General features: G+C 45.7%; 12 protein-coding genes, 3 long non-coding RNA genes and 1 other non-coding gene across 32 annotated transcripts in view; 10 read left to right on the top strand and 6 right to left on the bottom strand.

The window, feature by feature from the left end:
* Positions 1-7946: 7946 nt before the first annotated feature.
* On the bottom strand, positions 7947-13153 carry DNAJC22 (DnaJ heat shock protein family (Hsp40) member C22). The gene is made up of 3 exons (XM_043563793.1): positions 13045-13153; positions 11167-12114; positions 7947-9448 (listed from the first exon to the last, which is right to left on the bottom strand). The coding sequence occupies exons 2-3, from the start codon at positions 12004-12006 to the stop codon at positions 9263-9265; spliced, it is 1026 nt and encodes a 341-aa protein (XP_043419728.1). The 5' UTR covers positions 12007-12114; positions 13045-13153; the 3' UTR covers positions 7947-9262.
* A 10418-nt stretch (positions 13154-23571) lies between these two features.
* C1QL4 (complement C1q like 4) lies at positions 23572-27848 on the top strand. Its single transcript, XM_043563794.1, has 2 exons — positions 23572-24849; positions 26992-27848. Exons 1-2 carry the CDS (start codon positions 24313-24315, stop codon positions 27169-27171), a joined length of 717 nt encoding a protein of 238 aa, XP_043419729.1. The 5' UTR covers positions 23572-24312; the 3' UTR covers positions 27172-27848.
* Positions 27849-28950: 1102 nt separating this feature from the next.
* On the bottom strand, positions 28951-35410 carry LOC122473350 (trophinin associated protein). Of its 2 annotated transcripts, XM_043563791.1 has the most exons (15): positions 35253-35410; positions 34846-35000; positions 34559-34742; positions 33887-34044; positions 33660-33797; positions 33390-33472; positions 32838-32890; positions 32250-32362; positions 31251-31367; positions 31060-31143; positions 30891-30950; positions 30501-30635; positions 29715-30348; positions 29259-29452; positions 28951-29080 (listed from the first exon to the last, which is right to left on the bottom strand). In XM_043563791.1, exons 2-15 carry the CDS (start codon positions 34987-34989, stop codon positions 29033-29035), a joined length of 2145 nt encoding a protein of 714 aa, XP_043419726.1. In that variant the 5' UTR covers positions 34990-35000; positions 35253-35410; the 3' UTR covers positions 28951-29032. The 2 variants fall into 2 exon arrangements, with proteins under 2 accessions (XP_043419726.1, XP_043419727.1); XM_043563792.1 differs by lacking the exon at positions 32250-32362 and having other exon boundaries at positions 31060-31367; positions 35253-35385.
* A 17022-nt stretch (positions 35411-52432) lies between these two features.
* PRPH (peripherin) lies at positions 52433-57868 on the bottom strand. 2 transcript variants are annotated; one of them, XM_043563780.1, is made up of 9 exons: positions 55395-57868; positions 54976-55036; positions 54697-54792; positions 54123-54290; positions 53898-54023; positions 53570-53790; positions 53407-53456; positions 53083-53162; positions 52433-52833 (listed from the first exon to the last, which is right to left on the bottom strand). In XM_043563780.1, the coding sequence occupies exons 1-9, from the start codon at positions 55934-55936 to the stop codon at positions 52765-52767; spliced, it is 1413 nt and encodes a 470-aa protein (XP_043419715.1). In that variant the 5' UTR covers positions 55937-57868; the 3' UTR covers positions 52433-52764. The 2 variants fall into 2 exon arrangements, with proteins under 2 accessions (XP_043419715.1, XP_043419716.1); XM_043563781.1 differs by having other exon boundaries at positions 52433-52830; positions 55395-57866.
* A 3231-nt stretch (positions 57869-61099) lies between these two features.
* Positions 61100-61861, top strand: LOC122473343. Its single transcript, XR_006294648.1, has 2 exons — positions 61100-61194; positions 61813-61861. It is a non-coding gene; the product is annotated as an uncharacterized LOC122473343 (long non-coding RNA).
* Positions 61862-71628: 9767 nt separating this feature from the next.
* LOC122472353 (tubulin alpha-1C chain) lies at positions 71629-155312 on the bottom strand. 2 transcript variants are annotated; one of them, XM_043561806.1, is made up of 5 exons: positions 155208-155312; positions 106501-106655; positions 76419-76641; positions 76127-76275; positions 71629-72714 (listed from the first exon to the last, which is right to left on the bottom strand). In XM_043561806.1, exons 3-5 carry the CDS (start codon positions 76537-76539, stop codon positions 71740-71742), a joined length of 1245 nt encoding a protein of 414 aa, XP_043417741.1. In that variant the 5' UTR covers positions 76540-76641; positions 106501-106655; positions 155208-155312; the 3' UTR covers positions 71629-71739. The 2 variants fall into 2 exon arrangements, with proteins under 2 accessions (XP_043417741.1, XP_043417740.1); XM_043561805.1 differs by lacking the exons at positions 106501-106655; positions 155208-155312 and adding an exon at positions 79275-79424.
* Positions 106862-108718, top strand: LOC122472358. Its single transcript, XR_006294415.1, has 2 exons — positions 106862-107484; positions 107605-108718. It is a non-coding gene; the product is annotated as an uncharacterized LOC122472358 (long non-coding RNA).
* LOC122474114 lies at positions 147221-147323 on the bottom strand. The gene has a single exon (XR_006294806.1). It is a non-coding gene; the product is annotated as a U6 spliceosomal RNA (small nuclear RNA).
* A 28-nt stretch (positions 155313-155340) lies between the features above and the next one.
* Positions 155341-159534, top strand: LOC122472351 (tubulin alpha-1A chain). Its single transcript, XM_043561802.1, has 4 exons — positions 155341-155454; positions 157555-157777; positions 157921-158069; positions 158340-159534. Exons 1-4 carry the CDS (start codon positions 155452-155454, stop codon positions 159318-159320), a joined length of 1356 nt encoding a protein of 451 aa, XP_043417737.1. The 5' UTR covers positions 155341-155451; the 3' UTR covers positions 159321-159534.
* On the top strand, positions 155436-208936 carry TUBA1B (tubulin alpha 1b). Of its 2 annotated transcripts, none has more exons than XM_043561804.1 (4): positions 155436-155454; positions 206988-207210; positions 207354-207502; positions 207773-208936. In XM_043561804.1, exons 1-4 carry the CDS (start codon positions 155452-155454, stop codon positions 208751-208753), a joined length of 1356 nt encoding a protein of 451 aa, XP_043417739.1. In that variant the 5' UTR covers positions 155436-155451; the 3' UTR covers positions 208754-208936. The 2 variants fall into 2 exon arrangements, with proteins under 2 accessions (XP_043417739.1, XP_043417738.1); XM_043561803.1 differs by lacking the exon at positions 155436-155454 and adding an exon at positions 205469-205620.
* LOC122472356 (high mobility group protein B1-like) lies at positions 175337-176383 on the top strand. Its single transcript, XM_043561808.1, is given in 1 exon segment — positions 175337-176383. A coding segment is annotated over 1 exon segment (642 nt). The 5' UTR covers positions 175337-175353; the 3' UTR covers positions 175996-176383.
* Positions 208937-210720: 1784 nt separating the features above from the next.
* Positions 210721-219389, bottom strand: LOC122472357. Of its 2 annotated transcripts, none has more exons than XR_006294414.1 (3): positions 219198-219389; positions 215821-215955; positions 210721-211156 (listed from the first exon to the last, which is right to left on the bottom strand). It is a non-coding gene; the product is annotated as an uncharacterized LOC122472357 (long non-coding RNA). The 2 variants fall into 2 exon arrangements; XR_006294413.1 differs by lacking the exon at positions 210721-211156 and adding an exon at positions 212968-213068.
* Positions 219390-219493: 104 nt separating this feature from the next.
* On the top strand, positions 219494-231903 carry LMBR1L (limb development membrane protein 1 like). The gene is made up of 17 exons (XM_043561801.1): positions 219494-219894; positions 223083-223167; positions 224213-224246; positions 225272-225411; positions 225600-225703; positions 226269-226395; positions 226968-227036; positions 227177-227241; positions 227566-227638; positions 227730-227813; positions 227908-227984; positions 228529-228606; positions 228754-228827; positions 229050-229140; positions 229247-229313; positions 230934-231095; positions 231302-231903. Exons 1-17 carry the CDS (start codon positions 219823-219825, stop codon positions 231367-231369), a joined length of 1470 nt encoding a protein of 489 aa, XP_043417736.1. The 5' UTR covers positions 219494-219822; the 3' UTR covers positions 231370-231903.
* A 1713-nt stretch (positions 231904-233616) lies between these two features.
* Positions 233617-238463, top strand: DHH (desert hedgehog signaling molecule). Its single transcript, XM_043561807.1, has 3 exons — positions 233617-234207; positions 236871-237132; positions 237412-238463. Exons 1-3 carry the CDS (start codon positions 233905-233907, stop codon positions 238035-238037), a joined length of 1191 nt encoding a protein of 396 aa, XP_043417742.1. The 5' UTR covers positions 233617-233904; the 3' UTR covers positions 238038-238463.
* Positions 238464-253223: 14760 nt separating this feature from the next.
* RHEBL1 (RHEB like 1) lies at positions 253224-256657 on the top strand. The gene is made up of 8 exons (XM_043561800.1): positions 253224-253484; positions 254119-254190; positions 254540-254607; positions 254883-254965; positions 255055-255111; positions 255304-255351; positions 255911-255992; positions 256153-256657. Exons 1-8 carry the CDS (start codon positions 253433-253435, stop codon positions 256240-256242), a joined length of 552 nt encoding a protein of 183 aa, XP_043417735.1. The 5' UTR covers positions 253224-253432; the 3' UTR covers positions 256243-256657.
* A 3040-nt stretch (positions 256658-259697) lies between these two features.
* Positions 259698-275057, top strand: part of KMT2D (lysine methyltransferase 2D) — a 40411-nt gene continuing 25051 nt past the window's right edge. For 6 of the 12 annotated variants that reach the window (XM_043561784.1, XM_043561787.1, XM_043561795.1 and 3 more), the window contains exons 1-19: positions 259698-260890; positions 265387-265472; positions 265971-266097; positions 266277-266500; positions 266626-266735; positions 266907-267069; positions 267372-267537; positions 267637-267751; positions 267891-268048; positions 268258-268403; positions 268542-270188; positions 270278-271386; positions 271867-271980; positions 272332-272442; positions 273077-273181; positions 273949-274130; positions 274309-274473; positions 274566-274675; positions 274779-274826. In XM_043561784.1, coding sequence (XP_043417719.1) covers positions 265424-265472; positions 265971-266097; positions 266277-266500; positions 266626-266735; positions 266907-267069; positions 267372-267537; positions 267637-267751; positions 267891-268048; positions 268258-268403; positions 268542-270188; positions 270278-271386; positions 271867-271980; positions 272332-272442; positions 273077-273181; positions 273949-274130; positions 274309-274473; positions 274566-274675; positions 274779-274826 — 4849 coding nt within the window. In that variant the 5' untranslated portion in view covers positions 259698-260890; positions 265387-265423. The remainder of the gene's footprint in view (positions 260891-265386; positions 265473-265970; positions 266098-266276; positions 266501-266625; positions 266736-266906; positions 267070-267371; positions 267538-267636; positions 267752-267890; positions 268049-268257; positions 268404-268541; positions 270189-270277; positions 271387-271866; positions 271981-272331; positions 272443-273076; positions 273182-273948; positions 274131-274308; positions 274474-274565; positions 274676-274778; positions 274827-275057) is intronic. The other 6 variants (XM_043561793.1, XM_043561791.1, XM_043561788.1 and 3 more) reach the window with 3 other exon arrangements.

Here is a 275057-nt window from a genome sequence, read left to right as displayed (position 1 = left end):
CTGAGAAACAAAAATTTTCCTCATTATCTTGGAGACTTGATAATTAATGACTGTAATTAACATGATTTTCTTAGAAGTCTCTGCTAACTAAAGTTCAAACTACAAACCACTATAGGCAAGAAGACCACCAGAGAATGTCTCATAAGGTGTACTTTTCTCTTTGATTGCCCCACCTCTAGTACCTAATAAGAGTATTCATGTGGGCAGACCAAACTTTGTGTCTTAGAAACTTAGCATCATGGAGTGCTAACTAGACCTGAAAAAACTGTTCCAGTTGCAAATAAGTTTGGGAAACACTGGGTAAGATAAAGTTAAGCTAGTTTCTTTACATCCCAGAGCATTTAATTTGGTAATGTGCTTTGTTAATAATCAAATAAATGCACTATATAGTATGCAACTTTCCCCCAAGGAAGCTTTTTTCCCTAAGAGACTTCTGCATGGGATTCATGTTTCTTTGAACACTCATTTTCTAAAGTTCTATTAAATGGGTTTGATTAGGTCAGCATTTCCCATTTTACAGATAACAAAACTGAGGTACAAAGACAGGAGTAACATAGCCAATTGTATATCAGATGTGTATAGGCTCAGTCGGTTGAGCTTCTGACTTCGGCTCAGGTCATGATCTCACACTCTGTGAGTTTGAGCCCCGCATCGGGCTCTGTGCTGACAGCCCAGAGCCTGGAGCTGCTTCGGACTCTGTGTCTCCCTCTCTCTCTGCCCCTCCCCCGTTCATGCTTTGTCTCAAAAATGAATAAACATTAAAAAAAAAAAAAAGTGGAATCCATTAGGAACTAAGCCAGCCAGGTGCCGTGAATTTGCCCTTTAGTGACTTTGTTTCTATACGTAAGACCAACCAATAAATAATACTGCTTTACTATAAGTTTATTAATGGAATTTCAGCATGCTCTTTCATTTATACAGCGTGTCACCATTTTTTTAAGTTTATTTATTTTGAGAGAGAGGGAGAGGAAGAGGGAGAGGGAATCCCAAGAAGGCTCCACACTGTCAGTGCAGAACCCAATGTAGGGCTCAAATTCACGGACTGTGAGATCATGACCTGAGCTGAAGTCAGATGCTTAACTGACTGAGCCACCCAGGTATCCCAGTCTGTCACCATTTTTTAAAATTAATAATGACTAACCTCTGCAAAATGTTTTATTGTTTATAAAGCGCTCTCAACACATGGTCTCATTTGATTGTCTCAACATCCCTGTGATGCGGGCATCATTATTCCCATGTAACAAATGAGAAAACTGAGGCTTTAAATTGTTAAGTAACATGTCTGTTGTTTGCATTGTTAAATATCCTGTTATTTGCATGGGGAGAAGACAGTCGCTGCCCTCAAGGGGCTTTGGTATAGTTAAAGAGACAAGACTTACAAACATGAGACAGAGAATGATTATGTAGCAATATGTAGGAAAATGCTTGATAGAATAGTCCAAACTTCACAAGAATACTGAAGGAATTCAAGGGGGAAATATTACTGGAGATGGAATTAATCAGTGAAGGTATCATTTAGGGATAAACCTTAAGCTGGATCGTAAAAGAAGAGTAGAGATTTGGATTAGCAGAGAGGAAAAAGAATTATAGGAAAGAAGAGTGACATCAGCAAAGGCATGAACATGAGAACAGGAAACACACTGATGGAAAAGAATTAGAGTTGGAAGGGAGATGGGTCTAAAATGATCAGCCTTTTGGCTGTGCAAGAAAAGTCAACTGCTGAGAGGCCATGGGTTTCCAGTCGCTGAATATAAATAATATGACACCATGTGCCCATATGGAACAGCTATTTGCTTTCCAATCCAAAAGCAGTAAATTTACACTCTCTGCCATGGACCCCAGGAGTGAAAAGGAGAAAGTATCAACAGAAGCCAAGTCCAAACTGGTGGTTATGGGTATATTTCACCCATATCCTTCCTGTTCCTTTCTTTATACTAATTCATCTGAAAGGTGAATGACCTATTGATGCTAGGAAAAATGCCCCTTCAGGTGGTGCTCACAAAGCCAGACTCTCATGCTAAGTCAGTCACTGCCCAGCAGACGATCAATGTTCCCCACAACATTTCCCAGTCCAGAAATGGGACTAAGGTATGGCACAGAATGGATTTAAAACGATTCCAACTTTCCCATACCGGGAACTGTTGAGACTTGTCAGTGAGGTTCAAACCAAGAAAATTGAAGGTCATACTTAAAGTTATAATAGTTTGCAAATAAGCAGATGGGCTAATGGAAAGGGTGGATGACAGGTGGGGAGAAGGAAAATAATTGGGAAGAAAAGAAAAATGAGAATAAAGAAAGAAACAAATTGGGGCACCTGCGTGGCTCAGTCGGTTGAACGACCGACTTCAGCTCAGGTCATGATCTCACAGTTTGTGAGTTCAAGCCCCGCATCAGGCTCACTGCTATCAGAGCAGAACCTGCTTTGGATCCTGTCTCCCTCACTCTCTGCCCCTCCCCCACTCGCAGGTGCACCCATTCTCTCTCTCAAAAGTAAATAAAACATTAAAAAAATTGAGCAACAAATTATTGAAATGAAATCTCATGCAGCAGAATGCTACATAAATTTTTCGCTTTTGTTGCTCAAAACCCACCTTAACAAAACAAATGAATAAAACCAGGTAGTTGAACATATTTCAATCTTTTACGGTGACCAAGAGAAAGATGGCAAGGAACATGAAGAGAAACCAGAAAATCAGCTTCTCAGGGTGTGAACATCAAAAGCCAAAGCAGTGGCATGAAACGTGTGTTCAAGCAAAGCTCTCACATGAGACAGACTGCCTCAGAGTCCCCCAGGAGATCAAATGACATCTAGGAAACACATTTCATTTAGAGATTGCCCTGAATAACACCCAGATCCAACTTCACAGTTGCTCTCTCTTTCCCAACAAAAGAGGAGGACTGAACTCTAGTAATAAACCTACTAAGGAGGTATCACTACCAGATCCAAAAAAAAAAAAAAAAAAATGTGAAGGGACATATTTGACCCTTGCAACAGCCTTAAGGCGCCATCTGCAGTTCTTAGCTAAGACTGCAATAAACCCAAAGCTCCTGCTGGCTTGTTAGGACCACCTACTGGTAAAGAAAAGAGAAAACAAAGAAATACTAAATTCAAGTCAGGGAGTCCTCAAAAACCTCCTGGGTCCTAGAGTAGATGCAAGCATAGCTTTAAGACGCAGTACCCAGGAAAAGATCTAAGGGCCTTCGTTGGCTATAAGCTCAATGAGCAACCAAAAAAGCTAATAAATTCTTAGACTGCTTGATTTCAAGGATGATATATTGTCCAGACCTTGAGAACTTAATAGCCCCACAGTACCCCGTTCTGTCTGAACACATCTGAGAATTGCATTTAGTTCTGGGCACAATTTAAGAGCAATATTGACAAGAGCCATAAAAATGTTCATACCCTTTGACCCAGTAATCCCACCCATGGGAATTTATTCTGAAATAATTCAAGAGAATGGATGAATTAGAAACATGAAGATATCGATGCAGCATTCTTTATAACAAAAAAATATATACATTAATAGCCTAAATGTCTCCCCAAAAGGGGAATATTATACAGCATTAAAATATAATGATACGCTATTTGAAAAGTTAAAATAAAAAACATAGAAATGATAATGCATGCTACAACATGGATGAATCTTGAAAACATTATGCTAAGTGAAAAAAGCCAGACACAAAAGGAGACATTGTATGATTCCATTTATATAACATGTCCAGGATAGGAGAATCTATAGAGACAGAAAGTAGATTAGTGGTTGCCAAGGGCTGGGGGAGGGGAGAGCAGAGAGTGATTGCTAATGGGTATGGGGTTTGTTTTAGGGAAGGCAAAAACATCTGAAATTAGCTAGTGGTGATAGTTGCACAACCTTATGAATATACTAAAAATCATTAAACTGTATACAAGGATGAATTTTATGGCATGTGAATTACATATCAATTAAATACATGTATGTCTTCATAGAAATATATACACATATATATACATCTTCATAATAATATATAAAATGCTTATGATTCAGTGAGGGGGGAAAAGCAGTACAAAATTGTGCCCTTGATATGAGACAATCGTGTAAAATTTAATTATGCACATTTACAGATGAGGACTAAAAGGGAAAATGAATAGGTGGAAACAGCAAGGTGAATGTAGGTGATTTTTTTTATTTGGGGGGTGGGTGGGTAGCCATTATATTGTTCTTCGAGCAATTTAATATTTTCTTTTCTTCCCAAGACAGTGTCCACCAGAGGGCAGACAGAAGATGACAAACAGAATCATTTAGCACAAGCCTCAGCTGAAAAGTTAAGAACCCAGCATTCAGCGTGGAAAGCAATCTCAAAGGGCATGTAAGTCCAACTTCCTCGTATTACAAGGGACAGACTGCAGCCCAGAGTGATAAAACAGCAGGCTGGTCCCCCAAGCGGTGGAGGTAGAAGCCTATGTCCGCACTTCTCCATCCGTCTCCTCCTACCAAACTACAGTGCTTCCTTAACCAAGGCAATGTTTCATCTAAAAAAGAGAAGATTTCGAAGGATATGAGATGAGGGCAGCTGCTTATCAAGGAAGGGTTGTTGTTGTTGTTGTTGGGTTTTGTTCTTTGTTAACAAGAGATGGCATATCTAGAAATTACAGGGAAGCAAATTTTAGTCCGATAGAAGAACTTAACGATTAAGGGTGTCCAAAAGGTGAAACAGGTAGCAGATTTCCAACTGAAGCCAATGCCAAAATGGAAATCTTTGAGGAAAGCTATTCTTCAGGTCCTGCACTGAGTGAGCACTTGGCATAGAGGCCTTCTCACTTCCCTTCCAACTCTTTAAAAGGCCCTATACATTTTTTATTTGTGGGAGTGGGAGAATATGAAATCATTGGATCTCATGAAATCTTCTTGGTTGGAGAATAAGGAAGACCTCACACTTGCTAATATCTTGGTTTATATAAATATAGAGTTATTTTATAGTGAATTTCTACTTACAGCTGATTTTCGCTATATCAGGTGCTTTGGGGATCACATCCCCAGAAAAGTCTCTTCGTGATAATAATGTCCCAGGGTTGTTAGCAAAGCAGAATTCCCTTCCAGAAGTTCTCAATTCCCATAATTTTGTGCCAGTTTTTTCTTTTCAAAAAATGGCTGGGCTATACCAGTGACTATGAGATATATGAACAGATGTCCCCGGAATGAGTGGGGATGGAGTGTAGGTAGTCTAATCCTGGTAAGGACTCAATTTCAGAACCCATTCACAGGCCAGGGCAAGAAGGAAGATGAAATCCAAATATGAGTCTTAGTGAGTCTTTCCTACTAAGAGATAACATTCTATAACATCTTTCTCACTTCTTACCACGTGCCTCAGCCCACACCTACAAAAATTTCTCCTGTGCAAAGTTTTAAACTAATCCACACTAACGTAACCAATGTGACTAAGAGGTGGACGGCAGATCACCATGCCATAGCATCTCAGAAAGTAGAACTACCTCTCTGTCCTGCGTAGAAGGACTGAGACTCCAGATGTCAGGGAATAATAGCCTCCCTAATTGAAATGAATCTGCCAAAGGGTGACAAGAGAGTTCTGCAAAGACAATCTGCAAGTGAAAAGGGCCATCTTACAAGCAGTGAACTCCTTCCCATAAGATTCATCTTACCCTCAGAGTTGTCTCATTCTGAGGACTTCTGCTATCCCAACTGGCCCAGATGAGCTCTGACCCTTTTTAAAACTACAGCCTAAGAACAGCCAAATCCAAACCACTTCCCCGGTTCCCCATGAACAGCTAAAAAAAAAGGCTGGAATTTTTCCTTTTAAGTTGATTTATTTATTTTGAGAAAGAGACAGACAGACAGAGAGACTGAGAGTGTGACCAAGGAAGGGCAGGGAGAGAGGGAGGGAGAGAGAATCCCAAGCAGGCTCCTTGCTGTCCGTGCAGAGCCTGACATGGGGCTTGATCCTATGAACCATGCGATCATGACCTGAGCCAAAAATCAAGAGTCAGACACTTAACTGACTGAGCCAACCAGGTACCCCTGGAATTTTTCTTAATTATAAAACAAGAGAGAGAGAGTCTAGGAAAGAGGAGGTGAGGAAAAGGGACCATTTATACTCTACCACCACAACACAATCCATCATTCCCATTTACTACTTTCTAATCCTTATTTGTAAGCATTACGGTGATTTGCAAGAAACCAAAAGGAATTTTTTTAATAGAAAATACACTAATACACTCTAGGAAAATTCAGCCTTACACGTAGAACCTTCATTCCACACCAATTAACTCCCCTAGACACCCAAGCCTTGTTTCCTTACATGGCTGAAAGGGGGAAAGGGTTATATTAAAGTTATATTTGCTCACTCTACATATGCTAGTTTCCTTATCCCAGCAACCCTTTAAGAGTACATACTATTATCTCAATTTTAGGGGAAACTAAGGCTCTCAGAGACTAAAGAAACCTAGGATCACACAGCTAGAAAATCATGGAACCACGTTAAAATCCTAATCCTAATCCTTCTGATTCTAAAACTCACGCTTAAAGTTGAAAGACAAGCCATAGACTGGGGGAAAATATGTACGACACATACGACAAAGAGTTAAGGTTCCTTACAAGCGAGGATACCAACAAAATAGATTTCACAAAGACAGGTAGGAGATAATTTATTTTTTTGGAGATAATATTTTTCTAAAAGCAGAAAATACTTATGTTCAGGCTTTCACTAAAGAGGACATGCAAGTACCCAACAAAATTTGAAAAGATGCTGACCTTTACTATGAGTCAGGGAAAGGCACATTAAAGTCATCAGATACTATTCCTCACCCATCATCTTGGCAAAAATTTAAAAGAGTGATAACAGTCCATTCCAATTCCAAGGAAAGGGCCACTTCCTTACACTGCTGGAGGAAGTACAAATTACCAGAATATTTTCCAGAAGTAACCTGATACAGTATCAATGAAAATTTTAAGTATACATTCTGTTTGACCTTATATTATCACTTATTGGAATCCAGCCTCAAAAAAACAAAAAGCACCAGTAACACACATTTAAAGATATTTATTGTAGCATTGCTCATGTTGAAACAATAGAAACTGCTCCTGAATAGTTCTTTTTTTTTTTTTTTTAATTTATTTTTGAGAGACAGAGAAAGTGTGAGTGGGGGCAGGGCAGGGAAAGGGAGACAGGATCTGAAGCGGGCTCTGTGCTGACAGCAGAGAGCCCGATGTGGGGCTTGAACTCACGAACTGTGGGATCGTGACCTAAGCCAATGTTGGATGCTTAACCGACTAAGCCACCCAGGTGCCCCAATAGTTCCTATTTTCATAAATTAAAGTGTAGCCATAGTTTTGTAACAAAAGCTCATAACAAAATTTGAGAATAGTAAAATATTTTCCAAATTAAGTAAAGCCCCTAATCACTCTTTTGTTCCTTTTCCCTAATAGACTATTTTTAATATATTTACATTGTGCAGAAGTAGTACTAGATATCATGTTAATAAGTGACTAATCAATGGTCTATGAAAATACCTCATTAAAATTCCATGTGATGATTTCACAGATTCTAAGTATTTTTCGAAAGAAACATATCGATTTTTGGCAACTTTACACCGGTGTAAAAGTTAATTTGGCCTTGAAATCATGGTATATAAATTCACTGGTAGGAGCACCTGGGTGGCTCAGTTGGTTGAGCATCTGCCTTTTGATTTCAGCTCAGGTCATGATCTGGAGGGTTCATGAGATCGAGCCCTGCGCTGGACCCCGTGCTGATAGCATGGAGCCTGCTTGGAATTCTCTCTCTCTCTCTGTCTCTCTCTCTCTCTCTCTCTCTCTCTCTCCCTCTTTCTCTGCCCCTCCCCCTGCTCATGCTCTCTCTCTCTCTCTCAAAATAAACTTTAAAAAATTCATTAGCAAAAACTGTTCAAGTTTTGTTATATATGAATACAAAGAAAAACACATCTACAAATTTCATTCCTCTCAGTTGATCAGATGAGACCAGATTTTATTTTAATCTGCAAAGAGTATTAGCCAAAATAATAATAATTCTACCTTAAAATATATGTGTGTGTGTGTGTGTGTGTGTATGTGTATAGATAGATAGATAGATAGATAGATATCACTCAGAGTTAATTTCCCGAAAAAAAGTTCGAGGGATCACACAAACACAAAAGAAGAGCAAGAAAACTGGAGTAAAAGTATATAAGTTTAACATCATGTTCTGGTTCTCCAGTCTTCCTATCCGTCCTAGACGTTTCTTCCACACTTGGCTAGTTACATGGAAATTAAATAAGACCCTGTTGAGATACTCAAGCACTGGTTCCCTCGGTTTCCCCAAAGCCCTCATAAAGGCACATGAAATATAAAATCATAAATTTTCCCATGAGTCCCCATCAAACAATGTCATCTGCCCCTTCTCCAATGTTCCAGTGTACTCCACTTATAATTCTTATGACACTTAGATCAAAACGCTGAAGGAGGTGAACTTGGATATCTGTGTATGTTATATCCCCCACCAGACTGTAAGCTCCTAGGCAGCAGAGTATGTAGTTCAGGGTCAGGGGGAGACCTGAGAATTCAGCCAGTCCAACCACCCAAGCAAAATCTCAGGGCTCTTTACAATACTTCACCAAGCAGAAAAGTTTGCGATAGCGGTACTACCCCCACTCCACGGCAGCTTGTTCCTTCTTAGGAAAAGTGGAAAGCTCTCCTATAAATAGAATTAAGATATTTTTCTGCAATTTTTCTCATTTAACCCCTCTCTTACCCATTGGTAATCTACAGAATAGATCAAATCAAATCCCTATTGCCACAGGACAGCTTGTGAAATATGAGAACCTTCATATTTTTCCTTCAATCTCCTAACTCAGTACTTTGCATATGAAAGAAAGAAAGAAAGAAAGAAAGAAAGAAAGAAAGAAAGAAAGAAAACGAGAGAAAGAGAAAAGAAATTGTTAAACAATCTTCTTCCATCGCTCATCAATGTACCAGGGTGGGCAAGGTTGTATATTCTCTAAAAGATATCTTATTGGTTTTATAACATGCCTTTAATTTCACTATCTAGTTTTAGGAAGAACTTATCAGGAATACAATAACTGACAATTGAGAAATTCAAAACAGAAACGTTATTCCACTACAATAGCTTTCTCACTCCTTTAAGGTTTTCTCATCTCCACTGCAAACAGACCAGTTCTTCATTGCTGTTGGGATGACCTGTGCGGGCAAAGCTGGGTTGGGACAAGCTGCTCAGCTCTGCCAGGAAGAGTCCACCCTCAAGGGGCAATTTCTTCTCACCTCCAGGATCCCTTGGGCTTTCTGGGCTGACTCAGGGCTTCATATGCAGCCTGGATCTCCAGGAAGTGCCTCTGAGCCTCCTCTGTCTGGTGTCGGTTGTGATCAGGGTGCCAGATCTTCACTAGCTCCCGGTATCTTCGATGTATTTCTTCATTTGTTGCCCCCTCTGAGACACTCAAAACCTTAGGGAAACAGAAGGTGAAAATTAGAATTCCACACGTTTCAGAGAACCTGGGTCTCTCCCCACTTCCTTGCTAAATCAGGCTGTGCTATCTCTGGAGTCAGCTTTTACTTGCCTGAGAGAAAGGCCCAGAACCTCAGATTAGAATTCCAGCCTTTTTTCTTTTTTTTTTTTTTTTGAGTTTATTTATTTATTTTGAGAGAGACAGAGACAGTGCAAGTGGAGGAGGGGCAGAGAGCGAGGGAGAGAGAGAACCCCAAGGTGACTCCATGTCATCAGCACAGAGCCCAATGCAGGGCTTGAACCCATGAAACAGCGAGACCACTACCTGAGCCGAAACCAAGAGTCAGACGCTCAACCGACTGAGCCACCCAGGTGCCCCTAGAATTCCAGCCTTTTGAAACATGGGCTAGCTCTGGATCTGATGGCAAGAACCAAGCTTTGCTTTGAACCACAGCTGCCCGTTTTCTAACCTGGGACTTCGCCATCCTCACAAGATCGCTTCCTTGAAAGAGAAATAAGCATATACGTCCACCAAAGACATGTACAAGAATGTTCACAGCAGCTTTATTTAGAATGGCCCCAAATTGGAACTAACCTAAATGTTCATTAACAATAGGAATGGATAGATACCGTGTAGTATATTTATACAATGGGATACTACACAACAATGGAAACAATTTATAAATGTTACAGTACTTATTCATAGTGCATGCAACAGTATGAATAAATCTCACGAACATAATGTTGAATGAAAGAAATCAGACATGGGGTGCCTGGCTGTCTCAGGCATGTGACTCTTGATCTCAGGGTTGTGAGTTCAAGTCCACGCTAGGTGTGGAGCCTACTTTAAAAAAATAAAATAAAAATAAGTTAATTTAAAAAGGAAAAAAGTCAGGGGCGCCTGGGTGGCTCAGTCGGTTGAGCATCCGACTTCAGTTCAGGTCATGATCTCGCAGTCCGTGAGTTCGAGCCCCGCGTCGGGCTCTGTGCTGACAGCTCAGAGCCTGGAGCCTGCTTCGGATTCTGTGTCTCCCTCTCTCTCTGACCCTCCCCCGTTCATGCTCTGTCTCTCTCTGTCTCAAAAATAAATAAATGTTAAAAAAATAATAACAAATAAAAAATAAATAAAAAGGAAAAAAGTCAGACATAAAAGTATATACCGAATGATTCCATTTGTATGAAGTTCAAGAATGGACAAAACTAATCTACGGTAATAGAAGTCAGAATAGAGATTCTTCCAAGGAAAGGAGTCTAGAGCGAGAAGGGACACAAGGGAAACTTCTTGGTGCTGGATATATTCTATACCTTGGTTTGAGTGGTGGTTACATAGATGTATACATAAAATGCGTCATCAGCATATGGCCCAACACAGGGCTTGATCTCACCACTGTGAGATCACGACCTGAGTCACTATCAAGAGTCAGATGCTTAATTGACTGAGCCACCGAGGCACCATATATGTTATATGTTACTTTATATATGTTACACCTCAATAAAAAGTAAACAATATATACCTATCTTTTCCCACTCACTGTTAGTGACCCTGTACCTTCACCCATTGCACACAGAAGCCCAAAGAAAGCCGGACACCCTTCTAGGGCCCAACCCAGCAGACATGAAAACATATACTCCCATATACGGGGCATCAGTTCCAGTAAGGCTTAGCCTAACTCTCAGAGCTGTCCCAGACAGGAATGAGAGGGAACAAAGACTTACCTGGTAAGCCAGCTGACGCTTCTCATCCTGAAAACTGTTAACAAACTCATAGAGCTTCTCCCACTCACGGAAGGAGTTGTTGCTGAAACCAGGATCCCCCACCAGCAGCCTCCAGATCCGGTAAGGCAGAAGGAAGACAGACTCTGTGATGCGGCCAAGGAGGGGGAAGAAGCTGAACCAACTCAAAAAGGAGCCAAGGGTCTCTGCCACATAGCTAAGGGTGGCTGCTGTGTTGCAGAAGGTGCTATAGGCTAGTGGGCCTGTGAAAGCAAGGTAAGCCAAGCCCAGACGGTAGAGCCGGACACTGAGTGTTTCTGACCCAACTGAAGTCTTATAGCGGCGATGCTTCTGGGCTGTGATGCTGGCAGCCAAGCTGATGGGAAGGATGGCTACGGGGCGGCCGTAGAAGATAGGGGAAATAAGAAATGCTGCCCCTAGTGTATTCTTAAAGTCTGAGGTCTGGTTGCCAACAGCAGCCACAAGCAAGACCCCTAAGCCAACTGCCAGTGGGAGGCCCACAATATAGAAGTTGGCCATGAAAGAAAGGCTAATGAGAGCCACCAGGCCAAAATAGATGCCCACTATCACTTGGGCAACAAAGCGAATGAAACTGAGAGGGGGTGTCCTCCCTACTGAGCTCTGCCTCTGCCTCTGGGGTCTGTTGGCCTGAGCTACAAAGCTCGGGAGCTTCCAGAATTCCCAGAGCCAGCCCAGCCCGCCACCCCCCAGGGTAAGCATCCAGAGCAGTGCATGAGTGTCCCTCCCCAGGTACAGGTGGTGGAGCCCAGCAGGGCCTCCTACAGCCCAAAGGGCATAGGTCACCAAGAGCCCTTTGGCCATCCTTTAGGTAAAGGGTGTCAGATCAAGTCCAGTGGCACCTGACATACTGCCCAGAGTGCAGAAATCTGGGGTCATCTGTGAGAAACATGGCTGTCATGGTCCCAGACCCTAGGAGATGAAAAAAGCAGTCATAAGACTATATCCAGGCCCCTAAGAGTAACCATTTCTCCTTCCAATAATAAGCGCAGATCTTCCTGAGTGTCCCTGAAATGCGGGTTCTCCCATACCCTTTGGTCTGGCTCCTCATTTCTGTTTGTTTTTTAAGTTTATTTTTGAGAGAGAAAGAGAGAGACAGAGAGCACACAAGCAGGGGAGGGACAGAGAGGGAGGGAGACACAGAATCCAAAGCAGGCTCCAGGCTCTGAGCTGTCAGCACAAAGCCGGATGCGGGGCTCCAACCCACAAATCACCAGACCATGACCTGAGCCGAAATCGGTGGCTTAACCCACTGAACCACCCAGGCGCCCTTCATTTCTGTTTTTTATAAGCACAGCCAACTCCAAATTTAAGGGAGAAAAATGTTTTAAATGCTTTCAGTTGGTTTAGAACTCAGCACATGGACAGAAAAGCAGAAGCTTAAATTTCAGACCACTGGTTCCCGGAATGATTCATGGGAGAATGGAGTGAACAGGAGTGAACAGAATACCCTTCTAAAGTTCCCACACATTTTGAAAGTCCCCTGGCATCCCTAGCCCTCCTCAGATTCGCACTATGGCCGCCCTCAGACACATGGCCACGGTTCCTCTCCAGCCTTCCCATCTCTCCAGGCCACGAAATCTTCCCACAAGTCAAATTTGAAAGAGGTCCTCAAGTCCCTTCACTTAAACAGTTCTGTTAAACTAACGTTTTGACCTAAACCCTGGCACTCCATAGTTCAACCGCCTCCTTCCAGGGCAGACTTGGAGTCTCTCCAAAGAGGCCGGTTGAACCCCCAGAATACCAAGCCAGATGCCAACGTGTGCCTGCCAGCATCTCCCCCCTAGTAGGCCTCAAGACCACAAGCCAGTTACTCGCTAGTCCCAGGGTGGACTGCCGTACCTGGGTACCCCGGCTCCCAGACCCCGTCAGACCAGTCATTTCCTTTGGCTACAGAGTCAAAATGGCCCCTGTCACTCCGCTCTCACTTCCATCCAAATGGACTTTGTCTTTCTGTGTTTGCTGTGTCACGGAAGTGGGGCCGTCCGGGTCAGGCCCCTCCCTAAGCACCCCCCCCCCCACACACACACACACCCGGTCCCCTTGGGATCACCTTTCAGCCTCGGCTCCTCTCGCCCGCCCTGTCGGGTAAACCCGGTGTGAGGCTCTCAGGGCGAATCCAGCCTACCCAGGCTGGCGCAGCGCCCCACTCCAGACCGAGCGCGCTTGCACCGCTGCACCACCGTCGCCAGGTGGCGCTGCCGCTCACGGAAGGGCGGGGCCGGGCGGGTCTCCAGACTCACCTTGTCCAGTTGCCGGGGCAAAGCAGCCCCGAGTGGCTCGCTATAAACGCAAAAATAGGCCTTTGATCGCCCCTTTCCATCCCTACAAATGAGGGGGTGACTTGTCCCTCTCAGGGTGCACGCTCTTCCTACTCCGTTGTTTTTCAAGACGGCCTTGGATGGCTCCACTTCCAATTCCTCTAAGGCCGACTCACCCACGGACTGACTGCAGAGAGGACCCCCAGCCCGAGTTTGCCTCATTTGCCCCGCCCCCAGGCCTGCTAGTCAGGGGAATTACGTCTAGACCTGAGCCTGAACCTGAGGGGCCTCCAGACCTAGTGGGAGCCCGAGCCTGCTGTATCCTGAAGGCTATGGGCGAGAGGCAGAAACACTAGCAAAAAGGGATATGCGTCCCACCCAGAGAGCAGAGCGAGAGCGAAGCCGCAGCACCAGAGTCGTCTGCCTTCCTCCCACCTCGACGCTGGGAAAGAGCTGGGATGCAAGATGCCTTCGCTTCAATGCCCTGGGCTCCCATCCCGGCTCTGCTACGTGACCTTGGCCAAGTCACGTAGTTTCTTGGGCCTGTTTCCTCCTCTGTAGAGGAAAGGCTTGGCTCTCCAAAGTCCCCAGTCTTGACCTGGGGGTGGGGTGGGTCTGGTGGCCCCCACACTGCCAGCCCCTCAGCCTTTATCCCGGCCTGGGGAGGGAACATGGCTCTCCTAAGGCGCCTTAAGGCTCACCGAGGGGCCAGGGCTGGGAGGGGCCCCAAAGCGACGCCCCAAAGCGACGCGGGAGCTGCCAGCTGGGGGCGGGGGCGGACAGGGCGCTGAATAATGAATGAGACTTAATTGGGCCCGCACTGAGAGGCGGCGCGCTAAGCTCGGCAAACAGCTCGGGCGGCGGCGGCCGCCGCTGGACAAACAAACTCGCTCCCGGCGCTGGAAGCGGGGTGGGGGAAGCAGCGGCGGAACGCAGAGGGAAGGGGCTGGCCGCCTGGCCGCGCGCAGCCTGCTCTGAGGCCGGAGGAACCCAGCGCTGCTGGGCTGAGCTGACCTCCCAGAGAGTGGCGGTCGGGGAGGGTGCTCAGGGTTCCAGCTCAGGAAGCGAGGGCTGGGCGGGGAGAGAGCGGATTGTGCGGTGGGAGCCAGGGGCCCAAGGGCGACAGGAGTGCGCGGAAAAGATGGAGAAACGAGTGGGGGGCGGAGAAGAGAGGGAGAAGTGAGCGGAGAAAAAGCACATCGAGGGAGGGGCGGTCGGGGGTGGGGGCGGGAGAGGAGCCGTTACCGAGAGGAAAGGGAAGAGCGATGGAGGAACAAGCGAAGGGAGGCGCGAGGGGCCGGGAGAAGAATTGGAGAAGAGTCAAGGAGAGGATGGGAGGTGACCGGAATGAGAACGAGAGGGCGGCGGGGCGGGCAGGAGGCGCCCCTGCCTCCGCCTCGCCCCGCCGCGCTCCCGCCCTAGCGCTCTCTCCAGCCGCCCGCACTCACTTTGTCACAATTACGGGGCCGTCACTCGGCCCGGATTGTTTTCCCCAAATTGTTGTTCTATAAACTGGCGGGGGGTGGGGAGTGGGGGGATCTGACAAGCTGAAGCGGGAGGGGAGGGTCTCAACTGCGGTGGGGGACGTGGCGGAGTATTTACCCACGAAAGGACCGGGGCGGGCGGGTGAATCCGGGGACCCACGCGGGAAGTCTGGTTGGCGTCCCAGCCTCGTTGCTGATCCCGCTTTTAACCTTCCTGGCCCTTCTCAGCCTCGGCTGCCTCAGTTTCTCCAAAAGAGAACTGTGAGGATTGGAGGGTAGGGGCCGCGGAGGCCGTTGCAGGTGGGGCCCAAACTTCCCTGCTTATCCATTCTGTTTTGTTCTTTATACCCTGGTCATAGCGGGAGGGGGTCTATCTCAGCTCAGCCGTCCCCAGAGCTCTTCTCACCCCCGCTGGGTGGCCAGACTCCCACTCCCCATAAGTCTAGGCCACCCCTTGCCCCACGCGCGCCCTCCAGCCCCAGGCTCCGCGCCGCCGGGTGCCCCACACCACCTTGTCCCTCAATAGCGCAAACATCTGTTGCGCGCCCACTGTGAGCCAGAGCCGCCCCAGCCTTCCTCCCCCCACTCCTCTCCCCCGCCACCCGCCCCTGCCGGCCCGCCCGGCATGTCGGCTTCGTGACAGCCGCCGCCAAAGCCCAGGCCCCGCGGGAGCGGCCTGAGAGGAGCCGCCGCATGGCTGGCTCCGACACCGGCCTCCCCGGCGGCTCCAGGGGCAACGGAGGGTGGCGGCCGCTGAAGCGAGACGGAGCCGGCCCGCAGAGTTGGCAGAGCTGGGCCGGGAGGGGGGAGAGCCCCTGGGCGGGCTTGTCTCCCGGTCTCTGAGGCCAGTGGGTCTCCTCATTCCATTGCCCTAGGGTCGGCCCGGGCCGGGACCCCGCCTGGCTCCGCTTGCTGGGGACGCGGTTGGCGCCCGTGCCCCCTCCCCCAGTCCGGGTGATTTACACGCGGACTCCGCGCAGCGGCCGCTTCCCAATCAGGAATATCGACCCCGGGCGGGGCCCCCGGGCCGCATCGATCCCTCTAAGGCTCGGGATTTAAAAATGTCAAATTTGCCTTTTCCAGGCGGGCGGAGGGGGCGGGGGAGGGGCTGGAAGAGGGCGGCGGGGCGGGGGGACCGCGGGGCATCGACCAGGTGCTTGTGCCCTGAATGAGAAGCGACCTGGTCGTGGCCAGGCCCTGACACTGTGTGGCCATCCTTGGGTTTCAGTCGCCTCTAGATGGGGGCAGGAAGGAAGCCCTGCTCTCTTTCCCATTCCCATGGACCTCAACTTGCACTGGCGTATTCCCAAAGAGAGAACACCTAGAGGAACAAAGACATAACCCAAAATGTAGGAAGACAAATTTGGAGGAGATTCCCTAAACATGGGCGCAAGGAGAGGTACAGAGACAAAGATATAAAGGCTCCAAGAGACACCCTGGCTATGAGGAAGAGCAAGGCGAAGGGAAGGTGGCTGAGAGCCAGCAAACAAAGCAGGCAACCAGAGATCCAGAGTCACCCCCAACTCTGCGCTATAGACCTAGGAGATTCAGGGCTGGGAAGAAAGTTCGGGTTGACCTTTTAGTGTGTTTGAGAGTGGGGGAGGACAAAGCCAGGTGAAGAAAGAGAGTTATTGGGGTAAGGAATCAGACTATAATTAGCATTACTCTCCCAAGGTATCAACTAGTAACTGGACCTAAGGTCCAAAAGGTAAGGGTCCCAAGGGCCACTAGCCCAGGCCCCAAAGAGATGGGCTCTCTTGGAGGTCTGATGATCTGACCTGTGCCTGAGACCCACCTTCTCCTCTCTGACCACCTGGGGACCCAGATGGGCTGGAGAGCACATCCTGTATGTGATGAAGATTGTGTATATGTAGGAGTGTGGACTATAGAAAACTCTAGTAGTGACCACTTCCTTCCCCAGGACTCAGCAAATGGGTCTCCAAGCTTTGCAAAAAGCATCCACTACTTTCAGAAAGCTTGGGGAACAGGTGACATTTTGGGTGGAAATGGTGGAAAGGAGCAGTTGTCCAGACCAGCATCCTCACAGTTAACATCTATCCCCCCCACCCCCAGCAGCATACCTCAGCTGTCACTGTGCACACTGCCATTTCCTACAGAACTGGAGAGAGAGAGAGCTGACAGCAAGTAGTGGGGGGGGGGGGGGAGCACAGGCATGAAGGAAGAGGCTGCAGCTGATCCTCAGACAACACACACCACCACTGACAAAATCAGGTCGACACATTCCTAACGCTGACCCACGCTGTCACTGACTTACACGTGTGATCCACACTCATCCATCCCTGTCACGCACGCCATCTCTGTGTGCACAGACATGCACAATGCCTCCCAGGTCAAGCTGAAGCGCCCAGTCTTAAGGCCTGTCCACACACTCTATTGATATTAGACCTTAAATCGCCTAACCCAAAGAGAGGGCTTAGGTCCCGGCCCCCCGGCCGCCAAATTCTACAACCAGAGCCAGCTCCAACAGCTGTGAGCCAGAGCTCAAGAAGTCAAGTACCAAGATAGAGGCAAAGAACCGGGAGCTGACCCAGCGGTGGGGCTATTAAACGCCTCCCTTACTCTCCCTCCTGCCACTGGCCTCTTTCCCCGCACGTCCACTAGCTGCTCGCCGGCCCGCCGTCCGCCTGTCAGTCGAGTAATGAATGCGCGCTCCGGGCCCCGGGCCCCCCCGGAGTCGTTCATCACTGCCAGCCACCGCCCACCTCTCTGCCGCCCGCTGTGAGGGCTAAGCGGCCCAGGCGACGAGAGCCCCTCTCCCCCCACCTCGACCACTAATTGTCAGATTGAGATGTTGATTTGTCAGCTGGGAGCTAGAGCCAAAGAATCCGCAGTAAAACCCGGACTCCTTGAACTTCCTCTTGGCTCCGTGCGGGTTCTCCCAGCCTTGGAGCTTTTCTGGATTTCATGTGGATGGGTTGGATTTTGCGTGAGAGATCGGGGAATAGAAGCACAGTATCACTCTATTCCAATAGGAGGCGCACCAGGTTACAGACCCTCAGTTTCCCTAGGAAAGCTCCTCTTGGGCGCAGTTCCACCTGTATAGACCAGAGGCCGTTAGGACTTCGTCCCCCAGTCTCCCAGCAGGGGGCGCCTGGGCCACCACCCTCTTCTGCAGCTAGATCCCCGCTTCCGCACTGGAAGCCCCCAAGGCAGCGGTCCTCCAGTCCGCCTTCAGGTCACGCCGGGGGCCATATCCTGCTCGCTCGCTCTCTCTCTCTCTCTCTCTCTCTCTCTCTCTCTCTCTCTCTCTCTCTCTCCTGCAGGTGCCTCCGGCCTCCCGCAGTCCTCAGTTTTCCCGCAGGAGGCGTCCCTGTTGCTGGTCCGCTCTCTCCTAGCCCTAGGCGCCTAGGCTGCAGTCCCACCCCCGCCCTCTCCCCAGCCCGGGCCCCGGAGCTCCCCGGGCGGCCGGCTGAGTGACGGGCGGCCGGTGATTATGCGGAGGGGGGAGCGGGGTGCGCCGCGGGCGGCAGCGCTGACCCTTCACATTTCCGATCCGCCGGGACCCTCATCCATCCGAAGCTGCTCTTTGTCTGGCCGCCTAATTGCCGGCGGACAGGATGGATGGCGGGACCGACAGCCGCGGAATCCCTAATAAAGGCCGCGGCCGCCGGGGAGGGAGCGCGGAAAGGAGGGGGAGCAAGAAGGAAAGGATGGAAGGAGGTGGGAGGAAGCACCGGGCCGCGGCTGCCGGCTCAGAGGCGCTGCGCGCGGCGCACACGGGAGCCGGGCCCGCCTAGGGCGCAGGACCAGGCGTCCCGGGTCGACCCGGTTCTGGGCGCGCTGGATATGGGGCTCGTTACGTCTCCTGCTTGTTGGAGAAGAGGAAAGAGCTAGGTGCCACCAACAGAAAGAGCATCCTAGGGCCGACCCGCTTAGCCTTGCCCTCGAGGCTTCGAGCTTGGCGCTGCCTCCTGGGCTCCCGGCTCTCGCCAGCTGACGCCCCTCCTTCGGCCCCCCCGCAAACCCCTCCTCTGCTCACCTGTCGGTTTCCCAGCGCGGATCCAATATCCCGGCGGAGAAATGAGGGGTCTGACAGCTGTCTGTGCGGCCGCTCGCCACATTTCATTAACTGGAAGCTGGAGCCGGCGGAGGGTGGGGGCCAGGGAGAGCAAAAGGAGGTGGAGAGGGAGGCTAGGGCGAGGAGACGCACCTGGCCAGGGGTCAAGGGCTGAGGAAGTAAGTCAGCAGCGCGATCTGGCCTGACAAACACCTTGCAAACAATCACTACCCCTCCCTGTGGGAGTCAGCGCGGCCCTTTGAGCCCAAGGCTGTACAGAGCTGCGGTGCCGGAGGGGAATGGAAGCCCTAGGCCGGATGGCACACTGACCCTCTCGTCTTGTGGCCGAGGCCTGTGGAGCAATGGGGCAAAGGGTGCGCAGCATCTTGGGCCATGACTGTTTCCCCACCCATGGTGGGAGGAGAGCGGTCCTCAGCCCTCCTGGCCAGCTTTCCTCTCATTCACCTCTTGATACCATTTTCCTCCGATTTGTTTGGTTTCTTTCTCCATCCCTTTTCTCTGCCCACTCCTCTTCCTTCTGAACAACTCCTCTCCGCTGCTAACTTCTGCCAACCGTTAGCTAACAATTGAGCACCTGTTGGGTGTCGGGCTCCACAGCGCTGGGGTGAGGGATCAGGGACACTGAGCCAACTGCCGGCCCCACACACATAGGTCTCCCCTGAGACTCATTCAAATCTCGCCCCCCACTCCTGTCCTGCCTCTTTCACCCTTCCACTGCCTCCGGTGCCATTTCTCTTCTCCGGGGCACAGAGATCAAAACTCGAGTCCTAGGCCTGCCACTTACAGGGTGATACAGGACAAGCCATGGTCTCCTTTCTGGGACCAGTTTCCTCATCTGTAAAATGGAGACAAATATATCTACCACTCAGGGGTGCTTCGAGGACGTAGTAAGAACGTGCATATAAAAGCCCTACAATACAGTATTATTTCCCTTTCCATGTTATCCCCTGTCCCCTCAGGTGTGCAAAGTTCTTTTCTCTTCATACCAGGCGTCTGGTACCAGGCAACCCAGGCTGCTTCCAGCTCTGCATAGTCTTAGATGTGGGAACAGGAAGCCAGAATGTTTGTGAGGGGAGGGGGGCCACGCTATGAATTACCCTGAAAAGTGAGGAAGGAGAGAGTGCAAGGAAACAAAAGTGCTTTCTTAGATCTTAATGTGACGTCAGCCAGCTGGTTCGCCTCCTCTTACAAACGAGGAAACTGAGGCCTGTGGAGGTTACACTGCAAGTGACAGGGACAGGTCACACTGCTAGGATCTTTCCTCCCATGAGCCCTCTGTTGCTCATCTCCTCACTCTTCTTCTTCCCTTGAGCGGGCCTGGGTCAGTGACAAGGAGTGTGGGAGAAGGAACAAAAAGAGAGAACCTTCAAGGAGCCAGGACCTTTCCACTAGACTTCATAAAATTTTAACACGAAAACTTCCTCAGAGTAGAAGGCACATATCACATGCAAATCATATGCTAATCACATGCTAATCCAAAGTCTGGTCCTCAGAACTCTGACACACACCTGGCTGTAAGCTCTGGGGGAAATTCTTGGGAGACCCCTGGGCTCCAGGGCAAGAGAGACAAGAGATGTGTTCCATTTAGGCTCAGGTTATGGAGTTAGGATTCATTTTAGGATTGAAGAGGAGTCAAGTGTATAATTTGGAATTAGGATCAGGGTTAGTGCAGAGTCAAGGATGGAGGTTAAGGTAAGATTCAGATTGGGCTGTGCTTTTATTTTATTTATTTTGAAGTAAGCTCCATGCCCAATGTGGGGCTTGAACTCATGGCCCCAAGATCAAGGGTCACATGCTCCACCGACTGAGCCAGGCAGGCGCTCCTGAGCTGTGCTTTTACATAGGGGAGTCTAGGGGACTCTTTAAAGGCCTCCTCTCTCCTCCCATTCCCCCATCAGACTCATCCTCACCTCCACAGCCCTTGCTATGTCCTGTAGCAGACCCTTCTCTGCCTACTTCCCACTCCCAACCACACCACCTTCTTGGGGCCTCCCAGTTTGGCTGCCTGAGGAGCTCTGGATAAATTGTCCCAGATCCCAGCCTGGGCCTTGGCATTTCCTCTTGAGCCCAGACACTTGGCTCCTGGCCCCCGGAGCACCGGCCGGCCTTGACCCTACCCAGGTCCCTCCTCGGCCGAATGTGACAGCTGCAGGGGAAGCAATAAGGACCTGGTGAGCTGGCAGCTTCATTCCAGAGCGTGGGGAAAGAGCAACAGAACATGAATAAATTCATGGAGCTGGCCCCTCGGCTCCCTGTGAGCCAAGCCTGCTCCCCCCACCACACAGACCCGCTGCCGCCTGCAGCCCTGCTGGTCACCGCAGCTCACAGCCTGGGCTGGGGACGGGAGGAGAAGGGACGCTCCAGAGAGAAGAGGGCTGGGACCTGAAAGGGGCTGAGGTGAGGGGCTCAAAAAGAGGGCCTTGGTGAGTAGGAGAGTGGGGTGGGGAGTGGGGCTGAGCAGTGAGGGCTTCTGGTCAGTGGAGGGAGGGCAGGAGAGGAGGGAGGAGGAAGGAGAGGGTGGCAGGACCTGGGGACGAAGGGGCCTGAAGATCGGGCAGGGTAGGCCAGCGTGAGCCCTGGCCTGCTCTCTCCTCTCTGATCCATCCATCATCCAGCCTGGGGGAGCAGTTCCGGAATTAGACATGCACGGGGCCGACATGGCCCTCAACCCCCCCGAGGAAGACAAATGGCGACAAAGACCTTGAATAAAATTTGTATTTATGGTTGGAGGAGGAGGCCCCTCCCCCACTGACTGCCAATCCTTTCTCTCCCAACCCTTTCAAGCTTCTAGGGGCCTCTCTCGACACTGGCCCAGCCTCAGCAACCTCTTTCTTCCTGCACCATTATGGGATGGGAGGTGCAGGGAAGGGGTACGGAAAATGAGATGAGGGGATCATCTTTTGCCCAATAATCATGCCCTGGTGTGCCCTGTGCCTTCCATTTGCACAACTTATTCCTATATATCACAGTCCTGGCCTATCCTAGTCGATAAGAGGTCCTTTGCAGCTGCACACCTCCAGGGTCTCCAAACATCCTCACTTTTGCCCCTTCTCCAAACTTCTGGCCCTGGAGTCCCTTGTGAGCAAGAAATTTCCCCCAGAGGTGCCAAACCCTAAAGAAGGATGAAGCCACTGGCTTTTTTCATGGACCCTGACCCCTCACAGAGAGGGATCTATCAAAGCTTGGGTCCCCTCTTGGTCACTCGGAATGACAGAAACTGTCACCTCTCACAGGAGGGCGCCCAGCATTTAATCTGCATTTTAGTTGTGTTAATTTGCATCACCAACTTCAAATCCCTTCCTCAAACATTTGCTACGTGGGGACCAGCTTCTTTGGGTTTCCATCGAAACACAGACTTTTAGGAAGGGAAAAGAGGCAGAGATGCTGGGGCTGGACAAGGTCTGGGACCAGGGCAGGGGTGGTGCTGGGCTGGGCTGGGCAGGGCAGGACAAGTGAGCCGATAGCTGCTTTCTGACTCTTTCTCCCCAGCAGGTTCTCTACTCTTCAGTCCTAAGAAGAGATGGCATTCGTGGGGTCCCACATGTAGAGACTAAGAGGAAGCCAAGTACAGAAACCTCCCTTCAACCAGCCCTCATACACACACACACACACACACACACAAAGACAACACACAATCCACAATCCCACTCACCCAGGAACACACCAGACCGGGGTCCCATGGCCCGACCGCACTTGCCAGCATACTGTCACAATGCACAGACCCAGAGCATACCACTCTGTTGGAAAAAACCGCCCCGCCCCCGCATCTTCCCCACAGTTGATATGTCACATTGGAGTCCGAACACGGACCTGGGTGTCTCTCCGCAGCGCGCCATTTACATTTCTCTCTCGATCTGTCAACCTGTCTCAGCTCTTGTCTCTCTCTCTCTGTCTCTGTCTCTCCCCTCTCCCCCTCCTGGGCCTGTCAGTTAGTCTCTTTTCGAAGCTTTGTCTCTGTCTCTGCGTCTCTAGCTGGCTTTCTGTCTCTTTGATGTCTCTGTCGCTCCTTCTCTGCTTTCCTGTCGGTTTCCTGCTCGCTCCCCCAGACTGATCTGTTTTTTCTCTCTCTCCCTCACCCTCTGCTCTGCGCTCCCCCCACCCCCACCCACCAACACTGGGGGTCGAGGGTGGAGGTGGCTGGAAATTTGCCTTTTCCAGTTCAGGCCAACATGTACTCATTGAACCCTTTACCAAATGTTATTGGGTCACGGGCACTGAGGGGCGTGGGGTGGCGAATTTCTTTTATTCACCCTTCTTGTATGTTTGTGGGCTTTTCTTTTCTTTTGGTGGAGGGCGCTTTTTAGCTCTGGAATCCACCTCTGTCTTTTTTTTTTCTGCGTGAATCTAGACCCCTTTTTTTATCCCATATCTATTTCTGGCTTCCTCTGGAATCCAGGAATACCGAACTCTGGGTGCGGTGAAAGTAAGGATAGGGTGGGGGCAGCGAACCCCTGCAGAATCCGCTCAGAACCAGGCAGGCACCGAGAAGCTGGGGGGACGCGGGTGGGGGCCTTTGCCTGCCCCGCCCCCGCGCTTCCCACTCTGGGCGCCAGGGGTCGCTCCGCCCCGGGCCGCTTATAGAGGCTCCCGCCGCGCAGCGGCTCACACCACCCGCACTGCCGCCCCGGGAGGGAGGGGAGGAAGGTTAGGGACGCAGAGAGGGAGAGCTCTAGCTGGGGAGAAACGCGGGGCCAGGCTCTAGCAGGGTCTGGGGCCGTGGCTGGGGTAGAGAGGCGCGTCAGTGCTCTCCAAGAACCAGAGCGCAAACCTCCAAGGAGGTCGCGTCCGGTGGGCGCCACCCGCAGCGCAGAGCCCGGGACGTCCAGAGAGCGGAGAGTAGTCCCCTGCTCCGGCCGGGAGCGATCCGTCTGGGTAGCCGGGGACCTAGGCGCCGCCATCCTTGAGAAGGCAGCTGTCCGGAAAGCAGGCATCCTAGATCTGTAAGAAACCAGCCGTCCGAGAAGCCGCTGATTTCAGGCGCCCGGGGACGTTAGGCTGCACAGGAGGGTAATAGAGGACCGCGGGTTTTGAACCGTCGGGAGGCCCCTGGCCCAACTTACGGGGCGGGTGGGGGGGAACCTCCGCCTTGACGGAAGGTTTGGGGAACGGCACCGCTGAGGCGGGAGCCCGCAGGGGCGGGGGGGCCGGGCGCAGCCGTCGGGGGGGTCCCGACCCAAGCCCGAGCCCGGCCACCGCCTCCGGGGCCCGCGGAGAGCCCCGGGCCTCCGCCGCCATTGCGCCAAAGAGTGAGGAGGATCTGCTGGCCCTGGCCGCGTCGCGGCTGAGCCGCCGCAAGCGGGTGGCGGGCGCGGCCGTCGGGGTGGCCATGGTGCTGCTGCTGCTGGTGGCCATTCCGCTGCTGGTGCACAGCTCCCGCGGGCCGGCGCACTATGAGATGCTGGGTCGCTGCCGCATGGTGTGCGACCCACACGGGCCTCGAGGCCCGGGACCCGACGGCGCGCCCTCCTCCGTGCCCCCCTTCCCTCCCGGCGCCAAGGGAGAGGTGGGCAGGCGCGGGAAGGCAGGTCTGCGAGGGCCACCGGGACCCCCAGGTCCCAGAGGGCCTCCAGGAGAGCCGGGCAGGCCAGGTCCACCAGGTCCTCCCGGCCCAGGCCCTGGCGGGGTGGCGCCCCCTGCCGGCTACGTGCCTCGCATTGCCTTCTACGCGGGTCTGCGGCGGCCACACGAAGGTTATGAGGTGCTGCGCTTCGACGACGTGGTGACCAACGTGGGAAACGCTTATGAGGCGGCCAGCGGCAAGTTCACCTGCCCCATGCCAGGTGTCTACTTCTTCGCTTACCATGTGCTCATGCGCGGCGGTGACGGCACCAGCATGTGGGCCGACCTGATGAAGAATGGACAGGTGAGATGCCCCCACCCCAGGCCCAGAGGCGACAGGGTAGCTTTCTAGATCTCCCTGCACTCATTACATTGGAGGGCTGCATTCGAACCCCTCTCCCAACAACATCATTGAGTCTAGAAACGCCAGGCTGCCAATAATTTATGAATCCTTTCATCTAGCCAAAGAGGAATTAGCCGCCAAAGAAAGGAAATGACCTGCCCAGGGTCTCAACGAGCATGAGGAATGGTGTCAGAATCAGAACTCGGGACACAAAGCTTAATGTCTCTACAGCTGCTATTTCACACTCCAACTATATAGGCAACCCTACACCAAACTTGTTTGGTGTCTTTCCCTGCCAGTTATCCTGTCTTTGGTCACCCTCTCTCCTGAGACAGGTCTTCTGGCTTTTGGGTTTCTCAGCCTCACCATGGTCGAGTTACCTGGAGTCTGGCTCCTTCAAATTAGAATGGAATCCGGATCTCTGGCCATGGGCTGTCAGCAGCTGTTCTCATGTGGGGGCATTTAGCTTGGATTTTTGAGTAGAACATAAAAAAGAACGCATTCGCCCAGGGCCTGGGACCAATTCTACAGCTGGCCTTACCCTAATACTAATACTGAGTCAGTAGGCAGAGGTGGAAATGATGTGGCAGCTCAGGGGCCAGCCAGGCGGCATGACAGAAGGGATTTGGAGGGGGAAAGAGGCAAAGGGCAGATCAAGCAGAAGCTTTGGCCCCAGGCCTGGTTCTGTAGGCCCCACATCTTCCCTGGCAACCTCTGGCCTCCAGGTTCTGCTACTCCCTGCCCCTGTGGTCAGAGTCGGAGTCACTGCCACCTTGGCTTGGGAGAATAGCTCCAAGGACTCAGCTGGAGGGCCGGGACACACATAGAGGGAACGAGAAGCCGCAGGGGCGGGGGTTGGGGAGGTGCCTGGGCCCCACAAATCGCAGGAGGTAAGACTGGGGCTGAGCGGTGACCTCCGAATGCCCCGCACCATGGGGTGGTGTTGACCGTGGTGCATCAGGCCTGCTGGTCTTGGTGTCTGAACCCAGGTCCTGCTACGGCTGCCGGCTGCCGCACCCTCCAGCTCCAGGACTAGTAGGCACTGCATTGGGGTCTCCTCCCAGCAGGGTCACCCCAGGAACCCAAGAAAAGAGTGTGTATGTGTGTCTGTATGGGAGTGAGGGCTGTATGTGTGTAAGGGAGTGAGAGCGTGTGTGCGTGATGTGAGGTTCTGTGGGTGCAGGGTGCCAAGGTGTGGAAATAGAGCAGCGTCTATGTGCATGTGGCACTGAGTAGGTGTGTGTGGTCTATGCAGGGTGTCGGTGAGCAGTTGGAGGGGGCAAGTGTCTATCTAGAGTGTGCCGGTTTCTGAGGGAGCCGGGGGCCCGCGGCTCCCACTCTGTATTCTGCGGCGCGGGCGCTGCGGCCCTGGGGACGGTAAATAGTGATTAGAATAATGATGAATAATTAATGAGTTAATAACCAGCCCCCGCGGGACGGGAAGAGGGGGGCTGGGGAAGGGGCTGGGCGCCGGAGGCGACCAGCAGCGAGGCCAGAGGGAAGGAGGGGTTACCTGTTGGGGCAGAAGGCGACCCCCATGTCATGGCGCAGGTGGGGGCTAGAAGGGGAAAGGGCACCCAGAGGCGAGAATGCATCATTGCACCTTCCCATGGCCCGCACCCTTGCTTGCATACATACAGACACACCTGTGCCCTATCACTGAAGGGAGGGAATCCAAGTTTAGGAGGTCAGAGCAGGTTCAGAATGTTAGAAGTTGTCCTACAGCCTAATTTTATTGTTTAAATAATAGCAAACCCTATATAGTGCTATCTAGGTGCTAAGTACTATTCTAACACATTTCACACGTAGTAACTCACTTAATCCTAATAACCTTATGAGGTAGGCTCTATTATTACCTCCCATCTTATAATTCACGTTGACGACCAGAGCAGGCGTGAAACTTGGCCGAGTCGCACAGCTGGTAAATGGCAGTGCCTGGGAAGCTCAGCGATCTCCTGCCTTCTCCTTGTCCTCCCCAGCCCCTGCAGCCTGCTACCCTCGCGCCGCCTTCACAGGCCCAGCTGCGCCTACTCCGCCCGACGCTTCTCTCCACCCTCAGCTCCGCACGGGGCGTGAGTGGGTTGTTCTGTTCTCCCCCGCTAGGTCCGGGCCAGCGCCATTGCTCAGGACGCGGACCAGAACTACGACTACGCCAGCAACAGCGTCATCCTGCACCTGGATGTGGGCGACGAAGTCTTCATCAAGCTGGACGGCGGGAAGGTGCACGGCGGTAACACCAACAAGTACAGCACCTTCTCTGGCTTCATCATCTACCCGGATTGAGCAGGGCCCCATCCCCCGCGCCCCCGCTCGCCCTTCGCCTCCGCTCCCCTCCTCACCCACCTTCAGCCGGTCCCACCCAAGGCGCCATCCTATCCTTCGAGAGCCTGGCGGTGGGGCAGACCCTCCCGCTCCCGGAGGCGGCCGTGCTGGGCGGACTCTTGGCGCTCCGGGGACGCTCCGAGGTCTAAGTGGCCGGGGAGAGGAGGAAGCCGGGCTAAGGAGGAGCAGAGCGGCTCGGGAAGGGACCGCCGGCTTCGGAGTGCGCGCCTGTCAAAGCTGATCCGAGAGGGGCGGAGGTCGGGCCCTCTCTTCTGCTAGGAGCTGGGGAACAGCTTCACCACCCGGAGCTGCAAGCAGAAAGGAAGCCCCGGCATTTGGTGGTGGTGGTGTGTGTGCGGGGATGGAGAGCAGAAACAGGAGCCCATCTAGGTGGGAGGACAGGAAACGTTTGGAAGGGTCAGGCTCGTCCTCTGTCACAACTTTCTCTCCTTCCCTCATCCCCATTTTCAGGCTCCAGGCCCCGGTCTTGGTAGCCTTCCTGTGAACTGGAGGAAGGAGTGAATTCTTTCCTAGCATTTAAAACTCATTCTGTACAGTCCCCATTTCACCCCCATTCCACCTAGGCCCTGGGGCTACAGCTGCTGTTGCCTCTTCCAATAAAGCAAAGTTGGAGAATGTGTGTGCCTCTTAACTTGGTGCACAGCGTGGGGAAAAATGGCTGACCCTTTCCCTCACTCCTTTCAAGGACTCTCGCCCTACCACTCTCTGCCAGAGGTAAAGGTTTACTTATTCCTGGCAAGGTCTGTCTCTGGTGGAAAAGAGGAGGGCTTCTTCTGCTCAGATATGGGAAGGGAGGAGTATCAGCTTCAGGAGAGCTTGGAGACCTTGTACTGTAGGGAGACACCAGCCAGAATGACACTAACAAGGGAGGATTCCAGAGATATGGATCTGGTCCTTCTGCTTTTGGCCTGATGCAGGTGGACTTATAAGAGGAGCACTAGGGGTTGGGGAGTTGCTGATGGCTCCTAGGAGTGGCATTGATATCAAGAAGCAAAAAGAACAGGTCCCCAAAGGCCCACATTTGCCCCCCGCTCCGGTCCCTACCACCACACACACACACACACACACACACACACACACACACACACTCATAGAGCTTGGTGAGGGGTGGGGATGGGCAGGAGCGGTCTGCCTTTAGGATAGCTCTTAGGTAAGGGAGCCTGGGGGAGCCCAGGGCCTGCCTCTAAGCTGGAGGACACTGCCACCGTGTGGGCAATTGGAAAGCAACAGTCGTAGCTGGCCTAGGTCAGCCGGGAGGGAAACAGACATTTGGACACTTTAGAAACTTTATTGAGGCGCCTGGGTGGCTCAGTTGGTTGAGTGTCTGACCCGTGGTTTTGGCTCAGGTCATGATCTCTCGGGTTTGTGGAAGGCCCCCGAGTCAGGCTCTGAGCTGGAAGCCCTGGGTCTGCTTGGGATTTTCTCTCTCTCTCTCTCTCTCTCTCTCTCTCTCTCTCTCTCCCCGCCCCTTCCCTGCTCTCTCTCAAAATAAGTAAATGAACATTTAAAATAAAAAAAGGGGCACCTGGGTGGCTCAGTCGGTTGAGCGTCTGACTTCGGCTCAGGTCATGATCTCACAGCTCGTGAGTTCGAGCCCCGCGTCGGGCTCTGTGCTGACAGCTCAGAGCCTGGAGTCTGCTTCGGATTCTGTGTCCCTCTCTCGCTGTGCCCCTCCCTCACTCATGCTGTCTCTCTTTCTCTCAAGAATAAAACATTTAAAAAATATAATAAAAAAACTTTATTGAAGGATAATAAATAAGGGCTAAAAGGAAGGCGCATGGCAGGACAGGATGTGGACGCATCATGATAGAGAGTCCTGTGGGGCAGCAGAACCAACTGGAATAAAACACTGGAGAGAGAGACCTTGTCACAGCCCAGCCATCCTTGAACTGTAGTCAACCCTTCCCCACTGACCACTGTAAAGAAGCAGAGGCTTCCCCGCCCCCCTGCCTTCCCTCTCCCCACACCACCCTACTTTCCACAGGCTTGCTGTGCAGGCACAGCTTGGCTGTGAATGGGAGGCTCACCAGGGCGTCCTGCCATTCAAGTAATGTGGCCACAGGGTTGGTGCAGACCCGGGTGGGGCCTGAGGGTGGGGCTCGGCTGGTGTAGAAGGCACATTCATCATCCAGGCGGGCCTCGTGGAAGCAGTGGATGGCAGTCAAACATGCTTTGAGGCGCTGCCTCAGAGCCAGGGTTCGAGGGGCCAGGTTGCTGGGGCCTGAGGGCCGAGGGCCACAGAGACTTGAGGGCAGGCTCTAAACTCCCGTCATATCCAGCGCTTCCCCACTCCCCCACCAAGGGCCAAGAGCAGCACACAGCTCGAGGCGCAACTCTTCCCTTCTTCCCGAAAGAGCACCAGGCTGGGGCAGGGTAGGTGGGGAAATGCAAGCAATGGGACCAGCTGGTGCAAGGTGGGGGCCCGCTCCCAGTAAGAGATGAGGACCTCCTTTGTTCACAAGCCCTTCTAGCCAACTCCTTACCTGCCTGGCCTGTTGGGGGCCTCAGTGACCGGAGTGAGTGAATAGGGGGGCTGGCACAGAGTGGGCGTTGGGAGGAGAAGATCAGGTTGGTGGTGGCTGGTGCCCACGGACTGCAGCAGGGCCGTGGGCTGGACTCTGGACTTCTAGGTTCCAGGAAGCAGGCCTCTGATGCCCCAGGCTCTATCCTAGGGGAGGGCTCTAGGAGTCCAGTCTGCCCGTGGGAGTCTGCCTGAAGGGGTCCAGGCTCTACTGGAGGGCAGGGCTCTGATACCTCAGGCTGTTCCTGGACAGGGGATTCTGGTATCCCAGGCTCCCTGCTATGGCTGGACTCTGGGGGCCCTGGCTCTGTTGCAGGGCAGGGCTGAGCTATCTCCAGCTTTGTTCCTGGGCAGGCCTGTGGTTCCCCACACTCCTCTGGGAGGCAGGGCTTTGGTAGCCCAGGGTTCTGTAACAGTCCGGGAGGGTGTAAGTCCCCTGAATTCTTCTCTGGGGCATTGAGAGTTCTAGACATCTCAGCCAGCAGGGGCTGAAGTTCAACCATATCCAGAGAGGAGCCTCCATTCAGGGGGACACACTTGCCCCCTGTGAGCCCTTCTACCTCCTGTCGCAACAGCTGCTGCAGGATACTGATGCGCTGTGAGTGGGAGAAGAGTACCCAGGGTGATGTCAGTGTGTGGGTTCAAGTCTCCACCCACACTGTCCTGTTCCCATACTTCCCTCTCCTGCATCCCCTTCCCTGGTGCGTCACGGCCAATCAGGCATCAAAGCTATTGCCCACAGACCCACCTGCATCTTCAGCTCCTGGAGCTTGGGGGTTGTGCCAGGGTGGGGTCCATGAGGAGCTGCCACGGTGGGTTTCCCAGGACCCTCATGCAAACTCACGCAGCTCTCCTGGTCAAATAACCGGATTGCAATCTGCTCCTGCCACAGGGGAGGGGAGGGGCTGTGTGAGGAAGCCAGGCTGGGGCAGGAAGACCAGGTTCCACAAAGGGGTCCACAAAGAAGGAATCAGGTTAGTTGAGAGGCCCTAAACAGAGATTAGGAGGGGCAGCAGAGGAGCGGGGAGAGTTGGAGAGTTGGTAGCTTTTCCAGAGAGCCCACGTGCCTGAAACTGCTGGGCTCAGGCCAACAGGACACAGAGCGGGATCTCAGCATGGAAAGCCTTCAGATACTTACCCAGGGCAGGGCAGGGTCTTCAGGGCAAGACTGAGGGGAGAGGCCACTCAAACACTGGGCCTGAGACAGAAGTGAGACATCATAGCTCTCTCTGTACCCATCCATTCCCTTCCTCCCCTGCCCTGGCCTATGCCAGCTACCCGCCCCCACTCTCTCCGCTCTCCCTTACCTGCTGAACTCTGGGGGCCGACAGGATGGGTGTGAACTGGGTTTTGGGGCGAACGGCAAGACGCCGCAAAACTGAATACGAGGTCTGGGGAGAGAGGAGGATGGTTAAGCAGGAACAAAACCTAGACTGAGCAGGGATCCCAGCCAGGTTGTTCTGCCCTCGCCCAGCCCCCAGGAGTTGTGGATACAAACTGGAGCTGAGGTGCGAGGCGAGGGTACACGCTGAGCCTGTCCAAAGGGTGATGGATGGGCGATGGAAGGTGGCACCACACGGCCAGGGGAGGGTATCAGGTGGGAGGCACGGCCGTCCTGTGGGGAGGAATGAGGTGGAAGAGGGATCACTCCCCCTTTGCACTCCTATGTCTTCTCATTACAGCAGCCAGTACTATTCTATTAAGACCTAATCAAATCCTGTCTCTCCCTTGTTCATCACCCCTCTCCATGGCTTTCCACTCAATCCAAGCAAAAGCCAAGGCCTCACACTGGTTTATAAATCCTTACCCGATGGGATCTTGCCATCACCCTAACCTCACTTCCTGTCATCCTCCTTACTCTGCTTCTGCCTGGCTGGAGTCCTCTTAAACACACGAGGCACCTTCCCTCTTCAGGGCCTTTGTATCTGCGGTTCTTCTGGCCTGGAACATCCTTCTCCCAGATATGTGCATGGTTCACTCCCCCAGCTCTTTTCGGTCTTCACTAAAATTTCATCTTCTCAATGTGATTGCCCAGACCAATCTATTTGAAATTGCCATACCCTCCTCCCCTACATCCACAACCCCTTCAGCACCCGCTTTTTTTTTTTTTTAACCTTATCACCACCGCCTGACATGTTACATATTTTACATATGGGTCTATTTTTTGTCTCCCCCTTCTAGAATATAAACTTATTGACTACTGTGTATCCAGAACCTAGAGTACTGTGGAGTGAATGAATGTCAGGTCTGTCTCATTCTCAGCACTGATCTGATGGTGTTACAAATATATACCGGACTGTGACCTCTCAGCCCCAGGCTCCTGACACCTGGTAAACAGAGGCTAGTCCCCCTCTGGAGAGGCCTTGGGCCCATGGGGCAAACACAGACTCAGCTAGCATCCCGAGGCCCACCCACAATCCTCAGGGCTGGCTGCTGCCAGAGAATTCCCCCAAACACCTCCCCCGCCTCTCCCCATCCCAGAAGGGACCCATCTCACCCTGGTGTGGGTTATCTCTCTTAATGGTACCCGCTGGGCCAGACCTAGGGGGCCCCCTCCTCCTTCATCAGAGTGAGTAACAACTTCATGTTCTCCTTCAGGGAGAGAGGGAGCTATGAGGAGACAGGAAATTTGCTGTAGTGTCTAGAACAGACACCGATGTCTGGCATAGGGTTTTGCAACCTCCAAAGAGGGTGTGCGGGTTTGGACAGCCCCCACTGTACCATCAGAGGTGGGGACACATCCAGCACCCCCTTGGAGCCCAGCACTATCTCAGTAATCACTTATTAATCTGAACACCCTGAGTGGGCTAGGGGTGTGATGATGGCTCTTAGGGCTGAGGACAGAACAGTGAGTGGAAGGTAAATCTCATAGGACGTGGCAGAGAGAGGGCTGAAGTGGGGACCACCTCCTTTTACCCAAGGGCAACTGGGCAACCTCTAGCATATCAAGGTCCCTTCCTTTCTGGTTCCTTCTGATGTGGCCTTCCCCTCTCTCCACCACCCCCCACCCTGACCCTCCCGTCTTGCTCCCGATTGCACACAGCCCATCTGCCCCTGTTTTCTCCCCATGGCCACACAAACTCACCAGGCTGAACTGAGGTCTCCAGGAGTAATCCTGAGGTCTGGCTCACTGAAGTCCTGATGACAATAAGGACAGCAGCTAGCAGTCACTGAGTACCAAGTATGAGCTGGGCACTTTGCTAAGTGCTTTACAAACATCATCTCATTTAATTCTTCGCACAACCACCTCTAATGATACAAACATTATCCATATTTGACCGATTAAAAAAAAACTGAAGCTTGGTGGTTAGGGCAAGCTTACACAATTAGTAAATGCTGAACCAACCCCAAATTCCATTTATTGCCATCATCTACGCTGTAGCCACTAAGCAAAAGAGATATAGCATTTCTCATTTCTGTTCCTTCTTCCCCCACCACCCAAAAAAACTCGTGTCATACTAAAGCCTGGCTATGGAGGCTGAACCCTATTCCAAGGGTTCACCCTAAGCAGCCACAAGTTTCCCTCTTCCCTTCTGGGTTGGTGGGAAGTCCTAAAGCTACTGGAAGACGCTAGCTCTGAGGGACCCCTGTATCAGACATTGGATCATTCTTTTCTAAATGATCCTTTCTTCCTCACCGGCTGCTGCCACCTGTCCCTCTTCTTAGCTCCTGGAAACTGGGGTGCGCAGAGGGGTGAAAGGAACGTCCTGAAGGTGGAATCTGACCCATGGGAGAAAGAGAAAAAAACAGAGTCAGAGGTGGACCTCAAAACTTCAAGCCTCCACCAGCCCCATCAGCCTCCACAACCCTCTGGTTCATCATGAGGTATCTTCTCTCCTAAAGCTCAGCTTTGTCCCCAGAAAGAGCTCCCAGAAGCACTGAGTATCAGCCCCTCAAGGGCACTCACCAGAGCCTCTAGCCTCTGGGGACACAAGGTCCGGCCGCGGGGTCCTGGTCCCTCCAGCCTCGAGAAGCAGGAAGCCCTGGCAGGGTCCAGTCGGTGGGTGGGAGTTCTAGGGGCTAAATATGCAGAGGCCCGGGCACCCTGACACCACAAAAGAGGCTGTCAGCACAGGCTCAGGAGTCCGTCCTCAGTCCACACCAGCCTGATTTTCTCATATCCTGTCTTATTACCTGGCCTCTACGGATGGTGCCTCCCTGGCTCCCTCGAACCAGTACTCTCTGAGCCAGACTGGGCTGGCGCCCCAGGCGACAGCTCTTCACCCCCTCACCTGACAGGATGGTGGCCAGGGCTGCAGGGTCAGCCACAAACTCTACGGTCCCTGGAGCCTCTGCAACAGAAGGAAAAGTGAAAAGGAACCAGAAGGAGGAAGGCAAAGGGGCCACGGACCCGAGTATAGTTACCTAGAGGTACAAGAGGGCGCTGAAGAGACTCATATTATTGAACTCAGTTCAGCAAAATTCATAGAACTTTACTTTATGTAAGATACTATTCTAGGCACTGGAGCTCAGAGACGAATGAGAAAGCCCAGCCTCCATCCTCCAGAAGTTACCATCAAAGTACAGAGAGGTAACAGACTCAAGCCAAAGTATGGACATGTTATAAAAGAAGTACTACAAAGTACGAGAACACAGAGCAATTGGTTGTGACTGAGGAAGCTGGAAAAGGCTTTAGAAGAGATGACCTTTTGCTGAAGGAAGGAGAGGGCTTCTAAGAGTAGAGAGTTTTCCAGGAGCAGGTTCCAAGACTCTTACAGTAAGCAGATCAGGGTAGTGGAAAGTTCACAAAGGCCGTTCCCCCACTTCCACACAAGGAGACTGTGTTTTCGATCCTACAACAGGTACCTGTCTGGGGAGGGGGCCTAGGCCCCACATTTTGTCCCCCAGGGCTAGGCCTCAGTTCCTCCAAGGGGTTCCGGAGCTGAGTGCTCTCCAGTGATCTTTCTGATTTCTCCGTTTGATGTGTGACTTTTGGCGTGGGGCCGGCTGAGTCGACGGGGCGTTGAATACTGAGCTTCTGCACCAGTCTCTAAGGGAGAGGGGGACAAAAAGCTGGGGTTCAGCTTCGGGTGCATTGCTGGTATGTGCTGCCTCCTCGTAGCTACTGTCTTCACCCACCAGGCCCTTCTTACCTTTGGATCTTGGTTCTCCTGGTCCAGGACGCGGGGTTTGACTGTAGGGAGAGGCTGGCGTCTCTGAGAACGTACGGGAATCTTGCTAGGGGTAGGAGATACACCCCTGAGGAGAGGTTCCTTTGTGGCTTGGAGGGTGGTCATGACGGCTACAACTGAGATGGGGAGGAAAGGATCTGGGATCAAAGGTCAGTCAGCCAGTTCGGCGCATCAGTTCTGACATTCCTGAAGCTCCCACCTCCTCCCAAACCCATGAGCCCAGAAGACCGACGCTTCCAAGGCCAATGTTCTGGGTGCCACCTCCAGACATCCCGAGCCTACTCTTTCACCCCAGGACCCGGAGCTGCCTCTCCTCCCTATGAGCCCCGCAGTCCCCATTCCGTCCAAGATCTCCATGCCGCACCTACCTCGGAACCACTCTGGCTCACTCACACTGCCTCCGCTTTTTCCTGACTCTGGCTTCTACGGCGCTCCTTCCCCAGTTTGTAAAATACGCCGAGCGCCTGATTGGCTCTTCTGCGCTCCCGCGGAGGCGCGTGACACCTGGCTGAGCAGTCCAATCCACAGGCTTCGGAGGCGGGGCCAGAAGAAGGACTAGCTGTCGAGCCGCTTTCTGGCCTGGAAAAAAGCTGACCCGACTCAGTCAGCCAATCCGAGAGCGGAGCGCAGGATGGGAGGCGGGATAAGAGAAAGGAGGAGGGCATTCTGAGGCCGGGGAAGGCGTGGCACTCCAAGTCGGGGCCGCAACGGGCACTGCGAACTCTCGCGATATCTCGGGACTGCTGTGACAAGTACGGTTTTCGGGGCTTTGCGGGAGGGGCGGTCCGTCCGGAAAGAGGCTAACGGTGTAGGAGGCTGGGCCGACCCTCCAGAGGCCACTCTGACCGAGAGCAGCGTTAACCTTTGGGGACGCAGTTCCAGACACGTATAGGAAACATCTGCGCGTTGTATCTGGGATGGGAAAGCGCTTCCAAACCGACAGAGAAGGCTGGATGGAATAGAACGGAGCCTAACAACAATAAAAATAAAAATAAACCATCTTTTCCTCGCAGGAGCCTCACGACCCGGCGGGGTGTGGTCTCCATTTCACAGATAAGAGATAAGACTCAAACAGTGTCACTGGAACCCATTCAACACAACAGGCCTGGAGGACTGGGGAGAGGGTGTCACCGGCCTGTTAATGGCAGGCAGGGGTGTGAAACAGAGAACCAAGAATACCCCGGTGAGAATGGAGTGGTGACCTCTAATGGAAGACGGGGAAATGGGCGATGGTTTCAAGTGTGCAGGACTCTTCTCCCTGACTACAGTGGTTTCTGTTACTCAAGCCAGGAACCAGGAGTTATTTTTGGACTCCTTTCCTTACTCTTACAATCTCTTGCTCACTCTTACTATTTTTCATATCTTTGCAATTCATTTTTCTTCTTCATCGCCACCACCCCAATCCACCCTAATCTCACCTAAAGGATTGCAAGAGTCTCATACCCTCCATTCTCTCTTGCTCTCCACTTTCATGCATTCACCACACAGCAGCTAGAGTCATCTTTCAAAATTGCAATTCTGGTCACGTTATCACTGTGCCTTGACCGTTCCTCATTCACAGTCCCCATCTTGTACCACTCTCCCCCTTGTTCTCTGCTTTCCAACTTCCCAACTTCATTGCCTCTTTCAGTTCTTCAGACTGGTCATGTTCCTTCTAGTCTCCCTGTCTGCAATGCCTTTTTTGCTTCCACTTGGCCTATTTGTGCCTCCAAATTGATATTCACTGTTACTTCCGTATAGGGGCCTTCCTTGAACCCCTCTATTCACAATCCACCCTCATTCTAAAAAGATTCCCTGGTTATGTGCTCTCAGAGAACAGCGTTTGTTTCCTCAGAGCATGCATCTTAGTTGGTAATTGATTTTTCATCAGTATGAACATACTCTATTGTGTTTATTAAACTTGGTCCCCTGCTAGACCACCATGAGGGTGGTGACCTTTTATTTTTGGCTTACCATCGTATTTTCAATGCCTTGCATTGTGCCTGGCTTGTAAAGTGCTCAATATTTGTTGAATGAGTCAACGGATGGATGAATAATTGATCAAATGAATGCATGGAGTGACGGGGAAGACCTCTAAGAAGTAATATTTGAATTTCCTCTTGAAAAAGAGAGAAGGCAGGACACCTGGCTGGCTCAGTGGGTAGACCATGCAACTCTTGATCTTGGGGTTGTGAGTTCGAACCCCATGTTGAGTGTGGAGATTACTTACAAATAAAATTAAAAAAAAACTAAAAAATAAAAGAAGTCTATCCTAGGCACTCGGAACAGTACCTGCAAAGGAAAAAATAAAACATGAAAGAATATGGTGTGTTCAGAGAATGGCGAGCTCTTAGGGGTAGATGGAAGGTAGGAAACAGAAAATAAAACCAGAAAGGTAGTCTGAGTTGAGGGAAAGAGAAGGTCACCTTATTCCACTGGCAGGCACTGTGAATGTGCTAGATTCTAACCACAAGATCCGCAGGGATGGCTGCTAACAAGCATCCTGCACCTACCATGCGTAAAGCCCTTTTTCGGGTGTTTGGGAAACAGGGAGGAATAAGGCTGAAGTTTGGAAGATGGGGAGGCACCGGGATGGAGGCTGGCTGCATAGTGGCTTTACGTGATTTTAAGGTAGTCAGCACAGCGCAGGTGTCGCCCTCGGCTTCACAAACCTGGAAATGGGACAGATTGTCAGGCCACCCAGAGTAGATCTAGAGACTGACTCAGACTAATCAAATTCATAAGAGAAACTGAGTGATTTATCAAGAGGGTATACCTTCCAATGACCAAAATATTATGCCTGCTCGTCAGGGCATCGCCTTCACAGACTCAAAGTACAAGGGAGACTGATTTTTATATCAGAGAAGTCTTTAAAAGAGCCAATGTCCAGAATATCTGCCAAGCCTGTCAGAGCATCCAACCTGTTTTCTACACAGCGGCCAGAGTGACCTGCTTCTGTTTGCCTTTGCTGGACATTTGCACGGGAAGGTACAAGCCACCTCTCTGGTTTTGTTCTATCCCTCCCCACCCCTTATTCCCTATCTGCTTTCTTAGTCCTCTGCCCCATAAACACTAATTGATCTTGGGGTTGTGAGTTCGAACCCCATGTTGAGTGTGGAGATTACTTAAAAATAAAATTTAAAAAAACTAAATGTTGTTTTAACTCTAATGTGCTTGGTAGAATTTTTTTTTTTTTCAATTTTAGTATATGTGCTGCCAAAGAGAGCCCTTAACAGAAGTTCTTAACTGTGAATGTGTGCTTATAAAACATGTACAGTTGGGGCGCCTGGGTGGCCCAGTCGGTTGAGCGTCCGACTTCGGCTCAGGTCATGGTCTCGCAGTTCGTGAGTTCGAGCCCCGCTTCGGGCTCTGTGCTAACAAACAGCTCAGGGCCTGGAGCCTGCTTTGGATTCTGTGTCTCTCTCTCTCTCCCCCTCCCCTGCTTATGCTCTGCCTCTCTCTGTCTCTCAAGGATGAATAAATGTTAAAAAAAAGAAACATGGGGCGCCTGGGTGGCGCAGTCGGTTAAGCGTCCGACTTCAGCCAGGTCACGATCTCACGGTCCGTGAGTTCGAGCCCCGCGTCAGGCTCTGGGCCGATGGCTCGGAGCCTGGAGCCTGTTTCCGATTCTGTGTCTCCCTCTCTCTCTGCCCCTCCCCCGTTCATGCTCTGTCTCTCTCTGTCCCCAAAATAAATAAAAACGTGGAAAAAAAATTAAAAAAAAAAAAGAAACATGTACAGTTGTATATTAGTTTCCTGTTGCTGCTGTAACAAATTGCTGCAAATTTAGTGGCTTAAAACAATACCCATTTGTTCTCTTACGGGTCTGGAGGTCAGAAGTCTAAAATCAAGGTGTTGGCACAGCTCCATTCCTTCTGGAGACTTCAGGGGAGAGTCTATTTCTTGCCTTTTCCAGTTTCTAGGGGCTGCCAGCATTCCTTAGCTTGTGGCCTCCTCTTCCAGGACTCTATCCTCTGCTTCTGTCATCACATCTACTACTCAGTGTGATCTGCTTCTCTCTTATGAGGACCCTTGTGATAACATTGGGCGACCCATATAATCCAGGATAACATCCCTGTCTCAAGGTCCTTAACCACATCTGCAAAATCCTTTTTGCCATATAAGGTAACACTCACAGATTCGGGGGATTGAGACGTGGAGATCTTTGGGAGTGCGTCATTATTCAACCTACTACAGTTCGTTTAGTGTCTGTGTTTTTAATTTGTATAAGTGGCATTACCATATGGTTTTGTTTTTACTTTTTTTTTTCAGCCAGCTCTGTTTCTAGGATCCATCCTTATGGCTGTATTTAATACAGTCTTTTGCTTATAATAGTTGCATGGAATTCCATGGTAGGCATCCCTCATACGTTGCTTATCTATTCCCCACATCTATGAACAATGCTAAAGAATTATCCTCTTAAGTGGTCCCCCATGAACCTGTTCAAGGATTTCTCTGGGACAAATATCCCAGAGTGGAATTTCTGGGTCAGAAGGCTTATGCAAGCTTAACTCCGCTAAATACCACCAGATTATTTTCCCAAAGGTTTGTAACTGTTTACACTCTTAATATTACTTGAAGTTTTACCATCTCTCTCCTTTCCAACCCTTGATGTTATACAACTTTCTAATATTTGCAATTCTAATGGGTATTAGGTGGACTTTTGGTTATTTTCTTTCTTTCTTTCTTTCTTTCTTTTGAATGTTTATGTATTTTTGAGAGAGAGAGAGAGAAAGCACATGCGAGCAGAGGAGGGGCAGAGAGAGGATCCAAAGTGGACTCTGTGTTGACAACAGAGAGCCCAATGTGGGGCTCAAACCCACACACCGTGAGAACACGACCTGAGATGAAGCCAGACGCTTAACTGACTGAGCCACCCAGATGCCCCTGGTTATTCACAATTGCATTTTTCTGATTACCGGTGAGTTTCAGTGTTGCTTCATATTCTTGTTAGCCAACAGTGCTTCTCTCTCTCCCTGGAATGCCTGTACGTGTCTCTTGTGCATTTTTTTTTTGTCATCTTTCCTGTCTTGAGTCTTGCTGATTTCTAAGATTTTACTGTATATTCTGCATAGTAATCCCATGTCCACTTTACACGTTGCAAATATTTCATTTCGGCCTCCAGAGAAATAAAATTGATTTTCTTTCTTTCTTTCTTTTGTAAGTCATCTGTATGCCCAATGGGGGGCTCACACTGATGACCCCAAAATCAAGAGTCACATGCTCTACGCACTGAGCCAGCCAGGTGCCCCTATAATTGCTTTTCTTTTTAATTTAATTTTATTTTTTAATATTCATTTATTTTTGAGAGACTTAGAGCACAAGTGGGGGAGGAGCAGAGAGAGAGAGACACAGAATCTGAAGCAGGCCCCAGGCTCTGAGCTGTCAGCACAGAGCCCCAGGCAGGGCTCAAACCCGTGAACCCCAACATCATGACCTGAGCCCAAGTCGGACACTTAACCAACCGAGCCACCCAGGTGCCCCTATACTTGATTTTCTATCTGGCAGTTTTAATTAGCTCTTTCCTTGGTTTTCCTGGTTTTTCTACTGATTCTCTTGGGTTTTCTATAGAGATAATTATGTCTTCTGCAAATAAACAACAGTTAAGGGATGGGGGTGGGGTGTCATGATCTCATGGTCTGTGAGTTCGAGCCCTGCATAGGGCTCTGTGCTGACAACTCAGAGCCTGAAGCCTGCTTCGGATTCTGTGTCTCCCTCTCTCTGATCGCGCTCTGTCTCTCTCTCTCAAAAATAAACAAACATTAAAAAAAAAAAATAAGAAAACAGTTACAGGGGCGTTTGGGTGGCTCAGTTGGTTAAGTGTCTGACTTCGGCCCAGGTCATGATCTCACCGTTCATGAGTTCAAGCCCAGTGTGGGACTCTGTGCTGACAGTTTGTAACCTGGAGCCTGCTTCCAATTCTGTGTCTCTGTCTCTCCCTGGCCCTCCCCAGCTCACACACACTCTGTCTCAAAAATAAATGAGCATTAAAAAAAAAATTACATCCCCTCTCTTTCAGTCTTTACACCTTGCTGGGTTTTTTGTTATTCTTGTTTTGTTTGATTTCTTTTCTTACATTATTGTTACATCGTTACAGAACTCCCAATATTATATTAACACAGTAGCAATGCCAGGGGAAACCTTGACCTGGGAAACCATCTAAAGTTTCTGCAAAGAGTAACCTTTTTTTCACTTTTTTTTTTTTTCTGGTGAAACAGTCTCAAACTCAGAGAAAATTTGCATGGGTAGCACCCAAAACTTTTTTTTCAACCATTTGAGAGTAAGTTGCCAATATGTTGCTCCACATCTCCCCCCAATGCTTTGATGTACATTTCCTGCTAATAAGGACATTCTCCTCCATAACCACAACACAACCATCAAAACCAGGAAAAGAATGCTGATACTTTCCTGCCATCTAACCTTCAGACCCCATTCGAGTTCCACCGCTTTCTAAATGATATCTTTTATAGCAAAAGGGTCCAGCCCAGAATCATGTGTTGTATTTAGTTGTCATGTTTCTTTAGTCTCCTTCAGTCTGGAACAATCCTTCATTCTTGAATTTCATGCCCTTGACACTTTTGAGCATTACAGGTCTGTTCTTTGCAGAATGTCCCTCAATTTGGGTTTGTCTGATGTTTCCTCGTGATTAGACCCAGGGTATGCGTCCCCGGCAGGACTGTTGGGGAAATGATGCTGTTTTCTTCCTGCCTTTTTCTATCAGGTGGTACCCATCTCCATTTGCCCTGTTACTCTGATTATTTCATTACATTAATGCCAGGTTTCTCTGCTGTAAATATCACTCTTTCCCCTTGTAATTTTTATTTTGTGTGGGGGGGAAAGTATGTTGAGATTATGTAACTATTCCATTCCTCATCAAACTTTCACTTTACTGAATTACATCAATATGGACTCATACTTTTCTATTATATTCAGTGGATTATTACCCAATTACCAATATGGTTCATTCTTGTACTCTGGTTGACTCTGGTTTGGTCAGCTGAGGTCCTTTCAAGTTGTCTTCTGTATCCTTTCACCTTGACTGCATCCTTTTAGCATTTGTCTTTTTTTTTTTTTTTTTTAAGCATTTCTTTTCTTCCTAGCATAGCAACAAGTTTCAGGGTCAAACTCTGTTTTCCCGACATCAGCTCTGGAATCAGCCATTTCTCCAAGGATCTCTGGTCCCTTTTATTGGAGTATGTTATTTAGAAGCCAAGAGCTGACCCAAGTGAGTTGAAAGCTTATGTCCACATGACAACCTGCACATGGGTGCTTATCGTAGCTTTATTCATAACTGCCCAAACTTGGAAACAAGCAAGATATCTTTTGACAGCCGAGTGGATAAATAAACTGGCATGGCCATACACTAGAATATTATTTAGTGATAAAAAGAAATGAGCTATTAAGCCACAAAAAGGAATCTCAAATACATATTGCTAAGTGAAAGAAGCCCATCTCAAAAGGCTATATACTATATGATTTCAACTCTATGACATTCTGATAAAGGCAAGAGCTTGCAGGAAGAAAAGTTGCCAGGAGCTGGGGGAGTGGGAGGGACAAACAGGCGGAGCACAGAGAAGTTTTAGGGAACTGAAGCTGTCCGTATGATAAGTAATAGTGAATACATGACATTGTGCATTTCAAAACACCCATAGAACTGTCCAACGGTGATCCCTAATGTAAACTATGGACATTAGTTAAAGAATAATGTGTCAACATTAGTTCATCAGTTGTAATAAATGTATCACACCAGTACACACGTTAACAATAAGGGAAATACTAGGGCCCCTGGGTGGCTCAGTTTGTTAGGCATCTGACTTTGGCTCAGATCATGATCTCTTGGTTCATGAGTTTGAGCCCTGCATCAGGCTGTCTGCTCTCAGCATACAGCCTGCTTTGGATCTTCTGTCTCCCTCTCTCTCTCCCCCTTCCCAGCTTGTTCTTTCTGTCTCTCAAAATAAATAAATAAACTCAGAAAAAAAGTAGGGGAAATACTCTCCCTCTTAGTGTGGCAGAGGGAAAGTATTTGGAAACCTCTGTATTTTTTCTATAAATCTAAAAATGCTCTAAAAAAAAAAAAAGTAAAGCCTATTATTTTTTTTTATTTTTTTTAACGTTTATTTATTTTTGAGACAGAGAGAGACAGAGCATGAACGGGGGAGGGGCAGAGAGAGAGGGAGACACAGAACTGGAAGCAGGCTCCAGGCTCTGAGCCATCAGCCCAGAGCCCGACGCGGGGCTCAAACTCACGGACTATGAGATCGTGACCTGAGCTGAAGTCGGACGCTAAACCGACTGAGCCACCCAGGTGCCCCAAGTAAAGCCTATTAAAACAATGAAAACAGAAACCAAGAGCTAGCACTAGCTGCGTTCATGGCTATTAGGGTATTGGTGCCCCCAGTTGTTCTCAGTGAACAGGGCTAGGGAAAACAGTCTACACACACAAATATAATCTATACCCACACACACGCACGAACCCACCACATTTACATCTATATTTCTATATCTAAACATATTGAAAACCATGAATTCAAGACTGGCCTTTAAAAATCACATCATTTACCTGCTTTAAAATACTTCGAAGTTTTTCTGCTGTCCTTAGAAAACATCTTAGGAACTTCCCAAGTTAATGTGGACTCTCCTCTCTCTGCCAGACTCCAATTAATGAATCGAGATGGAGGGGCACCTGGGTGGCTCGGCCAGTTGAGCATCTGACTTCAGCTCAGGTCATGACCTCATAGTTCCTTCATGAGTTTCAGCCCTACATTGGGCTCACTGATATCAGCACAGAGCCTGCTTCAGATCCTCTGTCCCCCTCTCTATCTGCCCTTCCCCCACTCATTCTCTCTCTCTCTCTCTCTCTCTCTCTCTCTCTCTCTTTCTTTCTCTCTCTCTCTCTGTCCCTCTCTCTCTCAAAAAATAAACAAACAAAAATGAATTGAGATGGAAAATTTAGCAACAAAAAAGACAGAGATCAGCCAAAAGTTCATTTGTTTTAAAATTCATATACCCAGGGGTGCCTGGGTGGCTCAGTTGGTTAAGCGTCCCACTTGGGCTCAGATCACGATCTCACGGTTTGTGGGTTTGAGCTCCGCATCGGACTCTGTGCTGGCAGTTCAGAGCCTGGATCCTGCTTCAGATTCCGTGTCTCCCTCTCTCTCTGCCCTGCTCACACTCTGTCTCTGTCTCTCAAAAATAAATGAATGTAAAAAATAAAATAAAATAAAATTCATATACCTGTTAATAATCAGACATAACCTGGGGAGCCTGGGTGACTCAGTTGGTTAAGCCTCCAACTTTGGCTCAGGTCGTGATCCCATGGCTCATGGGTTTGAGCCCCGCTTTGGGCTCTGTGCTGACAGCTCAGAGCCTGGAGACTATTTCAGATTCTCTCTCCCTCCCTCTCTCTCTGCCCCTCCCCACTTCTGCTCAGGCACTCACTCTCTCTCTCTCTCTCTCAAAAATAAACAAACATTAAACATTTTTAAAAAAATAATCAGATACGGGGTGCCTTGGTGGCTCAGTCGGTTAAGTGTCTGACTTCGGCTCAGGTCATGATCTCAGAGTTTGTGGGTTTGGGCCTCGTGTCAGGCTCTGTGCTGACAGCTCAGAGTCTGGAGCCTGCTTCAGATTCTGTGTCTCCCTCTCTCTCTGCTCCTTTGCTGTTCACACTCTGTCTCTCTCAAAAATAAATAAACATTAAAAAATTAAAAAAAAATAATCAGATATAACATAATCTAGTGTACTTTCTTTAACCTTCTGCTGGTGAGGTTTATTCTCTCATTTCAAATATTTGAGACTCGTTTGTCTTAAAAGAGGTGGCAAAGACAGGTTCGTTTATAGTCAGGTTCTGTGGAGGTGGCCTGATAACTGTTTCCTTAGAAGAAAGGTGTCAGTATTCCTTTATAGACTCTTTCCCAGTGTACAAATCATAAACTTCACTCTACAATCCAGCTAGACTTGGAGGGAAATAAGGAAATACAGAATAATTTTAGAAATCCAGCACCCCTAAATCAAGCACCCCTAAAATCAACCATTTTAAAGTGAGCAATTCAGTGGCATTTAGTATATTCACAGTGTTGTGTAATTACCATCTCTGCGTGGTTCCAAAACATTTTCATCACCTCAAAAGGAAACCTCATACCCATTAAGCAGTTACTCTTCATTCTTCCCTCCCCACAATCCCTGGCAACCACCAATTTGCTTTTTGTCTCCCTATTCCAGATATCTCATACAAATGGAATCACATATGTGTTGCTTACCGTGTCCAGCTTCTTCCATCATGTTCCCAAGTTTCATCCATATTGTAGCCTATATAAGCACTCCATTCCTATTTATAGCCGTATACTAGTCCCCTGTGTGGATGGACCACATTTTGTTTATCCGTTTATCCATTGATGGACATTTGAGTTTTCTCCCACCTTGTGGCTATTATGAATGGTGCTGCTATGAACGTGCATTTCCAGTTACTTGTTTGAGTATTTGTCTTTTGGGTATATATCTGGGACTGTACTGAAAACAATAAAATGGGACCTCTAGGGAAAAAAAAGAATTATCTTGAGTTCTGGCCCACTAAGAATTTTTTTAGTTCGTTCATTTGTTCGTTCGTTTGTTTGTTTTAGAATGTGGCTAAGTATTCGTTAATTGGTTGGCATATGTTTTCTGCCATTTCTAAGGACTTGCGCGTTCGAAGGTCAGTTCTATGTGTTGACCCGGCTAAACTACAGTCCCCAAACGCTAAGGTAGGTGTTGCTGTGAAGGTGTTTTGTAGATGTGATTAAAATCCACCATCAGTGAACTTTAAGGGAGATTATCCTGGATCAGCTGGGGAGCCTGATTGGATCAGCTGAAAGGCCTTCAGCGCACAGCTGGGGCTTCCTTGATGAACAAGAGGTCCCACCTGTGGGCAGCAGTGCTGTCTCGGCCTGACAGCTGCAGCCAGCCCTTCCTAATGGCAGCCAGCTCTGCCCCAGGGGGTTTGAAGACTGCTGTGGGAAGCCCCCCCAATCGTGGGATCCAGACCCTTGCAATAAATCACTTAATATCTATCTCCTGCTGGTTCTATTTCTCTGGTCGAACCCTGACTGATGCGGGTTTTGGTACCTGGAAATGGCTGCTATTATAACAAACACCTAAAAATGTGGGAGTGGCTTTGGAATTAGGTAATGGATAGAGTCTGGAATAACTTTGGAGGATGATAGGAAAAGCCTCGCTTGCCTTGAATAATAGACTGTTAGTAGTAGAAACAGGAATGTTACAACTTGCTAGCCAGGGCCTGGAGGGAGGCGAGGAAGCATGGTAGAGAATACCTAAATCACCACAAACAGACTGTTGGTAGAAATATGGACAATTAAGGTCCTGCTGGCATTGAGGGCTCAAAAGGAAATGGATAATATGTTATTGGAAGATGGAGGAAAGGGGATTTTTTTTAATACAGTAGCAGAAAGCTTAGCAGAATTGTGTCTTACAGTTCTATGAAAAGCAGCGTTTGTGAGGATAAACGGGGGTATTTATCTGTGTTGCCAGTGTTGAAGGTATGGCTTGATTTTTTTTTTTCCTGAGAGGAACAAAAGAGGCAAAAAGGCACCAGAACTTGGTATTTTAGAAATTCTCAGCCTACCCAGATTGCAAACAATGCTAAAATTAGGCCATTCGCTGTCAGGAAAGTGTGCTCTGAGGAGAAATCCGAGGATGTACCTGGACAATCTTTTGCTAGTGCCTAGGAAGGATCAAAGGTCAGAGTATTCAATCGCACAAAGGCCCCTTTGGAGAGATTAGCCATGTGACTTGTGGATTTCCTCAGCCACCTCGGCAGAAACCAAGCAGAGAAATGGGAGTGTCTAGAAAGATCTGTGGAGGTGTCTAACGGAGTGAATCTCACAGCCATACACAGGAGACTCACATGGCTCTTGAGAATGTCTTGCAAACAAAGACACTGCCACCTTGTAGTGAAAGAGGCAGAGAGAGGGTACGATGGAAGAAAGCTCTCTGACCCCCGCCCCCCCACCCCCACCCCACCCCGAACTGTATGGCCAGGAAATTATCAGCTGAAAACACACAAGAAGGAAAGGGGGCCTTCAAGGTCAGGCAGTGAGGCTGGAAAGTAGGGCCAGGAGCCACAGAGGATTACTCCCAGGCCTTGAAACCTTATGTTGTTTTCCCAGGTGGATTTTCAATTTGCTTCACAACTTCCTTTTTTCTTTCCATTTCTACCTTTCTGAATGGGAATGTCTGTAGCTGTTATCCTCTGCCCATCCCGCTGTTGTGTTTTAGGAACAGGTAGCTTGTTTTCTAGTGTCACAAGTCTGTGGATGGAGAGGAGATTCGCCCCAAGATCAGTTTCACCCAGAGCCTCCCTCACCTATACCTAATTTAGATGATTTCAGTGATGAATTTGAGATTTTCGGGCTGATGACATCTAGATGAGAATTTGCTCTTCAGCTGACGCTGCAGTGGGTTGAGATTTGGGGGAACCCTGAAACGGGGTGAATATATTTTGCGTATGAGACCAACATGAATCTTTGGAGGCCAGAGGGCAGACTGTGGTAAGCATAATAATGCCTTCCCTTGTTTGCATCCCAGTCCCCAGAACCTGTGAGTACTTCCTTATGTGGCAAACGGGATGTTAATGATGTGAGTAAATTAAGGATTTTGAGACGGAGAGATTATGCTAGATTATCTGGGTGCACCCAGTGTAATAACAAGGATCCTTATAAGAGGGAAGCAGGAGGCTTGGAGAGGGAGAGAACATGATAAGCAGAGCAGAAATCAGAGATGAGATTGCTGGCTTTGAAGATGGAAGAAGGCCACAGGCCGCTGAGCGTGGGCAGTCTTCAGAAGCTGAAAAGGCTTCTCTAAAGCTGCCAGCAGGAACACAGATCTGTCATCCCATTTTATTTTTTTTAATTTTTAAAAATGTTTTATTTATTTTGAGAGAGAAAGAAAGTGTGTGTGTGTGTGTGTGTGTATGCCTGCGTGTGTGCGTGCAGGGGGAGAGAGAGGGAGGGAGAAAGAATCCCGAGCAGGCTCTGCCCTGTCAGTGCAGAGCCCGACCCGGGCTTGAACCCATGAACCATGAGATCGTGACCTGAGCCAAAATTAAGAGGTGGATGCTCAACTGACCGAGCCACCTAGGTGCCCCCTTTTGAATTTTTTTAAATGTTTGTTTATTTATTTATTTATTTATTTATTTAGAGAGGGGGGGGAGAGGCAGAGAGAGGGAGAGACAGAGAATCCCACATAGGCTCTGCACTGTCAGTACAGAGCCTAACTGGGGGCTCAGTCCCATGAACCCCGAGATCATGACCTGAGCCGAAGTCAGATACTTAACCAAATGAGCCGCCTACGCACCTCGAAATGCAGATTCTTAATCACTATGCTCTCAGTTAAAATAAAAACTGGACTTTTCACATTCTTTCATTAGTTTAAAAAATATTTGCTGCGGGATTACTAAACACGCGTAAGCATCAAAACAACTTTTATGCATTTATCAACATCTGTTAATCGGTGGGAAGGGAAGTGCATGGGGGACGAGAGCAGCCTGTCAGCCCCAAGAGCTCAGCGTTTGGGACATTTGTTGGTACGTCTCAGAGAGGGAATGGGAAATGTCAATTAGTCTGTTAGGGCTGGTGAAGTGGGCATCTTCTGTGAAAGGAAGAGAAAGCAGAACCAAAGAAAGTCCCAGAAGTCAGCATGCAATCGCTATTAGGCCATGGAAGCCATAAGACAACTGAGACCAGAAGTAAGAAGGAAGTAGGAGTTAGCAAAAGCCAGGGTGGAGGATGAGGTCATTTGCTCATTGTGACAGGAGCAATGGAAGAAGTAGGGACCCTGCGTCGGGGAGCAGTGAGCTCCTGCTGCGGAGGGGCCTGTCACTTCTGTTCGGTGAGGCCTGCGGGGCTACGGAGTCTATTCTTCCTGGGAGGCCGGGTCACCCAGGTGTTTCTGGGTTCCTGTGAAGCCACTGCCACTCGGCCCCAGGCAGCGGCAATTCTCATTCCCCTCGTTCCCATGTGTAAGCCCACAATTCACGCCCCCTCGCCTGAGATATTTGATTAGTCTTTGTTCCTTGCGACCCAGATAACCGAACTCCTCCTTCCCACGGCAAGTGGCCCCTGAGGAATTATCCCTGCTGCAGTCGTGGGCACCTCCCTGGGCCCCGGGACACGCGCCCACCACATCCGGTTCCCTCTAGGAACTACTAAATAAATGCGGCCACATCCTTGCTTCTGAGATGACCTTCTAATAGATGTCATGGATCTATCTCCCTGCTTCCAACAAGCTGAGTACAATAAAATCAATGTGGTATAAGCTTTCTTAATTACAGCGAAATCCCAGCCCTGTCTTCCGGAGGTTAACATCTGATCTCCTTGGTTAGAATTGGATTTGGAGTTTCCCTAAAACTCTTCAATCACAGCCAAGTCCGAGTTTGTGTCACTTCAATAGGTGGTTGGGCCTACTCATGACAACCTGTTTCTTTCCAGTTCTCCCCAGCATTTAAACGCGTTCACGTCTTTACCACAATCCAAGATTTTAAAAAAATACGTTTTATGTGACAAGCCGATACACATGTATATAAATACATTGAAAAGTTTCACCCCACCCTAACACCCATTCATTTCCTTTTAAAATGTTGGTCTTGGGCTGGGCAGCTCAGTGGGTTAAGCATCCAAATTCAGCTCAGGTCATGATCTCATGGTTCACGAGTTCGAGTCCCACATCAGGCTCTCTGCTGTCAGCGCAGAGCCCACTTTGGATCCTCTGTTCCCATCTCTCTCTGCCCCTCCCCTGCTCACGCCTGCTTTCTCTCTCTCTTTCTCTCTCAAAAATAAACATTTTTTTTTTAATGTTGGTCTTGACCCAGCAGTTTATATCACAATGTTTCACGATGCACGGTTTGAAAATTACGGGTGTCGTTTCTCCTTTCTTCAAAATTTCACTTCTCAGACGCAGGTCTTTCTTTGCTCTGGTTCTTTCTGGTCTTTCTTCCAATATCTGGAGAGACTGGTCGGCTCTCCACTTTCTCATCTTGAAGTCACTCATCAGTCGGCCACGTTTTGTCTCTGGCACCCCCCCCCCTGCCCTGAAGCAGCCCTCCCTGAGGTCTCTAACAGCTTCCTTGTTGATAGAGCCCAGATTTTCAAACTGTTGTCTAACCCTGGATTCCCAGAATCCTCTGGTGCTGCCAGCCGCTTCCTCCTAAAAGCCTTCTCTTGCCTTGGCTTCCTGAGGCCGCATTCTCCTAGTTGTCCTCCTCCATCTCTGCCAGTTCGTTGTCAAGATTCTCTTCCACTGCTACTCTAGGAGTCTCCTCGAGGCCCTTCTCTGTTGTCACTTTATATACTGTTCTTAGGTAGTTTCATGCTTTCTCATGTGGGATACCAGGGAGGTCTCATGCCCTTCTCTTCGACTCAATCTCTCTTCTTTGTATCCAGTACAAAACATAAGCCACAGATGTGAAAGTAGCCAAACTTAAAATCGTGCTCACTTGAAAGCCTGAACATTGAAATCCAAAGCTTTGGTCTGCTTTTCTGCAGTGATACGTCTCCTCCAAGGTAGTAAGTTGCAAATGAACCTCAGCGGCTACTCCGCATCAGATGATTAGCCCAAGCCCATCAGTAGCTTTCCCTGGCAACTGTTACTGCTCCAGGATTGGGCACGCCAATGACCTCAGCCACACAATCTAAAGGAAAGGACTGTATCTCATACTGGGCAAGAGGCTTTTCTCTTTCCTCCACTGGATGTGAGGAGAGAAGCATCACCAGGTAGCTACTGGCAGCCATCTTGGGACCATGAGGAGACAGGACAAAGCTTCAAGGAGGAAGGCTGAGTAGAACCTTGGACAGAACTTGGGTCCTTGATGGTATCTTTGAACTGCTGAATCAACCAACCTCAGAGCCTGCCTACCTCTGGCTCCTTGTTACGCTAGCTATTTCTTTCTTTTTTCTTAAAAAAATGAGATATTATGTTACTTGTAGCAGAATGCATCCTGATAGATTCAGTATTTCAAAACATCCCATCACACCTGAACTCTAGACCTGTGGATCCAACTGCCTGCCAACTCTTCCTCTTGGCTGTTCCATAGCATCTCACACTCAGTCAGCCTAAAACTGACTGTCATCTGGGCTCCCACCTCCCCCTCTTCTAATCTTCCCTGTTTCTGTGAAAGACCCACCATCTGCCTGATTTAAGCCAAAACCTTGGGTCCTCTTTGCTATTTATTTCCCGTTCACCCACAGTGTCAATCTCTCCTTGGGTATTCCAGAATCCACCCCCTGAATACTTCTCAAACCCACCCCCTTCTCTGCTCACTGTCACCTCTGGTGCGTTTCACTGCAACAGGGCTCTGACCTGGTTCTCCACCTCCTTCTAGTGGTTTCTGCACACTACAGCAAGAGGGATCTTCTAAAAATGCAGATCTGAGTACTTCACCTCCTGCTGAAACCCACTTTCTGTCCCTTTTCCTCGGGACATATTCCGAATGCCTCAATATGGCACGTAAGGTCCTCTGAGACCCAGCTCTCATTTCATCTTTCCAACCTCAGCACTATCCCTCCTTCCAACCCTTCATTCCAGAATTACAGAACTAGTATAGTTCTGTACTCTCTTACCTCCTGGCTGACTTGCCTACCTGGAAAGTTCTTCTCCTCTCCCTGCTTTAGCTGAACAACTCCTGCTTGCTCTTCAGTGCTCGGCGTGATGGCGTCACTTTTGGGAAACCGTGGCTGGGAACCCCAAGGCTGGGTGAGATGCTCTTCTTCATGTTCCCACAATGTCATCTTCTTTCCCAGTCATAGTACTCTTCACAAGGTTGGAACTATCTGCTTGTTGGTTTCTCTCCCCCACCCCAGACGACCAGCTCCTTGAGAGCAAGGACTCTGGCTTATTCCTTTGCATGTAACACTATAATTGAGTGAAAAAGATCATTTTAAACTCAGAAGTGGATTTTGACTTGAAAGTGAGGGCAGGGTGGAGTAGAGTCGGAGGGCAATGTAGAAACAGACGTTTTCAAGTGGAGGGCGTGGCTAATGTTTTGAGTAGGTTTAGGTGGGTGGCAGGGCCAGGCCAGTGGCAAGAGACCACTGAGGGAGATGATGTAACTCAGGCAAACGATAACAGTGGCCTGGACTAGGGAATGGGGAGAATGAAATAGACTTGAAAGAGTTAAGAAGTGGCATGAACAGAATTGGGGAGTAGGTGAGGAAAAGAAAGGGGCAGAAGATGAGGTGAGTTCTAATATGGCAGCAGCGGTTCTTGGTGGTGCCTTCTTCTAGAGTGGGGAACCCAGAAGGAAGAACATGATTGCAGATGGTGGAGAGGGAAATGAGGAGCTCTGTTTTGGACATGTTGAGTTTGAGGGGTCTAGGGCACACCCAGAAAGCACTTGGACATTCAGGGCTGTAGATGGCAGACAGAAGCCGAGGAATGGACATAGAACTAGAAGTACAGATAGGACCATAGATGCCAACATACGGGATTCAGAAAAGAAATGACCAGAGACAAGGGGAAAATACTGTTACGCCCCCTCCCCACAGGCACCCTCACTTCCACAGACACAAATGCACTGGCGAGGTTTCTCTTGACAGCAGTTTTATTTGATTCAAAAGCGAAACTCAGACCCCGGCCCAGTCCACTGGTCATGGGATAATGGTAGGAGTAGACTCGATCGGGGGATTGCTGGCCTCTGACTAGGACGCAATAAGGGGCACATATAGGTCATATATATGTATGTCAGGGCAGGGAGAGGGCTGGCTGGGTAGCACTTGGCCACAGGCCAGGGAAGGGGTGACTTGTGCCATCCCCTAGACACATGCAGAGTGAGAGAGGACTAATTCAGTACTGGTGTTAGGGTCTGGGACTTAGAGTAGGCCTAGGGCAGGGTCAGGAAACTCTGGACCAATGGGTTCAGTAGCTGTGAGTCGAAGACTTGTCCAGCTCACTGCGCTGCTCCTTCTGGGACTCAGTCACCACCTGCTGGGGGCAAGGCATGTGAAGGGCACAAACCATTAAGCACCACACTCTTTCAATCTCTTTTGGAGTATGGTGTCTCCTTCTCCAGCAAAACCAGCTGAGGCTCCAGACTGTCCATCCACGTTCTCTATCTCCTTGTCTCTCTGCCACCCCAAGGACCACTAACCTACAATACTCTAAGATGCAGCCAGGCTGGCGCTCAGAAATAATATGTGCCATGATGGGATCCTGGGCTCAAGTGGCCCATCTCACCTCCCCATCCTGAGTCTCAATGGTCTTGATCAGAACCATCTTCCTGCTGTGGATGTCCTGGGGAGGCTCCACCTCAGGCACTGGAAAAAGTAGGATGAGGAGTGGAAGAGAGGAGGCTTGGGGTTTCTCTCCTCTTAAGCCCTCACTCCCATCTGTGGGGGGAGGGGAGTGGCAGGACATGAGGAGTGGGGTAGCATGTAGACCAGGACTCAGTAGTTCGTGGACAGAATCGATCCCTGAGCAGGGCCATAGCAAGAGTCTGGCCAGGGCAGAAGTGGACAAGGGAACAGGTAGATTGGAAGCCAGGCATGGGAGGAGACTCACCAGTCGTCTTTATACTTAAGGATGCAAAAGAATGGACTGGCACGGAAATCCTGGGAGCGAAGCCAAGTGGTCGGTTACTCAGCCCAAGCCCCTCCCCTTCCCTGAACACACCCAATCCCGACCGTCCCCTACACTCCCACCCTCCAGCAGCTTTGCCCCCCACCTGCTCTCTTCGCCCTCCAGCAGCTTCCGGTAGGTGGCGATCTCGATATCCAGGGCCATCTTGACATTAAGGAGCTCCTGGTACTCGCGCAGGTGCCGTGCCATCTCCTCCTTCAGCTGGCGCAGCTCCTCCTCGAGCCTCGCGGCGCCCGCCTGGTACCCGCCCGCCTCCAGAGCAAACTGCTCCTCCAGCTCCCGCAGCTGTCTGAGCAGCGCCTCGTTCTGGGGGGACCAGAGGGTCACCATTGGGGTAACAGCCTTCATCCTCCACCCACCCTACCCCTGCCCCCCCCCCCCCCCCGGGCCTGGGCGCGAAGCCTGGTACTCACCGTACCGCGGAGTCCGTCCACTTCGCATGTCAGGCTCTGTATCTGGCGTCGGGACTCATTCATCTCCTGCTTGGCTTGACGCAGGGCCTCGTGATTCCGGTTGGCGGCGTCGGACAGGTCCGCGTACTACCGCGCGCGAGGCAGTGCCGCTGTGAGCTGACGGGACGCGCCCTCCCCTTAGCGCCCAGCCTCCCGACTCTCCCTAACCCTCCCGGGCTTTCGCACTTTGGACTTGTACCACTCCTCTGCCTCTTGCAGGTTCTTCGCCGCGATGCTTTCGTACTGCGCGCGGATGTCCCTCAGCGCCGCCGTCAGCTCAGGCTTCACGGTGGCCTCCACCTCGACCTGCTGCACCTGCTGGCTCTCCACGCTTACCTGCAGGTCTCGAAGCTCCTGCCGCCCAGGACAACAAGTTGTCGAGGTTGCCGCGCGGATCCCACGCGGGCCGCGCAGTTCGCGCACAGAAAGAGAAGAAACACTCGAATGAACAGAAGGGGGCGCCAGGGAGTGCAGCGCGCATATGACGGTGCGGTCTGCGCCCTGGCCGGCTCCAAGCCAGCGGCCAAGTTTTATGGGGTGCAGCTCCGCTGCTCGCCACCAGGTGGCGCAGGGGTGGGAGTCAAACCACCTGTAGAAAGGGGGTTGAGGGGCTGCGTCTGCCCAGCGAATCTCACTACTCTTCCCCAGGCAATTCCTCCTCCCCATTCGCCAGTCTTCTGAACTCCCAGCTCCTGCCTTCCAGCTCCAACGAGACCGCCTGCTACCTTCGAAGCCTCCCCTGACAGTCGGATCCACCTACCTCCTCGTGCAGCTTCTTGAGGAACTCAATCTCATCCATTAGAGACTCAATCTTGCGCTCCAGTTCCAGGCGGGACAGGGTGGCGTCGTCCACATCCTTAGTGGGGGTGGAAATGAGGGTTCAAGAGCCGGGAGGGGCTGCTCAGGCTGAGAAAGGGCCAGGACCTCCCTGCCTGTCTCTAGAGGTTTCTGGTCGCCTCCTCGCGCCCACAGATGCCACCCTAGTACAAAGGCGAGGGCAGAGGTGGGGAGTCGGAGTTGACATGGGGCCCGGGCTCACCTTGCGGAAGAGCACGAGGTTGTGCTCCGCATCCTCCCGCTTGCGCGTCTCCTCCTCTAACCTGGCAAGAAGAGTGGGCAGAAGCTGAATTGTAGGGTCACCGCGCACCCCAGGGTCTGGGCTAGAGGCTGGTTACTGTCCAAGACTCTGAAGAGGGGTCTTCATGCTGACAGATGGACTTGCCCACTATCTAACGGACTGAGATGGTTAGATATAGTAACTCCCCCCTCCCCTCCCCAGAGAGTCAGCAAAGTGGTAGAGGGAAGGCAGGGGTCTTAGAGCCCACAGGCGAGCATGCTGCCTGCACACTCTGGGGTGGATAAGGGGAGCCACGCCCTTCGGCGGCCGGTGGGGAAGGGAGCAGAGCGAGGAGCAGCCGCCTCGACGGCCGCCGCCCAGCCCCGGTCCTGCCCCCTGACCTCTGCTTCAGCGCCGCCAGGTCCTCCGCCAGCCCGTCGCGCTCCACCTGCACCCGGTCGCGCTCGCGGCCCAACAGCTCTAGCTCCCTCCGCAGCTCGCGCAGCTCCTGCTGGCACAGCTGGTCGGCGCGCGCCGGCTCCTGGCCCCGGGCCTGGCTCAGCTCCCCGCGCAAGGCCGCGTTCTGCTGCTCCAGGAAGCGCACCTTCTCAATGAAGTTGGCGAAGCGGTCGTTGAGCTCCTGCAGCTCCTGCTTCTCGTTGCTGCGCGTGGCCAGGAACTCTTGGTTGAGGGCCTCGGCCATGGAGAAGTCGAGGCGCTCCGAGGGCAGGCGCAGGAGGGCGCCCGCGCCCGCCCGGGGGCCGCGGAAGCTGCCCAGGCGCACGGAGGAGCCAGGGGATGCCGAGCCCAGCAAGCGACTGCTCGAGAAGCGGGAGCTGGACGCATAGGAGTAGGACCCAGGGGACAGTGAGGGCGGTGGCCCGAAGGTGCGGCGGTATGAGGTGGAACTGACGCTGGCTCGGAGGCCCGACGGGTGGCTCATGGTGGCCGAGGATGGGCAGTCACCGCTGGCAAATCTGGTCCGGGAGCGGGGAAGGAGCCGCAGACCGCTGCGAGGCGGCTTTATAGCCCTGCGGGCACAGGGGGGGCACGGGCAGCTCCTCCCACTGGCCTGACGGCGGGGCTATGTGGGGAGGGGGATGCCCCACCCCTGCGGAGCTGCAGGAGCGCCGCACCCTCGCTCCTAGGTTTGCTGGCTCCCTGCCTAGTTGATTCCCCCTGTTGCAAGCGGGGAAGGAAGCAGGCCTGGCGACCACTGGCAGGCCTGGGCTGGGGGTCAGCACCCTCCAGCAAGCATCCGGGGCTGGAGCCTTGGGTGGGAGGGCCTGACTGGAGCTGGGGTTCCTGCCTGAGAGAGCTATCGAAAATCGGAGATCTGCAAATGTAGAATCATTACATTGTCCACCTGAAATTAACGTTATGTCAGTTAAACCTCAGTTAAAAAAAAAAATGGGGGGATAGGAGGACTGGAAGTTAAAGGGCAGGCTTCTGGCATATGAGTGGGGAGGAGATGGCTCAGGTAGATGGTGAGTTGGTCTGGCTTGGGCCCCAGGGCCTGTGCCTCCACTTGTCCCCTGAAGGCTAGGCTCTGCTTTTACCTGCTGTCAGCTACCCCTCTGCTACCACGCCCAGGGAGAAATGGGGGACAGGAGGGCAGGGGGAGCTGAGGGGGGTGGGAAGGGCTCATCCCTCCGTAGTCCCCAGGGCCCTGTGGAGGGCTGCTGCCTGGCGCCAGCTCTGCCGCTAATGGACTGGCCACTTCCCCTCCCCCTCCTCTGGACACTTGGCCAGGGGGTTGCCTGCTGATGGCTCAGCCTTAAAGACACAGCTCCCAGACTTGGACCTACACCAGGCCCCAACAGGGTGGGCACAGCAGAGGGGGTTGAGGGTGGCTGGGCCCAACTCTGGGTCCCACTCAGTCTGTGTCCTGCCAGAGGCTGAGCTGAGGGAGCTAGTTGTATGCTGTCTGGCTTTACTGGATTCTCCCTTCCCCCAACCAACTGCTGTTCAGTCATGGGCCTTACGGGAACCAAAGCAATTCCTGAGGTAGGAAGGGGAGGGGGCTGAGGGGCCGCAGCTGCTGCCAAGGCTGAGATGAATGGACTGGCAGGAACCGGTTACCAGTATCGAGGAGTTGCAGGTACCCAGGGATGGGTGGGGCTGGATGGGGAAGAGATGCGGAAAGAGAAAGTACTCATCCCTAGTGGTCCAGGGACTGAAAGAGGAGAGAGAACGTCCCAAAGCAGATCTACAAGCCTGTGCACACACACAGATGCATATGCACGGTAGCCACATTACCTATGTACACACACATTACACACACACAACCACACATCCCTTCCTGCCCTCCCCCACCCCCGTTATCGTGAAGGCTGATGTCTGGCCTTTGCATGTCTGCGGCTTCCAGAACTCAGGCACAGGCCGCCCCGGAGTGGATAGAGGCAGCTCAGATGGTCTGCAGGAGCCAGGGTGCTGAGGCCTGCTGGGTTTGCCAAGAGCCATGGGGCTGCTGCTGCCGGGGACTCCAGGGCTTTCCAGCACGGACAGGTCCACCTCGACTGGCCCTGAGGATAAGAGCTGGGCATCTGGGGAAGCAGGTTTGGGACTCCAGGCTGACTCTCTGGCAGCGGGGGATGAGGAGGGCGGCTCCTTGGCCAGCCAGCTCCTCGGCATTGCAGGGGAGAGGAGCCGCCCCTCCTTTGTGTGTCCTCTGAGATGGGCCAACGCCCGCCTGCTCACAACCCTACCGCCTTCCTTCGTCTCCTCTCCAGGCCCCTCCTTCCTTCCGGGCCATTAGTCTCTCCCTGCACAGCTGCCAGGTCCTTCTCCTTGATGGGTCTGGTTTGGTTGCCAGGGGAATGGGAAGAGGGAGGATGCGAGAGAGGGGACAGGATGGATAAACCTGGGCCTGTCCCCTCTGACTTCTAGGAGTGGGGTGGGGTGGGGTCCAGCCTGGGCTGGGGGTGGGGGCTTGGTAGCTATGTGTGGGGTGGGGGAGGGGGTGATGTAGAAGCTTTGGTGTTTTCTGCTGCAACCCTAGGCTCTGAGCCCCAGCTGCCATTGGCCTGGAGTCCCACCAACTCCAGCCTAGGCCCTGCCCTGTCTCTGCCTGCTGTACCTAGGGAGCAAACTGGGAGTCTAAGCTGGCCCTTTATAGGGAGCTGCTGGTAGGTCTGGGCCTTTGAGAGTAGAGCAGAGGCCCCTTGGGCTGGGCCCAGGGAGTTCCAAGGGGAGTTCCCACCCCTTTGTTGCTTAAGCTCCCAGCTCACCACTCAGATGCCTCAGAGGAAAAGGGACCAGGACCTCCTCAGCAGGGCTCTGGGAGCTGTGGAGGGAGTAAGGAAGGCCAGGGCCTGGGTGGGGGAACTAGGCCTGCAGGCAAGTCAGAGGAGATCCCTCCCCCTTTTTTACCCCTTACTCCTCCCCCCTTACGCCAGGGGGCGCCTGTGTGGCTTAGTTGATTAAGCATCTGACTTTTGATTTTGGCTCAGGTCATGATCTCATGGTCATGAGATGGAGCCTTACAATGAGCTCCGCATTGGGCTCTGCAATTCTCTCTCCCCCTCTCCCTCTGCCCACCCCTGCAACCCCCCACCATACTGAAAGAAAGAAAGAAAGAAAGAAAGAAAGAAAGAAAGAAAGAAAGAAAGAAAGAACAAGCCAGCCCTGGGAGATCTTGAGGCCAGAAGAAAGGTAGGAAAGGGTCACCATTAAGAGCCAGGGTTCTGGGAGCGCCTGGGTGATTCATCAGTTAAGTGATCGACTCTTGGTCATGATCTCGTGGTTTCATGGGCTCGAGCTTCAAGTTGGGCTCAGCGCTGGCAGCACGGAACCTGCTTGGGATGCTCTCTCTCTTCTCCTTTCTCTCTGCCCCTCCCCCACTCTCACTGTCTCTGTCTCTCTAAAATAAATACACTTTTCAAAAATTTGAAAAAAGAGAGAGCCAGGGCTCTGGCATCCAGCTGCCCAGCTTCCCATCTGACTCCAACATTCTGTGTTGTATGAATTTAGGCCTGTTACAATGTCCTTCCATGTCCCCTAGTAAAACGCGGACAATTGTAACTTCTACTGCATATTGCTGTTGGGAGGATTAAACACTTAGGATAATAGAATAATGGATGAAATGTAAGTTAGTTTTATGATTATCACGGATCTCTCAAATGATCTTGTCAGCTGCCAAATGCAGTGAGGTTCTGGATTTCTTTTGGATTGTCCCTACTAGTGGCTGAGAGCAGTTCTGGTCCCAGAGTGGAAGGAGCCAAGTACCTCCTTGCTGATCTCTTCTCAATGTCAGGGACTCTGGACAGACCTGGGTTTGATCATGGCCTCCTCAAATTAATTAGCTGTGTGCTTTTGAGTTTGGGTGAGTGATTTCACCTCTACCCACTCCATTTTCTTTACCCATAAATGGGGACAATAAGAATTGTACCTACCGCATAGAGTTGGAGGATAAACTGAGTTAAATATGTGAAGCACTTAGCACTTGGCACAGAATATGTGCTGTGTACGTAGTAGTCAGTGGTATTATCACCCCTCCCCCTTCCGCTGCTCCAGTGAAGGCTTGGAGAGAAATGACAATCAGATGCATTCAGAGGTTTGCAAGGAAGGTGAGCAATGAAGTTGAGGTTACTGGCAAGAGTGCTACTGAATGACAGGCCACGGACTCAAAATGGTTGAGGAAGGGCGTGTGGGCAAGAGGGTGGGAGATTGGGAGAGTAAAGAGGTCCGGAGCTGGCCTCCCAGGCAGGGCCAGAAAACAGTCACAGTACAATGGAATTGAAAGAGGCACCGAGAGGGTGGGGAGTGGATGTCAGAGAGCAAGATGCATGAATTTGTGATTCTGGAGCTGGGGTATTTATGGATGATAAGACTTCCAGGGCATTTCTAAGGGAGTGGACAACTGAGGCTAAAGCCAAATGATGGAAAAGGTCATGGGAAAAGAGATCAGGCCACCAGCCTGGGCACTTACTAGCTGCACGACACTGGGCAACTTACTTGTCCTCTCTGAGCTTTAGTTTCTTCATCTGTAAAACAGGAAAAATGACACCTTCCTTCCTGGGCATTGTGGCATCTAGGTGAGATATTGTACATGAAGTAATTAGCACGTCATGAGGCTCATAGTAGGTGCTCAACACTGTTGATGGCCTTCTTCCCCTCCTATGTGACAGAGAGGAAGCTGAGACACGGGGGAGCAATGTCACAACCCTGCTCACTTGTAACTAAGTGTCAGCTGGGGTCCCCCTGCCCTCCAGAGGTGTAGGACCGGCTCGACCTTCATTCCACATCCTGGGGAAAGTCCACTGTCATCCTCAAGATCTCTTTGCCTTCTTAGTGCTTCCTCTTTACACCCCTAGCTCCAAGTCCCTGCTGCCCCTGAATTGGCTGACTTTACAGCTGACTCTCCAGTGGTGTCCAGATGTGGAACTCAGTACCATCCCTTGGTTTCTGTGGTCCCCTTTCCCCACCACTTAGTAGCACTTGAAGCTCAGAGGGACAAAGTTGCCAGTCTGAGGTTGCACAGCAGGCTAATCGTGGCTCCCTCTGCTGGTTAGGCCCTGCTGATGTTCTGGGCTCTGGGCCTGTAGGAGCCAAGATGAACCTAGCCAGAAGGAGTCCAGCTCCACACCTCTCAAGCTGGGTTGTCTCCCAGGCTGGTCTGGCCACAGGGTCCCCACTGACAGAGTGGCTGCACCAGAGTGGAATCCCTTCCCCATCATCTCCCTCTGGGGACTCTGCTCCTCCCAGTTAGGGAGTACTCTGGGTATCTTTTCCATCCCATCACTTTTCTCACTGTATCGTATAGTAATAGGTAACATTTCCTATGTGGTATACATTTTACACACGTTATCATTTCTAATCCTCGCAATCACCCTACAACATAGGTACTATTATGATTCCCACTTTACAGTTGAAAAACCAGGCACAGAGTGGTTAAGCAATTTGCCCAAGGTCACACAGCTAGTAAACTAGCACTAATCTGTTTATAGGTCTGACTCCCCCATCCCTGATAATATGACCTTTGGGAAAGGGATCGAGTCTTAGTCACCTTTGTGTCTGTGGAGTATAGCATATGATCTAGGTCAAATAAGTGTTAGTTAAATTGTGAAGGGAACTCTGAGGCACCTGAAAAAAAAATCTTTCCCCTGATAGGTGGTCTGGAAAATAAAGAGATGTGTTGCTGCCACCTTCTGGTCAGAAGTTAGAATGACATGTCTGCAGTCAATCCATCTAAGACTCCAGGTTGGTTCACCAACATTGGAATTTGCGGAATTCACAATTATTTCACCTTCTTTCTACAGCTAAGAAAAATTCATAAGGTTGTGTAAAATAGAACAGCAACATTGGTATTAGGAGTTCAGAGCCCTGATTCTATTCTTCACCTGGTCTCTAGGAGCCTCCTCTGCACTGCCCCAGCAGCCCCCACCCCAAGCAAAAAGCCACGGAAGCAGGGCAAACTCTGTTCTCTGCCTGCAAACACTGCCCCCCACCCCAGCCCCATCTTCTACTATGTTCACAATCTCCAGTCCTGCCCCATCATAAAATCACGTCTCCATCTGCCTTCCTGACCTTTCCAACCAGCCACCCCTCAGCTGGAGAACAGGAGAGCAGCTTATGGCCATGGAATGCTAAGTGAATTTTCCCTCTCATAGCATGGCCTGGGGGCCTGACAGAGTCACCTGAGAGACTGTTAAAAAGCAGATGCCAGAGTCCAGTGCCTCAACCAGATCTTCTGAATCTCTAGCATCTGCATTTTAACAAACTTCCTAGATGATTTTTAATGTGCATGAAAATTTGAGTATTCCTGGATTAAGATTTTTTTTCTTTAAATTGTCTGTCTTTTCCCCATTTTATTTTTAGGAGTTTCAAACCCAGAGAAGAGTTGAAAGAACATTGCTAGAGGCCCCAATATACCCTTCTCCTGGACTTACAGTTGTCAGTATTTTGCCACAATTCCTTTGAAAGTAAGTTTCAGACATCATGATATTTCACCCCTAAATACTTCAGCAGGCATCTCCTAAGAACAAAGACATTTGCCTACAGTACTATTTCCCCACTCAGGAAATTTAACATTAATACAACAATATTATCTAATATACAGTCCTGTTCAAATTCCCCCAGTTATCTCAAGGATGTCCTTCATAGCTATTTCCCCCAATCTGGGATCAAAGATCAAGAGTTGTATTTGGTTGTCACCTGGGCAGAGGAAAGAACCAGAGCATAAGGGGTAAGATTGGGATGAGCTTGGCATGTCTGAGGAATTAGAGAAAGGTCAGTGAGGCTGAGCGAGATGAGTGAGGAGGAGAGGGAAAGGTGAGGCTGGAGGCATGGGAGGGAGTCAGGGCACGTAGGGCTTTGTAAATCAGAGTAAAGAGTTTATAGCTTATTTTATTTTAATGCAATGAAAAGCCGTTGGAGGGTTTTAAGCAAGGGAATGACTTGATCTGATTTATGACTTTAAAAGGTCAATCTGAAGACAATTTCAGAATTGGGACATTCGATAATACAACAATTCCTAGACTTTTAAAAAAGTCAGTGTCATTTTTTTAAAGGGGGGGAGCATATGAATTTCCTAGGAAAATAGGAAGGTCATAAAAGATTACCACAACTTGGGGGCTTCAAACAACAAAAATTCATTCTCACAGTTCTGGAGGCTGGAAGTCCAAAATCAAGATGTTGGGAGGGCTGTTCCTCCAAAGGCGGTAGGGGAGAATCCTTCCTTGCCTCTTCCAGCTCCTAGCGGCTCCTGGTGTTTCCTGGCTCGTGGCGGTGTCCCTAATCTCTGCCTCTGTCTTCACATGGCCTTCTTCTCGGTGTCTGTCTTCTCTTTTCTGTCTTGCCATTAAACTGGATGACCCAGCTAATCCAGGATAATCTCGAGATCCTTAACTACATCTTGCAAAGACCCTTCTTCCAAATAAGGTCACCATCACGGGTTCTGACACGTCGACATCTTTTTGGCGAGCTACCATTCAACCCAGTACAGTGGGAGATTGTTCTAGACAAAAAAAGAGACCGAGAGCTATAACAACTAAATGCAATGTACAAACCTAGATTGGATCGCAGATTCAGAGGGGGATAAAAAAAAGCACTATTGGAGTAATTTGTGTATTATATGCTATGGAACGATTATTCTGGTTTTAGCTGTGAAGATGGGAATATGGTTGTGTAAGGGAATGTTCTTGTTCTCAGGAGGTGCCCACAGGAGCATTTAGGAGGGAAGTGTCATGACATCTCAGACCTTCTTTCTAGTAGGTCAGTCCCATTGTCTTTGACGTCCTTGTGGTGCAAGGCAGAGGCTCTAGTTACTGGGTGAGTGAGACCGGGAAGGAGCTGTTGCAGGGTTGGTCACACCGCTTATGAGAACAGAAACTGGGCCTCTTACCTTGGCCTCCACCTGATTCTGGGGTCTCTTGTAACAAGACTGTGCCTGATGAGAGTTTGTCCCTACTCCCTGGCAGAGGATGTGCTCTCCACAGTTGGAAAGCCCCTGGAGCAGAAACTCCCCTCCCCTCAGCCTATAGTCTCCCCGTGGAGTTGGCCTTGTCAATCAAACATGGGTGCATGGGATATTCTGAACTTACCTCATTTCCTAGCAGTTCTCCCATGGGTTCAATGCCTTTCAGAGTCAGTTTACAATTGATAGGCCATTCACCGGTCAGTAGGTCCCTGAGGAGGAGACAGGGCCACCCCACATGAAAGGATGAAGGAGGTCAAGGCAGGGGTTCTTCCTGGGCCAGCTGATAATGAGCTCTGTAGTCTTGAACAAGTCTCCTGCTCTGGTCCAACAGCATGATCATTAAGAACATTCTGTGCTGAGTTGATCCTAAGGCCTTGAGGGATGGCTGGGATTTGGATGGGTAAACTCCGGGGAACATGATGGAGAACAACAGAGACCCAGTAAGGACAGCCTGACTAGGGCCGAAGAGGTTTGTGGTACAGCTATAGGCATCCTGAGTAGGTAGGGCTGGTTTATGGAGGGCAGGAAAGCTAGGCAGAGGGGTTTACACTTAAGATGGCTCTTGTTGGAGGCACCTGGGTGGCTCCATCGGTTAAGCCTCCGACTTCAGCTCAGGTCACATTCTCGCAGTTCATGAGTTCAAGATCCGGATTGGGCGCTGTGCTGACAGCTCAGAGCCTGGAGCCTGCTTCGGATTCTGTGTCTTCCTCTCTCTCTGCCCCTCTTCCACTCGCGCGCATGTGCTCTCTCTCTCTCAAAAATAAACAAACATTAAAAAAAAAAAAAAAAACAGATGGCTCGTATCGCATGGAAAGATGACCTAACCACAAACCGAGACACCTGGTCCCAGGCCTAGGCCAGTCACTGGGACTTGTCTTCCACATTGGTTAAAGAAAAGGGTTGGATTAAATGATATCTGACATTTTTTCCAAGCATACATGCTGTTGAGTAGGGGACTCGGGGAATAAAGGAAGCATGTATTAAACATCCTTGTGGCTTTCAGAGCCCTGCTCCCCAGAAGCTTGACGCTGCTCCTTGATCGGGTGATGTGCCAAGATTCTCTGGAGGAGAAGGAGCAGCAGTGCCTGTACAGAGAGGGGAAGCGTGGGGAAAGCCGGGGCCCGTGTGTCAGGATGGAGCCAGGGCTGGAACATACACGCGATCTCATCTGTGGTCGAAGGATGCATTTTCAGAGGAGACCGCAGTCAGGTGGTCCAAGGAGGGCAGTGACTTCCCCAACTCTCTGGTGACTTCGATTACCCGAAAGGAGGTGTAGACTTTATGCTGGCCCACCTGGCAGACTCTGTGAGCCGTTCTGTCTGGCCTGCAGAAGCTTAGAGCTGGTGGAAAACTCTGGGACGCGTAGGCACTCCTCCCCCACTTTCCTCAAGAAGATGCTGAGTGGTCCTCACAATTCCATGGGAACGAGGAGGTAGGACCCCGGCTCCCAGCCCCCGCTAGAGGAGCCCTGGTTACCCCCTCTCTAAACAGGCACAAACTGGAGCACATGCACGCGCCTGAAATGAGACAGGAAGGGGCTCCTGCCCATCAGGCCAGTCACCAGGAGGCTCTTTTTTGCGATCGGATCGTGACACTCTGCCATCCATCTCCCCCTACCTTCTGCATGGAGAGGCCTAGTGACAGCTGAACAGTCAAGTTCAAAGAGTCTGATACCCGACAAACTGCCCTGCCTGCCCTCTGCCTGCAGGCCACACAGGCTCTCATCTGACAGCTGGGCCCAGCCGGTTCGAGCTCCTGGCTCGGGAGCCTGTGGGGCTCCCAGCCAGCGAGGGCCATTGCCTGTATCTGTTACAAGTTCTCATAGTGGGGGAAGATGAATTTTCACAAAAAAATGTGCAACAATGTTACTAGCAACCAGAGGAAGAAATAAAATATTATTTGCACGTAAAAAAAAAAAAAAAAAAAAGGAGGAGGGGGAGGAAGAGGAAGAAGAAGGAGGAGGAGGAGGAAGAGGAGGAAGAGAGGAAGAAAAAGAAGTTTTGTCTCTCCCTAGGTGAATTCTGTCTGCAGACACCTGGCTTGAGGGAAGGGAGGTGACCGAACAAATGGAGATGGGGAAAGTGGGAGAGAGAGGGAAGGGAGAAATGGAAGTGGAGAGAGAAGAGGAAGGGTGAGGTAGAGAAGGGAGAAAGAGTAGGGGAAACCAAGGAGGTCAGAAAAGGTGAAACAATCTCACAGGCTTTTTCCTCTCGAGGACGCAAGGGCCTCCATGCAGGGGAACAACCAGTGGAGTGATCCCTATTTATACCTTGGAGCCCTCAGACTCTGGTTTGGTTCTTGTCCCAGGCGTCATGCTCCGAGCTCCTTAGGCTGGGGAAGTTTTGGAACCGCCCTGGGATCAGAATCCTCTGGCTGGGCTTCCTGGGGGAGGTGATTCTTCCGGAGTGAGCCTCCTTGCTCCTCAACACCACCAGCAAATCAGGCTGTGGCTCCATTCACGGTTGCACGTAAAAGGAGAGAAGGTATATTTTCCGAACCTGCTGATGTTCTCTGTGTGCCTTCGATTTATGGTTTAAGTTCAGCCAAGACTCCCGGAAAAGACGGAAAGGAAGAAGCAGATCAGTTTGGTTGACCAGGAGCTTCAGGCAGAGGAAGGCCAAATGCTGAGGAAAGGAAGGGGGCATAGAATCTCTTTGCTCTCCCAGGGTTATGTTTGCACTGGCAGAGATATACATAATTAAAAGGATCTTAATATTTTTATTATTTCAATAGTTACATGCTCAGACAGCTCTTCCTGCCCACAGATCCTGCCCTCATGCTTGAATAGAATCACCCTTTTGCACTGAAGATGTCTCAAGAATTCTTTTTTGGCCGTCGGCCCCGGACCCCCATGACAGCTAAACCGTCATGGACAATCAACAATTATTAGAATGAAGAGGGTCCAACTTAGAAAAAAATCACAGTCTAATACCTCACTATCAAGAAGTTAGAGGGCGCCCGGGTGGCTCAGTCGGTTAAGCGTCCGACTTTGGCTCAGGTCATGATCTCACGGTTCACGAGTTCGAGTCCCACCTCTGGGAGCACGAGCCCCTCTTCAGGTGAGCTCGAGCCCTGCTTTGGGTGAGTTCCACTTCTCTCTCTCTCTCTCTCTTTCCACCCCTCGTGGGATTCTCTCTCCCCCCACTCTCTGCCCCTTGCTCACTTGCGCCCCCCGCCTCAAAAAAGTAAAATAATAATAAAAAGAGTTACATGTTCTAATGCTCTACCAACCGAGCCAACCGAGCCAGCCAGGCGCCCCTACATAAGGCTCTAATATTAGAACACTTGTGGCAGGAAGCAATAGAACACCTCACTCAAAATGTCCCCAACAATCAGGGGGTTTTTAATCTCACATAATGAGAAAACAAGAGGCAGAGAAGTTTCAAGGCTGGTTAGTTCAGGGGCTCAATGTCCCATCAAGAACCCAGGTTCTTTTCATCTTTCGGCTCTGTCACACTCAGAGTGTTAGCTTTTTGTCCTCACGTTTGTCCCCTCATGGTCATAAGATGACTGCGACACCATCAGGCATCATGAGCTCACACAATTACATCCAAACATTGCAAGACAGAAAATCCTTTCCCTGCATTCCTTTTCAAGAGCAAGGGAATCTTTCTAAGAACATCGTCCCCCCCCAACCCCCAACCAGCAGACATTACCTCACCCCTCATTTCCGTAACTGTGTCACATGCTGCTTCCTCACCAGTCCCTGGCAAGAGAACTGGAATTACCTCGATCAGCTTAGACTCAGATTCACCCTGGTGGTGGAGAGGCCCAGCTTCCCCTGCTGCACATGGGTGCCCAACCCCTGAACCGAACCAGGTGGTGTTAGCAGCTAAAACGACCATCTGGGAGGGCTCTGGGGTAGATGTGCCATCGTGGCTGCTACATGTGACAATGCCTTCAGACACGTAGCATATACGGCCTTGAATTAGGGTTGTGCCCAGGTGATCTGTGTCTACAGTCAGGGGGTGGGGGCGAGGGGAGACAAAAAAGCTAAATATATTCCCTATAGTACACAGCACAGAGACTTGCACCAATTAGGCTCTCCGAAAACAAGGAGTTCAGCTTAAAAAAGAAAATGATTGTTATAATAGTACAACCGGATGCGATTACCTTTGCCAAGGACATTTTAGTATTAGTTTACTGTCAGGCCAGACATCTCCTGTGAGCGAAATGAGATAGTTGATAGGAACAGAGCGCGGGGAGGGAGGTGAAGGGTGACAGCGATGAGACTGAATTTGCACCCACCTACCCACCCTTAGCGAATTAAACTAATTTGCGAATGTAGACAAGACTCTTGTGTAATTAGGAAAGCTTTATATTCCGTTCTCATTTTAAAAAGAGAATGAGAAAGAATTCTGGTGGTGAGATGGGTGCTTAAAAGCTTTCTCTGGGGCACCTGGGTGGCTCTGTCGGTTGAGCATCCGACTTCAGTTCAGGTCATGATCTCACAGTCTGTGAGTTCAAGCCCCCACGTTGAGCTCTGTGCTGACAGCTCAGAGCCTGGAGCCTGCTTCGGATTCTGTGTCTCCCTCTCGCTCTGCCCCTCCCCTGCTCATGCTCTGTCTCTCTCTGTCTCAAAAATAAATAAAAACATTAAAAAAATTTAAAAAAAAAAAAAAAAAAGAATGGGTTCACTGAGCTCACAGAGCGGCCTGGATGAAAAAAGCCCCTTCACTGGGGAAGCTACAGCCTGGTTAGTGGGAGCCAGCTGGCTTTGCCCCTCTGGACCTTCATGCTGCCCCTGGGCCCAGGAACGGGGCTTCTAGAAAGCGCTCTGACAATCAACAGCATAACAAGATCTCCCTTCTGCAGCTGTGGCTCCAGCCAGTGCTTTGTGAACGGGCGTCAGGCCCACACCACCCAGGATGTGGCCCTTGTCCTCCAGATCTGGAGTCACCGCCAGGCAGGTTTCTCTGGGAGGCCACTGGGCAGACTGGAGTGAGGGCTTTGGAGTCAGAGTTCTGGGGTCAAATTTCAGTTTGGCCACTTGCTCTGTGGCCTTAGGCTAGATACTTAAGCTCTCTGAGTTTCCGCTTCCTTGGCTGTAGAAACGGGTGTAACAATAGCACCTTGCAGGGTGTTGGGAGCTCCTACCCTGACAGAGCCTCCCCTTCCTCCTGCAGCCCCACTTGGGGTTGCCACACATCTTCCAGAAGTCAGAGGCCTGAAGACAGGCTCTCTCCAAGCTTGAACCCACCTGGCCACCTCTGGACCAGCCCTGGGCTGTTTGACAGGCTCCCCCTGGGCAGAGGCATTTGCCAGCTGCTTCCCAAACACAGGACGGAGGAGTTAGACAGCCAGGGCACGTCCCTCACAGCCGTTCAAACAAAGCAGCTATGCCTGGGCCCACTGGACCCGCGGTGGCCAGCAGCCTCCAGGGGGCAGAAGTCTGCTCCTCTGGTCAGGTCAGATGAGGGCAGCCTAAGGCCTCTGTCCACACAGAGGCCAGGGCCCTGGCCAATCTCGAAGGCTGCACTCTTAGGCTTTGTCCATTTATCCCCATCAAGCCTCAGCAGCATCAACCACGGCAGCCGATCTGAGTCCAGACTTTCCATTTGTGCTCAAGGGCAGATCAGATGATTGTCAGCCACAAAGCAGTGACCTAGACCTTGGGGTGTATTTGTTCTTGCTGCAGGCTAACTTCTATTCACTCTCTCACCAACAGAGGGGAAAAAGAATCATCATTGCAAGGACAGATCCCTCCCCAACCACTGGCACTTTGCTCTTCCAATTCCCCAGGTTCTGTCCTACTGGAGTATTTTTTCTCAACTAAAATCTTCTCTCACCTTCTTTCATCCCCACACCATTGGGGCTGCTTGAAGGTTTCCAACCTTTTTCACATCTTGTCACATGCAGAAAATAATTTATCTGTAAAGGCTTATGGAGGTCATTAGAGGGGTCGTTCCTGGCCAGGGGTGATTGGCCCCAGGACCCTCAGGTTTCACAGGCTGGTTTGAAGACCTGGTAACCCCTAAACCCCGTTCTCAGGGCACTCTGCTTGGGAAACGCTGGCTTAGAGAATGGACCTCTCAGGTTCCATGAGGTGTCACGCTCGGCTGAAGCTGGATGATGTAAATCCACTCCTTCTCACATGTGAGTGTCCAGTTTCGTCCAGTGCTCCATCCAACTGTGGCAATTGGCAGATCTCCTAAATTGGGAAAAATATCCCGGTGCCCCTCTGGTGGCTGGGCTGCCTGGCCTTCCCAAGGTTCATTTTTATCCCAGACCCCCCATGCTCTGGCTGCAGGAGGAATCTGGCCCATCAGATAAGTAGCAATAGCTGCCTTTGTGCTCAAGGATGGCACTGGGCTGGCCCTTGCCCTGAAGGGCAAAAGACAGTGACTGCTCTCATGATAAAAGCTGTGAGACCAGGCCCACAAAGTTGAAACATCTTGGGGAAGAGGCAGCAGCACAGTGCTCCCAGACAGAACCTGCCTATTTACTAGATGCTCTCCTCAAACAGTAAGGGGGCAGAAGTGAGCGATGTGTCAGAAGTAAACATCCCAGTGGGGAGAATAAAGAAGGCAACTGAGCCCCACTGGAATATGGGCTGACATCACGGAGCAAAGGTGAACACACCCAGAGCTGTGTACCAGCCTCCATTTCCTCCCACTTGTCTGGCATTCCCACTCAGGCCAGCACCCAAGCCTTCCTCATGAGGCTCAGCCCTTCTCCATTGCTCAGTTCAACCTTCTAAGCCCCGCGACTGGTACCTGAATACCCATCACCAACGCTCTCCAGCCAGCACTGTTCCTGCCTCCTCCTCCCCCACCCTCACCTCATAGGTCTCTCCTGCCCCCCTCAAGAACCACACTGCTCCTCACATGTACTTGGAAAAGGGTCCAAATTAGGGAATCTTTCCTCTGCAATCTTTCCCACACTCTTCAGTTTTCCTTTATTTTGCTACTGCAGATATTCCCCACGACATAAATTGGGTCAAGTACCAATACTGTAACAACTTGTGACTACTGTAATTTTGTCTCAGCCAGCTCCACTTTCTCTAAACAGTAACTTCTTAAAATACAGTCTTATTTGTCACTGCAGGTTTTGGTTAAGTATAGAATAAATCAGCATGATTCCAAGCCCTTCCCACGTGACTCTAATAGGTTATTAAATACTGACAGCAACAGTTCCGGAAGTCTGGCTGGTTTCTTGAATCACTTGGCTCCCTCACTTACTATTATGTTACCTAACCCCTTGCTACTTCACACATAGTCACAGCAGACCAAGAGCAGAACCTAGAAGCTTGTTAAAAAATGCAGGATCTTGGGGCACCTGAGTGGCTCAGTTGGTTAAGCATTCAACTTTTGGTTTCGGCTCAGGTCACAATCTCACAGTTTGTGGGTTTGAGCCCCACACCTGGCTCCACACTGACAGTGCAGGTATGGAGCCTCCTTGGGATTCCCCCCGCCCCATACACACACTCTCTCAAAATAAACTTTCAAAAAGTTAAAAAAAAAAAAAATGCAATTATCTTGGGGCGCCTGGGTGGCTCGGTTGGTTAAGTGTCTTGACTTCAGCTCAGGTCATGATCTCAGTTTGTGGGTTCCAGCCCTGGGTTGGCTCTCTGCTGTCAGCGCAGAGCCCCCTTCGGATCCTCTGAACCCTTCTCTGCCCCTCCCCACTCATGCTTTCTCAAAATAAATATTTTTTTTTAAATGCAATATCTAAAGCTTCACTTTGAAGCTACAGATTTGGATCTACATTACCTAAAAAAAATTTTTTTTAATGTTTCTTCTGGAAAGAGAGACACACACAGAGCGTGGGCAGGGGAGGGGCAGAGAGAGGGAGACAATCTGAAGCAGGCTCCAGGCTCTGAGCTCTCAGCATGGAGTCCAATGCAGGGCTCAAACCAACGAACTGTGTGTGAGATCATGAACTGAGCCAAAGTCGGACACTTAACCAACTGAGCCACCCAGGCAACCCTGGATCTACATTTTAATGTTTACATGGGATTCCCATCCACATTGAAATTTGAGAAACAATGGCCCAATCTAAGCCTGCTGCCTCATTTACAATAGGATTTTATCACCACTCATCAATTCAGGTCTTAAGTGAAACAAACAAGCCACTAAGCACAGTGTGTGGCACACAGAAACCACTTGAAATGTTGATCAAATGACTGGGTAGACCATCTGCCAGCCTCCCCCATCCCCAACTGGCCTTAAATAAGTGAGGCTAGTACTTACTGCGATACAGAAGCCAGCTGGACATTTAAAATAGAAACATCACTTTTATTGACAAGTTAGGGCCACAGTGGACAGCTTCCAGAACAGAAATAAGACAGTCCCAAGACAACAGAGTATAAAATTGTAGAGGACAGGTTAATACTCTTCACCCTCATCCTCTCCCTCAGCACTATCTGCTCCAACCTCCTCATAATCCTTCTCAAGGGCAGCCATGTCCTCACGGGCCTCAGAAAACTCTCCTTCCTCCATGCCCTCACCCACATACCAGTGAACAAAGGCACGCTTGGCATACATCAGGTCAAACTTGTGGTCCAGGCGAGCCCAGGCCTCAGCAATGGCTGTGGTGTTGCTCAGCATGCACACAGCTCGCTGTACTTTGGCCAGGTCTCCACCAGGTACCACAGTGGGAGGCTGGTAATTAATGCCAACTTTGAAGCCAGTGGGGCACCAGTCCACGAACTGGATGGTACGCTTGGTCTTGATGGTGGCAATGGCAGCATTGACATCTTTGGGAACCACATCACCACGGTACAACAGGCAGCAAGCCATGTATTTACCATGGCGAGGGTCGCATTTCACCATCTGGTTGGCTGGCTCAAAGCACGCATTGGTGATCTCTGCTACAGTAAGCTGTTCATGGTAGGCTTTCTCAGCAGAGATGACAGGGGCATATGTGGCCAGAGGGAAGTGGATTCGGGGATAGGGCACCAGGTTGGTCTGGAATTCTGTCAGATCCACATTCAGGGCTCCATCAAATCTGAGGGAAGCAGTGATGGAAGACACAATCTGGCTAATAAGGCGGTTAAGGTTAGTGTAGGTTGGGCGTTCAATATCGAGGTTTCTACGACAGATGTCATAGATGGCCTCGTTGTCTACCATGAAGGCACAATCAGAGTGCTCCAGGGTGGTGTGGGTAGTGAGGATGGAGTTGTAGGGCTCAACGACAGCAGTGGAAACCTGGGGGGCTGGGTAAATGGAGAACTCCAGCTTGGACTTCTTGCCATAATCGACAGAGAGACGTTCCATCAGCAGGGAAGTGAACCCGGAACCAGTTCCCCCTCCAAAGCTGTGGAAAACCAAGAAGCCCTGAAGACCCGTGCACTGGTCGGCCTGCAAAAAAAAAAAAAAAAAAAAAAAAAGTTTTAATTTAGCCTTGGTGAAAGCTGCAATGACTTCTTTGAATCCATAATTACATTGATCGAATTTTTTTTTTAATTTTTTAAAGTTTTTATTTATTTAAGTAATTTCTACACCCAATGTGGAGATCAAACTCATGACCCTGAGATCAAGAGTTATATGCTCTTCCAACTGAGCCAGCCAGGCACCCCTGATCGAGATTTTTTTTTTAAATCTCCTGAACAATATTTGCAAAGAAAGCAGTCATAAAGAGCTTCTAAGTGCTAAGATTCAGAGAAACTTTTCAGAATTTGGGGGGGGGGGGGGAAGAAATCTGCTAAATGGCTATTTAAAAATGAACTATTTTCATTTCCACAGGCTGAGGAATCATGAGGTCTGGAATGGATGCAAGGCCCAAGTTTTAGCGACTGGGAAAGCAACCGCTGGTGCCCTTGCTGTGACTACAGAACGAGTATGACTTTTCAGCAGCTGGAGAGCTACCAAGGGCAGGCCTGGGACCACCAGCCCCATACAATAGAAGTCTTAGAAAGATCTGGCAGCTGCTTTCTGAGCTGGAGTAAGACAGAATAGCCGAGTTCCAATGCACTGGTGTTGGGAGTCAGGCTGAGTCTGCATCCGGCTCTACCAGTTCCTTGCTGTGTAGCTTTGACCAAATTTATTTCTCAATCTCCGTCTTCGAGTTTATTGAGAATAGTAATCTCCATCAGGTCATTGAGAATTAAATGAGTACGTGGAACAGTGTTTGGCACAGTAAGCACTAGTTATCAGAGAGCCTATTGATTCTGAAAAAGGTGATTTACTATGATAGGACCATGAGACCTAATGTCAGTGGGGCTTTTCACCACTTAACTGAGCTATTCCAGTTAGCAAACTACCATTCTGTGAAAGCATTGAGTTTTGACTTTTCAAAGTCTTCTGCTGACAATCCTCACTTCTCAGAAGTGCTGAGGGGTGCCTGGGTGGCTCGGTTGAGTGTCTAACTTCGACTCAGGTCATGATCTCGCAGTTGATGAGTTCGAGCCCCGGGCTCTGTGCTGACAGCTCAGAGCCTGGAGCCTGCTTCAGATTCTGTGTCTCCCCCTCTCTCTCTGCCCCTCCCCTGCTCATGCTCTGTCTCAAAAATAAATAAATACTAAAAAAAAAAAAAAAAAAAGTGCTGAGATTTGTGGAATTCTCTACCAATCCCTCACTGTACTTCTCCTGTGGGTCCATACTCTGGGATCAATGTACAGGGCAGACTCTGGTCTACCAATTAAATCCACTCAGCCTCCTATGGACACAGTAATAATACCAAGGACAAATACAATTACTTTGGTAGTTAATCAACTTTACTCCAGAACCCTTGATGGGTTTTACTAGGTTTATTTGCCCCTAAAGGCAGGTCCTGATTTCCAAGTCAGTGCTTGTAGCTGAAGCTTGATTTATAAACATAGAACCATTACCCCAATTTTGCTAGGAAGGGTGTGATAAGCATCTGGAAAAGTATGAAGCTGTGAATGATGCAAAGTCATTCTTTTTATTTATTTATTTTTTTTTCAACGTTTATTTATTTTTGGGACAGAGAGAGACAGAGAATGAACGGGGGAGGGGCAGAGAGAGAGGGAGACACAGAATCGGAAACAGGCTCCAGGCCCCGAGCTATCAGCCCAGAGCCCGACGCGGGGCTTGAACTCACTGACCGCGAGATCGTGACCTGGCTGAAGTCGGACGCTTAACCGACTGCGCCACCCAGGCGCCCCAAAGTCATTCTTTTTAGACTAGACCAGTTGTGGCCAGGCTTAGAATGTGATTTTCTGGACAAACTACTCTACCAAAGCCTTTATTCTTGATTTTTGGTTAATTACTTACAAGCTGCCCACATGCCTCAGGAGTAGAGTCATCTGGATACCAGACTCTGAACATAAAATGATCCAGGGGCGTCTGGGTGGCTCAGTTGGTTTTAAGCGTCTGACTCTTGATTTTGGCTCAGGTCATGATCTCACGGTTCTTGTGACCACGGTTCTTATGTTCGAGCCCTGAGTCAGGCTCTATGCTGACAGTGCGGAGCCTGCTTGGGATTCTCTCTCTCTCTCCCTCCCTCTCTCCCTACCCCTCCCCCCACCCACATGCATGCTTGCTCTCAAAAAAAAAAAAAAAAAAATTAAAAAAATAAATGATCCTAACAGAACATTTACTTATCGACTTTTACTGATGTGAATACCGTTGCCTAAGATTTTTCTGTCACAGTGCTGGTTCACACGGGTCTGAGCTCTAGTGGAAAAGCAAGCATACTACTTTCTGTGAGTACATTTCAATACTTTCCAAGTTTCAAGGACGACACTAGCTTCCATAATAAGGGAGCTCCCTTGATTGCACTTTCAATGTTGTTGGAAGATTCCAGTGTCCACCATTTCTAGTCAATGTTATACTGGCTTCTCGTGCTCTGTACTTTCTGTATCAACATAAGGCACCAACCCTGATAGACATATTTTTAAAATACATATAAAAAAAATATATACATATATATTTTTTGAGGAGTTTGATCAATTAGTTACATTTCAGAGTCTGCCACCTTCTCACTCAATGTGACTAAGATAACCTAAAAGGGGGCATTCTTAGCTTGAAGCAGGGAAGCTGCTTGATTAATATGAATAAGGATGTTTAATGGTCTTAAATGTCAAACTGCTACAGTTCCCTGGTTCTCACCTTCACTTTAGGTAAACTGCCCTGCCTTAAGCATTTGCCCAAGTCTGCTTTATAACACATAGAAATAGGCAATAGAGCATTTAACCCTGACCTAAATAGTTGTTCCATAACACAGGACCATCTGATTTAAAAAAAGTCTGGTTACCTGGGGTGCCTGGGTGGCTCAGTCAGTTAAGCATATGACTTCAGCTCAGGTCATGATCTCCGTTCATGGGTTTAAGCCCCACATCAGGCTCTGTGCTGACAGCTCAGAGCCTGGAGCCTGCTTTGGATTCTGTGTCTCCCTCTCTCTCTGCCCCCCCCCCCCCACTATCTCTCAAAATTAAATAAAATTTAAAAAAAAATTTTTTTTAATAAAAAATTAAAAAAAAATAAAGTCTGGTTACTTACTGAGCACTCAAAGGTTCATTTTAGGATACAAAGAATGATTCTTATAGTTTGGTCTCCCTTAAAACTGTAAGAGAACATTCTCATCTCACTTTAAATAAAACACTACATTGGGGCACCTGGGTGTCTCAGTCAGTTGAGTGTCTGACTCTTGATTTTGGCTCAGGTCATGGGATCAAGCTGTCAGAGCTGAGCCTGCTTGGGATTCTCTCCCTCTCTCTCTGTCCCTCCCCCACTCACACTCTCCCACTCTCTCTCAAAATAAATACACTTAAAACTTATATATGTATATTAAATAAAACACTATGTTTACCAGTTTCCGAATTCGGTCCAAAACAAGGTCGATGATCTCCTTGCCGATGGTGTAGTGCCCTCGGGCATAGTTATTGGCAGCATCTTCCTTGCCCGTGATGAGCTGCTCAGGATGGAAGAGCTGGCGGTAGGTGCCAGTGCGAACTTCATCTGGAAGAGAAAAACAAAGCAGCCACCCGTCACTCACAACCTGCACACGCCTGCTCCACCCCAGGGTGTCAATGGAGCCCTCACGACAGACCTCCTGTGTCAAGAGCCCTGAGATCTCCCTTGGGTTACTGAGGCCAACTCACCAATGACTGTGGGTTCCAGGTCTACAAACACTGCCCTGGGCACATGCTTGCCAGCGCCCGTCTCACTGAAGAAGGTGTTGAAGGAGTCATCTCCTCCCCCAATGGTCTTGTCACTTGGCATCTGGCCATCGGGCTGGATGCCGTGTTCCAGGCAATAGAGCTCCCAGCAGGCATTGCCGATCTGAACACCAGCCTGGCCAACGTGGATGGAGATGCACTCACGCTGTGGGAAGAAGAAAGGAAAATGTCAGAATATGACACATCAGATGGGATGTTTAGGAATGACTCACACCTAAATGACTAATTAACCTTCAGGATAGAAAGTCACCTTTCTGGAAGCCACTCCTGATTTCACAAGCAACAGTCTTTGCTGACTAATTCAGAGAAAATGCTTTGCAAAACCAAAGATATGTTAATGAACTACTAGGTAAGACCAGAGATCAGACTCTTGCTTTGTAGTCACATTAGATATTCAAGGTCAGGTTTCTACCATTTTAGAAAGACCTAAACTGTTCCACAGCAATACATTTCCCCCAGCTCCTGGGAAATATGCCTGCCAATTCCTTAAAGGCATGCAAAATTCCCCCTTCCAGCTCTGATTCATTCCATGTGATTGTATAACTGTCGAGCTCATTCTGGTCGCTCTTTAATCCTATTCTTTAAAAGACAAGAGCTTCTCCCTCTCCCTTTTAAACCAGCTTAAACCAGCAAACTATAGCCATATGACTCATGGAAAAAATGCCAGATAAGCAGCGGTTAGCTGTATTTTAGAAACTGTGGTCAGAGGCAGCTTTTTAACTCTGTGGAAGAACTTAATCGCAAGGAAGAACATTTTTCCTTCACTATCAACAAATCTTCAGTAGGGGGTGGTGGTGGAGACACATGGTAATAAAAGCTGAAAGTGTCAACAAAACTTTACTAATAGCTTAAGAAATTCGCTGTTTCCTACCAAAACATACATACATGTATCTCTGGCACTGTGGAAAAGTCTATGGTGCCAAGAATTTAACGATATTAGGAAAATGTTTTCTTTTACTTGATGAACAAGATCATCTATAAGTTACCAAATTCATTCCTGCTTAGTAAAATAAGGCCATGAACATAGAATCCATACCCCCAGATTTAAGAGGAAAACAGAAAAAATGGGTGTTTATTATATTTCATCATAAGTCAGATTAGCTACTTTGGAGATTGACAGAGGACTTTCAAAATTGATACCAAATATCTCCCATTACATTTTCCCCGAATAGGAGGGTTTCGAGTTCTTCGAAGCTGCTAACAGGAAACTAGTTAAAGAAAACTCAACACCGCTAAGATCTCAAAGGTCCTACTTTCATAACCGGAGATAATAAAAACCCCAATCACTCACAACCTTTGACTTATGGTCCCCTCCTTCCCACATACACTCATAAAACAACCATGGTCTTCTAACCACATCACTTGGCTCATTATGACCTGAGTCTACTCGCCCAGGTCTAGGACTATGGGAGAAAGGGGAGTTGTTTATTCTAATGAGTCCATGAGTATTTATAATTGCATCCTGTTTACCTTTAACTGGACTTTGGAAATTTTACAGCCTGAGAAAGCTGGAGAGATCTGCCCATGACAGCCCCAGGCCCAAGGAGATAAAGTTTTTGAGAAGAACCTTTCATTCTAATGAAGGGTTTCTTTGATGGATTTTTGGGCCCAAAAAACTTCCAATGGGCAGCAGTCTCAACAGCTTTCTCCTTTAGACTTTCTCCACTCTCCCCTGGCCACTCGGGGGATGAAGTGAGACACAGGTGATAGAGTCACTTAGCCTAACTTTCACTGGATAACCAGCCCCTGTCTCTAATTAAAAAACAAAACAACAACAAAAAATCCAAACTATTAACTTAGCCAGTGTTTGCCTAAATCATTGCTCTCCTGCCCTTTAAACAGTCCTACTACTTTCTGAATCGCACTTTTACCAGGTTGTTTTTGGTTTTGTTTTTGTTTTTTTTTGTCTGCTTGGTGAAAAGCACTCAAGCAAGTTGTTACCGTCAGACTTAGTTTTTTAACACCTGTGGCAGTCTCTGAAGAGGTGGCTGGTCTGTTCACTGTATCCCCTTTCCTTTAAAGATACTATTTTGAAACATTTGATACACAAATACTAGTTTAAAAGTACGGCTTATTTTAGGTTGACCTCCAACAGACCTTCTCCAAGAACACATTGTTAGTACTAGTTTGCTCAGAGGTTTTATACGAAAATATCTCTTCATGGACTAGTTTTTTAAAAATCTGGCTTAAGTACCAAGCTTCAGCTATAAACGTCCCACTAAGTTAACACAGAAACGCAAAATTAGACGTGACAGTTAAGAGTTCCCTTAAAAGGAGCAGCCTGTTCACATCTCTCAGGTGGACTGATGCAATTGGAAGCTCTCCCCAGAGACCAGCCACAGGTGACTCAGCAGGCAGTCACCGGGCGCTGGAGAGCGGGCGCAGGGAGCGTAAGCACCTTGGGTGCTGGAGCGCACCTAGCGCTCCAGGGCGGTAGGTAGTGGGAAGGTGAGGTAGGTCAATGACGGAAATGGAGGGGAGGGATTTTTCGTTTCCACAAGTCCTTCTGGGGGCCGGTGTGAAGGCTTCCCGGTCTGCCTTAGGCTGTGGCGGGCCCTGGGGCGATGCCCTCTAGAATCAGGAGGGCTTTCCACTCCCACCAAGGGCAGTGTCCTGGCCGCGTTTTCGAGCCCGAAGAGGAGTTTGCGGGTGAACTCGGCTTTCCCAGCCTGGCCATCAGAAGCAAGTTTGCTCGGCTGCGTCCCACCTGCACCCGGGCTCCCCCGCCCCTTCGGACTGCTCTCACACCCACGCCACGTCCCAAGGACCCCCACTCACCATGACTAAGAATTGTAGGGTTCCTTGAGGCTGAAGGCGGCGAGGGGACGGCGAGAAGGCTCTCCCTCTGACAGACTACCAAGGAGTCCGGGGGAGAAGTAGTAAGAGGTTGCGCCGCCGCGAGGGACTCTATATACCCCCTTCCCCGGCCACGTGGCCAGGGGGCGGGCACCTGGCCCCGCCCCTGCCGCCGCTGCCCCGCCTCCAAGTCTCGCGGCTCCGGGAGGGACACCCCGTCGCACCCTCCGGCGGAGAGAGGCGGGGCGCGGGCGCTGATTGGTGGGTTCAAAAGTTCAAACCAAACTCTTCTGAGAGAGCCAGATCTACGAAGGGAGGAGACGTCCTGGGGCCAGGGAAGGGCGGATGGGGCGGGGAAGAGGCTGGGGACTGAGACTGGAAGAAGGGAGGCGAAGCATCTGCGCAGTCCTCAGCGGGTGCGGGGGGCGTCGCGTGCAAAACCTCAGGGAAAAACGGGAGGAGTATAGGGAGCGCGGCCCCTCCCGCGGGTCTCCGGACCCTCGAGCGGCGGCCCTGCGAAACCCACAGCCAGTCCCCGCCGCGCACCTCCCAGCGAGGCGGGGCCTGGCCTGCGGGGCCGCCGCTTACGCCCTGCACAGCCCTGGCGCCGGCTCCCGTGCAGCTGTGGGATTCTGGAGAGAGAGGTCCTTGCGCCCCCTCCCAGCCCTTAATTACCACCAGCCGGCCTGAAGCCCATATTCTCATCTTTTTGCTTGTTTTTTTGTTTGTTTGTTTGTTTGTTTGTTTTTACTCGTTTTCCCACATTCTTTTAAATGAACTCTTCGTCTCTAACAACAATCTTCCAGTCGGTGCAAAAGCAGGTTTTTCGGTTCGTGACAGTAATAGCTTCCATTTTTGATCGCTTACTATTCAGAGGAGTTGGTTTTTCACACTATATCAATCACATTTCATCCTTGCGACGCTGTGAGTTATCCGCATTTTACAGATGGGGAAACTAGGGCTCAGAGGAATTCAACAAGTTTAAGGCCACACAGCTATAGAGTAATGGGGCTGCCCATAAGCCCTCATTACCTTGTACTGCCTCATGCTAAATATACCGTGCTGACCCTCCCTGCAATGGTTTACTTCTCAGAAGCAGCCTTTTTCTTTCAGTTGTTATTCTTTCTCTGCAACTTCATCAATTTATCTTAGTTCTCCACCATCTCTGGATGATAGAGTTTATGGGAATATTCAGAGAACAAAAGTGACTGCTATACATAATAGAGGTTATAGGGATTTTCCCTGAAGTAGAAAAAGGCAAAATGACAGGAAAAACTGGGTTTTAGATACAGAAAAGGCAGAACTCAAGATACACTCCAACTCACACAAAATGAATGCTGTTGGAAATATATGCAGAGACTCCTTTTCAAATTACAATACCATAGTTCCATCATTAAATGTTTATTGCGCACCTATTACTTATTGTGTGGCAGGATATTCTGAAAGTTGGAATAATTAGCATCTTGGTCTGTTGCCAAATATTTTACTCTTTTTTTTTTTAAATTTTTTTTCAACGTTTATTTATTTTTGGGACAGAGAGAGACAGAGCATGAACGGGGGAGGGGCAGAGAGAGAGGGAGACACAGAATCGGAAACAGGCTCCAGGCTCTGAGCCATCAGCCCAGAGCCTGGCGCGGGGCTCGAACTCACGGACCGCGAGATCGTGACCTGGCCGAAGTCGGACGCTTAACCGACTGCGCCACCCAGGCGCCCCCTACTCTTAATTAGTAAAGCATTTCACCTTTTTAATGCATTCCACAAATATATTCAGCATAGTTTCTAGGTTCTTGGGAATAGGTAGGTGAACAAAATTGACAGATCTCTGCTCGTAGAGCCTATGTTCTAGGAGGGACCGGGAAGAAAGACAAACAATGAACACAATAAATAAGTAAATCATAAAATTCATTAGAGGGTGAAGAGTTGCTATAGAAAAATACTGAAGAAAGTGGAATGAGAGGGTGGAGTGGGAGAGGGGTTGTAATAGAACCATGATGATCACGGTTAGCCTTAATGATACATGAGATTTGAACAAAGACTTGTAGGTCATGAGGGGTTAGCCAAGTGGCTAAAAGTGAGCAGTTGGAGCCCAGACCCCCAAGCAAGAGTGAGCCGTTAGTGTTCCTGGAAGGAAGAGCAGTGAGGCCAGCTTGGCTGGAAGAGATGAATAACAGAGGATGATGTTGGAGAGGAGATCTTACAGCTTCTCGTAAGTTACTGCAAATCCTGTGGCTTTTACTCTGACATGGGGAGCTAATGTAGGGTTTGAAACGTAGACGTGACATGACCCGATTGCTTTTTAAATTATTATTTATTTATTTAATATTTTTTTCAGTGGGCTCCGCACTACGTGGAGCCCGATGCGGGTCTCAAGCTCAGAACCCTGAGATCAAGACTCCAGCTGATATCAAGAGTCCAATGCTCAACCAGCTGAGCTGCCCAGGTGCCCCCGCCCCCCCCCCCCCATGGCCTTTTTAGAAAAAGATGACTTTGGTTGTTGTGTTGAGAAAAGATTATAGGAGGGCACAGGTAGAAGCAGGAAGACATCTTAAGATGAGAACTCATTGCCATAATCCTTCTGAGAGATGAGAAAGACTCTGACCAGAGTGGTAGCAGAGGAATTAGTGACATGTGGTTAGACAGGACCGAGGTGATTTCCTAAAGGCTCACACGTGAGGGAAAGAGAAGCCAAGGATTATTCCAGTTTTTAGCCTGAATGAGTGAAAGACAATTTGCCATCAACAGAGGCAAAAGGCTGAGAATGGGGCAGGCTTAAAGGCGGTTGATACCAAGGGTTATTTTTGGTCATGTTAAATCAAGACGTTGTTGTCCATGTGGAGGTGGAGATGGCCAGGACACAGCTGGATATGAGAGTCGGGATCTCAAAGCAAAGAGATCCGGGTGGAGGTGGACATCTAAATGCCATCCTCAAGTCATGCCCTTGGGTGAGATGTGAGTGGAGTGAGTGTAGAAACACGAGAGAAGAAGACCAATTTCATAGCTCTGGGAAAAGAGGTAAAACCAGTAAAGGACACTAAAAAGGAACAGCCGGTGAGATAGGAGGGAACCCAGGAATGTGAGGTCCTGGAAACAAGGAAAAAGGGATGATTAGCAGGGTCGAGTGCCACTGATAGGTAAGCACAGAACTCAAAAATGACCATTGGATTTAGCCAAATGGAGGTAATTAGTAGCCCTAATGAGAACAGTTCAGTGTGGCAATTTAAAAATAATAGGCATTTTATTTTTAGGTTATGTTTTTCAAAGGATTCATTAGCAAAACACCTTTATTTTTCTTTTCACTCTCTATCATCTCATATTCAAGCAGATAGCCCCTTGAGGGACCTCAATAGGCTTAAGGGCTTTGCAGGCCTGATTGCTCTGATGTGGGCTCTGATTTTTGTTTTCTTTTTCTAGCTGTAGGTTCTTAAGCCAATTTTGTAATCTATCTACATCTCTTCCCTTATAAAATGGGATAATGTATAACTCAGAGGTAGATACATTGTGGTGAGGATTAAATGAGATAAGTAATACAGAGCATATACACATAGCAAAGCTCTAAAATCGGTAGCTGTTACTGTTGGAGGTGATCGTGGTAGAGGACAAAATTAGAGATGAAGATGCATTCTCTTGCATTTTAAAATCATTTTAAACATTGGGATCTATATTTAACTTCATTGCCCCCTGCTGGATTGTTTTGGAGGGGGAAAAAAAGTCTCTTTCCTGGGTGGACAGTGAAAAATTCAACTTTTATGTAAACAGGTCTTTCTGAGTCTAAAAATTACCGAGAGAGAGAAGAGGCAGAAGCCTGTTTTACTTTGCAGTTGAAATGATCTCAAATTCACCACAAACATGGTGAGTTAGTGACAGAGAGCCTGTGCTCTGCCACCTCTGGTGATATAACATTGGAGGGGGCACTTCTCTTCCTTGGGCCCCAGGTTCTCATGTGCAAAATGAGGGGATTGGCCAGTTTCATTCTAAGGCCTCTTCCAGCCTTTACATTCCGTGATACTCTGACTTGAGGCTTCTGCTGTACGTGTGTCCCAAAGGGAGTAAAGTTGAAAACATGCTTCCTTCGGTCAGGGTCTGGTAAGAATCACTGGTACGTTAGATAAATATTTGCAGATGGGACTTTTGCTGGAGTCTTACAATACATTAGAGAGAGAAATGGCAGGGATGCCTGGGTGACTCAGTTGGTTAAGTGTCCGACTCTTGATTTCCGGTCAGGTCATGATCTCATGGTTGGTGATGTCAAGCCCTGTGTTGTGCTCTGCACTGAGATGGAGCCAGCTCGGGATTTCCTCTCTCCCTCTCTCTCTGCCCCTCCCTCCCTCACACTGTCCCTCTGTCTCTCAAAGATAAATAAATAAACATTAAAAAAAAAAAGTGGCATACCTACTCTGGCTCAGGAGAGCTTGGACTTCAAATCGCTGTTGTATAACATGTCCCCAAAACATTAGGAAAGAGGAAAGAATTCAGACAAAACCGAACCCTATCTTTTCTCAAACTCCCGGTTTCTATGCTAGGATACCAGTAGTGCTAAATAATTGATTTTGTGTTCAGTTACAAATTACATGTTACAATAATAATGGTATGGGGATATTTTGTGCTCTATAGCAATTTATGATAAAGTATTTTCTACTCCAATAGTGCCTTCGAGAAGTTTTCAAAGATAAATTTTTAACAAAGGTATTCATTATACAACTGTGGGAAATAAGGTACTGAGATGGAAATAATTTACCCTAAACCCAAGAGAGGGGACTCAGAATAAATGCCTAAAGTGACAGTTGCCTCTTTTCTTTCTAGGCCCTCCATGAGCCTGTTACTGGTTCTAGTTCACAAGGAAAGGAAGTCCTAGAAAAATCATTTAGTGAATTTACTGTCCTAAGACAAGGATGCCACTAGTCTAGCAAGAAAAAGGAGAAATTTTCCCATTCCTAAGACCTCCAAAGGATAGCTAGGACTCCTTGAAGTTTAATTCACCCACTTTCTTCACAAGTATATTTTAAATCTCAATTTTTTTAAATGTTTGTTTTACTTTTGAGAGAGACAGAGAGGGCAGGAGAGAGGCAGAAAGAGAGGGAGACAGAAAATCCAAAGCACACTCTAGGCTCTGAGCTGTCAGCACAGAGCCTGATGCAGGGCTTGAACTCACAAACCAGGAGATCATGACCTGAGCCCAAGTCAGACGCTTAACCAACTGAACCACCCAGGTGCCCCTTAAGTCTCTATATTTTGAGGTGATTTGTTTTTTCTTCCTTTTCATTCCCCTGTAAATACAGAAAGGCAGGCAAGAGATTATCTTCTAGGTAATACATTGTTTTCTTTTATGGGAAAAATAACTCTAGGATTCTTTAGCTTTCACTTACTGCTCCTGTTATCCTGCAAATATTTGCAAACTTTATAGCTTTCTTGAACATTCTTTCAAAGTTCTCCTCCCCTGGGATCGGAGCCATGTTTTGGACTTCTTCCCCTTCATCAGGACTCCTTATGCTGGCTGTGGCCAGGGAGATCACAAAGAAGACTTGCCTTCTTCTCAGGAATTTCACATTTTATTTTCACGCAGACATCATCTGGCTTGTTCTAATCTGCTTTACATTCCCTAAAAATACAGTACTTCTGACCCGTGGCCTCTCGTAGTGACAAACCCAAACAACTGAATAGGTTGTGCTTCCCGGGTCTTTCCACTCCACGGACTGCAGCCAAGCCTGCTTACCTCAGGTTCTTTCCAATCTTTCCTGTAATTGGTCACCATTCCCTCTGTTTCCTGCCCTGCCCCCCATCCCTTTAGGAGGGACTGGTTAAATTCTCTTCCAGAAGATTAAAAGGAACTACTGGATTCAAATTCTTCAAGTATCTACGTTATTATTCTAATAAGTGGATCATATCCTGGAGTCTGGAAATCTTCCCTATTTATAGCAATGCTTATTTAATAATTTTATTTATTCATGTACCTAAAAAGCACCCAGGCAGCCCGAAGTGGAAGGCCCCTCAGAGTTTTCTTTCCTTTTGACTGTAACTTCTTGCCAGCAGCTAAGACAGGAGGGGATTTACTCGGAGACTGTGCCTCTCAGGATAATTTTTTCCCCCTTTACTTCTCCAGGTTCTCTCTCTAGCTGTCCCCTCCCCCTCCTCCCAGGACACAGAACCAACTATTTTTGGGTGCACTAAGTATTGTTTTTTTCCTACATGATCAGTATAGTAGTGCTTCAGTACAAGGGAATATCAGTGTATCTATTATAAGACTTACAGGCAAATCAGCTTCATGTTATTCAGGTAGTTAGTTTAATTTGGCTGAACGTGTTTGAGCTCTTCAAGTCAGTGGGCTTCTCCCTAATCTGAACTGCTTATGCTTTTGTGCTAATCCCCCTACTCAGTGGTCTGCCAGAGCCAATCCTTAGATTTTCAGAATTTTTGACAACCTGTCGGACCTGGCGTGGGGAGCTTGAAATCAGCAATGCTGGCTATATGTCCATCATAGAAATAAAACAGTTGACTACTACAGATTAGGCTCTTATCCCCTCTCCCAGCTGGTTGTTAAACATCCACAGACACACAACTTGTAGCACTGTCCCTACCTCCACACTAGTCCAAATCAGACCATTTCCCTTAGTTCTTTTACTCCTGGCATAAAAAGGTTTTTTGTTTTGGTTTGGTTTGGTTTGGATTTTTTTTTTTTTTTTTTTTTTGTCTCGGAGCTTCATTCATTCTCTGGCTTCAGGCTGAACCCTCTCCTCACAGCCAACCAAAGCCAAAAACCCAGCCTGGTTTCTCCTCCCAATTCAGCTTTTTAGGGTTATGAAAAGGGTTAGCTCCTAGCCATCTGATCCCAATCAACTCATTCTTTCCTGATTCCTTCTATTTCTTGGGTTACAAAAGTCCCCAGATCCTTTACTGCCCCCACTCTCCACCCCCCCACCCCCAGTATCTCCACCACCAGTACTAGTGTCACCATCACTCTGGGCTTTTGAAAATCTCCAGACTAAGGGTTTTCCCTGCTTTAACTGGTTTATTCTGCACAATAACCCTACGGGGTAGGAACTCTTGTTACTGCCATTTTACAGAAGAGGAAATTGAGGCTCATGGGGTTAAGTAGCTTATCTAAAGCCACACACTGGCTCATTCTGTTTTCAGTCTGGTCTTCCTCTCTGGGAAACTCAACCCTTTCCTCAGGAGGTCGGTTTTAAGACTTTCATTTCTGAACCACTGTTTTCTCTCTAAAAACATTAATATGGGACCACTTTTATAGCTACGACTTTAATTATATGTTTATTTCCCCAAATCATCCAAACCTGGAATGATCCCCAAACTTTTCTTTTTTTTTTTTAATGTTTATTTTTGAGAGAGAGAGAGAGAGAGAGAGAGAGAGTAGGAAAGGAGGAGAGAGAGGGTGAGACAGAGGATCCGTGCTGTCAGCACAGAGCCTGATGTGGGGCTCCAACTCATGAACCATGAGATCATGACTTGAGCCGAAGTCAGACGCTCAACCCACTGAGCCAGCCAGGTACCCCTTTATTTTTGTTTATTTTTTAATGTTTGCTTATTTTAGAGAGAGAGAGAGAGCACCCAAACTTTTCAATTACAAGACATAATGGAGGAAGGAGGCTGGTATTGGGCTGTAATATATGTGTGCCTGTACTCAAAGCCTTTTTTTTTTTTTTTTAATTTTTTTTTCAACATTTTTATTTATTTTTGGGAGAGAGAGAGACAGAGCATGAACGGGGGAGGGGCAGAGAGAGAGGGAGACACAGAATCGGAAACAGGCTCCAGGCTCTGAGCCGTCAGCGCAGAGCCTGACGCGGGGCTCGAACTCCCGGACCGCGAGATCGTGACCTGGCTGAAGTCGGACGCTTAACCGACTGCGCCACCCAGGCGCCCCTCAAAGCCTTTATTTTTATAGCACTTTGCTTTTTTGACCCTTTAATCCATGTACCTTTTTCCTTATCCTCCAACATATTTTGTTCCCATAGAGTCAGGAATATAAGTTATTTAGAAATCCCAAAGGTCTTTGCTTCTTTCTGATAGATCAAGGGTTCCTCATTTTAGATTACATACTTCTTTGTTTTGGTAAGTTGTAGTCCCTGCTGACCTTGTAAATGGATTATGTGGAACAGCCTGTAACCACAAAAATCAACTTGCTTACCCTGTTCCTTCAGCAACTCCGTTTATTTGTACCAAACCCAAGGGACAGAGCCCAGTTCACATATTGCGGGAAAAGAAAAAAGAGAAGGAAGGAATTCTTTGTGCTCAAAACAAAGAAATTTTACATTCAGAATGTGCTTCCCCTTTACACTGCCTGAAATGGCTGAATAGTAAACCAAAGTTGTTCCAAGGAAAAAAAATTAACCTGGAATGTAGGTCACCTAACAAGCTATGAAACCTGTTTCCCTGATGCTAGTTTGCTTGATTCCGTGGCACGAGGGAGGAGGGGGTTGGTTCATGGCCTCTGGTCAAGGCCCAGCCTGCAATGGACAGAGTGTTTGTGTGCCCCCAAATTCATATACTGAAATCCTAACCTCCACTGTGATGGGAATAGGAAGTAGGGCTTTTGAAGGTAATTAGGTCATGAGGTGGAGTCCTCAAGAATGGGATTAGTGCCCTTATAGAAGGAACCCCAAGAGCTCTCTTGTTATGTGAGCATCCAATGATAAAATGGCAGTCTGCAACCCGGAACAGGGCCCTCGCCAGAACTCAGCCATGCTGGCGTCTAGAACTCCGACTTCCAGACTCCAGAGCTATGATCTGTTGTTTGTTAGCAGTTCAGTTTACGGTATTTTGTTAGAGCAGCCTGAGCAAAGACACAGCCTGCCCCCCAAGCACATTGTTATGGAAGCCAAAGAAGACAAAGTCCAGGTGTCAGGGAAAGTAGTGGTTACTTACTTAGTAAGTAACAGAGTCATTCTGACCTCCAGAGACAAGGACAGAATAAAACACACCAGGAAAGACACTAAGTGTCTTTCCACACCAGGGAGGGTGTGGGTAGGGAGAGTAAAGATTAGAATAACAAAATATTGAAGTAAGGACTTTATTGACTCCTCAGTGGCATGAGTGTAAACCCTCAGAGCCATAGGACTACTAGGAACAGGGAATTCTGGATTCTTGTGTGATTAAACAGCATGCTTTGGCAAGGTCCCTAGCTGTATTGTATTTGAGTTTCCCCTTCTGCAGTGTGAGGACAATACCTGCTCTAAAACAGCCTTCTAGGGGCGCCTGGGTGGCTCAGTCGGTTAAGCATCCAACTTCAGTTCAGGTCATGATCTTGTGATTTGTGAGTTCGAGCCCCGCGTCAGGCTCTGTGCTGACAACTCAGAGCCCGGAGCCTGCTTTGGATTCTATGTCTCCCTCTCTGTCTCCTTCTTGCCCACTCACTCTCTCTCTCTCTCTCTCTCAAAAATAAATAAACATTAAAAATTTTTAAAAAAATAAGTAAAACAGCCTTCTAAATAGATTACTGGATTGTTACTTGAGTGATCTGGATACTACTTATAGCACCACTGAGCGGACAGCCTCCAAAGGTTCCTTATGTAGTTCAGTCATTTTATATACTGCTCTGAAAACATGAAGATTATCTAGAAATGCAAAATTACATTATTCTTTCTTTTATTCCATAAAGACCTATTTTGCCTCTAGTGTGTGCCAGGCACTGCACTAGTTGCTGAGGACAAGACAAAGCTACTCAAGGAGCTCATACTGCATTTGGGGAAGAGATACAATGTTGGCAGAAAAGTAAAGCCAAGCAAGAAGGCTAGAGACTAACGAGGAGTGCCATCCTACCTGATGTGGCAGAGGTCTCTGATTTGGAGGAAGAACTGAGCCACATAAGTGTCTGGGAGAAGAGCAGTCGAGGCCAAGGCAAAAGCTGAAGCAGTGTGAGGGAGGGAGAAAGAAGCAACAGAAGATAAAGTCAGAGATAGAGTGGGGCCCAGATTGTGTAGGTTTAGGGGCTGTGTAAAGAATTTGGCTTTTTCTCTGAGTGAGACTGCAAGTTGTTGGGAGGGTCTAATCAAGTCATGGCACGATTAGAACTTTGTTTTAACAGGGTCACTCTGGCCCTGGAAGCAGGCAACCAGTTAAGTGGCTACAATAATAATCTGGGCAGGAGCCCAGGGTGGTAGCAGAGGAAATAGTGAGAAATAGCCATTCTGAATAGAAGAGGAGTTTCTGGTGGATTGGATGTGGGGAAAAAAAGAAGAAACAAGAAGGACTCCATGGGGCACCCCGGTGGCTCAGTCGGTTAAGCATCCGACTTCAGCTTAGGTCATGATCTCGTGGTTTGAGTTCGAGCCCTGCGTCGGGCTCGGTGCTGACAGCTCAGAGCCTGGAGCCTGCTTGGGATTCTGTGTCTCCCTCTCTCTTTGCCTCTCCCCCACTTGTGCTCTGTCTTTCTCTCTCTCTCAAAAATAAGTAAAATGTAAAAAAAAAAAATTTTTTTTAAGAATGACTCCAAGAGCTTGGGACTGAACAACTGGAAAAATGGAGTGCATACTAACATAAGGAACACTTTGGGAGGAGTAGGTATAAGGGAGATAAGAAAAAGGGAGATCAGGGTTTGCTCTGGACATGTTAAGTGTGAAATGCCTATTAGGCATCCAAGTGGGAACTGAGGTAGGAAGTGAACCAATATGTGTAAGGATCCCACGGTGGGAAGGGACCAAATCTCCAAACCCAGATCTTTAATAGCCCAGTGGCAGAAAAAGACATGGAGACCCAAAACAAAATCACCACCATAAGTAAAGGAGAAGTCTAGGCTAGTGATGTAGTTTAAGACAAGGTCCCATGTACTTATGTGGGACCACAGGTTGTGCTCCTGGATAAACCAGATCCGGAGACTGGAAGCCCATTGGAGCCTAGCCATTCAAGTGTGTGTGTGAATTTGACCTGGGAGAGCTGGTTCTCTCTGTACCTGGAGTGGGAACATAACCACTCTGCCTCACTCCCCGGCTTCCCAGTTTGGAACGTGTAAACCTCCTAAGGTTTTGGACAGTGTGTGAGCAATCCTAATAGGAGGAGGAGGAGCAAGCTTTGAGAGGTGTTCACACTGTAGAAATTGGTGTCTAATTGGATTGAGGAGTGAGGGACATGAAAAGGCTTTGAATTTTCTATCTCTGGAGCCTGGGCTGATAATGGAAAATACTGGAGGAGGTTAGGGGTTACTTCTGTTTTTTTTTTGACGTGAGGCTGAAGTAAGATTGTTTTTAGCTTTCCAGCAGAGAGTTCTGGATACCTTCTGAACACACAAATAGCAAGGGCTAGTAAGTAAGTGTAAGTACGGGGGTCTGGAACTCAAGAGGAACTTAAAGGCACCATTGCTGTAGTGCTTATGGTGGCAAACACTAGTGACATTTCTATGTGATCAACCTTGTAATCCGTGTACGTGATACACATTAACCCATATAAGAAGCTTATTGTGTTTTCCACATTTACAGAGACACAGGAAATTAAGATAATCTCTCAACTTTCTCAAAGACTTCGACTTCTCACATCCTTCTCTGCACCTCCCCCCCCCCCCCTGTATGATTTCTCCTACCCAACTCTTTTACTCAGTTCCCAAGGCATACCAGCTGCTCCAAACCTCTTCTATATCCTTCATAGCAGATAACCTAGATTCCTAATTTAGTGATAGGATTAAGGGATCTAGCCTGAGCTCTAACAGCTTCAATCCTATCCTCAACAAAATGTCTCGGTTTCTTTCTTGTTCCTGATTTTATCCTCCCTCTTGTCTCATTAGGGTCCCTTCTAATTTTATTAATATTAATCCCATGCACTTGTGCCCTAGTTTTTATTCCTGTTCACAGCCCCTGGGATCTTGCTTTATTCCTTTTCCTGACCCTTCACTCTTTGTCTACACAAATTACGACTAAACTACCATAGTGTCATTTCCTGCTTGAGTTACTACCCTGTATCTCTCCCCTTTTATTCACACTTGTGCTTTTCTTTCCAACCTCCCATTCGCTTCTTAGCTCCAATAAACATCCCCACCCACAGCTCCCCCCATCATGATTTCAATTTTAAGCATCCCAGTGGCCAACAACCACCTCCACTTTTCCAGCAAGAGAAAGCCAATCCCAACAACACTTCCTTAAAGGAACTGACAAGCCATTGACCCTTCCACCTTTTCCTGTCTTTCCCCCCCTTGTGTCCTCCTTGTGTCTCTCCTTTTATGGTCCATCACTATAATTACACTCTTGCTTACACCTGCAACTCCCTTGCTCCATTTTCTTTGTTGTGCTCACTTAGCAAAACCTCAAACCTGATTACATCTAACCCTGCCTACCCCGTGCCTGCAGGCATGGCTGTGGCACGCTGATGGAGCCATTTAAAATTCGTGACTAGAACCTCCAGTGGGCCTTACATTGCTCAGCAGAGTGTATTTCCTTAGCCTCCTCACCTTCTCACTCTCCGAAAAGTCTTTTTATATCTTCTTCACAACTTTCAAACACCCCAAATTTCCTCCCCATTGCTACTCTCAGCTCATAACTCAGTTCATAACAGCAATCAGAGGAGACTATCCACAAGCCCCCACCAATACACCTTCCTCGTTAAAATACAATTTTCAAAAAGTTAAAATCACAACTCTTACAAATATAGAATAAACATATGTCTATGGTTTATTAACTAAGAAACCAAAAAAAAAAAAAAAAAAGGTAAAGCTGGTGCAAAGAACATCTGAGGAACAGGAGTTGATAGATTTCATCAGGAAATGTGTTTATAAATATTAGAATAAGATTGCTAGGTTAGATACAAAAGTGGTTAATGCCCTACAAGGCAAAAATACCCCCCCAAAACCATAACTTGTGAGGTTATCTTTTCTACAGGACAGAAATTATTTGTATTTCTGTCAGACAAGAACTGTTTGCATTGCTATAAGTGTTCTACAGAAAAAGACCTGCAAAATATCCTAGTCAACAGTAAATAGAGGGGCACCTGAGTGGCTCACTCTGTTGAGCATCAGCTCTTGATTTCGGCTCAGGTCATGATCTCACGGTTCGTGGGATCCAGACCCAGGTCAGGTTCTGCACTGACAGCACGGGGCCTGCTTGGGATTCACTCTCTCTTCTCTCTCTGCCCCTCCCCTACTCTCAAGTTCCCATGCACACGTACTCTCTCTCTCTCTCAAAATAAATAAACATTTTTTTAAAAAGTAAATAGAAAGTAAATAGAAGTCAAGCAAAGATAACTACTCCAAGAAAATCAGGTAATCCCCAAGGGCCTGCTGGCCAGAGCACAGTTCTTCTCTAAAAAAGATACCCAGTAATCCTGTTCACCTATTTCCAAATTTGAGATGACTTTTCTTAACAATCTACCTAGTTGTGACTGTACCCATGTACAGTCTTGCCTGTCTTCTAGCTACTAAACTGTCCACACTCTTATTCAAGGCCAGCCTTTCCACTTGTATATTATGTCCCACCTTCGCCTACTCAGGCATATTAGTCTAGTGATTCTCTTTTCTATCTCCTGCCTCAACTTGCCCCTTCTATTCAATGTTTTCTTTTAGTATAAAGACATATTCTTCCATTTCCAAAACAACCTCTCTTGATTTCACTTCTGCCTGTGGCTACTATCCCATTTTTCTCCTTATCTTAAAAGAAAAGAAATATCTACAACCACCGACTCTGGTTTCTCTCCCTCCTTCCTTGACCCCAGTGGAATCAGCTTTTAGCCCCCACCCCTTCTCCAACACTACTCTTGTCAAGGTCATCCATGACTTCCATATTACCAAATCCAATGGTCAGTTCTCAGTTCTCATCTTATTTAACCTATCAGCATCATTTGACACGGTTGATCACTGTGAAACACTTCAGCTGAAGTGCTTTCCTTGACTAGGTTTCTAGAACTTTTCTGGTTTTCTTCTTGATTGTCCTTTCTCAGTCTCCACTGTTGTTTCCTCTCAGTTCTCCTAAACGCTTAATGTCAAGGGCTCAAGGGCTCATTCCTATCTTCACCAACTCCTTTGCGGATCTCATCCAGAGATATCCAAATATACACACACACACACACACACACACACACACACATATATATCTATATATCTCCACCTTGGAATGCTTTCCAGAATTTCAGATCTGTATATCCAACTATCTGTGGGACTTCTCTGCTTGGATATCTAATCGATTCCTAAACCTAAGCTCCTAAACTTTCTGCTTAAACGTGTTCCTTCCTTATCCCACTCAGTTAATGGCAGCTCCATTCTTCCAGCCGTCTGGGCCCCCAAACTGGGAGTTGTCACTGGCTCTTGTTCTTCTATCACTCCCATCAGTCTATCAGAAAATCCCGACTGTTCTACCTTTATTTTCTTTTTTCCTTTTTTTATGTTTATTTACTTTTGAGAGAGAGGGAGAGACAGAGCATGAGCAGGGGAGGGGCAGAGAGAGAGAATCGGAAGCAGGCTCCGTGCTGTCAGTACACAGTCCGACTCAGGGCTTGATCCCAGGAACCATGAGATTATGACCTGAGCCAAAACCAAAAATCAGATGCTTAACCGACTAAGACACTAAGACACCCAGGCGCCCCTCCACTATAGCCACTATGGACCAGTGCCGCTGTCCCTGCCTCTTCTACTCCTCCTGCCTATCTGCTGTCTTCTCCTGGCACAGCAGTCAGAAGGATCCTGTTAAAAAGTCAGATCATAACACTTCTCTGCTTACAGCCTTCTAATGGCTTCCCATCTATGTTAGCTGTCTCCATGGTGGCTGCCATCAATTCCTTCATCAATTGCCAGACCATCATGGACATGCAGCCCAGTCAAGCTTGCTCTCTACCCAATGTAACCAATGATCTGCTTTCTGTCTCTATAAATTTTCCTTTTCTGGAAATTTCATACCAATAGAATCATGTAATATATGGCCTTTTGCAGCTGGTTTCTTTCATTTACCATGGTTATTGTAGGTTATTGTAGATGTATTAGTACTTCATTCTTATTGCTGAACAATACTCCACTATGTGAATATACCATAGTTTGTTTATCCATGCATCAGTTAATGGACATAGGATGTTAGCTGTGGGTTTTTGGTAGATGTCCTTTATCAGGTTGAGGAAGTTCTCTTCTATTCCTAGTTTGTTGAGAGTTTTGATCATGAATGGGTTGAATTTTGTCAAATATTTTTTCTGCATGTACTAAGATGATCATGTGGGTTTTGTCTTTTATCCTATTAATATAGTGTATTACATTAATTGATTTTAGGATTTTAAACCAATGAATTCCTGGGATAAATCCTATTTGGCAGTGGTATGTAATCCTTTTTATAAGTGGCTGGATTCAGTTTGCTAGTATCTTGTTGAGGATTGTTACATCAGTATTCATAAAGGATACTGAACTGTAGTTTCAGTAGTGTCTTTGTCCAGCTTTGATATCAGGATAATACTGGCCTTATAAGAATTGGAAAGTATTCCCTCTTCTATTTTCTGAAATTGTTTGTCAAGTATTGGTATTATTTCTTCTTTAAATATTTAATGGGGGAATGCGTGGGTGACTCAGTCGGTTGAGTGTCTGACTCTTGATTTTGGCCCAGGTCATGATCTCGAGGGTCATGGGATTGAGGCCCATGTCGGGCTCCTCACTGAGTGTGGAGCCTGCTTGGGATTCTCTCTCTCCGTCTCTCTGCTCCTCTCCCCGACTCATCCATGCTCTCTCTCTCTCTCTCAAATTAAAAAAAAATTTTTTTTAATTAAATATTTAATAGGATTAACAAGTGAAACCATCTGGGCCTGGGCTTTTCCTTGTGGAAAGATTTTTGAGTGTTAACTCATTTTTTTTTACTTGATATAAGTTTTATTTGGGTTTTCTCTTTCTTTTTAATTGATATTGATAATTTTTATCTTTGTAGGGATATTTCCATTTCATTTAAATTGTCTTACTGGTATGAAGTTGCTCATAACACACCCTTACAATATTTTAATTCTTATAAGGTAGACATTTATGCTCCATTTTTTATTCCAAATATTGGTAATTTGTGTCTTCTCTCTCTCTTTCCTTGGTAAATGTAACTAAAAGTTTGTCACTATTTTCAAAGAACCAACTGTTGGCTCATTGATCTTTTTTTTATTGTTTTTCTGTTTTGTATTTTATTGATTTCTGCTCTAATCTTTATTTCCCCTTGTCTGCTTGACTTAGGTTTAGTTTGCTCTTTTTACGTTTTACTCTTTTTTTATTTCTTCCTTTCCTAAGATAGAAGCTTAGGTTATTGATTTGAAACTTTCTTCTTTTCTGACATAGGTCTCCTTCAAAGCACTTTTTAGCTGCATTCCATAAATTTGGGTATGTTGTGTTTTCACTTTTACTCAGTTCAAAATATTTTTAAATTTACCTGCTGGTATCTTCTTCAACCCATGGACTAATTAGAACTCTACTTACTTCCAAATACTTTGGGGTTTCCCAGACTCTTCTGTTGTTGATTTCTAATTTAATTCTACTGTAGTCAGAGAACATAGTGTGCATAATTTAAATTATTTTAAATTTATTGAATGCTTGTTTTATGTCCTAACATATATTCTGGAGAATGTTCCATCTGTGCTTGAGAAGGATGTCTATTCTACAATTGCCAATCAGAGTTCTATAGATGTCAATTAGGTCAAGTTCGTTGATGGTGTTGTTCAAGTCTCCTAGGTCCTCACCAATTTTCTATATAGCTGTTCCATCCATTTTTGAGAGTGGGGTATTGGCGTCTCCTATTTTACGTGCATGTATTTTGCAGATCTGTTGTTGTGTACGTATGTATAATTATTATATCTTCCTGGTGAGTTGATCTCTTAATCGTTATTAAATATCCCTTTTTGTTTCTAGTAGCCTTTTTAAAACTTTTGGTCTTAAGTCTATTTTGCCTGATATTAATATAGTTACTTTGGCTCTCCTATGGTTACTATATCCATAGCATAATCTTTTTTCATCCTTTTAGTTTTCATCTATTGACGTCATGAAATCTAAGGTGTCTCTTGTAGACAGATTATAGTTGGATTTTGCCTTTTTATCCAGTCTGTCAACTTCTGCTTTTGATTAGGGTGTTTAGACCTTTCACAATTTATTGATGTGATTTGATTTACATTTACTATTTTGTTATTGTTTTCTATGTGTCCCTTTTCTTTTTTGTTCCTCTCTTCCTCCTTTACTGCCATCTTTTGTGTTAAATAAATATTTTTAGTGTGCCATGTAATTCTTTTGTAGACTTTTCTTTTTTAATTTTTTAAAAATATTTATTTATTTTTGAGAGAGAGAGAGAGAAAAAGAGGGACAGAGAATCTGAAGTGGGCTCTGTTCTAATAGCAGAGAGCCCAATGTGGGGCTTGAATTCACAAACTGTGAGATCATGACCTGAACCGAAGTCAGAGGATTAACTGACTGAGCCACCCAGGTGCCCCTCTTTTTAAAAAGTTTTTTATTTATTTTGAGAGAGAGAGAGAGAGAGAGAGAGAGCGCATGCGCGTGAGCAAGGGAGGGGCAGAGAGAGAGAGATGGAGCAAATGCCTCCCACACTGTCAGCTCAGAGCCCAACACTAGGCTGAACTCATGAGCTGTGAGATCAGGACCTGAGCCAAAAACCAAAGGCCAGATGCTTAATCAACTGAGCCACCCAGGTGCCCCTGTAGACTTTAAAAAAAATTTTTTTTAATGTTATTTATTTTTGAGAGAGAGGCACAGAATCTGAAGCAGGCTCCAGGCTTTCAGCTGTCAGCACAGAGCCCAATGTGGGGTTCAAACTCACAAACTGGGAGATCATGAAAAAGCGGCCGCCTTTGGCTCAGGTCATGATCTTGCGGTTTGTGAGTTTCAGCCCCGTGTTGGGCTCTATGCTGACAGCTCAAAGCCTGGAGCCTGCTTCAGATTCTGTGTCTCCCTCTCTCTCTCTGCCCCTCCCCTGCTCACATTCTGTCTCTCTCTCAAAAATAAACATTAAAAAATTATAATAATATTATTTATTTATTTATTTATTTATTTATTTAAAATTTTTTTTAACCTTTATTTATTTTTCAGACAGAGAGAGAGAGAGCATGAACAGGGGAGGGTCAGAGAGAGAGGGAGACACAGAATCCGAAGCAGGCTCCAGGCTCTGAGCTGTCAGCACAGAGCCTGACGTGGGGCTCGAACCCATGGACCGCAAGATCATGACCTGAACCGAAGTCAGACGTTTAACCGACTGAGCCACCCAGGTGCCCCAGTATAATATTATTTATATTAAATAATATACACATTGCTCATTGTTATCATATATATCACACACATTAAAACCTATCAATATAGAATTAAAATTATTACCTTATACGATTTCATATCTTTTAAAGAAGCTTTTGTGAAGAAATAAGAAAATATGTATTTATAGAGACTCTATAGTAACCTACATATTTTACCATTTCCAGTGCTCTTCATTTCCTCCTGTGGATTTGAATTACCATCTGGTGTCCTTTCCTAATAGCCTGAAGGACTCCCATTAGCATTTCTTGTAGGGCAGGTCTACTAGCAACAGACAAACTCCCTCAGATTTGTTTATCTGGGAATAAATCTCTCTCTCTCTTTCTTTATTTTATTTTAATTTTTTTTAATGTTTATTTATTTTCGAGACAGAGGGAGACAGAGCACGAGTGGGGAGACAGAGCGCGAGTGGGGAGGGGCAGAGAGAGAGGGAGACACAGAATCTGAAACAGGCTCCAGGCTCTGAGCTGTCAGCACAGAGCCCGACGTGGGGCTTGAACCCACCAATCGTGAGATCATGACCTGAGCCGAAGTTGCACGCTTAACCGACTGAGCCACCCAGGCGCCCCATCTCTCTCTCTCTTTTTAAATGAACATGAACACCTCATTCATGGTTTCATCTTTAAGTTTATTTATTTATTCTGAGAAAGAGAGCACACAAGCAGGGGAAGGGCAGAGAGAGGAGAGAGAATCCTAAGCAGGCTCCAAGCTGTCACCACAGACCCCGATGTGGGCCTCCAACTTAGGTCTCATGAACTGTGAGATCATGAAATCAAGAGTCAGATGCTTAACTGACAGCCACACAGGCACTCCTCTCCTTCATTTTTATTTACTTATTTTTTTGTTTATTTATTTTGAGAGAGAGAGTGGGAGTGGGAGTGGGAGAAGGGCGGGGGGGGGGGGGGGTGGGGACAGAGAGAATCCCAAGTAAGCTGCACTGTCAGCCCAGAGTCCCATTCGGAGCTCAAGCTCACCAACCATGAGATCATGACCTGAGCTGAAATCAAGAGTTGGATACTAAACCAACTCAGCCACCCAGGTGCCCCAACTCTCCTTCATTTTTAAAGAATAGTTTTGTGGGATATAGAATTCTTAGGCGATAGTTTTTTTCTTTCACACTTTGAATATGCAATTCCACTGCCTTCCAGCTGCCATTGTTTCAGATGAGAAATTAGCTATTAATCATATTGATGCTCCATTGTTACATGATGGTGGTTTTTCTCCTGATGCTTTTAAGATTTTCTTTTCGCTGTTGGCTTTTAACAGTTTGCATCTTGTATTTAGGTGTGGATCTCTTTGTAGTTATCCTAGTTGGATTTGTTGAGCTACTTGGATATGTAGATTAATGTTTTTAATCAAATTTGCCAAGTTGGGGGGACATAATTTCTTCCAAAAATTTTCTGACCCTTTCTGTCCTCTCCCATTACACACATACCAACTATGTAAGATGTCATCCCACAAGTCTCTGAGGCTCTGTTTATTTTTCTTCAATTTTTATTCTTTCTATTCTTCAGTAGGTAATTTCTGTTGATCTCTCTTCTAGTTCACTGATTCTTATCTTCTGCCATCTTGAATTTGCTTTTGAGCCCTTCTGGTAAGTTTTTCATTTCAGTAAATGCTTATTTTCACTTCTAGAAATTACATTTTAAAAATGTTTAATATTTTCCTTAATAAGCACCTTTGTGGATTTGTTATTGTCCTATTTCTTTTGGTTCTTTTTTTTTTTATAAAAAAAATTTTTTTTAACATTTATTTATTTTTGAGACAGAGAGAGACAGAGCATGAACGGGGGAGGGGCAGAGAGAGAGGGAGACACAGAATCGGAAGCAGGCTCCAGGCTCTGAGCCATCAGCCCAGAGCCCGATGCGGGGCTCGAACTCACGGACGGCGAGATCGTGACCTGAGCTGAAGTCGGACACTCAACCGACTGAGCCACCCAGGCGCCCCTCTTTTGATTCTTTAAACATGAGTTCTTTTAGTTCTTTGAACATATTTATAATAACTACTGTGATGTCTTTGCCTGCTGAGTCCAACTTCTGGGGACACTTAGGGATAGTTTCTATTGACTTTTAACTTTTCCTGGGTGAGTCACACTTTCCTATCTCCGTGCATATTTTATTGAAAACTAGATTTTTAAATACCATATTGTAGCAACTCTAGATTCTGATTTTCCCCCCTCAAGGCTGTCTTTTGTGTCATGCACTTAGTGCTTTGCCTGGGTTAAACCTACAAAATATGTCCCTCTGAGGTGTGTGGCTGCTGCTACCTCTGCTCAGTTTATTTTTATCTTGTTTTTATTTTATTTTTTTATTATTTATTATTTTTTAATGTTATTTATTTTTGAGAGAGATAAAGACAGCACAAGTGGGGGAGATAAAGACAGCACAAGTGGGGGAGGGGCAGAGAGAGAGGGAGACACAGAATCGGAAGCATGTTCCAAGCTCTGGGCTGTCAGCACAGAGCCCGACGCAGGGCTTGAACTCACAAACTGTGAGATCATGACCTGAGCTGAAGTCGGTCGCCTAACCGACTGAGCCACCCAGGCGCCCCGCTCGTTTTTATTTTCGTCTGGCTGCATAGGGGTCACCCTTGTGTCTAAGTAGCCCCATGGTCAGCAAACCATGGGATGGAAATTGTGCTCAAACACCTCAAGCCAATAAGGCTTCCGTCTTCTGATAATGAATTTGTGTGGGGAGAGGGGAGCACATTCAAAGTTCACGCTTTTACTTTTTACTTTCCACTGGGCCCTTTCAGAGCTCCTCTAGTCCAGAATCCTCAAGGTCAGCCAGGAGTGTGGGGTGATCTTAGGCCCTCTGTTCTCAGCTGTAAATGTGCACAATCTTATCCAAGAATACACTTGCCCCAACCACAGCTGTAACCTCAGGTTAGCAGAACCACTGGCTCTCTCCTGCTCCCAATCAAGTGAGCCTACTTTGGCTGCGGCAGCAAGGCCGCTGGTCCTTATGGCAAAATCTCCAGGTGACTGGGCTGGAAAGTGGGAGCATCCCCAGGCAAAGGTGCCACAGATTCCCACTGTTATTACTGAATTTCACCTGTGGCTCAAGCACAAACACTTCTCGTATTGTTATATACCTCTGACCGATTTCCATAGTGCTAAAAATGGTTGTTTTCATCAATGTTTTCCAGCTTTGTAATGGCCTCTTCAGGGAGAGGATTTGCCCACCCCACCTCTTCACTCTGCCACGGCTGGCAGTCCCACCCTCCTCAATAAATATTTGAGGAAGAGTAAGTGACTAAACACCGTGTCATCTGTCTTCTCCCTCTACCACTCTACGGAAACTGTCCCATCAAAAATTATCAGTTGCCTTCCAGGCACTAAAACAGGTTCTGAGAAAGACAGACCTGGGTTGAATTCCAGCTCTGCCACTTAGTGACTGTGCACTTGGCAAGTGTACTTACCTTCTCCAAGTTTTCTCTTTCTGTTAAATGGCTAAAATAATGCCTATGGTGTTTGTGAGGACAGTGAGGTCTGAGTAAGCGTCTGGGCGGACACTTCAGGGTTCTTTCCAACAGTGTCTGTTCTGTTCAGACTGTGAGTCTGGGATGCCACTTGACCTTTTTCTAGCCCTTACACTCACCGGACCCGTGACAGGTGGAAACACAGGATAAGTTCATGAAAATCCTTTGAGATGGGATCTATTATCCCACAACTATAAGGTATTATTATGCTTTCTTATGATGTTCTCTGGGAACTTTTTAAAATCCCTCTCTCTGGGAAATTTTGGTTATAGAATTTCTAAAAATAGGGAAGTTACTGAAATCACTTCTCTAACTTCCTTTTATCCTGGACATTTTAACCATTATACTGTGGACATTTTCTGAAAGATCAGGACTACAGATGTAAATCTTTCTTAATAAGAAACTCTCACATTTTCAGGTGTTTATTCCTCTAAGAACTGAAGAACATGCCCCCCGCCCCCACCTCCAAATCAGAAATAAAACATCAACTTGGGGGTTAAAGATGGAGAAGAATGAACATGGCCAAATAGAATGCTCGGAATTTGAAATAAAAATAGTGTGGTGAGGCCTTCACCATTTAGGGCCTTGCTGAAAGTTCAGTTCTTTCTGCAGGAAATCCATGTTTAAAAACAGAATATTGGGGTGGCTGGGTGGCTCAGTCGGTTAAGCGTCCAACTTCAGCTCATGTCATGATCTCGTGGTCTGTGGGTTCGAGCCCCGCATCGGGCTCTGTGCTGACAGCTCAGAGCCTGGAGCCTGCTTCGGATTCTGTGTCTCCCTCTCTTTCTGCCCCACTCCCTTGCTTGCGCTCTGTCTCTCTCTCCCTCTTGAAAATAAACATTAAAACAAAAATTTAAAAACAGAAAAAACAATTGCTTTTTCCATTGCTTAAAATCTCCTCCTTATTGGTATCCCTGTAATTAGAGATGCACTATTTATTATTCACTATTGTTACGTGTTTTTTTCAACAAGGCTGCCAGCGCTCCACAGGCAGGGATGGTCCTTTTGCGTATTTTCCTCTATGCTTGCTATCACCCTTGCTATCACCTACAGTCGATGATAATGCTCACTGTCACTCCTTTACTCAGAAACCTTCAGTGATTCTCCACTGCACCAAAAAGTGGTCCTCAGACCTTTTTTGATTCCATGTGCTTATCAGTGAACTGATGCTTGCACATCCTCTAATACCCACATATAATTTATTTTAATATTGTACTACCACCTTCCATAAGTGATAAACATCCACCGATATAGGAAATTTAAGAGGATGACATAAAAATAGTATAAACAGAATTTGTAGTATTTTCTCTCTGTACCTTGTAATACTCCACTCTGGAGACCACTGGTCTGTGGGATAAAATCCAGGTCCTCTAAAACCACAGCCTTCAAACTGGAGTCTAGGTATCTTGAGAATACAGTTGAGCCTTGAACAACATGGGTTTGAATTGCACAGGTCCTCTCCTATGCAAGTTTTTTCCCAGGACTGTGAATGTATTTGCTCTTCGTTATGGTTTTCTTAATAACACTTGCTTTTCTCTAGCTACTTTATTGTACAATACAGTTCATAATACATGTAATATACAAAATATGTGTTAATCAATGTTTTATGTTATCGGTAAGGCTTTTGGTCAAAGGTAGGCTATTTGTAGTGAAGTTTGTGGGGGGAGTTAAAAATTATGTGGATTTTCTTTTTTTTTTTTTAAGCTTCTTTTTTTTTTTTTTTAAGAGAGAGAGAGAGAGAATGCACACAGGAGGGGCAGAGAAAGATGGAGAAAGAGACTCCCAAGCAGGCTCTACGTTGTCAGCATGGAGCCCAGTGTGGGGCTCGAACTCATGAGCTCTGAGTTCATGATCTGAGCTGAAGTCAAGAGTGGACACTTAACCAACTGAGCCACCTAAGCGGCCCATTTTTCTTTTTTCTTTTTTTTTTTTAAGTGTATTTATTTTGAGAGAGACAGACAGAGAGAGAGAATGAGTAGGGGAGGGACAGAGAGAGAGAGGTAGAGAGAATCCCAAGCAGGTTTTGCACCGATGGTGCAATTTGATGCGGGTTTCGAACTCACAAATCATGACAGCATGACCTGAGCCGAAATCAAGAGTCGGACGCTTAACCGACTGGGCCACCAGGTGCCCCACAAATTATGTGGATTTTCAGTGGCATGGTAGAGTCAGTGCTCCTAACTCTATGTTGTCTGAGGGCCAACTGTATATACTATAGACAGCACAGTATTAAGTGGCTCAATTTCCAGATTCCGAACTACAAAATGTACCCTCTCCTGAAAGTGATCTGCCTGGGAATGGCTGGCATTGAGCTTATTTCTTTTTTCTAGCCTCCCCTTCCCAATTGCTCAGGCCCACCCCTCAGCCATCTGAACTGTGCTTTGCCCCCAAACGAGGGGATAACATGGGAATGCACTATACTTGAGAGAGAATTTCTTGAGAGCCAAGTAAGAAACACTGACAGGGCAGCACTTTATTTCATTCCCTGGACAAATACTGGCAAGCCTCTGTGATGCAGACAATTCCTTGTAGGAATATAGTGTTTTTAATTAAAAAAAAAAAAAATGAAGTTAGGGTGCCTGGGTGGCTCAGTTGGTTAAGCATCCAACTTTGGCTCAGGCCATGATCTCACAATTCATGAGTTTGAGCCCCATGTCGGGGATTTTCCCTCTCCTTGTCTCTCTCTGCCCCTTCCCTACTTGCACACATGCTCTCTCTCTCTTAAAATAAATAAACAAACCTAAAAAAAATGAAGCTAAACTTTAAGCCATGCAGGTTGTTTTTGCCAAATGATACTCCACAAGCAGAATGGGCTAGATCTCTGGCTCCATGTTTTTGATGAAAATATAAGCAAAGCACTTACCCAATACACAATACACCAGAAATGTCATCATTTGCAACTATTTCATCTTTTGATGAACGCTGCCCTACACTAACATTCCCAACATTCACGACTGCCCAGACTCTTTCTCGTCTCTTCTCCTGTCAGCCCCCTCAGGCTGCAGCCACACTACCTTCATGCTCCTAGGCACCCTTCCGGGTCTATGCCTGTGCTGTGTTCACGCCAGTTCCTCCCTTGGAAATACCCTTCCCCCACATCTCCATGGGTTGAGTTCCTACCTAACATCTGTGTGATCTGAGGCACTAATTAGGTGCTGAAGATGGAAAATGAGCATAATGATAACCGTGACCCTGTTTTCATAGGATGTAAGAGTCTAGTATGGGTGACAGACAGATAAGCAGTGACGATATAATATTACAGAACTGTGACGGGGAGCCATGAGGGCACCCTCCCTTCACCTGGGGCTCAAGGAAGTCTCAGAGGAAGTGACCAGAAAGCCAAGACCCACCGCTAAGCACAAGTCAGCCTGACATTTTGCAGGAAGGGGAAAGAAAAGGACTGATCTATGCTGACAGAACAAAACTGAGTTTAACCGACACTGTTAAGACAATTCCTCCATGAAGTCAGGATTTTGACCTGGAGAGACACACTTACCCAACTGTAGGGTCCAGATAGAAATTCCTACGAAGTTCAATCTGTTTCATGCTCTTGAGAGATTGGTCACATTCTCTCTCTCTCAAAAGCCCAATTTAGAATAGGCCAAAAGTCAAGGGAGAGGTCATCCCTAGAAAAATTTTCTCTTGCTTTTTTCCAAAAACAAAAATATTTGAACCCCAGGCTCTACTGCTGGGGGACCAGGCAGCCTTTTTATATTAAGTTCACCAGAAATAGCACAAAGTGAATACTCTTGGGAAGTCTGTTAAGAAAGTGACAGGTGGTTTATATATGTGGCTCTGCTCTAAGGATGGAGACACCCTCTAAACAAACAAGTTAATGAAGTAAGTAGAAACACAGAAGACACAACATTCCGTTTCCAGGGACTGCCTTGTGCCAGAGGTAAGACGGTGAAGGCTTCGGGTATCTGGTTCCTCACTGCTCCACCTCTGATCCTGTCCCTCACTGTCCTGAGCCAGAGGCTGTGGAAGGACCTTCACTGAGCGATGTTCGATGCTCCACTTCATGCCATCACTCACAGTGCTGATTTGTTATCAAGCTATTCGTGTCTATGAAAGACTCTCCTTTTATAGTAGAGGGCAGCCTGGGTGGCTCAGTGGGTTGAGCGTGGGACTTCGACTCAGGTCATGATCTCATGGCTCATGAGTTCGAGTCGTGAGTTCGGGCCTGACATGGGGCTCGCTGCTATCAAAGGGGAGACTGCTTTGGGTCCTATGTTCCCCTCTCTCTCTGCCCCTCCCTCACTTGCATGCGCACGCACTCTCTCTCTCTCTCTTACCAAAAATAAACATCTTTTAAAAACCACAACTACATTAGTAGGAGAGAAGTGTGATAGATGTAGTATCAGCCATCAAATCTTTCCTATACTGGTCACAATTTGGTACCCCAAAACCTCTTTGTTGATTCAAAACATAAAAAATACGCAGTCTTGTTCTCTGATACAGTCCACCCAAGCATCATTGCAGTAGATTTTTATTTTATTTCTCATCTGTTTTCTTAGTTGTGTATCTTCTTCAAGTGGCCATGTGGAGGCTGAACATTTTCTCTATGAAACTACTCACTAGGGCAGTGGAATCAGGTAAGTCTCAACCATGAGGGCTTAGTCATTGAAGCACCAAAGGATGTCATTTTAAAACATTTACCGTATGTGGAAGTCACATGACATGGACCCGGAGGACGCACATAACTAGTTATGTTCCTGTAGACTATACTGTTGCTAAACCCACTTAATCTTTCAGGAAAACCATTATAAACTCACCCCAGAACACAGAAGTTCATTTGTGCTAGAAAGTTATCATCAAGCGCTGGAGGGTCAGAACTATGTTTGCTAACATTGTTCCATTAGAAATGTATCCTATCAGTGATACCACATTTTTTCAGATGGATGGGCCAACTGTAGTTCTGCTCTAAAACTCTGCTTTCTATCAGTCCCCCAAGCATTTTCTGATTATGGCCTATAACAAAGTTTGCAACAATGGTGAAAACAGGTCTGCGTGGAAGTTATGTATATAAATGCATTTGCAAATGGGTTTAGACCTTTGTGGGAAAAGGGCCTGAAGTCTCCTAAATAGAAAAATCTTCAAGTAAATCAGAACTGACTCACAACTTTGGAAAATGGTACAGGGCTTAGTGACCTTATATCAAACCACAGCCAAGGCCACATTCTAACACGTCCCCATTCCCAGATTAATTTTATTTCTGTCACCCTCTTCACCTTTGAAATTCCTTCCATTCAGCAAAATCAGTTCCATTCAGGAGAACAAATACATTTTGACTTCTGTCCCCGATGCTTCCCTGTGTGCCTTGATGAAAAATACAGTTTTAGTTTTCAGCCCTGCAACCTGAGAGACGTGCGGGTGAAATGAAATGAATCACGCCTCCTCTTTTCCCCCAAGCCCCAGGTTTTCCTAAGAGAACACTCATATAACATATGCCAGTACATTTAGGCCTGAGGGCTCCTCAAAACTCTGCCCATTTTCTTGCAGAGGATCAGTTTAGTCTCTTTTTAGATAAGCAGACCTGCATGTGAATGCTACCTTGGTGCCAGAGCTTTTCCTGGGGAAAAGGCCGGGCCTTCTTCACCTGCAGCCGACACCTCTCCTTCCAGGGCAGGGCCTTGCAGCGGCGCGGCGCGTCCAGCAGATGGAGCCGCAGCTGAATTTTCGTGAGCTGCTCTCTACACTGGAAGAATCTGGAATAAACAGGAAGGGGAATTTTTGTTTGTTTGTTTTTAAGAATTCTAAATTTCAACATCTATTGCCTTCTTTGTCGGGTCAGAGACCCTTTTTATTTAACTAGGTTGAAATGCGTTAGAAGTTTAAAAAAAAAACAGTGATTACGCAATCCCAAATACATGTTTTCTTAAGATTTCCACTCTTTCAGAGGACCCAAGCAACAAGTTTTAAAGCAGCATAAACTATTATTAGAGCATAGTGTTTCAGAAACGTTAGTAGGCAGCCCTGGATAAAGAAATCCTGCCTCAGAAAAACACCAGAAAGGAGTGGCATGAGGAGGGAAGCCTCCCCAGGCCGCGGCGGAAGTGACCTCCGAGCTGGGCGGTGGCGGTCGCGGGCGCCGCGAAAAACAGCGCCGCCTGCTGGGGAAGAGGGAAACAGCTCGGATCTCCCCGGAGGCCGTGGCGTCGCCAAGGGGACCGCTTGGACCGAGCCAACATTCCAAAGTCCGTTGCGCTTAGGATGCTGCAGGGTATACCCCCCCGCCCCCCCCCCCAACGAAACTGAAAGTAATGGGCACAGCCCGAGCTGACTTTCTGTCGAGAAGGGAAACCTACAGGACCGTTATGGTTTTGGTACTTAGTGTTTCAAAAGGCTTGACTGTTTTTACTGCTTCCTGAAGTTTAAAAGGATAGTTGCTATTTAAGACCGTCCTAAAGAGTGAAAATAGAACCTGATAGAAGCTCTCTTTCATTTATCCTGTGCTGCTTTAAGTTATTTACAAAGTATTGTAAGAGGTTATCAGAAGCAAATTGGAAAAAAACGGGCAAGGGACTGAGTTTCAAGGTGATTGTGCTTATCATTTCCCATAATGGCCCCTCATTTTTATTCCAGGGTTGTTGCAGTGCTGTTTCTTGAGTCCCTCCTCCTCTCCCCACTTCCCTTTTCTCTCCACTCATTTGACAGGAGCCTCCGCAATCATCTGCTTAGAACACGTCATCATCATCCACTGGGAGAGAGTTGTGGCACCACCTTTCTCCCCCTATGGCTGAAGCCCACAGAAGAAAGATGAGGAGTTGTGCTTCTGCGCTGGAGCCGCGCGACTGCCCGGAACTGTAACCTGCAAGATGATGCCCAAGTGCAGCTTCCCCCTTTTTGTGCCACATAGAACTGTATGCTGCCCTTTTTGAAGCTGATGCTTTCTCCTTTAGAGCCATGCCCTCCACATTGCCCAGATGATGTGCTAAGTCCCTTCCACTTGCAGAGATTCAGTGCATTAAGTGTAAAAACCACACATCTCTGTTTTTTCTTTTAGTAAGGGAGTGAAGACCCAGAGGTGGATGGTTTCATTTGGATTAGTCATGCTGTTTATCGGGTCCCTGTCCTCTGACATGGAAATTCCCATCTCCCATCGGGGTATAGCTGTCGGCATAAATTATAGGCTCTGGTTCAAAACAGGGCCCTCTCTTTTGTCCAGTAGCACCAGAAACACATTAATTAGGGACCTTGCTGAAACAGAGGGCTTCTCGAGGCTCCTGGAAAAGGAAGGTTGGGCCCCCAAGTCCTGTATGTGATCACTTGGGCTCTAGCCTTCACAATCTGGATCCAACCAGATGAGCACTGAGAGCTCAGTGTTTGGAGCACAAAGAAGAACAAAGAATATATAGTAACTTAGTGAATCAGGGACAGGATCCAAGAGGAAGCCTGACATTTGTTTATCAGCAGAGAAACAGAAGTAAAGGAGGGAATGTCTCCCTAAGTGCTACTGTGTTAATAAAAGTGTCCTCTAGAGAGAGGCTACATGAACAGGGCAGCTGATAACATTAATACTGTGCAGGTAGGCACACATCTTCCCACATGGCCAGGACTGCTGAACCAAGTGGCCCTAAACTAATGGGCAGGGATACAGCTCTAAGCCTTTCCTGCGGCAATCCTCAGAGGGAGTTGGCTCAGACAAAGCAAAGCAGCTTCTCCCTCGGTTCTTTGTTCTTCCTTGGAAAATGGGCTCTCTCTCAAGTCTCATACCCCAGCTGCTTTCCCCTCTTGTACAAGGGCAAAATAAAGTAATCGCCAATAATGATTTGGACAGCATATTTTTGGAGCCCTGAACTCTGTGAAATGCAGGGTCGAATTATTTTTAGAACTCTAATGTGCTGTACATTTTTATTCTGGGTTCATGGGGGAAATTTTCAGAAAGGTGCCCCTCTTCAGCAAAGAAAAATAAAGAGACCGCCTTCAGAAAGGGGTAGTGGAGACAGTGTTTTGAATCCCACTTAACCTAACAACTACATGTGCTGCACCTTATGCTTAAGAATCTCTTTCTCACAGGGCTTATGATTTAATGAGCAGATTCTTTTGTCTGCTAAGAAATTCCTTCAACAGTAAAAAGGCTGTCTGGGAAATCACACCTTTTTATACGATAAGTGACTTTTTGCTAATAAGAATGATTTTAACATAGGTCCTTTAAAAGTAAAGACATTCAGAATGGTCTATCCCAGATTTAAGTGTGGAATTAAGACAAAGGATGCTTGTTCTCATATCAGAAATAGGCATGCCACTCCCCAAGCACTCAGAGCATCTGCTGGCTGGACTGACTCTTAAACCAAAAGCCACACATGACTTCTGTGCTTGACAACTGAGGTGGCCTTTTATGTCCTGTTGGAACTCCAGTCTGGGCCGGCCAGAATGGGTTCATACACACGACAGAAAATGGGCTCTATGGGTCCCAGAAAGCTTACCGGGCTGAGAAGGACTAGGCTGACGTTTTGGAAATATTGTAGGTTTACTTCTTGGGAATTTACTCCCCCAAATAAGTACTTTCAGGCCCTTTATGTGGCATCCTCAGGCTTTTTACAACAGTTCCTACATTTTTGGGATTTTATCTGCTCACTAAATATCAGCTATTTTGTCCAGAAGAACAGAAAAATCTGCATGTTTTTATTCACTCAAGACTTAGGCCGAGTAGAGAGCAGCTTCTCTCTGCCGGTTCCTGGTGACTTCATTCTTTCCAGCTCTTTCCAGAGGGAGTGAGAGCAACCCCCAGCCTGGAGACTGGCCCTACGTTAGCAACTAATTTAATGGTCAAGTTCCACAGGTGAGGCCCACATGAGCTTCTAAAATAATCCTGGGGGCACCCGGGTGGCTCAGTCTGTTAAGCATCCGACTCGATTCCGGCTCAGGTCATGATCTCACAGTTTGTGAGTTTAAGCCCCGGGCTGGGCTCTGTGCTCACACCGTGGAGCCTGCTTGGGATTCACTCTCCCCCTCTCTCTCTGCCCCTCCATGGCTTGTGCTCTCTCTCTCTCCAACAATAAACATTTTTAAAAAAGTAAAATAATTCTGAAGCTAGGTAAGGAATGAATAAGCAGGTGTTAAAGGAGTATGTACATATACCTTTGTAATTAACAGAAAAATTTGAGAAAGTAGTCACTGGGCATGTATATTCATACTACTACCCTGGGTTTATGTTATTATCTGTTACCCAGACAGCATATGACATCAGGCCTTTCATCTGACAGGTCCTTTCCTGTGTTAACCTGGTATATTAAGGTACTTCAGCTTAATAGCCATAAGTATTTCGAGGGCAAGAGCCCTGTCATGCACTTCCTTTATGTTTCACACAGTACCCAGCAGGGTATTAAGACATGCAGTAGGTGTTCAGGAAAGAGCTGCTTAAAAAAAAAAAAAAAACCAAAAAACTATGGGCTAAAGGAATGATGAATGGCTGTGCTTTCATCCTGAGATTAGGCCTGCCTTTATTGTCAAGTCTGAGGAAACTCGACAGCATACTTTACAGACAGAAAATGGAAGTGGAGATATTGCAGCTTCTCTGGCTGATAACGGTAACAGCAGCTGGCTTTCCTACATGCCAGCAACTATATAAGTACTTCACGTACATTATCTCATTTATACTTGGCCACAGGCTAAGTTTACTATTATTACTGCCCTTATTTTACATCAGACAAAGCACCACTAATCAATAGCCTCATCAGGACTTGAATCCAGAGATAAGTCAGTCTCCAAAATCCATGCCTTCAGGCACATTAATGCTCCAGAATATCTAATAACAACATTTTTAGCTCTATTTACTCACAACACAATATCTGAGGCGGGAGGGAAAGAGGGTAAGCAAACAGTTCTTAACTTACAGGTCTCAGTCGGCTCAGTTTTGATGTTCCTTCCTGGGTGTTACCCATTCAATCCTCACAGTACGCTGTCAAGTATGTTACTATTCTCTCTTATATATAAGGAATGTACCTCTGGAGAACAGATGGGTTTAAAACAACAATGACAAAAATGCTAAAATTCAGAGGCTGAGAGGTAACAAAACTACTGATAGGTAACACCCTTCCTGCCTTAGGCCCTTCCCTCCACCCAGAGTGCTCATTAGGTGCTTGCTCTGTCCCCTTCCTTTCTTACTTGTTAGCACTCAGTGGGCTTAGAAAGCTTAGGCCCACCTTTACCTGCCCCATAAATACAAATATGGTTAATCTTGACTTGATGTGCCACTAAGTCATTTCAAAAGCAGAGGCAAGGTAGAAAACAGTAAAAGTGACAATGCAATGCTATGTTACAAAAAGAATGAGTTACGGGGCGCCTGGGTGGCTCAGTCGGTTGAGTGTCCGATTTCAGCTCAGGTCATGATCTCACAGCTTATGAGTTCGAGCCCCACATGGGGCTCTGTGCTGACAGCTCGGAGCCTGGACCCTGCTTCGGATTCTGTGTCTCCCTCTCTCTCTGCTCTTTCCCTCTCATGCTCTGTCTCTCTCTCTCTCAAAAATAAACATTAGGGGCGCCTGGGTGGCGCAGTCGGTTAAGCGTCTGACTTGAGCCAGGTCACGATCTCGCGGTCTGTGAGTTCGAGCCCCGCGTCAGGCTCTGGGCTGATGGCTCAGAGCCTGGAGCCTGTTTCCGATTCTGTGTCTCCCTCTCTCTCTGCCCCTCCCCCGTTCATGCTCTGTCTCTCTCTGTCCCAAAAATAAATAAACGTTGAAAAAAAAATTTTTTCTTTTAAAAATAAACATTAAAAAAAAAAAGTTACATTTAAACAGACTCCCACAAAGCGATCTCCACCAGCATAAGAAGTTGAACAAAATAAGGGCAAATTACAGAATAAAAAATATGGCATGGTACCATGTATGTTTTTAAATGACACAAAACAACATGATACACACACACACACACACACACTCACACACACATATCTATGCAAACACACAAAGAAAACAGTTGGTTATACCCCAAACTGATAACTGATTTCTCTGGAGGGAGGACTAGGTCTGGGGTGAGATGGGTAGCACTGGCTGACTTTATCTTTTTTACAAGATAATTTATTCAAATAACATGCATGTAAAAGAAAAAAAAGGAAAGATTAGAAAAGAAGTAAGTGATGCTGTTGGAGAAGAAAAAATTAGCAACATGCAGTAAAGTGCCAGCAGTGGTACAAACAAGGCAAACTAGCTTTTTTCATGTCCAGAAGACACCAATGGATTCGAAGAGAGTTCTCATGTTGGCATTATTATTATGAATTGGATGATTTTCAAAATGCAATGTCTCCAAACTCTAGCAGAAATACAGTGCATTAGACCTGGAGCCAGACAGCCTAAGTTCAAGGCCTGACTCTGCATTTCTCTGTAACCTTGGGCTAATTTCTCAGGGCCTTACTTTCCTATCTGTAGAGTGAAGATAACAGTAAGATACTTCATAAGGTGCTTCAAGGGTCAAGTGAGATATCACACCAGAAAGAATAGCAAAATCATGCAGACTGACACTTAGAACTTAGAAATTATGTTTGTGTTTACTACCTCTCCAGTCTTTCTCTCCCACTTTAGAGAATTCCGTTTTTCTCACACCTTTAAGTATGCCCCACACTGAGGCAGAGTTAAATGAACACACCATTGGTCTTCAATATAATATTTGCTGATAACAGGCCTCCATTATTTGAGGCTTTAGATTATGTACGTGCATAGTTTTTAAGCTTCAGTAATGTGCATCCGTGTATTTATTTTAAGGAATGTATTTCTTTGATCCATTTATAAAACATACCCTTTACCCGTAAAACCTACTTTTGATGCAAGGACTAAAATATCCAAATCAGAGACAGCATTTAAAGGATGAGCCAAAAATACAATTAATATTTTTTTTTGCATGTTAAATGTGCTTATTTGTGGTCCTGCTGAAATTTCAAGCTGTTCTGATATTTCGAGAATCCAATTACCAGCTTTAGAATAAGGATTTCAAAAGTAATAAAAGAAACAGTAGCATCACCAATATAATTAAACACGAAAGAGAAACATGAACAAATTAATAAATATCAGTGCATGCACACAGCACCGCACGGTGCCCCGACAGCCCATGATGTAACTATTTTCAATTACAGCCTCACCTTTGAAACAGAGCCAGGTTCTCTACTTTTGCTGGATGTCCCTGTGTTAAAAAGCGCAGGGACCTGAAGATTTCTGGCGAAGTCAAGAAGGATCCAGTTGAAGTTGTTTTGCAGTTTGAGTTCGGAAAGGATCCATTTGAAGGAACCAGTTCCGAGCACACAAAGCGCACGTCCCTCCCAAGCTCCTCCACCCCATTAAACTGGGCTGTCATTTTAGAGCTGGGCGCCCATTGTTCACTGGTTCTACTCTAATTAGACTTGACAGATTGCTCTTTCTAGCTAGACTGGCTATTGCCAAGAACAGAGAGAGAAGAGGTGAGGCTGACCTTGTTATTATGCCCTTGGGATCAGTGCCCCGCCCCCCATCCTAGTCCACTAACACCGAAAGGTATCCCCAGCAGCTCAGATCTGTTCCCCCTCTCCTCCAGCCTGGTTCTTAAATGCCCCCTGGCAGTCTCCGCACCACTGACTTGTCTTTCAGTACTGTGAGATTCAAGCCCTTGTCTGTGGGAGTGGAAAAAGTGTGTTCTAATATTCTTTATATTAATCCTCTGACCCTTGTTGTTTTTTTCCTCAGGCCTGGTGGGAAAAAAAAAAAACAGACTATATTTTCTTTTTTTTCTTTTATGATTTTTTAAAAAAGTTTATTTATTTATTTTGAGAGACAGAAGTGGGGTGGGACAGAGAGAGAGAGGGAGAGAGACAGAGAGAGAGAGAGAGAGAGAGAGAGAGAGAGAGAGAGAATCCCAAGCAGGCTCCACATCATCAGTGCAGAGCCAGGTGCTGGGCTCAAACCCATGAATTGCGAGACCATGACCTGAGCCAAAACCAAGAGTCAGACACTCAACCGACTGAGCCACCCAGGTGCCCCCACAGACCAGCTTTTCTGAAGGGAAAGATACTGCAGTTCCGCCCAGGAGCCAGGAAATTTTTGTTTAATGAAATAGCTCTGGAAAGATTCGGGCCCTGACATTACCTACATGTGTCTGAAACAAATCTCTTGCCCCACTGCCCTCAGTTTCCATATCTGTAAAATGCCATCAATAGTTCTTGAACCTTTGTCCTATCAAAAACATGTTATACTGGTATTATATAAAAAATAGATAATAAAATGGTAGAGCTGGAAATGATTTTAGAGATCATCTAGTCCAATATCTTCATTTGGAAGATTAAAAAACAGAGGCCAGGGGTATCTGCATGGCTCAGTCAGTTGAGCATCTGACTCTTGATTTCGGCCCAGGTCATGATCTCAAGGTCATGGGATCAAGCCCCGCATCAGGCTCCTTCCTGAGCGTGGAGCCTGCTTAGGATTCTTTCTTTCTCTCCCTCTGCCCCTCTCCTCCGCTCAGACACTCTCTAAAAACAAACAAGCAAACAAAAACAAAAACAACACAGAGGCCAAAAGAAGGAGATGAGGGAGGTGACGTGCAGTGTCATGAAATTAGTTCTTAGACTTTAAACCTCTGGCACTGAACAATAGCTTGCTAACTAACTTTGTCACTAGCCTGCCATCCTATGCCTAATAATAAACCATATTGGCCAGGAAAGCAACTTTCTTTCTCTGAGGAAGGAATTCTCCTCACCCAAGGACTATGTTTTCAGAAATGTTTCCCTTTACTGAGAATCCAGTGGTCTTGTAACAAATGGTTCCTGACTCACCCAATGCCACATTCCTCTTACAGGGGCATAGGATGGGACTCAACAGACATCAGGTCTGGGGCCTAGCTCTCAAATAAGAGTGACCTTGTCCTTGACTTAAGTCTGGCTTATACCCATAGCCTCAAGAGCTGTAAGCAGGAGAGACTATTAGAAATTTCTCCTTGGAGCATATCTAGTTGTAATGTAAACCCGCTCATTTATTGTTAATCTCTGTATATTTGAAAATTATCAAAATGAAAGCTAATATATTAGACAAAGGAAAATGAGATCCTAAATTAAAGCAATTAGAATGAAAATAGACAGGAGAGAGCTATGAGATATAGCAAAAAAACAGAACGAACAATGCTCGATGACTGGTTAAAAGTGGTTATTGAGGGGCACCTGGTGGCTCAGTTGGTTAAGCGTCTGACTTTGACTCAGATCATGATCTCATGGTTTGTGGGTTCAAGTCCCGTGTCAGGTTCTGTGTTGACAACCTCGAGCCTGAAGCCTTCAGATTCTGTGTCTCCCTCCCTTTATGCCCCTCCCCTGCTCATGTTCTGTCTCTCAAAAATAAATAAACGTTAAAAATTTTTTTAAAAAAGTTATTGAAACTGAAGAGTTGAAGTGACTTCCAGGCTTTTGCTTGGGTGCCTGGGTAGACAGGAAATAATTTACTCCTTCAGGCATGTGGAATTGGAGTTTCAGGGAAACACTACGTTAGTGCTGTCCAGTAGGCAGTTGGACACAATAGATTTAAAGCTCAGGAGAGAGCCTGGGGCTGGTGTGGACTTGTGAGCTGTCAGCTCACTGACACTTGGGTAGTGATTCAAACCATTGGAAGAGCGCGGCAGATGAGAAGGGAAGATGGCTGAGGAAGAAGCCCAAGGCACACTGATATTTAAGTAGGGAGAGAAGAACTTTCAAAAAAGACAGAAGAATGGCCAGAAGGGTATGCGGAGAAACAGGAAAAAATAATTTCTGGAGAATCTATCAAGAAACAACGGTCAACAGAATCAAAGACCTCAAGTTAAAATTTGAAACCCATTGGATTTAGCATCTAATGACAACTGGCAAGGAGCTTTCAGGAGAAAGTAATGTGTTGAAAAGTGAATCAGGGAGAGTTAGTGAATCTGAAAGGTGGGAGAGGGCTGGACTGCACTGCCCTCACAGGAGGAGGGTGCTGGCAGGGAGGTGCTTAGAAATGGTTTGCAAATGGGTGAGCTATGGGTCCAATGGGATGATTAGTAAATTCTGCTCAAGGAGGCTTAGTAGAAATAAATTCCCAAGAGGAAAAAAAAAAGAACACGTTTTAGTTAAGGCAAGGAGGAGAAGGGTGCATTCTATAAAGAGATTAAGAATATAGGGGGCAGAAAAAAAAAGAATATAGGGGGCCGTTCAATGAAACAAAGATCCCAGAGGGCACCGTGGAGAGACAGAGAAGGTCAGCAGTGTATGAGCATCAGGGAGAAGGATTCTTTTGATCTCTGGCTGGTGTGCCTTAGCAACCTCTTCAGTGGCTCCCCAGAAACAATTATCCACTCCATACCATCTTGTGGGTATCAAATTTGGAACACGGTTATAAAGCATGACCTTGATCATGTCAAACCCTTGCCCCCAAACCTGTATTAGCTCCAATACCTACTGCATTAGGTATTAGGTATAACACGGCCCTTCCATAATCTGAGCCCAACCTGCTTTTTTCAGTCTGATCTTTTCGGGTTTGCTTGTTTTTGTTTTGTTTTGTTTTCCTTTTCATGAACCTTCCTTCCAGATGCCAGGCTATTCACTATTCTTTGAACATATGAGTTACATAAAATATTATAGAAAAGGGGCTAAGAAGTATCTAGCATATAATAGCATTCAACAGATGTTAGTTTTGAGGTAGTAAACTATTTATAATTCCCCTTCAACCATTTCATGCAGTTCTCTTTTCCCTAAAGTCTCTTTCCACCTTCCTTTACTGCATACAAGATTCGCTCAGGTGTCATCTGTTGTAGGGAGCCTTTCCTGGGTTCTCAGGCTGGCTGTGGGTGCCCTTGTCTGCAGCACACCACCTTTCTACCTCTGTTGACACGCAGCCTGTCAGACCTGCTTATATGTCTGTTTCCCTCATTAGAGCATAAAAGCACGCATGCGCAAGTGAGCAGGGAGGGGCAAAGGAAGAGATAGAATCCCAAGCAGGATCCATGCTTAGTGTAGAGCCCAAACAGGGCTCGATCCCTCGACCCTGGGATCATGACCTGAGCCAAAAGCAAGAGTCGGATGCTCAATGACTGAGAGACCCAGGTACCCCCTAACTTCATTTTTCCATGCTCTATGGTATGGTTTCTTATAAGATAGTCTCGCTGTACTCCTGAATGGCAGTGGACATTGTGCCACCCCAGTGTCCTTCATGTTCTTCTGGCAACAGGCTTGATATTCTTTGTGAATTATCTGCTCTTGGTCTTTGTGATCCAAAAATTTTTTAATGTTTATTCATATTTGAGAGAGAGAGAGAGAGAGCGCGTGAGCCCGCGTGTGAGTGCGCATGAGTGGGGGAGGGGCAGAGAGAGAGGGAGGCACAGAATATCAAGCAGGTTCCAGACTCCCAGCTGTCAGCACAGAGCCCGACACGGGGCTTGAACCCACGAACTGTGAGATCATGACCTGAGCCAAAGTCGGACGCTTAACCCACTGAGCCACCCAGGCGCCCTGGTCATTATGATTCAGATGGGGCGCCCCCCACCCCTGGGGTCAGGATGGAGGAAAAGTCACAGGTCTAAATTAGCCACTTATTGTCCCATTCCTATGGCCTTCCTGATTGGTTTGGGTGAGATATGCTCTGAATCTTTAAAGTTACTGAAAGAGGGGTTCTTTCCCTCCCTCTCACTCCCTCTCTCTCTCTACTGGACATGGAATCAATAGGGTGCAGGGCTGCTATAGTCATTGTGATATCACAAGGGACAAACCTGTTTGAGAATGAAGGCAATACTTGGAGAGAACACAACCAAGAGAAAGACTGAGAGAAACAGGGTCCTGGTGACAGAAGCAGAACTTAATTCTGCCATACTTGGAAACAAAACTATTGCCTGTCAGTTCCTGTTAGGTTTTCTGTCGTTTGCAACAAAATCATCTTAACTGATACAATGTTTATGGGTAGCTAGTAGATTGCTAGACACATGAGACTATTTAATAAATGTATGGGGTTTTTTTGTTTTTTTTTTTAATTTTTTTTTTAACGTTTATTTATTTTTGAGACAGAAAGAGACAGAGCATGAACGAGGGAGGGTCAGAGAGAGAGAGGGAGACACAGAATCTGAAATAGGCTCCAGGCTCTGAGCTGTCAGCACAGAGCCTGACGCGGGGCTTGAACTCACGAACCACGAGATCATGACCTGAGCTGAAGTCGGACGTTTAACCAACTGGGCCACCCAGGCGCCCCAATAAATGTATGTTTAATAGAGAAATAAGTTGTTGTGAAGAACAGCAATTTTTTTTTTTATCTCTATAGGGCAACATGGCAATATGTATTTACAACCCTAAAAAAGATCATCCTTCTGGAGATGGATGGTTGTGACAGCTGTACAATGCGAATATCCTTAATGGCACTGAACTGTACACATAAAGATGGTTAAAATAGTAAACTTTACATTACATATTTTACCACAATAAAAAATGAATAAAAGATTTAAAAAATCATCATTAGACTACAGACAAAGGCTTACAGTCCAGTCAACAAATGAAAACATAAGGGGGCACTTGGGTGGCTCAGTCAGTTGAGCACTGACTTCGGCTCACATCACGATCTCACAGCTCGTGAGTTCGAGCACCATCTCGGGCTCTGTGCCAACAGCTGGGAGCCTGGAGCCTGCTTCCAATTCTGTGTCTCCCTCTCTCTCTGCCCCTCCCCCACTTACGTTCTGTCCCTCTCAAAAATACACATTAAAAAAAAAAAGAGTACACTTATTTTTTAAAAAAATGAAAACATAGGGACAGAAAGGCTTGTTGTATTATACCAGTAATACTAGTATTCATTCTCTACTTTTAGAAAATGTACCATAGGAAAGTAGATAAGTACACAAAATAGGTTTCTCTGGGCATTACTGATAACATCAATAGGGACTGGGTAATAAAATCATGATATACTCAAATAATGGAACATTATACAGTCATTAAATTGATAAAGTAGATTCCTATGCTACTTAGGAACATATCTATCAGAATGCTAGAAATATTGGAATTATATTAATATCAAATAGTTTCACAAAAATAAAGAAAGACTTCTCATAAAATTTATGAATTGGATGGGGTGGCTCAGTCGGTTAAGTGATCGACTTCGGCTCAGGTCATAATCTCGTGGTTTGTGAATTCAAGCCCCACGTCTCACTCCCTTCTGTCAGCTTGGGGACTGCTTCAGATCCTCTGTCCCCCTCTCTCTCTGCCCTTCCCTAGGTCATGCTCTCTCTCTCTCTCTCTCAAAAATAAATAAACATTAATAATAATAATAAAATAATAAACATTAAAATGTTTATTTCTGAGAGAGAGCGAGTATGAGTGGGGGAGGGGCAGAGAGAGACAGACACACAAGATTAGAAGCAGGTGCCAGGCCCTGAGTTGTCAGCACAGAGCCTGAAGTGGGGCTCAAACCCATGAACCATGAGATCATGACCTGAGCCAGTCAGTCGCCCAACCAACTGAGCCACCCAGCTGCCCCTAAAAATTTTTTTTTTTAATTTATGAATTGGAGCCAAATACTTGGATGGAAGTACATCATTCAGTAAGTGGTAAGAGGTAAACTACTCACTCAGAAAGAACTTACTGTACTTCATTGAATTTCAGATACCATTGGTTGTAAGATACTTCCTGACTTCAGAGATGTTAGAAAGTGAAAAAGTATGTATCTAGAATTGACCAAATATAATACGTTTAGGGGCATAAAAGCGTACGTGTTGATGATTGGGGTGATGGGAAATGGGACATGAAAATCACTAGACAAAGTGAACTCAAGCGGAGAAGTGTTTTTCAGGTTTATGGAATAAAATTATCTTACACCAAGTGAAGAGAAGCTAGTGAAAGGCTTTGAGGAGAGGTGTAAGATGACCACAAAAACATGCACTGAAGGTTAATTTTGTAACTAAACTAAAGGAAGCAGGCAACTATCCCTGCTAATTTGGACATTGTGTAATAGGCAACAATGAGTGTTGATTCATATACATTTGGGAGATTTCTTTCTCTACTGCGTCTTAGGTGGAGGCCAGGCTTGTAATTTTTTAAAAAGGTTTTATTTTTAAGTAATCCCTACACCCAACGTGGGGCTTGAATTTACAACCCCAAGATCAAGACTTGCATGCTCTATGGAGTGAGCCAGCCAGGCACCCCCGGCAGGCCTGTAATTTTAGCTGCCCCCTCCCTTGTTTTAAGAAGGGGTTTGGCAGCTGAAGAGAAGCAAAAAGCCATGAGAGTAACAAACTGCTAGTACTGGAGAAGAAGGATCAAAGGTCTATATTTTTTTATGTAAACAGAATATACAGAATGTAAGTTCCCCATATTCCATTTCTGCGTACAGAATATAGGGAATTTATTTAAATTCAATTTAGTTAACATATAGTGTAGTATTGTTTCAGGAGTAGAATTTAGTGATTCATCACTTACATAATAACACCCGGTGCTCATCCCAAGTGCCCTCCTTAATGCCCATCTGCCATCTATCCCATCCCCCACCCACCACCCCTCCAGCAACCCTCAGTTTATTCTCTATCATTAAGACTCTCTTATGGTTTGCCTCCCTCTCTGTTTTTATCTTATTTTATTTTTCCTTCCCTTCCCTATGTTCATCTGTTTTGTTTCTTAAATTCCACACATGAGTAAAATCATTCTTATGTCATTAAACTCAACCACTTCTATCCAAGCAGCCTCACAAGTTAGGAATTTGACCAGCTGTCCATGGGGAAGTGGGCTTTAAAAAATGTCAAGCATGTCTCTCTCTCTCTCTCTCTCTCTCTCTCTCTCACACACACACACACACACACACACTCATAGACTTCAGTGGTTAGCGATAGACCATATATATGCTATTTATTCACATAGTTCGTTCCTTATTTTCAGTTATTTCTGTCCTCTGTGAAGTGGGAAGCATTAGGGAAGGCAAATTGCTCTTATTATTATGACTCACAGTGAGTTCCAGTCAGGCGCCCGGGATCACTGACCAGCAACAGCCGCATCCATAGCATCACCAAGAAGTTGTCCTATTTTATGTAATTACTGATTACAGACAAAAGGACTTGACCAAAAGCCACAGGTATGGCTCCAGGCAAAAATGCATTGGTAAATACATGTACCGTATAGAATGTCAAATTTATTAGGAAACCTAAAGAAGGTGTAAGCTCTGAAATTCCTAACCTTTGGTAAACAACAAACTCAGGAGCTTTTGAAATATCTCAGGGTGAGGTCCCAGGGTCATATATTTTTCAAAAAGCTCCCCAAGCAATTTCTGTGCATTAAAAGCTGAGAATCACTGTTCAAATCCCATTCCTCTTATTTTACAGATGGTAACCTGTGGCCCAGACAGGTTGCTGCCTTGCCCAAGATCACACACTTGGTTAAAAACAGAATTGAAGGGCCCCTGAGTGGCCCTGAGTTATGAAAATAACTCTTGATTTTGGCTCAGGTCATGATCTCCCTGCCCTCTCTCTCAAAAAAAGAAAAAAAAAAAAATAGACTAGAAGTAAATCTCCTGATTTCTGGCCCAGGGTCTTTACTCCTACACTAGCATCCTGCCCCACTGATTGTGTTCCAGGTTTTTACTATTATTTCTTCCTAATACACTTGAAAATGTGTGATTTAACCATTGGTCATTTAATAACAAACCATAGGGTTGCAAAATCTAGCACTGATGAAAGAAGACAGTCACAAAAGACCATATGTTATATGATTCCACATATATGAAACGCCCAGAATAGGCAACCGTACAGTGATGGAGATGGATGAGTAGATTACCAGGAACTGTGGGGAGGGGTGCAAATAGGTGCAAGGTTTCTTTCTGGGGTGATGAAACTGTTCTAAAGTTAAAAAAAATTTTTTTTTCAACATTTATTTATTTTTGGGACAGAGAGAGACAGAGCACGAACGGGGGAGGGGCAGAGAGAGAGGGAGACACAGAATCGGAAACAGGTTCCAGGCTCTGAGCCATCAGCCCAGAGCCTGACTCGGGGCTCGAACTCACGGACCGCGAGATCGTGACCTGGCTGAAGTTGGACGCTTAACCGACTGCGCCACCCAGGCGCCCCGAAACTGTTCTAAAGGTAATTGTGGTGATGGTTGCACAACTCTGTGAATATGCTAAAAGCCATTGAATTGTACACTTTCATAAAGTGAGATGTATGGTATGTGAATCATATCTCAATAAAGCTGTTAAAAATCTAGCGCTGACTTCTCAGGATTCTGAAAGATAATTTAAAATTTTCACTTACTTCCTCAACATTTCTCTACAATAATAAGCAGTCCTTAAATTTAGGTGAGCCCTACTTCAGTCCACTTCCCGGTGTGCTGTACCCCCAGCAACAGATGAATCTTCCGAAAGCTTGTCTGGTGTTTAGGATCCTTATCCTTCAAACCGTCAGACTCTGCCTTGGCCAAGATCATTCCCTCCACTGAGAAGGCCAATTTACGTGTTTAAGGCATAGCTCATATGTCACCTCCTCAAGGGCCTTCCTCCCACCACGCTGGAGGTGCTCTGCCTTCCAGGGTATAAAATTTTGACCAAATGTTTTGGTTTTTTGTTTTTGTTTTTAATTTTTTTTTTCAACGTTTATTTATTTTTGGGACAGAGAGAGACAGAGCATGAACGGGGGAGGGGCAGAGAGAGAGGGAGACACAGAATCAGAAACAGGCTCCAGGCTCTGAGCCATCAGCCCAGAGCCTGACTCGGGGCTCGAACTCCTGGACCGCGAGATCGTGACCTGGCTGAAGTCGGACGCTTAACCGACTGCGCCACCCAGGCGCCCCTTGACCAAATGTTTTTGATATCATGTAATGAAGCTCATCAGCCTTCCAACCTGGACTCTGGGCCCTCCTGTACCCCCTCCCCCCCCCCCACCTCCCCCTGCCCCAAGCCAGCGGTCCTTCACTAAGTCAATGCCACATCTAGTTTTCTTTACTGCGGCACCCCAGGGCTAGCACCATATTCAGGGACGGTTGTTTTGTTGTTGCTTTCTTTTGCCCATTATGCTATCCTTCTCCTGTTCTTCTTCCCACTTCTTCCTTTCATTTCTGGCTAACTCTTGTGAAATATTCAGGACTCTGGAAACATGCCATCTCTTCCAGAAAGGCTTCTACTGCCTCCCCTCATCCTTAGGATGGTGGCCAAACTAAAGTAATGGCAAGGAAGTGTAGAAAAGTATGAAGTAGGCACAGAATTGGTAGAACTTGCTAATGTAAAATAAATGTAAAAATAAATCATAAAGATCAAACAGAATAGGGGCACCTGGGTGGCTCAGTTGGTTAAGCATCTGACTCTTGATTTCGGCTCAGGTCATGATCCCATGATCATGGGATGAAGCCCCACTCAGCTTCATGCTAAGCATGGAGCTTGTTTTGGAGTTTCTCTCTCCCTCTCTCTCTACCACCCCCACCCAGCTTGTGCGTGTACGTGTTCTCTCTCTCTCTCTCTCTCTCTCTCTCTCTCTCTCAAAACAAATAAATAGGGGCTCAGTCAGTTAAGTGGCCAACTTCAACTCAGGTCATGATCTTACAATTCGTGAGTCCAAGCCCTGCATCGAGCTCTCTGCTCACAGCGCAGAACCTGCCTGGGATCCTCTGTCCCCTCTCTCTCTGCCCCACCCTCTCTCGCACGTGCATGCTCATGCGTGCTCTCTCTCTCTCTCTCTCTCTCTCAAGGGTGAATAAACATTAGAAAAAAGTCAAAATAAATAAACATCTTTTAAAAATATCAGACAGAATAAACAGTGAACTGAAGAATAAGAACGGTAACAATTTAGAGTCATTTCATATATGTTTTTCCAAGCTTTATGTCACTTGCAATTTTAAAAAGATGGATTCTCTGTGTCCTGCCAAGTACATCTTCCTTAAACATCCCTTTTCTAATATTGCTTTATTGATCCAGGGCCTTTAATGACTCTCTCCTTGCTAATGCACCAAACCTAAACTCCACTTGCTTTAAAGGCTGTCCAAGCTGGCCCCGCCCTTCCCATCAGCTCCACCCAGCTGTGGTCAGGCCAGCTGCTTCATCCTCCAGCATGGGTCTTGCTCACTTCTGCTTCAAGCACTTTTGCCACCTCCTTGCCTGAGGCAGTCCTTTGCCTGTGCACATCTTAGGGACCATTTGATGCTCAGCTTCATGAAATCCTGCCGGCCTGGTCCATGCCTCCCTGTGCCCTCTGATCTCCTGACGCATTCATAGTTAATAGCATCCAATTTAGCATTTAATTATATATGCTCACCTCACATAATTTACTGTTGTTTTAATGTGTGTTAGTCATGTTTCCCCCAACTAGATTATAAATCTGTTGGGGGAAGGAACCATGATTTATACTCGTTTAAAATCATAAGTTCTGGAAGCAGAACTAGGTAAGGTTCCCCATCAGTAAGAAAACCACTGGCCCTCCTGCTTGCCAGCTGTGTGACATCGAACAAATGGCCTAACTTCTCTATACCTTCATTACCGATATTTAAAATGGAGATGATAAAAACACCTATCTCATAGGAGTGGCTGTACTGCTAAATGCAACAACTCACATACAGTGCTCAGCAGATACCTGGCACATTGTAAGAATTCGATAAACGTTAGCTAATACTATTATCCCCCACATTGCTTAGCATATCATTGAACACTGAATAGATGCCCCCAAATTAATTTTTGCTGATTTAGTAGGTTGCAGACAAATCTCTTTTGGATGCCTAAGAGAATGAGAAACTCTTATCTTAAGACAAAAAGTGTGTGTTTGTACAGACAATAATTATTTTCCAACATTTTTCAAGACAACTTTGTCTCCCAAGTTTTGCGGAGCGTCTCACCATGGCCCTGCATGTATTCCCTCGCCTGGGTCCTGGAGTCCAGGTCAGGAAATCAAGAGGATCTCCCTCATCTCATAAGGAAACAGGGAATGAACATGAGATGGCTGGGGTATTCTGGATGCCAGGTACCAGTCATCTGCGAAGAATCCATACTAGAGTCCCCACGTGTGTCATCCTCTATTTTTGGTTGTATACACCTCAAGGAAACAAACATATACGTTTCTGTTGGTAGTTGCGGCGACAGTGTGTCTAGTGGCGGGCAAGACAATGATAAAGGTGAGAAGAAGGCAATTAAAGGCCTGAGGCTGAGCTCCAGACACACACTATTATTATACTTTATATTATACCAATTACCATGCATGCCCCTCCCTCCCGATACTTTACAAACTAAATGGCTTCAACCAGCCTACTTGCAAGAGCCAAAGTCCCACGGGCTGCACCCTGGTGAAATCCTGGGGACTCGGGTTACTATGGAGAAAGCAAAGTGTTGCCGTGGGGGGAAGAATGGGAGACTGTAGCAGCTGGTACTACCTGGATGGTCCTGGGACATGTGCGAGGATCCATATCATAAAAGATCGTAGAATGTGAATTGCATCGTAAAGCAAACCTCTGGGGTTATTCTTCCTCTTTTACATGTAAGTGGTATGTTTTCCAAATGAAAGATTATTTGAAAAATGGGTTGGCTGAAAAACGGAATGGATTTATTTATTTTACGACATGAAGATATAAGGCACAGAGGCTAGAAGGCAATTGCACTGAATCACAATCATCAGCTGACTATTTCCTTTGTCCAAAGCTCTCAAAGTGATGAACGAGGGGCCACAGCTATCAGGCAAGGTGGGAATCAGATGCAGATGTTGTGGGAGGCCAGGGGTATCATGAGAACAGTGAGTACACCTAGTTTCCAGCCTGGGTCTGCCACCACCTGGCTCTGCCTCTTTGGACAAATCATCTCACTTTTCTGATCTAAGTTTCCTCATCAGTAAGGTGACCAGTAAGGGACAGGGAGATCATCTCTAAAACTCTTTCCAGTGCTGAGATTTTACGCTTCTGTTGAGTCGAAGAAAATCTACGAATTTTTCTGCATTTTGCATTACCCTTTCCCTGAAAGATCCATCTTTTCCTCTCCCCTGCTCCTTCCCTCTTTCTTCCTCCCAAACCATCCGAGCATGCACACCCTGCCCCTTTCTCCCTCTGACTTGCACTTTAGAATCTGAAAAATATGCTCAAGCTTAAAAATATTGGTGGCAATGATGTGTTCCTTAGATTTTTTTCCCCTCTGGAGGTGTCTCAGAGGCATTTGCTGAAAACTTGAATTTAAATTTGTAGTTTCAAAGGAAAAGGAAGGAGGATGATACTGAATGCCTGGCCAGGCGGAGTTAGCTCAAGACAATTTCCCTATACGAGCTGAACAGCAGTTCCACACAAAGCTAACGAATATGTGGCTTCCCTATTTCCCTTCAAATGGTTCCTTAGAATTAGGATCGCCCTAAAGTCTCCGTAATTGTTCCAAATCACACTAGGTCTTTCAATACCGTTCTCTGGTATAATTTCTGAGCAAGCAGTCAGCATAAAAAAGGACTAGGTCAGCTCTCTTTGTGTGTCAGCTCTTGGCAAAACAGCTCCTTTGGGACGTGTCTCCTGGCATCTACCCAGCCTGACTATCAACAATAGAAGCTTCTCTTTGTGCTTCCAGTAAGTCATAAATAAACCTCCTCAATCCTACCTGTTTTTTGAGAAGAGCTTCAACCGTCCTTTACCTTAGGGTAAAAAGAGAGAGGAGAGAGACATGATTGCTGCTTTAGGAAAATAGTTTTTAAATACTCACTTAAGCAATTGTTCATTTTCGTCGTTCTCTACTGCCAAACATTTACATGTGTAATTTGGGTTCCAGTCCCTTTAGTTGCCAGGTTTGAGACTGAACTGCTTTCCCACCTTATGCGAATTGCCTTTTCTGAAGCAGCAATCCTGTGTATGGAAAGCTTTCTTCGTTGTAGAAGGAAGCGCTCCTTATCCGAGCAGCAGGGAAGGCATACCCTACGGTAGGGTAACACCACATAAGCAGCAGGGGCAACGACTTACCTGGCTGCTTCAGAAACCCTAATAACTATCCCCAAAAAGTGAGAGGGTCAAGACTGTGGTGTCCCAGGCAGCAGGCCAATACTAAAGGAAGAACAAACTAGCATTCCTGTTTAGCTAAACAAGAAAACAACCAATCTCAATTGCAGCTCAAACAGGTTAGATTCCTTAACCACCTCTCATCCAAACCTCCTCTGAAACATTAAGCCTCACACTACTGTTCTGAGGTAAACGTTAATCCTATTTTCCGGCAACATGTAGAATGAGGTCAAACACATTATTTCCTACAGCAGTCAATGTTGGAATTAAAGAAATCTGAATCCATTCTCAAAACTATGTAAATTAGTCATTTCAGCTGAGTCATCATTGAGTTCAAATGAACAACATGTTTCCTGGGCATGAAAAATGGAAGTATGGATTTTTTTTTTCCTTCTGTCACATTCCACTGGCCATGAAAGAGGTCCAGAAGGACCAGAAGTGAGTATTACCAAAGAAAGTCTCCTATCTGCACTTTGGTCCCTAGGAGGAGAAACAGATTTCTGTGTTTATTCATGCTTTCTTATAATGCCAAACTCTGCAAGAGAATTTTGCACATGTTCCCACGATTCAGACAGATTATTTATATGACTTTTTTTAAGTTATGAAATATTTTATATAAAGATAAGAATTTAAGTAATGTAGAGGCGCCTGGGTGGCTCAGTCGGCTGGGTCCAACTCTTGATTTTGGCTCAGCTCATGATCTCACGGTTTGTGGGTTTGAGTCCCTGCTTGGGACTCGCGCGCTCTCTCTCTCTCTCTCTCTCTTTCTCTCTGCCCCTCCCCAATGCACATACACTCTCTCTCCCTCTCTTTCAAAATAAATAAATAAACATTAAAAATATATAAAAAAGAATTTAAGTAATATAAGATGCATTTTAAAGCATAATAATAAAACCAGTATTCATGAGGGATGCCTGCCTGGCTCATTCTGTGAGGCATGGACTCTTGATCTCAGGGTCATGAGTTCAAGCTCCATGTTGGGCATGGAGCCTACTTGAGAAAACAAACCAGTATTCATGAAACTACTAGCATCCCAGGGAGCAAACCACCACCCACTGATGAAGCTCCCTGTTTCCCCTGTATGGCACCCCTGACTCCCCCATGGAGGAATGTGCTTCTCGCTCTTGCTTTTCTTGATAGATTTGCTACATATATATGCATCTCTAGATAGAAGTGTTTAGTTCTGCTTGGCGTCCATACTAGTTTGCTAGAACTGTCATAACAAAGTAGCATAAACTGGGTGCTTTATTTTTTTTTTATTTTCATTTTTTTTTAAATTTTTTCAACGTTTATTTATTTTTGGGACAGAGAGAGACAGAGCATGAACGGGGGAGGGGCAGAGGGAGAGGGAGACACAGAATCAGAAACAGGCTCCAGGCTCTGAGCCATCAGCCCAGAGCCCGACGCGGGGCTCGAACTCACGGACCGCGAGATCGTGACCTGGCTGAAGTCGGACGCTTAACCGACTGTGCCACCCAGGCGCCCCTAAACTGGGTGCTTTAAACAATAGTCATTTATTGTCTCACAGATCTGGGGGCCGGAAGTCCTAGATCAAGGTGCCCTCAGGGTTGGTTCCTTCAAGGGCCGTGAGGAAAGGGGCTGCTCCAAGCCTCTCTCCTCGCCTGCAGATGGCCATCTTCTCTCTGAGTCTTCACATCATCTTCCCTCTATGCCCGTCTGTGTTCACATTTCCTCTTTTTATAAAGATACCAATCATCCTGGATTAGGGCCCACCCTAACAACCTTACTTTCACCTGATTACCTCATTAGAGACCCTGTCTCCAAATAAGATCACATTCGGAGGTACTAGAGGTTAGGACATCGATATATAAATTTTAGAGGGGGAAGGGGTGTCTGGGTGGCTCAGCTCATTAAGGGACCGACTTTAGCTCAGGTCATGATCCCACAGTTTGTGGGTTTGAGTCCCGCTCTGTGCTGACAGTTCCGAGACTGGAGCCTGCTTCAGATTCTGTGTCTCCCCCTCTCTCTGCCCCTCCCTAACTTGTGCTCTGTCTCTCTCTCAAAAATAGATAAACATTAAAAAATTTTTTTCTCATTTTAGTGGGGGGACATAATTATCCCATTAGACTCTCACAAATAGGTTCCCAGGGAAGCAGACTCTGAAAAGCAACCACAATATTTATTAATATATTGGAGATCAACATCTAGGGAAAGGAGGGCTAGGAAGCAGAATTTTGGCAAACAGACAAGTCAAGTTGGGATACAGGCTTAACAACTGCCGCAGTCAACCCCACAGGTTGCTCAGGATGGCCCTTTAGAGTTGTTTCACCTTGGGCTGAGATGACCAGGGCTTTTACTGCCACATCAATGTCATTGGGCCTAGCTGCCTGAGAAAGGGGCGTGACCTTGGGCAGAGAGCTCTCTGTAGGGGCTAACAGCTGAGGGCATACACCAACAGCACTCCCAGCAGGAGGAGCAATAACCACCAGTAAAGGCAGATCTGGGCAATGCATCACAGAGCCCATCACACTGGATTCTCTCAAAATGAAATATGTTGTATGTTTTCTGCAACTTGCTTTTCAAAAATTTTAATGAATATTCTCAAACACATTCACAAGTAGAGAGAAGAGAGGCGCCTGGTGGCTCAGTGGATTGAGCGTCTGGCTCTTGATTTCCATTCAGGTCATGATCTCATGGTTCATGAGATCAAGCCCCACATCGGGCTCTGCTCTGGCAGTGTGGAGATTGCTTGGGATTCTCTCTCCCTCTCTCTCTCTCTCTCTCTCTCTCTGCCCCTTTCCCACTGGCATTCCTTCTCTCTCTCAAAATAAATAAGCTTAAAAGAAAAAGAAGAGAGAATAGTGTAAGTAACTCCTATATACCCATCAACTAGATTCATCTATTATCAAGATTTTGCAACACTTGCTTCATCTAGCCCTTTCTCTATCTCTGGCTCTCTCCCTTTTTTTTTGGCAAATCACTTTATTTTATTTTCATCATTATTATTTTTTATTTTAGAGAGAGAGCGTACACACACATGGGGGAGAGGGGCACAGGAAGACAGAATCGTTTTAAAGAATGTTTAGGGGCGCCTGGGTGGCTCAGTCGGTTGAGTGTCCGACTTCGGCTCAGGTCATGATCTCACAGTCTGTGGGTTCAAGCCCCGCGTCGGGCTCTGTGCTGACAGCTCAGAGCCTGGAGCCTGCTGCTGATTCTGTGTCTCCCTCTCTTTCTGCCCCTCTGCTATTCATGCTCTGTCTCTCAGCAATAAATAAGTGTTAAGAAAAAAAAAGAATGTTTAAATGTTTACTTATTGAGAGAGAGAGAGACAGAGAGAGAGAGATGGCAGGGGATAGGCAGAGAGAGAGAGAGAGAGAGAACAGGCTCTACACTGTCAGTGCAGGGCCCGTCTTGGGGCTCGATCCCATGAACCGTGAGATCATGACCTGAGCTGCATGGAGAGGCAGACGCTCAACCCACTGAGCCATCCAGGTGCCCCTAGAGAGAGAGAGACAGACAGACAGACAGACAGAGAATCTAAGCAGGCTCCACGCTCAGGCTGAGCCTATGCAGGATTTGATCCCATGACCCTGGGATCATAACCTAAGCTGAAATCAAGAGTCAGGCACTCAATTGACTAAGCCTCCCAGGCGCTTGTCTCTCTCTTTCTTTATGGCAGACTTCATGTTGTTGTACCTCTGCACACTTCAGTATCCATCTCTAACAATATGGACATTTTCTTACATAACCTCAATGTCATTATCACATCTAATAAATTAACAACAATTCCTTGGGCCATATTCAGATTTACCTGATTATCTCAAAAATTTTATTTTTACAATTTATTGGTTTTAAGTAGGATCCAGACAAAGGGAACATGTTATTTTGGTTATATCTCTTATCTCTTTTAATCTAAAACCATTCCCTTTCTTTTTTATCCCCATGCCATTGTCTTGTAAATTAACTAAAATACAAATAAATTAAGAGTATCGGCCATTTTTTATTTTATTTGCTTCTTAGTGGCTTCTTTAACTTATTCTTACATTCTCCATATCTCCTATAAATCAGAAGTTAGCTCTAAGGCTTAATTAGATTCATGTTCAAGGATCTATGTCATAGGTAGCACTGTATGCTTCATACTGCATCACATCAGAAGGCACAACTGCTGGTTATCCAAGGTTATCTTAGTGATGCTAAGACTCACGGGTGGGTTCAGGTTGTGACAGCCTAAGGCCCCCTCATTGTCAAATGCCTCATCAACCTTCCTTGCAACGGTATCTTTCTTTGATGACCTTTGCCTGAATCAATGATTTGACATTAAGAGTTGCAAAATGGTTATTTTCAAATTCTGTACTTTTTCCTACATTTATTAGCTAATAATATTTTTTAAAGAAGTACTATGGGGATGTCTGAAACAGTTCATGTGGGAAAAAACTAGGATAACACTGAATTCTTTCCTTTAAATTGTCAATTTTCAGAATATAGTAATGAATGTTTTCCATTTTTCTCTTTAAAATCTCATTACAAAATCATTATTTAAAAAATATAATAAGTGTGTTTCCATCAATTTCAGGAATTGTTCTTTTGGATGCTTTCAGTGTGCCATTTTTTAGCAATAGGAGCCTCTTCATGATAGTTTCTGTGTTCTTTTGACACAATTCTGCTAATTAAAAAAATGTCTTTAATGGTTATTTATTTTTGAGAGGTGGGAGGGGCAGAGAGAGAGGGAGACACAGAATCTGAAGCGGGCTCCAGGCTCTGAGCTGTCAGCACAGAGCCCAACACAGGGCTCAAACTCATGAACCACGAGATCATGACCTGAGCCAAAGTCGGATGTTTAACCAACTGAGCCCCCCAGGCACCCTCACAATTCTGCTAATTTTGAAATAATTTCCTTGCTTTCTGGAATAAAATGTCTTAGGGCCACCTTATACTTTTCATGCCCCATACCAGGAATAAACCATTTCTCCAAGAAGTCCTGATTCTTCTTAGTAGAAAATATTTTTTTAATACATTTGTTGTTATAGAATAGTTTCAGATTCACCGAAAAATTGTGAAAATAGTACAGAGAAATCTCATATATCCCATATTCCATTTCCCCTATTATTAGCATCTTACATTTGTCACAATTAATGAACCAATATTGCTACATGATTATTAACTGAAGTCCATACTTTTTCTAGATTTCCTTAATTTTTACCTAAGTTTTCTTTTGTTCTAGAATCCCATCCATGATACCACATTACACTTATATGTTTCCTCAGGCTTCTCTTAGTTATGATAGTTTCTCAGACTTTCTCTCCCTGTTTGTGATGAATGACCTTGACAGTTTTGAAGAGTTCTGGTCATATATTTTGTGGATTTTCCATCATTTGGGATTTGTGTGGTGTTTTTCTCATGACTGGACTATAGGTTATGGGGTTTGGGGAGGAAGACCACAGAGATAAACTACAATTCTAGGTGTCATTATCAGGGATACATACTATCAATATGACTTATCACTGATGTTATCTTGATCACTTGGCTGAGGTTATGTTTATCAGGTATTTCCACTGTAAAGTTACTCTTTTCTGTGGAGCTGGGATGAGGCCAGAGTAGGAGGATCCTAAGCTCACCTTGTCCCATGGATACAACTAGATAGCAAATACAGAAGAATGGAGTCATACCGTGCATCTTTTCTGACCACATACAATGAAACTAGAAATCAACCACAAGAAAAAATCTGGAAGGAGCACAAATACATGGAGGTTAAATAACACGCTACTAAACAATGAATGCATCAACAAAGAAATCAGAAAAGAAATTTTTTAAAAGTACAGAAAAACAAATGAAAATGAAAAAACAATGATCTAAAATCTTTGGGATGCAGCAAAAGCAGTTCTAAGAGACAAGTTTGTAGCAATACAGAACTACTCCAAGAAGCAAGAAAAATCTCAAAAAAACAACCTAACCTTACACCTAAAGGAGCCAGAAAAAGAACAACAAAACCCCAAAATCAGCAGAAGGAAGGAAATAATAAAGATTAGAACAGAAATAAATGATATAGAAACTAAGAAAACAATGAGTCAATGATACTAGGAGCTGTTTCTTTGAAAAGATCAACAGGGGCACCTGGGCGGCTCAGTCAGTTAAGCGTCCAACTCTTGATTTCAGCTCAGGTAATGATCTCATGGTTCGTGAGTTCAAGCCCTGCGTCAGGCTCTGCGCTGTGGCACTGCAAAGCCTGCGTGGAATTCTCTCTCCCTCTCTCTCTCTCTGCCCCTACCCCACTCATGCTTGCTCTTTCTCTCTCTCAAAATAAAAAATAAAAAAATTAAAAAGATCCACAAAAATTGGCAAACCTCCAGCCAGACTCATTAAAAAACAGAGAGAGAGAGAAAGAGAGAGAGAGAGAGAGGACTCAAATAAACAAAATCACCAATGAAAGAGGGAAATAGTAACCAACACCATGGAAATAGAAACAATTATAAGAGAATATTATAAAAACTATATGCCAACAAATTGGACAGCCCTGAAGAAATGGGTAAATTCCTAGAAACATATAACCTCCCCAAACTGAAGCAAGAAGAAATAGAAAATTTGAACAGACCAATTACCAGCAATGAAATTGAATCCAGAATCAAAAAATTCCCAGCAAACAAAAGTCCAGGACGAGATGGTTTCACAGGTGAATTCTACCAAATGTTTAAAGAAGAGTTAATATTTATTCTTCTCAAACTGTTAAAAAAATACAAGAGGAAGGAAAACTTCTCAATTCATTCTATGAGGCCAGTATCACCCTGATACCAAAGCCAGATAAAGACAGCATAAAAAAAGAGAACCACCGGCCATTATCTCTGATGAACATAGATGCAAAAATCCTCAACAAAATACTAGCAATCCAAATCCAACAATACATTAAAAAAATCTTTCATCAAAATCAAGTGGGATTTATTCCCAGGATGCAAGGGTGGTTCAATATTCACAAGTCAATCAACATGACACATCACATCACTAAGAAAAAGTATTTTAAAAACTATATGATCTTTTCAATACATGCAGAAAAAGCATTCAACAAAGTACAACATCCATTCATGAGAAAAACCCTCAACAAAGTAGGTCTCAAAGGAACATATTTCAACATAATAAAGGTCATATATGAAAAACCCACAGCAAACATCATACTCAATGGGGAGAAACTGGAGTTTCACCACTAAGATCAGGAACAAGACAAGGATGTCCACTCTCACCACTTTTATTCAACATAGTTCTGGAAGTCTTAGCCCCAGCAATCCAAGAACAAAAAGAAATAAAAGGCATTCAAAATTGGTAACGAAGAAGTAAAACTTCCACTATTTGCAGATGACATAACGCTATGTATAGAAAACCCTAAAGACTCCACCAGAAAACTACTAGAACTGATAAATGAGTTCAGTAAAGCTGTAGGATACAAAGTCAATGTAAAGAAATCTGTTGCATTTTTATACGCTAATAATAAGCAGCAGAAAGAGACATTAAGAAAAGAATCCCCCCCCCAAAAAAGAAAATAATCCCATTTACAATTGCATCAAAAATAATAAAGTACCTAGGAATAAACTTAACCAAAGAGGTGAAAGACCTACACTCTGAAAACTATAAAACATAGATGAAAGAAATTAAAGATGACACAAAGAAATAGACACTCCATGCTCAAGGATTGGAAGAAAAGTTAAAATGTCTATACTACCCAAAGCAAGCTAAATATTTAATACAATCCCTCTCAAAATACCAACAACATTTTTCACAGAACTAGAAAAAACAATCCTAAAATTTGTATGGAACCACAGAAGACCCTGAATAGCCAAAGCAATCTTGAAAAAGAAAAACAAGGGGCGTCTGGGTGGTTAAGTCGGTTAAGCATCTGACTTTGGCTCAGGTCATGATCTCAGGGTTGTGGGCTCGAGCCCCACTTTGGGCTCTGTGCTGACAGCCTGGAGCCTGGAGCCTGCTTCGGATTCTGTCTCCCTCTTCTCTGCCCCTCCCCTGCTCACACGCTCTCTCTCTCTCTCTCTCTCAAGAATAAACATTTTAAAAATAATAAAAGACAAGAAAAGTAAAAGAAAAACAAAACTGGAGGTATCAGAAATATGGACTTCAAGTTATATTACAAAGCTATAGTGATCAAAACAGCATGGAACTGGCACAAAAATAGACACATAGATCAATGGAACAGAACAGAAAACTGAGATGTGAATCCACAATTATATGGTCAATTAATCTTCGACAAAAGATGAAAGGATATCCAATGGAAAAAAAGAGTCTTTCAACAAATGGTATTGGGAAAACTGGACAGCTACATGCAAAAGAATGAACCTGGACCACTTTCTTATACCACACAAAAAGAAGAAACTCAAAATGGATTAAAGACCTAAATGTGAGACCTGACACCATAAAAATCCTAAAAGAGCACAGGCATAATTTCTCTGACATCAGCCATTGCAACATTTTTTTTAGACGTCTCCTGAAGCAAGGGAAATAAAAGTAAAAACAAACTATTGGGACTACATCAAAGTAAAACTTTCTGCACAGCAAAGGAAACAATCAACAAAACTAAAAGGTAACCTACTTAATGGGAGAAGATATTTATAAATGACATATCTGATAAAAGATATATATATATAATATATATTTTTTATATAAAATATATATTTTTTTCTTATTTATTTATTTTGAGAGAGAGAGAGGGAGAGAGAGAGTAAGAGAGGGGGAGGGGCAGAGAGAGATGGAGAGAGAATTCCAAGAAGGCTCCACACTGCCAGCACAGAGCCTGATGCAGGCTCGAACTCACAAACCGTGTGTCTGTTGGCCATCTGTATGTCTTCTTTGGAGAAGTGTCTGTTCATGTCTTCTGCCCATTTTTTACTTGGATTATTTGTTTTGGGGATGTTGAGTTGTATACATTTTTTTAAAATACCTGTCAGGGGCACCAGGGTGGCTCAGTCAGTTAACCAGCTCTTGGTTTCAGCTCAGGTCATGATCTCATGGTTCGGGGTATCGAGCCCCATGTCAGTCTCTGCACTGGGCCTGCTTGGAATTCTCCCTCTCTGCCCTTCCCGACTCGTGCTCACTCACTCTCTCTCCCTTTCAAAACTAAATAATTTTTTTAAAAACATGAGAAAAAGAAAAGAAAATTGAAATTCTTCTCCATGGGAGTTTTGTCTAACTCACCTCTAACTTAATTATTATTATCAGATGTACTCATAGATATTTTATATTTTGGGTCTTAATTTAGTACTACTTCATTTAGTTATTGCTCAGATTGCTCCAGCTTTGACCACTGGGCTCCTTTCAAGTGGCTCCTGTGTCCCTTTGACATACTTCACCATTGTGGGGTTTTTTGTTTTTTTTTTTTGAGCAATTCATTACTTTCTGGCACTATAAGATGCTCCAGGATCATTTTGTTTATTTCTTGCCTTAGTCCTAGAATCAGCCATTTCTCCAAGGAACTGTTTCCTTTTATTGGAAAATGTTACTATAAACACATGATTGCGGGGGCGGGGGGGGGCGGGGGGGGAGGGGGGGCCTGGCTAGCTCAGTCGGCAGCATCTGCTACTCTTGATCTCAGAGTCATGAGTTCAAGCCCAACGTTGTGGGTAGGGTTTACTTAAAAAAAGAAAAAAAGAAAGAAACACAGGATAGGTGTGCTTGTTGCTGTTGGGGTATCATTGCTTCTATGCACTTTCAGCTAACAGAAAAAGGAAATATATATATGTATACTAACCTGTGTACATACACACATATTTATTAATATTTTATATGTAATTACATGTATATTACATGTATATTAAGCTAAATATGGATTCATACCGATGTCTCCAACTCGAATCCATTATCACGTTTTAACTTTCTCTTCTTGTTTGCCTATAACCTCTAACTCCAATAGTAAGAAAGAAACTTGGCTCCCACCATCCACCATACATATTTAATCGTTCAGTTCCAGTATAGATATATAGTGGTTTCAGGATTGTTAACTTGTACCCTCTTGGGAAACAACTTTATTGCCTAGAATACAGGACTTATGGACAATTCCTCTTGCCTTTAGTCTTACAGATTCCACCCATCTCCAAAGTTATTTGGATCAGCACTTTTTCTCCCTATCCTCTTCAGGGAGCTTGTTTCATACATTTGTAATGCAATTAGATTCTTTTATCACATTCTATTCTGAGATCCCCTGACCTCCTTAATGGCTTGGGAATAGTTTTTGAAACTCACTCTCTTGGTGTCAAGGGAGTTCTTTGCTACTAGGATATCATTATTTGTATTCAGTGAGCAGAATCAGGAATTTTTTTTTCATGGTTATAATCTTTTTTTTTTATTTCTTTAATGTTTATTTATTTTTGAGAGAGAGAGACAGACAGAGCACAAGCAGGGGAGGGGCAGAGAGAGAGGGAGGCACAGAATCTGAAGCAGGCTCCAGGCTCTGAGCTGTCAGCACAGAGCCCGACGCGGGGCTTGAACTCATGAACCGTGAGATCATGACCTGAGCCAAAGTCAGCCACTTAACCGACTGAGCCACTCAGGCGCCCCTATAATCTTTTTTTTTTTAAACAACAGCTTTATGTAAATATAATTAATGTACCATACGATTCACCATACGATTACAATGTAATGGTTGTAAGTATATTCGTATATTCATAGAGTTATGCAACCATCACCATAATCAATTTCAGAGAACTTTCATCACCCCACTAAGAAATCTTGTATACATTAGTAGTCACTCCCCCTTTTCTCCAACTTCTTTCCACATACCCTCTCTCCACCATCCCCAGGCAACCACTAATTTACTTTATGTCTGTATGAATTTGTCTCTTCTGAACATCTTACATAAATGAAACCATACAATATATGGCCTGCTATGTCTAGCTTCTTTCACTTAGCAACATGTTTTCAAAGTTCATCTCTGGAGACAAACCAAGAAACAGACTCTTAACTATAGAGAACAAACATGGTTACCAGAAGGGAGGTGGATAAGAGGATGGATGAAATAGGTGATGGAGATTAAGAGTACACTTATGATGAGCACTGAGTAATGCCTAAAGTTGTTGAATCACTATATTGTACACCTGAAACTAATATAACACTGTATGTTAACTATACTGGAATTAAAATCAAAAACTTAAGGGGCGCCTGGGTGGCGCAGTCGGTTAAGCGTCCGACTTCAGCCAGGTCACGATCTCGCGGTCCGTGAGTTCAAGCCCCGCGTTGGGCTCTGGGCTGATGGCTCAGAGCCTGGAGCCTGTTTCCGATTCTGTGTCTCCCTCTCTCTCTGCCCCTCCCCCGTTCATGCTCTGTCTCTCTCTGTCCCCCAAAAAATAAATAAACGTTGAAAAAAAAAAAGAAATGTTAGCTATTATTATCAATATTCTCAAATTACTTGGCAATAGAAGTCATATTTTTAAATCCCATTTTTCTAACCATTTCAAGTCAGGTCATAAGGCTTCTCACACATAGAGACTAGGCCTATCATCTATGGATTTCAATACAGAATCTTTGGGTGATCACCTCAGGATCCAAAAGCCCCTTATAGGTGCTGTTCTGAGAAAACTATGTTGTCCCTGCAACCTGCTTTGTATCTCTCTCTTAGACACTGCCAAACATACCCAAATGTTCTGAGAAGATGTGGATCGTACTGTCCTGTTCATGCCTGTGAACACAATTTCTACCAAGTCTTTTGTTTGAGGGCCCTCGTTTAATAAAACTTGTATTAATACACACTGAGCAGATGACTTCCTTCATTTATACAGTATGAGAATCCAGCAACATGATGCTTAGCAATACAAGGATGGACTATGTTTCACTCCAATTATACTGCTGACACATTGCTCTTTGAGAGCTCCTCTCCTAGTGGTTTAACAACTAGCTCTAAGATAAAGAGGCAAAAAAAAAAAAAAAAAAAAAGCGCCCAGATTTGTAGCATGGCCAATTTCTATGGTGTAAATGTTCCCATCATGACCAATTTCAAGCTACCAGTGTGACGTCCCTGAATACAGAGTTGGAAAGAGCTGCCTATATTCTGCTCGCGTGAGCCCTAACAAGCAGTCCCCAGCATACCATCTGCATGTGACTATTTCATGTTTTCTGCCCAGTGTACATGTAAGAATGAAAGCATTTTTAATTATCAAACGTTTCTTCTGAAAATACCATTCAGTGGACTTTTCGGTTATGCCAAGGAAAAGGAAACATTTTATTCTAAAATGAAGATTTTGAGACAATGTGACTCCAAGGCACTGAACAAAGGTCTGGATAATGTAAAACGTGAATCTCTCCAGACTCTTCTTTTTTGAAGTTTATTTACGTATTTTGAGAAAGAGAGAGAGAGAGCATGTGCAGGCAGGGAAGGGGCAAAGAGAGAGGGAGGGGGAGAGAGAGAGAGAGAGAGAGAATCCCAAGCAGGCTCCATGCTGTCAGCACAGAGCCTGACACAGGGCTCAAACTCACCAACTGTGAGATCACGACCTGAACCAAAATCCAAGAGTTGGCTGCTTAACCAACTGACCCAGCCAGGTGCCCCAGACTGTTCTTTTGAAAAGGCATTCTTTTCTAAATTAGAATTCAGATCACACAGTCCCTAAAAATGATCTCCTGTTCTTATTAGATAAGCAAATGAGAAGGAGAGATCAGATGAATGTAGAAAGGCTTTAGGGGCAAAGTCTTTGCCTCACATTGAAAAAGGACTACCAGGTTGAATGGGCTGGGATTGCAGAGCCCAATCTGAACCACTCACCTAAAGACCTCAGGGAGTGTTATTACATATTGAATAACCTAGATGTGGGGAAGTGCAAGGATGAGGCATCACGGGGTTCTGAAGGATTGTCCTGGTAGGGCCTTTATGGCAAAGTCAACTCCAGGGGGAGCAGACATTCTGAGTCTCCACTACCCCATAAGGGGACGGTGAGACCCAAGACCCTACAGTCTTCACCTTGACACAAGTGTGATGTACTACATAATTTATTTCCATATAAAGAGCATTCTCTATTAAACAATACATAGAGTAGTGGTTCAAAGTCAAACGCTGGAGACAGATAGGTCCAGGTTTGAATTTTCATTTTGTCACATATCAGCTGTGAGAGACCTTGAGCATATTATCTAATTTCTCTGAACCTCAGTTTCCTCAAGAGAGGAAAAAAAGTGAATATAATTGTACCTACCCCTAAGAATTATTTTGAGGATTAAACTAGATAATATAGTATTTAGCCTTGATAAAGTACTCAAAAATTAGTAATAATCACAACAATAAATATCTCTTCAGACCCACTTTGGAGGCTAGATGCCTGATGGAAGTAGATATTTATGTCATCTCAGCATCAATGTTTACTAAATCTCAGCCCAGATTTGCAATTGTTTTCAGAGCTATAACCGTAAGTTCAGAGCTATAACTGTCTACATCTGGGTAGGAGACACACAGGAAGCAAAATTTGAAGTCTATATTTGTATAGGATGGCTTGAGTAAGTGGGTTGTACTGGTCTCTGAAGCTCACCTAAGAGCCAGTATTTCATTTCAAGAGACAATGCAGGTTATTTCTGGGGATCTTTGTCAGAATCTCTGGACTCCTATTTGAAATGGTGCCATCATTCGCACCAGGACTTCTGTTGTCACTAAGGTGACCTCAAGCTGTCAACAAATGTTGATGCGACCTCAGAACTGGAAGTCATCTAAATCTGATGAAATCTTTCTTGACTGTGTTCTTCTCTCAGACTCTTTATTATGCATTTAGTTAAGCTGGTAACACCAGATATAAGCTTTACTTTAATTAAACCATTCTCCAGTGTCCTCTCACCACCCTGCACTGAAAGAGCAGGCATTCACGGAGACGACACTGAGGATGGAACTCTTTGTGTCAAGTCTCCATTTTACGCTGATTTTCACTGAACACAAGATGGACTGTTTGCAGCAGGACCATTGGGGATAACGGGCACTGGATTTTGTGCAATGATTTTTATCTCTGGCGTTTCTGGCGCTGATTAAGGTTTCAGGCAAACAGAGGCACTGAGGACCTAGCAACAATTGCTACGGAGCTTCCTGGTTGCCAGCAACAGTAAATGCCACAGAGACACAAAGACTCAACCTTTCACATGTACACAATGAAACCTGGAGCTTGGTTTCCTATTTCAGACACAACAGAATCTTCCAGGTACAGCACAACAGCTTCTTCTTTCCCCCATTTATACTAGATTTTTAAAATTTTGTACAGAAACACACTGCCCGGGAGCCTGTATGACAATGTTCAAGAACACTTACATTCTAACCTCTCTCTTAGTACTGTCCATTTTCACTATTTTGAGAGATAAATGGAATGAAATAGTATTGTGTATCTGATCTGGAATTTTAAATAAGGTGTGACTTGTTTAATGTGTTTGGAATTGGCAATCTTCTCTACAAAGTTATGGTTAGTTTCTACCCTTCTGATAATATTCAGGAATATTATCTGAAAGATCTTCTCCAAGTACAGTCTCTAATTTGTTTTTAGAAAAGATAGAAGCATACAGAATATGAAATAGAGCACTGGCAATTTAAGGTTTTTCCATGACTCATTCAAGGAAATTGCATAATAGCCCTTCCTCTGCCAACCTCACACACTCTTCTCAAATACCTTGCTCTTTTCTTTATTCCATTCCCCCACCCCTGTCACCTTTTCTGTCCTTTCTATATGCCATTATACTTTTTCTCTCTTTTCTCTTAAGACTGTAAAACTCTCTAGGGTATAGTCATGTGTTATGCAAGGTGATAAGGGAACTGAAGTGCCCCTAAGCTTGCTAGTCTGTCTCCTAGCAACGTATGACATGTTGCTTAGTAACATGAGGGGTGAGAGTGAAGTCTCTCTCACATATCTAAAAATACTGAAATCATTAACAAAAAATAATAGCGGGCTTATTAAGATATACCATGTTTACCATATAAGTTTACCATGGAGGGAACTTATTTCAGCCCATGCTATCTTGAGTAAACCTCTATAATTCTTATAATCAGTATATTAGAAAAACAGATAGCTTTTCTTATAAAGAGATAAAACAGCCTTTTCTAATCCTTTCTTTTCTACACATGCATAATCAATGTTTCTGCAGAATGAAGAAGTGTTTCCTAAATGATCTCTTAGGCTGAACAGATGAAGAAAAACACAGCCTTTCCTCTTCTCTGCACATGCATAATTGATTTGTAAATCTAAATGAAGACTGAGAAATGTTTCCCAAAACACCTCTGTAGGCTGGGTGTCATTTGGGAGTTATGTCTTTTAAGATTACAACAGTCTGGAGAGTAATTCTCTGCGAACTTATTCAGTGGTTTTCAGAATTCAGAAATAACTGAATCATACCACCCAAACCATTACAACTCTTTAGTTCCAAAATGGTAAATATTAATCCTAAGGGAATACTATTTACTGAATTAGATCTACTCAGTCTGACTCTGGTGCAGGATGCAGGAACTGGGAATCAGTTAACTAGCCCCCTAGTTACTAGGGTTATCCTCCACTATTTTGTCTCTTGGATTCATACATAGGCATGGAGCCTACTTAAAGCAAACATTTCTAAATGAAATAAATAAGTAAAAGCTTTAAAAAATAAAAATAAATTTAGATCTTGAGCTGTGTTTTTGTTAGAGAATTTAAGAGAAACGTATTTGCTTGGATTTATCCTTTTAAACTCAAACTTGCACGAGGCAGGCAATGTGAGACAGACAGCATGATCGTTTTATAAAGAATGTAGAGGTGGTGGTATGGTGTGAGACAGTGACCACTATCCTGGGATGAAGTTGGGAAATGTGACAGTTCTTTGTGTCAGCAGCTCCTGCACTGTCCTCTCTCACACAGCACTGGACACAATGCATTGTAATAGCAGTTTCAATCACTAGACCTTGAACTCCTCTGGGCCAGGAAAAAAGTTTTATGTCTTTTGTGCCAATGCTTAAAGAAGAAGCTTCAAAGACCAAGTCCTAAATATTCTGCCACATCTTGCCCTTGAACTAGCCCCTTTAGCTAATAAAATTGGCCAAGCTTTAGAGGCACCTGGGTGACTCAGTTGGTTAAGCATCTGACTTTGGCTCAGGTCATGATCTCATGGTTTGTGAGTTCGAGCCCCGTGTCGGGATCTGTGCTGACAACTCAGAGCCTGGAGCCTTCTTCAGATTCTGTGTCTCTCTCTCTCTCTGCCCCTCCCCTGCTCATGTTCTGTCTCTCTTTCTCTCTCTCAAAACTAAATAAATGTTAAAAAAATTTTTTAATTGGTTAAGCTTTAGAAAAATAGTTATTTGTTCATTATGCAAATATTTAGTAAGACAAATTGAAATATAATGGACAGAATTTAGTGATCAGTTGGGAGTAACTTGAAAGAGTTGATATACATAAAGTGCTAAGAATAGTGCCTGGTATATAGTAAACATTATATAAGGTTATTCTTATTTTAGTCTAGCTTGGTAGACTAGGCAGATGACAATGAACTGATATTGAGGATATAGAATAATGAAGAATATAGAACACTAAAGAGGGTAACGGAGAAGAATAACTAATTCCGTTTAGATATGTTGAACTTGAGATACCCACAGGTCATCCAAAGGGATAAAGCCAAGTAAGAAATATAAGTCCTGAAGATGGGAACATGTTGTATAAGACATTTTAAAAGTGAATTCTGACTTTTTGTGTGGCTAGTGCTACATAAAAATAGACCAGTTGTAATTCCTCAGTATTTTACTTCCTACAACATGAAAACATCGATTCTGTTGTTCACTAGTAAATCAGCGTCACCCTGATTTATCTATGCTATGGAATTAGTTAAGACAGGGATTTGAAAGAAAGAAGAGAAGTGCACATTTGGATGGTTGGGGGAAGGGACTTTGGGGCATCTTTGACTACTATCAAATCCCTGCAGCCAGTGCACCATGGCAACCTTCCCAGGCTGCCACCTAATTTCCATATGCTTTAAGGGGAGGGTGGGGTAGGATGGAAGTGAAGCCTTCAGTGTGCATTCTTGTGAGTGTGTGTAATTTGGGCTAATAAAATGCAACCGAATTATAAATTGTGTTTTATGGAAAACTGAGATTATCTGCTGCCTCTCCACTTTCTTCTTTTTTTTTTCTCTTCTCAGGATGCCTTTGAGCCTCTTCAAGTTTTGTCAAAGGTTGGATTTCAATAGTAGGCTTGCAGCCAGAGCAAAACTACAAATTAAAATGTGTATGTCAGGACATAAATATGTTGTTCAAAAGAGTTCACTAAGTGCCTGAACATCAATGAGCGACCTCAAAGCACTGTATTACAATACAAAAGATACATTTTTAATATTATAGGGTAGGTGTTTGCATTATTTCATAAGTCTTACTTCTGGAATCGAAATTCATTAATATATACTATATTAATACTCTACTATACAACAAAAGTCCTTCCCAAAATAGATGAAACTCAGTTACCAGAATCACCACTGATAATTCTTACCACTGTTATTCAGAAAAACTTATTATTTAGTAATATTGCATTGTGTTGACCAGAGTTTGAAAAAGATAATGTTAAGCTTTAAATAAAATTCTGAATTCAGGTGTGGGTCATATTCTTACCTAAATTGTTAATGAGGAATTTGGCCAAGGTGAATGTAGCAGGTAGTCTTTAAGGGCCATACACAGTAAGAGCCAAATCACTCAATACATCGATCAGTACTGAACCCTAAAGTAAATAAATGTAAATTCACCATGTCAGCATAATCATGTCCAGGAAGACTAGCCAGTCTCTCTGCATTATGTTCCCCTGTAACCAACTCTGCTCTGTCTATTCTTTCTGCACACAACAGTCAGAAGGACCTTTCTGAAATGCAAAGTTTATTATTCCTCTTTCCTTTAATGGCTCTCATTGAATTTGGAATAAGGTCCTTTCATAATCCATTCTTTGCTATAATCCTCCAGCCACCCAATCCCTTTCTCCTTACACTTCATGTAATAAACCATAACAAACCATTTCCAGTTTCTGAAACTAACCCAATTGTCTGTGTATTTGCATGTGCACTCTCTTCTCCATTTGTACCTGCTACTTCTATTTATTTTTCAAGACAATCCTAAGAACTGCCTCTTCCAGGAAGGTTTCCTGCATTCTTTATACCACACCATCCCCCAAAGACCTAGAGGTTATAGGTAATACATATCTCCTTGCACAGGACCATGCCATGCCTCTTTATTGGGACTTATCAGAATGCATTATGTCCAATTAAATCTTAGCCAAATAAACATTTATTTATCCTACACTATACCTAGCCCAATATATGCAACTTAGTAGGCAATCTTATGTGTTTCCAAAAAGAAGAAACAAATGAATAAGTGTTTGAAAAATATAGGGCTGATCATTCATATGAGTTAATTATTTGGGTTAAAAAAGATAATTTAGAAAATAATGAAGTTGAAATATGTACAAGCTACTGAGAGGAGGGTTCCCAAATATACATATGGTAGCTTGATTCATGACAAAAGTGTCACTGGAGTCCAATGGGGAAGTATGGTCTTATAAATAAATAGTGTTGGGCCAACTGGATATTCATATGGGGAAAAAACAGATCTGACCTCTACATCACATCAAACACACACAAAAATATCGGTTCCTGTATGTATTGTGGAACTGAATGTAAAAGCTTAAACAATAAATCCTTTAGAAGAATATATCCATGAGCTGTGGATAGGCAAATTTTTTTTTCTTTTTTTCTTTAAATGTTTATTTATTTAGGGGCGCCTGGGTGGCTCAGTCGGTTAAGCGGCCAACTTCGGCTCAGGTCATGATCTCACGGTCCGTGAGTTCGAGCCCCGCATCGGGCTCTGTGCTGACAGCTCAGAGCCTGGAGCCTGTTTCAGATTCTGTGTCTCCCTCTCTCTGACCCTCCCCCGTTCATGCTGTCTCTCCCTGTCTCAAAAATAAATAAAACGTTTAAAAATAAATAAATGTTTATTTATTTATTCTTGAGAGAGAGAGAGAGAGGGAGGGAGGGAGGGGCAGAGAAAGAGGGAGACAGAGAATCCCAAGCAGGCTCCCTGCTGCCAGCACAGAGCCCGATATGGGGCTCAAATTCACGAACCATGAGATCATGATCTGAGCCGAAATCAAGGGTCGAATGCCCAAGCGACTGAGCACCCAGGTGCCCTGGCAAAGATTTCTTAAATGTAACTCAAAAAGTACTAACAATAGGGTCACCTGACTGGCTCAGTAGTAGAGCATGTGACTCTGCATCTCAGGGTTGTAGATTCAAGCCCCACAGTGGGTGTACAGATTACTTAAAAACAAAATCTTTAAGGGGCGCCTGGGTGGCGCAGTCGGTTAAGCGTCCGACTTCAGCCAGGTCACGATCTCGCGGTCCGTGAGTTCGAGCCCCGCGTCAGGCTCTGGGCTGATGGCTCGGAGCCTGGAGCCTGTTTCTGATTCTGTGTCTCCCTCTCTCTCTGCCCCTCCCCCGTTCATGCTCTGCCTCTCTCTGTCCCAAAAATAAATAAACGTTGAAAAAAAAAAAAAAAAAATTTAAAAAAAAAAAAAAAATCTTTAAAACAATGCTACCAATGGGGTGCTTGGGTGGCCCAGTTCTTTGAGCCAACAACTTGAGCTCAGGTCATGTTCTCATGGTTCATGGGTTGGAGCCCCATATAGAGCTCTCTGTGGACAGCACAGAACCCACCTCAGATCCTCTGTCCCCACCTCTTTCTGCCCCCACCCCTCTCTCTCTCTCTCTCTCTCTCTCTCTCTCAAAAGTAAATAAATATTTTTTAAATGCTAACAATAAAGAAAAAGTGATAAACACAACTACATTAAAATTAAGAACTTCCGTTCATCAAATGACATCATTACATCATTAGGAGAGTAAAAAGGCAAGCTGCAGAGTGGGAAAAAAATTTTTTTTTGTAATCTTCAAATCCAAAAAGGACTCTTATTCATAGTATATGATGTACTCGGACCAAACACTAAGATACAGACAGGCAATTCATGAGAAAATATGAAAGAGCCTTGAACAGGCATTTCACCAAAGAGGACATTTAAATGGACAAAAAACACATGAAGAAGGTATCTACTTCATTAGTTAACAAACTGAAGTCACAATGGATAGATACTATTACTATAAACTCTCCCGGATGGCTACAATGAAGGAGGATGAAAAACGGAACTCTCCTACACTACTCGTGGGAGTGTGCATTGCTACAACTACTCTGGGAAAATTTGCTGTTTTTCCATGAAAGCTGAACATGCACATGCCCTATTACCCCCCAATTCCACTCCTAGGTACACAGCAGCAGAAATATATATAGCAGAAATCTGTAAATATATTCACCCAAACACAGGCATAGGAATGCTTAGAGCACTGTCATTTGTGTTAGCCAAAAACTGGAAATAATGCAAATATCCATTAAAATTAGGAAATGGATAAATAAATTATGGTATGTTCATACATTAGGACACTACACAACAATGAGAACAATTTACAATTACATTCAATGTTATGAGTAAAATTCACAAACATAGTATTTGTGTGTCATCCTTGTGCAGGGGCCACGCTAATCTCCTCTGTATCATTCCAATTTTAGTATGTGTGCTGCCGAAGCAAGCACCACAAACATAGTATTAAGTGAAATAAGCCACATATAAAAAGAATCTATTTCCAGGTGCCTGGGTGGCTCAGTCGGTTAAGAGACCGACTTTGGGTCAGGTTATGATCTCATGGCTCTGTGAGTTTGAGCCCTGCATAGGGCTCTGTGCTGACAGCTCAGAGCCTGGAGCCCGTTTCAGATTCTGTGTCTCCCTCTCTCTCTGCCCCTCCCCTGCTCAAGTTCTGTCTCTCTTTCTCTCAAAAATAAATAAACACTTAAAAAAAAATCTATTCCGGGGCGCCTGGGTGGCTCAGTCGGTTGAACGTCCAACTTCAGCTCAGGTCATGATCTCGCTCAGTTCGTGAGTTCAACTGACATCGACTGATTGGTCCTACCCTCAACGACCCCCCCACCACACACACACCACAAAAACGTAATTCTCGCTCCGACTTGTGTCCCTTCTCAACTTCCCTATTTCCTTTTTCTTTTTCTGTTTTTAAATTTTTTCTTTTACGTTTATTTATTTTTGAGACAGAGAGAGACAGAGTATGAATGGGGGAGGGTCAGAGAGAGGGAGACACAGAATCTGAAACAGGCTCCAGGCTCTGAGCTGTCAGCACAGAGCCCGACGCGGGGCTTGAACTCACTGACCGACGCGGGGCTTGAACTCACTGACCATGAGATCATAACCTGAGCCGAAGTCGGCGCTTAACCGACTGAGCCACCCAGGTGCCCCTTCTTTTTCTGTTGTTTTTTTTTTGTTTTGTTTTTAAATTTTTTTTTCAACGTTTGTTTATTTTTGGGACAGAGAGAGACAGAGCATGAACGGGGGAGGGGCAGAGAGAGAGGGAGACACAGAATCGGAAACAGGCTCCAGGCTCTGAGCCATCAGCCCAGAGCCTGACGCGGGGCTCGAACTCCCGGACCGCGAGATCGTGACCTGGCTGAAGTCGGACGCTTAACCGACTGCGCCACCCAGGCGCCCCTTTTTCTGTTTTTTAAGTAAGCTCTATACCCAACATGGGGCTTGAGTTCAAGTAGTGTTGAACTCACTACCCTGAGACCAACAGCCGCATGCTCCACTGACTGAGCACTCCCATCAACTTACCCAACAGTACCCACTACTACCGGTTCATTCTCTTAGTCTGCCAAGTTCAAAACTTTAAGGGTTAATTTTTACTCTCTCCTTTTTGCCTCATGTCCAACCAGTCACTACTGGGATTTTGTCCTTTGGATGGTCTCTTCTATTATTCCTTTTATCCATCCCCACTGTAATTATGAAGGTCTGAGAACTTCTGCTTATATTATTGCAATAACCTCCTTATTGATGCCATTATCTCCAGACTCTTTCCCTACTCCACTTACCTGTCAGATTAATTTTATAAAAATTAACACAGTGATAGTAATATTAATTTCATTAAAATGTTGTTCACTCTTTTCTATAAGAATATAAAGGCTTCCCACCGTCCATGGACTCAAGTCCAAACTCTTTCTTTAGACTAGAGCTCAAATTGCTTCATTAACTACTCCACTCCCCACATGGAACACATCACCCACAATTTGTTTGCATACCCAAATCAAGACAACATTTTTGCTCTCCCTTGTACAGGCACCAGATCAGCATGATACTATGTCTTTGCTAATATTATGTTCATTGTTTAAAGTACTCACTCTACTCCTGTCCCATTTGGTTACCAACCACCATTCCTAGTAAAGGTTTCCATAATAAACCATAGGTCTTAATATAAGGACTTTTTCCTTCTTTTGAAATTTCTATATTCATAAATATAGAAATTAGAATTAGAATAGAATTAGAAATTAGAATAGAATTTCTTTCTATTCAAGGTAGTACAGAATAAATTGTGAAGTAGATAAAATTTGTCTTCAAATCCACCGTTTTCTCTTTTTAGTCATTATTTTATTAAGAAATTCTTAATTTATTAAGAAATTTTCAAACATACCCCAAAATAGAAAAAACGGTATAATGAACTCCATATACACATCATTAAAAGTTTAAAATTTTCAAGAGTTTGGCCACAATTTTTATCTATCATCTCTTCCCTTGTTTCTTTCCTGAGGTATTTTAAAGCACATCTCAGACCTTATTTAATTTAATACACCATACTTCTGTATGCATCTCTAAAAATTATGGAAATTTTCTTACATTACCACACTGCTATCAACACATTTTTTATTTTTTTAATGTTTGTTTATTTAAAAAAAAATTTTTTTTGAACGTTTATTTATTTTTGGGACAGAGAGAGACAGAGCATGAACGGGGGAGGGGCAGAGAGAGAGGGAGACACAGAATCGGAAACAGGCTCCAGGCTCTGAGCCATCAGCCCAGAGCCCGACGTGGGGCTCGAATTCACGGACCGCGAGATCGTGACCTGGCTGAAGTCGGACACTTAACCGACTGCGCCACCCAGGCGCCCCAATGTTTGTTTATTTTTGAGAGAGAGAGAGAGAGAGAGAGAGAGAGAAAGAGGGGGGGAGGGGCAGAGAGAGAGGGAGACACAGAATCTAAAGCAGGCTCCAGGCTCTGAGCTGTCAGCACAGAGCCCGACATGGGGCTGGAACTCATGAACCATGCATGAAATCATGACCTGAGCCAAAGTAGGACATTTAACCAACTGAGGCACCCAGGTGCCCTGCCATCAACACATTTAATAAAATGAATAATAATTTGTTGGTATTATCTAATGATCAGTCCATATTCAAATTTTGCTGGTTATCTCTAAAATGTTTTACACTTGGTTTGTTGGAATCAGAATCCAAACAAAATCCATTGTTATACTGGCAATTAGTGTCTAAAATCTCTTCTAACTTTCAGCAGTCCCCCTTTCCCACCTTCTTCATCCCATGCCACCACTCAGTTGTTGCAGAAACAAGATAATTTGTCCCATAGAATGTCCCACACTTTGCGTTTTTCTGTTTGCCTCCCTGTGATGTCATCTGACTTGTTCCTATAAATGGAAGTTAGTTCTAAAAGTTTGGTTATAGGTTTAGCACAGCTGTTTCTGATACACTTTCATAGGTGATGCTGTGTGCTTCCTATCAGATCACATCACAGGGTCGCAGGGTCTGATTGTCCCACTTTTAGTGATGCTAATATTGAGCAGTGAGTTCACTTAGTAATAGCTGAATCCTTTCATTTAAAAATTCCCCAACAGGGGCGCCTGGGTAGCTCAGTTGGTTAAGCATCTGACTTTGACTCAGGTCATGATCTTAAGGTTCGTGAGTTGGAGCCCTGCATGGGGCTCTGTGCTGACAGCTCAGAGCCTGGAGCCTGCTTCAGATTCTGTCTCCCTCTCTCTTTGCCCCTCCCCTGCTTGCATACACTCTCTCTCTCTCTCAAAAATAAACATTTTTTTTTCAACATTTATTTATTTTTGGGACAGAGAGAGACAGAGCATGAACGGGGGAGGGGCAGAGAGAGAGAGGGAGACACAGAATCGGAAACAGGCTCCAGGCTCTGAGCCATCAGCCCAGAGCCCGACGCGGGGCTCGAACTCACGGACCACGAGATCGTGACCTGGCTGAAGTCGGACGCCCAACCGACTGCGCCACCCAGGCGCCCCTCAAAAATAAACATTTTAAAAATTCCCCATCAATATTTTATCAGAGTTGCTATCCACTGATGATCTTTGCTTGAATAAATTACTTCATTAGGGGATGCAAGGGTAATTTTTCTAATTCTATTACTTCCATATTCACTAGTTGACATTACTCTATAAAACTCTATAAAACAATGATTTTCCCTAATTAATTTGGGTCATTTGGTTACCTTGAAATATAGTTTATACAGGAAATGCAGGACAAATGCTCAAATCTTTATCTGATTGCCAATGTGTAGAGTATGGAATTGCTGCCCTAGTTACTTCCAGTGGTGCAATGGTATCAGATGTTATATTTAATTCACTTTTTTCCTATTTTTATTTTTCCTTTGTGGAATATCTTTATAAACTCATGGGTTTATATCATTAAATTTTTTTATTATAAATATGGTATAAATACAAAAATAAATAAAACATAATTTTATAGCATAACAAATAATTATAAAGTGAATATCTAGCTTTTATAACTCCTTTGCCTCCCTCCTCCCTATCAAAATCATCTCTCAGGAAATTAGCTGAATTTTAAAATAATTTTAAATTAATATGTCCTTTTGCAGATTTTGAAGTATAAGATTTACTTCCATTATGGAATTAAAGCAGCCATATTAAGGATATGGGATCTTCATCTTAAAACTAATAGGCAGCCATTGATCTGCTTTAAGCAATGGTGTGACATGATCTGTATTATGTTACACGATCTGTGATATGTATGATAATAAGATCACTCTGGCTGTTGTGTGAAGACTGAACTGGGTGGGGTTAGGAGTATATGCAAAGAAAATCTAGAAGGGCACTGCAGTTGTCCAGGCAAAAGATGATGTACTTACTAGAGTGAAGGCAATAGAGATGGAAGAAAAGAATAAGATCTGAGAGAGATTTAGGAAGTAAACTTGATAGGACTTAGTGATCAATTCTATGCTGGTCAGAAAAAGAGAGGGAGCTATCAAGAGTAATTCTTCTTTCTGATTTGAGAAATCAGATATATGCTGCTCCATTTACTGAGCAAGAGAACCTTGTAGAAGGTGCATGTTTATGTTTATAACTAGTTCAACTGGGGATACCTGTGAGAAACCCAGCCTAAGACTGGAAGTTTACTACACAATCTGAAACTAAGAAGAATTGTTAAGAAGTGATGGGCATATGGGGCGCCTGGGTGGCTCAGTCGGTTAAGCATCTGACTTGGGCTCAGGTCATGATCTCACGGCTTGTGAGTTTGAGCCCTGCGTCGGGCTCTGTGCTGACAGCTCAGAGCCTGGAGCCTCTTCAGATTCTATGTCTCTCTGCCCCTCCCCCACTCACACTCTGTCTCTCTGTCTCTCAAAAATAAACATTAAAAAAATTTTTTTAAAAAGAAGTGATGGACATATACAAAGGATTTGCAGCCTTGGAAATGAAAGCACTTACCATCTATTAGGAGTGACTAAGATCATATAGAATAAAATGAGTTAAGAGTCTAGGACTGAACTTTGAGAAACTCCAACATTTAAAGACTGGGAGAGGAGGAGGAACCAGCAGAGACAGAGAACAAGCAAACCAAAAATATATAAGAAGGAAACCCAGAAAATGGAGAGTTTTGGGATGCCTCGGTGGCTCAGTCAGTTAAGCGTACGGCTCTTGAGTTTAGCTCAGGTCATAAGCTCACGGTTCGTGAGATCAAGCCCCATGTTAGGTTCTGCACTTAGATTGCGGAGTCTGCTTGGGATTCTCTCTCTCCCTCTCTCTCTCTGCCCCTTCCTCATTTGTGCTCTCTTGCTCTCTCTCAAAATAAATAAATAAACATTTTAAAAAGGAAAAATACTTATTAAATACCTTTAAATTACTACGCATTATAATAGTTAATTAAAATATGCACAGAAAGAAACCGTTCATTTAATTCAACAAACGTGTGTAATGGTTAGTGTATGCTTGGCACTTTGCCAGGGACTAAGATTCACATTTTAATGGAGAAAAGGCGTAGACACACAAATAATTTAAATTCTACAAATATTATAAAAGAAAAGATGTTTTATGCTAATCTTACTGTGGACAAGAATGAATCCTTAGTAGACAGAATACTTATGCATGTATGTTTATGTAACTTAAAGACACTGACAGAAAAAAATAACTGAACTAGTAAAAAAATTTTCTAATAGTTTGCATGTCATTAAGTCAGATAATGAGGGGAAAAAAGAACAGATTAGTTATTTCCCTTGCTCTCCCATTTATATATTTAAGGTTATCAGTGCTCAAATAATCTATTTCTGACCTAGATCTTATTGTTACTTATACCCAAGGGGAGAAAAAAATCCTCATTTGCATACGGAACAGAATAGCTCTGAGATAGAATTACAAAGAATCACTTGCATGAACACGCCTCTCTTTTGTTTAATCCTCAGTAAGTTGCATAAGGAACTGAGACTACTGGGGAAATGACATATTCCTTTTATACTGTAAAGAAAATAAAATTCAAGACTGTGCCTCTCTCTCCATAAGGAAAGCTTTGCACACTTTACCATGGTCCAGCGGTGTTTCATTTACTTGATTATTAAAACTGTATAAGAAGTACTTTCAATGAGCTACTTATAAATCCTTAGACTGCTCAATGCCATTTAATTCCTATTTTTATTAAATGTACTTCTGGGTTCAGAACGAAGCATTCAAGTCGTCCTTAATTCTCCTGTCTTTTTACTGAAATAAACATTTATTTGGTAAAGGGACGGAGATAAGATGATGTTGAAGATTGTTTTTCCTATGAAATATGCAAGAAATAGATAAAATAATTTGTGTGTTTGGTTTTATTTTTTCTAGGGAGACGACTGCAGCAAATTTGAACAAGTAAAGCAGAGCTGTGGAAAGCAGGCTAGAAAAATCCATGGCAGCCATTGTCACACCACAACCTGCAGCAGCTGTCTCAAGTCCCTCCCTCCCACGCCTGCTGGGCTCGGCAGCCCAGCAGGAATGAATGGGCTCTGCAGAGCACTGTAAATGGTGCTGCAGACCCCAAAAATCTGTTGCTAAAAACCAAACATAAAAATTACCTGTCAAAATATAAATTTTCAACTTTGGTGGACATAACAAACCTTTTTACCTCTGAAATTTCATTAGCAATGTCAGGTGGTAATCAGTCCAAAGTCTTATTCTGCATAGCCCATCCTTGTTGATAATAGAGTCTTTCTAAATAGCAAAAGAATGTTACTGCAATCCATTTCCTAGGGGTGAAAGCAAAGCCTTTTTGTCTTGAGACGCAATTGAGCAACCACCAGAGTCTAGCTGAATAGCAAGGGTGTGAGGCTGGCTACATTTTCCACAGTTACAAGCCCAATCTCTGAAGAGATTTACTGAATTCACACAAGAACTACCAAAAAAAAAAAAAATGCAGTTATTGAGCTGACATGGTTGTCTGTGGATGGAGGCAAAATTACAAAATAGTCTTTTTTACATTGTATACAGCTCTCCTTTTTAATTTGGTATCTTAGTTTTTCTTCCCTTTCCAGAAAAAAAGAAAGAAAGAAAGAAAGAAAGAAAGAACAATGCAGAATATTAACTACATGCACAGGTAGTAGCACCAGCTTCTGAACTCAATCCTTTCTCCTTGTATTTTCTCAATTCTATATCAGGAAAGACAATTCATTTTAAGGAACAATATGCTACATAAAATATATTACAGGGACTTCTGGTAAAGGAATATTTCTAGGAGACTACTTAACTATGGTATGTTCATTAGATCTTAATTATCATGTTATAACTACTTGTGTGCTTCCATATTTAGTATGGTTTTCTTCCACGTTCCCTTTTTGTTTAGCTCTTTGGGGGAGGAGTGCATAAAAGGTCTTACGATAAATTACTTGAATCTGAAAAACCATTTTGGATGACGCTTATTGAACCTTTTTTATATTAAAAAAATTACATTTACTCAAGCCATGTTAAGCATCATTCCCATCTTCTCTCCTACATTATTTGTAAAGCAATTAGAGATGTTGAAGCCGAATGTAGTGCAATTTAGAATACTCTGAGAGAGGGACTGGGAGTAATTTTCCGTTAAATATTTCATCTCAACACAAATTCTGCGATGTAAGTGTTGGGGAAAACCTACATTGGTGATATTAGCTGTAGTGTGAGGCTTAAGCAATATAAAAACCATACAATTCAAGTTCTCTTTCTTTCTTCTCCCCCCCCCCCCCCCCCCCCCCCCCCGCCCCAACCCCACCCCATCATGGATGCTCGGCTGACTGTTTTTGCACAGTCTCTTTGTCTGAAGGATGCAAACAGTCTATGGATGCTAGGGAAAAAGGGGTGGGGGAGAGATTACCTCATCCCATGTCGTTTGCACCAATCACCACTCTCCTGTCGTGGCTTCTCCGGGCAGATTGAGGGGTCTGGACCAACAGGAAAAGGCCCCAGCCCATCCCCATGGTGACCGAGTTGTATATAGGGAGCCGCATCCGCCCATGTGCCGCAGGTTCTCTTACATCGACCGCCTAAGAGTCGCGCTGTAAGAAGCAACAACCTCTCCTCCTCTCCGCCATCTGCTCGGCAGCCGCAAAGCAGCAACCATGGTAAGAATCTTCTTTCTCTGGCTCTTTGTGGCCGTTGGGTGGGGTCGGTCCCCCAAGATCTACTTGGAAAGTCTTAAGCTCTCTTTCCTTTACAACTTCTTTGGGTAAGGGTAGCCTTATGCTTTGTTTGCGAGGTTTGGCTTTGGGGCCCCAAATCCTTGAGTCTGGCCGCCGCCGCAGTGCGGGCTGAGGAACTGCGCCCAGGGCGCAGCAGAACCGTGGGGGAAGAACAAAGGCGGCGCAGAGGGAGTTCTTGTTATATGAGCCCTTCCAAGCTGCAGGCAGCCCATCTGTCGGTGACGAAAGGGTCTGGGCAGGGAAAGGCAGTCGTGGCGTCGCCTGCTCTGTCCCAGTGTCTGTGCGCACGGTTTTCGTGTGACTCGGGGAGGCTCTTTTCTTCCTGGCGTTGTTCCCAGGGGGAGGGAGAGAAGTCCCGAAAGACCCGGGCTCAGTGGGTGTAGCTGGGAAGGGGGGGAGGGGAGAAGGACAGGGACAAAGCGGAGCCTTGGGTTAGTATTAAAAGATACCTCCACGGTTCGTTGGCAGTTTAGGAAGATACCCGTATATTAACGCGAAAAAAAATGGTTAGTTTCTGTTCGAGCCCCTGGCAGCCGGCGTCAGGGCGGCGCAGGGGCGGAGTTGTTTGTTTCTGCCTTCTCTGGCCTTAAAGCCACTGGGCGGGGTTCCCCCCTCACAAAACCTCTGTCATAAGACTTTTAATAAAATGCTTTCATCATTGTGGAACTGTAGGCGTTAAAAGGGTTTTCATTCACTGTTAAAGCTTAGATATTTTTTCTTAAGATGCAAAATCGCAATTCACTTGACAAGCACTTTAAAGTCTGGTCTGGGGCCGCCCCGCCCTGACTGACTCAGAGAGAGAGAGAGAGAGAGAGAGAGAGAGAGAGAGAGAGAGAGTGTGTGTGTGTGTGTGTGTGTGTGCGCGCGCGCGCGCGCTAGCCGCACTTTCTGCTGGAGAGAAAGCCTCAGTTTGAGAGCCAAGGTACCCTAAAGCCCAGGATCCAGGGAAACGCCCTTCCCCTCCCCTCCTCTCCCCTCCCCCCCCCCCCCCAATATGTCAGTGAGTAGACAATGGACAGACAATGGAAGTTGAAGCCATAAAGACAGTAGAGAAGAAAATCTCTTATTGAACGTGATGAGTATGAATATTCGGTGGTGAGTAGAGAATCTCAAAATGAAAATACTATTTTGTTGTTTTAAATAAATACTTCATTATCCTTGCACTGGGCTTTTATTCTTTGGTAGTTCTCGTGTGCTATTTTTCTAATTTAGGAACTATTGTTTTAAAGATACTAACAATGTTTCAGTTTTTGCAGTGGAGAAGATTCTGGAAAGACTTCTTTTTAAGTAATGAAAATGCTGCAGACAAAGAACTATGTCCAGCTGTCTTTTGTTCTAGTGCATCTTCATTAATTCATTTCAATTTAGGCATATGGTCCCAGCTTGGGTCAGAGGAGGAAAACTGGCAGAATAGCACAATGAGATCATGTAGGCAGTTCTGGAAATAGAACTTACTCTGTTAAATAATGTAGCAGACAGAACAGTCTAGTACCAGGCACAGCAAATGCAGCAATGCAGGAGGCAGACCTTATTTAGCTTCCAGTCCCCTAGGACTAATGGATCCTGCAGATAGACTGCAAAGGGGTGTGGCATCTAGCCTCAGCTGCAGCGCAGATGTCCATGTTAAAATTCCAAGTCATATGTACAAGAAACTCTCATCTTTATTTAAAGGGAATGCAGTCATAATACTGATTCCAATTAACTAATGATTGAATTTAATTTACTGCATCTTACTAAATCTGTGCTTTAAATATTTTTTACATATGAAAAATTTCTCTTCAAGCATGGCTGGGGGAACAATGGGCTTGCACATGTATTGAACAGTGCAACCTTATTCAGACCACACCCATCTGCAGCATTTGGAGCAGGTGCTTTTCCTTAAACATTTCTATCGAGTTAGGGATAATCTCAAGTAAACTTGAAGAGTACCTGTATATGACTAGAAATATTTTCAGAAATTTACTGAAAATTCAAAATGCTAACACAATCTGATTTTAAATTTTCCTCTTTTCCTTCCCATAGCGTGAATGCATCTCCATCCATGTTGGCCAGGCTGGTGTTCAGATCGGCAATGCCTGCTGGGAGCTCTATTGCCTGGAACACGGCATCCAGCCCGATGGCCAGATGCCAAGTGACAAGACCATTGGGGGAGGAGATGACTCCTTCAACACCTTCTTCAGTGAGACGGGCGCTGGCAAGCATGTGCCCAGGGCAGTGTTTGTAGACCTGGAACCCACAGTCATTGGTGAGTTGGCCTCAGTAACCCAAGGGAGATCTCAGGGCTCTTGACACAGGAGGTCTGTCGTGAGGGCTCCATTGACACCCTGGGGTGGAGCAGGCGTGTGCAGGTTGTGAGTGACGGGTGGCTGCTTTGTTTTTCTCTTCCAGATGAAGTTCGCACTGGCACCTACCGCCAGCTCTTCCATCCTGAGCAGCTCATCACAGGCAAGGAAGATGCTGCCAATAACTACGCCCGAGGGCACTACACCATCGGCAAGGAGATCATCGACCTTGTCTTGGACCGAATTCGGAAACTGGTATGTTTGTTCTCCAGAATAAAGTAAATAATGACCCTAAGGAAGACATTTGAAATACGATCTTTTCTTTTCAAACACAGAATAGAAATATAATGGAGTGAGGACAACTGGTAAATTATTCCTTGATAGAGTTTTTAAATTTTCAACTACAACATGAATTATTTGGTGTCATTTTATAAACGTCAATGAAGATGTTTTAAGTGAAGAAATGCTTTGTAATTCTGGGAAGGTCTATTATAATCTGTCTCCTCTGTTCCTTTTTTCTAACAGGCCGACCAGTGCACGGGTCTTCAGGGCTTCTTGGTTTTCCACAGCTTTGGAGGGGGAACTGGTTCCGGGTTCACCTCCCTGCTGATGGAACGTCTCTCTGTCGATTATGGCAAGAAGTCCAAGCTGGAGTTCTCCATTTACCCAGCCCCCCAGGTTTCCACTGCTGTCGTTGAGCCCTACAACTCCATCCTCACTACCCACACCACCCTGGAGCACTCTGATTGTGCCTTCATGGTAGACAATGAGGCCATCTATGACATCTGTCGTAGAAACCTCGATATTGAACGCCCAACCTACACTAACCTAAATAGGTTGATAGGTCAAATTGTGTCTTCCATCACTGCTTCCCTCAGATTTGATGGAGCCCTGAATGTTGACCTGACAGAATTCCAGACCAACCTGGTGCCCTATCCCCGTATCCACTTCCCTCTGGCCACATATGCCCCTGTCATCTCTGCTGAGAAAGCCTACCATGAACAGCTTTCTGTAGCAGAGATCACCAATGCGTGCTTTGAGCCAGCCAACCAGATGGTGAAATGTGACCCTCGCCATGGTAAATACATGGCTTGCTGCCTGTTGTACCGTGGTGATGTGGTTCCCAAAGATGTCAATGCTGCCATTGCCACCATCAAGACCAAGCGTACCATCCAGTTCGTGGACTGGTGCCCCACTGGCTTCAAAGTTGGCATTAATTACCAGCCTCCCACTGTGGTACCTGGTGGAGACCTGGCCAAAGTACAGCGAGCTGTGTGCATGCTGAGCAACACCACAGCCATTGCTGAGGCCTGGGCTCGCCTGGACCACAAGTTTGACCTGATGTATGCCAAGCGTGCCTTTGTTCACTGGTATGTGGGTGAGGGCATGGAGGAAGGAGAGTTTTCTGAGGCCCGTGAGGACATGGCTGCCCTTGAGAAGGATTATGAGGAGGTTGGTGTGGATTCTGTTGAAGGAGAGGGTGAAGAGGAAGGAGAGGAATACTAAAGTTAAAAATGTCACAAAGGTGCTGCTTTTACAGGGAAGCTTATTCTGTTTTGAATATTGAAAAGTTGTGCTCTGATCAGTTAATTTGTATGTAGCAGTGTATACTCTCATATACAATTACTGACCTATGCTTTAAAACACAACGCTTTGTTATAGATCCAAGCTGTCCATTTCTCTGATGGGTTTGAATAAAGTATTCCCTGTCTTAAATGAATTCAGTCTTGTGTTTTCTATTTGGGGGTCTGATATTCATGTATTTAGTTCTGAGAAAGGATAACTGTTGACTGTGGTTTATATATGTTCTATAAAGTGACCTGTTTTTTTATTTTAAATTTTAGTGTATTATAAAACTTATTCATTAAATACAAAATAACTAAAAATTACCATTATTCATGCAATTCTTAGTTTTCACTCCACTATATGTTAGTTAAACTGCTAGTACTCTTTAGAATTGGTATTTACTAATACACAGCCAAAGGTCTGGTTGCCTGCCAAGTCTCATACGACCCACATGAAATGATGAATATTCCAAATACATTATGTCTTAAGCTTATTTTCATGCATTCTCATCTTGGCTTGTGTCTAGTGCTGTCAGGCTTCCTCTTCTCTGGGTTCTCAGAAGTTTGCTCTCCTAGCAATTGCTCCCTTGTTCTCTACTTTCTTCTTTCCAAACTTATTTTCAGCTAAATGTCACAGTGGAAAAGCCTGATAAATGTATTCACTCTAATGTGTTAATTATATATCTTAATTTTAGCTTCCAAGTATATTATTTAAATTGGGCCAATAACTTCAAAGAACAAAACTAATAGTGCAGTTGTAGGAACCAGCACCAACATGGGGAGAGGAACAATTCTGGACCAATGGTTTCTTCAACAATAGAGTTCAGCTGCCAGTCCAACTGAACAAAAAGATCCAAGAATAGCAAATTGTCTTGTACCATCACATTATCTTGTTCTACAATAATAGTTGTAATGAAATGATTTTTTGGTATTAACAGCTTATTTGATCTATTTTTCCTTTGACACTGCCAACAAGGGGGTGTAACACAATTTTATATATATATATATATATATATATATATATATATATATTTAATATGTTACATATATATATTAATTTTGAGCGAGAGAGAGAGCACAAGCAGGGGAGGGGCAGAGGGAGAGACAGAACCTTAAGGAGACTCCATGCTCAGCACAAAGCCCAATGTGGGGCTCCATCCCATGATCTTGGGATCATTACCTGAGCCAAAATCAAGAGTCAGACACTCAACTGACTGAGCCACACAGGCGCCCCTAATACTACTATAGTTCCCGGAATCTGAGTTTAATGTAAGTTAGTGGAAATAATGAAAAATAAGAAATAAGCCGAAATCAACTAGTTTTAAAGCCAATCCAATAGTGCTCAGCAGTTTTAACTAGAAGCCAATGTGTATAGATTTGGAAGAAAAAAAAGGAAAAGGCTTCTCCTTTTCAAATAAAAAACAATGTGAAAACTAGATCAAATGTAAATTTTTAATATGCATTCCCAGCACCTAGCAAAATATAAGGAACATGGTAATTATGTACAATGATTATTGGCTGAATGAGTATAGTGTAGGGTAAAAGAGATAAAACTATAAAATTTAAAAATCCCTACAATCTTAATTTTTATGGCAAATGACAGTATGAATTTATTATATATGTTCTATTATGAAAGAAAAAGTTACATAATTTTGCCCACTGAAAAGGCCTAGGACCAATTTAGGAATGAGCATCCCTACCACTCAGATGGTGGTCTCTAGATACTATTTTCTACTAAAAGGAATCAATGTTTAGAGATGTTCAAGCCTGGAGAAGAAAATATACAAACTCAGCCCCAAATAATTTCTCATTCCAGAAACTGAGGAAGATATCAAAGACTCAAAGTCATATCAAAAGGATACAGGAGTCAAGTAGAAGGGACTCTCATAGATGGTACAATGTAAGCACTGAAAATAATAGTGACTGCAGTGGGTTGAATCATAAAAAATATGTTAAAACCCATGAGCTCATAATATTTTTTGCGTGATTTACTTTTTATTTGAGAGAGAGAGAGAGTGCCTGAGTGGGGGAGAGGGGCAGAGGGAGACAGAATCTTAAGCAGATTCCACACTCAGCACAGCCCAACTCGGTGCTCGATCCCATGACCCTGGGATCATGACCTGAGCTGAAACCAAGAGTGGGGCGTTCAACCTAGGCACCCCTATTTTCTGTGTGATTGAAAAAACAATTGGGGGGCGCCTGGGTGGCTCAGTCGGTTAAGCGGCCGATTTCGGCCCAGGTCAGGATCTCGCGGCCTGTGAGTTCAAGCCCCGCATCGGGCTCTGTGCTGACAGCTCAGAGCCTGGAGCCTGTTTCAGATTCTGTGTCTCCCTCTCTCTGACCCTCCCCCGTTCATGCTTTGTCTCTCTCTGTCTCAAAAATAAATAAACGTTAAAAAAAAATTTTTTTAAAAAAGAAAAAACAATTGGGGGTGTCTGGGTGGCTCAGTCAGTTAAGCGTCTAACTTCAGCTCAGGTCATGATCTCACAGTGAGTCTGAGCTCTGCATCAGGCTCTCTGCTGTCAGCACAGCACTTCAAATGCTCTGTCTCCCTCTCTCTCTGCCTCTCCCCTGATCTCTCTCTCTCAAAAACAAATAAACATTAAAAAAAAATTTTAAACAATTAATGGGCCCCTGGGTGGCTCAGTTGGTTAAGTCCCTGGTTCTTGATTTTGGCTCAAGTCATGATCTCATGGTTGGTGGGATTGAGCTCTCTGTCAGTCTCCATACTCGAAGTGTGGAGCCTGCTTGGGATTCTCTCTCTCTCTCTCTCTCTCTCTCTCTCTCTCTCTCTCTCATCCTCCCCGTTCATGCTCTCTCTGTCTCTCTTAAAATAAATACACATTTAAAAAAATATGAAGACAGTGTGGCAGTTCCTAAAAAAAAAAATTATAGAATTACTATATGATCTAAGAATTCCACTTCTGGATATATACCCAAAAGAATTTAAAGCAATGACTCAGACAGATATTTGTGTACCTGTGTCATATCAGCTTTATTCACAAGAGCCAAAAGATGGAAGCAACCCTAAAGTCCATTGATGGATGAATGGATAAACAAAATGTAGTATATACATACAATATAATATTATTCAGTCTTAAAAAAAATGAAATTCTGACACATACTCCAAATGGATAAACTCTGAAAACATGAAGCTTAGTGAAATAAGTCAGACACAAAAGGACAAATATTTTCTGATCCTACTTGTATGAGTTAACTACAACAATCAAATTCAGAGAGACAGAAAGTAGAATGGTGGTTACCAGGAGCTAAGGGGAAGAATATAATAGGAATTGTTTTTTAATTTTTTTAAGTTTATTTATTTATCTTGAGAGAGAAAGAGAGAGCTGAGGGAGGGGCAGAGAGAGAGAGAGAGAAGCAGAGAGAGAATCCGAATCCCAAGCAGGCTCTGAGCTGCACAGAGCCCAATGCAGGGCTCAAATTCACGTACGGTGAGATCATGACCTAAGCCAAAACCAAGAGTCAGGCGCTTAACTGACTGAACTATCCAGGTGCCCCAGAAATTTTTCTTTTTTAAGTTTATTTATTTTGAGAGGTGATGGGAGGAGAGGGGCAAAGATATAGGGAGAGACAGAATCCCTAGCAGGCTCTACGCTGTCAGCATAGAGCTTGACTCCGGACTCGACCTCACGAACCATGAGATCATGACCTGAGCCGAAATCAAGAGTTGGACACTTAACTGACAGAATCAACCAGGCGCCCCAATAGGAAGTTATTACTAAAGAGATACAGAGTTTCAGTTTGCAATGACAAAAAAGTTCTGGGGGTACCCGACTGGTTCAGTCAGAAGAGCCTACAACTCTTGATCTTGGGGTCATGAGTTGTGTGTAGAGATTACTAATATAAATAAACTTAAAAAATTTTTTCTGGAGATGAATAGTGGTGATGGTTGTACAACAATAAGAACGTACTTAATGCCACTAAATTGTACTTCAAGAGGGTTAAAATGGGGGCGCCTGGCTGGCTCAGTTGGTAGAGCATGCAATCCTTGATCTTGGGGTTTTAAATTCAAGTCCCACATTGGGTAAAGAGATTACTTAAAAAAAATAAAATCTTTTCTAAAAATAATAAATCAATAAAAATAAATAAAAGTGTTAAAATTATAAATTATATATAATTATAATTAAATATCATATAATTATATATTTATATAATATATTTTTATATAAATATTATATAAATATTATGTATCTTTATAGTTATATTATTTAAATATATTTATATTATATATTATATTTATAATATATTATATAAATATATAAATATTTATATAAATATATACTTATATATTATATAAGTATAATATATACTTATATAACATATAATATATAAGTATATATTATATATTATAAGTTATATATACTATATATATTGTAAATCATATATTATAAAATTATATATTATATATATAGTTTCACCACAATTTAAAAACAACTAAAGTATAAACCAAAAACTAAAAATATATGGTTACCTGCAGGAAAGGGAACATGGTCTAACCATGTTCTATACAACATATTTGTTGTATAGAAACATGTAATTATAGGGGTGCCTGTGTGGCTCAGTCGGTTGAGTGTCCAAGTTCAGCTCAGGTCATGATCTCCCAGTTTGTGGGTTTGAGCCCCACACTGGGCTCTGTGCTGACAGTTCAGGGCCTCCTAGAGCCTGTTTCAGATTCTGTGTCTCCCTCTTGCTCTCTGCCCCTCCCCCGCTCATGCTCTTTCTCAAAAATAATAAAATAAACATTAAAAATTTTTTAAAAGAAACATGTAATTATATTACATAATTTTAATTACATAATTATACATATTATAATAAAGTATTAAATCAAGGTGGAAAAATCTCTAAAAATTAAAAGCAAAATGAAACAAATGAATATAACCATGCATCAAGTTGTAGCTTAACTACAGAGTTAATTCAGAATTATTTCACCTGACTTTATTTTTTTGTAAGTTTATTTATTTCGAGAGATAGAGTAGAGAGAGAAAGCACAAGTGGGGGAGAAGCAGAGAGAGAGGGAGAGAGAGAATCCCAAGCAGACTCCATACCATCAGCACAGAGCCTGATGTGGGGCTTGATCTCACAAACGGTAACATCATGACCTAAGCAAAAATCAAGAGTCAGACTCTTAACCAACTGAACCACCCATGTGCCCTATTTCACCTGACTTTAACACATAGTAATTTGCTTGTACATCCATAGTGAGATCTATCCCCAAAAAAGGACATCTAAAAGAACATAGCCATTTTCAGTAATCATATTATTAGTAATATTTATACTTTTGAAATTATTTATATTAGAATAAATAAAATTAATAATTCATTAATGTTATTAGTATACAAAAACCTTAAAAGTTAGAATTATATTACATATTCAAGAAAGTGGATGAGTTTTAAGTAGAGATATGGAGGAAAATCCAATTCTAGAGATGAAAAATCTGAGATAAAAAAGATACCAAATGGGTTTAACAGTAGATTAGACACCATAGAAAAAGATTAATGAATTGAAGAAAAACAGTAAAAATTATCCAAATAAACACAGAACAAAAAAAAACTGGAAAAAAAATGAATAAATGGATAATAAATAGAACACAAACAGAAACAGACTGAAGATGACTCAGCGTTTTTAAACAGTTTGTAAAGCTTCAGGAATGAGACTTTAAACTTTTGGGTATTATTACATTTTCTCAATTACAAACTGCTTTCAACATAAAATACAGTGCTATAGATAAATTTAAAATAAATTTTATAAATCTATAAAGAGATTTTTAAAATGTTTATTTATTTATTTTGAGAGAGACAGAGTGTGCGTGCGTGTAAGCGAGGGAGGGGTAGAGAGAGAGGGAGAGAGATAATCCCAAACAGGCTCCATGCTACCAGGGCAGAGCCCAATGCAGGGCTTGAACCCACAAACCATGAAATCGTGACCTGAGCTGAAGTCCAACACTCAACCAACTTAGCCACCCGGGCGCCCCTAAAAAGATATTTTTAAGATTGGAATTACAAAATATTAAACACAAAATATTATACACACACACACACACACACATATATATACATTTTTTTTTAGTTTATTTTTAACTGTGCTAAAATACACATAGCCTAACACTTGCCATCTTAACCATATTTTAAATATACAGGTCAGTAGTATTAAATGCATTCACATGGTTTGTACAACCAATCTCCAGAACTCTCCTTATCTTGCAAAACTAAAACTCTATACCCATCATATAACTCCCCATTGCTCCCTCCCCAGCCTCTGGCAACCACCATTTTACTTTCTGTCTTCATGAATTTGACTATTCTAGGTACATCTTTTTGTGACCAGCTTATTTCACTTAGCATAATGTTGTTAAGGTTCATCCATGTTACAGTATGTGTCAGAATTTCCTTTCTTTTTAAGTCTGAATAATATCCCATTCTACGAATATACCACATTTTGTTTATCCACTCATCCATCTGTGGACATGATGGTTGCTTCCACCTTCTGGCTCTTGTGAATAGCGCTGTTATGAACATGGGTATATAAATATCTCTTCCAGACCCTGCTCTTAATTCTTACGGTTATATATCCAGAAGTGGTATTGCTGGATCATGTGGTAATTCTATGTTTAAATTTTATGAGGAACTGTCTGTCATACTCTTTTCCATAGAGTTTACACCATCTTACATTCCAACAGTGTATAACAGTTCCAATTTCTTCATATCCTTGTCAACATTTGTTATTTTCTATTGTTTTGTTTTTTGATGATAGTCATTTCAATGGGTATGAGGTGGTATCTCATTATGGTTTTGATTTGCATTTCCCTAATGAGTGGTGATGTTCAGCACCTTTTAATGTGTAAATTGGCCATTTGGATATCTTCTTTGGATAAATGTCTATTCAGGTCCTTTCACTTTTTTTTAGCATAATTCTTTTTTATTGAGATACAATTGACATATAACATTATAGTAGTTTCAAGTATACAACATAATTACTTGATATTTATATATAGTGCAGTGATCACCACAATAAGTCTAGTTAGTATCTGTCAGCTTACATAGTTACAAATTTTTTCTTGTGATAAGAACTTTCAAGACTGGGGCAGTCAGTCAGTTGAGCATCTGACTTCAGCTCAGATCATGATCTCATGGTCTGTGAGTTCGACCCCTGCATTGGGCTCTGTGCTGACAGCTCAGAGCCTGGAGCCAGCTAAGGATTCTGTGTCTCCCTCTCTCTCTGCCCCTCCCCCTCTTGTGTGTGTGTGTGCGCGCGCGCGCGCGCTCTCTCTCTCTCTCTCTCTCTCTCTCAAAAATAAACATTAAAACAAAAATTTTTTAAAAAAGAACTTCTAAGACTTGCTCTCAGCAATTTTCAAATATGCAATATAGCACTGTTAACTATAGTCACTATGCTGCATGTTATATTCCCATGAGTGATTTATTTTATAACTGAAAATTCGTACCTTTTCACCACCTTCATGCATTTTGACCACTTTTGACCCCATCCCCCTACCTCTGGCAACCACTAATCTATTCTCTATGTCTACTAACATTTGCCCACTTTTTAACTGAGTTAATATTAAAACATTAAAAATATTTTTTTAATTTTATTTAAATCCAAGTTAGTTAACATATAGCATAATAATGGTTTCAGGGGGCGCCTGGGTGGCGCAGTCGGTTGGGCGTCCGACTTCAGCCAGGTCACGATCTTGCGGTCCGTGAGTTCGAGCCCCGCGTCGGGCTCTGGGCTGATGGCTCAGAGCCTGGAGCCTGTTTCCGATTCTGTGTCTCCCTCTCTCTCTGCCCCTCCCCCGTTCATGCTCTGTCTCTCTCTGTCCCAAAAATAAATAAACGTTGAAAAAAAATTTGAAAAAAAAAAAAATGGTTTCAGGAGTAGAATTTAGTGGTTCATCACTTACATATAACCCAGTGCTCATCCCAACAAGTACCCATCACGCATTTAGTCCATCCCCCTACCCAGCACCCCTCCAGGAACATTCAGTTTGTTCTCCGTCTTTAAGAGTCTCTTATGCTTTGCCTCCCTCTCTGTTTTTACCTTATTTTTCCTTCCCTTCCCTTCCCCTATGTTCATCTGTTTTATTTATTAAATTCCACATGAGTAAAATCATATGATATTTATCTTTCTCTGACTGACTTATTTCACTTAGCATAATACATTCTAGTTCCATCCACATTGTTGCAAATGGCAAGATTGCATTCTTTTTGATTGCCAAGTAATATTTCATTGTTTCAATATTTCATTTCATATATATGTATGTGTGTATATGTATATAATTGGTGTGTGTGTGTATATATATATATACACAAAAATATATATATATACATATATATGTATATATATATATATATAAAACACATCTTCTTTATCCATTCATCAGTCAATGGACATTTGGACTCTTTCCGTAATTTGGCTATTGTTTACAGTGTTGCTATAAGCATTGAGGTGCATGTGCCCCTTCGAATCAGCATTTTTGTGTCCTTTGGATAAATACCTAGTACTACAATGGCTAGGTCATAGGATAGTTCTATTTTTAATTTTTTGAGGAAACTCCATACTATTTTCCTGAGTGGCTGCACCAGTTTGCATTCCGTAAAACATTTTTAACTACTCTTCAATCTCTGAGGTTCTAAGAATCTTGAGATAATTAAAATGTAAAAAATTAGGGGTATCTGGGTAGCTCAGTCGGTTCAGCATCCAACTTCGGCTCAGGTCATGCTCTAAAGGTTCGTAAGTTCGAGCCCCACGTTGGGCTCTGTGCTGACAGCTCAGAGCCTGGAGCTCACTTTGGATTCTGTGTCTCCCTCTCTCTCTGTCTGCCCCTCCCCTACTCACACTCTCTCTCTCAAAATAAATAAATAATTAAACATTTTTAATGTAAAAAATCAAAAATTGACAGTAAATATTTTAGTCTTGAGTCTTGAGACTATCATATGAATTTTATAATTCTCCTCTGTGTAGTAATTCCTTCAATTAAAAAGTAAAAAATAACAATACTTACCCTATCCTTTTTCTGTCTTTAATTGGAATGTAGCTTTTGGCCTTGAGACATTATAAACAAAAAATATTATAAGTTTATCAATATATGGAAAAATATATATCAAGGTAAGAATTTTATATTATTTACATGTTAAGAATATCAGAAAGGATGTTGAATTTTATTAAATGTCTTTTCAGTAATATTTGGAGATTGACATGATTTTTCTTCTTGAACATATTATGATGAATTATTTTAAAAGCTTTCCTAATGTTGGTTCATCATTGCATTTTCCAGTACAAAAATTTTGGTTATGGTGAGTATTCTTCTAATGTGCTGCCAGATTCTATTTGATAATGTGAATTTTCACTCCCACCAGTAGTTTATATAAGCATACTGCTAAGTCATTTATATTATCTTTTAATATAGACTGTGGCATCACACCAGGGCACATTCTAGCAAAAAAAAAAAAAAAGTGATCCTACCCTGAGTTTATACAGTGCAGTCCAGGCAAGTTGGCCTTTGACGATCTAGCTTAATTGAGAGACAGAATTTAGAGTATCAAAAGCAGGAGTTCATTCTTGATGACTAGAGGGGTGAAAACAGATATCCTTGTCTTGTTTCCAATCTTAGGGAGTGTTAAATATTTCATGATTGAGTACGATGTCAGTTTTCAGTTTTTCACAGATGTTCTTTCTTTTTAAAGTTTATTTTGAGAGAGAACGAGAGAATGAAAATGAGAGAGAGGGAGAGAGAGTATCCCAAGCAGGCTCCGTGCTATCAGCATGGAGCCTGATGTGGGGCCTGATATTACGAATTGTGAGATCCTGACCCAAGCCAAAATCAAGGGTCCGATGCTTAACTTACTGAGCCACCCAGGCACCCTTCATAGATATGCATTATTGGATTGCTGAAGTTTCCTTCTATTCCTAGTCTGCTGAAAGTTTGGAGGTTTTTTAATAAATGGATGTTAGATTTTGTCAAATTCTCTTTCTGCATGCATCTGTTGAGATAGTCATGTTTTTTTTTAATTCTATTGATACAGTGAATTAGATTCATTGCCTTTTGAATATGAAATCAAAGACAAATCTACCATGAGCATTTTCAAATTTCTAACCATTTCTCTCATTTCTATAGGTACATGATATTTCTCCTATCAAGAAATAAAGCCTATTCCTCTCTCCTTAAATCTTCATTGGACTTATGATTGAGCTGATTAATAGAATGTGACAGAAGGAATCTGTGCCAGATCCAGGTCAATCTCTTAAGAAGCCTGGCAGCTTGTTTTCCCTCAGAGAGGTCATATGGAAAACAACCAGGGCACCCCACCCAATAGCCGCCACAAAGACCCCAGACACGTAAATGCGACTATCCTAGATATTCTAGCCCCAGATGCGATCCGGCTGAATGCAACTATGTGAATGAGCCAGATAACACCACATGAAACACAGCAACCGTCCATGACCCATGTAATCATGAGAAAAAATGAACAACTGTTTTAAGTCAGTAAGTTTTGGGGTGGTATGATAAGTAGCAACAGATAACTGAAACAAGGCTTACACACACATCTGGGGGGGGGGAATACAGTTTTCATCAGATTCTCTAAAGTGATTAAAACTACTAGAAAAATTAAAAGCTGAAGATTATTTAGGGAACACCTCATAAATATTCCTTTTTTCAGTGTTTTTGATAGTTTTAACAGCAGTGTGCTTAAGATACAATCTTTGACCTCTGTAAGTAGAGTAAAGGTATTGGATTTGGCAATTAAATAAAAGGTCATATGCTTAACAATCTAAAGGGACTGACATCCTAAGGTGAAAAATGAGAAAACTTACTGGACCATTCCTCTTCTGTTCTGAAGTAAGTTTAGGTAGTATTTTAGAGCTAGACCAAAACTCTTCACAAAAAACATGCGAAAATATACACACAAAAGTTATACAAGAAGAAATGAACAAAAGCAGACCCAAAATTCAACATAACAAAATATGGTAAAAAAAAAAAAAAGAAAGAAAGAAAGTAGTTGCATACATGAACCAGCCAGATGTATTCAACTACCATCATAAGTAGCACAGCCACAGTGGGAAGTGAGTGTGATCTGAAACTGAGTTAGAGCCTGTCCCCATAGAGTCCAGATAAAAATGACTAAGACATAGCATTGCTTCTATCTGGTAAAAATAACAGTACTGTAGACCATTAGTTCTAATCCAGTAAAAGATGTAATAAATCAGAAGGGTACAAGATACTGTGACAAAGAGAAGCTAATAACCTTGGAAAAAAGAGCTTGAAGAGATCAGGCCAGGTACTCAGAAACAGTTCAAAGAGAATGTATCAGGTACCTAGGTGGAGGCCTGCTAGGCAGTCTGTCTGACTCCCGTGTTGGCATTATTTAGGGAAGCAACAGCTCTTTCAAGTGTCCAGGATGCTGAAGGCCAATACGTGCAAGGTCAGACCTGGAGAGGGGGGCAAAACCAAGGATTCTGGGTGGCATTCTCAGGAATCCTTGCTGCAGCATATCACAGAAAGGCCCACCCCAGTGACAATTTCCCAGAAAGCAGACCAAATGAGTTAAAGGCCAAAACTTGTGAGGAAACCCTCAATGATGAGAAAAATGAGGTGAGAACTAAGAAAGATGATTTGAATGCTACACTGGAAAGACTAGAGCAACAAGCACTTGGAGAGATTATGTAAGGATCAGAAATATGGGTGCAGCCAAGCTGGGTCCCTCTGACTTAAGATCTCTCATAAGGTTTCAGCCATCCTGTTGGCCAGGGATGCAGTCAATATGAAGGCTCGACTGAGGGAGGATTCACTTCCCAGCTATTCCTCTGGTTGTTAGCAGAATTCAGTACCTATTTTGAGAGCCTCAGTTCCTTGCTGTTCAGTTGAGGGCCTCAGTTCTTTGCTGCCTGTTGCCTGGAGACCTGTAGTTCCTTAACACATGGGCCTCTTCAAAGGGCAATACACAACATGGCAACTGGATTCCCTCAGAACAAATTAGAAGGAAAGCAAGAGAGAACCCCCAAAACAGAAGCCACAGTCTTTTTGTAACCTAACCTTAAAGTGATATCTTATTATTTTTGCTATAGTCTATTAGAAAAATCAGTAGATCCAGCCTATAGTCAAGGAGAAAGAATTACATAAGGACATGAATACTAGAAGGGGAACAATGGGGGCCATCTTAGAGGCTGTGTATCATAATTACTCAGCTGTAAAAATTGTATCTCTGTATTTAATTGTTGCAAATGTCAGATTACTGGGAGTTAGGATCTCATTGGCCCAGTCTGGGTTAGAGTTTTTTCCTGTGGGTCGGTCAACCTTGGCTAGAGGGGGCAAGATCATATAGTACAGGCCATTTCTAGGGTATAGGAAATTGTTGTAGGCTTGTTAGCCACATGAAAATCTGTTATAAAGATAACTATCAAGCTAGTATTAGAATTGCATAAAAACTAACAAGATTAACTTGAGATTTAGGATTGAGAAATAAAGCTATGACATGTTTTCACTCAGTTTCAGTGATTATTGCCTTATTCTCTAGAGCTGAAGGGAGAGAGTAAGCATTATTTTGTCACCTGGAGATGCAGATACAATTTGATGGGATAATTTAGACGTGTCTTGTCTAAGCAAAATTGGAAGACTCCCAGAGTTATGAAGGAGGTGGTAGGGAAAATAATAAAGAAACAGTGGCTATAGTGGAAAAAATATCAATAAGGGGATCAATTTTAGGGGCACTTGGGTGGCTCAGTCGGTTAAGCATCCAACTTCAGCTCAGGTCATGATCTCACAGTTCATGAGATTGAGCCCCATGTCGGGCTCTGCTGACAGCTCAGAGCCTGGAGCCTGCTTCAAATTCTATGTCTCCCTCTCTCTCTGCCCCTCCTCCACTTGCACTCTGTCTCTCTCTCTCAAAAATAAACATTAAGAAAAATTTTTTAAGATAAATTTTAAATGAAAAATTCACTTGATACCCTTGAAATTCAAGCATCTCAAAGGTAAATAGAAAATCATATTTGGGGAGTGCCTGGGTGGCTCAGTCAGTTGAGTATACGACTTTGGCTCAGGTCATGATCTCAAGGTTCGTGAGTTTGAGCCCCACATCGGGCTTGCTGCTGTTAGCACAGAGCCTACTTCAGATCCTCTGTCCCCCTTTCTCTCTGCCCCTCCCCTGCTCGTGCTCTCTCTCAAAAATAAATAAACATAAAAAAGAAAAGAAAAGAAATCATATTTGGGGCACTTGGCTGGCTCAGCCAGTAGAACATGTGACTCTTGATCTCAGGGTTGTGAATTCAAGCCCCACGTTGGATGTAGAGATTACTTAAAAACAAAATCTTAAAAAAAAGAAAAGAAAAGAAAATCATCTTTGCTGACACTGATACAATATTTACAAAAAAGCAAATAACTCAAGGTAGGCTGAGTATCCCTGTTCTTCTTCAATTGTCTTATTTTTATTCTCTAGGGCATTCTGCTGTCAGTAATGGTGGAGTATCTTGTTGCAGGCCAACCCTGCAGCAAAAAACAATCAGAAAATATGAACAAAGTTAAAAATGTAAAAATCTATTCACAGGAATCAGAGAGCTACCAAGCCAACTGAGGAGCTAAAATCTCAGACTTCTGAAGTACAAAGAGGTAAACCTGACATTAAATGTCTCTTTTCCCTTAAAGGCATTACTGATTCAACAGTAGTAATGAGAGGCTAAGAAGCTGAGCAGAAAGCAGAAGCTAAAAGGCTGAGAACTGGTCTTCCTGTAGTCTTACAGAGCTTGGGGGGAAAACTGCTCAGGACCCACCAAGATAAAGGAACTCCACTTCCCCCTTGTATATTTTTTTAAATTTTTTTAAATGTTTATTTTTGAGAGAGAGAGAGAGAGAGACTGAGCATGAGTGGGGGAGAGGAAGAGAGAAAGGGAGACAGAATCTGAAGCAGGCTCCAGGCTCCGAGCTGTCAGCACAGAGCCCGACACGGGGCTCAAACTCACAAACCGTGAGATCATGACTCGAGCTGAAGTCAGTCGCTTAACTGACTAAGCCACCCAGGTGCCTTCCCCCCTTTACTTTTAGTTGGGACTCCCAAACGCCTATACATTAAAAGATACCAGCCCTTGTAAATACTAAAGCTCAGCTTCTCATCAACTCAATCCCTGGTTTGATTAAGATGGTCTAATCTTACCCTAACTGACTTCCAGAAGCAAAAGTAACCTCTTGCTGCAGAAATATAACACCATCCAGGGACTCAAATTATCTCTTTAATTTTTCATAAACCACTTTCAGTATTAAACAAAAAATACCAGTATTCCACAAACAAGATCAAATGACAAAAACTGAAGCAGAAAAGGATCCATAGAAGAGTCAGATATTGGAATTATCAGACATGTACTTTAAAATAACCATAATGAGGGGCACCTGACTGGCTCAGTCAGTAGAGCATGTGACTCTTGATCTCAGGGTCATGAGTTTGAGCCCCACACTGAGTGTAGAAAATTCCGAAATAAATAAATAAATAAATAAATAAATAAATAGATAGATAGATAAATAGATAAATAAATAAAGCAACCATAATGAATAGGTTTAAGAAGTTAAATGACAAGATAGAGAAATTCAGCAGAGGAAACTGTATAAAATATTAAATGAAAATTCTAGAACTGAAAAATAATCACATTTAAAAATTCAATGGGGCTTAACAGCACATTGGACACAAAGAGCTAACTAGCGAACTAGAAGATAGGTCAGAAGAAATTATCCAGAGTGACGATAAGGGGGGAGAAAAGAGGAAAATAGAGAAAAGAACATAAAATACACATAAGACTGTAAAAAATAAAATCTTTGATATATAGCTGATTAGAGGACCAGAAGAGGGAGACAATGGGATAGAAACACTATTTGAAGAGAAAATAACCAAAATATTTCCAAAAGTAGTGAAGGAACCAGAGTCACAAATATAAGAAATTCTCTGAACTCAAGCAGAACAAATACAAAGAAAAGCATACTTCAGGCATATCATAGTGAAGTTGCTAAAAACCAAAGATAAAGATAAAATCTTAAAAGAAGTCATGGGGGAGGGGGTTAGTAGAGGGACATACCTTCAAAAGAACAATAAAGCTAATAGGTAGCTTCTCAACAAATTGATGGAAGCCAAAAGATAATGGAATGATATGTACAAAGTGTTGTAAGATAATAACTGCCAAACTAGAATTTTATACTCAGTATAAAAAAGTTCTTCAGAAATGAAGCCAAATTAATATATTTTCACACAAACAAAAACAGAAAACTTGCCAGCAGCAGATCTTTATTAAAGGAACCCCAAAGGGAGTTCTACCAAAAGGAAAAGGATCCCAAATGGAAGCACAGTTATGCAAAAAGAGATTTCGAGCAATAAAAAGAGCAATAAATATGAAGATAAATTCTGATGAATAAGAGCTTACATGTAAAGATTATGAGAGCAGATAAAAACAAAGAATTTCTGGAATGAAAACTACGATCTCTCAGGGAAAAAATGCAGATGAATTGAAGGAGAGAATATTTACTGGCAAGATCTGAACTAGTGACTGGAAAGTTGAGCAGAAGAGCTATTTCAAAGCAAAGAGCTGAAATACAAACAGAAATCATAATGGAAAATATAAGACTTAGACATAGATCCAGGAGACCTAGTATGCAAGTAATAGCAGGAAAAGAGGACAGATGGAGAAAAGGTGATACTTTAAAATGTAATATAGATTGCTGGATACAAAGTTATACAAAAATCAGCTGCATTTTTATATACCAAAAGTAATTGGAAATTTTAACTTAAAAAGGATATCATTCATAATAGTATCAAAAAACATATAACATGCCTATGAATAAAATTACCCAAATTGTTCAAGACATACTTTAATGAAACTTTATTGAAAAACACTAAATCAGAACCTTCAGGAGGAGGACAGGGCACTTGGAGAGTACAATTCAAGAAGGATCAGAAAAACTTTCTTGGCAAAGAAAATAATTAAACATGGGCAAAGGAGATCCTAAGAAGCCGAGAGGCAAAATGTCATCATATGCATTCTTTGTGCAAACTTGCTGAGAGGAGCACAAGAAGAAGCACCCAGATGCTTCAGTCAACTTCTCAGAGTTTTCTAAGAAGTGCTCAGGGAGGTGGAAGACCATGTCTGCTAAAGAGAAAGGAAAGTTTAAAGACATGGCAAAGGCGGACAAGGCCCGTTATGAAAGAGAAATGAAAACTTATATCCCTCCTAAAGGGGAAACAAAAAAGAAGTTCAAGGATCCCAATGCACCCAAGAGGCCTCCTTCGGCCTTTTTCTTGTTTTGTTCTGAGTATCGTCCAAAAATCAAAGGAGAACATCCTGGCCTATCCATTGGTGATGTTGCAAAGAAACTGGGAGAGATGTGGAATAACACCGCTGCAGATGACAAGCAGCCTTATGAGAAGAAGGCTGCGAAGCTGAAGGAAAAATATGAAAAGGATATTGCTGCATACCGAGCTAAAGGAAAGCCTGACGCAGCAAAAAAGGGAGTCGTCAAGGCTCAAAAAAGCAAGAAAAAGAAGGAAGAGGAGGAGGATGAGGAAGATGAAGAGGATGAGGAAGAGGAGGAAGATGAAAAAGATGAAGAAGAAGATGATGATGATGAATAAGTTGGTTGTAGTGCAGTTTTTTTTTTTTTTGTCTATAAAGCATTTAACCCCCCTGCACACAACTCACTCCTTTTAAAGAAAAAAATTGAAATGTAAGGCTGTGTAAGATTTGTTTTTAAACTGTGCAGTGTCTTTTTTTGTATAGTTAACACACTACCAAATGTGTCTTTAGATAGCCCTGTCCCGGTGGTATTTCCAATAGCCACTAACCTTGCCTGGTACAGTATGGGGGTTGTAAATTGGCATGGAAATTTAAGGCAGGTTCTTGTTGGTGCACAGCACAAATTAGTTATATATGGGGATGGTAGTTTTTTCATCTTCAGTTGTCTCTGATGCAGCTTATACGAAATAATTGTTGTTCTGTTAACTGAATACCACTCTGTAATTGCAAAAAAAAAAAAAAAGTTGCAGCTGTTTTGTTGACATTCTGAATGCTTCTAAGTAAATACAATTTTTTTATTAAAAAAAAAGAAAAACACTAAATCATACCTAAATAAATGGAATTATATACTTAGTCTGTGGATTGGAAGAGTTCTCTCATAAAAATGTCAGTTCTTCTCAAAATGACCTATAGATTCAATATAATTTCAATCAAAATCACAAAAGTCTCTGTATGTGTATGCATGTGTACATGTTATCTAAGTACGCACTTAACACAGAACATATATCACATACGGCACCATACTAGAGGATTTTCAAAATATGGAATGAATAAGGGGCACCTGGGTGGCTCAGTTGGTTAAGCGTCCAACTTCAACTCAGGTCATGATCTCGCAGTTTGTGAGTTTGAACCCCCAGGCTGGCTCTGTGCTGACAGCTTGGAGCCTGCTTCGGATTCTGTGTCTCCTTCTCTCTCTGCCCTTCCCCTGTTCGCGCTCTGTGTCTCTGTCTCTCAAAAATAAACACTAAAAAAATTTTTTAAATAAAAAAATATATAAATAATAAAATATGGAATGAATAAAAGTCCTTGCTGACCATTTTATACAACACAGGGAATAGTGGCACTATGGGACAAAGAAAGTGCTGCAGGTGTTTGCTTCTAGGGCAGGCCTTCTGATCCTTCTAAAGCTTGGGTAAACATCATGAAGGCACTTTGTTTATATAGACATTAGGCTATAAATTGTTTTTCTCTGTATTTATAAGAAACCTGAAAGATAAGAATATCAGGAAGGTAAATACAGATCCTTTTTATCTGGCTAATCAGGCTAAGGTGAAAGACTTGAGTAAGATTAAATTTGGTTATTTCTGTTCTCCATGATACATATTTTCTCTCTGTTATGTTTTCTTGACAGATCATGTAAAGAGATATGGATTATTATTATTATTATTATTATTATTATTATTATTATTTGTCAAACTTTTATGTTACAGAGTCTGTCTTTACCATTCTGGAATGTGGCCCCTTAACTCCAAGACTTAAGGCTAACTGCAAAATCTTTATGATTTCCAGAATTAAAGAGAATCATAGATATGCCTATTATTGGATTTTTACTAGTTCACAAATTGTGTGTGCATTAATCAAATAAGCTATTAAGATGATCTTACTAGCTTTATATTAATTTTATCAATTAACTATATTGTATAAATTCTCTAGTTAGATCCAATTATAGATCTTGGATCTAGTTTTCTCTTGGAAGGCTTGCAAATTATAAGTAAGTAAAAGAAATGCCTCTAACAGACTCATAACCAAATACAATGCCAAGTCTTGTTTTTCCACAATATATATAGTGTAAATCCACTCACATAAAATAGTAAATATTTAGCATTTACTATTTAGTATATGTTTATACTAAATAGATGTCTACAAGGATCTTTATCAAATGTTAACAGTATTTTTAATAATGACAGGATTTCAAGTAAATTTACTTCCACTACAACTTTCTAAGTTGTCTGAATTTTCTAGAATGAGTAGATAGAACAAAGGAAATGGGAAATGTTTAAAAAGAATGAAGGAATTTCTCTGGTTTGAACTTAAAAGCCTGTTTATAGGGTCACCTAGCTGGCTCAGTCGGTAGAACAATACGATTCTTAATCTCAGGGTCAGGAGTTCCTATCATGAGTTCAAGTTCCACATTGGGTGTGGAGCCTAGTTAAAAAAAAAAAAAATAATAATAATAATAAAGGAAAAAATAAAAAAATAAAACCTGTTTATAGTGGATACATAGGCTGGGTGTCAAAAAATACAGGATATTCCTTAATGATGCATTCTATTAGTTTTACAAGTCTATTTATAGTTGATGTTACCATGTTCTAGATGCCACTTCCAGTTAAGAACCTCTCCAAATCATTATTCTATAAATCACTTTGTGGCAATGGGTCAGGAAGCTTTTTTTTTTTTTTTTTTTTTTTTAAGATTTTATGATTGGCGTGCCTGGGTGCCTCGGCCAGTTAAACATCTGCCTCTTGATCTCAGCGCTCAGGTCATAATCTCATGGTTAGAGGGATAGAGCCCCAGAGAGGGGCTCTGTGCTGATAGTGCAGAGCCTGTTTGGGATTCTCTCTCTCCCCTCTCTCTGCCACTCCCCTGCTTGTTCTCTCTCTAAAACAAATAAATAAACTTAAAAAACTAAAAAAAAAATGCTTTAAAAAATAATGTGTACAAAATAAATAAATAAAGTATACAAATCACTGGTGTTTAATATATTCAGAGTTGTGTAACCATCACCATAATCAATTTTACAACATTTTCATCACCTCCCCAAAAGAAACTCTGCAACCTAGGCAACCACTAATCTATTTTCTGTCTCTATATATTGTCCTGTTCTGGACATTTCATATAAATGGCATCATAAAGCATGTAGGCATTTGTAACTGGCTCCTTTATTTAAAAAAAAAAATCAACTTAACTAGATATATTTTGTAAATATTTCCATTTCAGTGATCCAAATTGTTACAGGAAACACTAGGAGGGCATGAAATTTTCAAATATAGCAATTTCTTTGTATTGTTCATTAAAAAAAAATTTTTTTAACGTTTATTTATTTTTGAGACAGAGAGAGACAGAGCATGAACGGGGGAAGGTCAGAGAGAGGGAGACACAGAATCCAAAACAGGCTCCAGGCTCTGAGCTGTCAGCACAGAGCCCGACGCGGGGCTCGAACCCACAGACCGCGAGATCATGACCTGAGCCAAAGTCGGCCGCTCAGCCGACTAAGCCACCCAGGCGCCCCTGTATTGTTCATTGATATATAATTCATATACCATAAAATTCATCTTTTAGTGTATAATTTAAATGTTTAAATATAGTCACCAGGTTTTGCAACCATTACCACCACCTAATTCCAAACATTTTCATCATTCATCATGCTACAAAAAAACCCCCAAAACTTCTGTACCTGTTAGCAGTTATTCCTCATTCAATTACCACCCCTTCACCCCCAGCCCATGGCAAACACTAATCCGTATTTTTCTGTTTCTGTGGATTTGCCTATTCTGGACATTTCATGTAAATTGAATCATACAATATGCAGCTTCTTTCACTTAGCATGTTTTCAAGGTTCATCTATGTTATAGTATGTATCAATACTTCATTTATTTTTACTGCCAAATAAACATCAATTGTGTGGATATACAACATTCTCTTTATCCATTCATCAGTTGATGGACATTTGGATTGTTTCCACTTTTTGGCTACTATGAATAATGCTGTGAAGGATAGCAGAATTTGCTACCCCAAAACATACCACTTTCACACAATGATTGTTTTGAACTGAAGGCAATTGAGAAGCAGATCAAAACAAAGCAAAAACAAAAACAAAAAACCTCTCTGTCCTTTCCCTATTTGCCTAAAAGCAAGATATCAATTAATCATTGACAACCCTAGACATTTATCAGCCCAGAAACAGTACAAGAGAGCACACACCAAAACCTTACTGACCAGCTCGGTTATCTTCCATTAGGCCCGCTTATATTTACAATGTGCTACCCCTAGAGACTCACGATTCTTTTCTTTTGTCTTCTCACTTCTCTAAAGATTTATTGTTTCCTTGCTATGATGCTGTATAAGCCCATGCTTTAGCCAAACCTTTGAGTTATTATGCCTGAGTTTCTCCCATGTATATATGAGATAGACATGCTAGTAACCTTTTATTTTTCAAGTTTATTTATTTATTTTGAGAAAGAAAGAGAGCATGGGGTAGGGGGAGAGACAGAGAGAGAGAGAGAGAGAGAGAGAGAGAGAGAGAGAGAGAGAGAATCCCAAGCAGGCTCTGTGCCGTCAGCTCAGAACCTGATTCAGGGATTGATCCCATGAGATCATGACCTGAGCATAGATCAAGAGTCTGATGCTTAACTGACTGAGCCACCCAGGTGTCCCAGTTAACTTCTATTTTTTTCTCTTGTTAATCTGTCTTTTGTTACAGAGCCCTAGCCAAGAACCTAGAAGGGTAGAAAAAAAAGTATTTCCCCCCATTACAGCTGCTATGAACATAGGTGTAAGTTTTTGTGTGGCTATATGTTCTCATATATGCTTTTTCCAAATTGGTCACACCATTTACATTCCTTTCAGTAGTGTATGAGACCCCAATTTTTCCAAAACTTGTTATTACCATTTTTTTTATTGTAATCATCCTAATGGTGTGGTATGGTATCTCGCTGGGTTTTGATTTGCATTTCCCTGATGGCTAATAATGTTGAGCACCATTCCATGTGCTTATTGGTCATTTGTGTATCTTCTATGGAGAAATGTATATTCAGACTCTTTGCCCAATTTTTTGCCCATTTTTAAATTATATTGTCTTCTATTTTTTAGTTGTAACAGTTCTTGATGTATTCTAGACACAAGTATGTAATAATATTTTTGATTTGCAAATATTTTCTCCAATTCTGTGGGCTGTCTTTACACTTTCTTGATAGTGTCTTTTGAAGCACAGATGTTTTAAATTGTGATGAAGTCTAATTTATCTATTTTTTTCTTTTGTTGTTTATACCTTGGGCATCATTTCTAAGAAGGCTTTGCCTAACCCAAGGTCATAAAGATTTACTTCTACATTTTCTTGTAAGTTTTATAGTTTTATGTATTACATTAGGTGTATGATCCATTTTGAGTTTTTTAATGTATTTTTTAAGTATTTTATGTGTTTTTATACATATTTTTATGTATGTGTGAGGAAAGGATCCAATTTTATTCTTTCTCATATGAATATCTACTTGTTCTAGCACTCTATGTTGAAAAAACTTCTTTCCTAAATGATTTGTCTTGGCACCCTTGTCAAACAATTAATTAACTAAAATGTTAAAGATTATTTCTGGACTCTCAATTCCATTCCATTAATCTGTTATATCTATTGTTACACTAGCACTGCACAGTCATGATTATTGTTGCTTTTCAGAAAGTTTTTAAATCAGGAAGCATGAGTCCTCTAACTTTGTTCTTTTTCAAGATTGTTTTGGCTACTCTAGGTTTCTTGAATTTTCATATGAACTTTAGGACCAGTTTTCTAATTTCTGGAAAGAAGCCAGCTGGGGATTTTGATAGGGATTACAATATATCTATTTATCAACCTGGGAAATATTGCCATCTTAATAATATTAAGTCTTCCAATCCTTAAACATGAAATATCTATTTATTTAGATTGTCTTTGATTTCTTTCAACAATGTTTTGTAGTTATTCTATGATTTCAACTGCAATATTATCTATTGTTAGAAAAAAGAAGTAATTATAATTCAAGTCTCTCAGTTCTTTTTCAAGATTTTGAAGAGAGATTTATTTGTCATACAGAAACAAAAACTTTTAAATTCTTAGTGGATCTCCAATTTAAATTTTCTGCCCCATCTCCATGTTTTTTTTATTTTAGGACCACTAAATCTCTATCCCATGTTGGTAGGCAAGGTTTCTTACTTTTGCTTGGTCTTAACTTGATTGAAGAAACACTTGTGTGCTTCACACACAACATACTCTCTATACTCACTGGGGACCCAGTTTGCTTATTCCACTGGGATGGCTTTTTAGATCTGTGATAAGATGCAGGGACTTTTTCCCCTTTGGGTTTATTATTAAGTAGAACATCTTATTCTGTGGCCGCAATAGAGAATAGCATTAAGACAACCCTCTGTAGAATAAGTTAAAAAGGACAAGTTATGTTTCTAATTTGTTTAAAAGAAGAAGAGTTAACTTTATTTATTTATTTACTTATTTATAAATGTTTACTTATTTTTTGAGAGACAGAGAGAGTGCAAGTGGGGGAGGAGCAGAGAGAGAGGGGGACAGAGGATCTGAAGCAGGTTCTGTGACAGCAGAGAGCCTGATGTGGGGTTCAAACTCACATACTGAGAGATCATGACCTGAGCTGAAGTTGGACACTCAACTGACTAAGCCAGCCACCCAGGCACCCCGAGAGAGTTAACTTTTAAAGAATCCTTACTTAATATTCTGAACCTTAACTTCTGCCAGAGGGGAAATTTAAACACAGCACAATTTTCTTCCATATACACATATACACACGTACAGAGAGGGACAGAGAGAGAGAGAGAGAGAGAGAGAGAGAGCGAGAGAGAGAGAGAGAGAAGCAAAAAATCTGCCTGCTTCCCCTATAGAATCATATGTTGGTTGATTAAATATATGCCAACATTCTTCATAACTTACATGGCTTCAGTGATACATATTTCATAAGTCTCAGTTTATGGTTTCAGGGGTATTGAAGTGAGTATAGTCAGGGAGTTATAGATTTCATTAATTTTAAAGAAAACCCTTTCTTAGGGGTACCTGGCTGGCTCAGTCAGCAGAACATGTGACCCTTGATCTCAGGGTTGTGAGTTCAAGCCCCACGTTAGGCATAGAGCCTACTTTGAAACGTAAATAATATAATATAATATAATATAATATAATATAATATAATATAATATAATATAATTTTAAAAAGAAAAGAAAAACCATTCTTAGATAATTCTCCCAAAAAAACTGTACAGAACATTCTCTTCCTCCATATATATATATTAAGCTTATTTATTTATTTTGAGAGAGAGTGAATATGGGGGGAGGGGCGACAGAGAGAGGAGAGAGAGAATTGCTGTGAGTGTGGAGGAATCCCACGTGGGGCTCAATCTCACAAACTGTGAGATCATGACCTGAGCTAAAATCAAGAGTCTTGACGTTTAACCAACTGAGCCACCCAGGTTCCCCCTCTTCCTTCATATATAAATTAATATTGTTTTAAACTTTTATTAATGATAATTTAACTTGAATGAGTACTTCAAAATTACCAGCTTCTCATCCATTTTTAATAGCTTATTCTCCCTTCAAGAACACCAGAGGTAAAATCAGCATTCTTTACTACTGACCCAACATAATTGCTATTCTTTCTAAGTTACCAAGTTTAATACTTATGTGTAATTATGTTAGATAATGTGATTGGTATTTTTACTGGATTTTTTAATTATTTGTTTTTTCCTATCATGTGGAAATGAGCATTATTTGACAGTAAACACAAGAATTAATTCCTGAACCTGGATTGTGCCAAAATGACAAGTAATTCCATTTCACAAGATGAAATCACTATATAATATTTTCTGTAGGACCAAAATGATCATAGCATAGGCAAGAAAAGTGGCTCAAGGACATTTGAATTCATTTGGAAGGCAAAAACAAAAAACAAAACAAAACAAAACAAAAAATTCCACACTCTAAAAATCTAAAAAGTAAATTATTGGCCTTTTAAATTTTTCACTGGGAGGCGCCTACGTGGCTCAGTCAGTTAAGTGTCTGACTTCAGCTCAGGTCACGATCTCGCGGTTCATGAGTTCGGGCCCCACGTCAGGCTCTGTGCTGACAGCTCAGATCCTGGAGCCTGCCTCAGATTCTGTGTCTCCCCCTCTCTCTGCCCCTCCCCTGCTCGTGCTCTGTCTCTCTCAAAAATAAATAAAAATTAAAAAATTTTTTAAATAAATAAATAGATAAATATTTCACTGGGAAGGCTTTCTCTGCAACCATTTTCCTCATTGTTAGAAATTGTGGGACAGAGACCCTAGAGAGTCATTTGAGGTGCTGAAGATTAAGATAGATAACCTGGGAGCACCTGGCTGGCTCAGTCAGAAAAGCATACAGCGCTTGATATCAGGATCATGTGTTTGAGCCCCACATTGATTGTAGCAATTACTAAAAATAAATAAACTTAAAAGAGAAAAAAGGAAAAGATCGATAACTTGGGTTGCTATCTCAAAGCTCACCAAAATGAAAAGAAACTAGTCCTTACATGATGCAAAATGTAATCTTCCCATACAAAAGGAAACAATAAAGTACATGACTGACACTATATCCATTCATCCATTTAGTATCTTTTCAACAACAAACATATCTGTAAATAGACCTATGGTAGGCATTTGAGGATACACAGTTCTACATTTAAGAGCCTGATGAGGGGCTTGAACTCATGAACTATGAAATCACGCCCTGAGCTGAAGTCAGACACTTACCAACTGAGCCACCCAGAAGCCCCTAATTCTTTTATTTTTTTAAGTTTATTTATTTATTTTGAGAAAGAGTGTGCACACATGGACACACTCACGTGAGCATGCAGGTGAGGGGCAGAGAGACAGAAAGAGAGAGAATCCCAAGCAGTTTCCATGCTGTTCCCATGTGGGGCTCGTTTCCCATGACTAAGCCAACCAGGTGCTCCTCTACATTCAACTCTTATTCAAGACCAAAGCGGGAGGCATCACAATCCCTTACTACAAAGCTGTAATCATCAAGACAGCATGGTATTGGCACAAAAACAGACACATAGACCAATGGAATAGAATAGAGACTCCAGAATTGGACCCACAAAAGTATGGCCAACTAATCTTTGACAAAGCAGGAAAGAATATCCAATGGAAAAAAGACAGTCTCTTTAACAAATGGTGCTGGGAGACCTGGACAGCACCATGCAGAAGAATGAAACTAGACCACTTTCTTATACCATTCACAAAAATAAACTCAAAATGGATAAAGGACCTGAATGTGAGACAAGAAACCATCAAAACCCTAGCGGAGAAAGCAGGAAAAAACCTCTCTGACCTCAGCCACAGCAATTTCTTACTTGACACATCTCCAAAGGCAAGGGAATTATAGCAAAAATGAACTATTGGGACCTCATGAAAATAAAAAGTTTCGCACTGCAAAGGAAACAATCAACAAAACTGAAAGGCAACCAACAGAATGGGAGACAATAGTTGCAAATGACATATTGGACTACAAAGGGCTAGTATCCAAAATCTATAAAGAACTCACCAAACTCCACACAAGAAAAACAAATAATCCTGTGAAGAAATGGGCAGAACACATGAATAGACACTTCTCTAAAGAAGACATCCAGATGGCCAACAGGCACATGTAAAGATGCTCAACGTCACTCCTCATCAGGGAAATACAAATCAAAACCACACTCAGATACCACCTCACACCAGTCAGAGTGGCTAAAATGAACAAATCAGGAGACTATAGATGCTGGCGAGGATGTGGAGAAATGGGAACCTTCTTGCACTGTTGGTGGGAATGCAAACTGCTGCAGCCGCTCTGGAAAACAGTGTGGAGCTTCCTCAAAAAATTAAAAATAGATCTACCCTATGACCCAGCAATAGCACTGCTAGGAATTTACCCAAGGGATACAGGGGTACTCATATATAAGGGCACTTGTACCCCAGTGTTTATAGCAGCACTTTCAACAATAGCCAAATTATGGAAAGAGCCTAAATGTCCATCACTGATGAATGGATAAAGAAATTATGGTATATATATTCAATGGAATACTACTTGGCAATGAGAAAGAATGAAATATGGCCTTTTGTAGCAACACGGATGGAACTGAAGAGTGTTATGCTGAGTGAAATAAGTCATACAGAGAAAGACAGATACCATATGTTTTCACTCTTATGTGGATCCTGAGAAACTTAACAGAAGACCGTGGGGGAGGGAAAAGGGGGAAAAAAAAGTTACAGAGAGGGAAGGAGGCAAACCATAAGAGACTCTTAAAAACTGAGAATAAACTGAGGGTTGATGAGGGGGTGGGAGGGAAGGGAGGGTGGGTGATGGGCATTGAGGAGGGTACTTGTTGGGATGAGCACTGGGTGTTGTATGGAAACCAATTTGACAATAAATTTCATATTAAAAAATAAAAATAAATAAAAAACATTAAATAAAAAAAACCATACTTATTCACCACCTACTACATAAGACTCTGGGGCTAAGGCTGTGAATAAAACAGACAAGATCCTCCCCTTTTATTTATTTGTTTAAGTTTATTTATTTTAGAGAGAGAGAGAGAGAGAGAGAGAGAGAGAGACAGAGAATCCCATGCAGGCTCCATGCTGTCAGTGCAGAGCCCAATGTGGGGCTCAAACTCACCAACCATGAGATCACAACCTGAGCTGAAATCAAGAGTCAGATGCTTAACCAAACTGAGCCACCCCAGTATTCCAAGATCTTCCCCTTTTAGAATTTATATTCCAGTGGGAGACAGAAATTAAGCAAATAAATAATAAATGTGCTAAGAGGAAAAAAGAAGCAAGTTAAGGGGGGAAAGAAGGGATAGAGCATACTATTTTATAAAGAAAGGTCAAGTCCTCTTTGGGGTGATAATATTGAAAAAGAAACTTTAAGGAAATGAAGAAATGAATATCTGGGGGAAAAGGAAACTAGGCAAAGGGAACCACGAGTGGAGAGTCTGGAGGCAAAGTAGCACACTTACTGTGTTTGAGGTATAGTACAAAGGCCAATGCAGTTGAAGTGGATGAGGGAGTGGGGGGAAATAACATAAGATGAAGCCAGAGAGGTAGCCAGGAGCCAAATCATGAAGAACCTTTTAGAAGAATGTAAGAATTTGGATGTTATTCTAAGAATGCCCTCCAGAGTAGGCATGATCAAAATTATATTTTTATTTTATTTTTCATTTTGTTTATTTTAGAGAGAGAGGGCACACAAGTTGGGGAGAGGGGCAGAGGAGAGAGAGAGAGAATCACAGGCAGGCTCCACATTCAACATGGAGCCCGACACGGGGCTTGATCCCATGACCCTGGGATCATGACCTGAACTGAAATCAAGAGTTGGATGCTCAACCAACTGAGCCACCCCAAAATTTTTTTTTAAAGGATCACTTTTAAAAGCAGCCTATAAGAATAAAAACAGCGGGGCGCCTGAGTGGCGCAGTCGGTTAAGCGTCCGACTTCAGCCAGGTCGTGATTTCGCGGTCCGGGAGTTCGAGCCCCGCATCAGGCTCTGGGCTGATGGCTCAGAGCCTGGAGCCTGTTTCCGATTCTGTGTCTCCCTCTCTCTCTGCCCCTCCCCCGTTCATGCTCTGTCTCTCTCTGTCCCAAAAATAAATAAACGTTGAAAAAAAAATTAAAAAAAAAAAAAAAGAATAAAAACAGGGAGAACAGTTAAGTAGACTATTTCTGTGTCTGGGAGAGAGATGGCAAACAATTCAGGATATATTTTTTAGGTATAGCTCACAGATTTGCTGATGTATTAGATGAACTATTTTTTTTAATTTTTTAAAAAATTTTTTATTTTTTATTTTTTTAAATTTTTTAAATGTTTTTATTTATTTTTGAGACAGAGAGAGACAGAGCATGAGCAGGGGAGGGGCAGAGAGAGAGGGAGACACAGAATCTGAGGCAGGCTCCAAGCTCTGAGCTGTCAGCACAGAGCCTGATGTGGGGCTCAAACTCACAGACTGTGAGATCATGACCTGAGCTGAAGTCAGACACTTAACCGACTGAGCCACCCAGGCGCCCCAAAATTTTTTATTTTTGAGAGACAGAGACAGAGCTTGAAGAGGGGGAGGGGCAGAGAGAGAGGGGGACACAGAATCTGAAGCAGGTTCCAGGCTCCAAGCTGTCAGCACAGAGCCCCATGTGGGGCTCGAACACACGAACTGCGAGATCATGATCTGAACTGAAGCTGGACGCTTAACCGACTGAGCCACCCAAGCACCCCAGACAAAATATTTGAAAAAAGAGAGAAGTCAAGAGTAACTCAAAGGTCTTTGACCAGCACAACTGGGTGAACAGAGATAACATTTACTCAGAGGGAGAACACTAGGAGAGGAAAGAAGTAGGTTGTGTGCATTTAAGTGTGAGGAGGAAGTGGAATTCAAGAATCCTGTTTGGGACATGATAAATCTAGGATGCTTATTAGACATCCTGTTGGAGATGTTGAGTAGGATATGTGCTTCAGGGAATAAGGGAAAGGTCTGGGTAAGATATATACATTTGGTAGTCACCAGTATATAGATAATGTTGTTGTTTTTTTTCAAGTTTATTTATTTATTTTGAGAGACACTGGGAGCAGTGGGAGGAGCAGAGAGAGAGAGAGGGAGAATCCCAAACAGACTCCAAGTGGTCAGCTCAGAGCCCAATGTGGGGCTCCAACCAACGAAACTGAGATCATGACCTGAGCTGAGATCAAGAGTCAGACACTTCACCGACTGAGTCACCCAGGCACCCCTATACATAATACTTAAAGCCATGGGGCGCCTGGGTGGCTCAGTCGGTTAAGTGTCCAACTTTGGCTAAAGTCATGATCTCACGGTTTGTGGGTTTGAGCCCTGCAGTGGGCTCTGTGCTGACAGCTCAGAGCCTGGAGCTGCTGCAGATTGTGTCTCCCTCTCTGTCTGCCCCTCCCCCACTCACACTCTGTCTCTCTCTCAAAAATAAACACTAAAGAAAATTTAAAAAAAAAAAAAACCCATGAGGTTAGATGGGCATACATGTCTTCTTTTTCACTTATGTGACCATTTCTCTACATCAGCAGTCTTCACATTTTTGCTTGTGTATGACCTAATTTTTTTTTAAAACTATGTACCTCTTCAGACATCTTTAAGTTGTATCTAAAATTGTTCAAATTTAGTTTAAATGGTTAAAAAAAGAATGTAATTTGGGGCGCCTGGGTGGCGCAGTCGGTTAAGCGTCCGACTTCAGCCAGGTCACGATCTCGCAGTCCGGAGTTCGAGCCCCGCGTCGGGCTCTGGGCTGATGGCTCAGAGCCTGGAGCCTGTTTCCGATTCTGTGTCTCCCTCTCTCTCTGCCCCTCCCCCGTTCATGCTCTGTCTCTCTCTGTCTCAAAAACAAATAAATGTTAAAAAAAAAAAAAAAAATTAAAAAAAAAAAAAAGAATGTAATTTTAACATTTAAACATTTTAAATTTCAACATTTTAAAGTAAAACTTATACCATTCTGTTACATCTAATGGAATCCAAAAACATCTAAGTTGATACCTGCTATCATCAGTTTTTAAAAGATAAGAGAAAACTGGGGGATCTGGGGGACTCAGTCAGTTAAGCATTTGACTTCAGCTCAGGTTCATGAGTTTGAGACCCACATTGGGCTCTCTGCTGTCAGCATGCAGCCCACTGTGGATCCTCTGTTTCCCTCTCTCTCTGCCCTGCCTCTGCTCCCGCCTCTCAAAATAAATAAATAAACTTAAAATAAAATAACATATAAGATAAAACTGACTTTCCAAAATGTGGTGGACTAGATATTTTGATGTGCCTTCCAATAAAAACTAAAAATGCTAGATAAAATGATAAAACCATTTTTTTAAAAGTTTCAAAAAGCTGATAAGATAGGAATCCTTAAGGAATCCTTAAGCCCCGGGGGAAATGGAACTCTGATGTCATTTTTTCTACAGCCTTTTAAGTGTTAGAATGGAATGTAAAGCCTAGGGTTACCCAAAAGAAGAAGTATAATAAATGAAGCACCTGCTTAAAAAAAAAAAAAGAAAAAAGAAAAATTTGGAACTCCAAAGGACTAAACCCTTAGTGCAAGGGTGAGTCAGAATTAAATCTACTCCAAGCTCCTCTTCCAGAGAGTTGCAATGAAAATTGCCTTGATGTGAGCAGGAAAAAGAGGAAAAACAAACAGACAAGAATACCTATGTCCAAACAACCAGTTCTTACATGAATTTGCAACTCTAATCCACATAACTTGGATATTCCAAAAGCCCTAAAGCTATAAATTTAGTTTAAAGTCATCCTAGATAGGTGGTGCCCTCAGGCATCTGGCAGAAGGAAAAGCAAATCTTTATTTTAGGCATCAAAACATTTCATCCTCAAAATCTAATTTTCCAGAGTATGGAGGTTCCTCAAAATGTTAAAAATAGAACTAACCTATGATCCAGTAATTACACTACTGGGTATTTACCCCCAAAATACAAAGACACTAATTCAGAGGGATACATGCACCCCTATTTTTTTGCACCATTATTTACAACAGCTGAATTATGGAAGCAGCCCAAGTGTCCATCAATAGATGAATGGATAAAGAAGATGTGGCATACACATACAGTGGAATATTATTTAGCCATAAAAAATAATGAAGTCTTGCCATTTGCAACGACATGGATGGAGCTAGACAGTATAATGCTAAGCAAAATAAGTCAGTCAGAGAAAGACAAACACCATATGGTTTCACTTATATGTGGAATTTAAGAAACAAAACAAATGAGCAAAGGGGAAAAAAGAGAGAGAGAGGCAAATCAAGAAACCGTACTTCTAGCAAATTATTGAAACTGAGAGAAAGGGTCATGGGAACCCCTGAGTTTATAGTTGGTGGGTGTAAGTATAGGTGGCACATTGGGACTTGCGACTGTTCCCTTAAGTGGGGGCAGTCTTTTGTGATTGAGCCCTTCACTGGTGGGGTCTGCACTAACTGCACATAGTGTCAGAACTGAATCGAATGCTAAACACCCAGGTGGTATCAGAGAATTAAAAACTGGGGTGGAGGGGTGCCTCAGTGGCTCAGACAGTTAAATGTTCAACTCTTGATCTTGGCTCAGGTCTTGATCTCAGGGTTATGAGTTCAAGCCCTGTGTTGGGCTCCATGCTGAGCATGGAGCCTACTTAAAAACAAAAATTGGTGTGTTAAACACCATGTGTTTGGTGTCAGAAATAATCTTACAGAATGACTATATATACAAAAATTCCAAAAAAGAATACGTATCAATTATTAGAATTTTTTTTTTTTATTTTAGAGAGAGAGTGGGGGGGAGAGGTACAGGGAGAGAATGAGAATCTTTTTATTTTTAATTAAAAAAATTGTTTTAAGTTTATTTATTTTGAGAGAGAGGGAGAGAGCACAAGTGGTGGAGAGGCAGAGAGAGAGGGGGAGAGAGAACCCCAACCAGGCTCTGCACTTTTGGTACAAAGCCCAGTGCAGGGCTCCAGCCCGTGAACTGTAAGATCATGACCTGAGCTAAGATTAAGAGCGGTCGGCCACTTAACTGACTGAGCCACCCAGGTGACCCTGTATTATTGTGGTTATTCAAGTATTATTCATTGCTGAAGCAAATACACTAAAACCTTGGTTTGCAAGCATAATTCATTTTGGAAACATGCTTGTAATCCAAAGCACTCGTATATCAAAGAGAATTTCAAAAACCATAGGCTCAGTTGTAATCATGTGACATTTGGCGTCACATACTACTCGTATTACAAGACACCACTTGTTCATCAAGTTAAAAAAATTTTTTTTTCAACGTTTATTTATTTTTGGGACAGAGAGAGACAGAGCATGAACGGGGGAGGGGCAGAGAGAGAGGGAGACACAGAATCGGAAACAGGCTCCAGGCTCTGAGCCATCAGCCCAGAGCCTGACGCAGGGCTCGAACTCCTGGACCGCGAGATCGTGACCTGGCTGAAGTCGGACGCTTAACCGACTGCGCCACCCAGGCGCCCCAATCAAGTTAAAATTTATTAGACATGTTTGCTCGTCTTGCAGAACACTCGCAGAACAAGTTACTCGCAGTCCAAGGTTTTACTGTAGTCCACTATAACGATACTTCCTTTCTCATACAAACTTTTATTTTTCCTGAATCTCATAACTGCCTCAATCTTTGCTTGATGTTTCATATAAGACTTTCCAAATGCTCCTACCTCTCTGCCAATAGCCTGAGTAGTATTAATTAATTAATTAGAAATTAGCCCATCAACCCAGTCAAAGGAGGGACATGGAGACTCAGAGCACAGTGAAGAGAGGCTTTAATCAACGTTGTTCCAAGCCTGGGTGTCTGACAGGCAGGCACACTCAGGGCAGTCACAGCAGACAATTTATCTCCTAGTATGCAAGTTCCTCCCCTGGTTCCTCATTAGCTGAGTACTACAGAGGTTATAGCCTTACCCAGATGTTGCCTGTGCCCATGTAAGACAAAAAGTAGTCTGATTGGAACAAATATACATTTCCTGAGGTGACACAGAGTCTTTCAGTCCCTTCTCCCTTTGTTCTTTGGTGTGTGCTCATTGCAAAGCCTGAGAAAATAAGCCCACAAAAGGGAGAGGGGAAGAAGAACCAGGAAGTGAAGTGACTAAGGGTTTGGGACTCCATGGTGGTGGGCGGGTGGGGGGGGAGGGGGGTGCAGTGTTCGTACATATTTCCAATAGGTTGTAAACCTATGGTTAATTAGACAGCACAGTTTTTATTCGGTATTTCTTCCTTATTTCTCACATTCACCACTTCCTGTCTGTTGGTTGAATCCTTCTTTTTGGAGAATGATTTTTTTCCATCATCATGCATTCTTCACAATTCTATGGATCCTGGCATGATCTTTAAACACGAAGTCCTGCTATACTGGCCCCTTGTTATCTACAAAGCCTCAACAAAACCTAGTTCTTCCAAAGAAAGGCCTTGCTTTCAAATATTCATTAAATAAATTATGATACATCCATAACAACAGACTACTTTGACGAGAGAAAAACTCTCTAAAGGCCTGATACACAAGGGAAGCCATTTTAGATTTCTTTCTAAGTCAGCATGATTGTACATAAACTTTGTTCAAACCAAAAGCCTGATTTATGGCCTGCCACGCATGCATTGTACCTCTGCTTCATGAACGAGTAGCCTAAAGGAAAATCATCTTGTCCTTGAGATAACCATCAATGCTGCTACTCCCTGCATTCTTTTATGATAAAACTCATGATTACTGCCTATATGCAGACCTATAATCCTTTGAGCTTTCATAAGATGAAAAAAAGTATATAACCCTATAAAAATTGCTCATTCTTGGAACAGTTTCTTCCCCATGAAGATCATGTTTCCAAGGCATCTGTACTAACGTGGGCTCGAATAAAACTTTCTTTACTTTTTGAAATTCTAAAAGGCTAGGGGCCCCTGGGTGGCTTCGTCAGTTGAGTGTCAGACTTCAGCTCAAGTCACGATATCACAGCCCTTGGGCTTGAGCCCCGCATTGGGCTCTGTGCTGACAGCTCAGAGCCTAGAGCCTGCTTTTGGATTCTGTATCTCCCTCCTTCTCTGCCGCCCTCTTGCTTGCTCTCTCTCTCTCTCAAAAATAAACATTAAAAAATTTTAAAAAAAGAAGAAATTCTAAAAGGCTTGTTCATTTTGGATTGACACCCTATAGATGGAATAGAAAATAAAACTAATGAAGATGCTTTCTAGGAGTTGTTGATATGGAAAGATATCCAGAATATACTGACAAGTGAAAAAGCAAGGTGTAAAACAGCATGCACTATAGCTTGCTACCCTTTTGTGCATAAAAAAGGAGTTAAATAGGGGTGCCTCGGTGGCTCAGTTGGTTGAGTGTCCAGCTTTGGCTCAGGTCATGATCTTTCATTCGTGGGTTCGAGCCCTGCGTTGGGCTCTGTGCTAACTGCTCAGAGCCTGGAGCCTGCTTTGGATTTTGTGTCTCCCTCTCTCTCTGCCCCTCCCCTGCTTGCACTCTGTCTTTCTCTATCTCTCAAAAAATAAAATGAAACATGAAAAAAAGGCGAAATAAGAATAGGTCAATATTTGTTTATATTTTCATGAAGAAATATTGACAGAATTCACAACAAACACAAATGCTTATCTATAGGGCTAGTGGGGAGGAATGGGATGAATGAGCAGAGACTTGTGTATTAGCCAAGGCTGTCCAGAGGAGAAGCAATAGGATCTGTCTACCTACCTACGTACGTACCTATCTACCCATCCATCCATCCACCCATCCATTGAGATTATAAAGTATTGGCTCACATGATCATTGAGGCTGAGAAGCCCCACTGTCTATCATCTACAAACTAGAGACCTAGAAAAGACAGGCATGTAACTCAAAGGTTGGAGAGCTAATGGTGTAGATTCCTGTCTGGATCTGAAGTCGGAGAATCAGGAACACTGAGGACAGAAGACTGATGTCTCAGCTCATGTAGTCAGGGAGAGAGTAAATTTAAACTTCCTGTGTCTTTTTGTTCTATTCAGGCCCTCAACATTTTTTTGTTTTTGTTTTTGTTTTGTTTTTTAAGTAAACTCTACATCCAAGTAGGGCTCAAACTCATTACTCTGAGATTGAGTCCCATGCTCTATTGACTAAGCCAGCCAGGTGCCCCAGGCCCTCAATGCTTTGAATGACATCCATTCCCATTGGAGAGGGCCATCTGCTTTATTCAGTCCACCAATTCAAATGCTAATATCTTCTGGAAATACTTTACAGACACACCCAGAAATAACATTTAACCAGCTATCAGAGATCACAGGGTGGAAGCAAAACTTCTCAATGTACATTGGCTTATCTCTTCAACTTTTGAACCATGAGAACTTTTAACTAGTCTATTGTTGTTTTTTTTTTTTACATTAAAAAAAATCCATTCAGATATTCAATTATCTTTTCAGTGGCTAACATCTACTTTGTCTTCTATTTCACAAATGGTGATCCAGCAGTTTCAGCAAAACACCAATCCTGGATAAATCCAATTCTCCACCTATTTCATACCTCATCTGAGCAGCTGGTCCTGACTAGAAAAAAACTACCAGGATGACTGATAATCATTTTGTATTTACAACCACAAATATTTGAAAAATCTACTATGTCTTCAACAATACTTGCAAATTTTACTACATTTCCCTAGTTAATTTACTCTCCCACTCTCAGAGATGACTATTTTATACATTTGCTCTCTTCAAACCTCCCACATTCTCTCCCCAATCCTCACGTTTAGTCAGTGACCCTCCCCTTCTCATTTCACTGAAAAAACAGAAAATAAAAAAATTTAAAAATAAATGCAGAAGAGGAGTGTCTGGGTGGCTCAGTCGGTTAAGCGTCCAACTTTGGCTCAGGTCATGATCTTGTGGTTCATGGGTTCGAGCCCCACGTCAGGCTCTGTGCTGACAGCTCAGAGCCTGGAGCCTACTTCAGATTCTGTGTCTCCCTCTCTCTCCACCCTCCCCTGTTCATGCTTTGTGTCTTTGTCCCTCAGAAACAAAATAAACATTAAAAAATTTAAAAACAAAATAAAAATAAATACAGAAGAAAAATTCCACAAGATCCCACCACATCAGTTGTAACTTTAATCAGCCTCAAATAACAGACACACACATCCCAGGAAAATGAAAAAAAGGAAAAAGATCAGTGTGACTTAAATTGTTTTATTTTCTCCCATAACGAAAAGTCCAGAGGTAGGCAATCCTGGGCTGGTTTGGCAGCTCCACAATGTCATCAGGGACCTAGATTCTAGCTTCCTCCATCCTTAGCAATGGTTTAGGATCACTTTATTGTTGTAAGATGGTTGAACTTCAATTATCATGTCCACATTCTAAGCAAAAAAAAAAAAAAGAGAGAGAGAGAGAGAGAGAAAGAAAGGGCTAAAAACATATACCAGCTCAGAAGCCCCACAAAATAACTTCCACTAACAATTCACCAGAACTTAGTCACATAGACATCCCTTGTGTAATTGAAACAGAAACTTGGCACCTAGCTCCCAACAAAATCAGGGTTCTGCTGTGATTAAGAAACAGGGAGAGAGTAAGGAGAAATTCCCTGTTTTGCTATTTCACTGGGGTGGGAAGAAAAAAGAAGCCACCAAAAGAAAAATTCCAGTGTTCCCATCACCAAATCTAACTGCCAATCTGAACCTGTACTCATACTCTGCTTCCTCCTATGTGTCAGTGGAAAAACTATTGTGCTCCTCTCCAAGGTTAACCCCTTCAGTGGCACACTGGATCCCTTCCCATTTCACTAGTCTAGTCTAAAACTTTGCTCCTTAATTGATCCCCCCTTTTCCTCACATCATTAATTTCCCCCTCTTTTATTTCTTCTCACTAGCAAACACACATGTTAAACTATCTCCCATCTTTTAAAAAAAAAAAACCTTTCCTTTATTGAACATCCCTATCCAGCTATCCCAGCTATCCTCCTTAACTCCCTTAAAGCAAAATTCCTCAAAAGAGGTTTTTATCCCATTTTCTCCACTTCCTCACCTTGCATTCTCTCTCAATGCCACTCTTGCCCAGGTCACAGGTGACATCCACACTGCCAAATCTATTAGCCAACTCTCTGACCTTATCTTACCTAACTTCCCAAAAGAATTTGACACAGTTTGCACTCTCCTGCTTGAAACACTTTCTTCATTTGGTTTCCAGAACACCACACTCTTCATGTTTTTCTTCCTATACCACTGGCTGATCTTTCTCACTTTTGACTACAGGGTCTTCTTCCTCATTTTTAAAACCTGAAGGGCTCCAGGGTTCAATCTTGGGTCCTTTTTTATTTTTTTTAATGTTTATATATTTATTTTGAGAGAGAGACTGAGAGAGAGAGAGAGTGTGTGAGCAGGAGAGGGGCAGAAAGAGAAGGAGAGAGAATCCCAAGCAGGCTTCACATTGTCAGCGCAGAGCCCAACTCAGGGCTCATCTCACAAACTGTGAGATCATGACCTGAGCCAAAATCAAGAGTCAGATGCTTAACCGACTGAGCCACCCAGGCACCCCTTTGGTCCTCTTTGAATCTACACTTTCTTCCTAGGTGATGTCACCCAGTTTCCATGCTGATGACTCCTAAATTTACTTCCAGTGTGACTTCTCTGCACCTTAGCCTACTGCCTAATCACCATTTCTACCTAGATAACTAATACCTACATCTCAAACTTAACATGTCCAAAACTGAACTTCTGATTCCCTCCATTTCTTGATCCCTGTTCCTCCTTCAGTATTCCCCATTGTTGCTTGGGCCAGAAACCGTAGGATCATGTTTGACTCCTCTCTTTCTTTCTCACTCTACGTTCCATGCATTAATAAATCCTACCAGTACTACTTTCAAAATATATCCATACACTGACCCTATTTTACCACCTCCACCACTGGTGCACCCTGGTCCAAGTAACTATCACCTCTTACTTGCATTACTGTTATTCCCTTCCAACTCATACTCCTTATTCCACTCTTAACCTCCTATAGTTTATTCTCATAACAGCCAGAAAATTCCTTTTAAAGTCTAAAATAGAATATTACACAGCTTTGCTCAAAACTATGTAATGGCTTCCCTTATTTTTAGAATAAAACATAGTCTTTCCATGGCTAATAGGAAGACACTTGCATGATCTAGGCACTGGCTACTTCTTAGATCTTATTTCATAATACTCTCCCCCTCACTTCCTCTGCTCATATCTCACTGACTTTATTGATATTGCTTTAAAAAGACATACAAGCTCAACCTCAAGCTTTACACTTGATGTTCATCTGCTTGAAATGCCCATTCTATCACCTAATTCAGATCTTTGTTCAAATAACTACCTCCTCAGGGAGGCCTTCTCAGATCACTTTATCTAAAATAGCATTCTTCTTAACTTTAATCTCTTTTCACTTTATTTTTCCTCATAGCACTCATTAGTACTTGACATTATATTTCACATCTCTGTGTTACATATTTATTTTCTTTCTTCTTCACTAAAACATAAATTCCATGAGGGGGGAAGAACATATTTTGTTCATTGTTGTATCTACCCAACATTTAAAAGGAGTACTTGAGTGGTAAGCTCTCAATAAATATTTGTCCAGTAAATAAATAAAAGAAGTCATATTATTTTTCTCTGTATATATATATATATATATGTAATATATATATAGAACACTTTGTAGTCTTTACCCTACTTAACTTCCCTACAGCATTTGGTATTGTACCACTTCTTCTGGAAACCATTTCTTTCCTTGGCCTGTGAGACCCCCAGTTCTACTTCCCCAATCATTCCTTCTCAGACTCCTTTTATAGGTTCCTTTTCTCTATTTTGAATAAGGCCATTCTTCAGTTCCCTACTAAAGCCAAGTTCTCTACTAAGGCTACTCCTCTCCTGGCTCTATATATTTCCCAAGTGGTCTTATCCATCTCCACGGTTTAGTTACCATCTTTATGCTGAAGACTCTCAAATCTGTATCTCTCTCCTCTCTCCATACCTGCATATATGACTAATGGACATCTCCAGGTATACGTACCACAGACACTTAAACCTCAAAACAAGACAAAAGCTGAATTGTTAGCTTCTCCTGTGTCCCTTCTTCAGTTCACATCCACTTCTTCCTTCAGTGTTCTGATCTCAGTGAAAAACACTACCATTCAATCAGCTATTTAAACCCAAAACCTAAAAATTAACCTCCATTCCTCAGTTTCCTTCAAACCCTGTATCCAGTCAACCACCAAGTCTGGCATTCAACAACAAATGACAAATTAGGCACTTAGTATAATAATAAATCTGGAGGTAGGTGGTTTTAAGGTTGGCTTAGCAGCTTCACAGTGCCAGAGCACTGAATTGGTATCTCTTTGTCTTTTTTTTTTTAAACAAATAAATGATTTTTTAATGTTTATTTATTTATCTTGAGAGAGAGAGATAGAGAACGAGCAGTGGAGGGGCAGAGAGAGATGGAGACAGATAATGCCAAGCAGGCTCAGCACTGTCAGCACAGAGCCTGATGCAGGGCTCAAACCACAAACTGTGAGATCATGACCTGAGCCAAAAACAAGAGTTAGACGCTTAACCAACTGAGCCACCCAAGCACACCTCTCTGATTGTCTTTATATTAAGACCCTGAAAGTCTTAAATTGGCTGCAGGCATTACACCTTCATAGGACATTTCCAAAAACAGAAAGCAAAGGGAAGACCAGAAACAAAAGGGCTTTTCTCAAGGGTGCAATCTCTTTTGATCAGGGGGAAAACTGTAGTTGGGGCACAGGGGTGCAAGAGCACCTGGCTCTGGGAGTCCCAAACAGATAAGGTTCAACTACTCGCCACTGACAAAACCCAAAGACAGAGAAACGAGTGGTGGTGAAAGAAGAAAGGAATTTACCTCATTGAGGGCAACACTGGGAAGACAGCAGACCAACATCTCAAAGACTGTCTCCAAAGTGTTGAAAATACTTCCAGGTATATATAAGGAAAATGTGGAGCAAAGGTTTGGTGGGTACGTGCAGGCAGGCAGTGAAGGTTAAACCGATCATTGTCTTAGGGTCAGTCACCAGGGGTCCTGCTGGCTCAGGGCAGTCCTTATTGCTCAAAGGGGTAGTTTTGGTTCCCATGGGGGATGCTTTGCCCGCAGGGTCTTTTGCCTGAGTTAAGAGATAAGTTTGATGGGCACCTGGCAGCTCAGTCCATACAGCCTGCGACTTGATCTCAGGATTGTAAATTCGAACCCCATGTTGGGTATAGAGATCACTTAAAAAATAAAATCTTAAAAAAGAGAGAGACACCAAAACCCATAAAATACCTAAGAATAAATATAACCAAAGAGGTGAAAAATCTATACACTGAAAACTATAGAAAGCTTATGAAAGAAATTGAAGACACACACACAAAAAAAGGAAAAATATTCCATGCACCTGGATAGGAAGAACAAATATTGTGGTTTTTTTTTTTTAATTTTTTTTAACGTTTATTTATTTTTGAGACAGAGAGAGTCAGAGCATGAACAGGGAAGGGTCAGAGAGAGGGAGACACAGAATCTGAAACAGGCTCCAGGCTCTGAGCAGTCAGCACAGAGCCCGACGCGGGACCCGAACTCACATACCGCGAGATCGTGACCTGAGCCGAAGTCGGACGCTTAACCGACTGAGCCACCCAGGCGCCCCGAACAAATATTGTTAAAATTTCAATACTACCCAAAGCAATCTACATATTCAATGCAATCCCTATCGAAATAACACCAGCATTCTTCACAGAGCTAGAACAAATAATCCTAAAATCTGTATGGAACCAGAAAAGACCCTGAATAGCCAAAGCAATCTTGAAAAAGAAAACCAAAGTAGAAGGCATCACAGTCCCAGACTTCAAGCTGTACTACAAAGCTGTAATCATCAAGACAGTGTGGTACTGGCACAAAAACAGACACTCAGATCAATGGAACAGAATAGAAAACCCAGAAATGGACCCGCAAACATGTGGCCAACTAATCTTTGACAAAGCAGGAAAGAATATCCAATGGAATAAAGACAGTCTCTTCAGCAAGTGGTGCTGGGAAAACTGGACAGCGACATGCAGAATGAACCTGGACCACTTTCTTACACCATACACAAAAATAAACTCAAAATGGATGAAAGACCTAAATGTAAGACAGGAAGCCATCAAAATCCTCAAGGAGAAAGCAGGCAAAAACCTCTTTGACCTTGGCCACAGCAACTTCTTACTCAACACGTCTCTGGAGGCAAGGGAAACAAAAGCAAAAATGAACCATTGGGACCTCATCAAAATAAAAAGCTTCTGCACAGTGAAGGAAACAATCAGGAAAGGAAAGAATCAGGAAGGAAAACTAAAAGGCAACTGACAGAATGGGAGAAGATATTTGCAAACGATATATCAGATAAAGGGTTAGTATCCAAAATCTATAAAGAACTTATCAAACTCAACACCCAAAACACAAATAATCCAGTGAAGAAATGGGCAAAAGACATGAACAGACACTTTTCCAAAGAAGACACCTAGATGGCCAACCGACACATGAAAAAATGCTCAACATCACTCATCATCAGGGAAATACAAATCAAAACCACAATGAGATACCACCTCACACCTGTCAGAATGGCTAAATTAGCTACTCAGGCAACAACAGATGCTGGCGAGGATGCAGAGAAAGAGGATCTCTTTTGCACTGCTGATGGGAATGCAAGCTGGTGCAGCCACTCTGGAAAACAGTATGGAGGTTCCTCAAAAAATTAAAAATAGAACTACCCTACGACCCAGGAATTGCACTACTAAGTATTTATCCAAGGGATACAGGTATGCTGTTTCAAAGGGACACATGCACCCCAATGTTTATAGCAGCACTATCAACAACAGCCAAAGTATGGAAAGAGCCCAATGTCCATCGATGGATGGATGGATAAAGAAAATGTGGTATGTATGTATATACAATGGAGTATTACTCGGCAATCAAAAAGAATTAAATCTTGCCATTTGCCACTACACGGATGGAACTAGAGGGTATTATGCTAAGTGAAATTAGTCAGAGAAAGACAAATATCATATGACTTCACTCATATGAGGACTTTAAGACACAGAACAGATGAACACAAGGGAAGGGAAGCAAAAATAATATAGAAACAGGGAGGGGGACAAAACATAAGAGACTCCTAAATATGGAGAACAAACAGAGGGTTACTGGAGGGGTTGTAGGAGGGGAGATGGGCTAAATGGGTAAGGGGAATTAAGGAATATACTCCTGAAATTATTGTTGCACTATATGCTAACTAATTTGGATATAAATTCAAAAAATAAAATTAGAAAAAAAAGAGAGAGAGAGAGGTTTGGAAAAAAGAATTTAATCAATTAGAAAGTACAGACTGAGGGTTGGGGATACCTGGGTAGCTCAGTCAGGTAAGCGTCCAGCTCTTGATTTTGGTTCAGTTCATGATCTCACTGTTTGTATGAGTAATCTGCGAGTTGGGCTCTTTGCTGACAGCACGGAGCCTGCTTGGGATTCTCTCTCTCTCCCTCTCTCTCTGCCCCTCCCCCACTTGTGTGTGCACTCTCTCTCTCTCTAAAATAAATAAATAAACTTTTAAAGATCTTCCTGTTTAAAAAAAAAAAAAATTACAGACTGAGGTCAAAATGGAGGTAGTTGAAGTGTTCTTTCAAAACCATTCAGAAATACCCTAGCCAACTTCCCTTTATGTTCCATTGGCCAGAACTGGGGTCCAATCATAAGGAGACTGAAAAAGCAAGTAAACAACTGGTAAAAGGAAATAGGGTTCCCTTGATTTGTCCCCTGGGATGGAGCACATAAATATCCTTTAAAAAGAGAGAGCGTGGGGGCGCCTGGGTGGCTTAGTCAGTTAAGCGTCGGACTTCAGCTTAGATCATGATCTCGTGGTTCGTGGATTCAAGCCCCATATCAGGCTCTGTGCTGACAGCTCAGAGCCTGGAGCCTTCACATTCTGTGTCCCCTCTCTCTCTCTGCTCCTCCCTTGCTTGCGCTCTCTCTCTCTCAAAAGTAAATAAACATTAAAAAATAAGAAGAAGAGGGGTGCCTGGATGGCTGAGTAGGTTAGGCATCCGACTTCAGCTCGGGTCATGATCTCACCATCTGTGAGTTTGGGCCCTGCATCGGGCTCTGTGCTGACAGCTCAGAGCCTGGAGCCTGTTTCAGACTGTCTCCCTCTCTCTCTGCCCCTCCCCCGCTCATGCTCTGTCTCTGAAAAATGAATAAACCTTAAAAAAAATTCTAATAATAATAAGAAGAAGAAAGTAAAAAGAGAGAGAGGTTATCTTGGCAAAGAAGGATGGAAGAAGGTGGTTTTTAGAGGGGCAACAAAGATTGGCTTCCACACAAACAGACATGGAGTTTGCATGCCATTAGGGGGAAATTTTAAACAGGTAAATAAACATACAAACAAGATAATTTCAGATTCTATAAATGCTATGAAATAAGGGAATGTGATAATAAGTGATGGGAATATTATGGAAAATAAAGCTGATAGAATTTACTAATGGGTTTGAATATGACAATATGAGAAAAAGATGATTCAAACTAATACTGATTCTCATTCATAAATGAAACTGGAGAAAGATAATTAAGGATCTAAAGTCATACTACCATTAACTGACAAAATTAAAATTGTGTCTAGAACTATCTGAATCCAAAACCCATTTTCTTTCCCCTATACCATGGCGGGTGGGGTGGGGGGGAGGGCAGGGAGAGAACACAAAATAGTATATGTAAATTTATAGCACTATGATAAGTAAGAATAAAGGCTAAATGTTTGAAAATAGTTGATGCTTGGTAAGTTATTGCTACTTATTTTTGTCTTTCCCTGTAGAGCTGGTTAAAGGAACAAAATATAAAGTGAACTGTTGTGTCTAAACCACAATATGGAACTATCAAAAATGTTCTGACTGCATAGAACAGTTAAAACAGTAGCAAATGGCCACAATATTAAGTAGCAAAGATGGGAGTGGCTCAAACACCAACACAACATTTCCATTACATCAAAAACTCAAAGCAAATTGTTACAAGCCCTGAAATAGTCCAACAAAAGAAAGATCTATAATATAATCAGTTAAAATGTTAAGACAGTGGATAATACTGTTTATATCCCAGCAATAGATAACTACTATTTAGTTGCTAAATATATACAAAGTATATACATCTATATATAATACAAGTAAATAAACCTATGTAAGTTTAATATGGGTACAAAAGAAAAACAAATGTCAGCTTTTCCTTTCAGGTACTAAAGAGGTAGCAAAATATACTTAGCATTATTCAATATTTTTTGTGGCCTAAAGATACCAGATTAGATAATATTTAAAAGTCCTTTTTGGCTCTAAATCACTCTCTAAAAACCAAGGTATCATCAGGGACCTAAAAAAACCCCTCAAATACTTCCTCATTCACAACAGGGGAATTCACAGAAACAAGGCTAGCAAAGCTAATGATTTTAGGAAGGCGTCTAGGGAAACATATAGGCCCATAGGAGCAAATCTCTGCAGTGAAAGCTCTAAGGTTCTGCAGAGAGCTAGGAGAAGGGAGGTGCCTGCTTCCAAATGGCTTTCATCCAGAGCAGACAGCAAAATGGAGTTAAGCAGGGTGGTTCCCTAACATTCATTCTTCTGGGCCAAGCAAACTAATCATTTTCTATCTCCTTTAAGAATAAGTGAGACAATATTTAAATATATTCCTGTCCCTGGTAACCCAGTTTGGAAAATGTGTGTAAATTTGGATATTGAGTTGAAAACCTTTTAACAGGATTACAAAAAATATATATTTATTAGAAATAAAAGAAAACCTCCTTGTTTGTATTCCAGGTTCATAGAAGTGGAGATATCATATATATATATTTATAAAACTAGAAATATATATGAAATCAGAAACATATACACACACACATATATATGTCTCATTACAAACTACACACACATATTAATAGTGTAAATTTGTTATTTGATATGAAGGGTGAAGGCTTTACCAAATCTGAGTAAAGTAATAACTGAATTTGAGCTATGATTTGTTATTGTTTTATGTCTACTTTTTGTTACTAACATATCACTGCAAGGATATCTTGAACAGTGTAACAGCAATAGGTTTCTGCTAGGGCCATTTTAAAGCCACACTTCATCCTAACTAACCACTTTATGCATTTACAAGGGTTAGCAATATATAGTTTACGGTCTTGTAATAGACTCTCCTGAAAGGCACGGGCGAGGTCTGGGGGGGGAGGGGGTACCCACTATTATCTGGGCCTCCAAGCAGTGCGCCATAACCAACTGATCTATCTTGACATAACAGAAAGCAGTTATTATTATATAGAGTTTTACAAAGCTCTAAATATAACACAAGGATTCCCTACTTCCTAATATCCTTCGGTGTCAAACAATTTCCTCTCTACCCAAATTTCTGTCCTCACTACTCCCATTCAGCTACCGAATGTGAAATGTACCTTTGTGGGGTTTTTCTGTTGTTGTTGTTGTTGTTGTGGGGTTTTTCTGTTGTTGTTGTTGTTGTTGTTGTTGTTTAAGATTTTATTTTTAAGAATCTCTACACCCAACTTGGGGCTCAAACTCACCACCCCGAGATCTGGAGTCACAGGCTCTAGCGACTGAGCTAGTCAGGTGCCCGTGAAATGTATCTTTGAATATCCTCCCATTTTAAAAGCCCCTAAGACTGTTCCATAAAGTTGTTGGTTTAGGTCTAAAAATGGGGCCTAGTAAGTCGTTTTAACAGCCTCGATGTTCGTTGCTTCGGTACTACTTTTTGAATGACTGAAATACTTTTGCTTCCAACGTCTTGCACCTTACTTTAACGAACAAGTCATTACAATAAACCAAATAAAACTAGTCTGTTTTCTAAACCTTGCATCCTCCATATTACCAGGTAGGTAAAGAATGCACTGCCTGCCTTTAAAGGAACTGAGAAAAGAAAAAGGCAAAACTCACTGACAGATTGTGGCAACATGAAAATAATCAGCTGAGCTAGCCGGACCAGAAGTTTCTGCATTTCATGGTGCTTCATCTTTCAAACTGTATGGACTTCTTAAGTCTTAGGGTTCGTCCATATTAAGGCAAGCCTCCTTTCCCGTTCCCACGTTGGCTGGTTTCGGAACCTGCGCCCGCTGCCCGCCCCCCGCCCAGGCCCTGGCAGCCATGCGCCAAAGACTGCAGCACCCGAGCTCGCTGTCCGCAGGCGCGGCGGACCCCGCCCAGCAGGCCCGGAGCGGGGAGGGGGCTCCGGTCCAAGAAGCCCGCCTCTGCGGCGGCCGAGCCGGGCGCCGAGTGGGCGCGCCGGGCCGGGGGAGGGGCCCGCGGCAGTGGCACCGCCTGTGCCCGCCAGCCCCTCCCCGAACCGCTACTTAAGTGGCTCCGGCACCGCCCCCGCTTCAGTGCGTTACTTACCTCGACTCTTAGCTTGTCGGGGACGGTAACCAGGACCCGGTGTCTGCTCCTGTCGCCTACGCCTGCTAACCCTTAGCCACCATGGTGAGTGGACCACTCGCGGCGCCGCCCTCGCTCTGGAAAAACGGGAAAAGCCAGCCAGGCGGTCTCGGACGGCCTTTTAGCCAGAGATCAGCGCTCCTCGTTTTGGAGGGCGAAAAGCGAGGCGAGGGTGGGAGTAGTGAGAACGGCTGGGGCATGGAAGGGGGGGGCGCATTTTCTTCTCTGTCTTTGGGAGGGGATGGCGGAGCCCCAGCTCCCCAGACCGTGGTTGGGGCTCTCAATTAGCCCTTAACTCCGGGGTGCGGTGACCCGAGACCCTACAGTCCTTTCCCGCGCGTTCCCATCCCCCCTTCCTTCCCCGGCCTTTGGCGGGAGCGCGCGCGGGCTCTCCACGCCCTCACTTCCTCCTTAGCGAGAAGAGCGGAGGCGGGAAGGAGCCGGAATACAAAAGCGCACGCGCGACCGTTAGCTTCCCGCCAGGGAGCGGCGGGAGACCGCCCCTGCAGTCTGCGCGTGCGCGCTGGGGCCCTGCGCGTCCGCCACTGTAGGGCGTGTCGTCTGTTGCCTGAATTTTTTTTTTGTTTTTAACGAAAGAAAAGCTACATGTGGAGAATCCTCCGTGTCAGTGTGCTGCAGTACGCCAGCGTACTAGGATAATTTGCTCCCAACAGCTTCTAGACTCCATCTGTCCCTTGACCTATGTTAGGAATGCGTGTAGGAGCAGCTGGTGGCGGTGAGGGATTTTGAGAGAATGGAAATCGGATCTTGGTCCAGATCTGGGCTGCTGATAATCCCCTGCTGCGCCCTGACTGATGTGGGGGTGCTAGGCTAAGCCTAGCGCCTGGGGGAGCAGAAGATGGTTGGCCGAGGTAGCACCTCAGCAGACGTGGCCGATGCGTGTGTCTGCAGCTGCGCGGTCCCGCTGGCCGCAGGCGGGCGCGGGCGCGCGCGCACACACCCTGAATTGCTCATTCATCCCGTGCCGCAAAACCCCGCCCTTTGTCCCTGTGGCCAGACATTTCCTCTGCACTGTTCTGGCCACGTGCTTCCTGTGATGGTAGCTGCCCGGAAATCTGGCCGCCTAGTCTAAAATGGAATTCTGAAGCCTGAGCACTGGATGAATGGCCTCCCCCCTATCTTGGTGCTCCAAAGGAGAAAGCTGTGACTAAGCTTTCTTGGTCTGGAACGAGGCCTTCCCAATTTACAGGGTGAAAAGAAATACATTAAAAGCAATGCCGATTAAAAAGTGTAGTGATTCTCTCCTAGAAAAGATGTTACATTTTAACTAGTTTTAGAAGGGGACATTTGTAAGATTGATTAAGTTATTTTGTTCTGCTTCACAGTCACTACTAGATTAGTTTAATGCTGATTTTTTTTTTTTTTTTTTTTTTTAACCTACTTTTCCACAGCGTGAGTGCATCTCCATCCACGTTGGCCAGGCTGGTGTTCAGATCGGCAATGCCTGCTGGGAGCTCTATTGCCTGGAACACGGCATCCAGCCCGATGGCCAGATGCCAAGTGACAAGACCATTGGGGGAGGAGATGACTCCTTCAACACCTTCTTCAGTGAGACGGGCGCTGGCAAGCATGTGCCCAGGGCAGTGTTTGTAGACCTGGAACCCACAGTCATTGGTGAGTTGGCCTCAGTAACCCAAGGGAGATCTCAGGGCTCTTGACACAGGAGGTCTGTCGTGAGGGCTCCATTGACACCCTGGGGTGGAGCAGGCGTGTGCAGGTTGTGAGTGACGGGTGGCTGCTTTGTTTTTCTCTTCCAGATGAAGTTCGCACTGGCACCTACCGCCAGCTCTTCCATCCTGAGCAGCTCATCACAGGCAAGGAAGATGCTGCCAATAACTACGCCCGAGGGCACTACACCATCGGCAAGGAGATCATCGACCTTGTCTTGGACCGAATTCGGAAACTGGTATGTTTGTTCTCCAGAATAAAGTAAATAATGACCCTAAGGAAGACATTTGAAATACGATCTTTTCTTTTCAAACACAGAATAGAAATATAATGGAGTGAGGACAACTGGTAAATTATTCCTTGATTGGGTTTTTAAATTTTCAACTACAACATGAATTATTTGGTGTCATTTTATAAACGTCAATGAAGATGTTTTAAGTGAAGAAATGCTTTGTAATTCTGGGAAGGTCTATTATAATCTGTCTTCTCTGTTCCTTTTTTCTCACAGGCTGACCAGTGCACGGGTCTTCAGGGCTTCTTGGTTTTCCACAGCTTTGGAGGGGGAACTGGTTCCGGGTTCACCTCCCTGCTGATGGAACGTCTCTCTGTCGATTATGGCAAGAAGTCCAAGCTGGAGTTCTCCATTTACCCAGCCCCCCAGGTTTCCACTGCTGTCGTTGAGCCCTACAACTCCATCCTCACTACCCACACCACCCTGGAGCACTCTGATTGTGCCTTCATGGTAGACAACGAGGCCATCTATGACATCTGTCGTAGAAACCTCGATATTGAACGCCCAACCTACACTAACCTTAACCGCCTTATTAGCCAGATTGTGTCTTCCATCACTGCTTCCCTCAGATTTGATGGAGCCCTGAATGTGGATCTGACAGAATTCCAGACCAACCTGGTGCCCTATCCCCGCATCCACTTCCCTCTGGCCACATATGCCCCTGTCATCTCTGCTGAGAAAGCCTACCATGAACAGCTTTCTGTAGCAGAGATCACCAATGCGTGCTTTGAGCCAGCCAACCAGATGGTGAAATGCGACCCTCGCCATGGTAAATACATGGCTTGCTGCCTGTTGTACCGTGGTGATGTGGTTCCCAAAGATGTCAATGCTGCCATTGCCACCATCAAGACCAAGCGCAGCATCCAGTTCGTGGACTGGTGCCCCACTGGCTTCAAAGTTGGCATTAATTACCAGCCTCCCACTGTGGTACCTGGTGGAGACCTGGCCAAAGTACAGCGAGCTGTGTGCATGCTGAGCAACACCACAGCCATTGCTGAGGCCTGGGCTCGCCTGGACCACAAGTTTGACCTGATGTATGCCAAGCGTGCCTTTGTTCACTGGTATGTGGGTGAGGGCATGGAGGAAGGAGAGTTTTCTGAGGCCCGTGAGGACATGGCTGCCCTTGAGAAGGATTATGAGGAGGTTGGTGTGGATTCTGTTGAAGGAGAGGGTGAAGAGGAAGGAGAGGAATACTAATTACCATTCCTTTCAACCCTGCAGCATGTCACACTCAGAACTTAAGCTTCAACATTAGCTGACAGGCATTAAAGCTTCTGGTTAGATTGTCTTCACTTTTAACTGTGACCATGTCTTACTTTTCCATGTGTACCTGTCAGATTTTTTGCATCATGTCTCAAAGTAAAGGCTTTATGAAAGGAAGTTTGACTTCTGTGCTTCTTCTAAATTGCTTTCTCCAATTCAAGATGTACTACCACTCATCTACATCTGGAAGATAGTCTGCAACAGGGTCGTAATACCAAGGATCCCACTTTCTGTGTAGCTGCCTGTATGGGGAAAAGAGCACACTGGACTGGAAAAGCAGGAGAGCTAGATTTTGACACTGATGTGTTAATACCACCTCAGTTTCAGAATGCAGGTCAAAGGGGGTTTCGGAAAAATAACCCTTGTACAACAAAATGGCTGGCTAGATGAACATTTGACCACAAGGAGGTGAAAGCTGTTTCTAGCCCTATCCTATTGGGAGGGAGGAGTGGCAGGATCAGAATTCCTGGTGATAAAAATCCTACCATAGGGGAAAACCAAATGAGGCATGCGTATAGGAAAAACAAAGCTATGGATGTTTGCAAGAGCAGTGCTTTAGGAGACGGTGAAGTGGCAACATTGTACAGGTTAGGATAGGGTTAATAATTTACAGTACTTGGTGTAGCATACATTTTTTCTTAAGTTTATTTGTGGGGGGGGGGTGGAGGGGCAGGGGCAGGAGAGAGTCCTAAGGCTCAGCAGAGCCCCACACAGCTTTAACTCAAAAACAGATCATGCCTTGAGCCAAATTCAAGATTCCAATACAACCAACTGAGCTACCCAAGTGCCCCAACATACTGTACATTCTTTCAAGTATATAGTTTGGCTGCATTTAAATGACTATGGAGAAGACAGGCAAACAGGATGCAGATAGACGGTTTAGAGAAAACGTACATTTGAAATTCAGGAAGTATAGGGACTATTAAGTTTGGCTGGAGATGTTGATCCTTGGTTTAAAGAGTAGGGAATACCAAAATTTTTCCATTTTTTTCCCTACAAATTTACAAAATAGTTCTCTACTCCTGAAAGAAATGATCTGATTTGTCACATATTTCTGAGAGAAAGCTCTCTTGGGTGACACTGTAGACTGATAACACAAATGCAGCCACCACAGGTCTCGGGAAGGCAAATGCCAGGGCCTTAAAGTACCATGAGGAACCCTAAACTGAATTAGTGACCAAATGGGGATTGAAGATTTTGAGTTAGTGCTGAACTCACAAAGGAAGTCGGTTATGTGAGCCATCTGAAGACCCTCTGAAATATCCCTCTCTGTTCTTTTCTGCAAAACAAGAAGGAAAAGTAGCTAGGCCAGAGCCTGGGAAACAACAACAAATCAATGTGGAGAACAGTTTGCTCTTCAGGAAGACGGCCTGGATGGCCTAAAATCAGGGAAGTAAGCACACATTCCATAGAGCGTGGGCAGTGATGCCTTTTCAGAGACCTGAGGCACAAGGCAGGGACAGGATAAAGCCAGAGTTTCAACTGCATCTGTTCTATTTTGAATGGGTTTTGTGTGTGTGTTGGAGGTGGGGGGTTTATATTTTTAAGAAAATTAAAAATCTAGGAGCCTGGGTGGCTCAGTCAGTTAGGCATCCGACTCTTGACTTTGGCTCATGTCATGATCTCATGGTTTCATGAGTTTGAGCCCCACGTCAGGCTCTGTGCTAATAGCATGGGCCTGCTTGGGATTCTCTCTCTCTCCCTCTCTCTCTCTGCCACTCTCCCATTCACCCTGTCTCTGTCTCAAAATAAATAAAAACAAAAAAATTTGATAAAAAATGTTAAAAAAGAAAATTAAAAATCTGTAATAAATAAACCAAATGCTAAGATGACAAGCTGGTAGTAGGTATGTAGTTGTTTGCAATTTTATCTATTGCCACATAACAAATTGCCCCCAAAACTTTGTGGTTTAAAATAATATATGTGTATTACTTCAGGAAGTTTCTGAGGGTCAGGAATTCGGTGGTGGTTTAGCTGGCATAATTCTGTCTCTGGATTTCTCATATAAGGTTGTAGTCAAGATGTTGACTGAGGCTGCAGTTCCCTGAATGCTTCATTGGGACTGGAAGATTTATTTTCCAAGGTGGTTCACCTGCCCATCTTGCAAGTTGGTGCTGGTTGTTGGCAGGTGGCCTTAGTTCTTTCACCAGATGGACCTCTCTCCAATAGGGCTGCTTGAGTGTCTTTAGGACATGGGAACAGGCTTCCCCCAGAATGGGTGATCCAAGAGAGGACAAGTTGGAAACTACAGTGTTAGGACTTAACCTTGCAACTCACACTCTCATTTCTACAATATCCTATTTGTTACATGTCAGTCCTGTTCAGTGGGGGAGAAAACTGCACATTGACAAGAGAGAAGAATCAGTGGGAGTTACATACAAACCCTTAAATCTTAACGTTTCTATAGTATAGAACAATACCACTTATATTATCCTTTTTTTCCCTGTATGCTTGATATATTTGATTTTTTAAAAGGGAGGAAGCTTGGGGTGCCTGGCTGCTTTCGTTGGAGGAGCATGTGACTCCTGATCTCAGGGTTGTGAGTTCAAGCCCCGTGTTAGGTGTAGAGATCACTTAAAAATAAAATCTTGGGGCATTTGGGTGGCTCAGTTAAGTGCCTGACTCTTGATATCAGCTCAGGTCTTGATCTCAGGAACAAGCCCCACATTGGGCTCCATGCTCAGCATTGAGCCTGCTTAAGATTCTCTCCCATCCTCTCCTGCCCTTCCCCCACTCTCGTGTGCACTCTCTCAAAAAAAATTTTTTTTTAATAAGGAATAATAACTGGAACACCTGGGTGGCTGAGTCGGTTAAGCTTCTGACTTCAGCTCAGGTCATGATCTCACAGTTTGTGAGTTTGAGCCCCTTGGTGGACTCTGCACTGCCAGCACGGAGCCTGCTTCAGATTCTTTCTCTCTCTCTCTCTCTCTCTCTCTCTCTCTCTGTCTCAAAAATAAACATTTTCAAAAGAAAATTTAAATTTTTTTAAATTTTAAAATAAATAAATAAAAAGGAGGAAACCTCTACTTTAGAGAGATTTTCCATTTTCTACAGTTCAAGCTCAAAAAAAATTTTTTTGTTGTCTTAATTTAAGCTATCCTTTAGAATAAACACCTCCTATCTACATTCCTCCTGGACTATCTAATCCTCTCTATACTCTAATTATGTCGTTACTGATCCAACTGGCTGCTTGAGTTCAGTATTCCCTCTGTCCCTTCTGTTCCCAATCATCTTATATGTCGAAATGATGATTAGTAGTTACAAGTACTCAAAACCTTTGGTGACATGAAGTACCAAGTGGGAGACTGGGGGAAGGAGGCAGGGGGGATGCCTATAATGAAATGCCAAGGCAGCCAAGAAATGCCATCAAGTATTCCTTTGGGGGGCACTGGGGTCTGATTATCTATATCTCTGCCCTGGCAGCAAGCACAATGCCTGGCCATGATTATGGCCCATGGAATGCTCTAATGGAAGTAAAAATAAAGACTGTTTATTTCCCCCCTAGGACAGATTCTTTATTATTCTATTCAATATCAACATTAAACCCAAGGGGTTTGTAAAATGTATTCATTCTGTTTCCAGGCCCAGGTCTCTTTAAGCATCTCCTGAGGAGTTGAGTTTCAGGGTAGAAAGGAAGGACTGGGAAACAGACGGAGACACCTGACTTTTTGTTCTGTCATTAGTCAGGGTCTCTTAACCTTCTAGGCCTATTTTCCCTTTTGCACTACAGATTCCCATTCTTCCTTTCTCAGAAGAGGGTGGTGAATAGTACAATCACATCTGGAAGGACTTGAAGTTTAGAGATGTGCATCTAAGCTTAGGAGATGAGGGGCAAGGTACCCAGGACTTGACAGCTCAACTCAGTGAGATGCCAAAGCCACTGGCAAAGGAAAATGAGCAATCTATTTAGAAAAGAAAGAGACATAAGTAAAACCCAAGAAGGGTTTACTTAGAGATGGTAAGGATGATGATGATGATGATAACAATAATCATAATGATCATTCACCTTAACTACATGAAGACTTTCAATTTATACCCACCCACCTTTTTTTTAAACACCAGCATGCTTAAATACCTTCACAACGTAGTATCCTTAGCCACTTTGAGGTGACCTTAAAATGAGAGGAGCTCAGTGCCTCATTTTTCCTTTTTCTTTTTCCAAATAACAGATATCATTGGCAGAGAAGAAGGGAAGTGATACCAGCCCTCTGATCAGCCTGGCCTGGTAGGACCAGAGGCCTTCAATTGCCTGCCAAAACATCAGAAGGAATAGGAGTCTTTCAGCCCTATTGTACCTTTCAGATTAAGAGACTTGAATGAGAGAGAAGAGAAAAGGGCATTTTCCCTTTCCAATCCAACAAATTCCTGGCAAATTCGTGAATGCCCTGCAGATGGCACCACTGACAACAAGTTCTCTGCCCAGAAGAGCTGAGCTCACATTTGTGAACTCTGCCCTGTCACCTTGGACCTGAGCATAAAAGATACGTAATAAACAGGAAGTGACTGACTTGGCATCCCTGGCTTGTCATTTTTTGTTCTGTCGCTTCCTAGAGGCAGCTGGGCCTCGTGCTAGCCATTATGAATCAGGCAGCCACAGGATTTAGGAACTCCCATACCCCAGCTCTTAACTTCAGTTCCTGCCTCGAGGGTACTCTCCAGGGTTGGATAGATATAAAAACATGGCCTTGGGGTCAACATGTAGTAAGGGAGACTGCCAGATCAATCTGAACTCATTACGGACACAAAGTCAATAACTACCTGATGATATAGAAATTATCATGTAGATACTGATCATTGTGTTGTGAGGCCCAGCTACTTCCTCTCTGCCATCTGGTCCATAAACCAAAATAAATGTCTTTCCCCACCCATCCCTCAGCTGACCAACCCATGTCCCAAGTGACAGCTTGCTATATGTTATTATGTCCAACTGTGATGGAATCAGGCTCATCGTGTCATTCCTGCCTGGGACCTTCACTCTTCCCTCTACCTATCATAACTTTACCAACCATAACTGCCCCCACCTCTTTGTCTAGTTAACTCATACTCTTCCTTTGATGATGGAAACTTAAGTGTTACCTCTTCAAGGACTTAAAGATTAGGTCAGGGTAGGTCAGATTTCCCATTATACATCTGAATAGAACTTTCTACTTTTCTCTTAAAGCATTGATCACATTTTGGAATTATATACTTATTTGTGTGATTATTTATTTAATATATTTTTCCCCTATCAGATTTTATAAGCTCTACATCTGTTGTGCTCACCACTATATTGCCAGTATCTAGCTTGGTGCTTAGTGCATGAATGGCACTCAACAAATATTTCAAGAATTAATTTGGGGCAAGAACAAAGATTCAAAATTTTTAACTCTGAAAGCTAGAGATGACTGTCCCTCCACTGCCTTCCCTCCCCGCCTCCCCCTTTCCCAGGCCCAAAGATGCCTCTGGAAGACACCACTGTAGATAGTGACATTAAATGGAGGTGGAAGGGAAAGCTGTTCTAAAGACTCTTCGTAAATAGATCTCTTAACTCCCTCTGGCCCAGCTCGAGTGTCTTATGATACTAGCATGCAGGAGCTTCTACTCGCTCACACTGACCAAATTAACGTGTGCCAGGGGCCAAAGTGTGACCCAGCTGTCAAAACGGGCTGGTGTCACCTTAGATATCCCATCTCTACATCAGTATGCAAAACTAGGCAGGAGAGCATTCCCACCATCCTCTTCACTGGTTACCCTGCTATGCAAACTGTTTGTCCAGTACTGGGAACCTCAAAGAGGATACAGACAGGCAAGAAAGTTCCCTCTAAGAGGTGAGTGGAATGCTAAGGAGTCTTGGGTAGAGGAGTTCAGAGAACTGAGGATGTTTAGATTAGAAAAGAGAAACCCAATGAAGATCTGCTGTCCAGAAATGGCAAGAGCCTTATTCCTCAAAACCCCGGAGGGCACAGCAAAGGATGGGGGAAAATATTGCAGCTTACTTTCTAATAATTAGCTAGGACCAACAATGAGTCACTATGTCATCCATGTTGTGAATGGCAAACAGGGAGAAAGAACTAAAGATTTCTAAGATCTCTTTCCATCCCCAGAATCCAGGATTTCACAAAGTTTCCTGCTATCTCTAAGCCAATCTTTCATTATGACTGTTTTCTCAAATATTTTTGGAGAGGTCAGAGATGAGTAGGGACAAAGGAACAGAATCTCTCAAAACATGTTTCTTAAACTCTTCCTCTAATGCCTGCCAACAAGTTCTCAGACCAGTGAGGACTTACCTAAAAGGAACCTCTGGTTTTCTGGCTTCCCTGGTACCTTAGACAGGAGGGCAATCCCAAAGCTGCTAGTCCATTTCTAGGAGCTGGTGCAATTTCCATCAGAGAAAGGAGGAGGTTTACAGCCTTAGCTTGGGCTGTTATAACAAATACCATAGACTAGATGGCTTAACAAACTTTTATTTTTCATAGTTCTGGAGGCTGGGAAGTCTAAGAATTGGTGTCTGGTGAGGGCACCCTCCCTGGCTTGCCTACTTGCTATGTCCTCACAGGTCAGAGAGAGAAAGCTCTAGTCTCTTTCTCTTCTTATAAGGACACTAATTACATCAAGGGAGCTGTATTTCATTTACACATAATTACCTCTCAAAGGCCCCACCTCCTAATACCATGACATCAGTGGATTAGGGTCTAACAAAAGAATTTTTTTTTGAGGTAAAATTGACTAACATTAATTTGGGACATGTAAAAACAAAATTCACGCAAAATATCATAGTCTATAGCGTTTTCACCTCAGAGCTGGATGAAATCTTCCTGAAGTCCCAGGAAGTCCTGGGCATAAAATCACCCTGAAGGTAGCAAGATTTTTTTCTGTACTTACTGTGTTCTCTCGGGGAAAATTAGGACATACAGGTAAGCAAAGAGAAAATGAAGATCACTCATAGCGTGGAAAGTTTCTTGTTTAAAGAAAAGGGTAGCTTTTCCAAATCCCCCTCTCTGTCTCTCTCCTGCCCCAGTCACCTTGGGGAGCGGATGTCTCTGGTCTTCTGTCTGTGCCTCTCAAGATGCAGCTCAGCAATAAGTCTTCATCATTTGGAAGGTCAAAGGTGGCCTCAGATGTGGGGGGGGGGGCACTTCCCAGGGTTCTTGAGGGTACTGAAATTCAAGTTTTAGCTTTTTTAAAAAATTTTTTCAAACATTTATTCATTTTTGAAAGACAGAGAGACAGAGCACAAATGGGGGAGGGCTAGAGAGAGAGGGAGACACAGACTCTGAAGCAGGCTCCCGTCTCTGAGCTGTCAGCACAGAGCCTGAGGCAGGGCTCGAACTCACAGACCACGAGATCATGACCTGAGCCAAAGTCGGCTGCTTAACCGACTGAGCCACCCAGGCGCCCCTCAAGTTTTAGCTTTCTATTACACTGAATATCTAAGCAGTATAGTAATGAAGAGACTACAGAAGTGGGGGGTATATCCACAAAGAGGCAACAGCAGAACATCCGGAAAAAGGGAAGCTTTGGAATCAGACAGGCTGAGTTCAAACCCTAGCTCAACCCTTACTATAGTTGGCCCTTGTACAAGTTAATCTCTTTAAACTGATTCCTCATCCATAAAAGAATAAAGTCTATTTTTTAGGGTCCTTTTGTCACTGAATAATCTATGAAAAGTATCTATTAATGTTTAGCACTTAGTGGAGGCTCAATGTGGATTAGTTCTGTTCCTTGTTATGCTTGAAGAAATTGAAATTAACTCTCCATAATTAGTTACCCCTTCTCTACTAAGAATGGGTAACTAATCTCATAAGCAGATCAAATCCATTAACACTGAGTGTTTACTATGAGAACTGCACTGAGGTTGGACAGAAAAGGATGCATCAGAAGCCAAATACAGGTTTCCAACTGTTTCCTTCCAACTTGAAGGAAAGAGGAAAGGAGAAAAGATATAAATGCAGGTAAATTTAAACAATAAAAAAGATTTAAATAATAGCTCAAGATAATGTTATAAAATAGTGCATATATGCCTAATTGTTCACTGAACTAGATAGCTGAAATGGTACAGACAAAAATCCCTTCAGGAAAGAATGGAAGAAAAGACATTACATTATTGGCAAGTTGAGCCTTGGAAGTAGATAGGATTTGGACAAAGTGAGATTTGGTAAGTTTAAAAAGATATTAGGGAGTGTCTTTTTGCATAGTTTTCTGAGTGGTAACTCAGTAATCTTGGAATCTCTTGCCAATTCTAAATATAGGCAGTGAAAAGACAGTTATTGGCTTCCAATGGATTTGTAAACAAGGGCTCAAAGACTTGTGAGCAAATAAATCAGATTTCCCCTGGGCTTGAAACCACTTTCTCTAGGAAGTATTCTAGATTCTCTCTATTCTGAGCTTGTCTTCTACCATGCAGTTCCAAGTTGATATGTTTATTGATATTTTGCCTTTTAAAGTTCACTTCAGTTGTACATATCTGTACATTCTAGAAGGTGATAAGTCTCTAAGCAGAATCTATGTCAACCAGCTGTTGTAAGAATCAGATTTAATAGTCTGTGGCTTGGGTGATGTCACAGCACATTGTAAACTGCAAAGGACGTTGAACATTAGATTTTTAGATTTAGAAGCAATCTGAAGGGTGTTCTAGTTTTGCAAATGAGATTAAATATAGTCCAGGATGACAGTGCTAGAACTAGAACCCAGGACTTCTGATTATTAGCAATGCCTGCCATCTTTTCTCACTACATTTGTTAATATTTGCATGTATTAGGTACATGGCTAAGGGCTAAGGAAATAACTACATTCAAGACAAATGATTCTTCCCCTTTACAAGCCTATATGGAGGACAGGACAAACAAATGCAAACAAATCAAGCTATAACCATTTGTTATAAATAATATGAGAAAATTAGTTTGCTTTAGATAAGTTAGTGAGGGAAGACTCCTCTGGACAATTATCATTTAAGCTCAAACCTGAGATTTAAATCAGCCAGAACTGAATAGGGAAGGAGGAGAGGAAGAGGAAAGCCTTCTGGGCAGAGGCAACATCAAATACAGAGCCCTAAGGAAGAAAAGAGCTTGACCATGTCCACCAGGAGTTGACCAAAGGCTGGGGTTAAGATGGTACCAAGTTGAAGCAGTAGAGAGGGGTTAGCTCATAGGTTACAACCTCAAATGCACAGCTGGGCTGACAATGTAAGTGGAAACACTGGTGAGGTGTTAGCGCTTCCCCCGTGATAAAGACTGTGAAAGACAAGAGCACATCCTGCCCCATCTATAGGGTCATATGTCCTTGTTGCCCAGTTCTGCCAGATCTTCTATTTAAGAGACAGAAATCTAAATTCTTAAGGTGTCCTGATTTTTATAGGTTTGTTCAAATTTGTTAAAAAAAAAAAAACACTGGAAGCCAAACAAAACACAATATGGTTATCCCCAAAACACACTCAATAGCCCAAGCCACCTCCCTGTGCTCACTTTTCCTTCCTTGCAGCAGATCCCAGGACCCAACCAGCGATCTTCATCTCTTTGTAACTACCCCCTCTTCCCACTGATGTTCTCTCCACCCTAAGCTTAGTTGCTAAGAGGGAAATCAACTCCTTAGCTCCTCTCATTATCTTGCTGTCACCAAAGACAGATGTGTGTGTGTGTGTGTGTGTGTGTGTGTGTGTGTGTGTATACACACATATATATTTGGTATGTGCACATATATACAAGTACATTAATTTTATTTCCCAAGATCCTACTGCAAATCACTGGGCAAACAAAGAAGGGACAAAAATGACTTGCTCCAGAGAAGTTAACCAGGGTACAGAATTCAGCTGTTAATTCTGGCCCCTGACTTTTGCTCAGATGGTAACTGGATGCAGTCTAGGCCGTTACAATCGGGCTCTTTTTCTTCAGTGGGGGGTTTTGCAAAACTCAACCCTTCTTTTGAGTTTCCCTTCTCCAATTTAGAGGACGAGTTCAACTCCATGAAGGTGGAACTTCCCAAACAGTGCATATTCCAAGGTGGCAGGAAGAGAACTGGCATTCCTTAATTGTGTGACCTTGGGCACGTGACAACTTCTCACCGTTTTCTAATCTCTAAAGTGCTAATCACACCGTCCTCTGAGGGGCTGTTGTGATGTAAAAATGAGATAGAAGTCTGTAAGGTGAGTGGCACATAGTAGGTGGTCAGCTAACATTTGACTCAGTCCCATTAAGCAATGATCCCGTGGGCATTTCCTCACAAAGTTTCAGAAGATATTTCTGTGGTTCTCTATGCAGTTTTCTTCACTATTTGCTCCAGCACACACTAGGCCTCCCACAAAAGTTACTGAGTGAAAACTCCTGGCTGCGGAGGGGCCCCACCCCAACATAAACACCTTTTCGGAAAATGCTGCTACAGGCCTTGGGTTACTGGGCTGCGGTACCTTTCAGAACCCCCATGGCGCTCTCCCATCCTGCCTGGCTGGCCTGGTCCAAATGGGTCATTTAACCACGGTCAAATTAAAATCTTGGTTGCTCTGGCAGTGCGAGAAGAGACCTCTCTGAACAGCAGGAGCTGAAGGAGACAGTTGTTTAGTTTTAGAACTGGCACTGTTAGGGCCCCAAAGATCCCGCCTCTTTCCACGGGGCGAGCCTATCAGCGTTCCTTTGGCGATGAGCGGCAGCTCCTTAGGAGCCAATGAACTCAGCTCGCTGGAAGAAACTGCCCACCCCTTGTGTCGTCAGTTGGTCTCCAGTAAGATAGAACCAGCACCTGCGCTTCCTCGTAGCAGGCTTGTTGGCGGGTGTTTGCGTTAAAGTTAACTGAGGCCGGACCTTAAAGGGGAGGGAGCAGAGGGGGCCAGGGCCCTTTAAAACCAGGCGCCTGGTGCCTGCCCCTTTAAGGCGTCCGGACGACTGAATCTGAGCTCCAGATTATCCCGAGTTTCCGTCGCAGGCTGCGAGGAAAGGCTCCTTGGCTGGGTCCGGGTGCGTGGCGGCGGCGGCTTCATCCCCGCTCGTCCTCCCCGGGCCCGGAGACACCCCCGCCCCAGTCATGCTGAGCAGAGTATGGAAGCAGCTGACTACGAAGTGCTATCCGTGCGAGAGCAGCTATTCCACGAGAGGGTTCGCGAGTGCATTGTGAGTACGGGACCCGGGCAGGAAGGGTAGGACCAAGAGGGGGAGAAGCACGGGTGTCGCGGGAGAGGGAGAAGTTCGGGTTGGAGTGCGACCACCTAGGCTCAGAGCCAGGTCCAGGGGCGAGCGACCAAGGGCCCCGGCCTGACAGAAGGAAGGACCGGTGCTCCGGCTGGTGAACCCCCAGATCGGATCAGTAGGGTAGCTGCGCGGTAAACAAAGCCGCGGGTCGGTTTCCGTTCCTCCCCTCTACATGCCCCTCCCCCCGCCCGCCCTCCTGCCTCCCCCCACCCCTGCTGGGGTTCAGGGCGTGGGCCTGCGAGGCTAGTGAGTTTTATCTTCGTAGTCGGATAGTCTGAGAGGGATGGCTTTAATTGAGGGAGGGCTTGTTTGCATTACCCGCAAACTCCACTGATGTTTCACGAAAAGGGGGACGTCCAAACGCTGAACTAGATTCCAAGAAAAACTTGGGAGGTGTAGGGGTGGCATGTCAGAGGAACGGGGGACTTTGATGGGTCTCCCACTTCGGAAGAAAGGACTCTTGCTGGGAGGGATTCGGTGTAGAGATGGAGAACAGTTAAGTTTTCCCCTTCTTTTCCTTCTCATTGGTGTTTGTTAGAAACCCCCACAAGCGTAGGTTCCTAGCTCCCCGGCCACGCCGGGATTTCCCCTGTGAATGTCCCTCTCCCTCCCCAGTGCTCCAGAGAGCCGCAGGCTGCGTTCCCTACTCGCTCACTGCCACCTAGAGCAACAGCTGAACCTGCCACACTGTGATGGACGCCTCCCTCCTGGGCCCCAGGGGAGACCGGTGGCACTTAGGGAGCTGCATCTTCCTCAGGCCTGCTTTCAATTCTCATCCCGCCTCTGTCTCCTTCCTCAGACTTGCCGAGAGTAGCCCTCACCCCCAGATACTAAATAGAAAGCAAAAAGGGAAGGTCTGGAAGAACAGAAGCCTTAATGAGAAGGGAGACCCACTGATGGGGTCATCCTTTATTTTTCACAATCTGCCCTGGGCAGCCTCAGACTGGAGGAGAGGTAAAGTGAGCCACGACATAACTAGGTCTGCTCTTATCTGTGAGGACTGAAAAATAGGGAATGTATCAGTCCACGTGTGGAACTCCAGATCAGCTTTCCTTGGGTGATCCTTAGTGGATAGTCCCACGTGGTGAGGTTGGGCATATTGTGGAGACATGCCAGGCCTTGAAACAGTGTAGGGATACAGGCCCACATTCCTAGAGAATGGGGAGGGATGAGACCTTGGACAGAGAAGCAGCCTGCTAAATATCTCCCCCACTCTTTAGTACTGTTAGCTGAGGACATCAGTGCTGGCCAAGGGCAGCCTGAAGGCTTCTCGTGCCTCCCCCACCTGGCTCCCATGCACTGCTCTAGAGAATGACCTAGCTTCTGCTGGAACTGCGTGGAACTCCAGCCTGACCTTTTGAGCCCTCCCACCTTCCTGGCTGTTACGCAAGCCCAAGGGCAGAGAGAGCACTAGGCAGTAGAAAGCTTCAGTACAATCTGAGTAACTCATTCTACTCAGCTTCCCTAATATAAAAAGCTAAAGTTTTGTTCTAGATCCATTGTTCTTGGGTCTCTTTGACTTCTTCCTTCCTTGTATAGATCACTGTATGCAGATTCCCTGTAGGGTCAGCTCCTCTTGGGAACTGGAGGACCCACAAGACTGATCCTGCTTTCTTTGCTTACTTTAAATGCAATTAACATCTCATGGTGCCTGGTTGGCTCAGTGGGAAGAATGTGTAGCTCTTTTTGTTTTTAAGTTTATTTATTTATTTTGCGAGAGACAGAGACAGTGCAAGTGGGGGAGGGGCAGAGAGAGAGGGGGGGAGAGAGAGAGAGAGAGAGAGAGAGAGAATCCCAAGCAGGCTTCTCACTGCCAGCGCATAGCCCCATGTGGGGCTTGAACCCACAAGGCCATGAGCTCATGACCTGAGCCAAAAGCAAGATTCAGAGGCTTAATTGGCTGAGCCATCCAGATGCCCCAGAAGAGTGTAACTCTTAGTCTCGGAGTTATGAGTTCAAGCCCCACATTGGGTGTAGAGATTACTTAAATAAATTAATTTTTAAAAATGCAATAACATCTCTTCTCAAGACTCTAGCACTGATTGCAGAGCCAAGCTGACCAGTGGCTCCTTCCCCGGACAGCAGCAGATTACTTGGGGTACGGTAGGGATGCATGCATGTGCAGAGTTACCTGGCCAAGTCCTGCCATAACTGGTGATTGGAGGGCCAGTTGCCCAAGGGCACTGAGAGGCCTGGCTCCAGAGCTGGAAGTCACTTGAAGTAGGGACCAGGAATTAACAGCCTTTAAAGGGGCTGATGTGAGCCCTGGGTGTTGTATGTAAGCAATGAGCCACAGGAATCTACCCCAAAAACCAAGAGCACACTTTACACACTGTATTTTAGCCAATTTGACAATAAATTATATTATAAATAAATAAATACATACATACATAGGAAAAAAATAAAATGATTATAAAAGAAAAAATAAGTAAAAAATCAAAATCAAAAAAACAAAGGTGGGGGGGGATGTGGTTCTAGAAATGTAAATTTTAGATGTTGGGCCTCAACTAAGGTCTATTCTGAGGGACAGGGGATTAAATGAGGCTCTAGTTTAGCCCAGAGCAGATCTGATCTTTCAGGGCCCCTGAATAAACACAGAGTAGAAATTCTGAAGTAGTCTAGGAACATGATTCCTACTTATTCTCTCCCGGAGCTTGGGCCAAAGTGGCAGCCGGGGAAGGGGAAGAGGGAGGAAGAGTGAAGGATCAGGACAATGCAGGCATCCCCTTCTTCCCTGAAACCTGCTATTCTTTCCAGTAATGTACTAGGAGTAAATTCCCTCTGGTTCTGTGGCCCATTTCAGGCATGTGTGTATGTGGATCTCTAGGAGTTTTCTCTGCCCATTTACCAACCAGGGTTCAGCTGAAGCTATTTTCTCCCAGACAAACCTTCATAGGGCTGGACGTAGTACTGTCCCCCCGTCCCCTTTCTGGTGCTTCTTAGAGGCCCCTGGGGCCCTGACCAGAAGAAAGTACTGGGGAGAAAAATGGAACCTCGGGAAGTATGGTGCCTTGTTTTGGGAAAGTGACCCCATAGAATTAACAGGCCGCAGGGGCTGTGGAATATGCTGGGGATTAGAGTTTCTCATCCCAGCTCACACTCTGCCACAGATCTCAACACTTCTGTTTGCGACACTCTACATCCTCTGCCACATCGCCCTGACCCACTTCAAGAAGCCTGCTGAGTTCACCACAGGTACGTGACTTTCCTCCCTCCTGCCTGTCCTCTGCCAGGGATCCTGTTGCCATGGGGCCAGCCTCAGGGGAATGGGCCTATGGTGCCTGCTGGGAAAGGAGAGTCAACTGTTTCGGAGCCTTTGCCTGTTCTGCTTCCCTTCCACAGGCAGGGGCAAGGTGGTATAGTGGAAAGTCTAGACAGAAGGGTCTGCAACTGATAAAGCCACTGGGCAAGTCATGTAACTTTTCTGACATTCAGTTCCATCCCCTACAAAATAGGCCTAATAGTCTCTAACCAGTTCATTGACATTGTGTGGACCAAATGAGATGGTTAATATGAAAGCCCTCTGTGAACCTAAAATGGATATTATGGCGAGTGCTACCATGGGTACAAGCTGTTCTCTCCACTAGTGCATCCACACCCAGTAACAGAGACCTGCTGACCACTGGGACCCCAGGACCTGGTGAAGGTGGACTTTCTCTTTATAGAGAGCCTAAGTGTGCTCAGATTGGAGCTTTCCTTCCTGTAGGCATTGTGCGATTCGGGTGACACACTTGCCCCAGTTCCCTCCACCTGCCTGTCCGGATCATCCTGTCCCGGCCCTAGCCTTTCCTTCCCTCCAGAAGGCTTCATGAACCCCCACCCTAGAAAACAGTTACTCCTCAGTGTAATGCTCCTGAGGGCTTTCTCTGTGACTCTCCCCTCCCCCTCCCCTGTTTTCCCTTTGCTTAATCCAGCCACTGATGTAACCAGCCTTACAGACCAGTTGTTTCTTACGTGTTCAGCTTGCAAAGAGGAACCTGCAATGAGAGATTGTGGGGAGGGAGGGAAGTGAGAGAATTTCTGGCCTGTACTCTCTCTGCCTGGGACCACAGATCTTAAAGCTGCCACCTTGGCCAGAGAATAGGTTGTGGGTTCATAGTGTGGACTCTCCCAGAGCCTCCTGTCCAGCTCTGCCTCCGGATAGGGAGGGGGTGGCAGGGCCCACTGTAGCACAGATGGTTCCCAGAGCTGCCCACTGATGTCCTACCTCTTCCCCTTGCCCCCCCCCCCTCTCTCGTAGTGGATGATGAAGATGCCACAGTCAACAAGATTGCGTAAGTGTTGCTGCCTCAGCACTGGCACCAGGGACCTTTAGAAGCTGGGATCTAGTGAGACTCCTGGAGCCAGGGGGGGAGTGAGGTGTTGTACAATGAAGAGAGGGCTTCTGCTGCCACTCCATTTCTGGCTTCTTCCGGCTTCACTCCACCCTGGAGACGCTTGGAAAAGCTGTTGTTCCTGTCTTCCTGGTTAGGCCAGGAGTTTCTGGGAGCCTCTTGGCCAGGGACTGTGATCTGGGGCCTGAGTCACCGGAAGTGGTTCCAGCTTGGCTTCACCTCCCAGTGACCATCAGGGAGGCAGTACTGCAGGGATGTAAACCAATGGAAATAGAGCAGGGGATGTGGAAGGTGGAACCGTCAAGGGCAGGGCATGCTTGGTTCTGAGAGGATAACCCTTGCTCCAGGCTGTTACTATTATTCACCAGCACATATAGGGAAAATAGAGAGATGACCCCTCCAGGTCAACAGTTTAGAGGAAGGCAACCTTCCCCTCTTGGTGGACCAACTAGATAAAAAAGTGTCTCTTCTTTTCAGCTGAGGCAGTCCTGGACACAGGCCTTGGCTATCAAGCTGGGTTTCAGCTCCTCCTTATTTTCCTTTGCCTAGTGCCTTCATGCAGGGCATAGCCATATGGGGTGACCCTGCTCTTATTTGGGCTGGAGAAGGCAAGCTCAGAAATCCACATCTCTGAGCAGAGAAGAGAAGAGAAGACAAGCCCCTTAGCTTGGCATACCTGCCATACCCAGCAGGCGTGTGTAGGAGGACCACATTCCTGGGGACAGTCTGGGCAAGTGTCGTGGCAGATGGCATGAATGCCTAAGGTGTTCCCATTCTTTGTGCCAGGGCTTCCTTGGAGGGGGTGTTCAGGGGGGCAGTGGTAGTGCCCTAGCTGGATGGCTCCTTCCCTCAGTCTGTCACTGCTACATGTAGTTCACAGGTGCCCATGGGGACAAATAGGGCTTCCTGGGCCAAAGGGAGTAAGTGCCCAGGCTAAGCAAGGGCACCACCCATTCTCTGCCCAGGCTCGAGCTCTGCACCTTTACCCTGGCAGTCGCCCTGGGTGCTGTCCTGCTCCTGCCCTTCTCCATTATCAGCAATGAGGTGCTGCTCTCACTGCCTCGCAACTACTATATCCAGTGGCTCAACGGCTCCCTCATCCATGGTACGTTGCTCCTGGTTGCAACTTGGGGTGGGGATAGGAAACAGGTATGTTCAGACAGACACAGACAGCCTAGGCCAATTAGTCATATATCACCCCACCCTTGCCCCCTCCTCTGCCACATGATCAGTCCCCAGTGGGTCATTCCCATTCCCCCACTGACCACCTCTGTTTTTCCTTTTTTGCTCTAGGCCTCTGGAACCTCGTTTTTCTCTTCTCTAACCTGTCCCTCATCTTCCTCATGCCCTTTGCATACTTCTTCACTGAGTCTGAGGGCTTTGCTGGCTCCAGAAAGGTGAGTGGGGTTATACCCAGGCAGGAAACAGAATTCCACTCAGATGGTTCAACTGAAGAGATTTTAACAAAGACTATTGGCAGAGGTTTAGTCAGAGTTAAGGGGACCAACAAGGAGTTTGAAGTGCTACTGGCAGCAGGAAGTCATTACCACCTCTAGGCCTATGGGAGCAAAGGGAAATAGTTTCTGGAACCCACTGATACTTGAAGCTGGAAGGTGCTTCACAGCCACTGCCAAAACCATAAAGCCAAAGGTAGGAGGAAACTGAAGAAATACCCTGATCCCTCTCTTCCTATTTTCCACTCTCCTGCCTGTTCTTCCCAGAGGGCAAAGAGCTTACGTGATGCAGCCCTCAGGGGTCAGCCTCCCAGGGCAAGGCAGGATAGAGAAGGTACCTGAGGAGGGGGTTCCAGATGAAGCCTATCCTGTATAATGAATGTCCCTAGATGTTCCCTGTCTCCTGAACCCAGTCCTCTCTGGTTTCCCCAGCCAGGCTGCCATCCCCAGTGTCTCCTACCTTCCCCTGATGTTGAACCTGACCCTCATCTGTTGTCTCCTCCTATAGGGTGTCCTGGGCCGGGTCTATGAGACGGTGGTGATGTTGATGCTCCTCACCCTCCTGGTGCTGGGCATGGTGTGGGTGGCCTCGGCCATTGTGGACAACAACAAGGCCAGCAGGGAGTCACTCTATGGTGAGAGAGCCAGCTTCCTTCCCACCCTCCAGGCTGCGTGACTCTGCAGTGGCTGATGTTCCTCTGCCTGGAACAACTGTATCCCTGTAAGGTGGAGAAGGTTGGGACCATGTTTCTAAGACTGAAGTTTCAAACAGATGGACTTCAGGCCAAGTCCAATTTGCAGGAATGATCCATTGGACCCATGCAATGATTAAAAATATAATCATTTTTTTTACAATCATTGTGTCAGTTGCTGAAATGTAAAAGTTGGGAGATTTCACATTAAATATCTAGATTTATGGCTTTTTCTGACAAGGTTGAGGATCCAGCCACACTAGACCCCAGGGACTGGGTGGGCCTAATAGCAGTTGTGTTCTTTAGATATGGCTTAAGACCTCCAGTTTGGTCCTATGACTTAGGACCCCGCTGCTTCCTGTTCTGCTGGCACTAGGCCAGCTTTCCTCATTTGTATTACTTGCCTAACCCCCATAGGCTTGTATGTGGTGTCCTTGCTAGTCTCTGAAGCTTGCTAGCTAGCCCTCAGGAAGCTGGAGGAGAGACGAGCTGACTTACTTCTTTTTTACCCTTAGACTTCTGGGAGTACTACCTCCCCTACCTCTACTCCTGCATCTCCTTTCTTGGGGTCCTGCTGCTCCTGGGTGAGTGTTTGGGGTCTTGGAGAGCATGGGTAAAGTCCATGGATCAGAGTAACCAGGATGGAAAGAGAGGGAATGGAAGGGTGGGTAGGGAAAGTTGTTGAGAGAAAGGTCTGGCAGGTAACTGGCTCCTGTCCCCACAGTGTGTACTCCACTAGGTCTCGCCCGCATGTTCTCAGTCACTGGGAAGCTACTGGTCAAGCCTCGGGTATGTAGTACTCTTTGCCCTTTGATTCCTGAAAAGCTGGGGCCAAACAGTGAGGCAGGCCTACAGTTGTGTGGTGCATGCCTTGCAGAAGGTCCCAGCCTTTGCTGCCTCTTGTGCCTTTCACTTCCATCATCTGGAGCTGGTCACCAGACATGCAAGGCAGAACACAGGCAGTTGGGAGGGACTAGATTAAGCCACTGGCCGCAGGGTGATGAATGAGGGTTAGGGGAAGGAATAAGACTATGGATCCTGGGATGAGCGGGGGTCTCCTGGGCCTTTGGGACCAGGGAACCTCTGACGTTTTCCCCTTTCCCCTCCCCTCAGCTGCTGGAAGACCTGGAGGAGCAGCTGTACTGTTCAGCCTTTGAGGAGGCAGCTTTAACCCGCAGGATTTGCAGTGAGTCATGGTTCTCCCCAGATGGGATGGTGGGCATGGCTTGGGCAGGGCCCTCAGGACTGGGGGGCAGCACCATCTTCTCTGCCCTCAGATCCCACCTCCTGCTGGCTGCATTTGGATATGGAGCTGCTGCACAGACAGGTCCTGGCTCTGCAGACACAGAGGGTCCTGCTGGGTATGTAGGTTGGTAGGGATTGATAACTATGTGTCCCCTAGGAAGGTAGCCCTTCATTCTAGGCCCTTGCTAACAGCTTTCCATCCCTGTACAGAGAAGCGGCGGAAGGCTTCAGCCTGGCAGCGGAACCTGGGCTACCCCCTGGCCATGCTGTGCTTACTGGTACTGACGGTAGGTATTCCATTCCTGGTGGAGGTGAGGAATAGTAGGCTCTTGAGTACTTTAGGTCATCTCAGGGAAGGGGGAGGAGATTCAGGGACCTGGTTATCTTCAATACTAGTAATTGCCTCTCACTGATTGCTACTTTGTGCCCTGCCCTGTACCGAGCACATCAATCCCCATTTTGTAGATTAAGAAACAGAAGCAAAGGGGTTTGCCTAAGGTCATACATGGCCACTGAGTAGTAGTCACACGGGTTTTCTCTGGGATGAAAATAGGGGTTGAAATCTAGTCCATCCCCTCACTTACCATGTTCTGGACTTGGAAATAAGTCTTATCAGTCTGGAGGAAGAGGTACATTTTTCTCTTTGACCAGAAAGGGTGTGTCTTATAATACCCTCAAAGGTGCTCTGTTGCTAGCAACAGCCTTGAACAGTCCTACACAGCTAATGGGAAACTGAAAATGTTGGGCCAGAGTATCTGCTCTTAACATTCAGCTCTGAATACAGCTGTGGGCTGAGGCAGGAATGGAAGTCCATGACCTTGCTTCACACAGGGCCTCTCTGTGCTCATTGTGGCCATCCACATCCTGGAGCTGCTCATCGATGAGGCTGCCATGCCCCGAGGCATGCAGGTACTGGGCCACCCTCCCACCATCTTTTGGGGAGAGCCTAAGAAAGGCTAGGGGTGAGAGACAGAAGCTGAGGCCAGAGTGAAGGCTGGGTGCTGGGTGGTGCTCCTGGTAGGGAATACTCTATAGTGACACCACTCCGTCTCTCAGGATGCCTCCCTGGGCCAGGTCTCCTTCTCCAAGCTGGGCTCCTTTGGTGCCGTCATTCAGGTTGTACTCATTTTGTATCCTTCTGGAAGCCCACCATTGCCTCTGTTCACTGGACTTGTCTCCTGGGACTGTGGTGGGAAGGTGTGGTGGGAATGTTGGGGAAGGGGGCAAGTCTTCACCAACCTGGGGTTCAGAAAGAAGATTTACTTGAAAGGAGGGTTAGGGGAGAGGTCCATTTCCTTTGAGATGACGCTAATCCTTGGGAGCTGGCCAGTTCTTCCTTAACTCAGTGGCAGTTACCTGATGATATCCTCAGTTGTGGGATTCTACAGCTCTCCACTCTTCCGGGGCCTGCGGCCCAGATGGCACGACACAGCCATGACGCAGGTAGCTGGGGGCAGGGTATAGTGGAAGCCTCCCTGGAGGCATGCATGGGTGCTAGGTGCTAGCAGCTCTGCTACCCTCACCTCCCCTTTTCCTTACTCCCACCCAGATAATTGGGAACTGTGTCTGTCTCCTGGTCCTAAGCTCAGCACTTCCTGTCTTTTCTCGAACCCTGGGTAAGTAGCAAAAGGAGGTAAAGGAATTAATTGGCTTTTTCTGAGTACCTACTCATGCTAAGCTTATACTTTCTATACATGCTGTCTCTAATTCCCACAACAAACCTTCAAGGAGGTATTACCCCCATTATACAGATGGAGAAATTGAGGCCCTGTAAAACGCCTCTGTTGAGCTTCAGAGTAGTGTTGCTTCAAAGCTCATACTTCTCCCATTAGCTACATCCCATAGTCTCTCCCTTTTACTTCCATTTTTTGGTGGAGAAGCACCACTTTTCCCCAAATCTTCCTTTGGGCTGGATCCACTAATAAACATTCACATTTTGTAAAGACAAGAAACAGAGAAGCTAATTGACTTAACGAATTAGACAACTAGTTTGAAGCAAGGCCAAGTCACGCTAGAACCCTTGTCTCTTTATTATTATTATTATTATTATTATTATTATTATTAATGTTTATTTCTGAGAGAGAGAGACAGTGAGACTGAGCATGAGCAGGGAGGGGCAGAGAGAAGGAGGCTCCAGGCTCTAGGCTCTGAGCTGTCAGCACAGAACCCGACGTGGGGCTCAAACACACGAACTGCAAGATCATGACCTGAGCTGAAGTCAGATGCTTAATCGACTGAGCCACCCAGGCGCCCCAAGAACCCTTGTTTCTTAAACCCCAGTCCAGTGCTTTTCCCCACACACTGGGGCATCAGATAATACACTCAATCCTTCTCCCATCTTTAGAGCTATGATCTAGAATTACCTGGTAAAAAGTGTTCAAAAGTATAATAGTTCCCCCCAGGGTAGTATGGGAGTTGCATAGGTCATCCCCCCATCCATCATACCATCATCCATGTCTCCTAAGTGATTTAGTATTTACATCAGTTCTGTTTGGTTCTTCAGTTCGTGTTGTCTCCATTACACCATTTGTACTACTAATGCCATGGGGATTTAGTAGGACACTAGACTTGTGGCCCACTAGTTAGTTCCTTACGTGCGTTGGATGCAGGTAAGAATATGTCTTTAGGTAGGAGAGGGCCCCAATATTTGGACTTATGATGACACTATTATGATGGTTATGGCTCAGTAAGTGTTTGAATAGTGCCTGGCATATATATAGTGCCTTATGCGTGTTGTCCCATTTAATTCTCACAATCCCATTATTTTCTATACTTGATAGTTAAGGACACCGAGGCACAGAAATTTAAAGAATTTGATCCTGATCACACAATTAGCTAGGGATGGAGTTTGGATATGAACCAAAACAGCTCTGAGCCTCCACACTGCTCTGTCCCCCAAAAAAGCACTGAGTGACCAGCTTTTAGGTTCCTGGCCCAGGAACAAGTAGCAGGCCCAGGGAGCTCCTAGGGACACGTGGAGCCAGAGGGGGGCCCCATTGGAGGAGAAGGTGCCAAACTCTGGAAGGGAGGTTGGAGCAAGCCTAGCTGCTGACATTTTCTTCAACATCCATGAACTCCCTCTGAGACAAGTTGAGAGTGGGAGTCATTAAGGCATAGGGGAGTCCAACCTATGAATTGCAGTGTTGAGATGTGGCCACCAGGAGGCAGCAGAAAGCTGGGCTCTGAGCCAGGGAGGAGCTGGGGAGCCCACTCCCATCCTGGCCTTTGTACTTCAGGGCTCACTCGCTTTGACCTGCTGGGTGACTTTGGACGCTTCAACTGGCTGGGCAATTTCTACATCGTGTTCCTCTACAATGCAGCCTTCGCGGGCCTCACCACTCTCTGTCTGGTGAAGACCTTTACCGCAGCTGTGCGGGCAGAGCTGATCCGGGCCTTTGGTGAGAGGGAGTGTGGGGGCAGGCTAGTGGGGTGGTTGTGAGGTGGGGCCCTCTGGAACCATGATCACTCATCCAGGAGAGATGGCATGCTCTCTGCTTTGTTTGTAACGTGCCTCAGACACCCATTCTGTGGCTCGGTTTCCTTACCCCCAAGACTGGACCTATGTCCCGCTTTTGACCACCCACCCACCCTCCCTCTTCTCCAGGGCTGGACAGATTGCCTTTGCCTGTCTCCGGTTTCCCCCGGGCATCTAGGAAGACCCAGCACCAGTGACGTCCAGCTGGGGGTGGGAGGGAGAAAACTGGACACTGCCATCTGCTGCCCAGGCCTGGAGGGGCGCCCAGGAGTGGGTGGACCTCAGGACCTGGAATCTGAGAGGGTGGGTGGTAGAGGGGAGCTGAGCTGTCTGCACTGTTGCATAATCTGAGCCAGAGTTTGGGACCAGGCCCCCCTGCTTTTCCAGATTTAACTGTGGGCCTCAGCATGGAATGGGGCTGGGTGACTGGGTCTGGCTCCTGGTCCCAAATCTGTTTACACATCAATCTGCCTCACTGCTGTTCAGGGCCATGCCCGTAGCCATGTTTACATGATTTGATGTGCAATAGGGTAGGGTGGGTTCAGGGGAGGGACTGAGTTGGGGGCAGACTTGGGAGGCAGATTGTCTCCTTTGCCTCTGGCCCAGCAGAGCCTAAGCACTGTGCTATCCTGGAGGGGCTTTGGACCATCAGAGAGAGGAGGGCATAGGGAAGAAGAGACCACAACCATCAGCAATAAAGTTGATTCCAGGGTTTGCTTTGGTTTTTCAAATGGCCTGTCTCTGTCTCTGTGTCTGTTGAACAGTCTTATTCCCACCAGTTCTGAATCTACCAACTGAGAAAAACAGATATCCCGCCCACCATCCTTTCTCTTGCCCCCTCTACATTCTTAGTATCTTTTAGGGACTTGGGTCTAGTGTTAGGCCATACAATTAAGCAGTGGGAAGCTCCTCCTCCCTTAGCCTTGCTTAAAGCTGACTGGTCCCTTGACTCTTCCTTGTTTTCGTGGTTTGTTTCTGGGCCTTGGTTATTGGGGGGTAAGTGAGCATGAGTGTAGAAATAGGATAATTTCCCCCTATATGCACATGTCCTCAGCCCTGTCCTCCCTGACTTGACTTGGATGTAAAGTAAAAGAAGTGGCTGACTAACCAGGGTTTGTAGTTCTCAGGAAATAATGTAACTCCATCTTTCCGGAGGTTATCAGTGCCTAGAATACGATGCAAGGCCCCTGGTATGTTGGGGGGTAGGGACAAAGTTTCTGCTCAGGATGATACAGATTGTGCATGGTACAACTTCCAGGGGCACCATTCACCTCATAGTCTTTATGTGACTACAGCCATTTTCTTGCAAGTGGCAGTCAGGTGTCTTGAGGAAGGAACACTTTTTTCGAATGTACAGAGTTGCACTGAGTGCTCATCTTGGAGCTGAGGGAGGGGGGAGTATAGAACACACACGAAAAGTGTAGATTCCACGAAAATTTGCTGAGCGCCCTACTCTAAGCCAGGTACTTAGCCACGGGGATTCATGGTAAACAGTTTTGTACTTAAGAACTGCTTTGTCTAGTAAGGGTGACATAATTCTAATACATACCACAAAGGTTGATAGTTAATCACTGGTTCTCAGGGAAACAGGTGGGCAGTGTCAGGACATCAGGGAAGGCTTCTTAGAGACAGTGATTTCTAAACAATAATAGATTGGTGGGTGAAGTGTTGCAGGCTCAAAGCCTCTGAGATGAACCTAGATGGCTGGAAGCAGAGCCCGAGGGGGTCCAGAGAGGGAGAAAGCTATAGAGAGATGCCTAGATGGAAGGTGAAGGGAAGCATCCATTAGCCTGTTAGAGACTGTAACTGTACTCACTTTACCTTCCAGCAGCTTCCACCTGACAACGTTACGCATTAGAAGAGAAGCAGCCTTTGGGTGTTTGACAGGGTGGAAGTTTGAAGTCCAGAGCTAGATAATAACTACAAAACTCTGTCCCTGATTCTGGGGGAAGCTCTCAGAAAAAAGCTGCAGAGTTACCAGAGAAAATGGTCCGCTGGTACCCTCCCCTTCCAGTCCTAGTTACTGCTGAGGAGAGATGAAAAGTGGGGGACGTTTGGGGAGGACCAGTGAGAAGAAAGGCTCTGGTTGTATGCCCAAAGGGCTTGGCTGGCCTTGGGTAGAAACTGGAACCCATACTTCCTGGATGATAGCAGAGGACAATGGCCTGCCAGGATAGGCTTTGGGACAGTAAAGATCCAATTCAAGTATCAGAGGAGGGTGGTTTGGTGCCAAACTTAGGTTTGGGAGTAGAAGGATGCTTATTCAGGCAGCTACGGACTGAAAAGCTGCTAGGAATTCTTAGACAGGTGCCTGCCCAGTTTCCAGGATGGGACACACTTCAATGGACCAGCGGTGACCGGCTAGAGCCCCCGCCCCGGTGGGAGGGGGAGGGACGGTCCTGGGAGAAGGGCGGGGGGCGGGGCCAGGGGCCACTTAAGGCGGGGCCGGGGAGTTCTGGCAGCGCAGGAGCCGGGCAGCAGAGCCAGGCTGGGCTGGCACTCACCCACGACCCCCCTTCCCTGCTATGATGGCCCATCAGTAGCAGGTTCCAGACCCCCCGGGGGCATGTGGGCAGAGCCAGCGGCAGCCAGGTGCGCAGAGCCACAAGAGCTCTAGGGCACTCTGGGGGCAGCTCTGCCTGCTGGGCTCTCTGGTGCCTAGGGAAATGCCCAACTGACGGGCGAGCTAGTGAGGACAAGAACGTTCCCTGTGGCCTGAGTCCTCTGCATCCATGGCGCTGCCGGCCAGGCTGGTGCCCCTGTGCTGCTTGGCGCTTCTGGCGCTGCCTGCCCAGAGCTGCGGGCCGGGCCGGGGACCGGTTGGCCGGCGCCGCTACGTGCGCAAGCAGCTCGTGCCGTTGCTCTACAAGCAATTTGTGCCCAGCATGCCCGAGCGGACCCTAGGCGCCAGTGGGCCGGCAGAGGGGAGAGTGGCAAGGGGCTCCGAGCGCTTCCGGGACCTGGTGCCCAACTACAACCCGGACATCATCTTCAAGGATGAGGAGAACAGTGGTGCAGACCGCCTGATGACCGAGGTAAGGAGGACCTCTCCCCACCTGCGCCCAGGGCACTGCAAGTTCCTGCGGCAGCCCCGGAAGGGTGAGGTGGGTTTCATCTATAGGGACCTTAAAATCTCTTCCCACCATTCCACCCCCCGCCCAAGAAAAAAAAAAAAAAAACCCACCTTTGCTCACTGGACTAAGTAATCTGGAGGGATCCCAATAGGGAGAGGCTCGAGTGGGGAGGGGAGGAGGGACTAGTGAGAGTGAAGCTGGGAGAGACAGAGAGGGCGGGGAAAGGAGGATGGCGGCAGGCGAGACGGGAAATGGCTGAGGCGTGGACCGGGGGTCAGCTACCGAGCCAGGCAGGAAGGGCTGGGGTGAGCTGGGGGCCAGGAGCTGGCTAGGCAGCAGACAGAAAGCTCTACCCTTAGCCTGGCTCCTGACCTGATTGTGGAAAAGATCTGTGGGCTTTGAAGAGATTGAAGAGATTGAAGGAGAAAGGGGTGGCGAAGGGTTAGGTCACCAGGTCATCTACCTGAGAAAGGGCTGAGCAGGAATTGTCTTCAGCATGGGAGAGGCACCCTAGAACCAAGGCAAGGCTATTCTAGAGTCTAAACGACTGTCTTGGGTGAAAAGTAGTCCTCAATGGGAAGAAGAGACGGGCCCACCTGAGAATCAAAGTGTTCCAGGCATCCCTCAAGCTCAGCTTAGCTCAGGGGTTTTCCTTGAAATTGAAGATTAAATTCAACTACCATGCAGTAAGCATCTGCTAGTAATCTAACTGACCTAGGTGAGCAATACCTTAGGGGTGAAAGACCACCTCTGGCCAGTGATCTTAAATGTCAGAACTGGAAGGAAACTTGGAAGTCACATTTTTCCACCTCCCCGCCTCAATTTTGCAGCTGAGAACTGGGCCCCAAGAGGAAAAGCGATTTAATCAAAGTCTTAAAAACTAATTAGTGGCATGGCTGGGACTAGAATTCAGGACTCCTGATTCTAAGTCCTATACACTTTCCATTACACCACCTAATTGTGTATGGAGTGGGGAGGTGGGGGGAGAGGGAGGGGTACGGATTTCCTCCGATTAATTGCCATAGTTTTCCAGGTTACTTTGTTAGGAAAACCTGTCCAGGGGAGAAAGAATTCCTTCTACTTCTACTCAGAGATTGGGAAGGGGACACTCCTTCCCTCCTTGGTCATGGAATATTGTGACCTGTTCCTCTGGCTGCCACCTGCAGCAGAGGGGCCAGAAAAAGGGACAGGCCCAGGAGGGGCTCTGACGGGCCTGGGAACCCCTCAGTCCTGCTTATCTCCCACACCCTGGCTGCAAAAGGCCTCCATTGAGTTGGCTCTGCACTGGGCTGCTGCCCCCGCAGGTCAAGGCCTCAGGGCCTCCTTAGGGGACAGAACGACAAAAAGTTGGAAGGAGTTACCACTTTTCCTGTCTTCCCCTCCCCTGCTCTCCAACCCTGCGGAGGTGTAGAAAACTCGGGAAGAAGGGAAGGGGGAAAGTGCCCCTCTGGCACTTAGGAGAAAACCAAGTCCGAGGTGAGAGGTCGGAGCGAGGAGAAGAAAAGGAAGCTGTCCTCTCCGAGCCTCCTCCCGCCGCGTCCGTGCTATGGTGCGTGCCAAGGTCTCCGGCTCCCAGACTAGAGCCGCCCAGATAACCGTGGTCTCACTCCCCCGGGTGCAGGCTTCCAGCCACTGATGCTTTCCCTCCACTCCGCTCCCACCCTGCAGGGGGCCCCCCAGTTCCGCGCAAGGGCAGCTCCTGCTAATCTCAGGTGCTACTCCCACGCCTTTCTGGGATGCATCTGGAACAGAGATGGAAAGACCGGGCTCTCCGGGCTGGCAGAGCCTGAGTTGGAATTGGGAGGGCTGGTCGCGCTGGGGGAGGGGGCCCGGCGGGCGGGAGCAGGGATGGGGGGCGCGGCTTTCTGCCCTTTCCTCTCCCTGAGCCGGGGCGGCTGAAAAGCGCCTTTGTGGATGGAGCTGCTGAGTCCGCTTCTCCCGGCGCGTCCCCGGCCTCGGCCCGGGATTCTCGCTCGGTTAAGTCATCCCGGAGAATGGCCATTGTACTTCGCGCAGCCCCCGCCACCCAAACCCTTTTTCCAGCAGCCTTGATCCCCCACGGCTCCGCTTGGGCACCTCTGTGGGGGGCACTCGCACCACCAAGGGGTTAATGCTAGGGGCCGAAAGGAGGAGGAGGAAGGAAGGAAGGAAGCGATGCCCGGTGCCAGGGAAGGCAACGAAACAAAAGATGAATCAGGCGGAGGGAGGGCAGCCGGGGCTTGGGGCGGGGGCCAGCCTCAAACAGGGGCTCCTCTCCGGGAGCCAGGCTGCTCAACCCCTCCCTGACCGAGCTTCCACCCGCCCTCTCAACTCTTGCCCTCTTCCAGGTTGAGCCGAGGTCCCATTACGAGTGAGGGGCGGGCGTCGAAAGTGGGGAAAGAGCTAGGTATAGGCACCCCCTATCAGTCTCCGAGGGCACCCCACAGTTCTCCCATAACGCTCTGGAAAGGGAGTGCTTATTGACGACTGCACCTATTCGGCTTCTCACTTCTCCGGGACACTCAAAACCTGGGAGGGAGTGGAGTCAGGCCAGGAAAACAAAGAATCGACCCTCCCGTCCAGGTCCCTTTTGCCCCTAAGGTGAGAGTGGTAGTGAGGAGACTGACTCCTTTATTCCCCGCCAGCGCTGTAAGGAGCGGGTGAACGCGCTGGCCATTGCCGTGATGAACATGTGGCCCGGAGTGCGCCTACGGGTGACCGAGGGCTGGGACGAAGATGGCCACCACGCTCAGGACTCACTCCACTACGAAGGTCGTGCCTTGGACATCACCACGTCCGACCGCGACCGCAATAAGTATGGGTTGCTGGCGCGGCTGGCAGTGGAAGCCGGCTTCGACTGGGTCTACTACGAGTCCCGCAACCACGTCCACGTGTCGGTCAAAGCCGGTACAGTAGGGGTGGGTGGTGAGGTCCACCCAAAGGGGGCTCCTGCCGGGAAACTGAGGCTGCACCTTTCCGGTGCGACCGTAGGGGAGACCAAGTGGGCGTTAGGGTTGTAAACCATCCTTCCATTTCTGCCCAGGTTGGGGCCAGATCCATGGGAAATTACATTCTGTCCCAGGACTGGTTGAGGTCTGCGGCTGGGCTCGACCCATATCTTTGAGAATCTGTACATCCTGGAACCGCTGGTCTTGATTCAGTCATCTCTGTGCATGTTCCCTGCAGATAACTCACTGGCGGTCAGGGCAGGCGGCTGCTTTCCGGGAAATGCCACCGTGCGCCTGCGAAGCGGAGAGCGGAAGGGCCTGCGGGAACTGCACCGCGGAGACTGGGTGCTGGCTGCAGACGCGGCAGGCCGGGTGGTGCCCACGCCCGTGCTGCTCTTCCTGGACCGGGACTTGCAGCGCCGGGCCTCTTTCGTGGCTGTGGAGACCGAGCGGCCCCCGCGCAAGCTGTTGCTCACGCCCTGGCACCTGGTGTTCGCCGCTCGGGGGCCAGCGCCCGCACCGGGCGACTTTGCGCCGGTGTTCGCGCGCCGGCTGCGGGCGGGGGACTCGGTGCTGGCGCCCGGCGGGGACGCGCTTCGGCCGGCACGCATAGCCCGCGTGGCGCGCGAGGAAGCAGTTGGCGTGTTCGCGCCGCTCACAGCACACGGGACGCTGCTGGTCAACGACGTCCTGGCCTCGTGCTACGCGGTTCTGGAGAGTCATCAGTGGGCGCACCGCGCTTTCGCTCCTTTGCGCCTGCTACACGCGCTGGGGGCGCTGCTTCCCGGCGGGGCCGTCCAGCCGACTGGCATGCACTGGTACTCTCGGTTCCTCTATCGCTTGGCGGAGGAGCTGCTGGGCTGAGCGCGGCGGACCCAGAAACCCAGAGGCGCCTGCTGAAACCGGGGCGTTCGGGCTGAGATCTGGGGATGTGGGCAGCAGAGGAGGCTGACTGCGGGGGGAGGAAGGGATAGGGGAAAAAATGGAGGCGAGACTGGACTGCTTGGTTTAGGGGCAACCTCCAGCTGAGAGGAGATCCCTGGTCCTAGGTAGACGGGGTTGATGGTGGGTACTCCCTGACGAGGACTATTTCACCTCTTCCCGAGTGCCTCGGCCCCACCCGATTATTTTATTTTATTTTCTATTTATAAATTGTAATATAATGATCTGCTTGCCCCGCCTGGCAAGGTGAGGGGCCAGGGCACGGCGTTAACACTGTCTGACACAGCCAGCCAATCTGACGTCTGACATTTTCCTACAGGTGGGCTAATAAAGGGAAGGCTTGCAGGAGCTTATTGGAAAATATCTCTATTCAGAGAGTAATTCACCTCCAGAGTGGAGAAAAGGAACTAACTCCGAGGCAATACCTTCCTTCTGGCTCCTCCTACCCCACCCCAGCAGGTCTTCCCGCCTGCTTCCTCCCCTCAGAGGTGGGGCCCAATTGATCAGCTCCGGAGACCAGGAGACCAGATGAGTCATACCCTTTTCTAGGCTGTTGGTGCCTTCTCTCACCATCCTTCTGCCCTGACGGTTCCATACAGACTGTTGGAGGGGACAGGGTTGTTGAAGGAGCAAGAGGGTCCAGGAACGTCCTTTCTCATTCATAGGGGTTCCAGCAAGGTCTCTGGCCATTGAGTTACTGATGCCCAGAGAATTCTGGTCCCTGATTGTTAGCCTGCAATCCTGGTCCCTTCCCAAAGGCCATGAATCAACCTCATTCCCATTCTACCCTAGTGTCAGGGTCTGGGTGGGTCCCGTGTTTTATTCTGGGATGTTACTGGACCAACTGATGACCCTTGGGAATCCCTGGCTAATTTATAACTGATAGTTCCCACACACTCTTGGTCAAGAGAAAGAACGGGCACAGAGGGCTGGAACTTACCTCTCCTGAAGGGCTGTGGGCAGAGAACAGCTTCAAGCCCTGGTGTGTGTGTTTGGGGGTACAAGGGGAGGCTCTCCAAGCAACAGCAAATAGGTATTACAACCTGAGTCCCTTCTTTTTTAAGCTTATTTATTAGTAGTAGTAGTAGTAATAATCTCTACACCCAAAGTTGGGCTGGAACTTGTGACCCTGAGATCGAGAGTCTCATGCTCTTCCGACGGAACCAGCCAGGACCCCCCCCCCCCCCACAGTTCCCTTCTTGATCACCTGTCCTAGTTGTTTCTACTGGCTTCCTTCACCATCTCCTCTTCCTTCCCCTGTTTTCTCTCTCTCTCGGCTTTCTTACCTGGCCTGGGTGTTCCTGGAAACTTCAGGTTCCAATGCAGCAGACAGGCAGGAATTCGGGTGCCCCTGAGTTGAGAATGGAAGCTCTGAGGAAGCTGGGCCTCAGTGGAAGGATAATGTCTGGGGTCTGGGGGATGGAGGGGTTTGGTGGTACCACTGAGGAGCCAGCCCTTGCCTGTCTCAGCTGTGCACTCACAGTCCACAGGGTCCCTGCTTTACACCGCCCCCTGGTGGCTTTCAGGATCAGTTCTCTTCCAGACCACAGGAAAGAGAATTATATACTGCAGGGATGGGTGGACTGATGTGCGCAGAGGAGCCTTATCTCAGGAGGTGAAAGATGGCGTGCAGGGCTTGGTAAGTTGCCAGGGTTGAGCCACAGGTGTCAAGGGCTGGTGAGGAGTCCACACGCCTCACCTTTTGAAAACTCTTCCAAGCCTGGCATTTTTGCATCCCTTGTGCCTGGTTTAGCTCTGTGGCTCCCAGTTGCTGAAGGTATAGTTGTAGCCGGATTCTGTGAAGATCCAAGTAGCCAGCTCATCTCCCTCACCTTGTGACACTTGAGTTCAATGTCTGGAGGTCAAAGCATACTTAGGGTTCCAGGTAGTGCTTGAGAAAGGCAACATTTGGAAGCAGAATACATTTACTTTTAATGTCCTTCCACTCAGTATTTCCTTCAATCCGTACCAGGTACCCGTTGCCACCTTCCCCTCCCTTTTCCTGATCTCAGAAACATAATCCAAGCTGTGGATCTTTCCCCAGAGCATGGCCTCGAAGTCAGGCAGACCTGCAGATAATGATACCACCCCGAGAGGATTGTTGACAAGATGAGTGTATGTGCCAATGTGGAATAGGCACTCAGTCCATGTTTTCCATGATCTGCTCCATTTCTCACTGCCTTTGCTGCTTTCTATTCTCTGTCTACTTCTCTACTCACCACTCCACCAGAAGCAGGACTTATCCATGATTCCCAAATATTTTGGGGGCCCTGTTGCCCCTATAATGGTTTCATTTCATAACATTCTTTCAGAAGGTGCTGTGTAAAAGATTTGGGTGTGCTTTAAAACTAAAGTATAATTGGCTCGGTCGGTTAAGCGCCCAGCTTTGGCTCAGGTCATGATCTCTCAGTCTGTGAGTTGGAGCCTCACATCGGGCTCTGTGCTGACAGCTCAGAGCCTGGAGCCTGCTTTGGAGTCTGTGTCTCCCTCTCTCTCTCTCTGCCCCTCCCCTGCTCACACTCTGTCTGTCTCTGTCTCTCTCAAAAATAAATAAACATTTTTAAGAAATTAAAAAAACCTAAAGTATAATTAAAAGTAATCTTGTTTTGAGAAGTTACAGAGCATTTTGTAACCTTGGCAAGACCTCTCTGCGTACTGGGAAACCAGAGTTGAGAACCACTGTTTCAAGGTTCAGATGACCTTTATAAGCCCTCAAATCCGGACATTTCACCCCCCCCCTTTCTTCAAACAGGAATTACTTAACATCTACAGTGTAGTGCTGTATTACGCATGAAAAACACACAAAATATTAAGAAACAGCTTCCTCCATGGAGGAGTACACTTAAAGGTATAAGTTGGTTAACTACCAAATCAACATTGTTACTTAATCAGGATGAATTGAATGGGTGGAAAATGTCATCAAAGTACAGGGAAGACCTTGTGAAGACAGCGAGGCCTGGATAGAACGTTAAAGCGTGTAGGTGGTAGAGACCAGAAAGGGCATTCCAGGCAGAAGTAACAACATGAGCAGCGACTTGGAATCTGGAAGGAAGATGTGCAAGCTGGCTACATGTAGTTCCAGTTGGGGAGTGGAACTACAGGTAGCAAATGTTTCTTGAGAACTTACCATGCATCAGGCCCTGTTCTAGCCCTCTACATGCATTCTCATTCCATCCTTAAGATAACCCTGTGGGGTTATATTACAGATGAGGACACCGAGGCAAAGAGAGGTTTAAGTCACTTGCTCAAGTTACCACAGCTGGTAAGTAGTAGAACGGGAGCAGGAATAACAAGAAATAAGGTTGCCTTGATGGATGGGGCCACCTCCTATAGGCCCTTAAGAAGTTTTTGACTCTCATTCCCTTCACTGAGTGACTAGGAAGTCCTAGCATTTTGACAGTTCTATTTTGCTCTCATTTTCATTGGCTCTTCTTTCTCCTGCCTGGATGGCTGGCTTCCTTAAACAAATTTTTTTTTTAATTTTTTTTTCAACGTTTTTTATTTATTTTTGGGACAGAGAGAGACAGAGCATGAACGGGGGAGGGGCACAGAGAGAGGGAGACACAGAATCGGAAACAGGCTCCAGGCTCTGAGCCATCAGCCCAGAGCCCGACGCGGGGCTCGAACTCACAGACCGCGAGATCGTGACCTGGCTGAAGTCGGACGCTTAACCGACTGCGCCACCCAGGCGCCCCTAAACAAATTTTTTTAATGTTTATTTTTGAGAGAGAGAGAGAGAGAGCACGTGCACATGCGTGTGTATGCGTGTGTGTGTGTGTGTGTGTGTGTGTGCATGCACGTGTGAATGGAGGGGAAGTAGAAGAGAGGAAGACAGAGGATCCCAAGTGGGCTCCAACACTGAGAGATCATGACCTGAGCGGAAGTTGGATGCTTAACCCACTGAGTGGCTGGCTGGCTTCTTTAACTAAAGTTACCTAGCCAGTAAACCAGTAAAGGATATTTATTTATTTAAATATATATATATATATATATATATATATATAGGCACTCAGTCCATGTTTTCCATGATCTGCTCCATTTCTCACTGCCTTTGCTGCTTTCTATTCTCTGTCTACTTCTCTACTCACCACTTCACCAGAAGCAGGATTTATCCATGATTCCCATATATATATATATATATATATATATATATAAATTTTAAAGTATATATTTAATTAAAGGAGAAGGGAGACTGAGCTTTGTTATAGACTGAATGTACACATCCCCCTCCAAATTCATATGCTCAAACTCTAATGCCTATGTGACTGTTTTTGGAGATGGGGCCTCTAAGGAAGTAACTGAGGTCAAATGAAGTCATAGGAGGAGGGTCCAGATCTGATGGGATTAGTGTCCTTATATGAAGAGACACCGGAAAGTTACTATCTCTCTCTCTGCGTGCACCAGGGAAAGGCCCTGTAAAGACATAGTGAAAAGGCAGCCATCTGCAGGCCAGGAAGAGAGTTCTCACCAGAGACCAAATTGGCCAGAACCTTGATCTTGGACTTTTCCAGCCTCCAAAACAATGAGAAAATAAATGTTTGATGTCTAAGCCACCCAGTTTATGGTATTTTGTTATGGCAGCCCCGACAGACTAAATACAATCCTTCAGAAATGTTGGAAGTAAGAAGAGGCCAGTGCTAAGATGGGGTCTTAGTGAAAACAATGTACTCTGCTTGAAAAGCGAACATTTCTGACCTAGAGCTCTGACTGCTTTCGTGGTGTCCACCATATTGGAGGAAGCTTTCTTCTCTGTCTGGGAGACTGAAGCAGCTGTCTGTGGGAAGAAGGCTATGGCTGGTCAGGGTATTTCCCTGTGGGAATTGTGTGGCCAGTTAGCACATGCAGACTCTCTTCTCCCTGTTATTGTCTCTATATGTGGATTGATTGATGTATACAAATGGACATCAGAGGGGGAATATCTTGTCAGGTTTTACTGAGTGCCCGCTTTGGTGGGGGGGAGGACAGTGAGTCAGGCATGGCTCTTACAGTTCACCTGGCAAGACAGACACGGTGGTCAGAATGTTGTTGGTGAGTGCAGTGAGATAGATGAGGAGTGACTTTCAAGCTGAGACCTGAGGATGGGTAAGAGTTGTTCGAGCAGGGGGAACGGCATATACAAAGGTCTGGAGTTGGGGAGCAAGAGTAAACTGAACCCAAGGAGCATCAGTAAGTTCAGTTTAGTAGAAGGGAAATGTGAACTATTTAAAGATTTTTCAATTTTGTCCTAAAGATGAAAAGCAGTTGTAGGATTTGAAGCAGATCGGGGGGGGGGGTGTCAAACTTCAATTTTAAACAAGAAATTGGAAATCAGATGGGCTTTTTAGGTCATCTTTATCCTTAAGTATGTTGGTCCTCCTCTGTGCATGTGAGTGTTGCTAGGTTTTAAAAAAAATTTTAAAAAACGTTTATTCATTTTTGAGAGAGAAAGAGAGACAGAGTGCAAGCGGGGAAGGGGCAGAGAGAGAGGGAGACACAGAATCTGAAGCAGGCTGCAGGCTCCGCGCTGTCAGCACAGATCTGTCAGCACAGAGCCCGACGCGGGGCTCGAACCCATGATCCGCAAGATCATGACCTGAGCAGACACTTAACCGACTGAGCCACCCAGGAGCCCAAGTGTTGTTAGTTCTGATTGCAAGTGGTAAATGCCCCCATCCCCGTACAGAATGTGTTATGGGAGCAGATGGTGGGGGCCAGTGGAGGGATGCTGGAGCAGGGCAGGATAGGATAGGGACAGATCTGAAGGGGATACCTCCATCCCTGGCTTTGCTTCTCTCTGAAACCTAAACCCAAACTGTCTCTCAACTTGTCTCCTTGGGACCGCATAACCTAAGAACACAGTTATCTGACTCCAAACCACATGGTGTCCAAACAGAAGTCCTTGGAACTGGGGGCTCCTTTTCTGCTATTCTCTTTTACTTTCTAGCCATTCTTTCAGCAGAGTTTGGCTTAGCTTGGAGCTGATGGCCCTAAGCTGAGACAGAGCTGCCATCCTGAGAGCCAGGTCTGGGATGAACATTGCAGCTGCCCAGGGAACAGCTGGTTAAGCCCTCAGCAGCTGCAGCAGCTGGGATTCCACCCAACATTTGAGCTGGGATTAATCCCATTTCCTCCACACACATCCCTTCCCTGTTCTAGTCCCTGGCCAGTCTACAGTATCTCGTAGAATTTTTGAGACTAAATGTCATGCGCCTCTCCCTGAACTAAGTGAAAGCCAAAGTCATCCACCTTCCTCCTCTTGGGGGCAGGTGACCCTAAGCACTTCTGGACCATTGCAGGAATGAGAGCCTCCTTGCTCGCATTCCCTCAATCCCTTGATAAACTGGCTAGGATGGATTATTCTTTGAAATGTCTGATTTTCAATAACCATTAGAATTGGTGGGGTGAGGAGGTAGATTTCCTTTATCTTTGAAAGACTCTATACCAAGGCCTGGAAACTTGGTGGGAGTGTTACAGGAGGATCAAACATCATATGGGTATTTGTCACTTTTCAACCATGATTGCTTCTCCCTTAACTGTGATTCTACAGTTGTGAACAACAGGGCTGTTTATTCCATTTGGTGCTTATGCACCAGCTGTGTGACCTTGAGGAAATCACTTTGTAAGAGATGCCAGAGGCTACAATGAGGTGCTTCCAAGAAGTTGGAAAGAAGGGGGTGCCCTGAGATTTGAACAAGGCAAATTAACACAGAAAGGAACAAGGCATTTTCTCCCAGACCTGGAGAGTTGACTCCCTCCTTTCCACAAATATTTATCAGGGCCCTGCAAGTACTAACAGGTATTTTACTATGCTGAGGATTTCTAATATTTTTCTAGGGAAACAGACAAGCATTTTAATAGATTAAATTAATTTAATTAGGTTTTAGCTTGGTGAAGCGGCCTGACCAAATTTGAATTTTAGAGAGATCACTCTACTTGCCAAGTGGAGAATGAACTAGAAAGGAGTTAGTGAGTCCAGGGAGGAGAGCAAAAGCAAAAAGGTTAGTGCGGTGGTGCAGACGAGAGATGATGTTGGTAAGGTAAAGAAGTGGCAATGGAGATGGAAAGAAAGGACAGTTCTAGGAAATACTTGTATTCGTGGGATTGATAGGACTTGGTGGTTGATTGAATGAAGTAGGGAGCAAAGAGTAAGTAGGAGGAGAAAAGGCTTTCTCTCAGTTTTCGCTGTGTGATATTAATGTGCCTAAAATGAAAGAGAAAGAGTAACTGATCAGCCAATATCAATCTATAATCCAAAATGGAATGTGGCAGATGGGCCACTCAGTCAACGAGAGTTGTTACTGTGTGCCCAGGAGGATCTTGGTGAGGGAGGTGCCATATGTAGTCACTGGTGGGGCAGGAATGGTTCTTCAGGCCTCCAGACAATTGGCTGAAATCCCTCATAGAGATGTAATTTTCTGCTCTTCGGGCGACAGTCTGGTACCTCAAAGGGAGTGCCCTAGATAGAGGACGCAGGCATCCTGGGTGGTGGGAAGGGAGCGTGATGGGTCCGTTGGAATGGTAGGACCCAGATCAGGCACTCAGGACTTCTTGTAAGGCTTCTCTAGCATATGAGGATTTGGAGGTGTCCTGAGCAAGTCCAGTTCCCAAGTTGGCTAGACTGAGGGTTCTTCCCAGGATCTTCTTTCTCAGTGGTGTCCAAGGAGGGAGCCAGACCATCTGCCTTCCTCTAGGCATATCTCTCTGGCCAAACTGTCAATTCACTTTCAAATCAATAATGATAATTATTCCGATGGCTTCAATTCACTGAGTACCAGCTCTTTCTTTTCTTCTTTAACGTTTATTTAATTTTGAAAGAGAGAGAGAGAGAGAGAGAGAGCAAGAAAGGGGCAGAGAGCAAGGGGGACAGAGGATCTGAAGTGGGCTCCACCTTGACAGCAGAGAGCCCCATATGGGGCTCAAACTCACTAACTGTGAGATCATGACCTGAGCCGAAGTCAGACAACTCACTGAACCACCCAGGTGCCCCTCGTACCAGCTCTTTCTTAATAGAGTACCTGGGATATCACACACATTATTGCATTTATTTCTCACGACAGTCATGCAAAAATGAGTATTTGGTTCTAGAAGGACTTAAGCAAGTGACAGGGACCGCTGGAGACCTGGGTTTTGAGGCTATGCAGCCAGAAACATTGCCTCAAATCACAGAACCAAGCCAGTGCACCGTGGCACCTGCCACTAAACACTAGACACTGCAATTTGCAGACCAATGCTGACACCGACATGGATACAGGAAGTCACTGCTGACACCGCCGCCACGGGCCACCCTGGAACTCGATCTTTCTGCCAGCAGCCAGAAAGAATGTCAGACATCTGCTACCATGTTGTTCCAACCATTTCATAGAGGAGAAACTGAGGCTCAGAGTAGTGAAATAGCCTGCTTAAAATCACACAGTGAATAAGCTAGGGTTTGACACCAGCTCTGATTGACTGCAAAGTCCATCCTCTTCCCGCTGTGTTTTGCTGTTGTGACTCACTTTACTTCTCCAGGCTGCGGCTTCTCCGCCTGTAGTCTGGAGAAAAAGTCTGGACCAGGTGATCACCAAGGTCCTCCGTCTCTAATAGGTTATAATTCAATTATTTTGTACATTGCTGGTTATGGTCCCTGGATTGGGAAAGGTCCCTCAAGAGGAACTAAGTACTTCCCATTCTCCTGAAATGGATTGGTGTTTATCATTTCCATACTAACAGAAATCAAGAGTAGGTGTAGGAGTGAGAGGGAGGACCAGACGTAGGGAACACGCAAGGAAGACGCCTGCATGTATATTGTGGTTATTTTTCTGTGGAGTGCCTAGAGACACATATCCTTCAGTTGCCCATCAACATGCGAATACCTGGGGAGTGCCCCCAAATCCACGTGTCACAAATAAATACATTCATTCAGTACGTTCCCCTTAACCCCACTAAAAAATTCCTGTTCGTCCTCCCATGTCTTCTAACCCTACACATGGAATTGCCATCTTCCTTCACTCTGCTTTAATCAGGTCATCAACTTCACTTCCGTCTGGAGTGCCCTCCCTAAGAGTCCTCGCTATCCTCTCTGTTGTGACCTGGTCCAGGCCCTCATCTTCTCCTTGCTGGGTATTGGCTTCCTATTAGGGCTTCCCCTCCAGCCCCAATCTCTCTTGGTACTACCTTCTCTAAAGGGCCACCAGTGTGACCCTCATAAAGCTTCCCCCCCCCACACCCACCAAGTTAACAGCAAAGATTCCACTGTTTACTGCAGTGCTACCCAAACCTTGTACTGTTTTCATGACTATGGCCACAGTCTCTTTCTACCCGTATAAAGGTTTAGTATTCTTCTTGAATTCCATTGGCTTTTCTTACTACCAGCTTTAGCTTCTGTGCAAGAATATTTGTGAAGTCATAGCTTTGGCATTATCACTATTGTTTTTCCCACCACATATTAAAAATCACATAACAAAATAGAATTTTAGGTGTGTATGTTACCTAAGTCATCTTACATACCACTAATGGTATATTTTGAGAACGCTGGATACTGAACAAACGTCAAATTCTTTTTAGTAAACTCTACCCCCAACAGGGGGGCTCAAGCTCACGGTTCTGAGATCAAGGGTTGCATGCTCTAGACTCTGAGGTCAAGAGTCCCATGCTCTACTGACTGAGCCAACCAGGCACCCTAAAGGTCAAATTCATTTATTTTGTTTTGTTTTATTGTATTTTACTTTATTTTTATTTGTTTTTTAATGTTTATTGATTGTTGAGAGAGAGTGAGAGAGACAGCACCAGCAGGAGAGAGGCAGAGAGAGGGGGACAGAGAATCTGAAGCAGGCTCTGTGCTGACAGCAGACAGCCTGAGATGGGGCTCAAACTCATGAACCTCAAGATCATGACCCGAGCCGAAGCTGGATGCTAAACAGACCGAGCCACCTAGGTGTCGCCCCCTCAAAGCTCGAATTCTTATTAACTTTTAAAAAAATATTTATTTATTTTTGAGAGAGAGACAGAAACAGCATGAGCAGGGGAGGGGCAGAGAGAGAGACACACACACACACACACACACACACACAGAATCCGAAGCAGGCTCCAAGCTCTGAGCTGTCAGCACAGAGCCTGACGTGGGGCTCGAACTCGTGAACCGTGAGCTCAGGACATGAGCCAGTCAGACATTTAACCGACTGAGTCACCCAGCCACCCCAAAGGTCAAATTCTTAAAGCTGGCATTCAGAGCCCTCCCTGATCTGATCCCAGTCTAATTTCCAGCCTTAATTCACAGACAGCCCACATTCATAGAGTGCTGCAGGTACAGGGTCCACTCTGTATTTCCAGACATGCTGTGTTTTCAATTCTCTTAACTTTGTGCTATTTTCCCTAGGGCTTTCTCAAGCTTTAAGGCCCAGCTACATCATCAATGAGCATGTGAAACCTCTGATCCTTCCAGACAGAATCAAGCTCCTTCCTTCCTCCTTTCCTGCCTTCCTCTCTTCCTTTTCTCCTTTTCTCCCTTGAGAATAATTCCTTCCTCTATGCTTCTAGCTATTCATACTCTGATGTGAGACTTAAATATAATTTTGCCTTCTAATCTCTTACTTGATAATTTTCCCTACCATAATTCAGAGGTGTATCATTCAGAGTCCTTGGGGGGGAACATTGCACAAATGGGGAACTGAGGAGAATATAATGGAAGGGCTGTTCATAACGTTGTAGGAAAGGGTTAAAGAAGATCTTGGAGAGGGGGGAAACATTGAGTCTGGCTTCAGTGAGGAGCCACTAGAAGTGGTGATCCCTAGGCCTAAAGGGGCAAGGGAAGGAAAGGTTATGAGAACCCAGAAAGACCGTAACTGCAGTTGTGGTTGAAGGAAAGGTCCGCCCAGCAGGGTCTGTGGCCTCTGGTAACCGCATGTGTGAGTCCAGGAGAGATAACAGAAGAGTTGCCAGTTCAACCCACAGAATCAGAAGAAATAATACATTGTTGTTTTAAACCACCAAGTTTGTTGTTGGTGGTGTTGTTGTTTAAGTCATCTTTACTCCCAACGTGGGGCTCAAACTCACAACCCTGAGGTCAAGAGTCACATGCTCTGCCGACTGAGCCAACCAGGTGTCCCTGGAACCCGTACTTTTGATACAAACATAGTAAACATGTTTTCACTTTTTAGAGAGATACGTAAAACAGTTTTCTGGAAGCAGTGGATCTTTATTTTGTCTCAGTTGTTTGAGACGTAACAAAATATATGATGCCGTCACTGTAAATTTTATTCCAAGCCCATTTATCTACCATTAGAATAGTTTACTTCCTTTAGGTGATCCTATATTGGTGATCTTTGTATATCTTTGACCTTTACAAAGTAACTGTGTATGCATTACTCTTTAAGGTGATTGATACTTAATAAACAAATATCTTGGTCCCGAGGTGTGCGGGTCTTGTGGATTGGCTCACTGAACATTTATTCCTAATCACCTTCTCTTTTGCCTTCCTTTACTAGAGAGGGTAGAAAAGAAAATGCTAAAACTTCCAGGCTCCCTTGCAGCTAGAGATGGCTATACAATAGTTTCGTTTAAGGAGAGGGGGGTGAAAATCTGCTGTGAGACCTTCTCTTCCTGTTTAAAAAGAAAAAACCAGGGGCTCCTGAGTGGCTCAGTCTGTTAAGCATCTGACTTTGGCTCAGGTCATGAACTCGCTGTTTGTGAGTTCGAGCGCTGCATTGGGCTCTGTGCTGACAGCTTGGAGTGTGGAGCCTGCTTTGGATTCTGTGTGTCTCTCTCTGCCCCTCCGCTGTTCATACTCTGTCTCTTTTTCTTTCTCTCTAAAAAATGAATAAACATGGGGCGCCTGGGTGGCTCAGTCAGTTAAGCGTCCGACTTAGGCTCAGGTCACGATCTCATAGTTCGTGAGTTCGAGCCCCATGTCGGGCTCTGTGCTGACTGTTCAGAGCCTGGAGCCTGCTTCACATTCTGTGTCTCCCTCTCTCTCTGCCCCTTCCCTGCTCATGCTGTGTCTCTCTCTGTCTCAAAAAATAAAATAAACATTTAAAAAAAATGAATAAACATTAATAAAAATTTTAAAAGAGCCATAGGAAGAGAAAGCCTTTGTCTTAGGCCTTTTGCTTTCTTCCTGATTGAAAACAAGAGAATTTGAGAATGATTTAATAAAGAGACTGTTTACAAAGGTGTGAGCAGGGTATAGGGAAACCACACAGGGGTAGAATAGTACCCTGGGGTGAGTATCAGAGAAACTGTTATCACTGTAGGCCTGAAGGGGAGAGAGCAACTAGAAACAGAACAAAAGAGGTAGTTGGGGGGGGGGAGAGTTGGAGGAGTGACTTGAGGGGTGCTGGGAACTTCCAAAGGGGACATAGATACTCTCTTCCATCCATGTGATTTTCTGTGAGGGCTTCTCATAGGCTGAACTCCACTGATATCCAGGGGGTAAGGTGTGCCTCCTGGAAACAAACCTGGGGGGAAAAGAATAGGGAGTTAATCTGGAAAGACAAACAGCATAAAAGCCATCTCATTTATCTTTATACCCATATTGTGCAACACTTTGTGAGAGTGTCTGGTACAAAGTAGGAGATGAATCAATTTTTGTAATGTTTATTTATTTTTGAGAGAGAGAGAGAGATACAGAGCTCTAGCAGGGGAGGGGCAGAGAGAAAGGGAGACACAGAATCCCAAGTAGGCTCCAGGCCCCTAGCTGTCAGCACAGAGCCCAATGCAGGCTCAAACCCATGAACCTTGAGATCATGACCTGAGCCGAAGTTGGGCGCTTAACGGAATGAGCCACCCGGGCGCATCAGAGATGAATACATTTTTGTTGACTTTCACTGAATCCAGTTCTTTGTTCTACCTTGCAGTGCTTAAGACCCAATTTGGAATCTCCACCAACCTCACTCAGGCCAAATAATCCAACATAAAGTTGCTGGTCTGCAAGGAACTCCCGTTACCCAGTTGAAAAGGTATTTGGGTCCCTTTCTGAGGCCAGATTAACTAGCTCTTTGAAACAACTTTTGTAGATCTGAACTCTTTAAAGCATTAAATAGTTCCACAGTTATACAAAGCCTGTCCTCCAGTACAATTTGGCTGCTAAATACCAATTCGTCAGGACCTTCCAGAAGAAATAACTTCTGTGTGCTATCTATATGGCTAAGTCTCAGTTTCCACATCTGTAAGATAAGGGTGATAACAGCTACCCATCATTCAAGTCTCAGGTACAAATGTCTTTGAAATCCTCAGGATTTCTAGGATATCATATAAAAGAAGAAGAGTACCACACCCCATTACTGTCTAGTCCATTAATATCTTGGGCTCCTCCCACCGCTACAGATATTATTTTTTTATTTTAGCTTATTTATGGTTTCCTCTTAGATTGTTGGTTTTCCCCCAAAAGAACACTTGCTCCTTATGAGCAAAGACCTTGTGTGTGTTGTTTGCTGCTGTATTCCCAGCACCTAGATAGGACATGATGATTGTTTGATAAATATGGTTGATAAATGGGTAAGTAATACCAATGACCGACTTTAGGGCTGTTGTGGATATTAAATGAGATAACAAAGAAATGCATCTGGCACAAAGTAGAACTCTCTATAAATCTAGCCATTTTCTTTCTTTCCCCCTCCCTCACCTCCTATGGCTAGCCCTTTAGCAAGTCAGGTTGACCTCAGCCTCAAAATGTAGCGTGAATTCTCTACTTCATTCACCGCTATCACTCTAGTCAAGCCACCTTCACCTCTCACCTGGACTACAAGTAACAGTCTCCTAGCTGATCTCCCTGCTTCCCCTTCTGCTTCTGTCCCCCTCATTCTTCACAACCAGAGGTATACTTCTTTTTTTTAAACCAGGGAAATATTTTAGAAACACTATTCAGATCATGGCGTGCCCCAGCTTAAACATGATCAACTGCTTTCTGGATGCTTAGAATTAGACCAAACTTCTTCTTTTCAAAAAAAATTTTGATGTTTATTTACTTTTGAGAGAGAGAGAGAGAGAGAGAGCAGAGGAGGGACACAGAGAGAGGGAGACACAGAATCTGAAGCAGGTTCCAGGTTCCAAGCTGTCAGCAGAGAGCCTGACGCGAGGCTTGAACCCACAAACGGCGAGATCATGATCTGAGCCAAAGTGGGGGCCTAACCAATTGAGCCATCCAGGTGCCCTTAGACCAAATTTCTTTACATAGCCTGGCCCCTGCCATTCTCTTGGATTTTGTCTGTTTTGGGCTGACTCTCTCTCTCTCTCTCTCTCTCTCTCTCCCCTCTTCTTCTCCTGGAATTTAACAAATTTATTTTCATCGTAACACCTGTAGCACTGATGGATTCTTCTGTCAGAATTTTGTTCTAGCTAGCTCTTTATTGTCCTTCAGACCTCAGTTTAAATGGGGCTTCCTTTGAGAGGAAGTTTTACTATCTAATGTGGTCGTTTCTTATTATGCTGCCTTTTATAGCACTTAATACTATCTAATATTTCCTTGTTTATATGTTTGTTTCTTCCACTAGGTTTTAAGCTTTATGCGCACAAAGACCTTGTCTGTCATGTTCACTGCTCTATCCCCAAAGCTAGAACAATGTCTGAAACATACAGTAAGTGCTGAATAAATACTTGAATAAATGAATGTGATGATTATGTTGATAACAACAAAATTTCAGATGACCTAGCCACAAATTCAATAACTTTTTCAAGAATAAGAGTTGCATTTCCGAAGATCCTGATAGACTATGGAAATTGACAATAAAAGATCTGAGGCTGAAGTCTGGGGGGAAGAAGAGATAATATATTGGAACTTGGGCCTTTTTTTTCCCTATCCAAGGATCTCAGAGACCTTGCAAAACGGAGGCCTAGAATCTTTTGACCAGAAATTCCAGCCAAGCCATAACGGGTATCTTCCATCCACGATTCTTGATTCTTCTTGATTCTTCGCAGCCGCTTGTGTCGGGTTGCAAATGCGCAAACACCTCTAGGACCCCGGCTTCCTTTCTGTTTCTTTATGAATGAACCGGCTTTAGTCTGCGCAGGCGCAGCTCCTGGTTCTCTGGCTCCACGTGAGGCCCACCCTTCCCTCCTGCTGGCGGCCCCGCCCTTATCCTTTCCAATGAACCAATGGCGAGCGGCCTGGGGGGCGGAGCCCGGAGCGGCGCGGCACTGTAGATCCCCCGGCGCCCGGCTCCCTCGCGTTAGTCTTGCTGTGTTGTGATCACGTGGCCAGCTCCGGGCGCGGCGCTTGTTTTGGTTTTCCTCTAGCTTGCCCCTGGCAGCTTCAGGGTGAGCGACTTTCCTGTGCCGGTTGCTGCGCCTACCTTACACTCTGATCTCCCTTTCTTAGGGCTCTTTCAGCCCGCAGTTCTGCAAGCCCCTTGGGGCCGGCTACTGCCATGCCGTTAGTTCGCTACAGGAAGGTGGTCATTCTCGGGTACCGCTCTGTAGGTGAGTCTCCGCCTTGGGGAGAGCACCGACGCACCGCGGCTTTGTGGCCAGAGGAGGCGCGCTGTCGCGGGAACGCGACCCAGACAGGAATGGTGGCATCGTTAGAACGGGGTTGTAGGGCGAGGATTGAAAGGATGGAGGAGGAAAGGCTGGGGTGGTGATAGTGTGTGGAGGGTTGCAGGAAGCAGGAGAACGTAAGGGTTAATGTGGGCTTGGTTGCCAGAACACCAGACTGGTCCCCAGTGTTACCCTGGGGACGGGGGGGGGGGGGGGGGGGGGGGGGGGGGGGGGGGTCAGGATTTGATGGATGGGGGCGCGGTCTGTGTGGGGCAAGTCGCAAGTGTCCGGGCGCGAGGCGACTTGATCCTAGGGGAATCCCGGATCTTTCCAGGGGTGGGGTGGGGAAAGTCTGCAGGAAAGGCTTCCTGCGGCGCTACTGAATGCATCCGGTGGCCAGGGTGCAGAGACCCAAGGCGAAGAGGGTGAGGGTAGGCTAAGGAAAAACATTGCATGGCACCCACAGGCTAGGGTGCTAATTTGGGGTCCTCTTTAGCCCTGGGCCACAGCCCCCGAAAGGGCAGAGGATGTAAATGTGGATGGATAATTTGGATACAACTACCACTGCTTCCCACAGGGAAGACATCTTTGGCACATCAGTTTGTGGAAGGCGAGTTCCTGGAAGGCTACGATCCTACAGTGGAGAATAGTGAGTAGATTTCTCCCCTAGGGGTGGGGCAGGGAGGTCTTTGTTGCCCCATCCAATTCCGTAATTAGGGAGTTTCCTGGTGCCAAGGGGCTGATTTGATTAGACCTTAAATCTAATCTTTTCTCTAGTAATCCTGTTCTATGAGTGGAGCTAGAGAGTGGATTTTGCAAGATACTGAGTCCAGGATGGTGTAGATGTAGACAATGAGAACCTTAACATTGTCCCTCTAGCTGCCTGGAGAGCTCCCTAGACCCGGTCCATCTATATCACCCCTAGGTTTAAGAATGTATGGGGGCACACATTGCTAGCCCTACAAGCACCTCACAGTCAAGTTTTCTTTTCTTTTCAGCTTACAGCAAGATAGTGACTCTTGGCAAAGATGAGTTTCACCTACACCTGGTGGACACAGCAGGGCAGGTACCAGTTTGGGGTAGGGTATCTAAACATGGCAGTTCAGTTGTGGGAGATGAAGTCTGGTTGCCTCTGTGGCTCATCTGTAAAGTAGTATTAAAAGAAAAGCATTTTAGCAGAGGGTAGTGTGCAGTGCACAATGGAGCTATTCTGTAAATTCTTGTTGAATAGAAATGATTGGAATATTGAGTGCCCTAGGGAGGGTCCCCAGGATGCAACCCACAAACCTTTGCCAGCTGAGTGTTATGTATCTAGGTACTGATGTTTCTGTTTCTTGTCAGGATGAGTACAGCATTCTGCCCTATTCATTCATCATTGGGGTCCATGGTTATGTGCTTGTGTATTCTGTCACCTCTCTGCATAGGTAAGTGACCAAGGTTATGAGTGGGGAACTTGGGAGGATCTGAGGGCTGTCTCAGAATAAGTTTATAGCTCCATTTCTTGTGTTTAAAGCTTCCAAGTCATTGAGAGTCTGTACCAAAAGCTACATGAAGGTCACGGGAAAACTCGGTGAGTGGCTCTGGGAGATAGAGACATAGTATGGACTTAAGGGGATGGAAGAGAGCAGGGGGTCCAAGTTAGGGAGGAGGCCAGGACAGATCCTGTCTGATCTGATGGGGAGTTGTCCAGCCTTGATGTGAAGGAGGTTGGGGTCCATGCAGAGTGGGAGGGGATCCTATAGTAACTGGTATTTCTTCACAGGCTGCCAGTGGTGCTAGTGGGGAACAAGGCAGATCTCTCTCCAGACAGGTATGAAGATCTCTATACCTAAAGGCAGAGGAAAGAGAGATAGACTAGGAATCAGTCAAGGCTCTAGTCCTGGTTCTGCCACTGACCTTAACAGTCATTTCACCTCTTTTTTGTCTAACTTGAAGGTTAACACAGGATAACCCTTCTTTGGTTTTTAAATTTTAAAAATGTTTATTTATTTTTGCAAGGGGCGGGAGGAAAGGAGGGGCAGAGAGAGCAGATGACACAGAATCCGAAGCAAGCTCCAGGCTCTGAGCTACCAACACGGGGCTTGAACTCATGAACTATGAGATCATGACCTGAGCTGAAGTCGTATGCTCAACCTACTGAGCCACCCAGGTGCCCCTACAAGATAACCCTTCTATTGAAAAAGCTGTAATTTCATATTTCAAGCCTCCATCCTAGGCTTCTTTGTTTTCCTTGATTTTCTCCTTCCTCAAGCCTCCTCCCAAACCTTGGAAGTGGGATGGGTAAGAGGAAGTCTAGATTCTCTAAAGATTTTGCAAAGAACGTGGGGACATTGCTGTCCTCCTTCTTCACGTCACAAATCTGTTTCTAGGGAAGTCCAGGCAGTTGAAGGGAAGAAGCTGGCAGAGTCCTGGGGTGCAACATTTATGGAGTCATCTGCTCGAGAGAATCAGGTGCTTGGCCTGAATATTAGGAAGGTGGTCGGGTAGCAGTGTTTTTCTTATGGCACTTCTTGGATATGGGGATGGTGGGGGAGTGGGGTATACACCTCAGAGCTGAGTCATATTGGTGGCAGTAACTAACTTTGTTGCTCTGATTCTCTGTCCCTTGCAGCTGACTCGAGGCATCTTCACCAAAGTCATCCAGGAAATTGCCCGGGTAGAGAATTCCTATGGGCAAGAGCGCCGCTGCCGTCTCATGTGAGCCCTCAGGCATTGGGTAGCTGCCTTGATTCTGCCCCTGGCACTTGCCAGGCTCCAGCGGGTGTAGGCCCTTAGGACTTCACGGGTATGGTTGCCAGCTGTGTTCCCAGTCCTCTGGTCACACAGTGTGGTACCCTCATGTTTGCACACTTCTCCCAGGCTCCAGTGGCCTGGTTGTCAATGTTTACAACGGGGCAAGGATGTCTCATGGGCACTGGCCTCTCGTCTTCTGTTTTTGCTAAATGAGTTGTTACAACCTGCAGGGTTGGGATATGAGTCCTAAGCATTCTTTATTCAGGACCCAGTCTTCTGTGCAGGTTTTGGATGTTGGCTGTGTGAAGGGAGCTGGGGACTCCTGAAGTGGAGCTGACTCCCTAGGGTAACAATGTATATATGCAAATAAACTGAGAAATCTTTTTGTCTTGGCTTCTCTGTATGTGGGGAGAGCTCACAGCCAGTATCTCCTTTTCCAAGGAATGGTGACTATGGCCTTTGGTGGGGAATAAGGGCTAACTCTTTCCTCCTACCTCATTGCTATTCCTTACTCCTCACTCATTCAGGAGGACCATTACCCTAAGACTTCTTACTTATTTTCCCCACCTTCTTTTCTCCTAGGTTCTCCTGTACAGGTACCAGTTGGCTGCCACTCCCATCCAAGTTTATAGGCTCTCAAGATCCCCTTAACTACAGAAACACTACCCTCTAGTGGCCAGCTGCCACATGCTGACCTAGCTTCCCTCCTGGGGGAAGCTGGCACTCAGCATTTGATGGCACTCAGAGAGAGGGTAGGGTTTGGGGAGGAAGGAAACCCCTCATCCTAGTGATGTAATAATTAAGAAGGAGGGTAGAGGCAGGGACGGAGTAAAGCGTTGGTGAAGATTTTGGCTTTCCAGAAGAGTCGAGTGAAGGAAGAAATAATGCTCCTGGTGTATATCAATCCTTCCATTCCCCATGTCCCCAGAGCCTTTCATTAAGTGGATGTTCTCTGGTCTTTTCATTACCTTTGGTGACCTTTTCACACCCTTCACACCTTTGGAATCATGTCACTTTTTTTAGGTGTCAAAAGGTATTGCTTCTACTCTTTCTTATTGACCGGCCATCTCAGCAGGAGGATGGACATTTTAGCTAGGAAGGATCAGTCCTATCTGCCTCTAGTTTTCCTGCTCACCCCCCATCCCCACCAGACCTAGGGTCTAACTGGCATAATACTTCTGCCAAGGATTTACAAGGGTTACTGGAATAGTACCATTAACAGGGAGAACACAGACTACTCTCGCCAACTGAGGGAGTCTGAGGTACCCTGTCAATGCACTTAGTTGGGAACGATGGGCAAAATCTTAGCTGTGACCTTGCTAGTGCTTGAGTCTAGGCTAGTTGGGCTTACAGTTGGGGTGACTGTTTGTCATACTGGTTTTTAAAAGTTCTGCCAACTGCTTTTACATCTCTAATCCAGAATCTAAAATATAAAGGCTGCTGGAAGGAGCATTCTCCAAAGGACAAGCTCGGTGGTTAAGGATTCTCTTTAGGGTGGTCACCACTCTCTTTCCTTATATTAAAGTTAGGTCCTTTTGCATATCTGACCTGGAATATTCAATATAGGTTATCTATTGCCCTGTTGCCATTGCCATGAGGTCTGGGATAGACTTATAAATGTTTGAAGTTTTCTAAAAGTGTATCAAGCGATCTCAAAGTCCTGACAAAAATAATGAATAGTAGTTAATAGCTAAGTTAGAATACTTTTCCACTTAGCCGTGTGACCTTGCACAGTCACTTAACCTCTCTGAGCCTCAATTTCTCATTTATGAAGTGTAGTTAAATCCGCATAGAGTTGAGGTGAGTTAGGTTGTGGTGATATTTGAAATGCTTAGAACAGTTTCTCTTACATAATAAACTCTTGAGAAAGGCGGCTCTTGTGTTATTGGAGGTCTTTTTGGTGAAGGTCAGCCTCCCTGGCTCTGGATGTAGAGAGTAGGGAGGGACCTTTCATTTTCCAACTTTTGTCTCTTGGTTAATTTATTCACTATAGCTGGGACAAGTGTGGAGTTGCTGCTGGCTTTTTTTTTTTTTTTTTTTTTTGCTGAAATAGACCCGAATGGTCAGTGCAGGGTACATGGTACCAGTGTCTGGCTAGCACAGGGCATGCCTAGTTCTAATCCTTCCTATGAACCTGGCTAGTAGAGATTTAAAGGTTTTCTGCTCTGTTAATATGGAAGCCACAAGTCACACATGGCTATTTAAGTTTAATTTAGTATTAAAATTAAACATAAAGTTCCTCAGTTGCACCACCTAGATTTCAAAGTGCTCAATAGCTACATGTGGCTGAGTCGAATTAGTGTAGCTGTAACGCATTTCCATCACTGCAGAAAGTTCTATTGGACAGCATTGTAAATAAACCCTTTTCCACAAAACCAGCCCTGCACCTGATTTACCTCTTTCTTCGCATCCTCCTTAAAAATAATTTTTTTTTAATTATCTAGATATATACAATCCTAGGAAAAACATGACCATTGGCTTGAATCATGGATGTCACTAGATGTAATTCGTTGGGAAATTTTACCTATTTTATTTAGCCTCAATCTCATCATAGAAACATAATTCTACGTAGTTCATAAGGAGGGTGAGGAATAACTAAGAATATATAAAGTATCTAGCACATAGTTAGTGTGTCTCTTTCTGTTCATCCCGTGGTTACAGCTAATGCAGAAAAGGCTTTCCAATCCTTTCTCACCCAGACTTACGGGGGTGTGTGGGGGAATGCCTGCAAGTAGTGTTTTGGGATCTTGTCTAGAGTAACAGCACTCCGGCCAGGTAGCAGAAAGGCTCCAAGGTACATCCCCTCTGTTTCCTAAAAAAGGGGACACAGGCCCTGAGGGTCCGGGGAGAAAGACTAGGGGTGGGGGTGGGAGCACCCGGGGAAAGGAAGGAAACTCCACATTTGTTTTGATGGGGGAGGTGTGTGTGGTGATTGTGGTAGCACTGAGTCTTCTTTCCTCACGGAGGGGTTTGAGAGCCACAAGGAACGACTAGGGACTCGTACCGCTTTCCTTAGGGCCCCCGAACGTGGCAAGAACCCACCCTTTGCAGCGCCAGGCGCCGTGCCTCACTTTCTCCATTTGCGGACTCCAGTTCCCAGGATGCAGAGCAGCGGCCAATCTCCTGGCTCTTCTTCCATCCCCCTCCCGGGAAATATTGCCCCTGGCCAAGGCAAGGGGGCTGGTGGAGCTTCTGGGACTGAAAACTGCAAGGGAACGGAACTAGAAAGTGGCCGCAGTCCTAGTTTCACGAGCCGGTCAGTGAAGGAGGCAGGTCCAGGGCCGGGGCGCAGAGGAGGGGGGCTTCATTCCCACGTGTCTGCACAGCGGCCGGCCCGGCGCAGTCGGGGTTAACCCGAGGCGGAGGGATCCCACAGCGTGTGCGTAGAACTGCAGAGTCACAGCCTTTCCTCCGAGAGGGCCGTATCCCTCCGCCGCTCCGCTCCAACACAAAATAGGGCCGCGTCTTCTCCTTTCTCCGCTTCTCGAGTGGGGTTCCCCAGGCAAAAGAGCCCCCCGGATCTTGCGCCGGAGGCTTCCTGAATCTCTACGACCGCTGCCGAGATCTCGGGCCAGGAAATAGCCCCTTCGCAGGAACCACCCTACCGGCCGAACAGGAGGCGGAGGGGGGGGAGGCGGAGCGGCGCCGCGCTGCACTACTTTCCTCTCCGGTTGCAAATGGCTGCCTCGTTCCCCACTTTCCGCTCAGTTTCCTGACCCCCCGGTGCCGGGAGCCGGGGTTGGGCCATGCACCTCTAGGCCCCCCGCGATCACAGCCAGCCGGGGGTCGAGGGGGTGCCGCCGATCAGAGCCGGCCAGGCCGGGGGCGGGGCAGCTCCCGAGGCCAGAGGGGAAGGGAGGCGAGCGCAGGGCCTGGAGCGGCCGGAGGGGAGCGGGCAGAGGGCTCGCACCGCCCGCCCCTTCCTCTTCCTCGCCCACCTACCCTCCTCCCTTCCCCGGGGGGGAGCAGAAGGTGGGGGGCTCGAAGCCTCAGAGGGTGAGCGCTCGGGGTCGAGGAGCCCGGCGCTGGGTGTGTGTCAGGTTCAGCCCCGCGGCCCCGCCGGCTCCGCGTCGCCGTAGCTTGCGCGGCCCCGGGGCGCCGGCCCGGGCGGGGAGAGGGGCTCGGCGCTCCAGCGAGGGTCTCACGTTCCATCCGGGCCCGGCGCGGGGCGGCGCGGCATTCCTTCCGGGCTGCTGGGGAGGCGCCTCGACGTTCCATCTGGAGAGCCTCGACGTTCCGCCCGAGCCCGGCGCGGGCGGCCGGGGCGCTGGCCCGGCCCTAGGACTGAGAGGCCGCCCGGCGACGCGGATGCGGAGCCTGCTCGCCCAAGATCAAAGCCACCGGTGCTCTCTTTGTGTCCGCTCGGGATTCGCCGCCCTGGGGCTGTCCATGGAAACCTAAACTGCTGGAACCCGAGGCAGAGAACCCTTCTTTGGCTTCTTGCGTTTTTTTGGGGGAGGAGGGTGGCCACTCCGACCTGGATTTACCGTTCTTGGCCCCCCTAAGCCCCCCCGTGCGGGGGGCGGCTGTGATCGCTCTGGCGGTTGGAGGTCGGGGAGCGGCCCGGGCTCTGGCCATGTTCTCGGATGAGGATTTCTGGATCGCCCTGTGAAGAGGTGAGTGAAGTCTGCCCGGCCAGGGCCCAGAAAGGGTTGGACTGGGGGCATAGCCAGATGGACTATCTTGGCCGGAGCTGGCCTTTAGGTTGGAGAAAGGGGTGCCAGAGCTGAGGAGGGTTCCTTTGGCAGTGTCTGTCAAGGCAACCTGAGCCAGTCGCCGGGGCAGAACCGAGGCCTGGTGTCTTGGGGTGTGCCTCTTTAAAGACTGGGGGTTCAGGGAACCACGGGAGTTTGGGAACCTGGCCAGATCGCCTTTCTGCCTGTTTATTTTTGTGTTGGGGGGAGCTCTGCTAAACTAGGACCCAGGCCCTGATGCCAGCACCAATCCCAGTTGGCTGCTTCTCCCTCAGGGTTCCTTGTGGGCCTTGGGAACAGAACAACTTTGGGAGGGAGGATAGAGTGCCACTGCCAGGTCAGACTTACTGCCAGGTTGGACTTTAAGGTTGTTCTTGCCCATCCGGGCACCCAGAGCAGTCTCTGGGAGACTCCAGGAACCCTAGATATTTCACCAGGCCTGATTTCACTGTGCAAAGGGAGAGTGTGTGGAAATTAACTAGTGTGATGAAGGGGGTGGCTGGGGCAAGAAGGAGGCGGGGCTGGGGGCAGCTCTGGCCTTGCTGTTCAACTTTAAACTGCCCCTGCCTGACAAAGTGACCCCAGCAAGGCCTAGTGCTGTCTTAGCCTGCTTTGCCTCCCCTCCTCTGGGGATGGACATAATCTCTAGGGGATTATAGAGTAGGCCGTTGAGATTTGCTCCCTGCGAATGTGGGCTGCAAAAAAATGGCTTTTGTCTCCCGCTTTCTCTGGGCCTAGTGTGGAGAGCTGGTTGCCCATAAGTCCTGGCCAATCCCATAGGCCCCTCCCAGACCTCTCCAAACCCTTTTCAATTAGGGAATGTTAACTGGTCCTCAGATCCTGTCCTAAGCCTACAGAATAGGGTGGCCTGTCCCTCTTTGGAGGAGAAATGACCTGATCAAGAGCTGTTTCAGCCAAAGCCTGTGTTTCCAACCCTGGCAGGAGGTGTTGGGGAGAAGGGGTGTGTATGTGAGTGCATGAAGGTGCAGCATGAGCCTCATGCCTCTGAGCCCTGGGCTGGGACAGCCCCTCTCACAGCTGTCATGCTGCCCAGCAGGGATTTGGCTGGTGTGTTTTGCTCCCTCACTCCACCCTCTCCAACATACATAGGTTAGATCTCTTCCAGTCTGATCTTGGAGAAAATAGGGGTTTTGCCCTTGAAAGATTTCTGGGTGGTAACCCTGAGGTGAGAGGTGCTACAGGGGTGGTAGAATGAGGCTAGCTGTCACCCATGCTCTCTGCCACTGCTGCCTCTGAAGGGACCCTCCTGTTGTGTGTCCCCAAAGAGCTTCCTTAGGAGGGACCTCTCCTTCTTAGCTGTGGCTGACCCCAGGATGACCCAGAGACCGTCCGGAGGGTCGACGGGCCCAGTGTTGCCATTTGGATTCTTCCTGGAGGGCTGGCCCAAAATGGGGGTGGGGAGAGGTGTGGTTTGATTCTCAGGCTGGGAACCAGGAAGTCCTGAGTCCTACAGAAGAGCTGTTCACTCAAGGGCCTACTTCAGCCTTTCACCTCTCCAAGCTTCCATTTCCCCTTTGGCTGGGAAAATAGAGTTAAAACTATTGGTCTGGGATGGTGTCAGGGAGGAGAGTGGGTTGAGATGAATCCCTGTCTTCTTTGCTGTTTTGGGCCTCTTAGGCCTGGGGCTAAGGGAAGCCAGCACAATTTTACCTCCTAGATCTGTACTTCTTTGGGATCTCTCGTTCCCCAGAGGAAGCCTGGCTAGGTATTAACCCAATTTAGATCCAGGGAAAAACCCTTGGTGTATATGTATGTGTGTGTGTGATTTCTGGCTGTGAATGATGGGATGGGGGAACCTGTGGTCTTTATTTGTTTAGCTGTGTTCAGGGGCCTGGCAACTGGGACTTGGCATTGGGGCACAGGTGCTAGACTGCAGGGGTAGAGAAATGGAGCCCCAGCTTCTTGGAGGTGCCCCTAGGTTGTTTTTGGCACAGCTTGGAGGATACTCTACTGTGTGCTACTTGGTCTATCTTCCATGTCCCCATGAATGAGGCTGTGGCTTTGGAAGATGTTGATACTCTGTCTTCCAAGGCTGACGAAGGTGGTTTCTGTATCTCCCCAAGCAGTGCCAGCCTTACCAGCTTGAGAGGGCTGCGCTCGGGGGAGGGCAGAGGAATTTGTCCCTCTGGCCTTGTGTGAAGCAGTCCTCCTCCCACCCGCTGTATTATCACTGTTGCTTTTTATTTCTTACTGTTTGTGACTCCTTTGGCCTCAACTTTTGAGAGCAGAGCTGGTAGAGGATCTTTGCGGGTGTGTAGTGGTAAGGAACACATTTAGGAAACTTTGAAGTCTTTGGGTGTGGTCGGGCCTTGAACGACTGCTTGGGAAGAGGGGGCTGGCTGGTACCCTGACCTCCAACCCCTACTTCCCAACAGTGGCTTCTAAGAGCCCCTTGAAGTTCCAGACCAGCTTTTCTGTGGGCCGGCCAGATGACCACCCGACTTTCCTTTCCGGTGTGGTTGTGTGGCAGGTTTGGGAAAGAGATGACCAGGGAATGGAGGTAACAGGTATCAGGTGGTACTTCACTTTCCCAATCTGGTAGATTCTGAAAGTATGAAGGGAAAAAAGTAAAACAAAATTTCTTTTCCGGTGATATGTCACAGAAGGTGCATTGCTAGTCTCTGAAAATGGAGTGTGAGCTCAGGGGAAGAGAACTGATATTGTGGTTCTTAGGTAATTGATTCATCAGTCCTAGGCACTTTTGAGGGTTCCCCCATCTATTTGCCCCAGTCACACAATCCCAGTGGCTGACCACTGGGGTAGTTGGTTTGGGAAGAGAGGCTTATCCTTACTAAGGTTGGTGTGGTCCCTCTGGTTAAATAAGAGTGGAAAAGGTGGGAGAGAGAAATTTCTCAAACTTTTATTTAGAGTTCTGTTTTAGGGATTCCCTCCTTCCATGCCCCCAGCTTCCTTAAGAACATACTTTCTTTTCTCTGCTTAAGCCCCTATCCCTCCCATTTAGAGCTGCTGGCACCTATCTCTTTCTCCCTTTTTCTTTTTTTAATTTTTTTTAATGTTTATTTATTTTTGGGAGAGAGAGAGAGAGAGAGAGAGAGTGTGAGTGAGAGTGTGGGGGAGGGGCAGAGAGAGCCAGAGACACAGAATCCAAAGCAGGCTCCAGGCCCCGAGCTGTCAGCACAGAGCCCAACACAGGGCTCAAACCCACAAACCATGAGATCATGACCTGAGCCGAAGTTGGACGCTTAACCGACTGAGCCACCCAGGCGCCCCTCTCCCTTTTTCTATAAGGTGACTTTCTTCTTCCTCACCTCTACAACTTTGCTTTTCTCTTTTCTGTACTCTGCTTAGTTCTCTCTGAGGTTTAGGAAAATATGTTCAACGGGTGGGTCTCAACCTTCTTAGGTGTAACTTTAGATTGTTTCATTTGGCTCTGGTATAGTCAGGCGTATCTTAGAAGAGGGGACCGTTACCCCCCCACCCCCATAGTGTGTGTGGAAACCCTGCTTTACCGAAGAGGAAGGAAGCTACTCTGCTATGCTGTGTCCTCCCGGGTTTAGAACTCCTCTAAGTGGCAGTGTGCTTCCTGAGACTACAACTCCCAGCATGCCTAGCTTCAAGCCTAGCTACACATGCTCAGTAACTCTTAAGGCCCACTTCTGTTAACTACTAGGGACCTCTGAGGAGGAAGGGCAGTTAGTGTTGCTAAGGGCAACGACCTGAGGCCTTCAGGCTGGGTGAGATCCTGAGCTCAGTCACAGCAGGGGAGGGGAGGTGGGAGGGGGCCTGAGCTGGATTTGGATGGGCCGTGGGTAGAATTTGGGGAGTTTCTTCTTTTTTGTTTGGGATCGCCTGTTTGAAACTGGTGGAAGTGGAGGAGATCCATCCATAGCTAGGCTTTAGTCCCAGTAATGAGTTCTATACCCTGTAAGACCCCAGACTCTGTCTCTGGGAGAGGGATTTTGACTGGATTCAGACTTCTTGGGTTATGGCTACCCCTGGGTTGGCACTGATGTACCTCTGGGATGGTAGCTGACTTGAGATCTGAAGAAAAAGGCCAGGGAATAGGGCACACCAGAAACCAAGAACTCAGACATGAAGCAAAGGGCAGTACTAGATATAGCTTGGATGTGCTTCTAGTTGGATGCTCTTGCCCTGGGAACTCTGACACAGGAGGTAGGAAGTGGGAAAGGGGAGAGGACCTCCTGAGAATCCAGAGCGGGAGAATAGGGTATGTGTTTATCTGGGGAGGAAGTAGGCAGTGGGTAAGGGTTAGGGAGAAAGTTTTTCCTTGTCATTAGAACAGGAGTTTGTAGGTATGGCTTTGCTCTGCTTTCTGTAAAGTAGTTACCAATAGCTGCCTTCCTCCTAGGATGCTAGGGAAAGTGTTTAGTGGGGAGACTTACTAGACATGTAGATCTTTCTTTCTGCTCTGACAGGTCTCCCCGAGAGGGCCCTGCCCAGTCGGAGAGAGGGATGGACAGCCAGAAGCCGCCTGGTGAGGATAAAGATTCAGAACCGGCAGGTGAGTAGGGCAAATTCTGGGTTTGCTGGCAGCTTTCTGCCCATCCCAGGCAACCTTAGATTTCTGGCCCTGGCACAAAGACAGGAGCTAAGTCTGTCTAATAGACAGGTAATTGAAGGACTTTGTTCTTTGGAGCAAAAGTCAAATTGCCATCACTGTAATTCACGAAGGGTTTTGGTTAATCTCATGGGTCTGATCAGTGGACTAGTATTTTTATTTATTTATTTATATATTTTTTTAATTTAAGTTAGTTAACATACATTGTAGTATCGGTTCCAGGAGTAGAAATTAGTGATTCATTATTTACATATGACACCTAGTGCTCATCCCAGCAACCGCCCTCTTTAATGCCCATCACCCATTTAGCCCATCCCTGCCCCCCCACCTCTCCTCCATCAACCCCCAGTTTGTTCTGTGCATTTAAGAGTCTCTTATGGTTTGCCTAGACTAGTACTATATAGAAGATGATGGCTGATGCTTGCTTCTTTGTTCATTCAGCTGATGGACCTGCAGCCTCTGAGGAGTCAGGCACCACTGAGCCAGACCTTCCCAACCCACATGTGGGGGAGGTCTCTGTGCCCAGTTCTGGAGGTCCTAGGCTTCAGGAGCCTCCCCAGGACTGCAGGTAACTTGGGGAAATGAGGATGTAAAGCCACACAAAGATTTGATTTGAGAGTCTGGACTTTCAAGGAGGAAGATTTAGGAAGATGAGTGTTTGGGAATCATAGGCATGCCAAATCATGGGGATGTTAGGGGTGCCTTTGGGCAGCGGTCGGCATGGTACTAACGCTTGTGTGTCCACAGTGGGGGTCCGGTGCGGCGTTGTGCTCTCTGTAACTGCGGGGAGCCCAGTCTACATGGGCAGCGGGAGCTACGGCGCTTTGAGTTGCCATTTGACTGGCCCCAGTGTCCAGTGGCGTCCCCTGGGGGGAATCCAGGGCCCAACGAGGCAGCGCTGCCCTGTGAGGACCTGTCACAGATTGGTTTCCCTGAGGGCCTGACACCTGCCCACCTAGGAGAACCTGGCGGTAAGTGAGGAGAGGTGGGGTAGCTGACTTGGGCAGGAAAAGGGGGTAGGGACTGGGTGGTCCTGAGCCAGTCATTACCTTTCTGCTAACTCTTTCCTTTCTGTTTATCCTTTTCCATTATAAAGGGTCCTGCTGGGCTCACCATTGGTGTGCTGCGTGGTCAGCAGGCGTATGGGGGCAGGAGGGCCCAGAACTATGTGGTGTGGACAAGGCCATCTTCTCAGGGATCTCACAGGTGGGGCTGGGGCCAAGGGATTGCATAGGCACAGGGTAGAGCGAGCAGGGCTGGTGGGCTTCTGAGAGGCTAGAATGAGAAGGGCAGTGGTTAGACGGAGGCAGAGCCAGTGCCTGACCTATTGCTCTGGGGAGAGTGGCTAGCACTGACACTTTGTCTCCACCCTGGCAGCGCTGTTCCCACTGCACCAGGCGCGGTGCCTCCATCCCTTGCCGCTCACCCGGATGTCCACGGCTTTACCACTTCCCCTGTGCGACTGCCAGTGGTTCCTTCTTATCCATGAAAACACTGCAGCTGCTATGCCCGGAGCACAGTGAGGGGGCTGCGCATCTGGGTAAGAAGTCCTACCCTCTGGACACAGGGCAAATAAGGGGCCAAGTGTGCCTGGGGTTTTTGTGTGAACTTATGCCCCACTAAAAGAGATGTGAACTTTGTGAGCGCAGGGACTTTTCCTTGTTTACCACGGTGTCTGCAGCGCCTAGAAGAGTGTCTCCCGTATATTGGGCAAATACCCAGTAACTATTTGTTGTTTGTTCGTTCTGTGTCTATGGAATGCCTGTTAACGTAGAGAGCACTGTGCTGAGTCCTGCAAGGAATCCATAGCTGACCCATCTTCTTTGTCTCTTCCCACGCTAGAGGAGGCTCGTTGTGCAGTATGTGAGGGACCAGGGGAATTGTGTGACCTGTTCTTCTGTACCAGCTGTGGGCATCACTATCACGGGGCCTGCCTGGACACTGCTCTGACTGCCCGCAAACGTGCTGGCTGGCAGTGCCCTGAATGCAAAGTGTGCCAAGCCTGCAGGTAAGAATAGGAGGGCAAGAGAGAAGCCTTAGGTGAAGCACAGGTTAGGGTTGAAAATGAGGGCAGGAAGGATCTGTTATGTGCCCTATGTGCCTGCAGGAAACCTGGGAATGACTCTAAGATGTTGGTCTGTGAGACGTGTGACAAAGGATACCACACCTTCTGCCTAAAACCACCAATGGAGGAACTGCCTGCTCACTCTTGGAAGTGCAAGGTGATTATCCCTCTGATTCTGCCTTACTCTCCCTAATTCTACCACCTATCACATCTCATTTCCCCATTGTGATGAGTCCTGTGCTCTCCTCCAGTCTGCTCTCTGACCAGTGCCTGTTTTGCCTGCTTACTTCCCCTAGGCATGCCGGGTATGCCGGGCCTGTGGGGCAGGCTCAGCAGAGCTGAATCCCAACTCTGAGTGGTTTGAGAATTACTCGCTCTGTCACCGCTGTCACAAAGCCCAAGGAGGACAGCCTGTCAGTTCTGTGGCTGAGCAGCATCCCCCTGTCTGTAGCAGGTAAGTAACATGGACTGAAGGAGATTGGGAAGTTAGGCAGTTTGGAGGTATTGAGACTGGCAGGGGCCGTGTTAAAGCAAGTCGACTTTGAGAGGGGAGCCCCAAGGTGGGCAGTACGATCTGTAGCATTCGTGCCTCACCTCAGCACGCTGTCTAAGAGCTGATAGCTGATTAGAGCCCTGGTGCCTGCTCCCCTGTACCCTCTGCAGGTTCTCACCCCCAGAGCCTGGTGATACCCCCACTGATGAGCCTGAAGCTCTGTACGTTGCATGCCAAGGGCAGCCAAAGGGTGGGCACGTGACCTCTATGCAACCCAAGGAACCGGGGCCCCTGCAATGTGAAGCCAAACCACTAGGTGAGTAGGGTTTGAGGGTTCCTGAAAATAATTCCTGTCTGTTCTGTGACAAGGGACAGTTTCTGCTTTGCCTTAAACCCTGTACTTTTGATGGAGTAGAGCTGGGCTAGGTGGGAGCATAGTGTGTTATGTCTGCAGGGAGAGCAGGGGCCCAACTTGAGCCCCAGTTGGAGGCCCCCCTAAATGAGGAGATGCCACTGCTGCCCCCACCTGAGGAGTCGCCCCTGTCCCCACCACCTGAGGAATCGCCCACATCCCCGCCGCCTGAGGCATCGCGCCTGTCCCCACCACCTGAGGAATCACCCCTCTCTCCACCGCCTGAGGAGTCTCCTCTGTCTCCTCCACCTGAGTCATCACCCTTTTCTCCACTGGAGGAGTCACCGTTCTCTCCACCAGAGGAGTCCCCCCCATCTCCCCCACTCGAGACACCCCTGTCTCCACCGCCTGAAGCATCACCCCTGTCCCCACCATTTGAAGAGTCTCCCCTGTCCCCCCCACCTGAGGAGTTGCCTACTTCCCCACCTCCTGAAGCATCTCGCCTGTCTCCACCACCTGAGGAGTCACCTATGTCCCCTCCACCTGAAGAATCACCCATGTCTCCACCACCTGAGGCATCTCGTCTGTTCCCACCATTTGAAGAATCACCCCTATCCCCTCCACCAGAGGAGTCTCCTCTCTCCCCACCACCAGAGGCATCACGTCTGTCCCCACCACCCGAGGACTCGCCCATGTCCCCACCACCTGAAGACTCGCCTATGTCCCCCCCGCCTGAGGTATCATGCCTGTCCCCCCTGCCTGAGGTGTCACGCCTGTCCCCACCGCCTGAGGAATCTCCCCTGTCCCCACCGCCCGAGGAGTCTCCCACGTCTCCTCCACCTGAGGCTTCACGCCTATTCCCGCCACCTGAGGACTCACCCGCTTCCCCACCACCCGAAGACTCACCTGCTTCTCCGCCCCCGGAGGAGCTGCTCATGACCCTACCGCTAGAGGAGTCATCCTTGTTGCCACTGCCTGAGGAGCCACGACTCTGCCACCGACCTGAGGAGCTGTGCCTGTCCCCTCGGCCTGAGGAGCCGCGCCTGTCCCCTCGGCCTGAGGAGCCGCGCCTGTCCCCTCGGCCTGAGGAGCCCTGTCTGTCCCCCCGGCCTGAGGAGCCGCGCCTGTCCCCCGCACTTGAGGAACCGCACCTGTCCCCTGCGCCTGAGAAGCTGCATTTATCCCCTCCGCTTGAGGAGCCACATCTGTCCCCCCGGCCTGAGAAGCCATGCCTGTCCCCTGCCCCTGAGGAGCTGTGTCTGTCTTCCCGGCCTGAGGAGCCCTGTCTGTCCCCCCGGCCTGAGGAGCCACGCCTGTCCCCCCGGCCTGAGGAGCCACGCCTGTCCCCCCAGCCTGAGGAGCCATGCCTGTCCCCCCTGCCTGAGGAGCCGCAGCTGTCCCCCGTGCCTGAGGAGCTACGCCTGTCCCCCGGGCCTGAGGAGCCGCGCCTGTCCCCCCAGCCTGAGGAGCCGCCCCTGTCCCCCCGGCCTGAGGAGTTGCGCTTGTCCCCCCAGCCTGAGGAACCGCGCCTGTCCCCTCGACCTGAAGAGCCCCCTGAGGAGCCAGGCCTATGCCCTGCACCTGAGGAATTGCCCTTGTTCCTCCCACCTGGGGAGCCACCTTTATCCCCCTTGCTTGGAGAGCCGGCCCTGTCTGAGCCTGGGGAACCACCTCTGTCCCCTCTACCTGAGGAGTTGCTGTTGTCCCCATCCGGGGAGCCATCCTTGTCACCTCAGCTGATGCCGCCAGGTAAGGGGATGTTAGTCCCCCTTTGTCTGGGACAGTCTTAATTCTTTATGGTGCATCTAATCTAAGAGCCTCCCTTTTTCTGTTTCCAGATCCTCTTCCTCCTCCACTCTCACCCATTATTACAGCTGTGGCCCCGCCGGCCCTGTCTCCTTTGGGGGAGTTAGAATACCCCTTTGGTGCCAAAGGGGACAGTGATCCTGAGTCGCCATTGGCTGCCCCCATCCTAGAGACACCCATCAGCCCTCCACCTGAAGCTAACTGCACTGACCCTGAGCCTGTACCTCCTATGATCCTTCCCCCATCTCCAGGCTCCCCAATGGGACCAGCTTCTCCCATCCTGATGGAACCCCTTCCCCCTCAGTGTTCTTCACTCCTGCAGCATTCCCTGCCTCCCCAAAACTCCCCTCCTTCCCAGTGCTCTCCTCCTGCTCTGCCACTGTCCATTCCCTCCCCACTGAGTCCCATGGAGAAGGCAGTGGAGGTCTCAGATGAGGCTGAGCCACATGAGATGGAGACTGAGAAAGTCCCAGAACCTGAGTGCCCAGCCTTGGAACCCAGCCCTACTAGTCCTCTCCCCTCCCCCATGGGTAACCTTTCCTGCCCTGCACCTAGTCCTGCCCCAGCTCTGGATGACTTCTCCGGTCTGGGGGAAGATACAGCCCCTCTGGATGGGACTGACACTCCTGGTTCACAGCCAGAGGCTGGACAGACCCCTGGCAGTTTGGCTAGTGAACTTAAGGGTTCCCCTGTGCTCCTGGACCCCGAGGAGCTGGCCCCTGTGACCCCTATGGAGGTCTATGGCCCAGAATGCAAGCAGGCAGGGCAGAGTTCACCCTGTGAAGAGCAAGAGGAGCCACGTGCACCAGTGGCCCCTACCCCACCCACTCTCATCAAATCCGACATCGTTAATGAGATCTCCAATCTGAGCCAGGGTGATGCCAGTGCCAGTTTTCCTGGCTCCGAGCCCCTTCTAGGCTCTCCCGACCCCGAAGGGGGCGGCTCCTTGTCCATGGAGCTGGGGGTATCTACAGACGTTAGTCCAGCCCGAGATGAGGGCTCCCTGCGACTCTGTACTGACTCGCTGCCAGAGACTGACGACTCGCTACTGTGTGATGCTGGGACAGCTATTGGCGGAGGCAAAGCTGAGGGGGACAAGGGGAGGCGGCGCAGCTCCCCAGCTCGTTCCCGCATCAAACAGGTGAGAGGCCATCCAGCCACTGGTTGTGGTCAATGTGATGTCAGTGTCAGATGTGTGATCCTATGTCACGGATAGCTTTCTACCTGGTTTACTGAATCCTAGACTCTTCAGGGATCCTTTATTCATCCTCTTTGTTAAGGGAAATACTGATACATAGAGAGGGAAGTGAAGTGCCCGGGTTCGTAGTTACCCAGTAAGAGAATGAGGACTAGAAAGTCAGGTCTCTCTAGCCAGTGTTTTTCTCATTGTGCCGTGTTGGTCACTTTCTCCTTGGGATGGGGGCATGGTTTGAGCTGGAGCTATCTACCTGTCACGGAGAGCTTGGCTTTTCCCCTGCCCTGAGTAGGACTCCTGGGCCTTATCACCTGTCATGCTCTGTCCGTTCATCTCTTCCCTTCCCCCCTGAGGCTGTAGACCCAGTACACTACAGGATTACAAACTCCTGACTTGCTGTTGTAATCGTCCTCTTCCCTCACTTAGGGTCGCAGCAGTAGTTTCCCAGGAAGACGCCGGCCACGTGGAGGAGCACATGGAGGACGCGGGAGAGGACGGGCCCGGCTAAAATCAACTACTTCTTCCATTGAGACTCTGGTAGTAAGGAGAGGCTTCCCATTTCCCAAACATGCTTCAGCTGGCCCTTTCAAGATTAAACACCCTTTAAATCCTGCCAGTCCCCTGCACGCCCACCTACCTGCTTGCTAGCCTAGGGCCTGTCCAGCTATGTCTGTGCTTCTGTCCACCTGGCCCCCAGGCTTCTCTGAAATCTCTGCTGTTGGGCTGAGGCCAAGTTTGGGAGCTGGGGTGTTCTTCTGCTTCTTAGTCCTGGCTCCTGGCCTTCATCTTAGCCAGGGGTTCACGCCTCCTTCCCCCCCAGCACCAAAGAGGAAAGCGGCTTAGTGGGGGCAGATTTAGCTGCCTCACTTGCCACAACTCTCTGCCTGTAAGGTTGCTGATATCGATAGCTCTCCCAGCAAAGAGGAAGAAGACGACGATGACGACACCATGCAAAATACTGTGGTTCTCTTCTCCAACACAGACAAGTTTGTCCTAATGCAGGTACTGTACTTGCCTGTGGTATAGTTCCATCCTCAGCACTGAGACCTGGCAGACCCAGTGTTGGCTGGGCATATTTTGGTGGGAGGGTAAATGGGGAAGACCAAACTGAGGACCTGCTTCTGGGGATACCCAGCTAATGAGAAAACACAGTGAATCAGGATCGTGTTCGTTTGTTTGTCCATCCATCAAATTTCTCTTTAGTGTCTCCTCTGGGCTGGGCAGTGAGCTAGGAGCAAGGGGTATAGCCGTAAAAAAGGCAGAAATGATCTCTGCCCTATTGAAGCTTATAGCCTGGGAAGTTTAATGTATGTTCCCACCTGAATCATCTCAAAGCTGATAGAATTTTGTCAGATATGTTACTCTCTCATCCTGACCAGTCTTTATCCTTCTTACCTTCCTTTCACTTCTCCTTCCTTTTACCCATGTCAGGAATTACCAATTCAGATTCCCTGGTCAGATGAGCAAGGCATGATAGGAAGGAACAGGCCCGTGATAGCTAAGTGTCCTGACAATGGGGGGTGGGTTTTTGGTTCCTTGACTCCCCCCTTTCAGATTAGTGTTGTAGTTGGTTGCTGGGACTGAGTGAGATTGAAGAGGCCAGGTTGGACATTCGGGTTTCTCTGTGTTTCTCTAGGACATGTGCGTGGTATGTGGCAGCTTTGGACGGGGAGCAGAGGGCCACCTCCTCGCCTGTTCCCAGTGTTCTCAGTGCTATCACCCTTATTGTGTCAACAGCAAGGTGAGTTCAAGGCCCAAGAGGCCTGGACTGGGAAATGGGGTCAGTTATTTCTTACATTAGGCCCCTGTTCTGGTCACACTACTTTATTTAAAAAATTTTAATTTGAGTATAATTGATATTGTTTGCTTAAAATGGCCATTGGTCATGGAAGTTACTTGTCAGTCACTAGTGGTTACAAACTCATCTTGGGGCAAAGTACTTTGGAAATCATGGCGGTCTTAATTAAGTTTCTTTGTCGTAGATCATGATTGGTATAATTTAATCCATCGTCTGAGTTGTGAAAACTTTACATGGCCTGGAGATAAAATATAAAATCAAAATCATAAGCACAAGTCTGCAAAGAGAAAGCAGTGTTTTTGACCCAAGTGTGGTCACTTGTTTTGGGGTTTTCATTAATGCTGATTTAGAACTCACTGCTGACATTCACTAATTTGTAGCAATAGCAGGTTCTAAACGTTCAAGAAATGTTGGGGGAGATACAACCTAATTATATCCACAGTCTCTTGGGGACTTGGCTAGTAAAAGATCGTAATGAGGTAGTGGCTGGGTGAGGCCATTCTCTGATCAGCAGAGATCCCTAGGAGCCTAAGTTTAGAGTCACTACTTTTGGGGATGGAGGTGCTCTGCGTAGCCTTCCTGTGTTCAGATGGAGGTCTGGCCTGAGCACTGAGGTCCTCCAGCCCTACCCACGTAAGTCCCACCCTCCCCTAAGAAGTCTTCCCTCTCCTGTACGTCACACCCTGAAGAATTGCCATCTTTTGCCCCAGATCACCAAGGTGATGCTGCTAAAGGGCTGGCGATGTGTGGAGTGCATCGTGTGTGAGGTGTGCGGCCAGGCCTCGGACCCCTCACGCCTCCTGCTCTGTGATGACTGTGACATTAGCTACCACACATACTGCCTGGACCCGCCACTGCTCACCGTGCCCAAGGGTGGCTGGAAGTGCAAATGGTAGGGAGACCTGGGATCTTGAGCGGCCTGGGCAGGAGATGTTGGAGGGATGCGATGTTGCTGACGTGACAGAGGCTGGGTTTAGAAGGCTGGGCTGGCTGCTTGCTTCTCAGTGAAGACGTCTCTGGATGCCTTGGGGAGGCTAGGTACTGAGGGTCTGTCTTTCTGCCCCCACCAGGTGTGTGTCTTGTATGCAGTGTGGGGCTGCCTCCCCTGGCTTCCACTGTGAATGGCAGAATAGTTACACACACTGCGGGCCCTGCGCTAGCCTGGTGACCTGCCCTATCTGTCATGCCCCATATGTGGAAGAGGACCTCCTAATCCAGTGCCGCCACTGTGAACGGTGAGGGTGTCCTCCCCTTATATGGGTCTCCTCTTCCCTGTTCTTAGCCTTGCACTGTCTGGGTTTATTTCTTCCTGTTTCCCTTCTTCTAGGTGGATGCATGCTGGCTGCGAGAGCCTCTTCACGGAGGATGACGTGGAACAGGCAGCCGACGAGGGCTTTGACTGTGTCTCCTGCCAGCCTTATGTGGTAAAGCCTGCTGGTGAGTACCAGGTGCTGGGGAGAGGGGAGCAGGGGTCAGGGCAGGGCTGTCTTACTTTGGGACAGGGCCTCAAGCTGCCTTGGTTTGCCCGTCTCTTCCATAGCGCCTGTTGCTCCTCCAGAGTTGGTGCCTATGAAGGTGAAAGAGCCAGGTGAGTCACAGAAATCCCGAATGCCAAGTCTGGAAGAGACCTTAGACGCTGTCTAGTCCAGCTCCAACCCAACTTCATCTCCTCATTTTCAGAGGAGGAAACTAAGATCCTCAGAGGTTGAGTGGCCTGCTCAAGGTCACCCCCAGTAGGTTAGTGGTAAAGTTATAACGAGAACCAAGGCCTCCATTTTCCCAGGCAGAGTTCATTCCACTAGGCAACGTGGCCTTTGCA

Source organism: Prionailurus bengalensis, chromosome B4 (genome assembly GCF_016509475.1).
Source record: "Prionailurus bengalensis isolate Pbe53 chromosome B4, Fcat_Pben_1.1_paternal_pri, whole genome shotgun sequence".
NCBI classification, from domain to species: domain Eukaryota; kingdom Metazoa; phylum Chordata; class Mammalia; order Carnivora; family Felidae; genus Prionailurus; species Prionailurus bengalensis.
Note: the sequence above shows the minus strand (reverse complement) of the source record. Positions and strands in the feature narration are given on the sequence as shown.

What these genes read in the sequence shown, in the direction of transcription:
- DNAJC22 (XM_043563793.1), bottom strand. Translation starts at nt 12,006, where the DNA reads ATGGCCAAAGGGCTCTTGGTGACCTATGCCCTTTGGGCTGTAGGAGGC. An exon ending in AGCGTCAGCTGGCTTACCAG is followed by an intron (nt 9,449 to 11,166) that starts GTAAGTCTTTGT and finishes TGTTTCCCTAAG; the next exon opens with GTTTTGAGTGTCTCAGAGGG.
- C1QL4 (XM_043563794.1), top strand. Translation starts at nt 24,313, where the DNA reads ATGGTGCTGCTGCTGCTGGTGGCCATTCCGCTGCTGGTGCACAGCTCC. An exon ending in ACCTGATGAAGAATGGACAG is followed by an intron (nt 24,850 to 26,991) that starts GTGAGATGCCCC and finishes CTCCCCCGCTAG; the next exon opens with GTCCGGGCCAGCGCCATTGC.
- LOC122473350 (XM_043563791.1), bottom strand. Translation starts at nt 34,989, where the DNA reads ATGACCACCCTCCAAGCCACAAAGGAACCTCTCCTCAGGGGTGTATCT. An exon ending in GCACCATCCGTAGAGGCCAG is followed by an intron (nt 33,798 to 33,886) that starts GTAATAAGACAG and finishes TTGTGGTGTCAG; the next exon opens with GGTGCCCGGGCCTCTGCATA. An exon ending in TCCAGGAGCTGAAGATGCAG is followed by an intron (nt 30,349 to 30,500) that starts GTGGGTCTGTGG and finishes TCCCACTCACAG; the next exon opens with CGCATCAGTATCCTGCAGCA.
- PRPH (XM_043563780.1), bottom strand. Translation starts at nt 55,936, where the DNA reads ATGAGCCACCCGTCGGGCCTCCGAGCCAGCGTCAGTTCCACCTCATAC. An exon ending in TCAAGAAGCTGCACGAGGAG is followed by an intron (nt 54,291 to 54,696) that starts GTAGGTGGATCC and finishes CCTGGGCGGCAG; the next exon opens with GAGCTTCGAGACCTGCAGGT. An exon ending in AGGAGTGGTACAAGTCCAAA is followed by an intron (nt 54,024 to 54,122) that starts GTGCGAAAGCCC and finishes CGCGCGCGGTAG; the next exon opens with TACGCGGACCTGTCCGACGC.
- LOC122472353 (XM_043561805.1), bottom strand. An exon ending in CCTGGAACCCACAGTCATTG is followed by an intron (nt 76,276 to 76,418) that starts GTGAGTTGGCCT and finishes TTTCTCTTCCAG; the next exon opens with ATGAAGTTCGCACTGGCACC. An exon ending in TGGACCGAATTCGGAAACTG is followed by an intron (nt 72,715 to 76,126) that starts GTAAACATAGTG and finishes TTTTTTTTGCAG; the next exon opens with GCCGACCAGTGCACGGGTCT.
- LOC122472351 (XM_043561802.1), top strand. An exon ending in CCTGGAACCCACAGTCATTG is followed by an intron (nt 157,778 to 157,920) that starts GTGAGTTGGCCT and finishes TTTCTCTTCCAG; the next exon opens with ATGAAGTTCGCACTGGCACC. An exon ending in TGGACCGAATTCGGAAACTG is followed by an intron (nt 158,070 to 158,339) that starts GTATGTTTGTTC and finishes TTTTTCTAACAG; the next exon opens with GCCGACCAGTGCACGGGTCT.
- TUBA1B (XM_043561804.1), top strand. An exon ending in CCTGGAACCCACAGTCATTG is followed by an intron (nt 207,211 to 207,353) that starts GTGAGTTGGCCT and finishes TTTCTCTTCCAG; the next exon opens with ATGAAGTTCGCACTGGCACC. An exon ending in TGGACCGAATTCGGAAACTG is followed by an intron (nt 207,503 to 207,772) that starts GTATGTTTGTTC and finishes TTTTTCTCACAG; the next exon opens with GCTGACCAGTGCACGGGTCT.
- LMBR1L (XM_043561801.1), top strand. Translation starts at nt 219,823, where the DNA reads ATGGAAGCAGCTGACTACGAAGTGCTATCCGTGCGAGAGCAGCTATTC. An exon ending in ATTCAGGTTGTACTCATTTT is followed by an intron (nt 228,828 to 229,049) that starts GTATCCTTCTGG and finishes ACTCAGTGGCAG; the next exon opens with TTACCTGATGATATCCTCAG. An exon ending in AGAGCTGATCCGGGCCTTTG is followed by an intron (nt 231,096 to 231,301) that starts GTGAGAGGGAGT and finishes CCTCTTCTCCAG; the next exon opens with GGCTGGACAGATTGCCTTTG.
- DHH (XM_043561807.1), top strand. Translation starts at nt 233,905, where the DNA reads ATGGCGCTGCCGGCCAGGCTGGTGCCCCTGTGCTGCTTGGCGCTTCTG. An exon ending in CAGACCGCCTGATGACCGAG is followed by an intron (nt 234,208 to 236,870) that starts GTAAGGAGGACC and finishes ATTCCCCGCCAG; the next exon opens with CGCTGTAAGGAGCGGGTGAA. An exon ending in CCACGTGTCGGTCAAAGCCG is followed by an intron (nt 237,133 to 237,411) that starts GTACAGTAGGGG and finishes TGTTCCCTGCAG; the next exon opens with ATAACTCACTGGCGGTCAGG.
- RHEBL1 (XM_043561800.1), top strand. Translation starts at nt 253,433, where the DNA reads ATGCCGTTAGTTCGCTACAGGAAGGTGGTCATTCTCGGGTACCGCTCT. An exon ending in TCTGTCACCTCTCTGCATAG is followed by an intron (nt 254,966 to 255,054) that starts GTAAGTGACCAA and finishes TTGTGTTTAAAG; the next exon opens with CTTCCAAGTCATTGAGAGTC. An exon ending in GAAGGTCACGGGAAAACTCG is followed by an intron (nt 255,112 to 255,303) that starts GTGAGTGGCTCT and finishes ATTTCTTCACAG; the next exon opens with GCTGCCAGTGGTGCTAGTGG.